The sequence below is a fragment of the Manis javanica genome, chromosome 9 (genome assembly GCF_040802235.1).
Source record: "Manis javanica isolate MJ-LG chromosome 9, MJ_LKY, whole genome shotgun sequence".
Taxonomy (NCBI): domain Eukaryota; kingdom Metazoa; phylum Chordata; class Mammalia; order Pholidota; family Manidae; genus Manis; species Manis javanica.
Window position 1 is genome coordinate 56,130,684 of NC_133164.1, and position 286,880 is coordinate 56,417,563.

The following is a 286,880-nucleotide window of genomic DNA, read 5'->3' on the forward strand; positions in this document are numbered from 1 at the left end:
AAAAAATTCCTCTAGGCACATGCATTCCTTTAATAGACATATGCTATTGGCAATTTTGATAAAAACAAGACTGTACTTAAAGCACAAAATCTAAATAATAGAAATACTTAATGATAATAACAATAGCTAACAGGCCTGGAGAACTTACTACTCACTGGATACCAGGAATGATATAAAGCATTTAACAAAGAGGGTGGCATGGGCACTGAACAGTTAAAACTGTCATTAGCCTTAACCCTGCAATAGCAGGGGTTGAGGTCTGTTGCCAGGTGGACATTAACCTTTTAGTTGCTGGGTCAGAAGGAAGTGTGAGAAATCTAGGGGGAGGAACTGGGTGTGGGTGTTTGCGTTGGGGGATATGCTCAGGGCAGCCATGCGCTAGCTGGTGTGGAAGCATTCCATATTTGAACAGTCAGCACAGCTGTTCAGGGTACACCTGCTGAATATCATTCAGTGCTGACATGCCCTGTGCTAGAGCACCTATTCCCACCATGACCCTCTAAGGAAAGGTCCTCATTTATTTCCATTCTACAGAGAAGGAAATGAAATCTTACAGACTTGGAAAAATCTTGCCCAATATCACAAAGTCAGTACCAGGCTATAACTAACCTTTGAAAAATTAATAGTTTTGCGGGGGGAGCAGTCTTAGGTTTATTGAAAAATGGAGTGGACAGTACAGAGTTCCCATATACATACACCCTTACCTCTCCACTTCCAGGTTTCTTTATTATCAACATCTTGCATTAGTATAGTACATTTGTTGTATTTATAAGCCTATACTGAAACATTATTATTAACTGAAGTCCATAGTTTGCCTTAACATTCACTCTTTGTATAATATATTCAATGGGTTTTGACAAATGTATAATGAAATGTGTCCAATACTACGATATCACATGGAATAGTTTAACTGTCCTAAAAATCCTCTGTGCTCATCCTATTCATCCCTCCCTCCCGATTCCTCCTTACCTTTCCCTAAATCCTCCCAACCAGTGAACTTATTATTGTTCCCATAGCTTCACTTCTTTTATATGTCATATGCATATAGAATTATATTGTATATGAGAACATACTATATGTAGAAATTATTCTGTATACTTTTCTGATTGGCTTCCTTCACTTTGCAATTTGCATTTAAGTTTCCTCCAGGTCCTTCTGTGGCTTGATAGCTCATTTCTTTGTATCACTGAATAATACTCCATTGTCTGGATGGTCCATTGTTTGCTTCCCTATTCACCTACTGAAGGAAATCTTGTTTTTTTCCAAGTTTGGGAAATTATGAATTAAGCTGCTATAAACATTCATGTGCAGGTGTTTGTGTGCACAGAAGTTTTCAACTCATTTGGATAAATACTAAGGAGTATGGTTGCTATATCATATGGTAAGAGTATGTCTAGTGTTGAGAAACTGCTAAACTGTCTTCCAAAGTGACTGCACCATTTTGCATTCCACCAGCAGTGAGTGAGAAGTAACTAATTTTTCACACAGGGTTTAAAATTTACAGAGCACTTTTACCTGTATTAATGTACTTGGATAACAGAAAGACATATTTCTTTAAAAGTAAAGCCATATCATCTATTCGGTATGCTATGGACGTTTATGTGTAATAATTACTACTAAATAATGACTACTACTTATTCAGAATCTGTTTGGTGAACTGCAGTAACTTCTTTAGATGTTTATCTTATTTAATCTTCATAACAATCTTGAAAGGTAGATATGACCAGTCCCATGCTACTGAAAAGGAAACTGCAACTCAGAAAAGTCAAACTTATTGTTCAAGATGACAAAGAAACTCAAATGCAGGGCAGCCTTTTGCTATTACACTCTACCACATTATACTCCCTCAATGTCAATTGTCGGAAAAAGTTGTGACAGACTTTGAAGGGGAAAAAAAAGAAAAAGGATTCCTGAGTGTCCTGTCTAGTGCATCCTTCTGAGTTATCTCCTCTTTCTATTTTACAATTCGAGCTATTTTACAATTCTGTAAATTATAGAAAACTAATAATAATGCAAATGATTGCACAGAATTGCAAATTAGTTGTGTCTGGTAGAGTGCAATTGAGAATTGCCCTGTGGATAGACTGCTTTTTTGTATTTACCTGTAAATTCATTCCAGCATTCCTTATCTGCCTTATATGTATGTGTATTGATTTGAATTCTCCTTTGAACAGGCTGAAATATCATACTAGTTCAATGATTGATTAACAAACTAAATTGTTTAACATGTATTTATGTTTGTATGGCTCTCATGATTTTAATTAAAAAAATGATCTTTTGACAGAATGTAATTGTGTGTGTACATCAATATAATCAGAAACAATGTCAGTGCTATTTCATTATTATGGTTCCATTTTTATAACTTAGGGGTGTGTGCAATATCAGCATACGGAGCAGTGTGAAAATTCTGATCACTCTGAATTTTCCATAAACTCACTTGGACTGATGGTTGACACAGTCCTCTCAATTCTTCTTGAATGCTACCCCTACATAATTGCTCATATCCCTCTGAAACATTTTTTTTCTATTTTTCTACAAAATAAGATTCTATGCTGATCAATACTATAGAAAAAAGGTAGTATTAAAAGGAATATACAGATTCTTGGTAAAAGATGGTGGTGTAAGAAGGCCAGAAGGGAATGACATGATATATTTAATATAATGAAACAGAAGGGCCTACAACAAGAATACTTTATCTGGGAAGATTATCATTTAAATTTGAAGCAGGGATTAAACAATTTTCAGGTAAACAAAAGTTGAAGAAATTAACCATCATTACGCCAGCCCTACAGGTTATGTTGAAGGGATTGCTCTGGATGGAAATGTTCTTAAGGCTAAATAGCAGTTACCAGAGAAAATAAACCCACAATAAAGGTAGTAGACCAATGAATTACTAAACAAGTACAAAACTGAATTAACTACACACAAAATCAGTCAAGGGATACACAAAAAGTACAGAATATGACACCTAATATATAAAGTGTGAAGGAGAAATAAGAAGAAGGGGGGGGAATTTACCTTTAGATTGTGTTTGAAATAGAGTAATCAGCAATTTAAGATAGAATGTTAGATAGTAAGAAAACTACAATTGAACTTTTGGTAACCACAAATCTAAAGCCACAATGGCAATAAGTATATATCTATCAATAATCATTTTAAATGTAAATGGACTGAATGCACCAATCAAAAGGTGTAGAGTTACAAACAGATAAAAGACCATCTATATGCTGCCTACAAGAGGCTTACTTCTAACACAAAGACAGACACAGACTAAAAGTGAAGGGATGAAAAAAGATATTTCATGCAAATAATAGGGAGAAAAAAGCAGGAGTTGCAGTACTTGTATCAGACTAGATTTCAAAACAAAGAAAGTAACAAGAGACAAAGGACATTACATAATGATAAAGGGGTCAGTCCAACAAGAGGATATAATCATTATAAATATGTATGCACCCAATACACAAGCACCGAAACACATGAAACAAATACTAACAGAATTGAAGGGGGAAACAGACTGCAACACATTCATTTCAGGAGACTTTAACACACCACTCACACCAATAGACAGATTAACCAGACAGAAAATAAGTAAGGAGACAGAGGCCCTGAACAATGTATTAGAACAGATGGACCTAACAGATACCTACAGAACACTCCACCCAAAAGCAGCAGGATACACATTCTTCTGAAGTGCACATGGAATGTTTCCCAGAACAGATCACATACTAGGTAACAAAAAGAGCCTCAATAAATTAAAAAAGATTGAAATTGAATCAACAACTTCTCAGCCCATAGTGGTATGAAAATAGAAATGAATTACACAAAGAAAAAAAGCCTACAAACACAGGGAGGCTTAACAACATGCTCTTAAATAATCAAAGGATCAATGACCAAATTAAAACAGAGATCAAACAATATATGGAGACAAATGAAACAACAACTCAACACTCCAAAATCTGTGGGACGCAGTGAAAGCAGTTATAAGAGGAAAGTATGTCGCAATACAGGCTTACCTCAAGAAAGAAGAGCAATCCCAAATTAACAGTTTAGACTCACAATTAACAAAACTAGAAAAAGAAGAACAAATGAGGACCAAAGTCAGTAGAAGTAGGGACATAATAAAGATCAGAACAGAAATAAATAAAATGGAGAAGAATAAAACAATAGAAAGAATCAGTGAGATCAGGAGCAGGTTCTTTGAGAAAATAAACAAAATAGATAAACCTTTAGCCAGACTTATCAAGAAAAAAAGAGTTTACACACATAAACAGAATCAGAAATGGAAAAGGGGAAATCACAATGGACACCACGGAAGCACAGAGTTATTAGAGAATACTATGAAAAATTATATGCCAATAAACTGGGCAACCTAGAAGAAATGGAAAAGTTTCTAGAAAAATACAACCTTCCAAGACTGACCCAAGAAGAAACAGAAAATCTGAACAGACCAATTACCAGCTTAATCCCCTTGATCCTCCCCACCCACCCTCCCCACCCCCTCTGCTTTGGTAATCACTAGTCCCTTCCTGGTGTTTGTGAGGCAGATGACACAATATTATACATAGAAAACCCTAAAGACTCCACAAAAAAATGATTAGAACCAATAACTGAATTCAACAAGGTTACAGGATACAAAATTAATGCACAGAAGTCTGCTGCATTCCTATACACTCACAATGAATTAGCAGAAAGAGAAATCCGCAAAAAAAACTCCATTTACAACTGTATCAAAAAGAATAAAATACCTAGTAATAACCTAAGAAGGCAAAAGACCTTTACTCTGAAAACTACAAAATATTCATGACAGAAATTAAAGATGGCACCAAAAAATGGAAATCTATCCCATGCTCATGGATAGGAAGAATAAATATTGTCAAAATGGCCATCCTACTTAAAGCAATCTACAGATTCAATGCAATCCCTATCAAAATATCAATAGAATTCTTCAATGAACTAGAACAAAAAGTTCTAAAATTCACATGGAACTACAAAAGATGCTGAATATCCAAAGCAATCCTGAAAAGAAGAACAAAGCTGGAGAAATTACAGTCCCAGACTTCAAGATCTACTACAAAGCCACAGTAATCAAAACAATTTGGTACTGGCACAAGAACAGACCATAGATCAATGGAACAGAATAGAGAGCCCAGATATAAACCCACACATATATGGTCAATTAATATATGATAAAGGAGCCATAAGTATAAAATGGGGAAAAGACAGCCTCTTCAACAACTGGTATTGGCAAAACTGGCAGGTACAAATAAGAGAAGGAGTTATTGTCTAACTCCATACACAAAAGTAACCTTGAAACAGATCAAAGATCTGAATTTAAGTCATGAAATCATAAAACTCTTATAAGAAAACATAAGCAATAATCTCTTGAATATAAACATGAGCAACTTTTTCCTGAAAGCATCTCCTCAGGCAAGGGAAACCATATAAAAAATCAATAAGTGGGACTACATCAAATTAAAAACTTCTGTACAGAAAATGTCACCATCAGCAGAACAAAAAGGCATCTTACAGTATGGGAGAATATATTCATCAATGATTTATCTTGTAAGGGGTTAACATCCAAAATATATGAAGAACTCATATGCCTCAACAACCCAAAAATAAATAACCCAATTAAAAAGTGGGCAGAGGACCTGAACAGACACTTCTCCAAAGAAGAAATATGGATGGCCAACAGGCACATGAAAAGATGCTCCACATCACTAATCATCAGGGAAATGAAAATTAAAACCACAACGAGATATCACCTCACACCAGTTAGAATGGCCACTATCCAAAAGACAAAAAGAATAATGCTGGAGAGGATGTGGAGAAAAGGGAATCCTCCTACACTGTTGCTAGAAATGTAAATTGTCTCAACTGCTGTGGAAAGCAATATGGAGGTTCCTTAAAAAACTAAAAATAGAAATACCATTTGACCCAGGAATTCCACTCCTAGGAATTTACCCAAAGAAAACAAGATGCCTGATTCAAAAAGACATATGTACCTCTATGTTTATTGCCACACTACTTGCAATAGCCAAGATATGGAAGCAACCTGAATGTCCATCAATAGATGAACAGAGAAAGAAGAGGTGATACATATACACAGTGGAATATTATTCAGCCATAAAAAGAAAAGAAATTCTGCCATTTGCAGCAATATGGATGGATCTAGAGGGTGTTATGCTCACTGAAATAAGTCAGATGGAGAAAGACAAACACCAAATGATTTCAATCATTTGTGGAATATAAAAACAGAGCAAAACATAAGGAACAAAAGAAAAGCAGTAAACTCATAGACACTGAGAACAGACTTAAGGTTACCACGGGGGAGGGTGGGTGGGGAGGGAGAAGGTGATTAAGTGGCACTATAATTCTTAATCACAATATAGATAGGTCACTGTGGCAGTAGTTCAGTATGGAGAATACAATTAATGACTCTATAACATCTTACTACATTTATAGACAGTGACCACAATGGAGGGGGTGAAGGCTTGATATTATGGGTCAGTGTTGAACCACTGTGTTGTATATGTGAAACCATCATAAAACTGTATATCAAGATACCTTAATTTTTAAAAGAAGGAATATACAACAGTAGACTAATTAAGAAGAATTTTAGAATTGAATCTGCCTATAGAAATTCACAAACCTAATTATATGCCAGATTACTATGTGTTTTGTGGATTATTGAGGATACTTGTTTCTGCTCCTAGCCTCAGGCTCTTCATTAACCATTAATAGTTTTATACTACTCTGACTAAGCAGAGGACACTTTAGAAATCTGTACTTCTCTGAGTGAGAAGTACTGTCAAAATACTCTTGGCTGATTAAACTGTAATTTTAAGAGTCATGAAATTTCAGGCAAAAAAAATCCTCAAGCATAAACTATCCAAACCCTGCATTTGACAGATGTGGAAACTGTGTTCCAGAGAAATTAAGTGACTTGGCCCCAGGAACACAGCTGACTAGTGTCCTCACTTAAAGTAGGGCTGTACCCTCATTTCCAGTTCAGTTCTCTTTCTGTGACATACAGCATTTCAATGACTTTGGCCTTCAAGAACTCCAATTAGCACAGCAGTTAAGAAATAACTAGGTATTATCTTCCTGAACTTTTCTGATCTTATGAAATCATGCAGTTTATAATAGCTTATTATTTTACTCATTTGAAAGAAAATTCAGGGGCAAGGTCAATGGGAGCAAATTTGTATTTAAATTACAACTTGCAAAATAAATTTTAAGTTAATACCAGATTTCACTGCTGACTGTCGCACATTTCATGTCCCTCCAGGTATGAAAGCCTTCTGGGTTTTTCTTTTAGCTTCTGAGGTTTGTCTTGGTTGGCTAATGGATACTGAACATATTTGTTTGCCTACTTAATTCAATAGTTAATGACTAAGAAAACAGTCCATCATTAAGAGTATTGCATTTAATATCTCTTATTTCCATCCAAATTATGTTTTAAGTTGAAAATGAATTTTTTTTTTGGAAAAGTGAGTAAGATTCTGGCCTCATTATTAGAAAACTTCAAAGCTAGAAGATCTCTTGGATTTTGAAGCATGATAAAGAGAAACAGGTATTTCTTAATGGAGCTATCTGGACCCAAATGGTCCCGTTTACTGAAAGAGGCAATATAATTAGAAACAGCCAGTGGAGAACAGTGTACCTAATCAGTAGCAAGGACCTGGAGATGTGTGCTTCTTTCATATCTGACCATGCGGGCTACCATCCACTATCTGAGGGCTGCTTCTTTAGTGCACCCCTCATTCTCACTCCCCAGTTTATACACAGAAGTGCCAACTACACAAGGTAATTTACATACTTAGCACTTTCCCACCTAATGAAGTGTGAAGGCAGAAAGTACCACTCTGTTACAGATATCTAGTATGTTTTTTCATGTCAGGCTTTTAAAGTGGCTTTCTTCTTGGTCATGATTCTCTGAGTAACCTGAGTAATCTAGATGCCCTTGAGGATGGTCCTGGTTGAAAATCTCTTAATATACCCACTGAAATAAAAAGTAAAGCCCTTGCCTCCTGGGTTTCAACGCTGCATGAGTAATAGGTTAGTTAGATGATATCTGTACCTACGTGTGAAACAATGACCTGCTCTAAGTTGCTAGGTAAGTGGAAGGTGATGGATGACTTCCAGGTAACTCAGATACATTTAAGGCATTTACTACAAACTCAGCCCAGAGTGGGAGGAACTCAGTCATTTGTATCCTAGTTGCAGACTCATGCAAAAGAGATGCCTTGCATCACTGCAGAGTGAGCCACACACTGGGAAGCCATGCTATTCTGTGCCCCAACCCATAGGTGGGTGCCCGTATCCTACTGTTGACATATGGTGCCCCATCATTAGCCAGATGGCAGAAACACTAGAAAGGACTTGCACACACATGAATAATCTAAGATGGACTGTGGGAGGCCATTAGGAGAGGCTGGTGGGGGTTCAAAACTGGTGTGTGGCTGTGGAAGCCTGAACAAGAGTTTAACAGCCAGAGAATGCAGCCTTTCTAATCACAGCAGAAAAGATCCTGAAGTGGCCATCAGATAACTCATGGCCTTGAATTTTGCCTGGTCCTTTGGTACTTACATCTTCTGCCAGCTGGCCAAGGCATACTGCCTAGCCTTTTCCAGAGACTGTTATGGTAGCTAGACCAACTCAGGCCCCTCCAGCGAGCTCCCAACACAGCCCTTAGTCAACACCAGCCTGTGAGCCAGCACCCTAGATGATATCCTTTTAATAGAGTCATTCTCAGGCAGAAAATAATTGAAGTATGCTGATGGAAGGACAGGAGCAGACATCCAAACAGGGCAGGTATGGCATAGCCTCATGAGGGACAAGAAGAATGCAATGACTAGGAAATGGAGACCTGAGTGGTAGCACACATTCTGCACTGGCCAACTGCATGGCATTGAATGACTTGCCTTACTGAATTTATTTCAGTTTCCCAATCTGTAGAATGGGAAAGCTGGACTGGATTCCTGAGGCCTCCCTAACTGAGACATGACAGCCTGCACACAAACTATAGGGTGTGGCTCTGCAGAGAGGGTTTGGGAGAGAACTGGTCTTTCATTAGGAGCCAGTTTAATTTTCTGTCTTAAACACCAAGCTATATGTTTTAAGACATATTGGATTTTGCATTCTATAGAAGGATTATAAGCAGATGGACACATCTGAAAGAAAAAACATCACTTGTAGACAAAATCAAGGTTTCAGTAGTAGGCTAATGCACTACTTAGGGCTATAAACCAAAGATCAAATATTTCTGATCATAATGGGATACCTGCCCTGTGATTTCTGATTTGGGAATATTTTTCATACATCTTCCTTCCCACTTCCAAACTCCAGTCATACTCACAGAAGGTTTAGATTCTTGACCCTGCAGCAGACAGGGTCAAGAATTGCTACTTTGGCATACTAGTGTTCTTTCTTAGATCTCCTGACTTTTTAATTCCAGGCTCAGAGGAGGCACCTGAGTCCTTCTTTCTACTCAGATCCCGTTTTTGCCTCCTCCCCTTCAGGGATGTGATACTTCCAACTGGCCACTCCAACCCTCACCCCTCTCCTCTTTTCCGGGGTGCTCCAGTCTTACCTTCCTCATAGGCTTTTCCTTCTCTTTCAAATCTTCCCAGATCTTCGTTATCTAAAATATTAAACCAGTTTTCTCTTCTCTATTTGCCTTTTAGTCACCCTATAATCTTTTTCCTTCCCCCTGCCCCCATATCCTTGGAGTAAATAACTTACAGCTCCTATTTCTACTTCCTTTGCCTCTTGCCTCTACAGTCTGGATGCTGTCCTGGAGCTGCTCTCCCAATGCCAAGGCTTCCCATGCTCCCCTCCTTTTTGTCTCAGACACTGGATATAACTGCAGGCCAGAGACAGGGCTTCACTCCACTAACCTCCAGGACCTAGTATTGACTGCGACTTAGGGGCTCAGCAAACCTTCACTCAACACTGAAGCTCTTCCGGCGCCGGCTCTCCCTTCCATACACTTCTCGCCCACCCATTCTTTTGCTTGCCCTTTGCCTCATTGGAATCCAAGCCTGCCTCACCTCATTGAGCTCTGTAACAATATTCTGGCTTGCTTCTTCACTTCTAATTCATCCCCTAGAGCGTTGTATCTCTTATATCTTCCCCAGAGCTCACTGGCAGTTCCCCAGGGCTATTGATCCAAGCTCAATCTCCTCAAGTAATATCTTACAATGTAATTAATTATTGCATAATAAAAAGTTATAGCTGTGATAGTGAAACATTTAAACTGAACAAAAAGGTATCCAGAAAGGTAGGTCTCTCTCCCATCCTGTTCTCCCAGTTTTCTTTCCCATAAGCAATCACTTTATATTCATCCTTGCAGAGATAGGCTGCAACATACAAGTGCTTCCTGATTAGGCCAGAGTTTACCACCATGCCTGGGGCCCTGTCTTGAATCCCAGTCAACTGGGCTGGGATTCTAATGGACATTTCTCCCAGAGTGGGGCTCTACCATCCATCCTCCCAATCACCAGCTTGTGATTTGCTTCAACCTGAAGGGGCCTGAGACTACCCTTGCTCTTGCTAGACTGCCTGAGGCTTCTGGTGGCTGTGATGGACCTACAGACAAGATACTCTCCTGTGGCTACTGTGAGGGATTCCAGCACTGGGCACCCTTGTTGGAGTGAACCTCCTTCCTGGTCCACCCTCCAGTCCCAGTCCCACTAATCTTGACTTTGCTCTTCTGCCCCAACCAGAAATTGAAGGAAGTTCTAACTGGTTTTGGTTCTGAACCCTGAACAGGTAGGTTGTGTGACCTGTTGACCTGGTTTGACAGGAGATAAGAAAGAGATGACTGAGCTCCTTTGCTTCGGCACTATTGCTGCATTGTCTGGCCTCATTCCTAAGTATGGCCCCTTTTCAAATGATGCCCTGGAGTGATCTGAGAAAGAACTGGATGTTCTTCAGGATTCTGTCAGCTGTTAAAACCCTGTGTGCATGAACAGCGATAACATTTGGGCGCAGAAAGCTAATGTCTTTGTGGCCAAAGTGCATTTCCTCCTATCCAGGGAGAGCAGTGACTCCAGGAGCCACACTCTAGCTCTGCTTTTACTAAGCAGTAATGACAGCCTTGGATTTGGAAAACGTCTGTGTAATGACATCAAGAGTCTTAAAAACTGCCTCTGGGGAAATAGAAATTACTGTTGTAGTTAGATGTAAAGCAATTTAAGTACAAATAGGAAGATATTTTGTTCTTTTAAAGCCACCTAATGAACTATAGCCTTGGAATGGTAGTTGCTGAGGGCGTGCTACATTAGGAACACTTGGCATCATTTAAAATATTGATTTAGAAGCAAATTTTGATCTGTTAAATTGTGATATATTACAGATGACATCAGTGAGAGAGATTATCCTAATCTAGGGTTTCTCAATGTATGGTCCACGGATAAGAGTCTTGCAAGAAGAGATTTATTGATGAAATATATGTGAGAAAAGAAAAGCTGGATGTAAAGCATCTCACTCTGTTGTATATTTGCAATGTGTATTAGCACATTAAAGAATCTGAGAGGTCCCAGAGTAAAATAACTTCTAAACTTCCTTATTAACCCAAACTTCTTTGGCAATGAAACCCTTTATGCACAATGCCTATTAACAGACTGGAGAATGAAAGTTAAGAGGAACACATACTGGACAATGCTGCTTCAATTTTATCCATGTAAGATAAACTATTTATTTATAAAGAAATAATTGGTGCCTTTAAATATGTCATGTAATCATTATAATACAGACCAATAGCATAATATGCATTATATTATAAACCAATAACATAATATAAAGAGTAGGTAAAATATTTAGGGGAACCTAACCAAGTCAAGCTATTATCTAATATTATCTATGATCTAATATTTACATTCATATCTTTAAAAAGCCAGTTGCTTAAAAATACATTTCTTTACAAATTCAAGTCCTGTTATCTGGTACCCTTCAGTTCTTACTTTCCAGAAACTTAAGAAACTACCACACAGGAAACAGAAGGTCAGGTATTGGTCCTTCTGACATTTTTTTCCTTATAACTTATTTAAGGGAATGTCAACCTCATTAAGTCAAAGAAATTCTTTTCATTACAATCAGCTTCTTGCCCTGAGGGGTACAAGCTAAATCTTCCTCATAGGTTCTTTCAAAATGCTATTATGACTGATAAGTTTTACATTAACATGTCTTTCTGCTATTATATCTCATATACATACTTTTTAAAAATGTTCAAAAATAAAAAAGTACATAAAATTGGCATTTTATCATGAGAACAATTATATTTATAAAATAGGACAAACATTAAAGCTTCTATAACTTGTTCATTCACAGGCAGCTCCTCCAATGTTATTCAGAGAATGGCTCTAGAAGGCAGCTTCTTGGAGAATCTTGATGCCCAGGTTTTGTGGTTTCTTTGTTTAATAGGCACTGCAGTGGAAGAGAAGACACAAATAAAGTCTCCCTGGTTCAGGAGCTAGAGGTTGGCTTCTGTCTCCAGGAGAATGGAGAGAAAGAGGCAGAGTGGGGCCGGGCAACATGGCAGCGGCTGTTGTGGCTTTGCTCCCTAAGAAGTAAAAACGAGCCTCTGTTTGAGGGTTGGGGATTCTTGGGAGGCCTTGGAGTGGAGAGGACAAAAATGCTGAGTCTGGACAATAGTCAGTGGTGAAATATTTCAAAATCTAAAGGTGAACAAATCCTCTTTTCAGACTTATGAAAATTTCTGGAAATGAGAATATCTAGAAAATAGAAAAGCAATGGGGAAAGAGACACAAACAAACCATACACTCTCACAAAAATGTGTAGGCATTACATTAAATTACAGTTAGTGTGAGCAAAGCTTAAGAAAGTGCCTGAAGGCAAGTAACTGGAGCTAAGTATGACTAACTTTGAAGAAAACCAGAGTTTAAGTAAGTAGTTCATAGGCTTTTTGATATAACAGGTAAGTACCTTAAAAAAATCAATTTGGGAGCTGACTCTTTTCTTTTATGCCAATAAGGGTAGAATTATTTGACTAGAATTTATTATCATTATTACTATTGTTCCATTTTTTTCAGTAGTAGTCCCACCTGTATATACACAGTCCAACATTTGTTTATTTTTTCTTATTTTTAAAATTGACATTTGGCTGATATAACACAGTCCAACATTTACATGCAATTCTTGAAACTGCATTCAGCATTGTGAGAAAACTCAGGACATTGTCCTAATTTTTCTCATTTTGCTAGGGTCACTTCGTCATTAACCAACTGGTTCAGATTAGTGTTTTAAAATGTTAGCAAAATCTCCTAAACATGTGCAAGATAGTATTATTATCTTCAGAGAAATTCATGTTGGTGTTACCCTGAATGTACTTAAAAGCTAATAGATTCAACATACCCTGATCATTTATGGATAAATACTTACTGGTAAATATTTAAAAATACAGTATAAAGAGCATGCTTTAGTACTGAGAGCATGTGGAGGTAGTAACCAGAAAAGGGTCGTGTTAATCAGGGAATATTCTTGCCCTTCTCTTTAGGAAACAGGAAACTGGAGAGGTTGGAGAATATCAAGGTAAAACATATGAATAAACCCTGACCCTACTTGCCTTTGGGGTCAAATGACAGTTGTTACATGGTTTTGATCTTGTGTGCTTTTGCTTAAATTTTCAGGAGAGTCTGATGGGTGAACTCACCTGCCTGGACCATGTGTCAGCCCCTTTTGCCATTAGCTGTGGCAGGAGGGGCCAGTCAGAGCCATGAAGGACAAACCTGGCTGACCACGCTCACCTTCCGGCAAGTGCTTGGAGCTCCCTCTGAAAGGGTATTCTTGATAATTTTCTGAGAAGCTGGTAGGGACTGAAAATTCCTACTCACATTCATCTGCCATTCTTAATAAGTTTGATTCTTATAAGCTTGTTTACAGCTCCATTTTTCAGGCAAGATTTAAAGGGGTGGGTCTTAAATGTGGAAGAGTCTATGATCTGGTATCTTTTCTGAGCAGAAGAAGATAAAAAAAATAAGTCCTGAGATTTTTTGATTTACTGATGAAGCTGATCATTTTTTTTCCTAATCACCAATATTTTAAACTGAGAGTATTTCTATTTCCTCCATTTTATGAATCAGTTGAATTTTGTTAACTTTGTGAAATGGTTGGAAGGTAGCGAGAAGAAAGCATAAAAAAATAGTTTGTAAAAAGATTATGTGGATTATCGGAAAATAAGGCAATAAAAGAAAACAAGGGGGTATAAAAATTATGGTATTTTTTTTAACCAGAGTTAAAAAAAAGCAATGATAAAAAGCTATGGTAAATTGAATATATTAATTAGAAGTCTTGGCTGCATTGACAGAAAATCAAATAAAACTGACTTAAGCAAACAGAAAGTGTGTTATAAATATATTGGATATCTCATAGAAATCAAAGCTGCCAGCGAGGAACAGCTAGAATCTAGGATTTGAACACAAGCAGGAGACTCTGTTCCTCTGGGTGCTCTTATCATTTGCTCAGAAGTCCACTTTTGGACTAACCAAGATGGCTAGCTGAGTGGATGTAATAGCATACCTGCTATCAGTGAAGTAAATATATGGAATGGGGAATGTGGAACAGGAAGAGGGTACTGTTTTCAGAAGAAGTAAAAAAGGGTATTAAACAAAGCAGAGATGTCCACCTTGTTGAAAAAGTAGTGAAGAAGCAAGACAGAGAAAATGGCTTGTCAAGTTTCTTGAATATTTAGACATAATAAAGATCAGTCAGCATCAAGGGTCAACTACTCTCCCCCATTATAAAGAAATACGCCTTTGTTCAGGGACATCATTGCAAGGATGTACCAACAAACGGCAACCTGTAAAATCCTTGGTCTATAGTGCAGTGTTTAATTGCTAATATTCTTTGTGCACTCATCATGTACAAAGTACTCTTCTAGATTCTGGGATACGGGGAGGGAGTTACAAAGATGAATAGTTCCTTCCCTTAAGGAGTTCATACTTTAGTAATCTGTAGAAGGTAAAGGGAGCTGTACTGACTGGGTCAACATAATGTAAGGATTGATCATTTGTTATGAAGCAAATCCTGAAATCATATTCCATCATTTTCTCTAAAGAATAAATTGTGGTATCTAAAAAAAAAATACATGCTCTATAGGTGCCACAATTGGTGGTCTGAACTAAGTTTTCAGTCTGTCAGACATCCTCAACCATACCCTACATGCTGGTCACACAGATTGGTTTTAGCTGGAGACTAACTGGAATTTGTTTCTGTCTCTCTCTTTCTCACTCGCCTTCTGGGGAAAGACCAGTGACGAAAGAGGAAGGTAGGTTAGTTTGAATAAGTGATGTTAAGTGTACTTTCATTTACTAATATTAATATTAATCTTTAAACCTAGTTTTTAAAAGTTGGGGAGGCTGAGGGGAAAACAGGTTGGTGTGAGAGGTTTGACGGATACCAGCAGGTGGCGCCTGTCTCCTCCGCGGAGATTACAATGTTTTATTTTCAGCCGAGAATCCTGCAGGAATTAAGTGAGACTATGCACACAATCAAAGCAAGGATATAGATCATGCAGCCTTTAGGGAAGAAAGACTTTAAATCCATGAAATCAAAAGTTCTAGCCTGTTACCCAGGCGTCACCTTTCCGCTTTATCACTTAAAAGACTGGCCCTCCTACATTGAAGGTCGTATTATTTTCGAACTTAACTCGCATTCTCATTTCCCTTAGCTAAATTGTTCAGTGATGATCAAACCATGGATATCGAACAAAAATAACGGCCCTAGAAAGCTGGAGCTGAAATTTAGGAAAAGAGTGGGACTTTCCCAATCTTCCAGCTGGTCTGCCCTATGGTGTCAGATATTCTGTCGCCTCTGGTGAGCCAGCCTTGGTCTGGGCAGAGTATGCAAGTGGCCATGTCGGTTCCCAGGCCCCAGAAGGTCAAGAAGGTGCACGAAGACACACGGACAATACCTGTGCGCAGGCGCAAACTTCTAACCGTTCCTTGCACCACTCAATTCCGGGGCTTAGTCAGTTAATAGCCAGCCCCTCTCTCTTATGACAGTGGATTCCGTCCACCATAAAAACTCCCCTCATTTTGAAAGTTCTTCCGGTCTGTGTCTGGTTTCATACTTCAGAAACGCTCAGGGACCCTTCTGCCCAACTTCTGTTTGCTCTGGGGTTCTGCCAGGGACTATACAGGAAGGAGGGCAGCCCTAGAGTGGAGGGCTACAAATTCAAATCCAGCTTGACCTCTGAGTTGCGTGGCTTGCTTTAGACAAGTTTCTTATTTTTCCTCTCATGGGGCTCCTGGATTCATGTGATAATGTAGACTACCCAGACCAGCGTTGGCTCATTGTCGGCGCCCAGATGCCAGGGGTCGTCTGCTGGCTTACCCCTACAGTGAAAAATTGTCTTGGGGATCGCTGAGTCAAAAAGCGTGATACAGTTCGCATAGTTGAGATAATCTCTCACCTCCCGTGATCTCACCGTATTTCAAATCCCATCTATTGCCTCGCCGCCGTCTTCTCAGACCCCCTAAAATCTCTTCTTCCCTAAAACACCCTGGGCATCAAAAAGAAACCCAGGGGCGTTCGGCGTGTAAATGAAAGAGAACCCGCGTGCAGACGTCCAGCCCCCCACAGCCGGGATTGGCAGGCCGCGCGAAGCGACGCAGCGGGGGCGGCGGAAAGCTCGCGGCTGGGCTGACAGCTTGGGGGAAGGAGGAGGAGAGAGCAGGCGGCGGAGGAGGGGTGAGCCACACAGAGGAGGGAGCAGGGGCGGGAGGAGACACATGCGCGCTGCCTGCCGCCGCCGCGGCTGCAGTACTTAGCTTCCTGGGGACAGGAAACCTTCGCGACCGAGCTGCCACTGCCGCCTCCCCGTCCGCCCCCCACTCCGCGCGCTTGCCACACCCTCTTCTTCCAGCATCCTGCTTGGAGCACTGCAGGCTCTCGGCCGAGCTGCCGTATCCCCCTCCCGGGGGAAAGCTGTGACCCCCTCCCCGCAGGAGCGGCGGGGCGGGGTTGGGGGTGGGTGCGGGAGAAGATGGCGACGCCGGGAAGCGAACCCCAGCCTTTCGTTCCTGCCCTCCCGGTGGCTACTCTGCACCCACATCATCATCCCCACCACCAGCACCATCAATACCACGCAGGAACCGGGTCCAGCGGCGGGGTCGGGGGAGGCGGCGGCGGCGGCGGCGGGGTCTTCAACCTGCCCTTGAACCGGGGGCTCGAGCGCGCCCTGGAGGAAGCGGCCAACTCCGGGGGGCTGAACCTCAGCGCCAGGAAATTGAAGGAGTTTCCCAGGACAGCAGCCCCTGGGCACGACCTCTCTGATACCGTGCAGGCAGGTAAGAAAGGGTCGAGGGCCGGCAGTGGACGTGGGTAGCTGTCTGTCGTGCTTTCCCTGGCGCTGTGGCCAGTCTGGGATCCGGTGTCGCTGGGCGTCTGTCCATCGGCCAGTGTTCTCCCGAGTAAGGAACCCGCGTGGGCGCGGGAGAGGCGGGCCCGGCAGAAGGCACGGTGGCCACCGCCTCACCCGGAGGCCGGCGTAGAGCGCTGGAAGAGCTGGGGTGCGCCCGGTCGCTGTGCCCGAGAGCGCGGGTCTCGGGCCACGCCGGGGAAGTGGCCGCGGGGCTGGGACTTGCGGGCGCTCTGCGGGCGCGCAGTGCAAGTGGGAGGTTTCAGGGGGCCGCGTCGGCTTCCTGGGTCTCAGGCAGGGGCCCGGGAACCCGAGCGCCGCGTTTGCGCCTCGCCCCAGGGCAAGCCCTCCTTGCGCCGAGGCGTCGCCCGTCCTAACGCAGACACCTAACAAAGGTGGTGCGCCCTGGGGCGACCTGCGGGCATCGGCGTGATGCGGTGAAGTACCCCTGAGAAGTCGTGGAGAGACCGGGCAACTTGGGGAAGACGCTAGGACGGGAGGAGGCTTCCTCTTCCTGCGCCTGTGCGGGGAGAGGCGCTGCGATCGTCGCGAATCCGTACCGGCAGCCACTTTGCAGGCGGTCGGCGCCCTTGTTCTTTGCCTTTAGCTAAGCCGCCCACACGGTTTGGTTCTTACCTCGGAGGCTGCCTAGTTCTCAGTTACCCGATCTTTGCGGGGTCCTAAAAGGAACGGCATAGCATATTTAAAAAAAAGTAAAGTGAGCAGGTTTTCCAGTGTGAGCCTGACAAGTTGTAACTCGCGCCAAAGAGCAGCCAATTTTTTCAAGTTCTGTCATGTGTAGACAAATTTCCGAGACTTCTTCTTTCTCTTCGTTAGTTAAGAGTTACTGGAGCGGGATCTATAAACAGGAAGGAGGGTGGTGAAACGCGATTCGGGCCTTGGGATTCTTACAGAACAACTGACTTGGTTTCCTACCGTCGGGCTCAGCTCCTCCGGGGGTGGGGTGTGTGGGAGGGAGTTGTATCTAGGCAAGCGCCCAACGTATTCCAGAATAGTGGGTGCCCCATTTGGGAACTTCTCCGCAAGCCTCCTGTCTGTCATCACCTCACGGACCGGGTGTCAGACTCCTTGGATAGCTGGTTTGACACTCAGCTATCTCCCAGTTTCTTTTTGTGGGGGCGAAGCAGAAGCAGTCGGCTTAGGGAGCTAGATTTCCGGTGCCGTTTCCCTCCTTTAATTCAATAAACATTTTCTAGAGTCTTAATGAATGTTTAGACAAAGTTCTGAATTCACTGGAGGCAAAGAGGGCGGCTCTTCAAGGTCATGAAACTTTGTAATTTGGGTTTAGGGATAGTCAGAACCGGCAAAAAGGAGGGAATTTCCAGAGTTGAGCTGTCAACAACTGGGGAGTCTCTTGATAGGATCTCTTAGTTACATTTTCTCAAGTGGAAGTTATTCCAAGAATTGCCTCAATCATTAACTTAAAAAAGTTAAGTTCTAGTACTCTTTTGACATAGAGTGTACCATGAACTATGAAAGGGTTGGATATGAGTGCAGAAAATGGAGTTGGAATGACCAATAATAACAGGTGTTTTTATGTTCAGTAGGGGGACTTGAGGTTGTTTACCTGCTTCAGTTATGCTGATGTTTATTACTAAACTTGGGTAAATTGATGTGTCTGCTGTGTTGGCATTTCTTTGAGAAGACCCGTGTTTTTAAAAGCATAGACCACCTCTCTCAGTTACGACCTTGCCATGTGAAGTAAATGCTTAAAAATATTCCTGTTCTCTTCTCTTCCTTGCTTGTTGGTGAGCTTAGGTTGTTTTGTAGTTTTTAAATTACGAACCTTACTTGCACATGTTTAATACTCAGAAAATTCTAACTAGTGAAAACTCAGAGGCTTAACATTAACTCCCTGTCAAAAAATGTAGTATTAACTGTGGGAAGGGAATGCTACCAAAGTGTGTAGAAACTTAGAACAACCCAATAAAGATAAAGAGTTCTGTGTAGCTAGCTATTTTACATGAAATTTGACTACCCCAATGTGTTAAAAAGTTGCTTCTGCACACATCTTCGCCTTTGGTCAAAAGCTGGGTGTAAACCAAATGTATTCTGCCCTTTGTTCTAAAGAAGTATTTACTGAGCACTGTTATTTGGAAGAACAAAAATCAAAATAGAGCAAGAGTTAAAATTACCTCCACTTTTCACAGTGTTGACATTTCCTACGTGTAAAGAGTCTCGTGGAGCAGAGAGTGAGTGGTAACATATACAGTACAGTAAAGATAGTGGTTTCTCCTGGGTTAATATTTAGTTTACAGACTATTGTTTAGAATCAGAATGTCACAATGAAGATCCTTAAAGACCTAAGATGTAAAGTGTACTTTTTCATTAGTTTTGTAAGACAGGAAGTGATATAGAAAGCTTTTTTCTCACTGTTCAGCTGTATAACGCAGGCCAAAATGTTCATGCCTTGTGACAGTAACTCTCCTTGGGCAATGTAGCTTATCTGAATGGGGTTGAAAACCCAGATGTCAGCACAGAAACACAGAGGCCCTGGGCGGCTCAGTTGGTGTGTAAGCTCTGTCACTCAAGTACTACACATTTTTCTGTGTATGAAGGAAATACACAGAGGGGAAAAAACCTCTCAGGCTCTTACTTTGAACCTACTGATTTACTCAGATTTGAGTCAAAAGAGTTTGCTGCCCTTTTGTAGGTGAGAAGGGGAAGAGGCTGAGCCATGCAGGTGTGGTGGCACAGGTGGCGCTGGCTGAATGGGAGGAGTGTGGCCAAAGGAGCCACATGGCACTTTGTGCGTGCATTTCCCTCTGTGCCAAGTACTGAATCTACATTATTGCACCTGATACCCATCAGAAGCCCTTTAGTATCCTCATTTTTAGCTAGGAAGATTGCCATGGAGATAAGTCAGGTAATGTGCTCAAGGTCATACATACACCTACTTAGGCAGTGGAGCAAGGACTGGACCCTGATGGTTTCACTTGAGAATTTAGGTTCTTGACCGGATTCCTATTAAACAGGAAAGGGGTAGAGAGAAGTAGAATCTGGGAGGCTGTCTGGAGGCTCATTCAACCAGTGTGCCAACCACCATTCTAGGTACCGGGGATACAGCAGTGCCCAATAGAGCTTCTCTATATCCCTTCTTAGGCAGTTTTCATTCTAGTTAGACGGGGATGGGAGAAAAATGAAGAAATTGATTTTGCAGAATGAATAGTAAGTGTTATAGGATAAACATAGTATCTTGGTTTTAGAAATATACAAGGTGACCTGAGATAACTTGTAACAACAAGAGCATAATAATAAATATAAGAGCAAGTAATGAATATAAACTGAACATAAAACTGGGCCCACACACAATTAGGTGCATCAGGAAAGCAAACTGTTTTTCTAGGGCTGATTTCTTAAGTAGGGTCATTTTGGGATGCAGACACTCAAAACGGTATGAAAATATGACTGAAAACAAGCAGACTGAAAAGAAGTATATGAAAAGAAAGGTTTGTGTTAGGCTGATTGCAGGAGGGTCTAGAAAATAAAAAGGAAGCCTTTGGACTTGGTGTGCAGCACAGTTATTGAAGGTTGTTCTTATTGAGGAGAGAGTGGAGTGCATCATTGCAATATCTTTGAGGTGGCTGGACCCAGGAAGACTATATGGGAAGAGCTTACCCAGGCAGAAATATAGAAGTGCAGCATAAAAAAATACTCACCGAGATCCCATGTGTGTGATTGCCGTGTACAACAGGAGGTGCAGAAGGCAAGACAAGACAGGAATGCATGAGACACTAAGTAACAGTTCTGGGAAACCAGGGAAGCCTCAAGACAGGTCCGAGTGAGATGCCAAATGGCATAGGTAAACATTGTCAACAAAATTCAGAGGAAGAGGCCATTTCAGTTAAGCTGATTTGGAGAGACTTTCGTAGCAAAGGTAGGATTTGGGTCTGGTTGTATGGGATGGATAGGTTTGGAATGGAAGTGCCCACAAACATTCTGTGGTTGGGGAGATGGTTCCAGGATAGAGAGTGAGAACCTGACAGGCTAAGATTTGTGAATAAAAAATAAGAGAAGTCATTTAAATCTGTACCTCTGGTTATATCTTCCCACCCCACTAGCCACCATATAATGGGGTAACTGAATGCCAGGTTATTAGGACTCAGTTTTAAGGACTCTGGAGATGGCTAAGGCCTGGGATTTGTCAGTCTATAGGACTGGTGCCCTGGCGTGTCTGCGTTAGCTCACTCAAATGGCTGTCCAGATTAAGAGAATTTTCTCTGAGATTTGTGGGCAGGCTTATCTGCTGAAGACATATTTCTGCACCGCACTCCCATCCTACAGCAACCGAGTCCTTGGGATATTAGCACGCTTTAGTCATTGGAATTCAGGACTTGATAAGTCTGTTCATTCTGAAGAACATGTTCTCTTTCATAATTTTGGCATAAGGGTTTTCACTGCAAATGTAATGAAACTTTTTAAATCATTCTGTTTTCTTAAAATGTGTGTTTTTTTATATCCAGTTTCAAGTTATTTTTCAGCTCTGAATTAAATTTGTTAACAGCTCTGTCATTTATTGTGGTAATCACTATCATATGATATCTGTATTCATTACACATATTCCACATACTTCTCCATTCATGAACACTTAGTCATGCCGTTTTCTTTCTGATTATTAATTTTTCTTCTGTTGATACATTTCTTCTTTGTTAAGAGGTTTGGAATGGTAGAAGACTTCAAATAGTAGAAGCTTTTAGAACAACTAGGACTCTATATGGTGGCTCCAATCAGGTCCAAAGATGCTCTTGCACGTGTCTGTGGCTGGCAAAACCAGTCTCCACAAAGGTGCTGCTGTCGTCATTGGTTGTGTTACAGGCTGCACTTTATCAAAAAGGTAGGGGCACACTAATCATGTTTCTAGAATAATAGCTGAAGGTATGGGCCACAAAACCTCTGGGAATTTTTGGTCTGTGCCAGTTTATAAAGGATCAGCTCAAGGTTTGACCTTCATCATTGGAATGATTCTACTGGATAGTTTGTCAGTCACTATGACATCTTTTTTGACTTATGGTGAGTGTATGTTATCAGACCAAAATTTGGCACACCCCACCATTTAAAATTCTTTATTGAAATTATTGAATAAGATTTTTTTCTTGAGCTCTGTTGCATGCAAACTTGAGTTATTTCATGCTGTGGCTTGGTAATCCTTTGGTGTAAGCATTTAAAGAGTTGTTACCTTTTGAAACCCATTGCTGATTGTTGATCAGTTCAGAGGCCAGCTTCCTTTTACTCTTGCTGTTCTTCTGCTATGTACAAAGACTTTTTCTGTCCTGTTAGTCAACTTCATCATTGCTTGTGTAAAGTTAAGTTGTTTCCCTCCTTTGTGTGTATTTTCATATATACATATATATAACATAAAACCATATGCAAATATATATGGTTTTTATGTTTAGATGGGCTACATTTATTTTCTCTTAATATCTTTCCAAAGTCATCTCCCCCCAGGTGCTGTATTGAATATGCTTTTCTAGAAGCTTGGTAATTTAAATGGCAGAAATGCTGTTAACTCATCTTAAGGTGGCTGGAGGTTCATCAGTAAGGCCACATAATTTGAACTTTTTTCTAAGCCTCAACAAAAACCTGTTTATGACACTACTTTCCAGATTTGGCTTAGCTTTTTGGAAAATTAGACTTCTGCCTTAGAGGGACATAGGGGTAACGGGCCTGGATTTAGACCTTGTCATGCCATCAGCTGGTGGATTCTTTCAGTGATTGAGCCAGTTGTTGGCATTAAGGTTATTTGGTATTAATTGCAGTGATTATTTCATAATTATAAGATTATAATCTATCATAAAAGGTTTAAGGATGTAAGACACAAAACCCAACTATATTTACATATCTGATGCCTTCATTTATGTTTAATTTATAGGAAGTCAGGAGGCTTCTGTTACTGTGTTTTTGTTGCATGCAAGTTTTCTTGCACCAGACTTCGCAGTTGCTATGATATCTCTGATAGGTTTTTTCCTGTGTAATGTGAATTGTTTAACCAAGAGGAAAAAAAAAGCCAGAAGGAAAAGAAAGAAATAAACTTGAGGAAAAGTAGGCCTGCTAGACACAAGCTTGAAGCACATATTTGTGTTTTCTTCATCTCATTTAAGAGGTCAGTAGTAGTGCCTCCATATACTGTAGTAGGGAGTCATACATTTGGAAGCCATCTGTTGCCACAGAGTAATTCAAAAATAAAGCAAGATTGTTTACATGAACAGAAAGTTGAAGGACTGTGAGGGTTTGGCTTCTCATGCTTTCTCCAGCAATACGACTGAGGGGAAATGCCTTTAGAATCAGATTTCTGTATATATTCATGGTTTTTACTGACTGTATCCTCCTTCACTGGCTGTGAAGGAGGATATACATGGGGGAAAATGATTAGATTATGATCGCATAACAAATTACTTAATTTGTATAACAATTGCTTGATTTGCATAACAAATATTTTATATTTTTGTTTTATGAGAAATTATTGCTCCTCTGTTAATATGATATTGACACTGAGCCAGCTCAATTATTTACAATTCCTAAAACTCTCCCAGGACATCTTTAAGTCACCAGGGTCAGGCTATACAGTTTTTGGGTCTTCCTTGGTGTTCGCCTCCTGTGGCTCTTCCTCAGCCTCTTTGCTGGGTGGGAACCTAAGACCCTGAAAGAGGAATCAGGGCTGGGGGTGCTCCATCCAACTCAGTGAGCCTTGAATTTCCTTTGTCACTGTTCTCCCCAAATGGGCAGAAAAGAGGCCCCCTCTTAGTTTTTTTTAATTCTCTAGCTTGTCTTGTGGCCTTGAGTTTTTGACAGCCAACCCCTGCAGTGCGAGACATGCTTTACTTCTTAATGTATCTGCCTGACATTCTCTCATGTTCCTGCTGTTGGTGCCATACAGCGTTAGGAGTAGCATCAGCGTGGGTAGCCCAGCTCCTCAGCTTCCTGCTGACCTGACCCACTGCCTCTCTGCAGGCAACAGGGAGAAGGGCAGAGGTAACATCAGGCGCACACTGCCTGGCTCCGCCTTCCTCTACATGGCCTTCGGCTCCCTTTTTTCTACCTACCCTACTCTGATTTTGTCCAGTCCCCAAGCCTGCTCAAAATAGAGAGCCTCCCTGGCAGCCCGCCTTACAGGTCTGAGCGCAGAATCATGCGTAGCCTTAAGGCACCTTTGCATTATTTCCTTATGCATTTTTTGTTAATTATTGCCTTCTTTTTGCTGTGTTTCCCATGTTTATGTGTTTTCCTCCTTTACTGGTATGTGAATCTGGCTAGGCAGGGCTTTCTTTATTTTTATATATGCCCTCCATGCCTATCACAGAAAGTGCTAGATTACTGTCAGTACACTCTCCCATCTCCTCCTTTCTGCTCATGGCCCACTCTTCATCTGTACTCTTAACCCATTATCTGGGATCCGATATGATGTCATCTCCTACCTGTGCACAGTTTGCTTATCCCCTGCCATGTTCTTGGTGCTGACTTTATTTTTTCTCACCTGGCATCTTTTTACTTCTCAGCATAACCCACCGTATAAGTTTGTGTGGGGTACCAGAACAAAATACTACAGATGGAGGACTTAAACGATATCATTTATTATCTCAGTTCTGGAGGCTGAGGGTCCAAGGTCAAAACTTCGACAGGGTGGTTTGTCCTGAGGCTTCTCTCCCTGGCTCATCGGCGTCTCACCTGTCTGGCCTTCTCCCTGTGTGTGCAGATGGCCTTTCCTCTGTGTGTGAGTGCCTCTCTCTTTGTGGGTCTGGATATCTTCTTCTTATAAGGACACCAGTCACAGAGAATTAGGGCCTATCCACATCAGCTCATTCACCCCTTAGTCACCACTTTGAGGACCTGATCTCCAAATAAGCAGTTCTGAGGTATTAGGGGTTAGGGCTTTAACATATGAATTTAGGGGGACGCAGTTCAGCCCAATATGCACTCACCCTTGGTGTAGCTAGTAACTACGGCTCCTCCAAGCCAGGGTAAAGTGACTTTGTATCCATACGAGGCTGTCTTTCCATGAGGCCAGCACCAGCCCTGTCTTGTTCTCCATCCCATTCCCAGGATCCAGTACAGTGCCCACATTGCTCCTGCCTAATCAGTAAATGCTATTGAGCAAGTGAACGTGCTGTGGTGGGGGAGGAACCACATTTACCCTTAAAAATGGGTGACAGGCCCTTCTGGGTTCCCCACCTCACCATCTCTTACCAAGATTCTCAAAGAAATTTAGAATCTTCTTTTTGTTGGTTGGCTAGTCCCTCAAATCATTCTATCTGAACAGTCATGAAAACAAAGATAAGGTCACTTACATTGACATTTCCAAGTATTTGAAAAGCAATATTACATGCAGAGTCAACTGAGTTATAATGAATTCTGAAGGAGAGGGATGGGGGTTTTATTGTATCAAATATTGCTTGAAATAAGTAAATAAAGTAAAACTAAATTGTTTTTGAGCACCTATCATGTGTAAGGAGCTGTGGGTGATTAAGAAAATCAGGCATAGTTCTGCTTTAGACTTTGCAGAATTGCATAAGGATTGATGAAATGATGTATTTGGAAGTACTGTACATGTGCAGTATTCTCATTAACAGGCTTTCAGACACAGCCTTTTACCTCAGCCAGTGGGACTTCCCTTCTCTCTCATCAATGTGTCACAGAGGTCGAACATCAGGTCTCTTGAGCCTCAAGGACCTGGGCCCCTATCTTGGCTTTGTTGATTACAGACTGTGTGACTCTGACCAGATCACTTACACTCTGAGCATTAGTTTCCTTACCTGTAAAATGGGAATGATATATACGTCAGAGTTGTTGTGTGGACAGTGATTATAATAGAAACAGTTGACGTCATCCAATGCTTTTTCTGTGCCTGGTATTGCTCCAGGTGCTCTATATGTAAATATATGTATAAAAAATATATGCAATATAATGTTACCTAATTTAGTTCCTGCTAATATTCTCTTTTGACTGTAGTAGGAGCTGCCTAACTCCTAATTCTTCTAGCTCTTCTCTAGGCTCTTCCCAACCTCTTGCATCTGGTTCAAATTCATCTGTCTCTGAAATACCTTTCTTGACTACTGTAGCCTGAAGAGGGAGTTTAGATCTCTAGAAACTATCCATTCACATCACTCCCTCATTTAACAGCTGGGACACTGAGGCCCTGAGAGCTTAAGACATTTGACCTTGGTCACACAGCAGGGGGCAGGTGCCTGACGCAACACAAAGATCCTCAGCCTCACCCTGCAGAGCTGTTTTCTGTGGAGCCCGAAGGCTACATTGGGATGGATGGAAGACCTCCTTCCCTCCTTAGAGTTCTTGGGTCAAACCCACCCAGACGTGCCATGGGGAAGGTCCCTAAAGAACAAAAAAATACTGTGAAACCTTGAATAACGCATGGCTCAAAGCTGTGGAGAATAAAATACAAAGCTAATAGGGGTTACAGAGTGAATGCGTTAGCCCAGGATTTTACTGCATGTGGTTTGTGGGACATGTATGGGCCCCATGCAAATTGGACTCCAGATACTAAAAGACATGTTGGGCAGCTCCTGACTCACAAACTGGAGGTTCACAGCCTTTCATAGCAAGGTTTTTCTTAGAATTTGGAATACATTCTCCTGTGAAAATAAAGGAGTAAGTGGTGTTTTGGTTCTCCAGCCAAGCCTCTATTTAACCCTAGCAGAGGTGGGCCTTTGTGTCAGTGGTGGTTTCTTTCTGTTTCTTTGGATAAATGCAACCTCAGCTCTGAGGTCAAGGTTTGAATCTGCAGATCTTGGCATCAGGCTGTGAAAGAAGCTGCTTCTTGGGGATAATTCTCTGCCCTCTGGCCATTCTAAACCAGTGTCAGGAAGTTCCCTTCCCCTCTTCAAGGCCCCTTGTTCAGTGGGCTGAGAAGACTGGGTGTCCCTTCCCACTGATAGTGGGAGCAAGGGTTGGCATAACTCAGAGAGTTCATCTCCGGGGCTCAGTGAGGCCTCCAGACCCAAGAGGAGTTGGCTCAGGAGATGCCCCTAGAGGAAGAAAGGCAGGGATTGAAACAAATCTCAACTGTAGTTTGATATTTTCATATATTATCTCCCTATTTTATTAATTTTAGAATTTGAAACAAATTACTGAATCTGTCTAAACTTCAGGTCTGTAATTAGTTAAGTGTGAAAATACTTTTCACCCAGAAACAAAACAGCATCATAGACTCATAGACACTGAGAAGTTACTAGTGGTTACCAAGGGGAAGGGGTTGGGGCAGTGGAGAGGAGGGTGAATGGGATAAAGGGCGCAATAATTTGTAATCACAATGTAAGCTGGTCATGGGGACGGTAGTACAGCGTGGAGAATACAGTCAATGATTCTGTGACATCTTTCTACGTTGATAGATAGTAACCACACTAAGGGGGAGAAGATATGATAATATGAGTAACTGTTGAACCACTGTGCTGTACATTTGAAACCAATATAAGATTGTATATCAATGATACTAATAATAAAAAAAAGAAATGGAGCCACACAGCAGTATCAGACAGGTACACTGAAATAGACGTGCTTTAGGTGTTCAAAAACAGAGTTTTGATAGACATCTTTTGTAGAACATATTGTTGGGGGGGATTAACCATTAAGCCTTATCTTTAGTTTAATTGCTTTCACTGTGGAGAATGATCCATTATAGAAACACACCAGGGTTTGCATTAAAAAAAAGAAAAAGAAAAATACTCCTCACCTTCAAGTTATTGTGAGGATTCATGAGGTAAGATAGAGTACCAGAGCAGAGCTCTGGTCTGCCACAGAGTGAGTGATCAGTGGATGTTATTGGCCTTCCTAGAGTCCCACTGGGGTTATGTGTCAAAGTTTTCTTCTGTAAAATAAATCACTGGAAGTTGTCATGTATCATTAGCATAATGGCTGCAAGCACACTGTGGCTGGTGTTCGCCCTGGTTCACAAGGACACAGCTAGTACTTAACCTCCCTGTGTCTCAGTTTCCTCATCAGTAAATGGGGGTTAAACATCATAGGATTATTGTGAGGAGTAAATGAATGCATGTGTAAAGTGCTTAGATCAATGCCTGGCATTCACGCTTACCATTGTATTTGTTATCCTTTGTTACCTTTAGAAAAGAGATTTGATCTTACAAGGCACAAAAAGATTCAATTCCTAGAAATATTGCAACATTAATAAAATGATCTTAATGTCCAGAAAGCTTGAGTATACCTGCTTTCAGCATGTATAATTGTGATTTTATTCTTTTGACAGTCTTTGGAGGACGGTGGAGTAGGCGGTATTGATTCTTCCAGCTCTAAATAGTCAGAGCTAAATTTCAAGTGCCGGAACCCAGAGCAGAAGGTGAATGCTTTCCCTTGTGTCATGTCACTCATGAGTGGTAGAGCCAGGACTGCCCCTTCTGAGTTCTTGGGTGATTTCCATTCATTCCTCAACATAACAGTGTTCTTAGCTCTGGTTTGATTTTACCAGGACAAAGAAATCCTGAGGGGACTGAGGCTAATGGAGAAAGATAAGTTCAGCTTCTTCCTTGTGAGGACTGGGACCCATACCAATGTCACACTATGTATTCAGGTGCAGGGGGCTGGGGACCAAGACTTGTTCTTGGCCTTGGGATTGAGGGCTGGGAAGGGAGAGCGGACACTCAGAGGAGGGCTTGGAGTGTAGCTCTCCACATTCTGGGAGAATCCTGCCGTTGATGTAAAAGCTTTTCCTAGTTCAAATAAATAAACAAATGGATCACCTTTTTATGCTCTTGGCCAAAAACAATTTGTGAATCTTTTTTATGATCTTGGCAACTTCTTTGAAGATGTATAGCAAATAAGTCTTTAAGAAGTGAGAAAATATCTGTGAGGAGGCAAAGATTAAGAATAAATATACAGTATAGATTTAAACATATGTCTTCTTTTCTCACAGAATTTACTTTGAACTTTAATCAGAAGTTATTTCACTAAAGCCTTGCAATAGGTTCATTATCACCCCAAAGTTACTGAAAGGGAGATATTGTCTGGGCCCAGGGTCCTTCAGAATGTCCCCTCATTCAATCCTCACAACTCCCTTTCAAGGTAGGTCGTGTCCTTGTTGCTGAGAAGGAAATTTATCAGTTAAACCAGCTGAATATGTTTATAGATCTAGTAAAGACAGATCCTAAACTGGACTCAGAGCTCTTGTTGAAGAAGTGCTGGAATCTCTTGCCAGGCTGTATAATGGACCAGATTTTGCAATAGAATCAAGCCCTAGAGCATTGTGAGAGGCAGTCCTTGGGGTGACTCAAAGATCAAGGATCTTTGAACCCACATTTTAGACTAAGATGATTTCTCCCACTCATTTGAAAGTGAATATAGGGGACCTAGGTTTATGCAAGGGGAGTTCTAGTCTTAATCCCTACCTGTTTGTAATGGCCAGTTATCGGCTCCATTTCTAAGAACTATGTTGTCAAGCAAGCAATGATTGCTAGTTTTAAAAATTCTCCAAGGTGTCTTTTACTTAAAATGCAAATACATATTAGGGGTTTTTAGTTTTGGTATAAATCTTGTTAGATTCTAGAAAATGTGACCTAATTAAACAGCCCATTTAAAGATTCCTGGATTTTCTTACCTCCTGTTGACATGGCCATTAGGTAAGTGGCCTAGTAGTTTACTTCTAGAACATTCCCTTTGTAAGGTAAGTGCTTATATTCTAAAAGTTATTTTATTGAGTAATAATAATTGATTTGATTTCTAAAAATGCATGTTATTCTGTAGTAAAGATTCTTCAATGAATTAATTTTACGTCTTATAAATGAAATAGAACAGCAGCTCATTTTGGCTAAAATGAAAGCACAGTTTATGGTTAAATAACCACATTTCTTTGTGTTTATGCAAAGTGATCTAGTTCAAAGGAATCTCTGCAATTTGAAAGCAAATAGATCTGTCTTTGTGCTGTTCCCTCGGAGGTGTGGGTGATAATCTCTACATGCAATTTAAGGCAATTACAGTTTTTTCTGGTCTTTAGAAAGCCTGAATAAAATAAGAGTTAACTTTAGTTGTACTAGTCATTCCAGAGGGCATAGTCTTATAAGAAACTCTTAGCTGTGGTTTGTTCAGGTATTTACAATTAATGCTTTCTTGTATCTATGCGGTACTTTCAAGGGTGCCATGCTATAACTTGGTGAATTCTAATGTGCTGAAGTCCAATCTGTTTAGTGAAATTCAGCTGGTAGCTGTGAAGACTTGCTGTTGCTCCCCCATCCCCACCCCCAGAGTCCTTGGAATCAGTATGTGAATGAAGACTTGGTATCTCAGTATGAAATCTACACACTGAAAATTCTGTGGCAATGTACCCTGATATAGCCTTAATGCCTGCCTCTTGAGTGAGTGACAAAGACAGGTACCCCAGCTAAGTGCTTTCATAATCAGGCAGCCTGGGTCTTTCCAAAGTGATTTCATAGTTTCCATGTGTGTACTGTCTTGTGTCTCAATGTTTAGACACCTTCTCTCTGTCAGCCAGGCAGCCTTGTTTGTAATCTCTTAAAGCCGCATGGTAGATGGGCTGGATGAGTCCCATCACCTTTGGGTAATGACTTCCACTTTCAAACATATCACTCTGTGTAATTCTATGCCATGCTTTTTCATTTTTCAAAAGACATACGATCACTGCAGACATCACAAGGGGTGCTCATATAGGATGCTCATAAATAAGTGTCATCCTAAATTCAGGATTGCTGGGGACAGTCTGGTTTGTATCTCTTGCCCTGGCCTAATGAAAAATGGCACCTCCTTTTAACACATCCCGATTTGGATGATAAATAATACAGTCACTCTGCTCATATGGAGCCCGAGACACCATCTTTTAAGAATAAACTGCAATGAAGACAAGTAAAATGACTTGCCCCTACTCCCAGCCAGTCAGTGTCAAATCAGGCCTGGAATCAGAATAGCTTATCCTGTCATCTCCCTCATCTGCCGGGACTGCTGCCCTTGGAAGGAATGATAGTGCTTGGCGGGCTTGTCTCTTTAACTTGCACACCAAGAAACCCTCACAGGAAGGTCTTTGGCATTTGTTGTAAATTTTAATGGGCGAAATACAGCATTCATTTTTAAATTATGAAATATAGCATACATAGAAAGGGGTCTATACAAAAGGTAGGCATGATTTAAATGATGACAGTAAAATAGACACAGGGACAGACAGGAAGCTGGGACAGGGGGCAGAGAGGGGAGTGCCTGGGGAGGTATAAGGTACAATGGAAACCTTTGTCTGGATTGTAAGGGTGAGTGCACAGGTGTATGTATTTGTCAGAAGTGATCAAACTCCACTATTTAAATGGATGTCTTCTGTTTGTATATAATAAATTATATCTTAATAAAGTAGACTAAAAATATACCTGTATACCTGTTATTCAACTGAAGGAGTAGACCATTCCCAATACCTTTTGAGATCTTTGTGTGTAGCCTATCCTCTCCTGACAGACTGTTTTAAAACACAGAATAGTTGAGGTTTTATGACCGAATCGATACCTACTGTTAGAAGACTGATTTTTCTATTTTAGTGAGTAGATTCTTTGATCATCATCTTATTTATTTTGTAACAGCTTGTTAACTGTATAGTCACACTAATAAAATATCCAAATTCTGTTGATGAGTGCTATTTTATTTTATTGTTAGATAAAACTGATATTAAGCCAAGTTTTCGAAGGTCACTGGAATGTTAGCTAATAAATCCAAGGCCAAAGAACATTTCTCGTGTACCTACTAGGTGCCCGGCACTGCAGACAGGATCTCTTTCTTCCCATCAGCCTATATAATAGGTGTCCTTTAACTTAAATTTCACTGAGTGAAGAAACTGAGGCTCAGAGATGTTAGGCAGCTTGCCCAAGATCCCCATGTGAAAAGCGGACGAGTCAGGGTTTGAATCTCAGTTGTCCGACTCTAAAGCATTTGTCCTTCCCACCAAGCACACTGTCAATTGGAATGAACCGCCTTTTCCTGGGAGAAGTGGAACACTTTTGGCTAGCTCCCTGGTTGTGTCCTGCAGCCCTGGGACCATGTGGCATATCACTTCCAGACTTCCTACACCACAACTGTGATCAGGCACACGCCCTGCTGGCCTCCTCCTGTGGCCCTCCCTGCCTGCGCACCCAGGGTCAGCTGCCTGATGCGGATCTAACGGGCCTCCGGAATCTGGCGCCACCCTGATTATCCTACTGGGTTTTCCTCACACCCCCTCATGGGCTCTGTTGCTCCAGCTGCTTTGTTCTGTAATGTCCCCCATGTTCCAGTTAAGTGCTTCTCCTTCGCCTTTGATCATACCTTTCCTTTCCTCTCTGCATTTGCCAAATAAAATAGAACAGAAAACAAAACAACAAAAAATAAAACTCCAATTCTCTCATCCCTGCCACAAATCCCAAAATCTCAACTCCTGCTTCTTGTATGAGGTCCCAAACCCCAGCCTCCTGCTCCCCCTTTACCTCCATCTTCTCCCAACTTTAGACTTTTGGTCTGTAGCAGGTGGTTTAAGTAATTGAGTTGTCTCTTAATTGTTCTTTAATGTCATGTCTTTTCACTCCAATTAATAATAATAACAGTAGGAATGATAATTGCTTTATTTATTAAGTCAGGTATTGTGCAGTGCACTTCAGGTGGCTTTTCTCATTTAATCCCAAAACAATTATAGGGAGTAAGTATGTTTTCTCCCTATTTGATTAGTAAATCAAGGCTCAGGGAGAAATGCCCAAGATCACATACTAAGTGGAGAAACTGGGACACAAATCCAGTTTAATTTGAGAGGTCACATCTTGTTCTTTGCTGATTCCTTGAAAAGTCTTTGAAGAGAATGGAAAAGAAGAGACACTGATGTTTACTGTGCCTTTACTGCATCATGTAGCACAGATGATTTAATGTATTATCTCACATGACCCTTACCCCAGTGCTAAGAATTAGATATCATGGTCTCCAAAAACCCAAATCTCAGTTTACATAATTTACTCAAGGCCATAGAGCTGATAAGTGGAGACATCAAAATTAAACCAGGTTTTTCTGGCCCTAGAGATGCCTTGCTCTCTGCTTGAGGAACTCTGTGTTTTTTTTTTTTTCTCCCCAGAGGCTTTTATTTCTTTTTTTACTCTCTCCAGGGCCTAGCTGGTTAGTAGTAGCAAAACTTTTCAATTAATTATAGGTTTATAGGGGGGAAAAAAAGTTCCCTTTATTCTGTTAGGACCATGAGTGTATGAAGTATTCCACTAGGGAAGGGTGGAACCTATAACAAATGTTAGATTTTTAGAAGAGACTGTGTAAAAATAGAGATGAGGTGGAGTAGATTTGTGAATGGCATGGCAATCAGAGAATTTTTGCTTATCTTTTACTTTATCCCTTTCTGAATTTTACTCTTAGTGGAGCAGGAGTGTCTAAAATTAAAAGACAAGAGAGGATGACTTAGTATTTCCTGTTCAAATGTTTCAGGTGCTGTGCTGATAGCCAGTCAGCCTATTTCCCCACTCCTAACTGCGCCTCTCAGTGCAAGAATTAAAAGCTAAGGGCTGGTTACCCTGGGCCAGTCCTTTCCTTGATGGCTTCGTAGACCATTAAAATTCACTGTAGAGCTCACCCTTCAGAGTAATTAACTATTTAAAATACCCAGACAAACAAAAAAGGAATTCTTTTATGTTTAAAAATTATGTTACAGTATATTAGAATTTTCTTGATCCAAACACATTCTCTACCAGCCCAGCTCACCTGGCGTATCGCAGCTCTTTGTGCAGGTAGCCCAATGTGGTGAGAGGCCAGGTCTGCATCAGGTGTGGGCCCTGAATCTTAGAATATGCCCTCCACTTTCGTTTTTATCAGCAGAATGCTTCTCTTGAGTGTACTGCATGCCAAGAGAACAGTTGTCAGTGGTTTTCACAGTGATGCATGTTAGCATGAGAGCCAGAAGAGACTCAAGTGTAGACTTTTGAGTGATGGGCATCAACTCAATCTTCCACACGTGGCCCTTTGTGTGCTTGGTAAGCAGAGATGTGCTAGCTGTGTGCGTGTGGGTATCATCTCGCAGGCTCTGGAGCTTCATAGAACGCACATGGTGTGAGAACTCTCCCAGAATGAAATACCAGAGTGCCCAGATCACCATGCATTTGTCACTGGCTTCCATCCCTTTCTTGCTGTAACCATCCAAAGAGTTTAAAACCTGATAGCAGTTCAGTTAATGGCCTTGGAGTCCAACAGATCAAAGTCAAATTTCTGCTCCATCATGTATTAGTCGGGTGACTTTGGGCAATTCATGCACCTCTCTGAGCTCTGATTTTTCATCTGCAAAGGGAAAATAATAAAACCTGTCCCATGGGGTTGCTGTGATAATTAAAATAAATTCAAAATACATGGCATTTAGCTTGTGTGTGTGTGTGTGTGTGTGTGTGTGTGTGTGTGTGTGTGTGTGTCTGTGCGAGAGACATTGGTAGTAACTGGTTTTTGAACTATGATGCCTCCAAAGAGGGGACTATTTTTGGAGAAGAGGGATCTTCTCACAGCTCCCAATCGCCATCCACCCAAGCTGGGGACTTGCATCTGTCTCTGTCACTAATCTAAGGAATATTTCTCTTGGCTGACACAGTTGTCTCCCTGTTTCCCTGGTCTGTCAGCCTGAGGGTGGGGCTGCTTGCTGCACCGCTGTCCTCCTCGTACTCCCTGTCCTGGGCAGTGCCTGGGGACTCCCTCTCCCAGCTGTCTGCAGGGCATCAGTGGTACCCACCCAGCCTGGAAGACTTTGTCTCTCCCTGGTGGCCTGGTTAGCTGTAGCCGCTTTGAGGCTGTGGTCCCTTAACCAATACATTTATAGTCCTATGGAGCCATCGTGAGACTCCTTGCAACACTTCTTTCAGCTCTGTGACTTTAATAGGGCCTATAATAGGGCGTGGTGTCTTAGTTCTTGGTGAAAGGTAAAATGGAAGGAAAGAGAGAGAGAGAGAAGGAAAGATAATGGAAGGAAAGAGAGAGAGAGAGAGAAGGAAAGATCCTGGTTGAAAAGCAGGGTGATGGAAAGCAAATTCTGTTCAGTAATATGAATATCTTAGAGCAATGATTAACAGACAGGGATAGAATTTGGAAAAAACACTTATAACCATTATTTTCATTATATTGACTAAAGAAAAAAAATCTCATAAAATCTTCCCAATTTTCCCACTGCAGAAGATAGAGGGAGAAGGCAGTGTACAGGGATGTGTGAAGGAAGGAAGTGACACATTTGCAGAGACTTCTAAAGGCTTTTTAAGTCCTGCATTCACACCTCACACTTCCTGACTTAAGATGTGCTGTATTATTTTATTCATTCACTTACGTAAGAAATACTTATTAGCTCATATTTGTGACCTGCTGACAAGCTCATCCCTTCCCACTGCTCGTCTCTGTGTGTGGTAAGTATAGCATGTGCACAGCGGCCTGGGACCACACCGCCGCGGCTGGGATTCCTGCTTCTCTGCCTCCTGGCCTTGTCGCCATGGCAAGTTTCATGACCTGTCTGTGCACTAGTTCCTTACTTGAAAATATAAATGATAATAGTACCATTTCAGAGGGCTCTTGAGAGTCAAATATGTAAGGAGTATAGACCAGTGCCTGGCATATGAAAACACTCAGTAATTATTGGTTATTATTATTTGTTTGTTTGCTTCTTCCTTGTCCTTCTCCCCTCCATCAGCAAATGCTGAGAAAGACCTTGTTCTACTTTTTCTTTTATAAGTAGTATCCCTAGTTCCCAGGACAGTGTCTGGCCCAGGGTAGGAGGAGCTCAGTAGGTGAATCAGTGAATAGACAAGTAAATGAGCACCAGGCTCCATGCTGGAGTCTCCATATGCAGAGGTGAGGACAGTGTGGCGCCTGCCTTCATAGACCTGCAGTTAGTCTAGGGAAGGAAAAGCTAGAGATGCCTAATGATGAATGGCAGTAAGTGGTATTCAGGGAAAGAACCAGGTGGGACTATTTTGGACTACATGATCAGGGAAGAAGTGGCATTTTCAGACTCCAGTGTATGTTTGGCTAATAAACAGGACACTGTTCCCTTCGTCCATTTGAAGACTTAAAATAATTATTTGTGGGTTCCCTTTCCTGCTTTTTAAAGCATTTCCATCTCAATTATTCCCTCATTTCAAACATGTAAACTATTACTTGTGTATTGTAAAGATTTTAAAAAGTTTTTGGAAGTCTTAATGTTTGTTGAAGGCAAACAAACCTCAATGATTTAAAAGATTTAAAAAAGTCAGTCCTTGTGACTTAGAACTGATAATGAAAAACTTGTTTACTTTTGGCTGTTCAGAATTAGTTTTCTTTTCCCCCTTTCTTGGTATATGGAATGGTTATTGGTTTTTCTTTATCTTTTCCTTGTCTGTTTGAATAAATTCAGCCCGAAAAGTTCTTTTTGGTGGTAGTAATAATAAAGATTATTCTTCGTCTTAGGATGAGGTTTATAGTAAATGCTTACAGGTACATTCTTGAATGTTAGTATAACAGGTTCTTGGGCCAACGGATAGTGAGATAACTGAAAAAAATGAAATCAAATTGTGTTTGATGGACAAGAAACACCTTTTATTAGGAAGAAATCCTCGTTAGGGTCCCCTCTTCTTTCATTCCTGTTCTGCACTGGGAGTGACTCAGAGAATTGCTAGAAGGCTCTGTGCCTCTGCTTCTCCCCATTATTGCCTCTTGGAGGATTGAATCTCTGCTGCAGATTAGTAGTTTTATAGGTGTGGAGTTTAAACTCAGGTATGCACCCCAAATTTTGGTTAAGATTGCCTTTTATATGGCTTAGCTTCACACAACCATGAGATGTGTATGCCATTATCTACATAAAGGCCATGTGGTTATGGCAGTAGAAGTGGTGCTGTCCAGGGCTCTTCATACACATGCTTTGACATACAAATGGTTCTCTTTTCAATTTGAGAGACATTGCTCTGTAGCACAGATCTGCAAACCCAAAGCTGTGCATGTGTGTGTTTGGAGGGGATATAGAGTGGTCATTCCTATATGTAAAAGTCCTTAGGCTGGGATTTTCAGAGTCTTGCATACGGCTCCTGTTTTTCAGTTACTTGCATTGACTAAATGTTGGCAAAGCTTCTTGAGCCCTGCCCAGTGGCCGAGAAGCAGTTGGAGAACAATGTGTGTTCAAGAGATCCATTTAAATTGGATATATGTATTTAATTTTTCCTGAAATGCTTGCAGGAAGCTCTTTTTTGGCTAAATGAAGAGAGTGAAGCTGGCTACTGAGCCCTCGAGCTCATGCCTCCAGTGAAGTAGTAAGGAAGTAGGTTGGGAAGTTCAGAGGGAGTAACCGCGATTAACAGGGTGAAGGAGGAAAGCCCAAGCAGGGAGGATTCAGAGCAGTACATCACCCTGAATAACTAATATTTCACTTTGTAATACATTTTTATTTTTGGCAGTGCATCTACCTCCCTTGTTCTGCCTGGACAAACACTGGAATGAGCTGGCATTCTTTAAGCACATGCTGCTTGTGGCCAAAGAAAGTGGCAGCCTGGAGGCATGCTGGTGACCAGGGGAAAGCCATCTGGATTCGCCATTTGCCATGAACCTTGTGTTCATGTAACTTCTCCCTAAGCTGGGGAAACAAGAAGGCACTTTTAGTGAGGTTATCACACATGGCAGCATGTTTTAATAACAGTGCTTTTTTATGTAGGCCCTCCATGAGAATGTCAAATGCCCTTCCTTCTGATAACCTGGAGTCCTGACTGAAGTTATCAGTTGCCTCTGGACTTAACAGAAGATCACATTCTTTGTGGTGATTATCATTTTGTGTCTCGAGACCTAGGAGGGCTCTCACAACTGGTCGCAGTGTTATTGTTGATTAGAGCTCTGAGTTTTAAATGTTGTCCACTTGGGTGACCTTCAAAAAGTTGGGGATCATGCTGCTTCTCTTGAGATGTTTTCAGCTGCTTCCAGCCAGAACCAGAGGCTCCCATTATGGTCCTAGAGAATTTTGTACTTATCCTGTATCATATGGAGTTCATTGATTATAATTGCTGTTTCTTTGTTCCCAGTCTCCCAGGACAACACTAGGTCCACACTGGCATTTTTACTAGTTTTCCATTGCTTTATAAGAAATTACTGCAAAAATCATAGTGGCTTAAAACAACATGACATTTATTACAACACAACAATTTCCCTGGGTCAGAAGTAAGGGCGTGGCTTAGCTGGGTCCTTTGCTCAGAGTCTCATGACACTGTGATCAAGGAGTTGGTTTTGTCTGCTGTCTTCTGAGGCTTGGGGTTCTCTTCCAAGTTCATGAGATAATTGGCAGAATTCAGTTCTTTGTGCTTATAGAACTCATGGTGGCTTTTTTTTCTTCTTTAAAACAAGGTCCCAAATCCCTCTTTTAAAGGCAATACCTGATTAGGCCAGGCCCACAAAGGTTTCATCTCCTTGTTGATGAACTCAAAGTCAACTGATTGCAGACTGTGGATACAGTGAAGGTTCCTGTGGCCAGGATTCTCACCTGGCCCTGGTTGGCTGGCTCACTACACAGGTGTGGGCAGTACATTGTTACTGACTCTATATAAAGAGCTCCACCCAGTGCTCTGGGTGACACGGCTGCAAGGCTGCAGGAAAGCAGAGACTGGAGTGGTGGCAGCACCGAGGATGGAGACTGAGACGCCTGCGGGGGCAGCGACTGGTGTGCTGCATGCAGACTTGCTGAGTGGACGGGGTTCTAGTGATTGACCTGCCATGGTGAGAATAAGGTTGGGTATAAACCCTTTCACCCAAAGAACATTCCATTGTCATTTTTTGGTCTCATTGAATCCATAGTGAACTTGTCTGGATCTGAAACCCATTGGCAAGACAGGGACCTTAATTACTTTTGCAAAATCTCTTTGCCATATAAGGCAACATAATTATGGGAGTGATATCCCTTCAATATTTATGGGTCCCATCCACATTCAAGTGGGAGAGGCTTATTATAAACAGTATATATATATATATATATGGGGGAGACAGGACAGGCAGATATCTTGGGGGCCATCTCAAAATTCTGCCTACCATAATGCTTAGTAATGTGGAAAGAATAAACGAATGAAATGAATTAATTCTGATGGATGGCAGGCAGCACAACAAACACCTTCATTGTATAATGAGTGGGAGAAGGTAGTGAATTCTTTATTACAAAATGCAGTTGCAGGAAGTTTCTTTATCACTAGTGAGCTATTTCCTGGCAACTATACAGGCCTAAGCAGGAGAGAAGAAATAGCAGGAAAGGAAGAAAGGAAAACAAGAAGAAGGCAATCATGTCTTGGGCTGATTTTACGTGATGGTTCTGAAGAGCTCTACTCTCCTTCCAGGCTGCCGACATTTACAGTTGTTCAGAGACCAAGAGCTGTGTGAGTGTCTCCTCTGTTCTGCACCTGGGCATAACCATGATAGACGCAGAAAGACGGAGGTACCCAGGAAAGGGAACCCCTTTCCTCTGTGCTTTTAGTTTCTAGAGATGGAGTCTGTGCCTTGGGCTGTAATAAAAACTTCGTGTGAGTCTTTACTGTACCCCTTGTAACCACATGCACAAGCAGTACCCACTTGGAATCCCCACACGGGGAGATGCATTAGGTGTGGAAAGGAAGCCTTAATTTCAAATCTCCTGGCTGCAGTTGACTTTAAAAATCAAATTGAACCCTTGGCCGTCTGTGTTTAATTTGGAAGAGCAGAAAGGATGTGTACTTTGTGGCGCCCACATGGTATAGACGTCTCCATGATGTAACAGCACTTTGCCCAGCCTTAGAAGCTTCCCGTGTAGACAATGGCCCTGCCTCCCTGACAGTTCCCAGGCATGGGTGCCACCCTGTGTAAACATTGCTGCTTTTAGTGCATTACAGAGGCAAAAGGATGACACATTAATAGCAGCTGGAAAGGATCTCATTAAAATTCAGAGAAAGGTATGAAGGCTGGAGCCTGGTAATGCACAAACAGTTAAAGAGTCTTTGTCTCATGTGATTAACAATCAGATACATTCTGAGTGCCTTTCTGATGGGCAAGAACCATCATATCAACCAGAGGTATCATGTGATTCTCCTTTTATGATAGCCTGTGCTTGTTTTTCAATTATCTTATTCCCTCCAAAATTAATATGCTGGTCCTTTGGACTCTCTTGAGAACTGAAATAGCTTGGTGGCTTGTCTGCAAGTTGACGCAGAATCAGCAGTCAGTAGGTTGGATCCGGGAACATCTGAGTTACACAGTCAGATGCTAATGTCCTGGGAGCTGGAAGCACAAGGCTTGGCCCTCTTGCCAGAAAACGGCAGGACTGAAGCTGCTCAGGCAACTGGGATGGGCAAGGAGAGCTCTGGGGTCATTTTGGCCTGAACATTTGTTTTGGGTTTCTAGTCTCAGGCCTTTTGATAGCATTTGTTCTACTCCCAGCATCCAACCCCCCACCCCTGCCAAGACCCCTTCCTGCTTCCTCCATTTAAAAAAGATTAAGTTCCATTTAACCTAAACATTCTTGTTTGAAAGTGAGCTAGCTCTGGGAAAGAACTATTTTATAGAACTACTTTCAATGAACAAGGAATTTTAAAACTAATTCTACTGCTTGCAATCAAATTATTACTGAGTATAGACTGTATCTAAAGACAATGTATAAAAAGAGATCCACTTATTTTACATTTTCTTACGGGGCCCTTCTCCTTTTATCTCATTACGGGAATCCTGTATTATTAGAAGAGGATCTGAAATTGTACAAGGCATCACTTACAATTTGTATCCTACCCAACAGTTGAATGACAACAGCAAAACTTCAACGAAATGCAAAGAAATTTGTGTCTTTTTGTAATATCACCATTTGGAGGTAGTGCATGCCGTTTTCTAACATTGGAATTAGGGCCCCTTAGATTTTGATCTGGGGCAAATCTGTTGAGAGTGGTACATCACCTGTTTGAATTCACATTTTGCAGCATAGCTTCTAAGATGAACTCATCTGTGAGACCAAAAGGGAAGTTCCTTCCCTTTTTGCCATTACTGATCCTGTAAGATGTGGGTTAATTAGTGCTGATGTAGTGTTGAAAACTGCTGGCCCCTGTGAGGCATTTCTGACACGTGGTGGAGCAAAATGGAAAAGCTTCAATGTACTGCACTGATATTAGAAGGGATGAAGCTTTAGGGTCAAAGGACTTTTGCCAAAGAGCAGAGCACAAGGGGAATTGGTAAGAATTCCAAAGTTTTCAGTGCTGGGTCAGTTGAAGCTCAACAAAAGGAAATTTATGTACAAGGTCTGACTATAGGTCTCTGTTATTATTATTATTATTATTATTAATAGTAGTAGTAGTAGTAGTAATAGCATTTTAATGCTATTTTGGGTATTGAAGTGTGTAGCTGGAAGTCATCCTTTTGTTAACAGATGTATCATTGGGTGAGCTTTTGTATTGCTTCACCAGTGGATGTAGCAATGCAGTAAAGCAAAACCAGTCCCTGTGTCAGTCAGTTGTACCGAAAGCAGTTCATGGGTCAACTGCATCCTGACACTCAGAACCTTGCAGGTGGGGTTTTGTTGGCTCTTTCGGTCTCCCCCTTCCTTTGCCTGCCTGGATGGGCCCTGCTGCAGTTGCTACCTGTCGCCTCTTGTTTCCCACCCCATTCCCCCAGCCTCTGTGCACTAAATGGAAGATAGGGCTGGCTGTGCCTGGAACACCCTAAGAAAAGGCCTGACGTGAGGGAAGGTGGCAAGGCCAGGAGCAGAAATGAATGCAGAATGACCCTGCCAGCAGCACAGGAACTGGAGACTTGGAATAAAGGCAGTGGAGCACAGAGGGTTTGGGGGTGCAGACTGAGAGAGAGGCACAGTGAGAACAGCTGGCACGCATGGAGTTTGCACGCAGGCCAGGCATGGCTGACAGGAGGCTTCTCATCTCTGCAGTCTCACAAGAGCCCATCAGGGTGGTGCCGCCACAGCCGCTCCCCTGTGAGGCAGGAGGAGTGGGTAGCACAGAAGGGTCGGTAGGTTTTCAGCTGGAAGTGGCCCTTTCAGGGATTCAGCCCCGGCAGTTTGATTCTAGTTCATGTCCTTAACCATTATCCTGTATTGTACAAAGGGTGGAACAAAAGTCACAATCAAATGTGGTCATTGCTTCAGTTTATTCCACCCATGCACCCGCTTCTGATTTGTATCCATCCTTTCATGCCCACATCCTCTGGTTCTTGTTTTCTCCCCCTCCTTTACATAATTAGGCATCCTTCCTTTATATAATTCAAAATTATTTTTAAAAATTATTTGAAGACAGTGAAGGGTATGAGCTAAAGGCTTCTCACTCCATGGGACGCTGCTGGTTTAAGAATCTAAGTGCACGGGAAAGTACAAACGATGCCTGTTGACCAGGTTTTCCGCCACAGGGAGGACTGCCGGTACTCATTTTTTTCTGTCATTTTATTTTCCTGGTGGCGGAGTGCCATCAGAGACTCTCTGTGGTTGCTTTTGAGTTCTTTACGGTGGGGAATGAGTGTGTTGCCTTTTGTTGGAATTAGACAGTAAATGGTGTCAAGCTCTTCACAGAGGTTATTTGGCTTAAAAATGAAGGATCCTACCCCAACTTTTATAACACCTTGCGCAGCAATGACTTTCTCTGAAAAAAAACAAATGGCATTTCCGTTCAATCAAGGGTGGAGCCAGGAACACAGTATATTTCTCAAAAATGCAATCCCAAGAAATCTACTTTGATCAAAGCCAGAGGCCCTCCAGTGTGTATATACTGCAATCTCAAGGAATATTCTGCCATAGATTCTCCAAGGACTGATCTTAATGTTATAAAACCTTTTTATCTTCCAAGTTTATTAATTCTCATATTAAATGCTTAATTTTGGCAGCTACCGAGACAAATCAATTCTAGCTTATGTTTTTTTTTAAGGCCCTGGTGAAATTTGCTGTAACCTCATGTCTATCCTCACTCAGCCATGTTAAAAGCATGGATATTCTGCTTTTTTCTGGATTTTAAAGAAATATAGCCAGTGAGGATACTAGGCAAATTAAAAAGAATGAAGTTCATTGTACCAAGACATTTTCTATTAAGTCTGTGATCTATATCATGCACCAGACATCTCATTTGGCAGTGTGGTGGTGTGGTTGTGCTCACCTTCTTTGGCAGACCTAGTCTTCATTCTTTCACACGGAAAGCTCCTAATTCAGAATCCACTCTGTGAGCATTTTTGTGTCACTCTTCAAAGATGGCTGTGGGTTCCTGGCTGTATATGAATGTTAGTACTCCCTTCTGGACAGGATAACTAGTTTTTAGGATCTAGGCAATTGCGAGTAACTAACCCCTCTAGGGTTTTCTTCTGTTTTATAGAGTAAATGTTAGCTATGTGATTTGATCTGTCTAGATTACTACAAACTTTTGACCATCATCTTTTATTTATATTTGTATTATTTGTTGACATTTCAACTAAGTTTTTTTTGTTTCTTTTAGTTACCTAGATTTTAAACTCCTTGAGGCCAGGTTACTTATTCTTCACATAATATGTTTTCCCTGCATATAGAAGAATATTTTCTAGGGGTTAAATGTATGACCTCCAGAGTTCCCTTTTCTTATATAGATCCTGGCCTGGCCACTTGCTAGCTGTGTGACCTTGGACAGCTTCCTTAATCTTTCTGAGCCCTATTTTCCTGTTCTGCAAATGGGGATGAAATGAGATAGAAGTGCAAGAATCCACCTGAAATGCAGTGTTTGGTAGACAGCGAACATTCAGTAAATGCAGATGAATATTATTATGGCTTCTATTCATTGTTATTTCATAGCTCTTTGGTAGTAAACAGGAGAGTAACTCATGTCGACCAATATAAGGATTTTCTGAATAGAGCAACCAAAATAGTGAAATAATACCTGTTATTCAAAGAATGGTTTAAGAAACTAGAAAAGGAGAAAGAAATATGGAAATTACACACCTTTTATTAGGAATTTATTTAGCTATCAGAAAGACCATTATTTTAATCTACTTGTGACATTTTGAATTTTCCCTTGTGACATGGCAAGCCGATCTCCTGCTTGCTCTGGGTTGTATAGCTTTGTGTTGCTGATAGAGCAGCGGAGCGCTCACGGTGGCGAGTGAAAGCCTCTCGGCCACCGCAGGTCCTCTGGGGGGCTCTGCATGCCCTGTTTCTCTAGTCAGACTTCTTAACTGTGCATTAGAAAAACATAACAATGAATTGTTAGTAAAAATTAATCTCTCTATAACTTAATCCAAAGTAATATGATTTCGAAATTCTAGGCAATGGGACTTTTACACTCAAAGGATAATTAAGAAACTTAAATTATAGTCTGTTCAATTCACCACTGGGGTAGTTAGAGTTGCTTTCTTTTGGGGAACCTAAAGTTCTTTACCCACATAACCGCATTCCTTCCCATAGCATGCTGTGTTAATCCCATTTTTTCACATTGGATTTAAGATCTTGTCACCAAGGTGTGGTCCCTGGACCAGAAGCATTGACATCACCTGGGAGCTCACAGAGAAATACAGAATCTCAGGCCCCACCCCAGAACAGAGTCAGTATTTTAACAAGATTCCCAATAATTTGAGTGCACATTAAAGTTTGAAAAGCACTGCTAAAAGAACCAAAATTACCTGTTTTCCCTTGTGACATGGCAAGCCGATCTCCTGCCTGCTCTGGGTTGTATAGCTCATGTGGCTGATACCGCAGCAGTGTGCACACGGTGAGGCAGAGCTTCCTCAGCCACTGCAGGTGCTCTGGGGGGCCCTGCATGCCCTGTTTCTCTAGTCAGGCTTTTTAACTGTGCATCTGTGTGCCTTTGTCCGTTAAAGCTTTGTCCCTTTGATATCTTCTTAAGTGCTCTGAACTTAATAGTTTTTTATTTCTTAATTTTAACATGGCATTTCAGTCTGGTGACAATTATACAGTCAAAACCCACATGGTATCTATTTCATGCTGCTTTATAAATTACCACTTGTTACAAAAAAATTGGATCTTCCTGAGATGAAGCTCTCTATAAAGTATGGATAGAATTTGTGCACCAGGTGAGAACTGATGGAGAAGTATATTTTGGTCTGCTATAAAATTTCCTTCCTCAAACTGTTTCCATACAGCTAAGCCATGGAAGAGCAGAGCAATCTGTTTGCTTCACTACTGAAAAGTAAAGGGCAATTTATGGAGTAATAGTAACATTGAGATGAAGTAGTTCTTTAAGGGAACTGCATTTTTCATAGGTTAACTGGAAACATTTCCAGCTTTTAAAATGAACAGATGTCTTTTTCTCTCACGATTAGTAAGGTTTTGGAAATGAGTAAGAACAACTTGGTAGAATGACATATATTTAAAGCATTTTGAATCTACTTGTTTAGTAAGATGTTTTAATAGCAGTTGGCACTTGTATTTCTGCTACTGGTAAGAACACATTCATCATTTCTTAAACTTGGAACAAGTTCGTGGAAATGAGTATGATCTGAAATTAGTTTTCTTGAATATGCTTTATCTATGTATGTGTTCACTCATCTTTTAGGTTGTATCTGGATTTGCCAGGAATAAGAATGAACACTGTCATTTTTTTCCCCTTGGACACTGGTATGATAAATGTAATTGCAGTACTAAGAAATCCTTTCCAGCTGAAGGAACAAACCACAGAGACTGTGGTTTAAGGCTTTGTAAATGATTTCCTCCTTTATAAATGCAAACCATACATTCAGATTTGGCTGTGCTTTGCAGGTGTCCATTTGGAGAGTTTTCTTGACTTTGTGATCTCACAGTTCTCAGTCATGAATCAGGCCAGCACTGGGAAAAAAGTGTACTTGTAAATTTATTTTTACTTTTCATTTTGAGTTTTTAAACCTGAAAGGCATCACACATTCTTTTCATAAGCTATAGCACCAGGATCACACATTTATTGACAGTCTCGGGATTGACTTAGAGGAGATACAAAATAAATGACTGTAAAAATAAAGAGAGAGAAGGAAGCAAGAATGAGAGACAGGGAGAAAGACCAGTAGGTGTAACCACACAGGTGGCATGTTTTGCTTAATTCAACACTATATTGCCCAGGAAGTTCTTAGGAAGGGTTACATGTGGGGTCAAAGGCTGCTGCTTACTCATGGTTGGCAGCCAGAAACAGCCCCAGCAAGGCAGAGGGGAGCTTCATTCATTTTTATTCATTCAGCCAACTTTTATTGAATTCCTTTCCTGGGTTAAGGAATTGTACTGTAGCTATAACAGTACTGTTGGGAGGCAGGGCCCTGCCATATCTTGTAGTCATTAGCCCCTTTTCTTAGCATTGGAGCAGAGAGCAGGATCTTTAGACATTTTGTATAGATGTGGTTCATTTCACTCAGGGCTTCATTTCAGCTTCAGCTGATTAGACAGTGAATCTCACTGGGTCTCCAGATCTTTATCAGGAAAATGAGGAGCTGGTTGTTAAATGACCTTAGTGTGGCTCCTAGCTTGGACCCTTGAGGTGTTGTGTTTGTGACTATCAAACAGCTCGTGACAGATATTAGAAGAGGCTTTTGATTATAAGCCTAGACCTTTGTTTACCAATCCAAGTTGCCTGAGTTGTAAATGTTCTAACGTCAGCACCCTCAGGATGCTGCTTCCTGAAGGCGAAGCTTCTCATCTCCAGTAGCCCTGATTCTTGAGAAGAGTGGAGGGGTGGCCTTGGGTGCCATCTTCTTGACTGTGTGCCATACTTTCTTTAGTCAGCACAATGGCAAATTTCTGGAAAGGAAACAAAAATCGATGTGTACCTTCTGTAAAGGCCTGATAATCAGTTGCATTGCAAACAGAATGTGCTAAGTGAAAAATACTGCATTTAGTGACAAAATATTGAGGTGTGAAGACTGATTTTTGGCATTGATGAATTAAGGACATGCCAGCCTTTCAGGACACTCCTGGTAACTTGGCAGTATGTGAAAGACATTTTAGAAGAAGGGTCAGAAGTGAGTCAGAACATACTGTGGGTGCTTGAGAGGAAGTGTTTGGCTCAAACAAAATTGTAGGTTGTCTCTGATTTGTGACTGAGTTTCCTAGTAAATACTTTCTTTTTTTTGTGCCAATTATGATTAGTTAGGAACTACAGAAAAATTTCCCAGTATAGTTGTTTCCTCTTATCTGAGGATTTATTTTCTGAAGTTTCAATCACCCACGATCCAGAAGTAGATGATCCTCTTTTGGACAAATCACCAGGTCAGTAGTAGTTGAACCCTGTGTCATGAGGCCCACGTCATTCTCCTCACTTCATCTCATCATGCAGGCACTTTATCATCTCACATCATCACAAGAAGAAGGATGAATACAGTACAATAACGTATTTTGAGGAGAGACTGACCACATTCACATAACTTTTATTCTAGTATACGGTGATAATTGTTCTATTTTGTTATTAGTTATTATTGTTTTATTGTGCCTAGTTTACAAATTAAACTTTATCAAGGGTATGTTTGTATAGGAAAAATTATATATATATATATATATATTTGGAGTGTACACCTCTTGGATAATGAGGGGCTACTGTAGTGCCTTGTTATTGTTTTATAACAAACTTTTGGAGGTGAATTTCATTAAATGCCACTGGTTTTGTAGGTCAAAAGTTGAAACATATCTACCATATCATATCATTAACATCTGTGATACTATAGACTTGAAATTATAATCTTGGCCTAGGTTAGAGAGCTATGATTGACAGTGAAAATACATATATCACGTTATTATACACAGTGTATGAAATTAATAATCTTTCTGCTTCCTCCTCTCAGTTGCCGACATTAGTTTTAGCATTTCCATTTCGTAGAGTTGTTAAGGGATGGTGGGCTATGATTATCAGCATTTTGGAGCTGTTATATAATCTAATACGCGTAAAGCAAAGGAATGTGCAAACTTGAGGCTGGCCTTTCCCTTATGGCTAAAACCAGTCATAAAACTCTGGTGAAATTGTAAATGCTGAGTTATTTGATCTTTCCTGATCAACTTACCTTGGAATAATTTATATTTACAACATGCTGTGTACAAAAGCATAAAAACCAGAATCGTGCAGTTTTTCTATCATCTGAAATCACAAAATGTTTTTGATTTACATAGTAAATCTGGGATAGATTATTGGAGAGAACACTTACAAATCTGAGATACTGAAAGTGGTAGCAGCTTTCAGAGATAAATAAGTAACCTATTAGTCTGATTAAATGTCTGTTTGTTACATGATAAATAATACATAACTTCCCTTGTTAACTCTTTTAGGTTTCCTTATAGACATAAGTACTTGTTTTTCACAAGTTGAAGGTCTTAGCAGCAATTCTCCCCCACCCCACCACCCCATTTTTTATTATAAAAAATTGCAAACGAGAAATTGGAAGACTAATACACTGACCATCCATATATCTACTGCTGCCTAGATTCATTAATTACTAACATTGCCCTTCATTTGCTTTATCTGTGTGTGTGGGGGGGTATACATACATATATGTATACATACATATTTTTTGGTGAATAGCTTGAGGTAAATTAGGGTGAGCAAACATTATGATGCTTACCCTTATTTTCTTAAAGATATATTTCCTAAAAATGAGGGCATTCTCTTACAGAGCCACAATATTTCAAATTCAAAAATTAACAATTTTTTCATGAATCTGATATCCAGTCCATATTCATATTTCCCCAATTACTTCAAAAAATTTTTTTTTATCACTGTTCATTTTCTTCCCTGAACCTTTCAAGTCAGTGTTCATGCATTGCAATAATGTTGTAGCCTAAAGTGCTTTTACTTTTATTCCAGAATCTAGAACAGCTAACTCACATTTTTTCTGTGATGTTACTTTTTAAAGCGAACATGCCACGTGCCTTGCAGAATGTACCCCATGGAGGATGAGTGTGTTGGATAGTTTGCTTGGGGCCATTCAGTTTCTTCTTGCCCTTGTATTATAAACTGAAAGATAGGCAAATTTAGAGGCTATTATTTCTTTTACTCATTTTTCTCTAATGTACTTTTTATTTATGCATTACCTTCATTTAAATTGTGAATTTTTTGCCTTTGTTTCTTTATATTAGATTCTTTTTTCAAAAAAAACTTTACATTGACGTGTGTACAATAGAATGTGCAAATTTTAGTGTGCAGCTTGATGAATTTTGACATGGCTGTGCACTTATGTCATTTACTCTTTTTTGGGTTAGGGTGGAAGATATTAAGAAAAAGTGAATGTCTTCTTAGAGCAAGTTTCTTGAACCCCAGGGTTCTGTGATATTGAGTAAAATGGGGAATAATAAATATTGGAAGGTAATACTTATAAGCTTCTGATTTAGAGATTCCTCCTTAGTTTAAAGACCTGAAGGGCAAGTTACCATGCCTCTCCTGTCCCTTCCTGCCTCCCCTTCTTTGGGTTCCATTGTACCATGAGTGTCACCAATAGATCATTTTCACACAATGTGGCAAAAGTGTTGCCCATCAACCTATGAGATACTGACAGCAAGAATGGTATTGATTTTTCCAGAACTTTTTGAAGCCCAACACAATTCAGTGTCACTGTGGGCTCATTTTTTTCCACAAAAACTTTATTTTTAAATTGGATGGGGAAAAGAGTTTTCTGAATCCAAGACTTGTGTCTGCTTGGTAGGTAGATGTTTTCTCCAATATTGAATGGATTCACCCTCTCTTATTCTTTGTTTACCTACTTTTAGTCCCATCTACTCTTCAAATACTCCCAAGTTAAGTGAGAAGGTAGGTGTGTGTATCAGTGATGCCCTAGTTTTTAGGAGTTGATATGTGTCTTCTCTGAACTTAATTTTCTGTTGCCTCTGGTGTTTTTCTGTAAGTGCTTTGCCAGCTACACCTGTGGAAACATATGGACTGTCTTTCATAGAGCCTGGTATATTGGTTAGACTAAGCCCCTTCCTGCATGGACATTCTGATCAGCTCTATGGCCTTAAAATGTTGAGCAAGTATACTTTTTTTGTTTGTGACCTGCAACTTTGTCTAGACTTTGCTATAAATGGCAAAGATACTGAATTGCTATGGTTCCTTGCCAAATGCTGGAAATAATATTAGGATATAAAAAGACAGATTTCATATGAAAATATTTATTTTATGGGCCATTAATGAGTGCATATGTGTTACCCATTTTCATAATGAGTTAGTTCCTCTCTTCAATTATAAGAATAAACCTTCATAATATCTAATTTGTTGGCATGGAAATTATTCCAGTAGGTTATGATGATTTTGCTGGGACTCCCTTCTGGAATGGCATAGTGTATTTTACACTTTAATCAAATTTGAAGAAAAAGATATATTACTTGGAAATGTGCACTTGATAAATAGGAAAGTTGGCTTTCAGCATTCATGTTTCAGTATCGTTTATTCCACCAGAGCTCCAGGTTAGTTACCAGGTTCCTGAAAGCAATTAAGATGAGAATCAATTTTAGAGAACTCTCAGTCTAGTAAATCTAATTAAATTAGAGTTCTTAGCCTGGGAAGGGGCCCCAGAAGGCCAGAAGATCAAGGCCCTTGCCTTTGGGCAAGGAAGATATTAGCCCTTATTCCCAGGTGAGAATTTGAAAGCAATAATGATGTTTTGAACAAATGCAAGAGAACAGGGCCTGGAATCTGGGTTGTCTTCTTATATTGTGCTTTTCCTTCTCTGATAATAGTTTTGCTTTCAGTTCAATTTGTAAGGCTAATATCAAGGAAGATAATTACAATTTGAGAGATTAGAGGGCTTCAGTCATTTGTTTGCAACTTAAGTATTTGCCATGGAGTCTTTCTTGAACTTTGTACCGAAATTGGGTGAAAAGCGTCCCTGGTTTTCAAGACTTCCCTAGTGTCATGTGGTATTTGAATAAAAAATAGGTTCTTATTTGAAAACCATCAGAATAGGCAAAACTGCCCACCCAGCAGTACTTTCTCTGGCTCAGTCCTTGTTTTGGAAATAGCAGTGCACTGCTGAGGCCTGACAAATCTTCCTAGTGCTGTGCACAGTGGTATAGATTATAAAGTGTATCATCTCACTGAGGCCTCACACTAATAGGGAGTGATGGTTTCCTGACTTTGGGTTGCTAATTTTTCTTAAAACAGGAGTGTTCCTGATTCAGAGTGAGTCAAGGCTTGTCAGCAGTGGTTTTTGGGAGACTGCACCTCAAGTTAACCACTTAATGGTCCCTGAAAGTATAATTTCTGTGACAGTGTTCAGGTGACATATTTCACTGAATCACTCCATCCTTTTACCTTTTGGATTTCCCTTTACCAATTCAGAATAGATGAGGGCAAGGGAGGGGAGAGCTAATATTTATTCAGTGCTTGCTCTGTGCTTTGTATACTTTTAGGGGTTCCCCTGGCAGTCATTGCCAGCATTCACAGTCACACTGCTCTGGGTCATCTACTTAATCCTTCCATGTATCTCAGTTTCTCATCTATAAAATGAGATTAAATTTCTAGAGTATGTTAAATATTTAGCAAGTGGTTTATAAATGGTCCTTAGCATTACTGATTCCACTTACATTTCTGCTGGTTTATTATTCTGAACCACTCATCTGATCATATTTATTCCTGTTCCCAATGCCTGTTCTTAGAGCTGAACCAAACACTCAGTGACTCCCTACTGCTTACCCGTTAAAATTCACTGCCAAGTTTGTCCCATGAGCCTCCCTGTGATATGGCCCTGTCTTACCTTTCTGGACTCATACTTCCCTTCCTGCTTGCTTTGGTGTAGAAGATGTGGGCCATCTGTCATGTCGAACATGCTGCTGAATTTATGGCTTCCATAGGTTTATGGCTTTTCTTTACCTAATACTCCCTCATGATCTGAATTCTCACTGCCTTGGTCCCCTGTCCTCTCCATTCTCCACCTGCTCAAATCCCCTTGTTACTTGGGGGACCTGTGTCCCAAAGTAGCCTTTCCTGTTTCCCTCCAAATTGGAAATAATGTCATCCTTCTCTAAATTACTAACTCTATATTTATAGCTCTCTTAAAATCCTAAGGAAGTTTCTAAAATGAGAATTTTAGAGAACTCTCAGTCTAGTAAAGTCTGAGAATTCAAGTCATTACACAATATGAAACAAGGCTGAGTACTTACATTTGTTTAATATGAAAGTTTACCAATGAACTTTGAAACATTTTTCAACAAGCATGGAAACAAAAATGTTTATTTTTCCTTAGAAGTTGTTTTTTTTCTTTGCCCTCCTAAGAGCTGAACTGATTAGACAGATTTGATTAGCTAGACCGTGCCGTTCTTCAAACATTTCTGTGAATCTCTGTACTTGGTAGCTGGTTAGGTCATGCTAGTGAATACAAAGGCAGACGTGAAAAAATGTCACTAAATTTGAAGAGTCGGGAGAAACTACAGTGACCTTCATGAACCACACTGTGATCCAAATAAAGCACAGTCTCACATGAAGTGAGGCAGTGTTCTGAAATGATTTGTTCTGTGGGTTGATCCAAGTGTGTAGTTCTTCTAGTCCCTGTCTCATAAACCAGTGGGTACACAGTGCACCTGTGGGACCCCTGAGTCCCGCTGCCCTGCTTGCGACATGATCCAGGTGGGGACTGTTCTTTCCGCGGCAAGGCCGATGCTCCACTTCAGGTGCAGGGAGCAGGGGACTTCCACTGGCGGGCCCGTGTTTCACACCCAATCCCTATCAGATTCTTCTCCTTCCTGTCTGAATTTTAAACACCCTCACCTGATGTCATATTTGTCCATTGTGGTAGCTTTGGTTCAGTTGGCCCACAATAATGATAGAGAAAAAAATACTGCATTTTTTTGTTAGGAATTTTTATCATGTATCATTTCCTATATAAAGCTAATTTGAATTTGATATGGCAAAATTTAAACGTAGATTTGAATGATATAGTAATAGTAGTAATAATAATAATAGTAATAATAAAATGGCTAACCCACATACAGCAATTACTATGCGACAATTTTAAATGCTTTCCATATTTACCCATTTAATTCTCACAAAATTGTTGTGACTATCATTATCTTCACTGAAGCATGGACAGCTTAAGTAACTTGGCCAAATCACAGAGCTAGTAAATGGCAGAGTTGGGATTTAAGCTCAGGCAGTGTGACTCCAGGAATCAAGTCAACACCTTCATTGCCTTTTCCTTTCTTACCTATCGTCTTACTGTTTGGACTGGACCCTTCCTTAATTTCACACACACACTAAAAGTGGAAAATGCACATTTAACAATTAAGAAATGTAAGGACAGACTTGTAGTGATTTTCCAAGCTAACAGGGAATTATTCAAATAATATATTTGCTGATGAGGCTTTTAAGAAAGTCACTTGGGACACACGTGGGACCCTTGATTTCTGACAAATGCTGCCAACCCAAAGAAAATTTAGTGAAGAAATCCTTCCATAATAATAACTGGTAGTTTTATGTCCTTGGAGAAGTAAAGACTATTTGACTTTGAGTCACTGTCATGTGGCCTTGAGGTAGAGAACGGACCTCAGGACAGGTACAGGTGTGCTGGGAGGGAGAGATGACTTCAGCTGAGTTTTACAGGGTAAGTTGACACTTAACCGTTTCTCAGGTTGACTAAATAAGTCCCTGCGACTTCACACGTGACTGCTTCATTTAGCTTTGATGCATAAAATCCCTAAATGATGTAGCTGCAAATTATGAAAAAGACACTTGTGCCTGCTTTGCAGTGTGTAGCTCATGCCCCCTGAGAATACAGCATGTCCAGCTCTGAAATTTGAGGACTGTAATCTGATCAAACAACAAGAGTTTAATTTAGGAAAACCTGATTGACTTCAGTTTATCGGGCTATCCAGTCTACATCTACAGTTTAAATCTCACAAATATGTTTTATCTAAGTTGCATTCACACTGTTTTCAATATTACTGCTGTAGCTTCCTCTTGCTTTTCCAGCTCTGGGTTTTGTTCTATCTTATTCTGAGTTTATAGTCTTTCTTTATCTTAATGATGATCATTCCATTTGCTTTTCTCCTGGTCACTAGGTTACTATGTGAATGTAAATTCAGTCTTTATTTTACAGTCTTTATTTCTCTGGGGAGATAAAAAAATAAAAATCATTTATTATTCTGGAAGGATTCCTTCACTAAATTTTCCTTTGGGTCAGCAGCATTTGTCAGAAAACAAGGCTCCCACGTGTGTCCCAAGTGACTTTCTTAAAAGCCTCATCAGCAAATATATTTTTTGAACAATTCCCTGTTAGCTTGGAAACTTACTACAGTCTATCCTTATATTGCATAATTGTTAAATGTGCATTTTCCACTTTTTGTGTGTGAAATTATGGAAGGGTCCAGTCCAAACAGTAAGACTCTGGGTAAATTTACATTCCTCGTCTTTTATAGTTTTGTTCTTTCATCTCTCCAGACTTCATCAAGAACTATGTTCCTTTGTGGCAGACTGTAATATGGAATTATGGGATGAATGTAACCATGGGTTGCACATATTTTTTTCTCTGGGGACCTAAGAGGATGAAAGGCCTGGTGCCAGCTGTTAGAAGAAACCTTCGCTTTGTGATCGTGCTGTGCTTGTAAAACTGCCCTCATCGTGTAATGCACTCACTCGCATGCCACTGATGTGACAGACCTGCTGTGCATCTCCATAGCATTTTTGGATTATTTTCTTGTTACACACTCAGAATGGGTAGGAAAGCAACTGCACTCTGGTTTTATATTCGTGACAGCATCTCACTTAGGACTTGTGATGGATATGGACTAACCTTTGTAGCTCTCCTGGTTTATTACTGACATCTGTTCTGCCTGATCATACCCAGCTGGGGCTGAAACACATCTGCACGTTAAACTTCTACCTACCTTTTTGTTTTAAGTGTAATTTTAGATTTTGTTTGTTTTTAATTGTGAACTCAGAAGAGAAGATGGGTTTCAGCTATGACTCAGGGTGGGTTCCTGTGTCATAATTCTACACTTCTGGAGCATTTGCACCTGACAGGAATTGACTCAAGGAAACAAAAAGAACAGGAAGGGCCCTTGGCACATACCGGCTGGCCCAGACACAGAATTTTGCTGGCAATGGGCACAGAGCAAAATTGGCCATGCACAATCCAAAGCATGGTTCAACATTTTTTCTTTGAAAATTTTATGTAGGAAAGAGATGTTACAAGTGGGAAAGTAACTATAATGGCAAACACATCTTTAAAATGAAACATAGTAAATCATAACTTTTAATGTCCAAAAGCTGTTTAGCTGGGATGGCAAAAAGGCTTTAAAAAAGTAAGCAGTTTTGAGACTTTTAAAAAGCAGAAGTTTTAGACAATAGTGCTTCCTATTTGAGTGCATGGCTGGAAAGAAGGTGGATCAGAGAACTGAATGGCTGCGATGGGGAGGAGGTAGACACTGTCAAAATGGTTCCTTCTCTGGAAGCACATCTTAACTTCTTATCTCTTTCATTCCACTTGTGAAAGTGTCAGGCTGGTAATTTTGAACTTTGAACTTTCCTTAAAGCTCTGAAGAAATACTGTGATGCTAATGAACCCCCAGGGCACCTGGTGACTTGTCCTGCCTGTAAGCATTTGCTGTCTCAAGAAGGCAGCATGTATGGTGCAGTCTGATACAGTGATGATAAATCAGTCCTTACTTCTCTGGACAGAGAAATATTCATTTGTTGTTTTGCATGGATCCTGTATTATGTTGCATTATGTCTATTATGTGTTTCCATTTTTATACTATACGACAGAGTTGCCATGAATAGTAAATAGGAAAAAATTGGGCATTTTTTAATCTTGAATTTTTTCTTAAGCATATATATGGAAATGAAATATTCAGAAGAACAGAGATATCTTTGTTAGGGTGTGAAAGAATGCCAATGAATTCTAACTTGAAATTACATTCAGATGAAACTTTAAAGGCATGAACAAAGGGGATGGTTTTGAGGAAGTGCCTTCTAGAGACTGTGGGAAATCCCCTCATGGCTTAGACAGGCGGCTGGTGATTGGCTCAAAGTCATGCAGATGTTTGTGGCTGTGGGTGCTGATAGCCAAGATGGCTAGGTCCATAGTGGTCCACGACTTGCCCAGTGCTCAGCCTGCTGAATCTGGGGGCACTAGGGGAGCGAGAGGAGCCAGGGGTCATGTCCATAGCCTTCCGTGGACAGTCACTGTGAGCAGTATATACAGCTCAGAACACTTGAATTTTCAAATGGATTTTCAAAGAGTCACCACAAGTAGGTTTGAATAGATTTCATATTTATAAGCTTAAGTCTAGGAAAGTTCCCCATTTGTGAATTTGCCTACTTGCGAAGATGCATTTGCAGCCCCCAAATTAGTGTTCTTGAGGCTTTTGTGTTCCTTTGCAGAAATGTGTAGAGCAGCGAAATATTTGAGTTGCTGGAGGCTGAGCTCAGATAAGGCTATGTTTTGCCTTCTTATTTCAGTTCTGATATTGTGTCCTTTTTACAGTTGTGCCACACTTTGCATTTTTTGTGTTTCTGTTGATTTCACTGTTTGAAACACCCCCGAGCACGTGCTGCAGTGCTGTTTAGTGTTCCTAAGTGCAAAAGCTGTGCTGTGCTTTTGGAGCACATTAGGCAAGGTTTGTTCAGGCATCAATTAAGTGCTGTTGGCTTTGAATGCAATGTTAATGAATCAGTGGCATAAATCAAGTAAGGTGTTTTAAAACAGAAATACACATAAAACAAGGTCTTGTATAGATCGGTTAACTGAAATGTGAACAGAGGTATGTAGGCAACCTAACCTGTATTTCTGTTAATCAGCCGAAGCGCTTTTTTTCCCAGGATCATATCTTGGAGGTCTCAAAGAATGAAGCCAGCAGACAAGACTACTGAGCAACCAGGAAAGCTCTTTTAATGACTAAGGAGAGAAAGCAAGAACTTCTGCTATCCAGAAGGGCTCCAAGAAAGGGTGGCATTAGTGCTGTGGTGTCTGGGGTTTACATTACCTCCTGAGAGGAGGAAGTCCCACCCCCTTGGACCTAATATAGAACTGACCTAATGAAACAACAATTCATTCCTGATTGGCTGAAAGTACAATGCCTCATTTGCATAGGGCACCACCATTTGGAGCAGCTGAGGTCTATCTAAGTGTACTTTTGAATGGCTGAGCTTCATTTGCCTAGTATACAACCTACACAACCAGTCAGAGCAGCTGTGGCTGAGTTGGATTAGGGCTTTTTGAAATTTACAAGGGCATTGAACTTTATCTGCCTGTTCCCTGCTATCACCTGCCTCATTTTCTCTACTGGTTTAGTATTTGCTAATTCAGTGTTTGAGGTGACTTTATAGAAGAGAATTACCACAAATGCTGAGGATCAACTGTATATAGGAGCTCCTCTCCTTTTATCCTACCCATCTCCTCCAAAACTTAGAAGAGCATAGTTAGATCATACACTGACTTATTTCAGCAAGAGTACCAAAAGTTCTGGGAACCTTTGGAAGGTTCTTGATACCATTTTAGGTTGGCCTGTCACAGCAAGTGTGGATATATGTCAGTGTGCTGGTTCAGAACCACATATTTAGTAAAGTGACACTGAATGTAAACTTCACACTTTCTGAGGCAGTTTCAAAGTCAGTCAGTGTATAGCATGCCCCTTCCTCTGCAAGTTCCAGAAATGCCATTTCTTTTGGTGTAAAAATACCTCTTTTGAGCTGCCCTGGGTGGTTTTCTCCTGCCCTCTAGTAGCCAGGGTGCCCCAGTTCAGTGTACAATCCGTATAAAAATAGCCAACACAGGAACTTGCCTGTCTGGGGGAAAGAGATTATTGCAGATTTAGAGAAGCTTTTGCATCTAAAAGTCTAAAGGCTCAAAAAAAGTCCAGTTTCAAAAAATTTAAGGGAATCAGTTGTCTTTCCTTTCTATGCCCCTCATTTTTTCTTTTGTATTTCACACCACCTAGCCCTGCAAAAGATATAGACAGAACAGCCCTGTTCTGTGTTTTGAGGAAATGATTGTGTGAGGCTGTTTGGTTGGACAATAAATTAAAGTGTCAGAACTTCCGGGATGGGCTTTCTGGAAGGGAAATATGTGCTGCTGCAAAGCCCTGGCTCAGCTTCCGACAGAGCACTTGGAAAATTCTCTGCTTCCAGAAGCACAGGTCACACTGTGGTGTGCAAACCCACGGAGCTAAACATTGTCTGATTGTATGTATATGTTTTTAAATTGTGGTAAAATACACCTAAAATCTACCATGTTAACCATTTTTAAGTGTATAATTCAGTAATGTTAAAGTGTATTCATCTTGTTGTGGAGCCTATCTCCATATTTCTTTTCATCTTGAAAACCTGAAACTCTGTTAGAAACCTATTAAACACTAAAGCCTCATTCTCCTACCTCTCCTAGAAATCACCCTTCCACTTTGTCTCTATGAATTTGACCACTCTAGATACTTTGTGTAAGTGGAATTACATTTTTTGTGACAGGCTTATTTCACTTTGTCCTCCAGGTTCATCCAAGTTGTGGCATGTGTCAGAATTTCCTTACTTTTTAAGACTGAACAGTTTTCCATTAGACATATGTGTGTGTGTGTGTGTGTGTGTGTGTGTGTGTGTGTGTATATGTGCTATTTTGTTTATCCATTTATCTGTTGATGGACACTTGGGTTGTTTCCTCATTTTAGCTATTGTGAAAAATGGTGCTGTAAACATGGGTGTACAAATAGCTGTTTGAATCTATGTTTTCAATTCTTTGGGTGTATACCCAGAAGTAGAATTGCTGGATCATATGGTAGTTCTACTTCAAAATTTTTGAGGAACCACTGTACTGTTTTCTGTCATTGCAACACCATTTTAGATTCTCACCAAAAGTGCAGGAGGATTCTAATTTCTCCACATCCTCATCAATACTCATTATTTTCTGTTTTGTTTTGTTTGCTTTGTTTTTTATACTACTCATCTTTATGGTTGTGAGTTGGTATCTTACTGTGGTTTTGATTTGAATTTCCTTAATAGTGTTATTGAGCATCTTTTCATGCACTTGTTGCCATTTGTATATCTTTTTCAGAGAAACAGTTATTTAAGTTCTTTATCCATTTTTTAATTGGGTGGTTTGTTTTTTTGTTGTTGTTGTTGAGCTGTAACTTTTCTTTATATGTTCTAGACATTAACCCCTTATCAGATAGATGGATTTTGAATATCTTCTCCCATTTTGTGGCTTGCCTTTTCATTCTGTTGACAGTTTCCTTTGATAGGCAAAAGTTTTTTGTTTTGATGAAGTACAGTTTATCTATTTTTTCTTTTGTTTCCTGTGCTTTTGGTGTTATATCCAAGAAATTATTGCCAAATGCAGTGTCATGAAGCTTTTCCCCTTGGTAGGTTAAAAATAAATCAGATAGAACGAATTTATCTTACATTACCTTAGAAGAATGACTGTTCCCTAGTAGCTGCTCTATGGGTTTTCGTTAAATGGATGAATCAGTGACCATGAAGTCAGTTTATATGTTATTTGTCATGGAGGTACATGGCAGGGTTGGAAAAGAGTTGGGGTAAATGTGTTGGCCTCCTTTTGTTAACTCCTTAGCTATTTCAAAAACATAAAAATATTCATTTAAAGGATCTAAAAGTTAGTATTTAATAGGTTAAAAAGAGAATTTGAGTAAGTGTTACCCAATGTTGAATTTGGTAGTTAGGCTAAATGCCAAATGTGTTAGTCCTTTAAAAGAAAACGAACCTATTCTCTTTTCTCACATTAGAGCATTGTCTGTGTGACATTTTTCATCTGCGATGTCCCAGAGGCCACCCTCATGCTTTGCAGTATGTAGTGTCTACTCGGCCAGACTTTTTAACATAGAAACACAAACATTTTTATTCTAGTAATGTCCTTATGGTTTGGGAATGTGGCTTCCTGTCTTTCAAAACTTGATGGTATTTATTTATTTTTTGGTCTGTGCCTTCTAAGCGCCTGCATTTGAAATCTTCCAGGTGTTTTGCAGCAGGTTTCTCTGACAGTTGGATTACTTCAAGCCAATAACAGATTTGGGAGTCAAGACTGTGACCTGTTTGGTCTTCCCTTCAAAGGAAGTATTTATTTTTATTCATTTTTGTTTGCCTTTCCTTGGGTTATGGTCCTTTCTGCTGCCCCCTTTTGCTGCTGTTACCCCAAATTGAGTTTACTATGGAACCTAAGGTTGCATTTTCCAAGCTTTTAAAATCATGACCCCTAGTAAGAAATACCTTTTACATCTCGACCAGTTTCACTCATTCACACACACACACAGACACACACACACACACAGCTGAACATAAAGTATTGTTGTGATGCGTACAGTTCTTGCTAAGGTCATGTGTTTTCATAAAACGCTGGTCACTGGATTGATTTATTTTGTCATACAGTTTGACAAACACTGAACACTGACATCAGCACTTTGTTGTTTGAGTTCTGTAGCAACAGTCACCTTGTCTGCTCACAGCTGATCACCTACTGCCATGGGATTATGTCACCATTGTAAAGCAGTGTGATTTTGAAGATCAGGCGAGCTGTGGCTGTATGTTCAGTTTTACCCATACAGGCTCCTTGGGAGGAGGGGACTGCACATTTCACAGAAACAGCTTTATACTTGGTGTGGGGGTGATGGTGGTGGTGCTCACAATGGAAGGCTCAGCAGGATGGAAATCACGCATCAGCCTGCCCTGTCCCTTCAAGCATGGGTTTCTTGCCCACTTGGACTGGCATGCTGTCACCTCCCTCGTGGATGCTCTGATGGTGGTGCTGGCCTTCATTTATCTTCTTATTCCTCGCAGCCCTTAGCCTGTGTGGAGAGAATACATCAGCCTCAGCCTCCTCAGCATCCCTCTTCTCTCCAATGCTTTTCTTCCTCCTTACACAAACAGAGAATTATAAGGCAGATGGTGTGAATGACTCAAGGGGTCACTGGTTTGGGAGGTGGAGGATGCCTATATGTAAAAGCTTATGTTTGAGGCACATTACAGGGAAAGACTCTAAATTAAGGAAAAGTAGGAGCACAAATTTTAAAAATGCCATAGTGAATAGAGGAGAATGATCAGCAATTATCTCACTGATCATAGGTAAATAGAGCATCTCAAAGGTTAAATATTCCCTAAAGTTGATTCAATGTTCTCTGGCAGTCTGAATTTCTTATGCAATCCTTTTAAATCCAGATGGGGTGTGGCTCCATCTGAAGTATCAGGAAACCCCAAATGAAATAAGTCATAGGTGCATAAGGCTGATTGGGTTTCCATAGCAACATTTAACTGTCCTGCTACCTAATACCCTGTTGAGTTTCTTTTTACCCTGTGAAGATTCTGTAGGACCAGGGTGGTTTCTGTGGGTGGGCTGCGAGTGCCAGGTCTCCTCAAAAAGGCTGCTAGTGCCTGGAATGGCAGGAACATAAGCTAGGCTAACATCATGGCATCATGCTGATGTCTAACTCTTGAAATCCAACTACTGAGTCCAAGTTTTCAGCTACTACTTCTTTATTGGGAGGAAAGAGCTTTTTGATAAGCCTGAGGATTAATAGTTGGTGTATTGTAGCTGGCTTCGTAACCTTGATGTTTTTGTGACTACCGAATTGCAACATTGTCATATAAATTATAGATCATGGACCCTGCTGTGGTTTAATGGTGACTGCCCTGGATGTGGACTTGAAATATCAGAATTTGAGACTCAGCTCTTTCCATTCTAGCTTTGTAGCCTTGAGAAAGCCACTTAACCTCGTCACACCTCAGAGGTGTTTGGAAGATGAAATTCAACGGTGTATGGCTGACCCTGAGGAATTTTTGGTCCAAACTGAATGGATGCTGGAATTTTGGACATGGGAAAGTCTTGGGAGATGATCCAGCTTCATTGTATAACCAGAGCCAGAGAAGTTCACATGCATTTCCTCCATTTACTGTGTCAGTGGTACTGTCATGATTACCACCCTGAACACGTGTCATTGAATCTGCAACAGGGCGTCCACTCAGGCTGAAGAGTGTAGGTTTTGAACTAGCCTGCAGCAGATGTTGAATTATTCCCCTGTAGTCTATAGTGTCTGTACCCTTAGACAAGTTCTTGCAGACTCAGTGTTTCTGTGTGATTAAGTAAAAATAAGAATAATTTCTTTTTAAAAAACTCACAGGGGTGTGGTGAAGAGTGAATGAGAAGTCTATGCAAAGCTCTTGGCACAATGGCTGGCACCCAGAAAAGGCTCAGCATCATTATTTCTTAATCAAAGGGCATTGCTTTTGACCCCCTTGGCAATACGCTTCTCTGAACACCATGCTGAAGTTCTGCATGGCCCAGGAGTTGGTTATTGATAGCCATTGTTCCATATTTAAAAAGAAAAAAATATATGTAGATTTAAATGAATTTTTTTCTTCTGAATAAATGGCTGTATTTTTATAAGAAAATATTGCATTCTGTGGCTCTGTCTTTTAAACAATTTTGTGCCTCTTGTAGTTTCTGTGATCTAGGAAGTAGAGGGCTCCTTCTTCATTATATCATCAAACAGAGATATGACGATCTCAGGATTACTTTTTGAGCAGGGGTGTGTCTGATCACTAAGGGAATAACAAAGCCTCACTGTAGAGATCTGAGGTGCCGGGAAGCCATCAAGTTCCTCCTCCTGACACTGACTCAAGTCTTCCCTGAAGTCTGTCAGCCCTATTCTCTTTCTATGAGCCAGTCTCCTTAAATAACCCAAATGGGGTGAATCCAAAGCTAGTGTCTGCAGAGGCATTCTGTGTCTAACAGAAAAGAATTTAGGGAGGGTTCATATGTGCAACAGAGTGAGTAATGTAAGTGGAAGATTGTGGATGCCAACAACCTTCACCTTTTTGATCAGATGATTTAATATTCAAAGTACTATGGAAAGAGATTATGTTCTGCAACCCCAATACCTGTGATTCATATAGTGGTAACAGACCTTTACATTCCAATGATATACAGATTTTTGGGCTACAGTGATAGGCTCTAAAATCATTTATTCTTGCTGTTGGTCAACTTCCCTTTTAAAATCATCTTGTGGAGCTCTCCCTTCCCCAGTTTGTTTTGCTGGCTGCAATTAATTTTTTTCCTTGTATTGTAGACTACCTGGGAGGAGTACTCACAGAACTGGGGCTGGGGTTGCCAGATTTAGTAAATAAAAGTACAGGACCCCAAATTTGTGTTTGAATTTCATATACACAATGACCTTTTTTTTTTAGTTTAGGTAAGTCCCATGTAAGTTACATTTGTCTGTTCCCTCCGCCCCTGGGTCAGAACCACATAAGCATAAATTATATGCACAGCAGGTAGAACTTAGGTCTTTTTGGTCTTGTTCTGCCCTCAGCCTCTGACTTCCCACAAGACTTATCTGTTTCTCTCTTTTTTTATGACCCAAGGACTGAGATATACCAGGAAAGTGTCATGGGAATTTGTGACGTGCCTTGAGCTGGATGAGCTTGGAGTGTGAGTCCTTTTCTGTCATCGCAGCCCTATCCATAGTGTTCAGCCCATATTCTAAGGAACCAGACAAAGCGCTGACCATTATCAAATCAGCAACAGGCAAACTCTTTTAGTCCTAATTCTCTGAAGAGAGGGAAAGGTGCATCCAAGTATTCTGAGTCATGTGGATATATCGGTGAGGTATAAAAATAAACATTCAGATGGATGAGAAAAATGCTTGGCAAAGGACAGGCAGTTATGTCACGGTGTTATTTCCTCGAGAAATGGACCCACTGATTCCTCAGTTAGGACAGACAGTCCTACAGGCATCTACGTTTTAGCACAGCAGCCCTGAGACATGTAGCCAAAGAGTAATCTTCACCTGCCTGTTCAAAGTCCTAACTATCCTGAGTTGAAAACAGTTTTTGTCTAAGGAAAGTTGGATTGACACTGAAACACACATGTCTGCAATTATCTCCTGAGTCCTTCATAAACAAATAGACCAAGACTTGGAAGGGCGCACCTTAGGTTGCAGTGTTTTCCTGGGCTGGGTTCCAAGGCTTCCTGACTCTTGAACAATAATGTGTTCTTTCCATGCTACTTTATGTATTTATTTTACAGCAATCTCGTGCCTTTTATCCACTCATCTCCACTTGGAAAACATACTTGTGTCGTGTAGGAGGAGAGGTACAAAAATTGTGGAGCATTTTCTGTTCAGAGGCTCCATAAGACTCTACCTGCTGAGGATGAGGGCGCTCCTCCCTGCCTCCTCCTCCTCCTTCCTTCCCAGCCCTCCCCACCCTCTGTCCCCACCTCCTCCTTCCTCCTTACTACCTACTTTTTCTTCATTTAAAAAAAAAATTCATAAGCATATTTTTCTCATGTGCCTGTAAATATTTTTATTGGGCATTCTTGACTTTGACTTCTAAACATTCTGATAGGGGAAGTTGGGTATTTCTTCATGAGATAAATTCTTTAAGGAGAGATTTGAAAAGTTATGACCTCTGAGTTTTCTTTTTTCTTTCAGTTTCCCTGCTGTCTAAAATGTTACATTTCTGGTAGTGAGGCAAAAACAAAGCTATAATTTGTGATAATGCCTGAAATATGTGATTGAAATCACATTTTAGATTTAATAGTGACAATTCACTTATAAAATATAACATGCCAGAACTAAAAAGGATCTTAGATTTGATAAAGTTCAACAATTACCCTCCTTAGAGGACATGACGACTCAGAGATGTGAAGTGACTTCCCTAAAGTCACACAGCAAAGTGGTTGTAAAGTTGAGAGGACTGGGTTACCTAACTCCAGAGCAGAGCTTCTCCCAACTGTTGACAGCATATGAGTTCAGTATGGTTTAACTTTTCAGATAGTTGAAATATTCCTTCAACTTCCCAAACTAAATTTAATATTTGTTGTTGGAAGTTACTCTGAAATACTTTATCTTCTGAAGCCTAAACTGACTATGCAGAATCCACTTCTACCTTTTGTTGGTCTCATCATTATCGTCACTTTCTTGTGAACATCAGTTGTTTGTGATTTAATGCATAGAGCCCTTTGCTACTATGAAATATCAAATTCTTTGCCCTTGTTTATACTAAGGCTCCATTGTGGCAGGCCTCCTTAGTTCATACATATGGTTTTATAATTTTTGGTGTCCTTCCTCATTGTCAGTTGTCACTTTTTGCTACCTTTACTGGTGATATTTATAATAGAATTCCCTGCTTCCCAGTCTCAATTGGCTGCATTTATTTTTGTAGTGAACCAAGAAATCCCAAACCTCTTGGAAGTGTGTATATTTTGCCTATCTTCTCAGAGAAGGATGTCTGGTAGACTGGGTACCTTTTTGTGAGTGGCAGGATTTGGGATGGATTTTTTACTTCATATTGTACTTTCCTGTAAATTTGGATTTTAGTTTTAAAGAAAGAGTAGATAAATTTTAATTAGAAACAAGTCAGTTTTATTTGGAAACACAGAGTGCATAGGTAATAGATTCTGCATGAGGATTTTTTTGTCCTGGGATCCATAATTCATTTTCTATCTTCTTCTTGGAGAGGGCTTGTAGTGAAATTCTCCTTAGGTTTTGAACTAAGCCCAAGTGCCATGTGATGTCATTGTTTGAATGGCCACCTGTGACTGACTACCAGTCTCAACTCAGACCCCAAAGCACTGTTTTTGTACTTCTAACAAGGCATTTACCACTTTTTATTTTTTCGCTATTTCTTTTACTGGACCTACTTCTCCCTTAGGTCTTTCCCACATGTCCAGCACTAAGCCGTGTACTTAATTGTGTCAGAAAGTAAATATTTATGAAATGACATCTGTAGTGGGTTGTCATTTGCCATTGTTGCTTACCTGCTGGATTTTAGATTTATCTTGATAGTTGAGGCAATCTGTTGAGTGACTCTAGGAGTGTAGGGAACTGCTGTATGTAATACATGTTAATCTTTCTAAATATATAAAAATGTTATAAGGTGTTACATTAGACAGGCCCTACTTAGCATTTCTGGGTCTAATGGGATAATCCTTCTTTTAGGGGTAGACTGAGGTAGATAAAAGGAATTTGGGATTGCCAAGTTCATATGATAAAAATATATATAATCAAAAAGACTTAAGCTGAATATTATTCACTAGCAGGCTGAAATTACATTTTTATTTGAATGAAAACCCCAATTGCCAAGGGCTTTATGGATTACACAGAAATGTAATTCATTAGTGTGGTAGGCCAGATAATGAGCCCCTTCTGTCCATTATTCCTGATCCCTGGAACCTGTGAATATATTATCTTACATGACAAAAAGGACTTTGCAGATGTGATTAAGTTAAGACTCTTGAAGTAGAAGGATTATCTTGGGTTTTCCCAATGAGATCAAGATAATTACAAGACTCTTTATAAACAGGAGGTGAGAGGATCAGTCAGAGAGATGGGCAGAAGCAGAGGTTGGAGTGATGCAGGGCCACAAGCCAAAGAGCATGGGTAGCCTCTAGAAGGCGGAAGAGGCAAGGAATGCACTCCTGAAGGAACCCAGCTTTGCCAACTTCTCTATTTTAGCCCCCTAAGTCCCATTTCTGACTTCTGACTTCCAGAGCTGTAAAACAATAAATCTGTGTTGTTTTAAGTAGCTAAGTTTGTGGTAATTCATAACAGCAATAGCAGGAAACTAATACAACCTGAATTGGGAATTTATGCTTTCTAAATTCCTGTTGGACTATGAGTGCCCCAGATATTCGGACCTGAATGAACAGGAGTTCTCATGTGGTGCCAGGGTAAAGAACTTTCTATTTCTCTGTGTTCTCAAGTGATCAAAAAAAGATTCTTCATACTCAAACTCCCCCACACAGTCTGAAGATCACCACCTGCCCTCCCCACACACTTACCCCTGTACTCAAGTGGAAAGAGTTGAGAGGAAGACTGCATATTTTCACTTGGCTTTAACTGACTGAATGCCTTCAGTGTGCAGATGCTGCCCAGATTCTGAGAAGATGCTCACGTACAGGAGATACAGCTGTTGCCTTTTTGGGGTTGAGAGCAAACTCATTTACATTGTCAGTGTCAGACGTTTTCTGTCAGAAATAACCAACCCCTCCTCTTTAACAATTTTGCTCTGCACACAAGGCATTTCAATTATGTCTGGCATGTTAAACACTTTTATCAGTATCATTTAAAGCATAATATAAAATTTCAGGCCCTCAGACACCTGAGGGAAATAATTACTGTTTATTGTGTACTAACCAGGTGAGCAACTTCCATGCAAGTGAGGGGTGGGGCGTGGAAGCAGGGAGAGTGGGGCTGTGAGGCTGCCTTTGTGATGAAGAACTTCACCTCTGGGAAAAGGGTCCTTCATTTCTAATAGGGTTCATGATCACTGATTAGTTTTTAGCTGACTGAGAGCAGGGCATTCTCCCTGCTAGTAGGGCTGTCTTGACTTTCTTCCCCATGAGATGCCAGTTTTATAGCCAGAGCTGAAAGGTGATGAGTCATTCTCTGATCAAAGCTGAAGGCCAGGAGTTGCTGTGACCCTGTGAAATGGGGGTCATAGGTCATGGATGTCTTTCTAAAGTTGTCAGAACTTGGGGCCCAGTGGATATTTATTTCTTTTTGTCTGAATTAGGTTTCTTTCCTAATCCCTTGCATTAACAATAGTCACAGGACAGAAGAAAAGTGCAGTCATGTCCCCATGTCTTTTCCAGATGTGGTGCAGAGAGGGAAGATGGTACTCTCTTCAGCAGAGCTGATTTGCTTTGGAATTAAAAATAGACTTACGCATTGTGTGTCTATTGCTGATCATATTTTCCACTGACAGTGCCTTGTGTCATTTGGGGTGACTGACTTTTATTTCCACTCAATGTGAGGAAAAGAACATAAGACACAATTGGAGTAATTTCTGGAAAAAAGAAGTGAATGCTTAGTGAAGTGCCACTGTCTTCCCCTAGTAAGCATTTGACGAGCATGCTTCTACTATCCATGCTTCCTTAGGAAAGGTTCTCTCCCTGTCTACAGATGGGAGGGCTTTCACTATGACTTACACCTACCTCCCCACTCTTTCTTTTTTTCTTACTACAATTAACATGGTAAAATTGAGTTGCAAGTGGATACCATTAAAATTTAGTAACATTTGTCAGTCTGTGGTTAAGAGTTAATAATGTGAACTTCCTATCTTGGATTGATCTTTTTATAATGCAGCAGGTTTCTGAAGATAAATTCATTTTCCATGTAATCAACAATTAGCTTCCTAAGTTGCCTTAGAGTGATTTAAATTCTTCTAGAAATATGCACTGTATACATTCCTCTTTTAACCAAAATGGACAGAAGACAGTGCCCTCCTCTTTTAGGAACTTGGCTTTCTTCACCTGCTCATCTCATGAAGGGGAAGTATGTTGTGTGTTAATTGTGTGATATGAACTGTATAATGTCCCTGGGTGAACCAGGTGGAAACAGCCTATTACCAGTCATTTCTTAGTGTCCATAGAGCCTCACTGAGTTCAGGTTAGTTGTTTGTGATCTTTCACTTGTCACATAATGTAGAATGGTGTTGGCAATTCATGCACAGAGCAAGCACTGAGCACTCCCTTGTCTGCTGAGGCCTGCCCCCTTGTCACATGCTCCCCGTTTGTGCATAAACATGAGGCATAGGGCCCATGTACTTTCCCCATTTCATGGTGATGTACTGGGATGGAGTTCCAGGGCTGCTGCCTTGAACAAAGCAGCATCCTTAGAGGGTGACGGTTTTTCTGACAAGACCTACACATCAATTTATTCTAAGTTTGCGAACCACTTGTGTCCCCTGCTCTGCAATTTTGCATAAGTTCTATGTTTAAAAACTGAATTTTGAGAAAGCTGGCAACAAGGAAAAAAAATCACATATTTGTATAAACACTCAGCTATTGATCTCTTTATCCTAAGGTGAAAGCATTACTTAAGGAAGGTCTCATGGAGAGTTTTAGAATTTCAGAATTAAAAAGGGGTCTTAGATTAACCAAATAACTAATTAATTCATTCAACCAGAAGGACTTATGGGATACCTGGGTAGAGGATGCTGTGCTAAGAAATGAGCTTACAGTTGAACACAACAGCAGTGGTCCTTGTCTCATAGAGCTCGCAGACAATATTCAAGCAATGAAAACAAAATCTCTAAGCAGAAACGAAAACAATGGCAAGTGTACCTTAGGTGAAGTGAGGAGCTTGGTGAGCGTTTGAGGGGAGGGGACTCACCTGGGGGGAGTGGCGGTAGGTGCTTGAACAGACCAGGGGGATGAATGAGAATTTGGGAATTAATCCCAAGTTGGGAGGAGGTGAACTGGCCGCACACTGGCAAACACACGCACAGCCACCCATGGTTGGCAGCCTGGGAAGGTGACCCCCTTGAAATCTCACACAAGTGCCCTTATAGAAAGAAGATGTGTGAAGAAGGGAGAAAAGATTGCATTTGATGGGCTGTGGTCTTCAGGATGACTAGGAGCTAGTGTCCCCACTTCCTTTTTCCTTTTTCATGGCTGGCAGTTAGACCTTTGTACTACCCCCACCCCAGGCTCTGCGGACAAAATCAAACAGAAGAGAAAGAGGAGGAGGAAGTAGAGCCTCACTTCTGAGGCTTCCCTTTTGGTGTGGTTTTACTTCGGAGAGAGTTTGAAATGATAATCCAGAATAATCTTTCCTTTTGGATGTCTGTAGAAGTGAATCAGTTAAGCCTTGTTTTTAACAATGAATTGTATCCAGTTCCATATTTTTTGCCCATTGCTGTATGTTCCAAGGCAGATTTTCTAGGGTAGTACTGATTTATTCTACCTCTTACAGACAATATAATCCTAGCTGTTTTTTTACTTTGAGAAAAATATATGGTGACTGTATTTGTACTTTTTCTTTAAAAACGTGTAGAATTTTATTAATCTATCCACCCAAACCTCCTTCTCCAGTGATAACACAATATCTTTTCAGATATGTGTTCATCTGTCAGTTTCTATGACACCCACCACACCAGGGCATTTAGGTATGCAGCATTTGCAAAACTGACTAGAAATGGCTTAGGATAATGACCTAGGATATAATTTACCTTGTAATTGCTGATCCTGTTAACATATGTATTCCAAAGGTGACTGCAACTTTGAAGTGTTATTTGGGAGGCAGTTTTGCAACCAAAGTTAAAAACAGTGCTAGAAGTGTTGGGTCTAAGAAGCCTTAGAGTTTTGGTTTCAGCCACCCTGTGCTTCGGAAACCTTTAGGATAAGATTCTGGTCCCAGTGTCCTCAGTCACTTGCTTCTGAAAGTCAGCTTTGCAGCTGTCACCTGAGGAGGTGGCTTTCCCCCCTCCAAGCCCTCACTGGTCCACCGAGGTCTTCTGGACAGCATCCACTTAGGCTAGCAAGGACTGGCCTTTCTCAGTTTGCCCATGTGGGAGTGAACACTGCAATATCATTTTGGAGATAACAAATCTATTTCCTTACTTATTCTTAGGGCTATGTATTTTGTTGTTTATATATTTGGTCAATTAAAAACTGAAATTAAGGAAACCATTTTCATTTTGACCTATTGAAATCATACTATGAAATGATTAAGTAATTGTAGTGTTCCTAGTTAAATATATTTGTATATATGTACATTGATGGATAAAGTAATTTATTGAAAGCCAGTGAAAAGCCACAGAAACTGTAATTTGTACATTATTATTTCAGATGACTGTAATAACCATTACCAGGTTCCAGTTTCCTTTTTTAATAAAAATCCCACAAGCCTCTAAATTTGTACTTACCACTCGGCTTCCTCCCCATCAGCAAGCACTCCCCCCACGCCCCTTGTTTCTTCCTTGGTATTAAACCCTCAGTCTGTCTCAGTCCTCTGTCTTCCATGTGATTTAGGTAAGTGGTCTAAGAACTGAGGGCTCAAGCACCCGACTGGGCAGAGCTGTGGTTTCTCAGCCCTGTTGTTCATTAGAATAACTCTGGGAGCCTTAAAGTCAGATGCTTGGGCTGTATTCAGAGATTCTGAGAATTCAAGACAGCAGTATGAGAGGTGAGATGGAGAACTCCTCCCAGAACCACAAATAGTATGAAAACGTAGTTAATACAACTAACCCTAAAACAACAACAAGAAAGAAGGCTGAACCAGACTGTACAAACCTCGCGAACAGAGCAGACCTCACGAAACAGGGTGACGCACCAGAGCCTTGATCCGGGGGGACCCGAGCCCTTCCCCCACCCCAGCTCATGGACGGGAGGAAGAGAAATGGGACGGGGAGGGGATGGAGGCCTGGGGCTGCTGAACACCCAGCCCTGGAGGTCTGCTTTGGGAGCAGAAACCTACACTGTGTGTGCCCTGGAAGATGGGGAGCTGGGACAGGCGGAGGGCTTGAGAGACTGAGATTCCGGCCATTTGTGGAGGACGGGATCCCCACCTGGCCGCTCTGGGACAAGGGAAAGGGAGGTGGTCTGAGAGGCTCCCCAGCAGCCAGAGGGCTGCTGAGGGGGTGGGGATTGCACAGAGCTTGCTGCATAGGGGGGGTAGGGGAGAGCGGGACAAGGTTGCCTGGGTGTGCTCTGCCCAGCTGGTTGGGAACACTGAGGGACATCAGGCACCCCATCCCCCTGGCTGCCTACTCAGCTTTGAACTCTCTTACTGAAGGAGGGTTCAAAATAAAAACCATAAACATGCTTATGGAGGTACAGAAAAATATTCAAGAACTCAGGAATGAATTTAAGTTGGAGATTCAATCATTAAGAAATTCCATATCTGAAATGAAACATACAATGGAGGAATTTAAAAGCAGATTACGTGTAGTAGAAGAGATGGTAAATGGAATAGAAATTAGGGAAGAGGAATACAAAGAAGCTGAGGCACAGAGAGAAAAAAGAATCTCTAAGAATGAAAGAATATTGAGAGAAATGTGTGACCAATCCAAATGGAACAATATTCGCCTTATAGGGGTACCAGAAGAAGAAGAGAGAGAAAAAGGGATTGAAAGTGTCATTGAGGAGGTAATTGCTGAAAACTTCCCCAATCTGGGGAAGGAGATAGTCTCTCAAGTCATCGAGATGCACAGATCTCCCAACACAAGGGACCCAAGGAAGACAACATCAAGACATACAATAATTAAAATGGCAAAGATCAAGGGTAAAGACAGACTTTTAAAAGCAGCTAGAGAGAGAAAAAAGATCACATACAAAGGTAAACCCATCAGGCTATCATCAGACTTCTCAGCAGAAACCTTACAGGCCAGAAGAGAGTGGCATGATATATTTAATGCAATGAAATAGAAGGACCAATGTTATCATTTAAATTTGAAGGAGGGATTAAACAATTTTCAGATAAGAAAGAGCTGAGAGAATTTACCTCCCACAAACCACCTCTACAGTGCATTTTGGAGGGACTCCTATAGATGGAAGTATTCCTAAAGCTAAACAGATGTCACCCAAGGGATAGACAAAGAGTACAGAATATGATTCATAACATACAAAGAATGGAGGAGGAAGAAAAAGGAAAAAGAAAAAAGAACCTTTAGGTTGTGTTTGTAGTAGCACACAAAGTGAGTTAAATTAGACTGTTAGTAAGGGAATTACCCTTGAACCTTTTGGTAACCACATATCTAAAGCCTGCAATGGCAAAATGTACATACCTATCGATAATCACCCTAAATGTAAATGGTCTGAATGCAGCAATCAAAAGACAGAGAGTCACGGAATGGATAAAAAACAAGACCTGTCTATATGCTGTTTACAAGAGACTCACTTCAAACACAAAGACATACAAGACTGAAAGTAAAGGGATGGAAAAAGATATTTCATGCAACTAACAGGGAGAAAAAAGCAGGAGTTGCAATACTTGTATCAGACAAAATAGACTTCAAAACAAAGAAAATCACAAGAGACAAAGAAGGACATTACATAATGACAAAAGGTTCAGTCCAACAAGAGGATATAACCATTATAAATATCTATGCTTCCAACACAGGAGCACCTACATATGTGAAACAAATACTAAGAGAATTAAAGGGGGAAATAGAATGCAATGCATTCATTTTAGGAGACTTCAACACACCACTCACTCCAAAGGACAGATCAGCCAGACAGAAAATAAGTAAAGATAGAGAGGCACTGAACAATGTATTAGAACAGAAATTCTGATTAAACTGGTCTGGTGCAGGATGTGGCTTAACTGTTTTGAAATGGGTCCTGTGTGCCTGAAAGCATTTGAATAGATAAAATATAAATAAGGTGACCAAAGAATTTTTCATTCAAGTCTGATATGTTCCTAAATGTACCCTAAATACCCATCTCCTACCCTCAGGCTTTTGAAGTGGCTTGGTCCAGACGTGTCTGTTCTGGCATAACAACATTAGCAGTTGCTTTGTTTCACTGACACTTCCTACTCTTAGGTGAGCTGGGTTGTGTGTGTTTTAATCTCATGGCACTGGCTTTGTTAATGGTACCTTTTGAGGTAGTGTGGTGTGACAGTTGGCAAATACTGAATTTTGGGGGCCTTTGGTTTCAGGGAGATGAAATTATTAGAAAAAGAATGGAAGAAATAATATAAAGAGTTTAAAGGTGTTACATGAACAAAATAATAAAACTAAAGTCAAATATCTGCCATACAAATCCACATAAGGAAAAACTTAAAAAAGGAATGTTGAATTCATGAAAGATTAAATCCAAGTTTATTAGAGGGAAAAGCATGCACAATTAGGAGAAACTTAAGAATCAAGTCTTAATAAAAATTTGATTTCTGGTGGTAGATTCTCTCAGTCACATCTAGAATTTTACCTTGAATCATGTTTTCTTATTGTCATTTTTGTTTTTCCTTAGAGAATAAATAATCAGTGGATTCTCCTTCTTTTAAGTTCCTTATATACTATTGTGTTAACTCTCTCTGCAGGTACTGCCAAGCTTGGAAGAAGGGTTTTATGACATTCAAGATGAATAATGATGTAAGAAAAACATACTCTATTGTATGTCATGGTGCAATGTCAAAATATTTTGTCTCAGAAAGAGATGACAGTGACTCAGAGAATCCTGTTGGAGTTGTATTACAATGTAGGAGAACATTTCAGAATTACTGTCTGACATTTGGGCATCTGGGTCTCAGACTCATTCCATGGCCACACATCCTTATGTATTTAATTGTCAGGGTGCTGTTCTCTTTAGGTCTGTGGCTGGTTTCTTGTCCCCAACTGATGCGTTCATTACATAGCAGTGAGCCTAAGTTATTGCTACTGATTATTTAGTTCTCATTCTTCAAAACATTTTTTCTATGGCTAAGTGGTATAAGGTGCAATTATAGGAATTTTTGCTTTTTTGAAAACCTAGCTTTTAACTTTCTTCTAATTCCTTCATCCAGACCTTCATTATGGATATGTATTGGGACCTGCTTTCTGTACTATCTTTTTGTCTTATTGTTTCCCAAGAATAAAAGGGACTTTAAGTACAGGAGTTTCAGGAATGTTGTTTCCCTAAGATTGGATATTTTTGGAATTGTATTTTCTTCGAGTATTTCTGACATGTACCGACATTCTCAACTATGGTATTCTGTGTGGATTGTCTTAAAAACGAGTTTTTATTAGTAAGGGTTTGATGGAAAATTTTTCCAGGCAGCTTTATGTTTTGAGCGTTAGTGAGGAAAACCCCCCAGATGGTGGTACAGTGTGGTTCGTGGCACCTTCTCTGCCTTTCCTGTTTGTTTGTACCCCTGTAAGGCAACTCTTGTAGTTGTGATTGTAAACAATTTGAGGAGCTCCTTTACATTTCTCTCCTACAGTAATTAAACATCATTTCTTGGAAATGTAAACATGAGACTTAGAACTGAGTTGTGGTAATGCATTTGGCAGAGGAACTGTGTTTTGGGAAAAGAAAAATATCCCAGAGTGAGTTTCTGTTTTGCAGATAAAGAAACTGGCTTTATTTAGTGAACTGGAACAAAAAAGACCCTGTGCCCTGGTGTCAGTGCTTCTCTTCTCAGAAGAGTCTCCTGGGCACAAGACCATCTTCCAAATAGAACTTGAATGTAAATGTCACAGAACAGAAACAGAGCCTGATAAACTAAGTTTGCATATTACAGTGCCATAAAAATAATTTATTTGCTATCAAATTAACTTAAAAGAAAACCGCTGTCTGGCAGACGTCTACTCCTTTGCCCTGAAGACGACAGCATCCCTCACTCCGTCCTGGTGAGAGCCTGACCTGCAAAACAATAGCAGCACGACGGAATGCAAGTCAGTAGCAGTAGTGACGCCTGATATTTTATATTAGTTAATGAGTTTCTAAAAATAAAAGCTAGTGTAATTTCTTGAACCACTTCCAGATTCTTCCCAGAGAACTTTTAAGTAGTGTGATATTGAAAAACAGGAGTGAACTATCATTTGTTTAAAAAAAAAACGGTCCCACAATAAATTTCTTGTTTCTGAGTGAAGATAAATGATCTGAAATATATTTTGGTATGTGTTTTTCTGGGGTGGCACATGCACCGTCAGGTGAATAGCTGTTGGGGTGGGCTTCTGGCCCACCGCAAATGTCCGTGTGGTTGTTTATACTAGGACGCTTTGGATGGGAGTCATCGGGGGGCCAGCCTTTCCTTTCCGGCAGAGCAGTGTGGTGAATCAGACACAGCTTTGGGCCTGGGTCCTGGAGATCTTGGTTCTCATCCCAGGCCAGTTATTTACGAGCTGTGTGGGCAAGTCACTTCATTTGTCTGAGCCTCCCTTTTCCTTTTGTAAAATCAGGCTCATTGCTGTCAGCCCTTCCAGCACCATGCTTTTTGAGAGTTGGAGCCTGCACACTTGAAGCAGGAACTCATAAAGGGCCATCTAAGCTGTCAATTCCTATGTGCTACTCAGGGAGGCTGAGAGAAACCGCCTTGCGACCCAGAGCAAGGTTCTTGCCGGCCACATCTCAACTTCAAGTCCCCTGATGGGCTCATAATCTTGGACATCACTGGTCCTTGCCTGACCTTTCTGTTTAAAGGACATCAGGCCTTTCTCTTGCACTTCCATGGCCTTTCTTAAACTTATTTAGATTTAACTTGGAGAATGATTGTTTTAAAGAAATGTCCTGAAGAATAAAAACTCTCATCCAAGATAGGCCCCAACACTTTTTTCCATTGTGATGGGGCACTGTTTCCTCATTTTGTATTTGTTCATTGGCTCATTTATTCATTCAATGAATATTTTGGAGAGCCTGCTGAGCACTGGCTATTGCTAATTACTTGAACACAAAGAGAAATCATACACAGCCCCTTTTTTTGAGAAGCTTTGTACTCTGGTAATGGTGCCTTGAATGTGTCACATGTGTGTTCATATATATGAAATTACAGCTACCTCAGATTTTTGCAAAGCTTAGTATATGAGAAAATTACTCTTTGTGTTGGCTGTGCTGAATTTTGCCTTGATGTTTTTTTCCTCAACTTTCAAGAAAAGTTGTGGCAAAAAATGGTGAATATAGAGGCATCTTCTGCATTTACCATGGAGATGACACTGCTGACATCTGGCATTTCCTGCAGCAGCCTGTCAAGAAGGCCTCTGTGGCCATTTCTTCGAAGCCTAAGTTTAATAATAAACAAAATAAAATAACAGCAACAAAATGTAGTGTACCCTAAGGAATCTGTAGGGTTTCTGTCCTTGTGGCTGTACCTTTTCCACCTCATCAGTCATGTTTTCTGTTTTAGCTTTGTTCATGAGAGTCTCAGAATTGAATCCTGTTAGTAGAACTTCACTGCCTCTATAGATTTCCCTCTGTGTTTACCTTGCATGGGTTTTATTATTTTATTATTATTAGGCAAAACAATAACTATTATAGGGATGGCACTTCATAGCTTACAAATAGTTTTAGAAACATCCTACCAGATTCTTGGGATAGCTTTATGGCTTAAGTTCTCATTACAAACTATTTACTTCTGACTTCTTTTAGTTTGAGAAGTTGAGTTTGAAGCAATGACCAAGTATTTTCAGGAAGTTCATTCAGGAATGAGTTAGTCAGCAGAAGAGGCTCAAAGTGAGGGCCCAGGTTTGCAGGACAGAGGTAAAGAGATGGTAAAGTGATGTGAAGAGAAGATACTTGAGTACAGAAATCATCTTCAGGGTAATTTTATTCTTAGAAAGAAATTGCATACAACACTTAGTGTTTGAAGTCAGAAGAAAGGAAAGTGAAGAGGCTATTGGATTGGCATGGTTCTTACTACTATTTTTCCCTTTGGAAGATGGAGCTGTGAGTCTTGTGGATTTCATGTGTTGAGAATTTCAGCTAAAATAGATCCTTATGTTGAAACATTTCCTAAATTGCACACCCACATTCTCAGTTTTTGTGTAACTTCCAGTAACCCATTTTCCAAAATACCAGAATTGCATTTTACTTATTTTAATAATGGATTAAATATACATTCAAGAGAAAGAGGACATTTAATTTCCTTTTGTTCAGTAATAAATTATGAATGGAGCTCATATAATTCTGGTGTCTTCTTTGGTTATTAAAATATTTGTACTCAGTAATGCATTTATTTGTTTCCAAATGTGACAGATATGATGAGGCATAGAGTGCAAATTCCTCCCAAGTCTATTCCCCAGCCATCCAGTTCACCTCCTGCCAGTGCTACCAGATTTTTGTATATCCTCCTATATATACCAACAAATACAAAAGAATATTTTCTGCTTCCTGTTTTTACACTAGTGATGATATCTTATGTTTGCTGTTCTATGGTATATGCATTTATGTTCAGTGAATTCCTGAGGAAAAAAATGAAAGCATAGAGTAAATGAAAGTCTAGAGTATAATCAACTAGGAACAGGTGTGGGGGCTCAAAGGACAGTGTGTAATTATCACAAAACCCTTGGTTATGCAGTTAATCAGAACGTGGAGCTATGCAGTGAGGTGGTCTATGTACGATCTACACATTTTTCTTAAGCAGTAATGAGTTGTGTAACTGGACTCTACAGGAACTTGCTGCTTGCCTTACTATTTGTAGAGAATTTTGCCTTTGGACTTGGGCATTTCCATGCTTCTCATTTAATTTTAGTTATGACTGTACTCAATTAGTACTTATTTATTTTTCCATTTTACGGGGACAATAATTAATGATAATTACTTTATATCACATGCTGAACATTATGGGGAACTTATTACCTTTCTTGGCTTCTACAGGTAGTGTATTTATTGCGCTCTTACTGCAGTTAAGGGAAACTTGTTTTAGGCATCCTGACTGGGTCTTGGTCTGGATGTATCTGCCGTGCCCAGATACATTCCTTCTCTCCAGTAGACCCTGCTATTCGTGTTTGTACCTTAGCCCCTAGGACATTTTGGGGTCATTAAAGTAGAGCTATGTGTGAGCACATTTTCTTACACCCAGAAACCTTTCCATCCTCCTCCTGCAGCCAAGACAGAAGTCCTTCCAGCATCATGTAAGTATGGTGAATCAGATATTTCGTCACTGGCAGAATGACATTTGCCAGTCTGTGGGAGGTGTGTTGCAAGTATCACAGTATATTTTCTGTGTCTGCTCATATACCCATATTTCCCACTAGCTCTGAGGGTCTTCAGGGCAAGTGCTGTGTCTACGCTAGAGTCTGGCACATGGTAGGAATGCCACACATATTAAATGAACGGAGGCGAAGCTGACTCTCCACAGTTCACTTCTAAGTGGAGGGCACTTGAATGCTGCATGTGCAGGTTTAGACTTTGGTCTGGAGCAGTAGGAAATAAAGGGTTATTAAGCAGGAGAGTGATAAGCTTCTACCCTTTTAAGTTAATTCTAGTGGCATTCGATGGGGGAGAGGTTGTGGTAAAGGACTCGTTGGAAAGCTTTTGACAAAGTGTAGGTGAGCAACACTGGAGTTCTACACTCTGTATTTTCCACTGCTCTAACTAGATTTCTGAGAGAAAAGTAAACCTTATATTAAACTTACACAGTATTTACAATTGAATTAATCTGACACTGTAATACTTTGATATTTTAAAGTTATAGAAAGTGCAGTATATTAAAGGAATGTAGGGAGTTAGTAACCACCAGTAAGAATAAAGTTTTGTTAACAATTGATATTTTTTACACTGTATTATGGTAATAAAACAGAAAACTCATCAAATGGTGAGATTTTTACTTTGAAAAGTTTGCATTCATCTCTGTTCCTGCAGACATTTATCTAGTCCCTTTTCTATGCTCTTAGAAGCTAAATGGATTTAAAAGATGAATAAGATACAAGGTTATTATGTTTCTGTTTCAGACGTTGGATTCAAATATAAAATAAATATTGCATTATTCTTCCTTATGTAATAGAAGTGTTTATGCAAAGTTGAGTGTAAGTCATTCCTGAGTAAATTGAATTCAATGGCATGTAATAACAGAAGTTGCTAAATGAGCCTTGTGATGAAACTTTTGTGCAATAAAAACTGAAATCTAATAAACACCCTCTCATTTTTATGATTTTTCCCAAGGCAGGGTATCCTGTATCTTCTGTGTTGACTGAATTCCAAGTTGGTCAACCACCTGCTTGGTTAATAGAGTAAAACATTAACAAAGTCAGTGACACTGGATCCCTTCAAAGGAAATAAAACAGTCCACTGTTGTACAATCTCAACTATTAAATAGATTTTCATTCTGTTCAGCTTGGGTGGGTGTGATTTGCATCTTTTCTGACAGACAAGCATCTGCAAATGTTTTGCGTGGAGAAGCTCATTAAAAATCAGTGCAAATCCTGCAGTGTCTCTAGCAGCAGGCATTAACTTTCAGAACCCCAATCAGGGGATTGTATTTCCAGGACCAGTAAAGCTTCCTTACTCCCCATCCCACCATGAAAGTTTAGTCCTGTAAGACAATATGACTGGTACCAGTCAAATAATGCTGATTTTTGAATAAGCCCAAGGGCAACTGTCAAAGAACCAGAGAACCTGTAAATTTAAAGGGAAATATAAATTCTCAGATTGTTCATTTATTGAAATTAATTTATGCTGTGAATTGAGCTAAGAAAATTACTTTCTGATTTAAATAGCTTGACAGCCTGTAGAACTTTCCAGCAACATACAAGAGCACTAGGGCAGAGGTGGTATTTCTGTCATGGTCCTTTTACATTTGCTTTCATTTTTGCAAAAAGTTTGCAACTGGTAATTTCAGTAAAGCAGCTTTGTTGTTGTGTCATACTGCTCACTGAGCTGAAGCCTTTTGGGAAAGAGCATTTGGAGAGAGACCCACGGTGTAATATCTGATCCCACTGGCAAGTGTCCCAGAGTGAGCAGGGATGGAAGCTTTTAGCGTAGTGGAAAGATGCCGGTCTATCATTTGCATCCACTGAAATTGAGCAAGATATTTTAGACGGAACTTTACATTGTACCTCTACCAAGAGCAGCTGGTGAAGGGCTGCAGTTCCATGTGGCTGGGACCTATCATCTGGTGTGTCTGATGGGATCCTGCCTCTTCTTGGGAGCCATTTCTGGGCCTACTATAGTAATAATGCACACTCGTGGTGGAAGGTGATACCTGTAGGTACTGGGATGTGCAGACTGGGTAGGGGCTTTGACACATAAGAGTGGAAGTGGTGGGGGAAGGCAAATATTTAATAAAAGGATAGTGATGAGGAGGCAGATATTTGCAAGGTAAGGAAAGCCACAAATATATGATCAGTTTAAAAGTTTAAAGTAAAATGTTTATAAAATTTAGCTTTTCAGACCAGCAAGACAAAGTGCTTATTCTTTAGCTTCCTTTATAAAAATATACTTATCCTAGGAGGGTCACTTTTTGTGTGTGTGCAAAGTCAACCTTTTCCTCCAGGGATATGTTTAATTAAGCCAATCATTTTCCATTAGTGACTGTGCCAACTTGATGCTGCTTTTCACCACTGTTACTCTCCCCCTTTTCTTGACACAAAGAATAATTCATATAACCCTATCTCTGTTTTTGACTTGCAATACATTTTCTGCAAGACTAAGTTTATGTAAGATAATACGATTAATGGACAAAATAGAACACTCCATTGTGAGAGCTTCATTCATTTTTGTTTTCTAGTACTTCACTGGACTGGCATGGAATTTGAGAGCAGAGGTGTTCTATGCCTTATTAAGGCCAGCATTTGAGAACCAGCCAGACCCCACTCACCCGGTTTCAGAATGACAGTGCTTTAGCAGTCCTTCAGTCTCTCCCCATTCCTAACCCATCCCAGGTCATTAAAACTTGGGTTATTGGAGCTGATAAATCTCCATTTTCAGTGGAATGCATACTTTCATTTTTTTTTTAGTGAGAGGACATAAATGTCTCAAAGTGGGGCTTTGAATTTGCTTAGAATATTAGGAGTTGGAAAGTCTTACAGGAAATCAGTGGATCCTGGAGGGATTGTGTTGGGAGAATGTCCTGGGACAGGTGGAGGAGGACCGGCACGTGGGGGGAACTCTGTGCAAAGGTAGAACCCAGCTGCATATACTGGTGACACAATCTGTTTTAGTCAGTATGAAGAAAAAAGAAAACACTATTAACACCTTTGGAATGACCTAGTGTTAGTATTGACGGGAAAATCTCAATATTGTAGCATAACCCAGTGACTCCAAATACATGATTCTTTTTCAAGATACTCTTTTTGAAATGTAAATTACTTCTATTTTTAATTTTTTGTTTTTAAAATTTTTATAGATTTGTTTTTATTGGCATCTAGTAGATATACAATATTATATTGGTTTCAGGTGTGCGGCATGGTGATCCAGCTATTGTATTCTGTATGAAATGCTCACTATGATAAGTGTAATTACCATCTGATACCATACAAAGATATAACAATATCATTGACTATATTCCTTACACTGTGCATTTCATTACCTTGACTTAGACTTGAAGCAGTAGTAGTAACTTCCCGTTTTTAAATCCCTAGCACCCAGCACAGGCACATGAATTATTGTTAGATGAGTAATGGATGGATGGACGGTTGATGGGTTGGTGATAACTGTGGATAGAGGATGGGAGATTTCATTTCTGAAGTGTGACAAGGGCCGTATTGTGTTGTACTGAAGATGGGGTCATCCTGTGCTATGCATCCTGAAGAGTCACTGCCGAGCTCTACTCTATTATTTTAATATAGTTACTGGATAACACCTAGCACAGAGTGAGCATTTTATAAATATGGGTGAGTTGAATTAAATTGTAATTGAAATGGGCTATGAACTTATAAGATGATGTTTCAATAAATTTTCATCCTTTTATCTCTTCTACTGTGCTTAATATGTGATCCTGTAGTGAGTAATTTTCTGGGTATTTAAAGGAGTTGTTAAGTAGAACTGCTTCCTTTGTATGTTGATTACTTGCTATTTAGTTACATTTTAAGTCTGGCAACATTCATAACAACATCTATGTGCAAACTGTCTAGTTTTTAAGTTTGGTAGATCAGTTTTAGCCCTTTTCCTGTGCAGAAGTGGGTGGTGGCAGTTCTTTCTACAGCACCGTCCCTGTGGTTCTACTATGCTATTAGTGACTGTGCATGGGATGGTGGCTGAGGTGATGTTGCCCATCTACTTTAGTTAAATTTAAAGACCAGATAGGAAGGAAGACATATGTTAATATATCAGATAAACAGCTATCCTTGCTTTTCTTTGTCTTCTTTCATTATCCACCCCCATTTCATACCAAAAAATCCCCCCAAAACCAAAACAAAAATGAAAGTAATTATAATTTCCTATTTTAGTATAAATGAGATAAACACCAGGCAGCATTTACCATGTGTGTTTGAGGAATGGTTAGGAGTTTTCATATGCCTTTTATTTAGTTTGCTTTATTTAGTTTTCATATGCCTTGTATTTCATATGTCTTTTATTTAGACAGTATGGTAAAGTGCAAAAAGCTTTGGATCTGGGGTAGGATAGGCTTAAGTGTGGATTTTGGTTCTGTCACTGCTTGTAAATATACTACTTGGAAAAAGTAGAAATAATAATAGTGATCTCTTGAATGATTGGAAGGATTCAGTTCAATCCAGTTGACCCATGTCTGAAATTATCTGTGTATGTATGAAATTTGATAGTAACATTTTGGTTTTGAGCATCTATGTGCTTCTGTGCTGGTGTTTGTACCCATAAATGTGATGAAAGCTGAATCCCCCATCTTCCTGGGAACTAAGGTAGTGAGAAGGAATGGTTCTGTTTCTAACCCTTTCCTTTTGCTTAATATCATAGAGTTTTAGGTAAGGCTGGACTTTGATTTGACAGATGGGGAAATTGAGGCCCTGAGGGTTGAATGAATTATGCAAGTCCCTGTAGCCCATAAGAGGTAGAGTTGGGGACTTTGTCCAGAGTTTAATTGTATCATGTCACCGCTTATCCTACCATTTTCCCAGTCTTTCCCTCCCCTTCTTCCTCCTTTTCACCCCAATCATCCTACGTTAGTGGGTGCATGTGCACACACACTCAAGGATGAGAATGCAGAAGGATGCAGCGTGCAGGCTCCTCTCCCACGTGAGCATGCCAGTACTGTTCCTGGCCAGACAGGGATCATGGCTTTTGGTCACTTACAGCATAGTTTGAAGGGCTAAATATAATTCCTTCTGTCTAGGTTTTCCTTTTCATTTGTAGTTTTCAAACCCCTGTGATATCCCTGAGACACCCACATTTTTTTCTCAATTTTTCCATGGCCTGAATTCCCATTACAGGTGTTTCTGCTATAACGTGATGTAAATGTTTCTTTTCCTGCAAAATCATGCAGTCAGAAGAACATGGCTTATGGGAACAGTAGGGCTGGGCCTACCACTCTAAATCTATGCTACTTTGCAACCAGAGCACTAATAAAAACAATAACAATCAAAATAAAAACAGTAACACAGTTCAGAAGACATATTAAATTCCTATTGTGTACATATACACTTTGATAAATATGACTTTAATTTATTAAAAAATGTGTGGCTGCTTGGTGGAAGGGGATCTAAGGAAGGCTGTGAGGCGGGTGAGGATTTGGAGACCAGAGCAAAATTAACAAAGGTCTGTGGAATTCGTGCAGAGTGAATTGTGCAGAGCACACTTCTAAGACACAGGGCCAATAGGCTTGGACCCTGAGAGGAACAGGCAGGTGGACGCTGGTACTATGTGGGGTGTCCAGCTTCTCTAAGTACTCTGTGTCCAGCTGCTGTTACTTGGCAGAACAAAGCAGTGATGTGTGGGGCAGATGGTGTATGAACCAATGTGACTCCTGTGTTATGCTGCAGCTGGGCTGCTATCACCAGTCTATTTCACATTGCAGAGAACAGTTGTACAGCAAGACAGACAACATCTTGTGCTATTTCTGCTGCTAAATATCACAGACATACCTATTGGGTTACCTATATAGTAATTTTAAACAATTAATTTGAATGATATTCCTGAATGCCAGAAAGTAAATATGGAAAACATGGAAAAAAAGCAAAGGTCAAAATTACAGAACTGCTCAAGAGCCTAGAACCTGGGGCAAAATCAGTGAGCAGAAGGGCAAGCTCATGAGACTGGAATAGAATCCCTTATGGAAGAAAAAGACACCATTTCCCAATTAATAAAACAGTACCAATGAACACTGTCTTCTCAGGGTCTGTAACCCTCACTTCTGTTTTTTATTTTTTACATCTCACTTGTTACTTTTAACTTCTCCATACTAATCCTGTGTAATTGCATTTTGTGTCATCTGTGCGTCAATCAAAATATAAATGCCATTATGCCTCTAACTTCATGGTTCTTTGAAAGTTATGGGAGCAGCTGGCTGAAGTTGTCCAAGGCTATTGACTGGGGCTTCTTAGTAATTTGGCCTCTGATTCTGCCCTTACTGAGCCTCCCACCATCTTCAGGGCCCATCATGTGGGTGCTCAGTGGAGCCTTGGACTTCATGGAAATCTCTGCTGGGTAAGCTGGGGAATTGTTTATGCTTCTTTGAGTCTATGGGAATGGGGAGCAGGAGGGGGCTAGGTAGAATAAGATGTGACAGGAAAGACTGGGAAATGGGAGCACGGATATGAATCAGGAGCCATCAGTGCAGGTCGGAATGTGGGTCCCACATCACTTACTAAGAATAACGTGGTAGAGTAGCTCTCTTATGCCCATTACCTTGAACAGATTCTAACCACAGTATAAGGACTATTTGAGTAAGAGCCACATGTCTGGTCCACCCTGCAGAAGGAGTTAGGAAAGGTAGATATTCCTTAAGACTGGATGGAGTGGAGGTATTCCCTTGGGTGGTGATTGAACACGTCTTTAAAGAATAGACAGGATTGTAAGTGGAGATGGTAGTGTGAAGGTAGAGAGGAAAGTGAGGCTGAGGGAGAATTCTGGACACGGGAAAGATAACAATTCCTTAGGGCTTGTGAGGATGGCAGCTATGATGTCCATGGACCCCCCTGGAAGCACAGGGCAACCGATTTCTCCCTCCTGTCTGCCTGCCCTCCTTTTTTTTCATGCCACTCACTCAGCAAATGCTTACTGAAAATGGATGCTAATGGCCATCTGGGAAATCTCAGAGTTTATCTAGGATTTGGTTCCCTGGAGCATAATTGGTGGATGGCAAGCAGGCAAGCAGGTGGATGTGGCAATATTGTTCCCTTCCTATCAATGACAATTGATTGTAAGTTATAAAAATGGGTGTTCTCCTTGTGGTCCTAGGAGGGCTCCACCCAGCAGTTGGTTCTGTTTCTCTCTCAGTTGCTCTCTGCCAAGCTTTTGTGTACATTAAGAAATGGGGCATGGGAAAGGACCTCATTGTTTGTTAAATGGAAATTAGACTCAGCATTGAGGCTTTGAATGCACGAGGAGAGGGGCATTTTGACTTTCCTTCTTTTTTAAAATGTAGTTAAACTGATACTCAGAACAATGGTAAAAAATTGCTAATTAATTTAAAATATGAAAGATGGTGAAATGAACAAGGTGGGCATGGTTCATATCAGGCATTTGTAAACTCCTCCCTCTGTAAGTGCAGGATTTGGGGAGATCTGGTTTTCTCTGGTTTCCTGCAGTTTCACCCGACTTACTTCTAGTTCTGCCTCTAGGAAGAAATGTGTTCCTGAGACCTGGGAATCTTTTGGTTTGAAGACCACTGGGAGACCTCAGAACTGGGATGTGGCCCCTCCATCCTCTCTCTGAATTCTATTTTAGATCTGCAGTAAAGAATTGGGGCTTTTTGTAAGCTTTCCAAGGTATTTTGGAAAACTGTAATTTTGTTCTCTGCTGTGTGCATGTGGTTTCTAAAACATGACTATGATTATTTCTGCTTCCTTTCCATAGCAGACATTTCCCCCTCAACTACAGGCTCCAAAAGCGGGTTCCTGTGTGCACTTGACATTCTTTTGGAATGCTTGTTAAAAGTGAACAATTTTTTGCAGTGTTGAGCCTTTTTAGGTGACTTTCAACCATGTCTTGGGGATTTTCCCTAAGCAGCAGCCAGACATGCCCAGTCCATTGCATGTTTTCCAGCAAGCCAGGAAATGCTATTGAATTATCATGGAACTTAATTTGATGATGATTAAAGGGGTCTACAAAATAGCACTTTGGGTAGTTTTTATCCATAAAATAGCAATTTGTGGAAGCCCATTAGCATGTACCATGAACTCTGAAGCTAGATTACTTGGGTTTTAATCTAGCTTCTCAACTTTTTTCCCTAGTAATGTTATTGTTTCTTTTTACTGTTAAATTTTAATTACCTAGAATTTATTTTGTCATAAGGAGTCAAGCTTGGATATAGCTATTTATTCCTTTTTAATGATTTTTTAAATTATTTATTGTGGTAAAATAAGCATGACATAGAATTTATCATCTTAACCATTTTTACGTGTATAGTTCAGTGGCATTATGTATATTCACAATGTTTACATGTTCTCAGTGTGTGTTATAGGTCAAATTTGTTTTTACTTCTCTGTGTCTCAGTTTCTTTGATGTGAGTGGGGATAACACTCCTATTAAATTTTTATGAGATTCTGAGTTAATCCATAGAAAACACTTGATGTGCTTATAACTCTGTAAGTGCTCAATTATGATTAGTGGCCATGCCAACTTGTGGTACCAGCAGGCCCACCTTTGCTAGTAGCAACCACTGATGGGAACCACTGATGAGCCAGTGCCATATGTATGAATGGTGCATATATGAGATTGCATAGGTAGTAGCAGTTATTGGCCACAGAATCAGCATGAAGACTGAGAGAATTCTCATTGTAAACATTGGGTAATTCTGCATTATTTTTGTGTCCACTTTAACATGGGATTAACATGTAGTTTGAACTTTAGGGGAAAGAAGGATTTTCTAAGATTTAGATTTCAAACTGTTTGCAAAGCAATTAATAGTGAAAAGACTAAACTTCAGGGAAATGCAAATCAAAACGATGATGACATATCACCTCACCCCAGTCAGAATGGCTCGTATCAGAAAAGACAAGAACTAACAAGGGTTGGTGAGGATGTGGAGAAAAAGAAACCCCTTGTACCTTGGTGGAGGGAATGTAAACTGGTGCAACTATTATTGTAAACTGTACGGTAGTTCCAGAAAGAATTAACAATGAAAATACTATATAACCGAGTAATTCTACTTCTGGGAATTTACCCAAAGAAAACAAAAACAGTAATTCAAAAATATATATGCTCTCCTATGTTTAGCCCAGCATCAATAGCCAAGATATGGGGTTAACTTAAGTGTCCATAAATATAGATAAATGGATAAAAAAGAGGTGGTACATATGGACAATGAAATATTACCTAGCCATAAAAAATAAAGAAATCTTGCCATTTGCAACAACGTGGATGGACCTGGAGGGAAGTCAAGTAACTCAGACAGAGAAAGACAAAATACCATATGATTTCACTTTTATGTGGAATCTAAAAAGAAATGAACAAACCAAACAGAAATAGACTCATACACATGGAGAACAACTGTAGTTGCCACAGGGTGTGGGGAAGGGCAAAATAGGGGAAGGGGATAAAGAAGTACAAACTTCCAGTTATAAAATAAGTAAGTCATGGGGATGAAAAGTACAGTGTTGGGAATATAGTCATTAATATTGTAATATCTTTGTAGTATGACAGATGGTAACTATACTTATTGTGGGGAGCATTTTGTAATGTATATAATTGTTGACTGTGTATAACAATATATGTAATTGTTATATACCTGAAACTAATATAATATTATATGTCAACTATACTTAAACAAGAAAAATAAAAAAAACCTATTTTGTCTTTAAAGTTAAAGTGCAATGCAAAAGAGGACAGACTTCTGAATATATTCCATGAACACTAGGTCTTTTCAGAGCCTTTGATAAAAGCTTTTGCTTTAAAAAAATGCAAGCAGCAGTTATTTATTCATGAACTCTGGATGAGCAAATCCTGTGACTAAAATGAGAGGAAAAAGCGAAGTCTCGAGAGTAAGCATTTGCTTACATTTAAATATTTTAGAAATGACATATATCAGTGAAATACATTTTTAAAAATAATTTAGATACAGCACATTTTTATTATAGTTTCCAGTGAGTGATAATATGAAACACTTTCTATTTTATTATCAGCAATCTTATTACTCTTTGCTTAAGCAAGAAGCTTCCAACTAGATCTGTAAAAGAGATGCAGAAGTCATCTGAAATAAACAAACAATTTCTAGCCTTAAAATTCATGCTTCTCCACTAGAATATAGTATATTCAGTTACCATCACAAAAATGTCTTTCTTATCAGTGCTACCCTGGCTAAATGTGAACTTTAAAAACTGGAAAAACAGGGACTTTTGAGACAGTTCCTTCTTTGTTTCATCTTTTTGAGCTAGAAAAAAATTGCCCAAGGAAGTATTTCTGGAAGGAGTCAAACTTCTCAGTTGCCATGGTAGTTTAGCCTACAATATTTTTGTTGCTTTAGGAATTGACAGTGACCATAGTGTAACTGAAAGAATTCTCATTTTTAAAGCATGGATCGTGACTGGTACCTAATACAGTTAGTGATAATGCAGCAATTAAATGCTGTCATCATCTTACACACACTTGCTCAAGGTGTTAGTGTGATAACATCATTGTGATTGCACTGGGTAATAAACACATGGGGCAGAATGCTGTAGTGGAAATAATTCTGGATTTTGGATCAGGAACTCTGAATTCCAGGACTCACCATGGCCCTTGGACCATAGAGCCAAGCTTTTAGGTTTCAAGAAGTGTGATGGGAAGAGAAACGAATTGGATTTATGGTAACAGCTGCTGGAAAGTTCTTTTTTAGCTCATTTTCTTTCCTCATTTTTCACAATTTTCCAGGATGACATCAAGTATGGCCACTCTTTATTTATATGCTGATATCTTCCAAACCTAGATTTTAGCCAAAACCTTTCTCAAGGGCTCCAGACCCACAATCCAGTGGCCAGCAGACGGCTCTGCTTGGTTGCTCCATGGAGACCTTGAATTGATGTGTCGGAAACTAAGCTAATTATTCTCTTCTCCTACCATTACCCACAACCCTATTTTTTTACCTGAACTCCTTTTGAGCAAGTAACACTCTTCTGGCATTTATGCAAGCCAGAAGCCCAAAGAGGCCCTCAGCTTTTTCTCCTCACTCTTTACATTTTACTATCACTAGATTCTGCCGATTCTACCTCATAAATGTCTCCCCTGTCCATTCCCTCCTGATGATGGTAATTATGATGTCAGCCATTTCCCCATATTTGATACGGTCCTTCTCATTCCTCACCTGGATTTTCATGGCCACTCTAACAACTCATGCCACGGATCCCTCAGTCAGTCCTGTGTGCATCAGCCCTAAAGCCAGTATCAATTACCCAATGAACTCCACCATCCCTCTGTTTCCCATCTAGGCAATGCCTGTTAGTCTGGAGTTAATTGTCTACTCTGCCCCGTGATCTCCCAGACATTTGCTCAGAGACTCAGTTTATAGCTCAGTGCCTCTTCACAGCCTTTCTCAACCATTCAGACAGAGTTGGTATTTAACCATGCTCATAAATGTAGGTCTGATTCATTGTATGTCTTCTTTTGTTTATTTCTCTGCCTCCCCTGTGGAACTCTGAGTTACGTGAGATTGTGAATTGAATCTTAAATTCATGTTACTGTATACAGTATATGGTTTGCATGGCTTGTAGATATCCAGTAAATGACTGAGAGAGCGAACATGTGGATGGTGTTCCCTGGGGTGGGAAGGCTTTGGGAAGGTACCGCACAGCCCTTGGGGTGTCCCTCCAGCATCTGTGACTTGCTGTGAGCAGGCTTACATGTGATGGTTTTGCTTGGTCTTCCCAGTTAGATATGTGCTCTGGGACCACAGCTATAGAATATAAACCAATATTATTTTTTATCTCCAGATTGAGCTTTTAATAGGCAGAGGTGCTGAGGCTGATCACAACCAAATTAACACAGTGAAGTGTACACATTTCTATCAGGCATCTGTACACACTGTGGCCATCCCAGTGGTCTCACTTTCAGTTCATGACCACAGACTTCAAATGGGCCTTCAGTGTCACCTGGCACTCACTGTACATTTCACTAATGCAGTCGCTTCCTACTTTCTTATTGATTTCTTCATACTTTGTCTCTCCTTAAGCCTTTGACATCTCCCTCTCTCTCCCTCCTCCTCAGTTATTTGGGCTTGCAAGAATTCAGAGAGGAACTCCCCTGTGTACCCACCACCCATCTGCTCAGTTGCCTGCGTCTGAGCCATATCTGCTGCCTTATTTCCTTTACTGAAGAGGAATTGTCCGTAGAAGGTCACCTGAGCACAAGATCCCTCCTCCTACTTAAGAACATGACTCCATGAGTTGTTCCCTTTCTCCTCTATCATGATTCCCCTTTTCCACCAAGTAACTTCCAGCAGCATGCAGACATGCTGACATTCTTCCCCGATACCTGTCTCTGCAGCTTTCCTTCCATCTCTTTGCTCCCCTTCCCCACCAGGTGCTTTGTTTCCTAAACTCATTGTAACCTATTTCTTCCCTTCCATACTCTCTCCCTCTCTCCCACACATTGTCCCTCTCTCTTTAAAAAAAATATTAATTGTAACATGCACATAACATAAAATTTACCATCTCAACCATTTTTAAGTGTAGAGTTCAGTGGATACTGTTGTGCAACCACTCTCCAGAACTTATTCATCTTGTAAAACGGAAACTCTGCACCCATTAAACAACTACTCCCCAACATCCTTACCCCCCACCATTGCAACTACCTTTCCGCTTTCTGTCTGGATTTGACTAATCTAAGTACTCTTTCCATTCTCTCTTGGACCCACTTCCAACAGGCTGTTGCTCCTGCATTCCCCCTGCACTTCTCCAGGCCCCCTGGGATCTCCAGCTGGCTTGATGCAATCATTTGTCAGCTGGAGGCTTACCTGGCCCAGCAGCCCTGGGCATAGTGTGTCCACTCCCTCTGCCCTGAGACACTTCCTAGACTTGGTTTCCAGGAGATCACGTTTGCTTGAGTTGTCCTTCCTCCCAGACCCTCCTTCTTAGTCTTCTCTCCATTTCCCGGTCTCTAGACGTGGGGATGCCCCAGGGCTCAGTGCTCGGCCAGTTCTCCACCTTCCCCTCATCCCCTGTGATCTTCTGTAGCCGTGCCATTGAGCGACCCTTATACTCTGACACTCTCTCCCTTTCTATCTCTAGCTGAGACTCACTGCCTGAGCTCGTCACTCTCGCTCCTCCTTGCCAGGGGTCTTCCACTTCATGTCTGATGTTAATGCCTCCAAAACGCACCGTCAGTCTTCCCCACAGCAGCTGCCCGCAGGCTTCTGCATCTCAGGATGACGGCTCCTGCTTTCGCTTCCTGAAACCCACATTTGGAGTCATATTTGACTAGCTCTTTCTTTCAGTCTCACATCCAACAGCACATTTGGTCACCTCCACTTTCAAAAGAGAAACCCTGACTCTGACCACTTCTCATCGCTTCCGCCCTGTGGCTCCGGTCCAGCCGCTGCCATCTGGGCCTTGCCTGGGTTACTGCATTTGCCTCCTTACTGCCCTCCTGCCCCCGTGCTTCTTCCTCATAAGCTGTTCGCAGCACAGCCTCTAACAAGATCCTTTTGTGAGGTGAGCCAGCCCTCCTCCAAACCCTCCAGCGGATGGTAAATGCCGAATCTTTACGGTGGCTGGAAACCCTACTTGCTTCACTACCTCACTGGTCTTAGTTTCCTGTTTTCTTGCCCATGTTCCTCTGCTGGAGCCACACATGGTTCCCTGTAATGTGCCATCCTGTGCCCATCTTAGAGCTCACCCAGGAGGAAAGGCTCATTCCCCCCAAGATAATCCCATGACTTTCTCTCTTACTTCCTCAGCTTTTCAGTCTAGTGTTACCCTATTTGTGAATTCTTCCTGGTCACCCTGTTTAAAATTGCACTCCCCTCCCCCACACTTTCTATTCCCTTCCTCTACTTTATTTTTCGCTCTGGCATAAACCACCATCCAACATACTGTATATTCTACCTGTTAGTTGCATTTAGGTCACCCCACTAGAATGTGAGCTCCGGAGAGCAGGGATTTTGCCAGTGTTCACTTCTGTTTGTTCACTGCTCAGGACTATTACTGGCAAACACTAGGTGCACAATAACTATTTATTGAAAAACAAAAGAAGGGAATCTTTCCCAAACAGAGAAGCATAATTAATTGTCCATTTACCTCTGTTAAAACTAGGTTTCATTAAAAATTTCAAGTTCTTATTTACCAAAAGATAGTAAAACAATTTAAAATTCCCCCAAATAATGTGTCTCTTTTCGAAGAAAGACATACAAATGAAATCATAATTTACATTGCTCTAAACATTTTTATACCTTAAAAGCTCATTAACAAAAATAGTATGTCCATTGTATGAAAAGATTACTGTGGATTTTCAAGTAGACTCACATAAAATTAATTTTCTTATGGAATATCACATTTAAATATTACAGTAGCTTTAGATTTCCTGAATCATATCTACTTAAAAATATCACTGGTAATATCTTTGAGGTTTTTTGGTAAAGTTTGTGGTAATGATTCCTCCTTTGATCTCGTCAGCAATATGTTGAAGTAAATAAAAGAAAAGATTCATTTCTTCATCTTAGAACTCTTTTACAATGTGCAAATACATTTCCATGCCATTTAGAAAGTCTCTTGGAGGACCAGTAATTCTATCTTTGATAATTAAAGATCTTACGTGGTCTCATGCCTGAGATTATTTACAACATTATTTTTAAAAAATGATATTTCATTTTCCTCTGAAAAGCTGTTTTTAATAGGAGAGACCAAAGAAATAATACATGTGAAAGTTCTGTGTAAACTATAAAAGCATTCCATGCTCTTGATGTTGGTGGTGGGTAGTATTAGCTTTTCTTAATGTTTTTACTTACTATTCTTGAAGTACATAATAAAATAATCTCATTAGTTGATAGTTATGGTAAAGTGAAGTTAGACTATTTCACAGTATATTTGATTTCAAAAGCTTCCAATAAGGTAAAAATCCTGGAGAAGTTTTATGGTTTGGTCATTTTTATTACAAAGAGCTTTCTTTCCAGATAACATTTCTCTTATGGTTGAGAGTTTCAATATTTATGTCATCATCAACTCACAACAGTGTATTGTTTCATTCCTGATAGTAAGCCTGGAATGATAATAAGACTCCAGCAAGACTGAGACCCTAGGGCTCATAGATTGCTTTGATGTCTAACGATGTCTTGCTCCTCTCACGAGACCCGGGACTCCAGCATACTGATGACTGAAGGAGCTGGGGCATGCATGGGGGGCTGCGCTCTTCAGGGTCCTTGCAACTCACTTTCTTTACATTGCCAAAATGACTCATCTTGTAGCACTTGTTAGATCCCTTAATCACTAGTAACTAGTCTTCCTCTAGTTACAGTGTGACAGACTATCTGTGAACTGGCTGGTAAGTGTCATCACCTGCCAACTTTAGTCAGGAAACAAGGTGTTTGTTACATGTTAAATGCTTAATCTTGTGTGTTAATGAGGTGCCCTTTGTGCTCTATAACCTCACAGGAAAAGTTCCAGAAACCCTATCCTCCCTTTTGTACCCCAGGGAACCCAAAGTCCCTTGCCCTGCCCCACGGCACTTGAGCAGCTGCTCTTAGTCTGCCTGACTGGGGGGCTGGCCCCACATACTCCCCTGTTCCCTGTTAGGGCCTTGGGGTCCGTGTCCACAGCAGAGTCCACATGGGCCCCTCTAGGCTCCCCTGTAACCTGGGGGACCCTGTTCCTGGGGTAATCTGCAGCTGTGCTTTTTCTCACACCTCTCTCTAAATTTGAAGTGTTGGGTTCTCTCTCTCTTCCCTTCTGTTCCTGAGATCGTTAGAGCAGAAGCCATGTCCTAATTGTATTTCTGTTCTCAGCTGTCATTTGTTGAGTTCTAGGCACTGCTCTGCTTCTTTCTCACCGTTTCACTTCTTTGTCCCAACGTTTGTGAGGTGCACAGGTGGCTGGTGCTGTGATGAGCAAGGGCATAGGTGGATGTTGATCAGTGAGCGGAGCTCGAGAAAACTGTCAGGTAAGGAGAGGGCTGATGTGCTGGTACTTGTCCATGGAGCTCATAATAGTGTTTATGGCATAGATGTGCTCTCTGCCCCCATGTGATTCCCCAAAGCTGTCCCCTTCACTCTGGCCTCCAGCTCTATAGGGTTAGTAAATCCCGTTATTCTGAGAAATTTTAAGTTCTAGGATAATACTTATATTTTGTAACCATTTTTAAAAACATTTACTTTTTTTCATCGTGTTAAAATAACATGCTCTCCATGTTTAATGTACAGTTCAGTGGCATTAAACTCATTCATACTCTTGTGCTACTATCCCCACCACCCATCCACAGAACTCTTTTCATATTGCAAAACTGAAACCCTGTGCTCATTAAACAATGACTCCATTCTGCCTTCCCCCGTCCCTGGCAACAATCATAATACTTTCTCTATGAGTTTGACTACTCTAGGAACTTAGTATGAGTGGAATCATACAGCATTTGGCTTCTTGTGTCTGGCTTATTTCACTTAGCATAGTGTTCTCAAGGCTCATCCATGCTGTACTGTACAACAGAATTTCCTTCCTTTTTAAGGCTGAGTAATACTCCATTGTGTGTATATGCCACATTTTGCTTATCCATTCATCCATCAATGGACATTTAGGTTGTTTCCACTTTTTGGCTATTGCAAATAATGCTACTTAATGCATTCATGTTTTATAAGAAAATTAGTATTTCCCTTTCAAATGACTGTTTTCCACTTTAAAGATATTTACTATTGGTGGGCTATTTTTATTATGTTTCAGAGCCAAAATTCTCAAGCAAATGGGAAATGATTCATTGTTTAGTGAAAGCTTAGCTAAACAGAATCTCCAGAGAATGGGTTATTACAGAGAATCTGCAACCACCTAAAATGTTTTTGCTTTTAGTAGTGAAAACATAAAAAAAAATAGTTACACACATCCCTGCTTCCTTGAACAGAACATTTTAAACACACTGTAATCTTCAAATATGTTAACTGTTGCTAGATTTTCATGTTGTGATGTATTACTTCTGTGCTACAATTATACTGCATTATAAAATTTAGATGGGCGCTAACATTTCATTTAAAGTTTTTAAATTTGGAATACTTAAATTTTAAAATGTGTGTATATTTCACTATTTTTGCTATTTTTTTGGAAGTGTGCTTTCTTATGGCTACCTTCCTTTTCCTTATTTATTTGCTGCTTCTACAATGCTATGGAGCTGGACTAGTTAGTAATAGTATTTGTTAGAATTGTGTTTAAGAGCAAAAAGCCTCTGAGTGAGCTTTTAATGACCTGTAAGTAAAATTCTCTTAGATTTTTTTCACCCCACCATCATTTACAAATCTTAATTCCTAATTTTTTTTGGCAGCACTTTGGATATCAGAGGCACAATAAAGAGATCAACTCTTGCCCTCAACATTTCAGTCACACATTTTGTTCAATAAAAGGCCACGTATATGTAATTACTTCCTTGGTACTGTGTGGGTTTAATAGGTATTTACCTGCTAATAAAATCACTGGGCTAAAAGTCTAATCTGTCATTATATGCTTTTTGGCATTTACTATCAATTTCTATTTCTTATTTCCTCCTTCAGCCTTGGAAAGGGAAAGCTTCAAACAAACTTACAAATTTTTCACTCATAATACAAAATTATTTTTTTCTATTCTTTCATCTACGATTTGGTGCTCTCATAAGGCATTTGTATGTATGGTGTGTTTCATGTACTTGTCAGTTGGATTTTAAGCTCCTTCCCAGCCCAGGCCTTATTTCTTGCTAGAAATACTCAAAACCCAGCATTAGCTAACATAATGGTCGGGACTGTTTCTAGAGTGCTTTCTTCTGTGCCAGGTGCTGCTCTAAGGATGCTCTGTGTATTATCTCATTTAATCCTTCCAATAATTCAGTGGGGCTGAGCTATGATTATCCTCATATGTCAGGTGAAGAAACTGAGGCACTAAGTGACTTTTTCTGAGTCCACCCAGCTAAGTGGTGGGATCAGGATTTGAACTCAAGCTGTCTGACTGAAGAACCTGTTTTACTACTACATTAAACAAATACTTATTAAGCCCTCACAATATACCAGAGAGCACTGCAGTGAAAAGTAACAACCATAAAAATGAATAAATTGTATGCTATGTCAGAAGGCTTTCTTAGTGCCAAAAAGAAAACAGAACATAGTAAGGGGGTTAAGATGGATATGTTGAAATTTTCAGTAGGTGGTGAAGAAGACTGCGTTGTACATACTGAAGAATTATTTAACAAATCTCTACTGTTTGACATGATTTCTTCTTCTTGTTGACATCTTGGAATTGTAGCTTGAGATTTTGACTCACTCACTCAAAACTTTAAGAATCCGCATGTTATTTCTGCCGTTTAACCCTGGAACTGGAAGTACGAGATGGTTTTATCCTCAGAGATGAGTCACCCTGGAGAAGCACTCTGAATCCACTGCGTCTCCGAATGTGCAGGGACCGGGGAGCCCGCATGGGCGCTGAGCTGTGGAGCTGGCTGGGGCATCTGTGCAGAGGGGAGTTGATGTGAGGGGCAGTCATATGCCAAGGACATTGCAAAGCAGGGGGAGGAAGTTCAAGAAGGCATAGAAAGATATAGCTGAGATTCTTCTCAAGAGACCCCTGCTTACCTGGGTGAAGCAGCTCCAGACCTGGCTTCACCCAAGGACTATCTCTAAACTGTGGTCCCAAGAGGGACCAAACAAGAGGGTGAAGATGGCCAGGCACAGTGTCCCTCCTCAGCATTAGGGAAACAGCAGGTTCCATGCTCTTGTCAGTGGGTCAGAGGTTAGGATTTACATATATAGGATACCCATTTTACCCAATTATTGAGACATCATGATTAATGCTAAAGTTTAGCATTAATCTGATGTTAGACTTTTGTGCATATCATGTTTATTGTTCAGCTCAATAAATACATCATTTGGTCTTGCTGGAACTGGGCATGATTTTGACTTTCAAGATTAGGCCTTTCCTTCTGGCCAGAATGCAAGACACTGCAAATGAGGTTCCCAGCTGCACTGGCCTGTCAGCGCTTCTGCTCCAACCCACTGTGGCTGGTAACTCAGTTGCTGGACTGCGGGCCTCATCCAGTTTCTCCTGAGGCACCCCTTTCCTTTTTTATAGAAAAATAACATCATGCCTCCACTGCTGCTCACGGCTCATCAGATTCCATTTACTGTTTTTCTACCCTTCCCTGCTTGCTTTTATTCATTTGGCTACTTTATTTTAGGGGTTTGCAAAGCTTGTTTTGGCCGTGGTAAAACTTATTGTTTTATTTCTGGCTGCACAGCTTTCATGTGAACATTTCAATGAAGCAGCGGATGTGGGGAGGACTTGGTTCTGGGGTTCCAGTCTGCTGCCGGGGTGTGTTTGCCCAGAGCTCTGGTCTCCCCAACTCCCAGTGCAGGGCGGACCCCAGGCAGGTTCCAGCATGGAGGGCCAGTGTCCCACTTGGGGTGGGAGAGAAGGTACCAAGGATACACACTCTTCTTTCTGGAGAAAACATTCAGGACCTGTTCAAAGGTCGCCTAACTTTTAGCTATGGGATCATTTATGCCTCCTGATCAGGATCTGGAATGGGTCTGTTATTATTATTATTATTTTAACAAGAGATACCCATGTAACAGCTGACCGTGCTTATGTTGCAGTCCTAGGAGGCACCTACTGTTTTAGTTTTTGCCTTTGCCACTTACTAGCTGTGCATCCTCAGGCAAGTTACCTAACTTCTCTGGATCTTAGTATCCACTTGTGACTGAGAGTTACTACAGCACCTTCCTCACTAGGTTATGGTGAGAATTCAATGAGGAAAAAACCCTGATTTTCTATGATCATCACCAATTTATAGTTTGTATTTATCTCTAGCTTTAAAAGTTTCCTTATCCTTTTATTACTCAGACTCTACTGGGTCTTTTCACAGCTTCTGACCCATGTGCCCAGCTGGTTATGGTTGTATTTCAAAATAAAGATTATAATTTCGTTCCTAATGCTCGTCTGTTGTCTGTGACCTTTGCTCGTCCTGTCCTCCCAGGTCGGAGAGCCTTCGCTGCTCCTGCCTTGGCCTGTCTGTAGGAGTGAGTGGGGCAGCCAGGCTCCTGCTTGGCCTCTGTCTGCCTTCTGCTGTGACTGTGCCCTTTCAAGGGCCAGGTTAGGGACCCTCACATCTGTGTGTGCACTGTGAACTGACTGTCCTTGTACATGTTTAGTTAAAACTAAGCCCTAGGTTTCTTCCTCTTTTTCCTCCTTTTTTTTTAAAAAAGGACGCAAGCTTGTTTTCTTTCCTTTCAGCTGATAAGAAAAATTTTCAACAAATTTTTATGTCATTTTTTTCCACTATTGGTAATTGGATTATCTACTCTAGATTATCAGTCAAAACATGTTAGTCCTGACTGATTTCCACTGCCTTTTGGGTTGCTTCCCGATGGTAGGTTAGCAGATGCCCAAGGGTACAAGATGGTTTCTGCATTAACCTAATTGAATGCAAGGAGGCACGTGTGCCTGTTGATTGGACCCTCTTTCTTCCAATACTAAAGTTAATCGAGAACTGATGACACTCAGACACAGTTGGAAAAGTCAGTCATGTATTTGGAACCCTGTTCTAAACTCTTCAGCAAAACAGAGTGCTTATGTAGGGTTAGCGTGATTAGCCATTTAAGACAGGATTTCTACTTACCAAGTTTCCTGGAGCCATTTCCAGCTTTTAGCCCGTTAACTAACATTGTTTTCGTACTTTCTTTTTTGAAGTAATGTTTATAACTTTTCTACTCTCTGGGTCTATATACAAAACATGTTGACTTTATTTTGATTGCATTTTGACAAATAAAAATTCCATGAAGAATTTAATTGCTGTATCTTCCAAGTAATCTAGCTGCAGGACATGTTGTGCTGGCCATTATTCCTTGGAGAGTGGTCTTGTGTGGGGAGCTCAGTCAGGCCTTAGAGTTAGACATAGGTGGGAGTATAATTACGTACCTCTGTGGTTCGGGGCAAGTCACATAAGCTTTCTGAAACTAGTTTCATCAGACAGGTAGTCTCACTGTTCCTTGTGGTGGTTTAAATGAGATAGCAGATGCAAAACTCCAGTGTCTGGCACAAAGTGCTCAGTGGATGGTAAGGTTGTTTTTTGCCCTTCTGGATATTAACTCTTTATTTGTACCTTTTTTTTAAGCACAATTACAACATCTTACTTCATGGTTCATTCTGGGCTTGCCTAATGCCACCTTTCCTTAAATATGGGCCTATGTGTTTTTCATTTCTGCAGAAACTACGTGCTTTGTATATGTTGATGAATACATCAATAATGCATCATATGGGTAATGAGTCTAAACAAATAAGAAAGGAAAATGCTTTTCTGTTTGTCATCTTTGTATTGATTAGAGCAAGGCTGATCTAGACACCTGTTTTTGTAAAGGCATTGAAAGAGTCTAAGCCATGTGATTTTGTAATTCAGTTTTTCGTCTCTAATGTAGAAACTGGAACACAAACCCAGGGCAACAGGGGCGCATTGTACAGGTGACTTCTCACTACCCTGTGGAAGTGGCCAGCAGTGTGGGTTTGGGCATGGCAGGGGCCACTGTTAACATCTTGTGACTTTATGTGTTTATTTTGGAGAGGCTACTCCCTTTGAAAAAAGGATTCTTGAAAAAATACATACAGAATAGCCCAATTAAAACCAAGGATGAAGCAGAGATATCAGATAAAACTGAAGCCAAGGGGAAATTTAGGCTTTATACATATGTTCCTTTTCTGCTTGGCAGGCAGGACCAATCCCATCTCTTGGAAAGCTCTGACAAGCCCTTTGCACAACTCCTGCTTTTGGGATGCAAAGTTAGACTGCCAGGGAGGAAATTACGGGCAAGGAAAAGTGCTAAAGTTTTCCCTCAAATCTGGAGCTTGTGGAGGAGAATTAAAGGAAGAGGGCAAATAAAATCTGTATTGTAAGTGGTAATGGAAGTATCAGACCTATACATTTATTAACACATTATTCTAGCATTTTGTAAGCAAACTGATAATGCGCTATTAGAAAGTTTAGCCCAGAATTGAATATTAGCTTAATTTATAAACTCTTTTATCATTTATTTCTCCTACTGTTACATTTTCTCCAGTTTGAAAACAGAACACTTTTAAATGTCAAATTATGTTATAAACTATATATAGATTCTTTAATGACAAATTTGTTAAGAGGATGTGTCAATATTTATTATCTGTGAGTTTGCATTTTGTAACTTCTTGTGATGTTTAACTGCTGCTATTATTATGATGCAACAAAATCACTTGGATCCTGAATACTTTTGACAGAAAATACTTGAATTCTGAAAACTCTTTACTCATTCACAGAAATCTTAGATCTGAAAAGAATGTTAGAATTAATCCAGTTACATATGCTCCAATTTGATCTATTCAGAAAGCAGAAACCTAGAAAATTGAGTGACTTTCTCAAATATCTCAGGTAGTTGTACATTTCAAGCTGGTCTTCTGCTCCCAGGTTGGAGTGGTTTCTATTATTAATTAGATATCCCATCATCTTTTAAAAGGTTTGTAGTTATATGACAGAATTTCTACAAAGGAAAAATGCTACATTTAAAAAAAAGCATTAGTGATGCTGAAACTAATATAAACATACTTATTACTTACAATAATTATCAAAACAATCAACTTGATAGTGTAATTCTGGCAATTCTCAGGAAAAGTAAAGTTTTGAATGTAAACTAGAACCTTGGTGGAATTTTGTCTGTGAATTGAACTTGAAGGAAAGAGTACATAAAAGTTTTCTGGGTAAATTTTCAGCATTATAACACAAGCAGATTGCCATGTCTATTAAAGAGATTCAGGAAGAAAGGATGCAAGAGACTTCAGGAATTTTTTTCTGCTTGGGTTCTAAACATTCATGAAAGGAAACTTGCCTCAATAGTTCCCTGAATTTAGTACGTGGAACTTCATAGTCTGCTCTGGCCTCTTTAACTCTCTTTTCAAATGAAGCAATTCTTTGTATACAGAAAGAGTAAGAATTCTGGTGGGAGGTTGTTGAAAATACATGCATACATACACATTATTATTTATAACATATATATATATATATGTATATACATATGTGGAAGACTCCTCTTCCCATTCCTGTCCTCTTAGCGAGAAATCCTCTCTTCAGAAACAACACTTTTCACCACTTCCTTGTGTAGCCTTCCAGGTATAATCTATTTATATTTAAGCAATTGTGTAAATATTCATTTAAAAACACAAGTACTATACACACTGTTCTGAATCTGTCTTTTAAATAAACTTACAATGAATGTATCGTGGAGATTGTTCCATATCAACACATTTTAATGGTTGCATCATATTAGCACTCCATGAAGGAATATAATGTTTAATATTGCATTCCATCACGTGAAATATTAGTGTGATGCTATTTACTAATTATTTTAGTTTTATTTATGGTATTTATTAATAACATTTTAATATATAACCAGACCTCCACTGATATTTTAAGTTGCTTACCATTTTTTGCTTTGTCAGCCATGCTTAAAACTATGTCATTTGAACATGTCTGAGTTTATCTGTAGTGAGAAAGATCACTAGGTTGAAGTGTATGTATGTCTGTAATTTTGATAGGTTTTCCTAAAATGGTCTTTATTTACATCTCTATGCCCTCAGTAGTACTACAATGTGTTTATGAAACTTTTTGATATTTACTAATAGGTGAAAAATATTATCCCATGTAGTTGTAATTTGCATTGCTCTAATTAGAGTGACATTGATCATTTTTTCATATGCTCAAGAGTCATTTGCATTTCCTTTTCGGTGAGCCATCTGTTCATCTCTTTTTTGTTTTCAGTCTTATTAATATTGACTGTAAGAAGCTTTTTGTATCAAGATTATAAGCACAAAGTTCCCACTTGTTGTCCTAGTGCTGTTGCAGTTAATCATTTAATTAATCATTTGATTCATCTAGAGTTTGTTGAAATAAAAGGGGTAAAGTAGGGAGTCATCCTCTGTTTGTTTCAGGTGGCTCTCCAGTTTTCTCAAACTGTTTACTAACCTTACACCTTTTCCCTGTTGATTTGAAATGCCAGCTTTACTGCATACTTGGTTTCCAGGGGTGTACATCCTTGACTGATTCCCCATCTTGGTCATCTGTTCCGACCTTCCCTGAATCCACCACACTTCTGTGTGATGTTCTGATGATGCCCAAGGTAACTGGCTACCCTCACAGCTTGTCTTTTTTGAGAGATACCTTGCTATTATTGCATTGTTATTTTACTATGTGAACTTTAGAATCAACTTGTATAATAACCCAGCAAATTAAAAAAATAGCCCTAGAAGTATTTATTTTTGATTGGGAGTGCATAGCTTAGAGAGAATTGACACATTTTTGATGTTGTCTCCTTACTTAAAATCATGGAATATTTTTTCGACCGTTTAAACTTTTCTTTTGCTTAGGAGCATTTTAAAGTGTTTTTCATATAAACTTTGCATATTAAAATTTTCTAGATATTTTATTTTTGTTATTATAGTGCATCTTCTGTTGTTTTATTTTGCTTGTGTGTTTGTTTGTGTTTGTGAAGGCTATTGTCTCAGTATTTAAATTTTCTATCCAGTACTTTTTTATATTTGTAATAGTTTTTCTGTTGATATTTTTGAGGTTTCCAGGAAAATAATCATCTTATGTGAATAATAATAATTCTTTTTCTTTTCTAATTCTTATTTCCTTTCCTTATCTCATACCATCAGTTAGTAGCTCTTGGACAATAATAGTAATGGTGGTGATGGATTATCTTGACTTTAATGGTAATATTTCTAGTCATTCATTATTTAACAATAAAAGGATTTTCTCTCATGTGTGTATGCATGTGTGTGTGCACTTATGTAAGGAAATAGCCAGCTATTCTTTTATTAAGCAATTGCCTTAAGAATGAAAAAAAGTGTTCTGAAACTAATTTGTGGTGATGATGTACCACTTGGTAAAGTTACTAGAGATCACTGAATTGTACACTTCAAATAGGTGAGTTCTCTGATGTTGTAAAAGATATACCTCAATAAAGTTGTTTTAAAAAGGAATGAAGTATTTAATCAAATACCTTTTAAATATCTATAGAGTTGATCACATGCTATTCCATTTTTACTCTCTATAGTGAATTGTTTTAATAATACAAAATATTTATATTCCTAGAATAAAGCCGACTTAGTCATAGTATGTTGAACTTTTTATGTACTGCTCAATTCTGTTTTCTAGCTTTTAAACTTAGGATGTACATCAGTATTTAGAAGGGAGATTCAGATGTAGTTTTCCAGTGTATATCCTTTGTTGGGCAGTGGTATCTATATTATACTTTGCAGTTTAAATAAGGATTTGGAAACTTTCCTTCTTTTATATGGTTAGGAATAGTTTAATTATTATCAGAATTTTCCCTTTAAAGTGTCTTAGAATTCCCCTCTGAAACTAGCCATCTAGACCTGTTTTTATTTATGTATTTATTTACTGGAAGGGCAGTCAGGAAGGTAGCTCTTTGACTTCTATTTCATTATAGTATTGACCCATTTTTTTATGAAGTGTGGTTCTGGAAGTGTTTATGTTACATTATTTCATTATTTACTGAACATCTTCAGTTCATACTGATTGAGTCCCTCCTAATAAAGGGTGAAGTGATCTGCTACTACTGAGTTATTATTTTTGAGAGCAGTTAGTCTTATAATCAGTGTTTAATGGTATTCGACAATTATGTCTATCTTTCCTAGATTTAGACATTAAGGACTGTTCTGTATTTTGTTGTTGAGATGGTGATACTGTAAACCATGCTATCTGTTTACATTGCTCTGTAGACCATTATTATGGTCATGGGTCAACTTTGCCAAGAGAGCCCCGTTTACTGCTGGTTGTGCCAGATACAGTGTCAGTCCGTAACAGACACAATTGACTTACTTCTGTTTTGTACATTGTAGCTGTCAATTATTCTAGTGAATAAAATATTTGTTTACTATTGTAACTCCTGGGGGGAAAATACCAGGGTAAAATATCTTTGAAAGGGAAATCAGTCAAAGGGAGAAATAAAGTGGAAGAAACCCCTTTATTTCTTACAAGAAGTCCGCTTCTGCTCCCCCCGTGTCTCTCGCGACCAGGCTGCCGAAGAAGAGGCCCCCACCCAACCACCCAACCTCTCTGGTCCTGATAAGCCCTGACTCGCCAATGTAATTAGATATTGATGTGGAAATGAATACTTCTTTTCACCCCTTGGAAACACCTATTGTATGGAGATGCACTAAAGCCTGGCGAGAGATTCTGGAAATATTGCAATTTTACCCACAACTATCTACTATGTGTTTCTTTGTGAAAAATATAAGAGACATGTTCCAAAAGACAATATATGTTCTGCAAAATTGAATTAAATACTTGAAATATTATTGTAAAGATACGTACTCAAATATATTATAGAATACAGTTTTACATACTTGTCTGAGGGTGAATGAATGACTTTGAAATAATTTTTAGATAGAGTGAAAAGTAAATAATGATTCTGTTACCCTTATACCTGGCCTGAATTTACAAATTAACATAGAGAGCCAAAACTGTTGAAGCAGTATTTTTGCTTTTCCTTGTGAATTGGACTAATATGCTAGGAAATGGCTATCACAATACTTTAGTTACAGCAGTACTAAAAATGATGGTGTTGATCTAAATTTAGATTATAATAGTTATTTTAAAACATGTTCAGAAAATGTGCTGATAGTTGACAATACTATATTGGATTATATTGAAGATATATTGACAAAATATTCCTTCCTTTTCTCATAGATTTATCTAAAAACAGACTGGTTGAAGTCCCAATGGAATTGTGCCATTTTGTATCACTGGAAATTCTTAATTTGTATCATAATTGTATCAAAGTCATTCCTGAGGCCATCATTAATTTGCAGATGCTGACTTACTTAAACTTAAGGTAAGTAGACTATAATCAGACTCAATGAAAAAAAAATAATGCTTTCATTTCTGTCAGTTTTTTCCCCCTCTTTGCAATTCCTGATCACCCTTTGAAGTAAATCACACAAAGGTTCTTTAAGAAATATCTTTCCTAATACATTTGTAATGCTGTTTATACTGTTTTTCGTGTGAGACTTCTCTGAATGTCAAGATGAAAAGGTGTTTAGTTTAAAAAAAAATTTATGTGGCATCATTTATACTTTTTGTCTCTTTGGTCCTTGGGAAGTTGGGAGCACGTTATCTTCAGGCATTGGGTAGGCTTCAGAGGAGGAAGGCAAAAAGAAGTGAAAAAGAACTTGGGGTTGGGACAAATTGGGGCCCCGCTGATCTTTGGGCATTGCTGGTGCCATTGAATTTGCTGCCTGGCACTGACTGAGCCTGTTCTCTTGAGGCCATTTGAGAAAATTCAGGGGCACTGAGCAATTCGAGCAAGATAGGAAGTTTGCTGTCTTTGTAGACCATTAAATTAGGTCAGTGTTGGCTGAGGATCGCTCAGTGGTCTGTATTGACTCTCTGATTATGCATAGCACAACGTTAACACATTAATGCCCGTGAGTAGCTCTGAAGTTAAGAAATCAGCTATTTATGCTATTTTAGGCTAGGTCTTAGACTTTGCTATGTAATCGTCAACTGTTTTGGCCAGATTTTGGCTCCTCATCTCCTAAAACTTTGACTCACATCTGGGATGTCAGGAAAGAGACTGGAGCTGTTGTGTCAAATTTAATTTGTACTATTAAAAGAAAGGCTTCAAAGTTTAAGCCTGGTCATAACCTTCACTCATGCCAATCACAGGACCTTGGTGTGCAAAGAGTAGCACCTGATTAGCAAGGCTTGTGCTATGTAACCGATACACCAAACTTTGAAGTGCAAAATTCCCAATAAACCAGGTACAGAATTAACTTGGGATAGATAATGGCATCAGTTAAAGTGATTTTTAGTTGGTCTCTAAGAGTTAGGGATCTTCTCCTGCTTTCTCTGCAGTTAAAAATGGGTTTCCCTTGCATTTCATTAGGAGTTCATATCTTCCTTGGGAGTGAAAAAAAAATTCTAGTCATATTTTAAGTAGTTTGTAAGTACTTCTTTTTGGTAAATTAGGTGGAGGTTGCTATTGGCATAATCTAAAGGCTCATGTATCTAACCTTCACTGCTCCAGGTTTCTAGTTCATGTGACCATTTTGAGTTTTCTTGTGTAATGATAGTTCAAGCTGTTTCTGTTATAGCAGAATGTTAATTACTTTGAAATTGCCTGACAGAGCCAGCATAGTGGTGTCTACAGAATTTAGTTCACTGTCTCCCTAAGGCAGCTGTCCTTTAATCCCAGCTGCATAGGGGAAATATCCCAAGAGCATATGTAGTTGGTCTCTTTACTTACCTACTCCTGTCCTGCTGTGACATTTTCACTTCTACTAGTCCTTCATGCTACAATAGATTGAATTTTGCATTGAAGTCCACACACTCTGAGGAACTTTTGGATATAGCTGACATGTCTCCTCTGGTATTATATAAACTCTGCAAACACTACAATTCCACAAACACTAGATAATCTAATCTTAAAATTTGTGTTATGCTTTAAAAGCATTAATAAAATTGGTTTGGTATGATGCATCTTCATGTTGAGCCTAGTTGAGAGTAGACTAATATTGCTAACTTCAGGTGGTAGGAAAAAATATATTGGAATATGATGTTAAGTTATTTAGGGCAAGAACAGGGAGAAGTCATTGAGACAGGTTGACTGAAGAGAACCGTGTGGATATATTACAGACAGAGTTTTGTGATGGATTGCTAGGTAACAGAATGGAGAAAGAAAGAAAGGGAGTGTTTAACACCTAACTCTCTAAACTTTATTTTTTGTCTGTAATTGCTTAATTTCCTGTTTGCTTCTATCTTTTCTCCCATTTCTATGGGTTATTTTTATTTTGTTTGCTTTTTTTTTTATTTACATCTCTTTCTTTAATATTTCCATGTCTTAAGATACTCTGTAGTGTTGAATCCTGACACTTTAAGGGAATTGATCATACATGGTGAAAATTAAGGAAAAGTGTGTCTTACTTTTCAGAGATGTTGTGTCAGGGTATATGAAAAATATATGTACATCCTCTAAACACTTCCAGAGCCAGGTACTATACATACTATATATATATATAGTATATATATACTATATATATATATATAGTATATATATATATATAATTTTTGATACCTTCTTTTGAATTTACTTTATAAATATAAATGTGTAACTTAAAATAATAACATAGGGCAAGCTTTGAAGTGACAAAAAAGATGGTCATGTTGTTTATTCAATTATAAGCCCTTAACAGCCTGTTTGATTTATTGGGTTTAGTTGACACATGTCTTAAGAAGAGCACCCTTGGGATTACTTCCCTGTTTGGGAGTGATTTGAGACTGAAATGTTGTATCTGCCTAAAAGATTTATCAGTAGCTTGTGAAATAGTAAATGACTGTCACATCTGTTTATTTACAAATATGTAATAAGATCTAGAAAATAACAGTAGAATCTAATTAAGTTGTCTGTCTTCCAAGGTTCTGAGTAATATTCACATGATAGTATTGTCTGGGTGAGTTCTTCCTGTCCTTGAACTACCACCCCATTCCCAGCCACCCTGAAGCTGGCAGCCAGGAAGAAATGGAGAATCTTGTACAATGTGTGATCCTGATATATGCCCCCTCCACAGCAGGCAGGGCTGGGCTTTGTGGCCTTTCCATGTCTTTTCTCCCCCTTTATGAAAATTAAGTCAATAAAGTAAAATACATTCCTTCATAGGTATGAAGAGGCAGGGTGAACTCCTGTTGGCTTTTGTCTTTTGGAGGAGAGGCTGCCAGTCCATTTACTTGAAAAAGAAGTGAGGGGCTCAGGATGCTGCAAACATCCTGCCTTTTGAAAGAACTACGGAGTTACCTTCAGTCCCATTTTTTTCCCTCTGTGATAGTTGTAATATTATGCCAAGGAAAGAAGCTTATGTTCTACACAGAAGTGTGTAATCAAATCACAACATTATCACCAGTTTAGGTGTATTAGGGAAGCCTTTATAAATTTCAGAACATTAAACAAATACTGTAAGTTACTTTTGAGCACAAATAAGGTAGGCTATATCAAATATAGCATTTTCTGAAACAGCGTTAACAAACGGGCAAGTGTCAAGTTCATCAGGTTTTGTAAATAAGTACTCGAAAACTCTTTTCTGTAGTAATAGGGTTTTGCCCCTTATTTCTATTAACTGCGAATAAAAAGTTATTAGATAAAACAGTGCAGGGAAGCTGCTTTTCAAATTTTCACAGATTTCATGTTTCTATACTTAAACATGGTCTTGTTGTAGTTTTAAGTTTTTTTCTTTTTTTTGAGTAAATCACATGTGGAAATTACTAATTTTGTACATTTCAAAGTAGGGGAGATGCTTTTGAGGCTATTTTGAATTTATGGGAAACATCCAAATTGATTACACCCCTTGGGGATATACTGAGTCTCCTAGCAGAGTAAACAGCCATAAATATTTGATGGTGAAATGGTGACAGTGAAGATGGTGGTGGTGGTGGTGGTGGTGGTGATGTTATCGCCTACCCAGCTCTTAGCTGGCAGGAGCTCTCAGCAATGTTACTGTTAAATGTCAAATGGCTACTTAGTGCCAGCAACCCAATTTGTCTTAGACTAGAGATGGATTTCATTAGCACATGCAAAACAAAACAAAACAAAACAAAACAGAACTTCACTGTGAAATGCAGTTAAAAACACCTAAGTGTTTTCTCCATTTTCTCACATGGTAGAAATGTCTTGTTTGTGGAAAATGTTAATTTATTGCTGTTTATGTAGCCTGTGTGTGAAGGATCTCGGCTTTTAATCTTTGCTTCGTGGTGTTCACAACAAAAGGTTATGTTAGTTGAGTATAGGTGCCACTGTGTCTCTTCCTGTTATAAAATGTCTTAATCCAAGAAACGTGGCCAAGAACAATCAAAATGATTAAGCAAGACATGTTTCCATTTAGGAACAAACACTTTGAACTTGAGTTACACAGGAAAGTCTCACAAAATTTAAAATCTATTTTAAGTTGTTGGAGAGGTTCTTGTTAATGAGACTCATGAAGAAAATGACTTTAGGAAAATAGAATAATCCAGAGGAGCAAAACTGTGAGTCACTGTAAGAGTGCTGTGAATCTAAGAATAGGGACCTTAGCCTAAAGGCTTCATCTCAGAGGTTCAGGAATAGAAGCTGCCTAGAAATGCAAGTTCTTTACAGCATTTGATCGTATTGATTCTAGAACTCTTGGTGTGTGGTTTCACTTCCTGAGGGCAAAACACATGGAACCAAGACCTGGTTTATTCATCAGAAGACTGTCTGTCTAGCAAGCCACTGGGAGTAGTTTCTGAAGCATTGCCTGGAGAGAAGAGGACAGTCTCTTGAACGAAGTGTTATCACTCCATAAAAGGGATCCCTTTTGGCTGCTTTTCTTGAAGCTTGGCATTCTTTTTGGCTGCTAAACAATGTGCAGAATGAGCCCAGTCCCCGATGGCCATATAACCTGTTTGCCCACATTCCTTTGGGGGGGTCATTCTGAGAAATAATGTTTAATCTTTATTTGAAGGAGAAGCATCCTGCATGCTACGGTTGCCTTAGCACAGATTCTGTACCTTTGTTGTGAACTAAAATGTTTCTAAGAATTTGAATTTATCTCTGAGAAATGCACCCTTGAAAGTCTTAATTGTAAGATCACATTTTTTACTTTTTAGAAAACTGAGGAAATTGATGATGTCTCCCTAAACTGGAAAAAGGGAGGGGTTTTGTTCAATCAAGACACACTCATATCCCACATCCTTTTATGAAGATCTTACCTCATTCAAAGAGAATGAAAGGAAAGGAGCGACACATAGCAGCAATTCACCGGAGAGTTCCGCTTTATTAGGGAAAGGTGCTGGGTTATATAGGAAGGGGCACGAATTGATTGAGGTGTCACTTCTACGGGGCTGGTGGCTGTTGGCTAGGTGCTGGGATTGGGAGGGGGGCGAGAGGTGATTGGGCTTCAGGTGGCGCCGGCGGGAACTGAGGACCCTGAAGAGAAGCCAGAAATTTGCCATCTTACTAGTGGGGACCCTTCATTCCCCCCTTTCTCCTCTATGGGGTTGTGGACGTTGCTTTCTCTCTGGCTGCTTCCTGCTGAACAGGGGCGGAGAAGGGAGTGAGGGCTTGAGGATTGGGAGGAAAGGGTTGATAGGACTCCCCACAGTAAGGATGAGTAGATGTGGATTTCTTCAGGTTTGGAAATCAATGAAGGTTCCCTGTAACTATAGGTTGGCCAAGAGGATATGGGTGTCAGGAGCCAGGCGTCTGCGGCCATTGTTTCCAGGAACAGTTTCCAGTGGAGAGAGGGGTCCATCTCAGCATGTGGTGAGGAGGTCACGTGAGGGTGAGGGATCTTCTGTGGCCAGAAGCTGGTAGTTCCTGAGTAAAAGCTGGTTGAAAGCTTGATTAGAGATTTTTCTGACTTGGGATTTGATGAACTTTATTATACAGGGTAAGAAGAGACAGGCAAGAAGAATGATTATTATGGGGCCTGCAATGGGCCAGAGCTAGGTGAGGAGGGGGTTTGTTAGTATTAAGAGAATGGGTTGGAATTGGAAGCAGAGTGGAGACTGGAGGCAAGGTCAGTGAGTTTGGTGATGTCAGTTTCTACAATGCCGGATTCGTTGATGTAATAGCAGCACTCTTCCCAGAGGAGGACACAGGTGCCGCCCTTCTCGGCTGTAAGCAGATCTAGGGCCCGCCGGTTTTGAAGGGTGACTTTAGCTAGTGAAGTGACCTGTCTTTGGAGAGAGGCTAGGGAATAGGCAGTGGATGTCAGGGCTCCCTCAAGTTTGGCGTTGAGATCTCTAACTGCCTATAGAGAGTGACCCAAGGCTTCTCCCGAAAACCCTGCCCCAATGGCTGAGGTGATCAAAGAGCTACTGACCATGATGGGAAGGAAAGCAGCTCTTTTTGTGCGCAAGGGCAAGGGAGGTTGGAGCTCAAGAAATTCTGCCATGCTGTAAAGTGTTAACTGTGGGATTAGGGTGACGAGAATGCAGGGTGTATTGGAGTTGAGAGGCACTGAGTTGAAAAGACTGCCATTACACCAAAAGAAGTGTCCCGGTTGCATAAAAGTCTTAGAGCCGGAGGTAGGGGTGTAGATAGAGAGGCAGTGAAGTGCACTGGAGGGGGGTGGAGTTGGGCCTACACAGTGGTGGATGGTGAGATTATCTGCGTATTCTGGTTCCCATAGGGGTATGTCTGCCAGGGGGCAGAGGGGTTGTTTTTCTGCATGGAAAGGGTAGTTGGAAATATTAAGGGGCACGGCGGCCAGCAGTGGGCACTGTAGTGATGCACACAAGAAACAATTGGCTGTGTTAAGGGTGTGGTTGAGAAAGATGGTGGTGTCTTGAATGAGCTGTAATGAAGAGTAGGAGAAATGGGAAGAGGGGTGGGGATAAGAAGATGAAGAGGCCCCGTCAAGAGTTTGGATAATGACTTTTTCGGAATGTCTACTATCTGATGCAACTTGAGAGATCTGGGAATGAGAGGGAACATACTTTTGGGAGATATGAAGGGTACCGTGGGGGGTTGAGGACCCCCCCCCCATAGTAAACTGAGGCTGTGACTCTGACAGCTCATCAAGAGTCCCAGGGATCTGGGATTGATAAGGAGAATGAGCCGTTGGGATATTTCATGAAACGGTTGGAGGAGTAATACTGTGGGTACTGGAAGTTACCCATGTAGTGAATGGCGCAAGACCAGTAGGGACATCTCCTGTAGGTGTCTGGCTATCACCTGCAATAGGCTTGTCTTTGGTCATAGAGGAAGCAGAGGTAGGGAGAATAAGGGTAGCTGCTAGTGAACACTTCGGTGGAGGGAGGAAAGTGGAGGTATAAAGGCTCAGAGCAGCTTTTCAGAGGGCAGTCTGGTGTGGCAATGAGGGCAGTAACTTTTGTTTGATGCTGTGTGTAAGTCTGTCTGACTTTGTATCGCCATACAAAGGAGGCTGGGGTGGCGGGGAAGACAAGAATGAGGAAAAAGCAAGAGAGCAGTAAAGGAGGAAAAAGTCATGATTCGGGTATGGATGGCAAAGGGGTGAACGGGATTTTGGAGGAAAGAGGACAGTAAGATGAGGAGTCTGGAGGGAGGGAGAGTCTGTAAACTTTTGTAGGTTAAGAGATCTTTTAGATGATGTGGGGACAGAATGGTAAGGGGCGCCCTGAATGTCAGTTTATGAGCTTCTTTCTGCAAGAGCTGTCTAGCGGCTAATGCTCGTAGGCAGGGGGCCCATCCCTGAACTGTGGGGTCTAATTGCTTGGAGAGATAAGCTACTGGGGCAAAGCATATTGGCCTAGGACTCCTAGAGCTTGACTGGACCTCTCATGAATGTATAATGAGAAGGGCTTCGACAAATCAGGAAGATGGAGAGCTGGGGCTTCTACAAGGGCTTGACAGAGCTTAATGAAGGAGTGTCGGGGTGAGGAGGATAATGGTTTTTTAGGGGGGCTCTTGCTGAGGTCGTATAGGGGTCTTGCCAACAGGGAGCAGGGAGAAGTTAGGGATCTATGCTCTAAAATATCTAGCTAGGCTTAGAAAGGAAAGGATTTCTGTCTTGGTTTTGGGAATGGGCAGGTCAGAGAGGAGCTATTTTCTGTCTAAGGTAATGGACTTTCTTTGTTGAGACAGAAGGAATCTGAGGTAAGTGACAGAAGGGGAAGAGATTTGAGCTTTGACGGGGGATACTCGGTAACTTCTGGAAGTTAGAAGGTTAAGTAGGGAGGCAGTGTCAAGTTGAGACTGTTCCCACGAGAGACTGCAGAGTAGAAGATTGTCTGTGTATTATAAGGTGGACTTGGAGTGATCATGATGAAACTGTTTGAGGTCTTGAGCTAGGACCTGTCTAAAAATATGGGGACTATCTCAGAAGCTTTGTGGCAAAACTGTCTAAGTGAGTTGTTTAGAATGTCTTGTGTATGGGTCCATTCAGGTGAAGATGAAAAAATGGGAGCAGGGGCTTAGAGGGATAGAAAAATGGGTCCTTGAGATCTAGGACTGAGAAGTGGGAAGCCGAGGCAGGGATCTGAGACAAAAGGCTGTATGGATTTGGAACTAAGGGATGGATAGGGACAACGGCTATGTTGATGAGGCGAAGGTCTTGGACAAGGCGGAAAGATCTGTTGGTTTTTTTAACAGCTAATATGGGGGTATTAAATGGGGAGTGAGTGGGTCTGAGGTAATTTTTGTTTAAGAGATCTTGAATGATGGGTTGGAGGCCTATGAGGGCTGAAGTGGTTAGGGGTTATTGGGCCTGACAGATATACTGAGAGGGGTCATGTAATTTGATAGAGGCAGGGGGACATAGAGCCACGGAGGGGCTTGTAATGTCCTAAACTTGGGGATTTACAGGGTGTATGAGGGCAGAACCAGAGCTTTCATTTGGTAGAGGGGGGTTGTTGGCTATGAGGGCCATCAGAAAGGGAGTACTGGGGACTGTGGGAGTGGATATAGTTATGGAAACGTGGAGGAGGGAAAGGATGTCCCATCTTAGTAAAGGGATGGGACACTGGGGCATAACCAGGAAGGAGTGGGAGAAAGGTATGGGATTGTCTTGGATTGTGCATAAAGGGGGGGGGGTTAATGGGAAAATCTGTTTACCTCTTACCCTGACTATAGGAGTAATGGCAGGCATGGTAGGGCCCCGGTATTCTTGAGAAGGTGGCTCCTGTGTCTAGGAGGAAGGAGATGGGGTGACCGTCTACTGTTAAAGTAACCCTGGGCTCCTGTTTGGTGATGGAAATGGTCGGGCGAGAAGCTCCCGGGTCAATCTTCTTCTGCCAGCCCCACTACGGCAGGCTTAGGATGGGGGTCGTTCGTCCAGCCTCCCCTTCGGGTGGTTGGGCAATCAGACCCCCCGTGGCCCTTTTTGTGGCATCTGGGGCATGGGGTGGTAGGAGATCTGGGGGAGGGGCACGCCCTTGACCAATGTCCCTCTTTTCTACACTTGAAAGAAGCTCCTGGGAGGGGCTTGTTTGTAGAGGGGCGCCCAGGTTGTGGTTTTATCAGCTGGGCCAACATTTGGAAATTGGCCTGATCAGCCTTTTGTTTATGGCGTTCTTTCTCCTCCTCCCACTTATGGAAAACTTTAAAGGCCACTGTTAGGATCTCAGTCTGTGGGGTAGTGGGGCCCTGTTCTAACTTTTTGAGTTTAGCTTTAATGTCGGGGTAGCTTTGAGCTAGGAAGTATGTCATAAGGACATGTCTTCCTTCAGGTGTTTCTGGGTCCAGGCTGGTATACTGTAATAGGGCTTGAGTGAGTCTGTCTAAGAACTCGGAGGGGATTTCGTCTCTCTTTTGAATTATGTCTTGGAGCTTTTGAAAATTGACTACTTTACAAGCTGCCTTTTTCAGACCTGCTATTAAGCAGGAGGCAAAAATATCTTGAGAGCGGAGACCCACAGCGGTGTTATAATCTCAGTGTGGGTCTTGTTCGGGGACAGCAGTGGGGCCAGGGGGATAGGTGGGGTCAGTCCTGTGGGTTTCGGTAGCCTGCGTTTGGGCGAAGTCTCAAACTTGTCTACACCCTTCAGGGATGGAGAGTATTGGCCAGGAGCATGAAAATGTCATGATGTGTGAGGCTGTAAGACTGGAGGATCTATTGAAACTCCCTGATGTATGTCGTGGGATCAGTGGAAAAGGAACTTAGGCGTTTCTCTAGTTGGGCTAAATCTCTTAAGGAGAAAGGGACGTGAATGCGCACGATGCCTTCGGATCCTGCTACCTCCCGGAGGGGGGTGATCATTTTGGGAGGCTCTCGGGACTGAGTCTGAGGGGGACTGAAGGGTTCTGGCTCAGTCTGTGGGGGAGTGATGCGGTTTAGCCATGCCTAGTCGAGCAGGTCCTGAAGTGCAGAAGGGGGGCAAAGAAAATAAAGAAAGATAGAATAGGACCCACATGTCGCCAGCTAGCAGCTCAGCTGCTTACTTCTGCCACTCTAGTTGGGCTTGAACTCATGACTCAGAATTAAGAGTCCCATGCTCTACTAACTGAGCTGCAGCAGGGCTCTAGTTAATTGCTTATGGAATGCGTAAACAGAATGTTCTTTGTTCTCCATTCCTGCCACATCCGCAAATGGGGAAGGGCATATTTAGAAGCAGGGGTGGTGTTTCTACACATCTTCAAGGTCTCCCTATTTTCAGGGTGAGGAGTCTTGGCAAGATATGTTTTTGTGGACAGATAACTTCTAAGGACTGCACCGGTTGTTCTCTAGCTTGTGCTTTCCCATGCTGCGTTCAGATGTGGGGGAAGGTGCTTTCCCATTCTCCCTACAAACATGTGAGAAGACAAAGGCGGTCCCTAACAGGGGAGAAACAGGTGATGAGGGCAAAGACGGAGGAGGCTCCTGGGACCTAGTTAAAGGGGGGGCTGAAAGGCTCAGGCTTAATCTGCAGGGAATGAAGGTGGAGGAGGTGAGATGGGGGAGGAGATGGTTGGGGAGGAAGGGAGAAGGGCTGTTGTAGGAGAAGGGGAAGGGCGCGAACGGGAGGCTTCTGCGGGGGTGGCGGCTTGCAGGCTAGGAGAACTTGGGAGGGAGCGGGGAGAGGAGGAGGCGGAAAGCTTCGATATAGGGAATCTCCTTCCATTTTTTCAGGCGCTGGCAGTAGTTAAAAAGATCGGGAGTGATGTTAGGATCAAGAGTTCTCCCTGTGGGCCATTGGTTGTTATTGTCTAGGGGGCATGTCGGCCAATCTTGGGAGCAATATTTATGGAGAAGTTTTGGTTTTATATCAGGCGTCAGGGAGAGGGTAGCCAGATGCTTAAGCAGGTATTCAAGAGGTGAACTTTCAGGGAGGGATGAGGAGGCTCCCATGGCTAAAGGACAGAGAAGGAGACAAACAGGGGAAGACGAATGGAGATCCTCAGACCGGAGGCAGATGGCAAGGAGACAAAGGGCGTCCCCGATGATCCTTGGTGGTCTGCGGAAACTCGTATATGAATCGGAATTTCTTGGGAAGTGTGGGTTGTCACCCAGACTTCCCTAAGAAGGCAGAGTGCCGGAGTCACGAGGTACCTAGCGCTAGGTGTTTTCGGCAGACAGAACAGATTTCGGAGGATGGAACAGAAGGAGGAGGGGGCGGGGAAAGGGAGCATTCTCATCTGCAAAGGAGTCACCTTGTTTACGGCTGTTGGAGGGGGGGCCTGAGATTCTGCCACAGCCATGAAGGCCTGAGGCAGGGATTTATGGCTGTCGGACGAGGGGCCTGAGGGTCCGCCGCAGCCGTGAAGGCCTGAGGCAGGGATTCATGGCTTTCGGAGGAGGGGCCTGAGGGTCCGCCGCAGCTGTGAAGGCCTGAGGCGGGGAGAGTTCCCTCCTCATCCCCGAGCGTCAGGGCCTTGCCGGACGATCATGGTCAATGGCACTGCGATAGCTCGGGGAAGAGTGGCCCACTCCGGGGGGAAAACTTACCTAAAGGCCAGAGAGGAGTGGTGAGTGTGAAGAGCCAGCGCCGGAAAAAGAGGACGAGGGCAAGCTGCTGCTGGTGTCGGGAGGAAGACGGGGCCCAGTTGGGGTGTCCCGTCTCCTGGGTTTCGGCACCAATGAAAGGAAAGGAGCGACACATAGCAGCAATTCACCGGAGAGTTCCGCTTTATTAGGGAAAGGTGCTGGGTTATATAGGAAGGGGCATGAATTGATTGAGGTGTCACTTCTACGGGGCTGTTGGCTGTTGGCTAGGTGCTGGGATTGGGAGGGGGGCAGGAGGTGATTGCGCTTCAGGTGGCGCCGGCGGGAACTGAGGACCCCGAAGAGAAACTGGAAGTTTGCCATCTTACTGGTGGGGACCCTTCAGAGAAGAGAACATTTTAATGTATATGTTTTGGAATTGGCCTTTTAGTAGCTAGGTTATACTTTGTGAAATGACAGATAGGCAGGAAGACCCCAAAACACAGTGAGCCATGTTGGAATTTGGAAGTACAATTAAAATTTGAAAATACTTTTTGGGGAATGCTAAAGCTGAGTCATCCATTGCATGGGTAGCGGAATATGGTTTGAGCCTTGCCTTTTCTAGTGTGCTCGCTGTGCATTTGCTTTCAAGGTGGAACCTGTAGTCAGGGATCCCTGAAAATTTTCATGTTTTATAAATCACTGTGCCTATAAAGTTGTGTACATTGGCATTGATAACTGATGGGCTTTATTATGTGTGAATGAGTTAATAATTGGGTATTTCTTAACAGATTCCATTCCTTTTAGTACAGCTCACACTTGGTAAGTCTTCCAAAGAGGGTTTTCCATCACATGTGTCACCTGTATATCCAGTGTACACATCCATTACATGTGTCACCTAAAACATAGATGTTGTTTTAGGTCAGTGTTTGTATTGAAAATCAGAACAGAGACACAAAAGGGACAGTATGGCTATGATAGCTATAGCACTGTCACAATGTGTTGGTTTTGTTTTCCATTCTGCTTCTGATCTTAATAGAGTTCGTAGGATCTCTGTGCTATGGACTTCTCTCAGGAAATGGGGTAAATACCTACTTCTAGTTCATTGCATAGATGTTTGTTTCTAGTAATTCACAAAGTTTTTTCTGCCAACCCAAATGAACAAGCTACAAATTACATTTATTTTTCTAACTAAACAGATAAAGACCTTTTGAAACATTGCCACTTCATCCATAATCAATTAGGTAGCTTTCCTCTAAGAACACTGCAATTTATAAAGGCTTATCATAAGTGTTGTTGATGAAAAGAGGAAAAGAAAAAAAGAACATACATGAAGGGAGGTGTGGGTCTTTGGAGTGATCCACATCATTGTCTTCATTACCATCATCAGCCTCACCTCTCAGTAGCTCAGTAGGACTTGGCCATCACACCAGCATATTTGGGTCCTTCAACAATCCTTTACTTTAGATATGAAATAGGAACATGATTCATCCCTTGACCACGCTTTTTCACAAATAATAGAAATTAGTGGAATTGATTTCTATGGCATTTTGTAGTATGCTTAGCACTTTTGCCTGTTGTCTTTTATAACACTGTGCTCTGTTGCATTCCATGCCCTTCAGGACAATTTCATAGTCATAAAAAATATTGTTCAAGAACGTCCAGGAGGCCAACATGTTTAAATAAGGAAGGCCTTTGTAATTTAAAAAAATTCTACTGTATCTATAGTTGGTTTTCCATATTTATAAATGTCTGTCATATTTCCATCTGTCTATGTTCTTATAGATTTATTCTTTTTCTGATTTCTGGAGTTTGGGATATTAAGATAATTGATTTCCACTGATTTTTTCTTTTCTTACAGAAGTATTTCAGGTTATGGATTTTCCTGTGCATAGTGCTTTAGCTGATTCCTAAAATTGTTGATGTGTAGTATTTTTTAATCACTCCTAAATCTTTCCTAATTTTCAGTATTACTTCTTTGGACCATGAGTTTTCTATAGAATAGATTTTGTAAAATTATCTTTTAAAATCAATTTTTAATTTTATTGCATTGTATTTAGAGAGTATTTTCTGTTTGATTCTTCAGATTGGTTGAATTTGCTTTATAGTCTATGCATAGTTTATTTTGTAAATATTTCACATACTTGAAAAGAATGTATGCTAAGTGTTGTATGCTGAGTTCTAGTAAATCCATTAAGTATAAATGTTTAATTTTGGGATTCACATCTTCCGTATTCTAACACATTCTGTGTCTGTTTAATATATATCAGTTACTGACAGATGCATTTTAAGCAATATAGAATAATTGGATTTGTTGGTTTTTCCCTGTAATTCCATCAGTCTTTATATGTACTTTAATATGTGTATTTTAAGACCAAGCATTTTGAGCCCAAGTTCAGAATTGCATGTCTTTATGGAAATTGCAGGTTTTATCATTGTGTAGTGATTTGTTTCATCCCTAAAATGCTTTTTTTTAAATTGTAGTCTATTTTATATAAATTAACACTTGCATCTTAACTTTCTTTGGGGGACTTCTTTTTAAGTTTTACATGTCTCTAAATAGACTTAGATGAAGTTTAGAAAAAAGCAATCTGATCATCTCATAGTCATAAAAAATATTGTGAGTGTAGTCCATTTACATTTGTTGTAATTAATTAGGTATGTGGGTTTGCATTTTCCTTCTTAATTTGTATTTTGTTTATTAAGAGTGTCATTGTTTTTCTTCTGCCCTTTTCTATCTTCTGTTGAGTATTCATAGTCTTATTCTAATAATTTTCTTTCTCATTCTAAACTTAGTAATTATATTTTTATACTTTCAACAGAAAGGTTACCTATAAATCATTTACATGAGTATTTGACTTAACAAAAGTCTAAAGTTCTAAGTCAAGGAAAAAATATCTCTCCCATCTTCCCCAGAGTAATAGCATTTATAGACAGCTTTATTGCAAGCATCCCTCTCCAAATGTATATACTTTTTATTTGATAGTTTAGGTCCACTTTGCTTTTTACCTTGACTTTAGTCAGTTGATGCTTATTTGTACTTACATATATTTTACCAGGTTCTTTGCTTAGTGTTGCCTTCACACCTCACTCTTTTGGGGGTTTATTCCCCTTCTTTGTAATATGCATTTGCAAGAAGTTCATTCAGTGATGGTTGTTTGTGGTAAATATAGTCTTTTTCTGAAATATCTTTTTCTCTTCATTCTTAAAGTTCAATTGTTAGGATAAAATTTTAGGTTGTATTTGTATGAAGTTTTAGGTTATAGTTCTTTTCTATTGTATTTCAAAGATACTGTGCTTTATGGCCTCTGTTTGGCTATAGAGAAATCTTTTCCTAATGTAAATGTTTAATGTTTGTAGAAAATCTTCCACATTTTTTCTTTTGTTTAACTTCTTTCCATATCTTCTCTTTGTCTTTGGTATTCTGCATTTTTTGCTGTGAAATGTATAAGTGTATATTATTTTGATTTATCTTGCTATAAACTTTATTTTGCTTTCTGAGTCTGAGGATTCATGCTTTTCATCAGCTCGGGAAATATTTTAGTCATTTTCTTTCTTAATATCATTCCTTCTTCCATTTCTCTGTTATCTCTGTTATTTCTGTCTTCTTGGGATACTCTTGTTAGTTTTATGTTGGATCTTTCATGCTGTCTTTCACATTTTTTAATCTTTTAAACCATGAGAATACATTTAACATAGGAAGAGTCTAATTACAGTGATATTTTGAAAGCAGGAAAAATTGTAGTACCATGGGATCCTTAATTAAAAGACTCTTAGTGATTGGAATGTGTAGTCTAAGAACACTGTATTTTGACTCATTAGTGAAATCTTATTCACTCTCTTACCCATATAGTATTATACATTTTTGGTTGGCTAAAAACAAACTTTTACTTAATACTGAATTTCTATGAGTTGTTTAAGATATTTTGTGATAAAATTGGATAAGAACTAGTCTTGAAGCCTTTGACCCATTAAATTGGAGTTTGTGAGAATTTGACTTCATAATCTTCAATCCTTTCTTTGTTGAACTATGCCTTTTCTGTCTTCTCAGCATTTTCTATACCTTCTTTCCTGATGTCTTAAATTAAGGGCCAGGTGAAATTCGTGCTTTAGGCAAACAGGCTTTGACTGCAGTCTGGAGGCATAATGGCCAAGCCACAGCTTCACTTTGGTTCTGTTGTTCTTATTTGCTTTTTAGTAACAATTATAGTACCTGGACAAATAAAAAAAGTTTTTATAGAACTTGCTTTTGAGAAAAGAGATACAGTATTGGTTTTCTCAGATCCCCAATACAGATCTTAAATGCATTGCTTCATTTTCAAGAATTATAAAACATATGTTACAGTAGCTGTAAAATTGTAGACTGTGATGTTAAAAATATAACTATACTCCTGAAAGGAATCCTTGTGCTCTGAGAATGCAGGGAAGGGAAATCTTTATAAAATATCCGAGCCAAGAATTTCAGCATAAGCAATAATCCCAAATAGCATTTTTTCAACTGAAAGTAAATTAAATAAAGAAACAATACATACATGTTCTGTGGTTCTTTATGTGGAAAGATTCAAGGGGTTGGGCAAAGGTGTGATTGTGATGAGAGTAGTTTATTTTGAGGCCTTATTTCATCTCCTGTCATTTCTTGGAACACCTTTATAATCCCTGGACCAGATGGACTATCAGGGCAGATGGAGTGACATAATCTCTTTGAATGATGAAATCCAAATAACTAGATTTGGATCACTTTTAGAGTTAGATTATGTGGAACTGTGTTATCTATTAATCTCAGTTTATTTTACCTTAACCTCATGAAATCAGGCAGTGTTTTTCTGATACTCCATTTGGCAACTGGCAAGCCATAGCAGAAAGGAATGTGAAAATCATTCAAGAAAATTGATCCATTTCACTTGTGAGTAATTCACCTGTTCATAAATAGAGAAGAATAGATCTGGAGAAAACTTAACCACCAGGCTCCGTAGGAGAAAAAAGGTTATTTATTTCTAACCCCCGTGATGTCATTGGATCATTTTAGGAATAAGTAGACCACTGTGTCCAAAAAGTATAACCTTGGAAGACTCTTCTATTGGATGTTAGTAGGTATGATGTTTTTTTTAAAAAGCCCATGTATTATGCTAATCAGTATTATGACTCTCTAAGCAAAACAGAACTCTTTGACCTTTTCTTTTGTGAGGTCTACTTAATTACTTACAATGCCACTGTTCACACCACCAGTTTGTAAATGTGGTTTAGAAGAATGTTGATCACCCAATGACTCCTTCAGGAATGGACTTCACACCTAAGAAAGGGATGAGGTTAAAAAGAATGTCCCTTCATGATGTCATATTCAGAGGCCAAGTAATCTGTGTGTTGAAAGATAAGATGAAATGTAAGTTGAAAAAAGAAAAGCCCAGGAAGCACTAAAACATAGAATGCGTTGCACAGAGGCCCCCTCCAGACTGATTTATCCTTTATTTAGCACCTTTTAAATATATGCAAGTATTTATTTGCTTGGTATTACTTACCTATCAACCGAAATATGCAATTTATTTTGAGAAAAATAAAGTACTGAGAAGTCCAAAAGAATATATAAATTACAAGAACTCAGATTTAACAATTGTTGATTTTTTTGTGACATTTGCTTATAAGGTTTTTTCTTCTTCTCAGCTCCTTTCTTTATAGGATTGAAATATTTTGGGGGAGGGTGAAAGGATTGTTTTAGAGGTTGTGAGAGCTCTGTATAGTGAGGAAAAGAATGACCTTGACCAAAAGTCTAAAGCAGCTGAGTCTTTAAATTTTCCGCACTGAAATTTCATTGTTGAAACACTAGTCCCAGTGGTTGAAATTAATCACCTGTTAAAGGGTAATTCTTGAAAAAGGTAAAATCATGACTCTCATACAAATATATTATGAACATCTGTCAAAGATTGTATTTAACTTACTCATTAGTGAAGGAACCAGTTAGATGTTATAAGCTGTTTAAAAGAGAATTCAACACACACACATATACACACATGCACACACACACACACACACACACACACACACACACACACACACACACACACACACACACACACAGGCTTGCTGAAATGAATTTACAAATAGTTGCAAAACTGGTCAGTATCCGAGGGGCAATAATCAATTACAACTCCACTGCACTCATCACAATTCATCTGTGTTTCTGTGGAAAAAAATAATTTGCATTATTATCAGTTTTCTACAAATTATTAAGTTATAAAATAACTCAAAGACAACTAAAGGCAGAAATAACCTGAAAGAGTGCTCTAGACAAGACTCCAGCAATGTTTCTGCCCATTTCAAAATTGTTTAGGATTTTTGCTGATGATACCAAATAATTGAATTTATATCACCACATGCAAGAATTGTGCACTCTTTGAACTAATTGATTTTTTTCCTTTTGAATTATTTTATTAAATCACAAATGTACAACAGCTTCTTAACTCTACATACCCACTTAAATTTTTTTAAAGGAAAAATGTTATGTCTTACTATACCATGATCCTGGCTAATAGCTTTTCAAAACTTTGAGAAAGTCTTTAAAAGGGTTTCACATGTCACCTGAAACTTAACAAACTTATCATCAAAGAAGGTGTGCTTCTACACTCTTACAAAGACTACTAGAAAGAAACAATTAAAAAGCTAAGAAACAGTCTCAAAGACTTTTTTTATCCTTTCTGGTAAGGTTATGTTATTAAATAATCTATCCATTCACAAAATGGCTCTCTGAATCTGCTCTGGTGTCTTCTGCCATATCACTGCATATTTATGTAAGACTGAGATGAGAGTTGCCTTAACATCGTCACTTCTACATCTAAAGAGGAGGAAATTTTGGAGGTGAAATTACGATGATTTTGGAAATTCTAACCACCAACCATCTAACTACAGTCTAATGAAGAGTGGAAACTTTGGTGGTAGCAGGAGCATGAGGGGACCAAATGTGTGTGCGGGGGGGGAACGGGTTCTGGAGGAAGTGGAGGCTATGGAGGAAGAAGCCGATACTGAGTTTCTTCCTATTTGCCATGGGCTTCACTGTTTAAATAGGAGAGGATGAGAGCCCAGAGGTAACAGAACAGCTTCAGGTTATCTATGAACTATTTGGGCAGGACTGTAGGTAGAAGGAAAAAGAAAAAAGAAGCAGTGGTATTCATTGTGGATTGGGAAACTCTTCCTTCCAGATCCTGTGTCCTGGAGACTGAGAGGGCATTCGTGGGCAGGACTGAGGAGGTAGTGAGTGTGCTTTGAGGGAGGCACATTTACTTTTGTTGGGCCAGTAATTTGAAGGAGTGACCTTCAGGGAATTTAAACAAACTATTACGAGGCACCCCCTCCCCGCCAGCTAGAGACCGCTGTGACCTCAGCACCCGGGGAGAGAATGGCCTGGAGTCCTCAGCACAGGCCGTCTTCGGGCATTTGACAGTGGTGCCCCAAGTCTGCAGAGACTTGTTTGAAGATTTATTAGGATGAACCTGGAATCCTTCCATTCTACATTACATGATAAAATCTACAAAGGACTCCTCACTTCCTTCATTCACTAAGAGCCAGACATTTCTGTCTTGAATCTTCAGAAACCCAGTAGGAAGTATTGGCTGCTGCAGCATTTAAAAAAAAATGACCAATGTTCAAGTAGGATTTAGGTGACATCAGCTCAGAGAGATGTTATTTGTTCTTGTTAGGGGTTGAGTTTTAGGATTCATACACATTTCATATTTTCTCAGAGTTTAGAGCAGGTTCCTGAGTAGAGCAGCCACTGGCAAGAGTAGAAAATAATTGGCTTCCTTGCAGCACCCGACACTGTGGCGCCTGCCTTCCTTGATGTGGCCACAGGCTTTCCTCCTTGCCTTTCTGTGTCTTTCTCTTTCTTGTCTATTCCTGTGTCTGATGTTCTTTCTCTTTCTGTGCCCTAACACTAGAACTTCTCAAAGCTCAATCTTTGGTCCTTAAGTCTTCCTCCTCAGACCCATGCCCTGTATATCTCAAATATATACTCCATCCCTTTGAGTATTAGTCCTCTGGGTTCCACACCAACTCCTTTCGGGTTCCCAGACCCGATTCCAGTGTGTGTGTATGTGGAAGGGGATCTTCCTACACAACAACTAAGCAATTCCAAGCACCAGCAGTGTTTCCAAGAACTCAGCTCGGTTCTGCCGCCATCTGCCTGGAGATAGCACCAGATTCCCCAGTTTACGGGCTCCATCCTGCAAGACTGCCCTGCACACCACACTCCAGGTGCAGTCTCAAGCCCTAGGCTGTTACCTATGCTTCTGACCATCAGGCTGCATATTGGAGGTTCCAAGGACCTCCACCTTAGGTTCAATTAATTTGCTAGAGCAGCTCACAGAACTCAGGAAAACACATACATTTACCAGTTTAATAAAGGACACAAGTTAACAGCCAGTTGAAGAGGTACATAGGGCAGGGTCACAAACAAAGGAGCTTCTGTCTTTGTGGGGGTTGGGGCCCCGCTTGGTGGCATTCTGTGGAAGCATTTTGGTTCCCCAAGTGTGGAAGCTGTCTTGGACAGAGAAGCATGATGCAAAGGGGAAATATGCTCTTCTCATGGGTTTTTGTGAGGACTTCATAGTCATGATTAACTTAATCATTGGCCATTGGCTGATTCATCCCCCTGCCCTTGGGAGGTCTGAAAATCTCTCATTAACATGACAAGACACCCATTTCACCTTCAAGGTTTTAAAGTGTTTTCTGTAGCTGTGGAGGCAGACAAAATGTACTTGGGAAATAATATATTTGATCACTTGAATGATCAAATTTGTATTTCTTACAACTCATTGTATCGCATCCTCATTTTTCCTGATTGCTTAAAGCTGAATTCCTCTTAGATACCTACTGACTCCTCAAAATTCAGCATGTGCTAAACTATGCACATTTTCTCCTTTTTAAGTTAGTCTTGGATTCTGCTCCTGTCCAAGCTCCTACTGGTTTTCTCCAGCACCCCAGCTTGGAATCTCAGAGATTATCTTTGACCCTTTCTTTCATCCCTTTTTACAGAAATTGATCATTGAACTACCAGTCTACCATCTCATTGCCACCTGCTTGGAATTTGGTGTCCTCCTCTTACTGTTTTCCTGATTTGCCTTCGCTCTGTATTCCAAAATAAATGAGAAGAGGCTGTGTTGTATTAGGGAAAGATGCAGACTTAGATATTAAGCCCAACCTGCCTGGTTTTATACCTTAGCACAGAACAATTCACTAGCTTCGCAACTCAGAGCAAGTTATTTCAATTCTCTGAATGTCAGTTTTTGTCCAAAAAGTAGGGAGTTTAATGCTTAGGTTACAAGATAGTTGTGAATATGGTGAAATTAATAGTTGTTTGTATGCCTAGAACAGTGTCTTCTACATAATAACTACTCAAGAAATGTTTGTTGAATTTTTAGTCAAGTTTTGTGGCATGCTGTTTCACAAGATGCAATAGTGGCAAAAGATCTAGTATTTGAGTAAAGTAAGTGGATTTTCTGTTATTGTTAGTAAAGAGGATATGCTACCGATTTGTAAAAGTATTGAAGCAGTTAAGTGGAATTGAGTTATTTATGGCCATCAAGTGATGTGATAGAAGCTCTCTGAAGACTTATTTCCTTGGAAGGAAAATAGGGTGTGCATAGACCTATATTCATGCATGTCAATCTATGTTACACATCCAAAAATTCCTAGATATAGATGGAGAGGCACATGTCTTCAAATGATAAACAAATGTGTTCTGGCACCTTAAATTTTATTATGAACATTTTTTATTAATTCGGTTTCCCTGGGCAAAAGTTGATCAGGACAGCCTGTTCTGATTTAAGTGAGTATAGATAGCCCTTTCTTTTTTGGTGGGGGAAAAATGTTAAAGTAAAAAATGTCTATTTTCCTGGCTTTGGTGGGGTGGCATAGGGGAGAAGGTTGGTAAGGTAGGTGTACCCTCCTGGTAACAAGAAGCTAGGTCTATTCCATTGGAACATGGCCCCAAAACATGAGAGGATTATCTTCGATACCAGTACATCTTTCCTAGCCATTTATTGATGGTCTTCCTATGTGCCAGGAACAATGTTTGCACAGTGATATTTTTCAGGACATAGAAGGCTCAGGCCTCTATAGCTTAAAATCTCAGGTCTACATTGTTTCTTCTGAAGGTGTTTAGCCAAACTAATATTCTTGTTAACATTGGATGTTGAGTTCTCCTTGATTGTCTAGCACTTCTTGATTTTGAACATATAGCTTCATTTTAGAATGAAGGAAGGACATAATAAATATTGTGGAGGAAATTTACAGTAATAAGTTTGTAAAAACTTGTCCTTTTAGAACTGCAGATTTCTTAGACTAAAGGAGCTGAGAAAAGATATGTTATCAATAACTACACTTTGAAATTTAATTATAGACATTGGTAGTGGTGGTTGCTGACAGGGTTGTAAAAAAATGGAATATTTTAAGCAAGAGTTTATTTATACTGAAAGGAGACTGATAGGCTGTTATTGTGGGAAACCAGCTCAGCTACAGTGTCCAAATATGGTGCAGGCATGCACAGTGGGAAGGCCGGGCAAGGTGGCTGGCGCAGCAGCTTGCCGGAATTCAGCTTCCTCTCTTAGACCCTCACTTTTTGCTTCTTGCTTTTCTCTCAGTTTTCTTTTCTAAAGTTGACCTTTAAATTCTCAAAACATGGCTGTTATGTGTGTAGGGTGTGAAATGGGTTGGTTTAGTGTTCAAGAACTGGTTCAAGACTCTGTTGAAATGATGATTCTGTGTTTCTAGTTTTGACACATTCGAAGTTTTCAAGTGATTGTCATCCTCAGGTTGAAGGTAGCATAGCTGCTTTCAAAGTTAGACTTAAAAGTGGACTCCCAGATTTTATGCATGTCCATAATCTCAATCGAAGTTCTGTCTTTAAAAATCCATGTAAAATATTATTAAAATTATATTTACGTAATTTATATGTATAAAATTAAAGCCACTCAAATTATCACTAGATAACTTAATCAAGACTGGCTGTTGTTGGTAATTGTCTTGGACATATCATGGTGGGGGAAGTTCAGGGGGAGGGCGGGAGATGAGCGGGAAGTGCTCTGTCACTAGGGGAGCCGGGTGATACATTTTGCTGTGGTGGGTTTTTCAGAAGGGAGCAAGCAGGAAAAAGGAAATGGCTCTGTATGGATATTGTTCACTGTTTTGTGCCTTTGAAGACAATTAACAGTCAAGTATCACGTTCAAAACAGAAAATAAGTTACTCTTCCTTGAATGAAAGGAAAACGGGGTATGCAAAAAAGCATAAAAACAAAAGCAGATGAGGTATCCCGAGAAAAAGGAACCTTGCTTGGCTAAAGTAAAATAACTGCTGTTTACTGCAGGTCATGTACTGGGCACAGACAATGCCATTCAAACAAACAACAGTAACTACTGCATACTTGCGTGTTCCCTTCCTCGCTGCTACTCCAGGGTGAGCCTGGCGTGTTCACACAGGAGACCTGCCTTCCTTTACCGGTGGCCCTTTAGATGTGTGCTGTGACATTTTAGTAATAGCTTTGTGATGGTTGATGATTTCCCATCATTGTTTGTATTGCTCTGTGGAAAACAGTAAATGAAGATGGTGATCCCTGGGTATTCATGTTTTCCCAGAGAAATGTTAGTATTCTGGAATTAGAGAAATGGGAGAGAAAAAGTCATTCATGTGATTATATGTTCTAGTCTTGCTTTTCCAGATTGGATATAATTACTTGGTCTGTTTTAGCCTGACATTTTGTAGCTCAGCCTGATTCTTCCCTTCATGTCTGGGAGTGATCATCTTTATTTTTAATTGGTATATGTTTTCAACAAAGGAATCATGAAACCATATGTTAAAAGTGGCTCTAAGTACAACATATAGAGTATAACCAGTAGTAATGTAATATCTTGGTCTGGCAACCGGATGATTACACTTACTGTAGCAAGCATCTACTAATATATATGTAATTATCAAGTCACTATGTTGTACATCTGAAACCAATATAATATTGTATATAAACTTTATTCTAGTTTTTAAAAAGTGGTTGAAATTTTAGGAGTCATAAAATAAAATGAGTAACTAAAACCTAGCCAAGCACACATACTCTCTCCTCTTAGTCATCTCCCACAGCTTACTTAATGGTTGAGTATGATTTAACCTTTATATATGGATTTAATGTAGGACTGAGCACTTTTACATCCATAATCTCATGTCAGGTTGGTATTATTGTCTATGCTTCATGGGTGACAAAACCAGAGGGTTAAATGACTTACCTAAAGTCATATAGTGACACTTGGACTTAGGTCTTCTACTTCTGCAGTTGGTGACCTTTTCACCAACTGACTTGGTGAATCTGTTATTGAAGTCTTTCTGTAAATCATTTTCTGTTAATTGAGTTCTATGCTCCATTACTAAGTGAACCCATATACTGAAAAAAAAGTTACATTTCACTAGAATAAAAAATACATACAGTGCCCTGAATGAAATCCCATATAAAAATATAGCATGCTTTTATCTTACTTTTCAGGAAGATAATTTTCTGATAAACTACGACTAAACATTAAGTCCAAAAACATGGGAGTGCCATAGTCAAAATGCATTAAAATAAGACTATCTACAAGTAAAACCATACAGAAGTGACTTGGTTTGTGAATTGCTTAATCTTTAGGAATTATGTTAAGTGAAGGATAGAGGTACTTGAAACCAAGAGAAATTCATCCTGCAAACTCAAGCTGTCAACAATGTTGAGATTATGTTGAGCTGCCTTGTTTCATTGTGAAATGAGGAAATAGACCAATAAACCTAGTAGTGTCTCTTTCAGCTGAGAACGATAGAAGGTGAAGCATAAGCAGTAACCAGGGACTGGTGAGAACCCGCCGCCTCCCCTCCTCACTCCATCCAATACCCAGACAGGCAGGAGAGGGACAAGGCTCGGGGTGCAGGCTCAGCTCTGATGCTTGACGGCTTAGGCCACCATGACCAAATCTGTAATTTCTAGTTCTGAATGAGCCGCCCATTTCCCCCACTAATTTACTCTTGTGTAATGAGTGAGTTTAAAAATAATATTTTTGGGAAATCTTGTCCAATGTGGCTTACAGGATACATGTGAAAATAAATGCTGGCCGTCACCTTATCAGACACTGTAAGGCCTTATTTTTAAACATTCTTTCCAAGAAGGGCCTGTTTATAGCACAGAGGCCTGCAGGAGACAATGCGGGGCGGATGGTGGATTGCTGCCTAAGGCACTTACTTGCTTAAGAAAAATTGCTGTCAGATGAGTGGTTTCAAAAAGTACAGGCTGCAGCTGGGTCTTTAGTGGGTAGAGGATTAAAGGGAATGCATTTCTCCTCTCCTTTGTAAATATTTGCTGGAGAGCTAATAGGTTTTTGTTTGCATGTGTATTTCCTTTTTCTATTGGGGAAATTGTAAATAATACAGGAACATCCTGTGATAAAATATATGAAGTAGAGGCTGAGGGAACGGTTGGGTGAAATAAATGTGCCCTAGGTCTGTGGCTTACTGTACTATGACTAAAGTCTTGGCATCCAGATTTGTTTACAGGTGATTAACTACAGTATAAATAGAGGAACGTGTGATGCATAAATAGGCTATTCCTATTTCAGCATAAGAATCATGCATCTCTATCAGAGAAATCATAAATGCTTTTACAAGCCTTGAATTTTATTTTACTTTAAATTAGTGCCCACCCTGGAGGAATTCTAGTGAGCATAATCCCATGTAATCACAAGCACTCATATTTCTAAATGAGCAGAGCCTTCGGTGCATTGCTTAAATGGCATGAAAAATGGCTCTCCCAATTCCGTATCTGCTTATCTGATGAGATACCTGCAATATGAGAGTGAGGCTGGGACTAATTAAATCTGAGTTTCGAAACAAAGAAACACAGGAAAGATCTCCAACTGTAATTGTTGATTCTGTGAAAAATAGGAATGTAGAAATTTCTGAAAATATTAGTCTTTGTTTTCTCAATCCTCTCTTCAAGAAGTTTAAATATACTCCAAAATAATAGAATTGCCTTATTAACATTTAAGTTACCAATCCTCACTTCATGAAATTACATTCTGATAAATATTTTATAACCACATATTATATTCCAAACTATTGACTTGCTGCCTTTAATAAACATAGTTCTCTTTTCTGGAGGTAGTGTCTGAGGAGACCTTTTTTGGAGCTTGAAGAAAGCCCTCCCAGCAGAACCCCTCATCCAGCCAGAGGGGAGCCCCTTGCATTCTTGCCTGGTGACACAGGCTGCAGGAGGGATGTAAGAGAACTAACTAGACAGGCTGGTAGCCTGGTGCTCCCTTCCACTGTCCCCAGGGGCCAGGAGAGTGCCAGGGCAGGCCCATCAGCCTTATTCTCGCCTGTCAACCTAACCAGGGGAAGATGAAGAGCCAGCTGGGCTTTCCAGTGCCAGGACCTCTGCAGGGTTATCAATCTCTTCCCCTCCTCTGCTGGACCCTCTTAGAGAAAGCTCTCATCTCCAGCCCCTCTCTGGAAAAAGCTTTCTTTGAGGATATGGGCAGTGGAGAGAGACTAAGGCAGTATCTTTTCTTGCTGAAATCTAGTTACCTGGGCATTGGGCATGTGGAGCCAGAGAGGTGTTAGGGCAGTGCCCACATTAGAAAAATTCTTTCCTGGGCACAACACCTGCCTTTTCTGAGTCTATCAGCTAGGGATGCCCTTTGTCTAGCCAGATTCTGCCTCCTCTTATGGGAGATGGGAGAGTAAACCTTTAACTGATAAATAACATGCATACAGAAAAGTACACAGATCCTAAGTGTACATCTCAATGAATTTTCACAAACAAAAGCATCCATGTAACCAGTGTCCAGATGAAGTTTATCTTTTCATAATGATATTTATCTTCTAGTTATAAAAACACAGGGTAGGGATTTTGGAAAATTCAGCACAATATAATAAAGAAAAAAACTACTCATTGTACCTACTCCCTGCAAAATGACCACTGGTAACATTTTAGTGTCTTCCAGTCTGTCACTCCTCTTTGCACACATAGAGACATGCACTCCCATAAACACACATACCCACTACCATGACCTCTGACCAAGTATGTGTGCACATACATACAGAAGAAATTCTAAATAGCTGCAATAACATGAAATACAGTTTTTTTTTTAGGTATTTCACTGCCTGGTCTTTGACTTCATCAGGAGAATGACTAGGAAGGTCAGGGAAATGGAAAACCATGTATCTTCCATTTGATAGCAGGAAAAGGGCTCGTTGTGGTGAGGCAGTTTAAATAAGTGGCTGACATATACATACAGATGGTTCATAAATGACATATACATACAGATGGTATCCAGTATTTTCCCATGTCTTAGAAAACTGAACATTGATGATAGAAAGTAAAGGCACTTCTGGGTAGAGCACCTCTTGATGCAAAGCAGAGGTGAGTCCTAGACCTCTTCCCAGGCTACTTTGAAAAACTGAGCTCCTTATAGGCTCCAGCTTCACTTTGGCCAGATGGCCAACTTTGCCTTTTCCTTTTCATCAGCCTTCTTGAAGATACCCAAACAGGCTTTAACCACAGCAGCTTCCCATTGCTATTGGTGGTGCAGAGCATGTTGCCCATCTGCCTCCTGGCTGGCCAAGGGCTCAGCTTCCGCATGGGCTTGATGGGGTTCCTTGGACTGGCAACGGTTGTTGTTTCCCTTGGAACTGCCTATGCTGTTCATTTTTTAAAATATATTTTGTTATCTTTTACTCTTGGGATTTGAGTTACTATATATACAGAAACTTCGCTGAACTTTTTATGTTTGTAAAATTTCTCCTGAGATCACTCCTTTCTCCTTGCTTGTTAAACACATGTTCACAAACAGTACAGCATGGCTTGTACGTTTATGCATGTTCCTGTCTTGTCTTTGCAGTCGAAATCAGCTGTCGGCCCTGCCTGCCTGCCTCTGTGGTTTGCCTCTCAAAGTCTTAATTGCAAGTAACAACAAACTTGGATCACTGCCAGAAGAGATAGGTCAGCTCAAACAGTTAATGGAGTTGGTATGTTACTCGTTTTTAAGATGCTCTTTTTTTGTTGTTTACTATTCATAGCCTATTAATGTAATCAGAAAGACTTTTCAATACATTTGGACAAGGAGGTGCCTACATTGTTGGAGGGCTGTGTATGATATAAAGAGATTAAGTGGGGAGAGGAACAATCTTGGCTTTGCTGCAACAGACACGGTTCCTGAAATTTACAGGTTTCCTGTAGTTTATACTTCCTGAAGTTCACAGGAATTAAGCTCCTGAAGTGTACAGGTTATCATATGGTAGTTCGATCATTTTTTTCCAGATTGCATGTAAGTTTGTGGTTTATGTAAGTTTACATGGATGTTTGTGTGCATATAAGTTTATATGGATAAACTGGCAAAATGATCTATAAGTAAGTTAGTAGGCCACACTTAATGAATGTATATAATTAAGTTAGAAGGAACAGAGTGATCTGATTCTGTAAGGATTTTAGTAACCATTGCTCCAAATTTCTGTCCCTCTAAAATGTGACCATATCTTTAGGGATAAAAAAGAACAAAGCAGAGATGGTCCTTAGAGATGGGCAGTTAAGTTACCTGGGGCCAAGATGTACAAATCTATTTCAGCTCTTCCATTAATTGAATTGCTAACCTTGTTTCTAAAATGGAAAAGAATAAATCTTGCTAGACTTCCACTGAGTTAAGATGGATGAATGAAGAGGCAAGAGTGATGAGTAAGAAGACATACGTGATTCCGTGAACATTCAGTGATACTCTTCTTACTCAGCAGTCTCCATGCAGGCAACCCCTGCACCTTGAATGCTGTTGAAGGACAGGAACTTTGTTTGCTGTTGTATCCCCATGCAGGCACAAGATAGAGACCCAGTAAATGTTCGGTGGATGCTGCTGTCAGGTGGTGAAATGTGGGCCATGAAGGTGGTTGGGACAGATTGTGAGGACTCTCTCAAGTGCTTTGCCATTTTCACTGGTTCCAGAAAACAAAAAAATAGAATAATGCTTTGAAACTGATAGTTATATGCTATTTTTTTGTTAATGCTTCTTTTAGGAGTCTGATAAACCACATAATTCAGATTTGCTAGAATTTGGATTAGTTCTCGCAAGCACAATGTGAATAACAAGGTGGGTTTCCCCCTCACCTCCTGACCTCCTGTGGATTGTGGCACACTAGTGAGGTCAGTGCTTCCAACCTTTTGGCAGCAGGAATGTGTTTCTGTCCTACTGCACAATGGGCTTAAATCGACAGTGTGACATCCATCAGCTGTGCTCCTAGAGCTAAGGATCAGCTCATCTGTTACCAGGTGGCCCAAGTGCTGAGCCCGGTGCCAGCCCCACACTGGAACAGGCCTTTCCTCAGATACTCTTGTCAGCTACTGGGCTGTCATGTGGCAGAAGTAGAGCAGCGCTTTCTCCAACTGGGGACACACAAGGTGCTGGGTGGTTGTGAAGGATGCCCTGAGCTTTTCTTAGGCGCCCTGTCTGGAGCCCAGCTCTCATGAAGGCTCTCAGGAGTTACAGCACTGTTATCAGCCGGTCCTTGTGTCTTTTCTCCACCAGTAATAACTGTCGAACCCTTGAGTCCTACAGTGGCATCTAATCCAAGTTCTTGACATCTTACAAATGAAGAAATTCAAGGCAGAGTGACAGGGAGCCACCTACAGAACGTTGCCATGGCATAGCTCCCGTATAATCTAAGCTGAAATACCATCACCCAGCACTGCCCTATGGAAAGATAATGCAAGCAGCAGATGTAATTTTAAATGTACTGCCACATTTAAAAAAAAGTGAAATTTATTAAATATATTTTATGTAACTTGGTAGTCAAAGTATTATTTCAACATATGTACAATATAAAATGAATGAGATGTTTTATATTTTTTTTTTGTACTTAGTCTTTGAAGTCCAGTGTGCCTTCTCCACTAAGGGCACATCACAGATTGGACTAGCTGCATTGGTTGTGCTTGGTAACCACATGGGGCTAGTGGCCCCTGAGGCCCGGGCAACCCGGTAGCCTGTGTTCTTCCAGCTCTCTCAGCAAGCTTGGTCTTTGTCAAAGCGTTTATTTTTGAAGCTGGTGAATATTTAATAAGTTGCCATTATTTAGCCATAAGGAGTGACTGGCCTTGCTTAAGGTCACAGACTATAAAAAGGTTAGTTTCCACTGTTCTTATTTATCTTTCATATCTTTTTGCTTAAAATAGTAATGTTACTGTAGGTAACCACGTCAGATGATTTTTAGCTCTGAATTGGACAGAAATTCCCTGGAGATGCTGAAGTAATTCTAGAATAATGTGGGAGGCTTCTGTTATAGTCACATAGTAACCAACTTGTTAGAAAATTTGGGAACCCCCCAAGCATTCAGAGTGCCAATAAACTACCTAAATGCTGATAAAATCTCTCAGCTTATTAGGCTCTGAGCATTGCTCAACTGTGTTGGAAGAAATATTTTTAAATTTTCACATTAAACTCAAAGGGTACCTAAACTGAGTTGTAAACTCTCTTCTCTTTCAAGTGTATTCCAGACTCATCAATCAGTAAAAAACAAAAATTCAAGCACACAGTAGCCATCTATAAGAAAGGAGTTGTTTTCTCTAAATTTGGGGAGGAATTGGAATTAGAAAACAAAATCTTACCTTCATAAATATATCCCAGTTACCTAAAAATCTTTAAAAACATTGTCATTTTGGTGGTTGGCTTGTCCAGCCTTTTGAGACTGTGCAGGGATTTTGGAAAAGCAGCTGTTCCTCTTTCCAGGAAGAAGCCACTGAGAAACACTTTTGAGACATCCTTTTCTTGAATCCACAAGATGGCCGAGGTATATTTCCTCTTTGTTTTGGGTGCAGGAGAACGAGGGAATCGTGGCTTTATGGGGTGGGCCCCTCCACAGTTATTCTTATGGGAATGATCTAGAACTTCCTGAGCTCCTCGGCCACGTTAAGTTACTTCTGTTTGGCTGGTTCCCTCAGAGCTGTAGCTGTGTCTGTTCCTCTGTATGTCTTTAGCTGTGTGTTCTCTCTATAAGGGAAAGAGATAAAGTGCTGGCGCTTATGGAGTACCTCCTGTATGTCAGGGATTCTGCTAAGCACGTGACAACTATTATTTAATATAATATTGACAATAACCCAGCAAGGCAGATACATATCTACATTTTACAGACAAGTTTGAGTTTTAGAAATACTTAGCCAAAACCGTGGGGTTATGAAGTGGGAGAGCTGGGGTGAAAACCAGATGTTTCTGATGGAAGCCCAATCCCTTTCCATGGCACAAGGCTGCTCTGCTCATTGTGCCCTCCTCTGGGTTGACAAAACCAGGATGTGGTACAAATGGACAGTGTCTGAAAATTTCTTCACTGAGGAGACACAGCCAGGCAGGAGGGTCAGTAGGCTTCTCTTGCATTGACTAAACCTTATTTTACTCATTAGAACTGTATTAACATGTTGGAAACATGGTTCTTTTACACTCAAATTGTGCCCAAAGGTAAGGCACGTTAAATATTTGGTAAGAGATGCTGTATGAATGCCATGCATTGTAATTGACCTACAGCTGTGCAGACACACTAGTTAGAACTCAGTAAGTTTGAGAACCATGGGGCATTTGCCAAAGTTGTAGAGGTTTTTTCACTGATTCTCTGTGCATGCTGACATACTGGGGTCCAGAGATGGTCTGTCTCTTGTTTATTTTTTCTCGGTTCTGTCCTTCCTCAACTCAAGCAGTGTGTGGATATGTATCTTCCGCTTTTACCTTCGTGTAAGAGAACACATATCACTGGGTCAGAGACCTGCTTTTACAACCAAAAATGTCACAGAGCCTGACTCAAGTAATAACTCACTGGAAGGTGCATTTCCTGGCTTTGACTAAACACACTTTTTATTCTCTTTCATGAAATGTTTGATTGTGTAGAGAGTTTGAATTCAAGGATTGATTATAGATACAGGATATATTGAACAGATTCTCCTCATTATTTTGTTATAGCATTCCAGTATCTGAGGTAGGCCTATTGGAGGCGTAAATCCACGTGTCTGCCGGATCATTTGTCCATTCATTGTCTGGAGATACCTCCTAACTTCTCTGGTTTCTGTGGGACAGTTGGAAACCCCAGAGCTTCTTCAAGACCCTCTGTTGCTTCTATCTGTGCATTTCTTAATGAAGAGCTGTGGTGCGGGGCATGTATTGGTGGACATATAGAAGGGTGTGAAGTATTTTATATTAGAGACACCTAGTTAACTGTTGAGAGGTGATAATTTATCATACTGGAGGTTTCTTGAAAAGTTTCAACTTTAAATTAACAAAATGATTTTTCTAGAACAAACAGAAACTTTAAACTATAGGCATTGAGATTTTTGATTTCTAAGAAATCACAGTTGGCATTACTCAAGTCAGTTAAATATCTATCATTCAAAGTCTCTTCTTTATTTCCAGTGTGGTGAATGAATTTTCCTGAAGTTGGAAGGAAACTCAAATCACACTCAGCCCTTGAGCAGCATGGGTCCCCTTACATGCAGATTTTTTAAATAAATATATTGGAAAAATTTTTTGATATTGGCCACAATTTGAAAAAACTCAAAGACAAAGTATGTAATCACGAAATATCAAAAAAATGAAGGGAAAGTTAGGTATGTCGTGAATGCACAAAATATCTGCAGATACTGGTCTATTTCATTATTTACTACCATAAAGTCAAGGGTAGCTGATTAGTAGTTAAGTTTTGGGCAGTCAAAATTTAGGCCCAGATTTATGACTACTCAGATCCATGTCTCTAACCCCTGCATTATTCAAGGTATTTAATTTCACCTCTTCTTTTTACATAGGCAGAAGAGGTTAAGCCATTTACATAAAGATACCCAGTGAGTCATACAAAAGACATTTCCAAAAAGAGGGCATGCTGAAATGATGGGAGGCTAATGTTAACCTTGCATTTCCTATCAGAAGGTTTGTTTCCTTCAGTTAAAAAGAGGGCTTGATTTATTATAAAAATATGACCTAAGCAATAGTATAACCACACTAAATTTTTGAAAACCTAGTGAGTCAGAGCAAGGTAGCTCATGAGAATACCACGTGCAATACCACAAAGTGACCTGGTCTCACTGAAAATCTCTAAGCAAGATCATCTCGATACATTATTTATGTTGGTGTTCATTAGAGGTCACTTATTAAAAAAGCATTTTGTCTTTTTTTCCAGTATTATTTTCAGAAAGTGAACATTGCCTGGTTTAATAATCCCTGAATTTTCTCTCATGTTTTAAATCTTTTTTACATTCTGAAGGTAAGTCAATAACTTGGATTTAGTTAACAAAAATATATTAATCACCAGCATGCATTCAAACACTTACTTCTAGAAACTCTTTTTATTGCCTAGAAGGGCAATGAGGAAATGAAAATTCTAACATAAGTTTTTCTTTTGGTTACTAAAAGTATGTTGATTAAACCAGTGGAAAATTTGTATATTTTAAGTCACAGTTAAAATTCTGTTTTGTTTTTTATCTAAATGACAAAATTGGACTGGCTGTTCCATAAAAACTTAAGTTTGAGTATTTGTTATTTATAATAATTAGCTTCATTTTAGTATCAAAAAGAATAGAATTAGTAAATATTTATGACATGTTTATGATGATTTGTGGCCCAACCTGTATATTTGTAATATTATAACATTAAGTATATGGCAATTTGATTTCACTGAAGCTTGGAACAATTATTTTTCCAGACATAGCTTAGGGCTAAAAGACAATTCAGAAGGGATTCATCCGACTGTTCTAAGATGCCACTGGATCTGAAATTCACAGCTTGGTGAATGCTCACTTACTGCAGAGGCATTAGTGTTTTACTTTAAAAAATATATTTTTTATTTATTTTTAAATTATTTGTTATTTATTTATTTACTTAAATTTTATTTTTTAAATATTTCCAATTTATTTTCCTAAATCTTATCTTTCTTAATTGAACTTAAAAAAAAAAAGAGAAAGCCATATCTTATCTTAGGCTAAATGTAGACAGATATCATGTTGTAGAGAACCAGGCCATCCTAGGAATACTGCTTTTACATTTTCTAAACTGAAATATCGTATCCCAAAACATTTAGATTATCATCTTCTCTTTTCTCCTACTCATTCCCTGGCTAATTAAGATATAATTACCTGTGGGGTTTTATTTTTATGATGAAATTCATAACCTCTTTAAAATTTGGCAAGGTTTGATGACTGGGAGACAACAGAGTTTTGCATAAATTTCTACAATATTGATTATACAATAGTGAAAATTCTTTGTCTCACTGTATGCTGGACTTGCCTGCACATTTCCCCCTCATTATTTTGGCAGGACAGAAATATTTGACTGTCAGCAGTGTAGTATTAAAATAATTTGACCTTCACTGTATACCCTTGAAAATGTGAATGGACATTTGGACTTTGTGTTTTGTAATTGCCTACAGATGCCTTATCCTATAAATCAGAAGGACAAGTTTTTTATCATTATGTTCTTAAATAAATAAATAAATAAATAAATAAATAAATAAATAAATAATAAATAAATAAATAAATAAATAAATAAGTGAGTGAGTGAGTGAGTAATGAGTGAGTGAGTGAGTGAGTGAGTGAGTGAGTGAGTGAGTAAGAAAGAAAGTAAGTAAGTAAGGTAACCATTTTCCCTACTGGTAAGTAAATATTTAAATATAGCTGAAAGGAGTTGATTTTTTCTGAGAAGGCATCATGTTAGAAATATGTTAGAAAAAATTATATTTAGGGAAACAGCATACCCTGACTTTTGGCTAAACAGAGGGTAATCAGCAAAGTGCCAGGTGAATATAGCACACATGCAAAAATAGGATAAGAACAAATTTCACTTCCTGAGATTTCATGCTGTGATTAAGCTGCTTAAATATGTGTTCTCTATCATCCCTCCTTTTTTTAAAGGAATGACTTCTTTTAAAGAATTATGTCCTTGAAACTTCTGGAAAATTGTCATATTGAAAATCTGTGATTCCCATGAACTGCAAAAGGGTCTTTCTCATGGTGTCACATACAGACTTATAAAAACTTATTTTTGGCGTCAATAACCTAAGTTCCCTGTAGAGATGGAAAATAATTCCCACTTGTTTTTCCTTCATGACTGCCACCCTCTCTGCCTCCCGCCCCCCACCTTCCACCAGCCATCACCAATGTGACTGTGCCTGGTCATTAGTCCAACAGAACGATTTAATTTCATATGTGTCTAGGGCTTACCTGTGCACCATTTGTGTGAGGTTCTTTTAAATAGAACAGAACGGGGCTGTTTGCAAATCTGTAACTTGGTCAGGGCAAAGGCAGTTTTCATTGGAGGATGTGGATGTTGACTTCTGTGACCAATCCAATGACACAGTGATTAGAAAAGATGGCATTTCACTCTTCATTTCTACATGGAAATATGTTCAAGAAGGCAGAGTGATTTACTGATTCAGTGAGGGGCTAAGAGGCACCGAACAAATCTGTGGACCTCCTAGTTCTGTGATTACATCCTTAGACGCTTATGTGTCTGCAGATGTGCTTGTGGGTTGTTTTGTTTTTATTTTAAACATGAGGGATGCTTTCATAGAATTTTCTGTGACTTCTGGGCCAGGGGTGATGCAGCCCCAGCCAGCGTAGGGGTGCTGCCGGCGAATGCCAAGTGCTCTTACTCTGTCACACTCCACCTCCTTCATTGGCCAGCTGGGTGCAGAACAGCACTGCGGGCTGATTGCACTGTGTGCAGTCGGCCTTTATAGATGGCAGCTTCCTTCCCTTTAGCAGGAGCGATTTTATTCCTCTTCATTGAGGGATATTCATTTAGCATTCTTGTGACCTTGACAGATTGGCAGGTCCCTGGAGTATTTTTAGATGAGATGAGGTTAGATCTGTGAAGCTGAGCGGTTTCAGGGGATTGGTCGATGGTAAGTTTGTATCATCTGAGCGATGTGAAACCAATTTCTGAAAGGAGTCTTTGCTGCCTTCTTAAGGGTGGAAAAAAGGGTTTGGTTTTGATTTTTTTGTAGGTTCAGAAATGATGTGGGATATTTAAGGACTTGATCTCATTAGACTCATTCCTAACCCAAGTATATCTGCTGTTCTGCTATGCCAAGCAGGACCTGCAAGGTATTTGGTGTTTGCATTGGAGCATCCTGGCATCCCAGCAAGATGAGCTGCAGCATTGCAGAGTGTCAACATAAACGATTTAAAAAATTTCATCCAGCATTTACTGATTCCTTACATTATACCTGGCATTCTGCTGGGCACCAAGAAGACACGGTCTTGTCCATCTGAGAGCCCACAGGCTTGTAGAAGAAGGCAAACATGTGAGCTGATGGATACCATGAGAGACCATCTGCAGGACTACAGAGAAAAATGTGGTCCATCTCTCTGGGTATTAGATCAGAGTGGAAAATGTGGGGGAAACCTCAAAAGGTGTTAGAGAGGAGGTGAGGCTTGGATTAAGTCTAGAAATATGCATCAGCAGGACAAGAGGACAACATTGGAGACTAGCATAACAGCAGGGCAAGAGCTAAACAAGTTTTGGGACTGAACTGCTTGGTACACTCTGGGGACCGCAAGCAGCAGTAGCATGGCCTGAGGATGAAGTGGTGGGCGTTTGGAGAGAAGGTGCTGGAGAAATAGACCCAAGTCCCTTGCTGTGGAGACTGTACCCTGTGGTTCCTCAGGAGCTGTTGCAAATGTTTAAGCTGGTGGGGGACATAGTGAAGTTTATCTTGTGGTAGCTCTGTAAAGGATGATCAGAGGGGACTGACAGGAGGAACCAATCTAGGAGACCACTGGAGTGTCTAACAGAGACGACGCTGGTCTGGGTGACAGCAGTAGCTGGGTGGTGGCGCGGACAGCAGGGCAGAGCAGCAGAGGCAACAAGAAGAGTGGGATTAGGGGAGACAGTAAGGAGAGGTAGGATTATAAATATCATAGCTTCATTTTGCCTGTGTCAGGGTATTTCTAATCAATGATTAATAGAGTATTTGTCTTTCAAAGCAGAAAAAAAAAATAAAAACATCTGCAAACCCCACAGTCTGCTTATAAAATGTATTTAAAGGTGTTCAGGTTCAAAGTTTCCAGCTCTCCAGTAAATGCACTGTTTTAAATAAATAGTGCACCCAAATAATGCATTAATGTTGATAGTTTTTCACTGTAAAACGTGAGCGGTAAGTAGGATATGTTATCTCTGTTTGAGGCTCTGTGGGGCATTGGCTTAATAGTGGGCTGGCAATTTGTTCTGAGGGTTGACTCTGGTTTTTACATGCCTTGGAGAACTGACTCAACTTTCCTGAGGCTCATTTTTCTGAATGGTAAGTAGTAGGCTAATAATATTGCCTCATTGGTTTGTTATGAGAATTAATTACGACTGAATCATCTGAAAGTGGCAGCCCATGAGGCTGGCAAAGGGGCTACTAGAATGCTAACATCCTTCTTTTCTCCCTTTTTCTCTCCTCAGAGGATGTTTGAAACATTGCATTTTGTTTTTCTTCTCTGTGCTAAGCCTTAGTTGGCTATTGACTTGGAGACCAGAATAAAAATGTACCTGTGTAGTTGTCCTCATGCTTAAATTCCTCAAGGAAATTTCACATGAAATGCTTGATTTTCTGGAAAAAAACATTTATTATTTCTGTCTCTGCTTTCCATACAGGATGTCAGCTGCAACGAGATCACAGCCTTGCCCCAGCAGATAGGTCAATTGAAATCGCTCCGAGAACTGAATGTCAGAAGAAATTACCTTAAAGTTTTACCACAAGGTAAGAGAGAAAGAGTAGAAAAATGAATAAATTGGGAGATGGTCATTATTTTGTTGTTTATTTTTGTGAAGAAGGTAGATCTAGTCATGTCCGTGTCTGCCTATTACTTTAATTATAATTTGAATTTCACATGCTTATCACAGAAAAGTTGTATTCAAGTTTGATTTTAGTCTAGGGGTACAGCAACAAAATCATTCCCCTGGGTAAAGCTCTGTGTGGTGTGTGTGTGTATTAGTTTGCTCAGGCTCCCATAACAAAACCACAGACTGAGTGGCTTAAACAGCAGAAATGCATTTTCTCATAGTTCTGGAGGCTGGAAGTCGGCAGGGTTGGTTTCCGCCGGGGCCTCTCTCCTTGGCTTGAAGATGGCCCCCTTCAGGGATCCCGGTGTCTTCCTTCTGTGTCTGTGTTCTAATCTCTTCTTCTGAGGACACCAGTCATACTGGATTAGGGTCCCCACCCTAAATGCCTCATTTTAACCTAATTTCTCTTTTAAGGGCCCTATCTGCAGGTATAGTCACATTCCAGGGTACTGGGGTACTGGGAGTTAGGACTCCCAACATAGGATTTTTAGGAGCATACAATTCAGCTCAAAGCAGGAGGCAGCATAAATTTTTTTTTTGTATATATGTGTGATGTTTTGGAGCATTGAGAGAACAGTTTAGGTGACATGCTTGGTCCTACAGATCTGGCTGTTAGGGTTTCTGGCTTAGGGGATCTGGAAGCCCCAGTTAGGAGCCACACCACTGTGTCTAGAATCTATGCTTCAGGCAAGGGCACTGCCTCTGCTGAGGTGACACTTGGACTAATGTCACCCGTTGTCTTGGTGAATTTCTTGAAAGATGGAAACAAGGATGTCTTCATGTAGCCCTGCTGTAGAGCCGGAGTCTCACAAACTGTTCCCTACAGCCATGGGCTTCAGCAGCATGTCCATCTGATACATTGTGTTGGAGTTCAAATGAAAAGATATTCAGAAATTTTGTACCATTAAGAACTTTGACAGGTGGCCTTGTGGACAGTGATGGATTTGAATTATGAGATTTTTATTTATTTATTTTGAGATTTGAGTTTTGGACCTGAAATAAGAATGAATTGATGAGCCGTAGAACACTGAATGCTTTCTCCAGAACATACTCTGATTATCTGAGATTACATTGATATCTGTTATTTTCATTTGGGGACACTAGGCATACCCAGTTTCAAACATTTATTTAAAAATATACCTCAAAGCAAAATCATATTATTTGGAAACAGCATTTGGTTAATCTGATTCTAATGTAGCTCTTTACAAGCTGCCTGATTTTTATCATTGTGCTCCTGTCTTGATATGCTTCATTATTCAAGGCAAGCAAATGGAACTCATAAAAGGGAAAGAACTTCCTAAATGTAATGTGCCTCACTAATGGGAGGTTTAAGAGTCTGCTGGCCATCTTTACCTTTTTCATGCTGACTAGCATTTTAAAGAAGTAGAATTGGCAACTGTCTCAGTCTAAAGATTTATTACTTTCTTACTTGAGATGACTTGATATAAAGACACTGATTTTTCGATTTGTCATTATGCAATCCCATTGCTTTTCTTGGTTTGGGCAAGTACATTGGGGACACTCACAAACAGCAAATTTATAAGCATATAAACTTTCATAGCATTAAAGAAAATCTTCATTTAAATTTAAGCTCTCACATTAATCATTCAGAATCATGACAAATCATTGAACTCTCACTTTTGGAAGAAAAATTGAATTTCCATGTTTACCAGTTGCCTGTAACAGTCCAGAAACAGGTGGAAAGAAAATGCCCCTACAAAAGCTCAGTTTCTGTTTCTCCCACGACTCCTCACTCTCTTGCCCGAAGAGCACTCCTTTTCCTAAAAAGATCAGTTACAAATTTCTGTACTTTCCATAATTATGTTTTCTCAGGTTCAGTATTTTAAAATACACTCAGTTACTTCAGTTTACTGGAAAAAATTATTTTAATAACTTCCTGAATATCAAGTTTCTTTTTTGCTTCACTCTGGAGAACTCCACTAACAAAAGAGCATTGATAGGACTTCCAGGCAGTGAATGTGAAGACTTTCCATATTTACTTACTTGTTTTTCTGCTGTGAGTACCCCTACTCATATGCTTTCAATTTGAGGAGTTACAAAAAACATCTGTGGCCTAATTACCCATATCACTTCTGTTGTGGTCTTACTATACCTAGTGCAGTGAGGAGACCATATTTTGTTCTTTCCAGGACCAGAGTGGGCAGAGGATTAAAATAGCCATTCATTGGCACTCTTTGCAACAGAGACAGAGAAATGAGATTTCTTTTTTCTTTTCTTATCCCCTTTTTCTGCTCTGTTTCTTTCGCCCTTTTCTGGGCTGGAGTTACCATTTTCTTGTTGTGAAACTTCCAGGCTTTACTTTTCCTAAGATGCTCACTATGTTCCAAGCTGGAACTAAAGGGAATAGTCATCATGAAAACTATTCCTTACTTTATTTACCTGTAAGTTGCCTCTCCCACCCTCCCACTGTCTTCCAGGCACTTAGCCCTCTAGTCTTGCTTTAAAGTCTTCATTTTAAGTGGCAAAGAATTGCAGAATATCCAGAGTCCAGTTATATTTTGCCCTTGATTTGCCAATCTTAACTTCCATGAGCAAAGTTAGCCATCTCAGAGATGGGTTCATATTACTAGGGGTTATAGCAAGAATATGTTCCTCATACATAATTCCTGTAATTCCTACCCCCGTTTTAGATGCAAACTGTGAAGTGAACTGGGATCTTACTTCCCCTTTTCCTTTGACTTGATTCCATGCTGTCCTGCAGGCTTACCTCCTCCCTCTCCTCCATGCCTGCTGCTCCTAGGCAACCTCCAGGACTAGCAGGGCCTAAGACAAACTGGGACGGAGGAAAAGGGTTTGAGCAGTGAATCACTCGCGGTGATTTAGAAAATATACTTCCTGAGTGTCTCTTACCCAGCTGCCTGTGATGGACCTGAGTTTGGGACCCACTAATCTCCCACTGTTCTAGCATGTCAGTCCCATGACTCCCTTCTTTAATACAAAGTAATTCTCTCAGGTAGCCAAGAAAAGTCTCTTACATGCCCAGAGCTGGTTCAGTATGCACATGAGCTGCCTGCTGTTAAGGCAGCTTTATTGGTGGAGTTTGAAGTAGCAGAGCTGAGTGAGGTGAACACCCTCCGGCAGTCTAGGGGGAGGGAAAGAATGCTGTTGATTCATACTTCGGGTCACTTCCTAGGTTCCTGCTCTCCCTCGGCTGTGGAACTCCTCGAGTATTTGCAAGCGGCCTGTCCCCCATTACTGGATCCCACAACAAACTGGGCCAGGCCCATTCTGAAATGAACCCTCCAGAGCCACTCACTCAGAGATCTTAGTGGTTTGTCCTATGTCACCCTGCATGTGTAGCGTTGCTCAGCCTCTTTGTTCTGTAGAACATATTTGATTTCATTTCTTGCAGCTGCCAATGTCGGTTGGAATGCTTGAAATTACTGAGTGTTTACTATTCCATTGGGTGGGGATTTTAAGATAAATATAATGCTCTGTCTTGTTTGTGGAGCTACAGAAGACTTTAAAAGCAATAGAATAATGCCTTATCAAATCGGGATTACAGGATCTGTGGCAAAATTCTGAACTAGATAGCATTTATTTTTTAAAGTGGAGTGAAAAAACTCACAAACCTGTTCTTTGTAACTAGTTCTGAGTTTATGCCAGCCCAGATACACTGAATAAATAAGAATATTTTATAATTAGCATATCATTCATATGCTAGCAAGTACTGCTTGAAAACAGTTTGAGGTTAAAACCTACGCTTGTCTGTCTGGAGAGGCTTATGTGATTGTTATGCTGGAAAAAAGCCTTTTTAAACAATAGCAATGGCAAATGTCAAGTGTTTCCAGTTCTTATCAGAACTAACAACAATTTAAAATTATTGTGCTCCCCATGAAAGAGTTCCCCTTCCGCTTTGGTAAAATATTATTTATACACATGCCATATATTCCTAATGTACAACTTGCTTTTGATTTTGCTAAGTGACATTTTTCCTGATAAAGAGAGAATTATTTTTGAATGTTTAGCCATTTAATCTTAACTGCTTTCTGAGTTTGTTCTTTCTTTTTTTTTTTTTTTTGTCTTATTCTTTTAGAACTAGTAGATCTTCCCTTGGTAAAGTTTGACTTTTCCTGCAATAAAGTGCTCGTGATTCCCATTTGTTTTAGAGAGATGAAGCAGCTGCAAATATTACTACTCGAGAATAACCCTTTGCAGTCTCCTCCAGCACAGGTGAGAGGTCTTGCAGCGAAGCTGTTGCACTGTGAGATATGCTGTGAATAGTGTGGAGGCAACTCTTAGCAAAGCCAGCATTTGGGTACTCTGCTGAATTAACAGGGTGTTAGACATACTCATAAGCAGTCACACTCTCTAAAAAGATGAAACTTAGGGTGAATCTGACTATAGTAAACTGCCTTCTGCTACATCAAGTCCCCTTAGCAGCATTTGGCTCACTGTTCTCATCATTATAATCCTGGAATTATATATTTGATTAGTTTATCATTTATATATGCAGCTGAAACTTTTTCATGGAGTGTGTGGCTTATTGAAGAAGTAATATATTCCTTTAACGTTAGCTGGAAAATGGAGTTTAAAAAATTTACAAAATGATTATTGGTTAGAGAGACAAAATTTAAGCTCAAATATTAAACTGTATGAGAACAAAATGAAGTATATATGCTTCCAGAATTGGAATGTTACCAAGTCAGTTATATGACTTCTATACTTTTTACACTCCTTATAACAAAAAACATGTTTGTTAGGAATTTGCAGTTTTTTTGCAAGAAAAACTAGAAATTGTTTGAACATGGTTTTCTGTGAAAAGTAGAATCTGGAGGAAATAATTGCCTAAATTCTTCTGTTTTGGAGAGGTCAGATTTGATGTGCATTGTTGGTGTTACTTAAAATGAAAATACAAAAAATAAAATATGCAGATTAGCTGTCTAGTGTTTAGAATTTGTTCTGCCATTATAAAATGCATATGTATTAATTTCTCCATAGATTTGCACAAAGGGGAAAGTGCACATATTCAAGTATCTGAGCATACAAGCATGCCAAATTAAGACAACTGACTCCCTTTATCTCCACACAATGGAGAGGCCACATTTACACCAGCACGTGGAAGACAGGTGAGTATGACCCTTGCTCAAAGCCCCTGCTTAGAATTTCCTTAGGCCAATTGGAGGCAGGTACCTACCTCCAAAAAACCCTTTGCATTGCTCAATGCAGATTTATAACTCAGAGTTGCAGCACTTTATGGTTTAAGAAAGAGAAAATTGATGTTGGTAACATTTTGACATCTCAAATCTCATCTTTCCTTTCCTAATCAATAATCTGTTCTTCCTGAGTGCTATATGTGTGTGTGTGTGCACACACATACATAGACACACATGTGTGTATATGTATCTTTATAAATAAGACCTACAATTAAAATATAGGTATTATTTTATTCATCAGTTAAAATAACCATATCAAGCTCAGACAAGCCTTTTTTATTACTGATTTTTAATATGCCTCTGGAACATTATTAAGAAAAATGGCAGGCTTTATTTTTTAATTGTCTTATAAAAATGCAGTGTCGTAGTTTTTGCCATTTCCTGTTCAGAATGGAAGTGTTAGAATCCTTTCACGCGTCCTTGGCCTTTTTGTGGCATAAATTGGGGCCTTGAATTTTCAGAGAACAAAATTCCCACATTGAGCACACTTATAGAAACACAGGTTGTTTTGGAGAAGTCTTCACCACAGAAATCTTTCCTTAAACTTTACTAGAGAAGTAAACATGGTGATTTAAAAGTTCAGCATACCCTAATGGTATCTTTTTGTAATGTTTAAAATATGTATTCATTATTTTATTTTTGTAAACATACTGTCACATTTATTTAGTCACTGGATAAAGGTTTATAGAATCATTGAAAGTAACCTAAAAAGTAAAAGTAACATAAGAGGTAAAAGCAATTAGGGAGTTTTGGCTTTTTTATATGCTGGAAGCAATAAAATAGAAAAGATGCTATTTCAAGGGACAGGATACTTGGTTAGAGTATAAACCAGGAAATCCTAAACACAAAGAATTTATCTTGTACTTTCTTTAGACGGTACAAGTGTCTGACTTCCATTAGGCCCTTGTCTTAACATCCTTTAGTACTGGGCTGATTTGTTGCCTTATGGTAATAATTAAAATTTGTATAGCAAAAGTCATTATTCGAATATAAATTGTATCTTGTTAACTTTGTGATTTTAATTTTTTTCTAAATTAATTCAATACTGATGGCATCTAACCCAGCAAGAAGGATTCTGATTCAGGTGTTGGAAGTGATAATGGAGATAAACGATTATCTGCTACAGAGGTAAAATTAGTGATCAGATTTTTTTCCTTCTGTGTTTCTAGATATATCTGTCTGCATTTGTTGAAATCTTCTTTGGTAAAGGGCATTAATGCATCTGCATGAGAATAGGCAATTATGTTTGTTAAAGCAATTTGAAATCCTCCAAGTTGTTATATAAACATTAGCTGTTGTTAGCTTTTCCTGCATCTTTAATATTTTGTAAATATCTCAAGAGTAGAGTCCCTATCTTCTTCCCCTCTTACCACACTCCTAACATTATCTAGAATATTTTTGAATGCTTAATAAATATTATGAAATGACTAAGTGGTGTGCAATTACCCATGAGGCATTTTTATAATTGTTTTTTTTATTTTTAAGCAACAGAGAATTTAGGAAAAAGTTGTTATATGCATACATAAATGTTAAAGGAATAACATAAATGTTAAATGTTGATTGCATTTTAGCAGTTTTCTTACAGGAAATACATTTTTGAGTAGCCATAATTTTTATAGCAATATTTGTTCTCCTGATCGTGTTCTTTTTAGATGATTAGATGAGAGTTTTGTTATTTGTAAACTGAGAGCTTCCCACACTCAAGCTTCCTAAAGTGGTCATAAATAACTCATTTAGCACATTTATTGTCTCATTTATAATCTATTTAGTAGATTCTCTGAAATCGTTCACTAATATATGATTAAATGGGGTTTCTTGAACTGGGGAGCCAGAAGGGATAGCTGAGGTAGGGGATGGATGCATCATCATGCCTTCATTTTGAGGAAATTCATTGAGATTTTGTAGTTATTGAGTTTTGAAACATTATAATATTCTTTGAAGATGAAATTAAATAGGTCAATTGCCCCATTTAAGGAATCCACATTGGCACTATGTGTGACTTCAGGGAAAATACCTTTTTCCTGTATTCTTTCATGTGTGGCTAAGATATTTGCATTTATTTTCCACAAAATGATTTATAAAACAATGTTTTTTTAAAAAATCAGGATGAAGTCTTTCTAATACATAACATTTCAAAAGGAAGAAGAGTTATTAAGTAGAAAAAGAAGGCCAATATCAATAAAGAAAATTACCCTCCTGAAGCCACATGAATAGGAACTATGAATTCCCTGGGGGGAAAATGCTTAACACATTGCTTTATAAGTTGTATTTAGTTCAACCTCCTTAGCTTTATTAAAACTCATAAGTCCCCTGAAATGTCCCATTGTTTCAGAAATTACTCACCCTAAGCCTATTTTCTATTAAATTAAAACAGACTCTGCTTTATCCTTGATCTATCTTCTAAGGATAATTAAGTTCATTAATAAAACATTACACAAAGAACTTCATTATCCTTTTGTTCTCACAGAGTATAAGTAGGATGCTAATACCATTCTAAAACGGGGCCAAGGGTTCATTCTCTCCCTTTTACTAGATGCGTGTCTTTGGAATTTTGCTAAATTTTTAAGACAGGAGGCGGGTAGAAAGAAGGACTATTGGAAGGATTATATTCAATAGCATAAAGTGCAAATAAATCTTCCCGTTTGTCTTTTTGTCTCACACTGTAACTTTAAGGGAGAACCACTCCAATTAATTTGTTTTTTAGAAGGACAAGTGTTCTGAACTATCCTATGTAGCTTCCTGTTTTCACTCCCTTTTACCATCTATGGTCAGTAGATCTTGCTCCCCACTTCCGTCTCATTGTGGGGTTCAGAAATCACACCTCTCTCCCTCTTTTTGGCTGTTGCCATTGCCTGACTGATTTAGCAGTTGTCACTAGAAAGTGTAAAACATTTTTCTAAACTTATGCAAAAAATTGGGGCTCAATGAATATCTGTTTAATGTATGAAATGCACACGTTTTCTGCCATTTTTTAAACAAATTGTGCATATGTCCCCAAGTAAACAAATACTGTATTCTAGAAGTCATAGCCTCAAGAATTTAGGAGCAAGCCACAATCACCTGAAATGTGTTCTGTGGAGTTTCCTGATCTCTGTGCTTTGGAAAGCTTTACACTAAATACCAACATTAAAATGGAGACACAGGGATATAAATGAGGCTCCATATTTCATTGTGAGAGAATCATAGATGATCTGAATAAGCTTTGTCAGCTAGTGTGGGAAACAAGACCCCCAGAAAGAATGTACCCTGATTACTAAATCAAAGCCTTATTCTGAAAATTGCACAGAAAATGTTCCTTTAAGTAGCACAATCCTTTAGCACTTTTATATATATGTAATGCAGCTTCCTCCAGCTAAAACAGGGACACAAACCCAAGCTTAATGCTGCACATACGATGCACTGTAAATAAAGGAGATATTGACATGAGGTTCACTGCCTGCGTTCTGGCTACATGAAACCTTAATAACACTTTTGGTCAGTGTTGTCACAGATCTCAGCGTACTGTGACTATTAGAATGATTAATTAGACTCAGGGCCAGTGCCGTAGTGTATTTACAATTATTCCTTTGTTCTGTCAGTTATTGCCCAGTCTGTCCTAGTTCCGACTATGGCTCTTAGGCTAGAAAATATCATTAGCTACCTGATAAAATTTTACCTCAAAATATATGCACAGAGAAGTATATGTGTGTTCATTCCATGAATTTGGACAAAGTGAATACACTTGTATCACCAGCTTCGAGTTCAAGAAACTTTGCCAGCACCCAGAAAACCCCACTGAGGTGCACACCCCTGACCCAAGAGCAGCCACTATCCTGACTTCAAATGCCATGGATTAGTTTTCCTGGCTTTTGAATTCATATATAAATGAATTGTCTTTGTATCTGGCATTTCTTACTCAATATTATGTTTTGGCAAATCACAATAATTTTTTTTATCACGTAGCAGTCTCCTGATCTACACTGATAAGCCTTCTCCCTTGAATGAAGCAGTCACTGTTTCTTTTTAGCCTTCTGATGAAGACACTGTTAGCCTCAATGTGCCCATGTCAAATATCATGGAAGAGGAACAGATCATCAAGGAGGACTCACACCATCGCCTTAGCCCAGTTAAAGGTCTGAGAATGAAAGATGGGGAGAAAGTTCTTGTTTTTAAGTTTCAAGTGCTATGTTTACAATATGCCCAAATATGGCAGTGATAGTAGTGTTTACTGAGCATTTCCAATGCACCAGGCACTGTACTAATCCACGAATGTGATCTGATCTAAATTTCAAAACTCTGAGATGGATACTATAATCGTCTCCATTTTATAGGTGAGAAAACTGAGGCTCTGAGAGTTTAAGTTGCCAGTGGTCGCCCAGATAGCTAGTAAGTAGTAGAGCTATTCTTATTCTGAAGATTTATACAACATTCTTTAAATCCATTCTTGGGATGAAAATATTGATATATATATATAGAGAGAGAGAGATGATTAAGACAACACTAGCTGCTGAGCACATAAAATCCCCAAATCTCATTGGCTTAACTCAATCCAAATTATTGATTGAAAGGCAACTCCCCTCCAAGTAACCATTCAAGGACTCAAGGTCCTTCCACCCTGTTACTCCACTATCTTTAACACAAGACTTCCAAAGTTTCCAATCTGTCCATTTCAAGCCAAAAGGGGAAGGACATGGGGGTTTGCTCAAAGGAGGTTTTAATGGACTGAGTCTAGGAGAGCCCATCACTACCAAGCTAGACTTGATTCCTTGGCCACATCTAACTAATGCAAGGCTGAGATATGTGCCCAGGCACCTATTTGACTTTGGACAAGATATTGACTTGAATTCTCTCTGCTGTAAATGAGATGATTAGATTAGGCCTTCTGTAATCTAGTCTCTGAGGTCATCTGTGACTCTATGGTTCTGTGGTTCTTTAATCAATACTTGATGATCACTAAGCACTCTTTGTCTTATATACCTTGAAAAAAACAGTAGTGTACTTCATATGTGGTGAGAAGCCATCATTTGATGACATTATGGTAGGTTTTGTTTTTTTTTTTACTGTTTCTGTTTACTCAGTGACTTACAGAAACTACTAAAATCTAATGTTTACTGATTTGTGACAGAGATGATTTCATGACACACGAAAGGTACAGAACTAGATTAATATGAGATTATCTCCCTAATACTTTGAATATGCTCTTATTAGTGATGGAAGAGCTGTTTGAACAAATACGAATTCTAGTGCTTGCTTTCATTTCTTACTGTTAAGTTTTTAAGTTTAGCATTTATGCTTTTCTGAGATTATGATTAGAGCCACACATTGTCCAAAAATATAACTGAATAATTTATGCAAAAAATAACTGCCACTTTATTTATATAAGCTTTATAACCCTATGCAGTATAGGAGGTAGTGTTTTATGCAAATTTTTAAAACAAAAGAATGTGGGGAAACTGGAAGTTCCAATGGCCAGGATCCTCATTTGACCCTAAATTACTTGATGATGTAATTGTCTTGCTTCTAGGCTAATGCTTCCACACATACAGGCAATGATCTATTATTGACTGAGTCACTATATAAAGAGCTCTGCCGACTGCTCTGGATGCAGGCAGAGATGGAGGATTACACACCTGCAGACTGCTGGATGCAGATGTGATTCTAGTGCTTGACCTATCACCGGGAGAATAAAGCAGGGTATAAACCCTTTTACCCCAAGAACACTCCACTGTCATTTCTCAGTCTCACTGAATCCATAGTGAATTTACTTGGGGCCAAAACCCTCACACAAGACAAAGAGCTCTGTAATTTGTTACTAGATTTTCTAGAAGTGGGTGTTGTGCTGGGTAAGAGTCCTTAAAGGTGACCCTGCTTCGTCCTTTTTAGTTTCCAGGTCAGTGGGAAGAGATCAGCTTGGTGTCCCTTTTGTCTCTCCACATCTGGCACACAGTCTACTTGGATGTGCTCTGAGAATGCTCCGGCTCCATGTGGCCCTTATCACATCATTGTCACTTCTTCTGTTGTTTTGACTTGGGGTTTTTGTTTCAGTTCCTTTCCACACTCTTCCTTGAAATTGTTTACCACTTAATGACATGAGTTGAGGGTTGACTGATTTTTTAATTCCTAAAATATTTAGTGTAATATCTGCCACTTAGTAGTTGTTCAATAAATATTTGTTGAATTTTGAATTTGAAATAGTTACTTGTCACACATTACTGAGAGCCCTTGAGTCCTCTTTTATACTCTCTTTTCTCTACTCCTTAAAAAAGTTAGAGGAAATTTCATTTTTCTCATTAGGAACTGAGCCATAAGGAGGCTTTGATTTTCAAGTTCAGTTTGGACTTTTCCATTTTTTTGACTTTTCTTCCTCCTTTTTTCATCTTTTTCTCACACCCTTAACAGAATGACCCTTAAGGTCTTTCACAGACCTCTAGAGGTAACAGAGGAGACTGACATGATCAGATGATATATTTGAGGATCATCTGTGTTTTGCTCATCTGCTCATAAAATCATCTTTCTGCTTTTCTCTGTACTTTCATAATAGGGGGATTTCATCAACTGGATCCTTCCCTTTTGGGTGACAATGAAACCTCAGGAGAAGAGAGAGCCCAATTTACTGGTGGAAGAGCTGTTCTCCATTCAGAATTCATAAACTATATTAAGGCAAGTTGAGGATCAACTATTTTTTTAAATTTACTTCTGTTTGGTACCTTAGAATTTAAAGTTACCAACCAGTCACCTTAATGTCAGCTTACTGCCCATTTCTCAGGCCTTTATGACATCATCTATTTTCTGGATGATGGAGCTGGTCCCTGCCATACATACCTCTCATTTGTCTGCATATGAGTTTGTTTTTCTTTTGTATTCAGTAATTGGTCAGCTTTCCACTACTCACTGCATTATGTAAGTTAGCAAACATCAGAATTACCATTACCATCCAGTGGAAGTTAAACTAGACAGAGTTTCATATTGTTTTCAATTTATCCTAGGTGAATACATTTCTTGGGAGTATATCCATAATATAAAGAGAAAAGTGGGGACTTTGAGACTCTAGAAGTGAACATCTCCCCTTTTTGGAAAGGTCACTCTGAGGACTGTCATTGCTGAGCTCTTGGAGTTGCACTGAGGTGCTGAAAGTGTGGGTGAAGTCACTCAGTTGTCAGGGGAAACTTCATCATTTTAGCAGCAAAAGGAAGAGAAGAACTAGCCCCTTCCTAATACTGGTAGTTAAGGTTCCACTTTGAGGCATAATTAGATGTGTTGGTATGTTTCTGCCAGGCCTTTGGTTCAGGTTGTGGTACCCAAGAATCACAAGGATGATCGTTTTGATAAAATTCATTTTCATATGTCTTGGGAAAGAAGGCAGCCTCTGAGTGATTGTGTTAAAACCAGGCATGGAATCTCTAGGTGCTCATCCTATTTCCAGAGGATTTTATTATAATCATTGTAGTCTGTCTAAATAAGAAAGCAGAGCATGGCCTTGGTCAGCCTCAGCTAGGGCCACACGCATCAGGGACTCAAAGCTGTGCATTCTGCAGAAGTGGGTGCCTGCAAAAGCACCATGCATATTGATTTTCAGGTTGTAAGTAAATTTTAGTGAGTAGGCAAATTTGTGAGAATGGAACCCATAAATTGTGGATAACCATCTAACTTAGCAAAAGAAGCCCAGGAAGCTCTACTTTGCACACTGAAAAATTGATGTTATATGTAGTTGACTACCTTTTATTATGAAACTGAAAATTGGAGCACATATACATGGCTCCTGTGGTTGAAACCCAATAAGAAGAGACAAGAAGATGTTTTCTTTTTTTTTAAGATTTTTTAAAATCATTTTTAGTATCATAGTTTCACCTGTGAATTTCACTGTCATTTGGGGAGTGCTACAGTAATTTATATGTTGACTTTATCACATGCTCAAACTTATAACATAGAAAAAGTCTGAGTGTTTTTCAAGTCAGAGGCTGGCAGCAGGCATCAGGCATCATCAGAAAGAGTCTCAGAAGTGACACATCTGGAGACTTGACTGGGCCTGAGTTAGTTAACACTGTGCAGAACCTTTGCAGTGAAAACAGTCCTTTTGTCTGTTGTTCCTGCTTGGCCAGGAGAATGTGCCCCCAATTCGGGGATGTCTTCTTTTCTGGCTGTCAGCTGAGTTAAAACAGTGTTTCTCTATGTCAGTGATGAAAAGGAGAAAGAAACGTGGACATTCCAAGGGTGGGACACACCTTTCTAAATTCTCCCATCGCAGTGTTTCTTTGGGGAAATATTTTTGGACTCAGGGGCATTTCAATGAAATCTATAAGTTGTACCCATGAGAGCTATTAGCTGCACTTTGAGTCATTTTCTGTTAAGTATTTTATATTTTCTTTTTCCCCCATTGCCACCACACACACACACACACACACACACACACACACACACACACACACACACCCTTCCTCTCACAAACAGTAGAGTGTACATTCCCATGTGACTGACGTGCCCCACGGAGGGATTTGCCAGGGTCAGGGTGCGCCAAGAGGACAGTAAGGGACTGAGTGAAGTCTTAGATTTCCGACCCAAAGTTAACAGATATTAGGGTCCCAGGCCAGGCTTTTTTTTCCTTTAATTTTTAGTTGTAGTAACATCGTGTTTAACATAAAGCTTGACATTTTTGCCATATTTTAAATGTACAATTCAGTGGTAAGTGCATTCACATTGTTCTGCAACTATCACTGTCATCCATCTCCAGAACTCCCTTCACCTTGTAAAATTAAAGTTCTGCACCCTTTAACTGTAACATCCCAACTCCCCTCCTCTCTCCACCCGCACCACCATTCTGCTTTTAGTCTTTATGGATTTGAGTACCCCAGGTACCTCATATAAGTGAATTCATACAGTATTTGTCATTTGGTGACCAGCTTATTTCACTTAGCATAATATCCTGAAGGTTTCCCACTTTGTAACGTATATCCAGAAATTCCTTCCTTTTTAAGGCCAAATGATATTCCATTGTGCGTGTCTGCCACAGTTAGTTCATTCACACACCCATGGATGGGCACTTGGGTTGTTTCCATCTTCTGACTTGTGAATAATGCTGCTATGAACATGGCCTGGGGCAGGCCTTGACTGCTGACAGTTGATAACCAGAGGCTCTCAGAAGACCTGTGTGTTTGTCCACAGGATCGAGCTGAGGACTGTGAGGAACTATTGCGGATAGAAGAGGACGCACACTGGCAATCTGAGGGGCTGTGAGTACCGCGGGCCTGATGGGGAGCTGCTGTCCTGTAAAGGTCATGTTCAAGCAGAGTGACAGTCCTGTCACGATAGAATTCATCCTCTTTGCTTTGTGCAAGCTGATATTTACCCACAATATTGATAAGCACCTGTGAGTTTTCACTCTGTCAAAGGCTTATTATTGTCACAGTATTGGGACAGTGCAGTGCCAGGTCATACCATTTCCTTAGCCTTGAATTTTATCAGATGTGAGGCTATGGGTAGAATGTAATTCAGGAAATTAGATAGAATTTATAGGCTGGAGATTCTAGCTTGCCCCCATTTTTCTGAAGAAACTGACAACTGGATCTAAGGTGATTTGTAGTCCTGGTCCCGCTTCTTTACCCAGAGCCTTCCTATTCACGATGTGAGAAGACCTTATACCCCTCATATCCTGGTCCTAAGTCTAATAACTATAATAGCTAACATTTAAATACCTGGGGCCAGGCAACGTCCTAAATATTTCACAGGTAGTAACTCATCTTTACAGCAATCCTTTGATATAAGTTCTATTGTTTTCCCCCATTTCACAGATGACAAAACTGAGGCACAGAGAGATATCTTGCCCCAAGGTCATGGAGTGCTGGGATTGAACCCAAGGAATCTCATACCAGTTGTATATCCCATCTCCACTGTTGCATAGAAAGATTTACTTGGCCAGCTTTATGGCAGAGGGTACTGTTAGAGGTTGAGTTTATTCTGCTCAATTCTTGTCCCCACCACAACAAAGAACTGAAGGGTAGAGACACAGTAGTGAAGCAAGGCAAAGTTTCATTTGAATATAGTCCAAGGGAGGAGCCAGCCAGAGTCAAGGTAGGCAAAGGTAGGTTTACTTGAAGAAGGAAGAACAGATTGAGGAAAGGGAAGCTCACTGGACTCCTGCTCAGCATTTGGCAAATCCCTTATTAACTAATAAAGCCAGTGTCACCTGGCATCCAGTGTCTGCTTGAATCTGCACAGCATGGGAACTAAGCCCCCACCATCCCAGGATTTGGGGGAGCCACAGAGCTCTGGATTGAGTGAGATTATGTTCTGAGAACTTCTCAAAGCAAAGAAAGGAGATTTTCAGGCAGGCTACTAAAAAGCATGATGGTGTAGCTGCAGCCCTGTCTGGGTCACCCAGGCGACAGGATCTTGAGCTCTCAGCAGCCCCTCCCTACTTATCTGGAGTAGAACAGAGTGACACACTTAAAGAAAGGTGAGTGTGGGCAACCTCAGAGATGAGGTGCACTTGAGGGTTTAGGGTCTGGGGTTTTATAGGGCTTTTTGGATAGGAGTCAATGTAAGGCATGATATGTACAGGTAATTTATAACTTCTTTGAAGTTTTGTCTTAAGAATAGGGTTATTTTGGTGACTGTATTGGCCTAGATCTCAGCATTCTTTGTCTACGTAGGTTTATTTACACTTCAGAGGTTTGTCTCTTTCCCTGGTTACAAAGTTACTTGATTAAGGTGCTGGAAGAAGAGGAAGAATAGCACATAGATCAAGTTAATAAGCTGGGCCTTTTTACAGACTAAGTAGATTTTACAATGGTGTGATCTAATTGGTACAATGAAGACATGGGCTGAGCTCTGATACTTTTCTTTATCTGGGGAATATCCAGAGGTACCAAGTTGCCCTTGGCCTTTGAAACTCTGACTAATTAACTCATTAACTCTGTGAGTCCTTCCTGGCTCTCTGGTTTTATCTGGTTAACTCTTTGAGTCCCTTCTAGTGGGGTTTACTGGCTTTATTCTCCCTCTACCCCCCTATGTCTACTTTCTAACAGTATGAGTGATATATCAGACAATGAACCATTTCCAGTGAGAACTGAGTTTTGGCTCTGTGGCATAGAGTAGATTTTTGGTTTCCAGGATTTTATATTCCCTGATCTGGCATGTGGGTCTAGACCTTCCATTTAACCTGAGCCCTTAGTCAGCATTTACTACATTGTTCAAAAGTTTGTCCACTTATGTGGAGAGACATTGGCTTCTTGTTTGTAGTGGAAAGCAGTACCGTTAATCAAATCTCTCTTGCCCTATAAGAACATTGCAAAATTCCTTTGAAGTACTGTCCAATATTAACCACTATCCATTGGATATATCCCTGTGATACTGAGAGGATTAGATTGAGTACAGAATTGTAGAATTATAAATGGAAAAAGTTTTTAACCTATGTAAAGCTTTGAAAACCCCATTTTACATTTTATATCTGTTGTTCCCAACCCTGCCTGTAAATCAGTATCAACTCTAGAGCTTAGCAAAAAGCCCAAGCCTAATCAGACCTATCTGGGAGTAGCAGGCCTGCCATTTTTTTTTTTTTTAATGCCACAGATGATCATAAAGAGCCTGGACTGAGAACTGCTGTCCCAAACTGAAATCCCATATTATATGAAAACAATAAAACAGCCATACTAGTTGAACTGGTGTTGGAAGATCCAAAAGTAGCACAGAGCCCCGCCCCCGAGCTGAGCTCCTCTGGGGATCCCCCCAGGACTCAGTAAAGCACAGTCTGAGAGCCGCCCAGCTAAGCGCATTGCCTTGATTTCACAAATGAGCAGACAGAGGCCCATGGGCACTGAGACTGTGTGAGCTGCTTTGTAGCAGAGCTGGGCTTCCCCCACCCAGTAGCTCTTCTCCTACACTGGCAACCTGCTCTGCAGGGTACTAACGTGTCTTCATTATAGTGCTGAATTTGCCAAAACCATTTTTATATGTTGAATTTGGCAAAATCTTTTTTATATGTTAGATGGAGTTTATAAGTTTGCTGTTGAAACCTAGATGATATTCATGTTGTAGTGATTGATCATTTTTTCATTTTTCTGCTTGGTCTCATCCTGCAGAATAAGTTCATCCAAAGACCACGACATGGACCTAGAGATGATTGAACAGCTGAGAGAAGCAGTAGATTTGCTGCAGGAACCTAATAGGTATGCATGTCTTTCCTTGGCCTAGGTTTCATGTGTAAATAATACATACTGATTTACTGAGTATATTATCTCACTTTTAAAAATATTTATACAGTTTTGGCTCAGTCTAACCACCAAAAAAGAAAAGTCATTTAACTGCCTGTTTTCCCAAGATCCGTAAGTAAAAGAGCCAAACATCTGTAAGGACTAAGATCAGTTTTCCCTTTCTCCACCCCTTACTGAAAATCATTCACCCTTTATGAAATTCATATAGGAACTTTTTGTACAATTGTTAGAAAACTGAAATATAAATATGGTAAATGTACCAATTATATATTGCTCAAAGGTTAATTCTCTGATTTATAGAAATACCAACGAGATTTTCCAAAAAGGAAAGAATTCCCTAATTGAGTACTACCAGGTTTATTTCTGATGGTACCAAATATATGTTAGCTGAATAATATATTTCTAAAGATTTGGGTTACAAAATAGTTTTTAAATTGAATTGCCCATTATCAGTAATAGGCACTGCATAGAGTTGATACGTTTTTTGGTTTCTTAGCTAAGCATAAAGGAATTTTCCTGGACAAAATATTTTTTGTAGGATAATATATCTAATATCAGTTCATAACTACTTTATCATTAGAGATATAGATTCAAAGCTTATCTCTGGTAAACTGGTCAGCACTTTAAATATGGAGATGATGTGGCCTTGTGATATGGTGAATATTGAAGTCATACCACATTTCAGGAATTTATGAAAAGGGTGGTCAGTGAGTCCCAGAGTTCAGGTGATGAACACCATCACTGTGGTCTGGCCCGAAAAGAATAATGATGGTCAGACTGACTATGGCCAAAGATCTTTAGCAATGAATTTGAATAGCATTTTGATTCTGCAGACATTGATTGAATGCCTAGAGTGGGGGAAGATATACATCATGCATGTTGGGAGATACAAAGATGAACAAAGTACAGCACTTGCCTTCTAGAACTTAAACCATAGCAGATACGGATTGCCTTGAGTAGTTATTTGTAAGTGTAATTGATTTAAGCGCCTGGAGTGGAGGTAGAAAGTGATCGACTTGAGTGAATGCCTGGTTCCAGATGGAAAAGGGGAGATAGCTGGACTGGCCTTCCTGTAGGTGGGGATATTTAACCTGGTTCTTCAATAACTAGCAATTTCAAGGAGAAAGCAAATTCTGGATTGAATTAAAAGTTGAAGTCAGAGGCACGGAGGTCAAAAAGAATGGAGTGAGCTTGAAACAGCTCAGGCAGAGAAGATGGTCTCCACCCTGGCTGTGCTTCAGTGGCACTTGTGGCCTTTGGGAACACAGATGCCCCACACTACCTACGGGACTGGCGTCAGTCATCTCTACTTTTTAAAAAGTACTGTCAGTCCTTCTGATGTGTAGCCAGGACGGAATCACCAGAGGAGCAGTTTGGAGCTGCAGGGGAGAACTTCAGATGCTGGGGTGAAGATCTGAGACTTTATTTTATGTGAAGAGAGAGGTAACGGTTTAAAATATGATTATTCATTTTGCTGATTCTCCTAATGTTTGGCTTTGAGCTGGTTTATCACTAAGTAACTAATTTGGGCATATTCTTTAAAGAACTGAGTTTTACATCTTTGGAAAAAATGAAAATTTCTTATCAGCATTCCCGCCTGGCCTTAATAGCGACTATTGTATATATATATAAGAACCTGTGGCACTTCTGTGGGATGTTTACTGGGGACAGAGTGGCTGGTCATTCATGGGAGCACCACCCCAGAGGAGAGGTGGAGAGGAAACACTCATTTGCTTCTCTCCTGAGTTCCTGGTAGGTAATCGGTCAGGCGTCTGCCAGTCACCAGTGACCCGCCCACAGAGTTCCTCCTGGGGCTAGGGGTGGGGAAGGAAAGGGCCAAGGGAGAGTGGGGAGAGAGCAGGTGTGGGCATGGGAGCTGTGAGAGCTTGGAGAGCAGAGAAGGGAGCCTGGAGGGAGAAGAGCTAGGAGAGATGGAGGCTGACACAGGGAAGCTGAGGGGCCCTAGTGCTAGGAGAAGATTAAGTGCATGCTGGGTCACAGGAGGGAGCAGTGCAGGAGCCAGGAGAGACTGAGACCTACTTCCGTGAGAATAAAGGTGGGATGAACCCCCAACTTCTTGCCCTTGCCTTAATTCGGTCTCAACGGTTCATAGGGAAGTTGCAACCGGTGGGGAACCCCCTTTTCCCAGAGCAACAGCATCCTAAACTGGAAGTTGATAAGAAACAAGGACTTGGAAACAAGAACTAAAGAGCATGTGTGCATGTGTGTGTATGTGTACATGCATGTGCCCATTTGCGTGAAATTATAAGGAATGGGGAATAACACAGCAAGGCTGGTGAAAGGAACAGACTTAGATTCAGCCAGACACTGGTACCAAACCCAGCTCGAACACCAGTTAATCTCAGTAAGACATACAACTTCTCTGCACTGCACTTCTTCACCTGTAAGATGGGTAAAAAGTATTTATCGTTTAGGATTGTAAGGATCTGAAGTAACATATAAACTGCTAGTGGAAGGGTAAATCAGCAAAACCATTCCAGAAGACATCCCTGTAGTCTGTATGTCTATAAGTAGTAATATGTAACCATACTCGAAAAATATATAAACTTTTCAAACAAATTCTACAGATTTATCCTAATGGACAAACAGACATGAACAAAGACTGAGGGGGAAGGTGTTTTTAGTAACAAATATTTAGAGAAAAAAGACATAATATAACAATTTGAAGATATTTAAATATATTTTGTACATTAATTAGATGGAATATAATGTGGCCATAAAATCTTTTTTACTTTCCAATATATTTTAGAACGTTCATTATTATAATGTTCTCTATAAAAGAATATAAAATGCATGAAGAGTGATTCCAATTACATAGATAGAATTAGGTTTCAATCATGTAAGAAACTTAGAAGAATTAAAACTGGAAGGAAATACATTACAATGGATATTTTTCTGTAGGTATTTCTAAATTATTATTTTTCCTTATAGTTTCATATATTGTAGATCTTCAGTGGTAGGTACTGTTGTAGCTCTTTGGTGATCATTTTCAGTGAGTCGTGAGGACTTTAAATTGTTTTACTACTTCTACCTTTTACATTTTTGTCTCACTTTTTTCTAAACTTCTCTTAGAAATTTGAGGTTGATTAATATGTGAGTCCCAGAGCAAAAGAGCCTGGTTTGGTGGGATTAGCAGAGGTGTGGGGATGTGGGACAGGAGCCTAGCAGTGAGACCTCAAGGACCTGGAGGGGGTGGCTTCTGGCTCTGGGCCTCAGTTCCCTGTCCTTCATGAGAAGTGGGTTGAGCAGAAGATCTTGCAGTTCCTTTTCAGCTTGGAAATGTCAGAAGCAATGAGTTACCAAGGATGTTGAGTGAGTCGGAATGGTGGGTGTGTGCGGATTTGTGGAAGAAAGCCGCCCTCAGTAACCTTCCAAGTGATAGTTGATTTACATATTTATGGTGTGCTATTTTAAAATTATATTGTGTTGTAAAACTTTATATAGATTTCATTTCCTCCCTGAAATAATCCACTATTTTGGCTGCTTTAGATCTTTGTTGTTCATCTTGAAATAATTATTAGGATAGGACAATTCTAACTTATAATGTTTCTGTGAGCCAACGTAATAGCAATAGGGAGTCCTGTGTTTCTGATAGAGAGCACTTCAAGAGCTCATTGATTTCTAGCTGTTTGATTGAATATTAGTAATTAAAACTTGACGTACATATTGCACTTTTCCTGTATCTCATGTTTCATAGATCCAGGCTTTTTTTTTTAATTGTCATTAAGCCGATGATTATAGGATTAAGTTTACAGGTTTAACCTTTCATACAACCTTAACATCAAAAAAAAAATCGAATTGAATATTGATGTCCTATTTTACCTTTACCTTGATTTCTTCTCTTAAGTATTTCTGATTATTGGCTTGATAGCATTTTCAATAGATACATGCATGATAAGAATACCTCCCTACCTTTTAAGATAGCTTTGTAACTTTTATATGACTTAACAGCAATTCCTGGTTTTATAGATCTTATAAAAAAAAACTGCACTCTTAAAGCTGTAGAAACTCAGAAACTCTGTAAGACAATTTCGAAAGTAAAAAAGCATATCAAATTGCTTATGCATTCTTATTTTTTTAAGTGAGAGTAGTAGTGTATTTTGGGGAGATCTTCTTGCTAAAATAAAGTGTTCTTGGTACATATACATATAATACAGTACACTTAGCCAGTTTACTTGCTTCTGTAAAGTAGTCAAGTTCTAGAATAAAATTTAGTGTGTGCTACTAGAATAAAATATTATGACTATATTACTGTTTTATATATATATATAAAACACTGAAATATATACTATTATATATATATATGTGTGTGTGTGTGTATATATATATATATACACACACACACACACACTGAAGTTACTATTATATTCAAAGTAAATTGGATTTGATACCAATAGCAGATAGAAAATTGTATTAATTATATTAAATTTGGCACATCATGGGGAAAATACTATGTAGTTTGAAATTTCTGTCATAAACCTTTCTTTTCTTAATCCTAATGATAAACATAACTATTTAATATATTAATTTCTCAATTAAATATTACCAAGAGCAGTGACATTTATTACAAGTTTAATAAATTTGCTAACATCTATTTTTCCCTGCTTTTTAGAATAAGCACAGATATTGCAGACAGAAGTGTTGTAAATTTCTATCCTACGGAATCAGCAGAAGCCTTAGATTTACAAGATGCTGCAATAAAGTATGTTGGCCTTTCTATAACTGAATATATTGTTTCTTTTTACATTGAAATCTTTATGCTTTAAATTCCACTTTGTGTCCTTTTTCCGCTCCTCCCTGCAGTGGTCCGGTGCAGCTGGAGACACCCCCTGTGTGTGAGGTGAGGCTGCTCTTCAGCCAGTGCTCTGGGCAGTGCTCCGCCGTGTCATGGTGGCCACCATCATCATTAAAGCTCATCATGGGGTTGGATGTTCATTAGTGAGACCAATATTCAGTTTTGTTCAAGATGTATTTTCCAAGTTTTTTATATTTAGCCGTCTTTTAGTTTTCATGCTCTATTACACTTCACCTTCCATTAAACATGAGAGTTGGCAATTCCCATTAAATTCCCTAAATTTTTGTGTCAGATAGTCTTGCTGAGTTAGGCAAATGCAACCAAGAGGCCTAGGGAGCCTCCTCTGTGTCAGAAGCTGGAGGTTCCACCCACCACTCAACACAGACTTCAGAGCCAAGAAAGAAGCCTTAGAATTGCTCAAATGAAAACAGCAGCAAAAAGACTTGAAAGAGAAGAACCGAGGTTTGGCAAGTGCCTGAGAGGCCTGAGAATATAGCAGAGAGAACTGGTGGGTGTTTGGGGAAAGAGTGAGTGTGGAGGTTTGTTGGGGAGGTTTGAGTGGCTGCATCCAGCAGTTCTCACATAAATCTGGAGATGAGCCTAGATGGTCCCAAAGAAGTCACAGAGAGAGAGGTCTGAGCTGCCGGCTGGGGAGCACAGCGGAGGTTGCAGCTTACCTCTTCTCTTCCTAGTGGACAGATTTAAGGTGGCTCATTTTGTCCCTGAGGTGTCTGAACTTGTGCGGTACTGTGGAAAAGCAGTTTCAAACTCTTAACACTCTAAGCCTCTGTTGAATGAGGGGGAAAAAATTGTAATCGAAAAAGCCTTTTTCCCAGAGAGTATGGTTTCAGTGACATGGAATTATGTTTCCTTTCAGTCCCATTTCAAAGACATGTTAACTAGGGGCGACCCCTCTAAGCTTCACCTTCATTTTCTGTGACTTGGGATGGGTCTCAGTCCAGGGCACTGACTCTGGTGATTAATCTGGATTAATTAGTAATGCTCACTATGACTTACTTTATTACTCCATATTGTTATCGATGTGGTCCTTAGAGAATCACCGGCCCATCTCCTCCCCAGGTGGAGATATCACTAAATTACTCAACAGTGGGACATCAGGGGGCCTTTCATTTGCAGGATGCCCTGGCTGATTCCATTAAGCTCTCCTTTTGAGAAGTGCTATTTGTGATTCTCTGAAGGCCCACTTTTTTTTAAAGCTTCTTATTTAGAAAAAAATTTAAACTTATAGAAGATTGGAGAAATAGTAACAGATTCTACAGAAGTTAACAGAAAGTTATAACCTTTTATCCAGATTTACCTATTATTAACGTTTCACCACTTTTTTTCTATCATTTATTCTCTTTCTTCACACACATAGTTCTTTTCTAAAACATTTGAGAGTATGTCTCATACCTCATAGTCCTTTACCCTAAACATTTCAATATGTTTTCTAAGAATAGGGATTTTATATTACAAAACTGTATTTCATCTCAACTTCCATAAATTTACACTGATATTTTTAAATAGTCTCATCTAATGTACTATCTGTAGTCTAAATTTTCAGTTGATCTAATGTCTTTCATAGCATTTTTTCCCTCTAGTGTAGGATCTAGTCTAGTGGCAAGTATTGCATTTGGTTGTCAGGTACCTATAATTGCCTTCATTCTGGAACATTTCCCTAACCTTTCCTTGATTTTTATGATTTTGAAATTTTAGAGAATATAGCCCTCCTCTTTTTTTCATGGAATGCCCCTTATTTTGTGGGACAAAAATCCCTCATATTTCTCATAAGTAGATTGAAATTCTATATTCTTGTTTGGAATAATGTGTTCTTCTCAAGGTATCACAATTTGGAGGTATACTATGTCTAACTTGTCCTCACTGGTTTTAATAATTAGAAACCCAGTTGAGTTTTAACCTGATTTCTCCGCTATATAATTGCTGTCCTACTTTTACCTTGCAACCAGTTAGCTGCCAGTGAAGAGGTACTTTAAAACCATGTTCACATCTTGCTGCAGACCCACTTTTGACTCTAATAAAAGAGAGGCCCACCTGTGTGCCTGATTTCAGGAGTACCAGTAAGACACAAAACCTCTAGAAAAAAGTGTCTCCACCCCATGTCTTATTCACAGTGCTTTGTGTTTATTTTAGGTTGTTTTTTTCCTTTTTGGTTGAATGAAGTTTCACATTTGGTGTAAGGAATTTTTACTCATTGTCTTCCTTCTGTAGGGCAATTCTTTGTCCATGACACACATGTCGCCATGATTTTAAACAGGGAGGGGGAAAGAGCTGTCTCTCATGAGGAAAGGAAGTCCCAAGGAGGAAGAAAAGAAGTGAAAGGAGGGGATGAACAAGGCCTATGCTAATGATTATGCAGAACTTAAATGTGATCCTCATTTATAATTTGGTCACTTTTATGTTCTCTCCTCCACCTCACTCAGGAAGAAAACAGTATCTTTAGCATAGTCTTGCATCAGTTCGTCAGAGTTTGTTGAGGACTTGTGCTGGATTCAGCCTCGTTTGAGGACTGGGATCTGATAGAGACAAAGCTGCCTGTACCTTTAAGGAATTTTAAAAATTGTGGCGGAGCGAATACCTAGATACTGAAAAACCTTAGAGAAGAATGTGGTCTGCAATCCCAAGTGTTTTAAGTGCTCTGGGAGGCCAGAGAAGGGATATAGAGTTTAAGGAGAAGGAAGGAAACCTAGATTTTCATTTGGATCATTCCCAGGAGGCTGTGTGGAGCATGGTAGTGTGATACTAGTAGCAGCGGCAAACACACTGAAGGATGAGTGGTGCCCGGTTGGCGGGGGGAGGTCACCGTGGTGACCTCTGGCTTGTAACTGGAAGCACATCACATCACCTGACTTTAAATGCACGTGAGATGACTGTCCACATCAAATTTGGTAGCACTGGCATACATTCAGAAAGAATTGCAAATTACATTTTCATGTGTAAATAATTTCGAATGGAGGACATGTTGGGTAGCGAACAGGAAAAGTTAGAGGAAGGAGTTGCTTACAGAGAGGATCGAAGCTGCAGTTACTCATTCATCAGCTGTTCTACAAAGCCATTTAATTGGGCAGGGAAATTAATGACATTTTCTAAAAATCTGCTTTTCACTTGCATTTGTCAAAATTGGGCATACTTCTTAATAACATTCCTCAACAATAGGAATAGGCACAGACATCTTAAATGTATACTAATTTGGTGTAATATATATGAAGATGTTTGTATTAGCTGTCACCGAACATTTTGTTTAGGAAGATTAGTGGGGTTCTTGATTACCATGTAAAGAAGGCGGATCTGGATAAAATAAGCTAGAGTTTGCCTATTGCCAAAGCAAACTGATGTTGAATTGACAGCATAAGAATTTCCCAGGTAGTTAGGAGCCCAGGTGTGTGTATTTATTAAAAGCTCCCAATGACATTCTGTGTATTTGGGAGCTATTGCCCTGGACCATTTCTAAAAGCCTGTAGTTCAAATGGGCATGGAAGCCTGCAGATGGCCTGATAACCTAGCAAGGCAAGCTGATGTTCACAGGTGGCTGGGACTGAATTTGCTCTGGGAAATCTGTTTTCCTAGTTTGTATGATACTTGAGCTGTATTTTTCTGTGAATACAGCTGCATGTTTTAAGAAAATGTAAGTATGACCTACTTAGCTACTTAATGCACTAATTAATTAATTCAGTGTGTACTCATTGTGTGCCTGTGTGCCAGGGATGTGATGGAAATAAGAAAGATGCAGTTCTTGTCTCAATGATTTTATAGTCTAATGGAACATACCATGCTTTTTTTTTCTTCCTTAAGGTGCAAAATGATCTAACATTAGAGAGTAATGGGAACGAGTATTCTCCAAATGAGGTAAATTTCCAGAAGATTAATGAAAGCTGAGGTATTTTGTGAAGCCTGAACTAGAATATCTATTACAGAAATATATAATCTAAAACTGTCATGATTAATGGGTTAATTGTATTGCAGATTCTCTGGGGAAATTTCTCGCATTAGCTATCATAGCCCTATCTGGCCCTATCCATAATTAAAGATTAATTTTAGAAGATATATTTTGAAAGCAAAATATGGGAACGTCTTTACAGAAAATAAAGTGAAAATGGCTCAGATAGGCAGCATTTAGAATATGTTGTTTATCCATAAATGATTCCATGTATGGTTTTCCTGTAGATGAGACATCTGTTCAGGGTTATGCATTCCCTCATCTCATTGTGTCATGAGATCCTTCATCATGTGTGCCCCTTGTGAGGTGGATGTGAGTGTGTGCCTGCACACTCAGGTATACATCTGTTCTGGAGCAGAAAAGGATTCCAGTTTTGCCTGGTTATAAACTTTTTATAATGAGTAAATCAAAGACTGAACAACATTCCATTAATTATGCTTCTTAAAACATTTGTGAAGATGAATAGGTTTATCATATTTTTTAGTCAGGACTTATCACACAGCGAATGCTAAATGGTAGTGGTATTATAACCCTTGAATATAAAGAAGCACGCATAGTTCTGTTACAGTTTTTAAAAAAAAATTCCCTTTCCTTCTGAACCCACAGATTAGAGAGAGCTCCCCTGCAGTCTCTCCTACCAGCAACAGCACAGCTCCGTTTGGCCTGAAGCCTCGATCAGGTAAATGAAAACCTCAGTGCTCCAACAGTTGTAACAACTCAGTGGTTTCTCTTTAAAAGCCCTTTGAATGTGTATGTTTTGGGCAAACAGCCTTGCCAATTCTGGTGAATCTGAGCCCTGGCTTCGGAGCTTTACTACAGCTTGGGGAAGCCACATTTTGGAACCTTGCTTTCAATGAGTCATCTGTTAAGTATTTGTTATCAGTAATAGATGTCTTACCTCCTTTTGGATCAGAACAGAGAGAGAAAGGTGATGGGCATGGAAGCAAGGGAAAAATATTCTTTCAAGTTTCTTTTTTCTTTTTTTTTTTTTTTTTTTTTTTTTTGAGAGGGCATCTCTCATATTTATTGATCAAATGGTTGTTAACAACAATAAAATTCAGTATAGGGGGGTCAACGCTCAATGTACAATCATTAATCCATCTCAAGCCTAATTCTCATCAGTCTCCAATCTTCTGAAGCATAACGAACAAGTTCTTACATGGTGAACGAATTCTTACATAGTGAATAAATTCTTACATGGTGAACAGTACAAGGGCATTCATCACAGAAACTTTCGGTTTTGATCATGCAATATGACCTATAAACAATCAGGTCAAATATGAATATTCGTTTGATTTTTGTATCAAGTTTCTTTTTATCCAGAGAAGATAAAAAGCTAGTCCTTTGCCTCTGTGGTTCCTGATGCCCTACTGTAGAGTTCAAAAGCAGCCTCTGGACAGTGATTCTTTTCTGAGACATCCTCCGTTTGTTTTCTGAGCCTTAAACGGGTCTGTGTATTTCCTCATTTAACAGGGTGAACATTTCAAGGCACACGTGACTGGTCAGGAGTCACTGTATTTTTAAAGAGCCTTTCTGCTATATTACCTACCTACTTTCTTTTAATTTATTTTTAGTATATTCACAAACATACACTATAGCAATGTGCAGAATAACTAGTGATTTGAAAAAGAAGGACTATATATAGACAAATCTGGTTCTTCATATTTCTCTATGTACTTAAAAGTTCTGGCATTATCCACCTCCTTTGGATCCATCTTTGTTTTAATATTTTTGATTCTTCAGTTTTTTGTAAACACTCACTACTAATGCTTTTAAGTAATTGCTAAGAAAGGACTCAGACCTGTAAGCCAAAGCTAGTAAAGAACTGAGATCTTCCTGGGTTTTTCAGTAAAGAGTTTTGGCAGCAGTACAAATTGCACACGTGTATATTTTGAAAAAAAGGGAATCCATAGTGAAAACCAAAGGTGATTCTTTTATAAAGGAAGTGTTTTCATTTTGGAGCAAATTTGATTGATGGGTAACAAGTGGCCAGGTATAATGATTTCCCAGCAGTTTGAATAGGCTGTAAGACAACTATTTCAGAAAATGCTTGGATGCAGCAAGGGTCAGTAGATGTTTTATTGAAAGCCAAATTGTGCATGAAAGAAGCTTAAATGACTGGCCTCATTTATGGAACTGATATACTACCAGATCTGGGCTGGGTTTTCATTTTCATGGTCTCAGGTATGTACTGGGAGGAATGGAGGTCCGTCAGACACATCTCCGTGCCTTCAGTGTGGGCTCACCGGGAGAGTTATGAAAGCTACGTGCTGAGGACTCACACTGGGCTATAGGCTTCTCCGAGTCCTTACAGCAGGTTTTACATAGTTTAAAAATATTTTATAATTGAGGAAATTAAAAGTTGAATGGATCTCCAAACAATGTTCTTTTGAATTTTCATGTTTACAATTAAGTTGTAATACTATCTCAGTGACTTTTTAATTCCTTTTAATGAAGTCCAAACATGGCTTATCAACACTGTAGATGCACTGTTAAGCCATTTCAGATTTTTGTAGTGGTGAAAAATAAACGGGGTATTTGAGTAGCAGAAAACAAAGATAATTTCCTCTCCAAGCTTCCAGCCTTTCTATAATGCTGATTAAACAAGGTGGAAATCGTCCCAATTGTTGAAAGCTTTGTGGAGTTTGTTTGCTGTAAATAATGCTGATTTATCTTAAGGACCGTCAAGTGGCATGTTGGAACTTTATAAACTAGCTCTATGTCCTGGGAATTTTTAAAAATTTTATTTGGTAATTTAAAACTTCAAAGTATATATTTTCACATTTTTTAGAAAATAATATATACAGTAATCCTAATTGAAGGGCTTAAGATTTAAAATAAATTCTTTTTGGATGGAATAGCGTTGGGACTTTTAAAAGCCAATTAATTTTTATTTTAAAGTTTAAGTATATGAATTTATGTGATTTCTGTGTTATAAATAAAAACAGACTGGTCAAATCAGCAAGTTGAAATAAGAGCTTTGGTTCAAAAGAAACATATTTTTTCCTCTTCTATGTTTCTCTCCGAACAAAGATAACTATCTGTATCCAAATATTCATTCCCAGATCCATGTCCATTTGTATTAGTGACCCTACCTTAAGGTTGAATAAAAATTATGTAGATATTTCCTAAACATCTAAAATTACTATCTGGCTATTTAGTGCAAAAAAAAGAGAGATTATTATTACTTAATAAATGACCAACTCAAAAGTGCTTGATACTGGTTGACATCTCTTAGTTAATTAGATTTGTTGTTACAAGAGTAAAAGAGACTCTGTTAGTGTCCAAAATTGTTTTTATTCTGATCAGTATTGGAGACAGTATTGAGAGTTGTGTGTCAAAGGTTGGGCAGAGAGTTACCTAGACTCAGCTATCAATAAAGCATGCCAGTGGACTTACAGATGTCTTTAAAGAGAAATTTTACATTGCCTTGGGAAAAAATTCACAGATGTTAAACACTGATTCTATAATAGTTCATGTCTAAATAATAGATATATTTATACATATTAAGCTTTGTGTAACCAGATTTTTTTGTGTGAATCATATTTGCTAAGATTGTTAGTCATTTAGAACCTTTTTCAAAAGATAGGTCTTTTGCTTTTTACCTACATGATCTATGCGAAGTCTTTCTGCTAACATGATTCATTAGTACTCTAAATCTGTGGGCTTGTGGAACTGTTAAATTAACGATATTAACTGCATGCCAAGTATATGATTGATAAGTACTAACACTCAGTTTTTATCATTCTTTTTATTCCATGCGCCATCTTTCATTCTTCTACTGTATTGTACATTTGAAATTAAATCCCATATTGTGAAATTCGCTTCATTTCCATACAATCCTTATGCCATTTGTGAAATGCTGCGGCCCCTTGGGTTTTTCCTGGTCCTTGCGCAACTGTACGTGGCCTGGCTCTTGCTCTCCTGCAGACCCAGCCCTCACTCTCCCTCCTATCTCCTTCAACAAACTTACACAGGCACAGACATGGGACAACTCTAGCTACAGTGTTCCATCTGAAGGAGACAGTGACAATGGTAGGTGGCTTTGTACCTGTTCTTCAATGTGCTCATTAATAAGCCAATGAATATACTAAACATTTCTGTGCAGCTGAAGATAGAGTATATTCACCTGCATGCCTGATTTAAGAAATAATGAGTAAACCTGGGAAGTGAAGTCCAGAACAGTGCATGAGGATTGTTCTCCAGCAGTTTGCCAACCTATGTTTAATTATCTTGGATATTCTGAATTTCGGGAGGACTTTATAGTAATTTCTTCTCTTACCTCTTCTGCTTGGGTTTTTTGAGTTGGTTTGCTTGTTTACAGAAATTTGGGGTTTGCACATTTGGATTATCTCTGCTTGCTCCTGCATCCAAACAAAGTGCTTTTAGAGTTTGAACTTTTATTATCTATGCTTACCATAGGAGATTTTTAAGGTAATTAAGATGTACCATAACTGATCCATGAGTGGTGCACTGGAAATAATGTTAACATCAAGAAATTTATAAAAATGGAGAGAAATCACTTGCCTTTTTTTTTTTACAAGTTATTTGCACATTTTAACTCTTGATACCTTCTACCTTTTTGAGTGGAAGGTCATCTCTATAATATTCAACAATAGTAACCTGGCTTGAGAATCAAATGTGCAAATAAAAAATTGAAGATTTATGTAGCTGTCTTTTAATTTTGTGCCTCTAAGTATCTTAAATAACCTAAAATATTAAAATATAATAAATGTAATTATTTAGATCTACATGCCACACATAGCTGAATCTCCGTATGTTAGTTTGATTTTAAACATTTTACTCCAACTACAAAGTGATAAAAGTAATGTTAAATGAAACAGAGCATTATTTATTGGGAAAGGAAGTGAGATGTGAGCTAGTATACCAACAATTCAAACACAATAAGAAGATAAATTTTTCGATAATATTTTTTTAATCTGTTATATACAATGCATAGCAAATATATTTAAATATTTGCTGTGATTTCTGGTCAAAATTCAACCAGAAATACTTTTCCGATTTTCTTATGTAGAAGGATAATATATATTTTGGCAGGTTAGTTATAAAGGACTTACATAATTTCATAAATTTGTAAATATTTTTAACTGAAATTAAGTATGATCAAACAACAGTGAAACAGAAGACAGCCCCCACCCCCCCAGCCCACCCCTTATAAATATCCTATTTTAAATTCTGGAAGTTGAAGAAAACTAAATGGAAACTTCTTGATAAACTGTTCCTTTACTACAAAATAAAAAAAAAGAAGGGAGAGGCATTTTTGCTTTTCAGAAAGCATGGCTATTTATGGGCCTAGTGGTGTTTAAAGGAAATAAAGCCTAAGATGAAAGATTTATGTGTGATTTGGTATTTCCTTAGGAGTGATATCTGAAACCAAAGGACCTCTTTTTCTTTTTTTAAGCTGGGAAAGTTCTAGACATTTTATGTAGCAGTAGAATTTCTATCTTTATAGATGAACCAACTAAAACCAGAAAGGGGAAGGAACTTCTGAGCCACACTGCTCCCTGGCGGTGGTGAGGCCACGCCCACGGCCCCTAACTCTCCCCTGGATTCATTCTTCAGCTCTTTACTGAGAGCTCTTTATGTAAGATACTAAGCCAGACTGCCACCTTTTTATTAAAAATTCTCAGATTTCCATAGAAAAGAATCACTGTGAAATCTCTTACTGAAAATAAAATAACCTTGCAATGTTTGATATTTTTTTGTATGAGTGAAAATTCCAGAGCTTTGTGTGTTAGCTGTTACATGGTGCCACGATAAAAATAAAGTGATTGTTTCCAATATTCATTTGGCTAAATCACATCAGATTTGGTGGTTGTCATTTATCCGTATTTGCAATGTGTCTATAATATGCCTGCACAAGAGGTAATTTTCTATGCAGAAATATTCTTTACAAATATTTGTGCAGCAGATCTGGTCTTTTATAGGCATCTTCATTTTCTTCATGCTAAACTTTGCCTTATGATTTGAATACATACATTGTCCAGTACATCTTTTAAATTAATGAAATTGCTTTATATGTATCCATAAGCATAAAGAGCTAATGTTTCAAGGGGAATAGAGCCTACATTTTTATGTTTTTCTTATTTGTTCCTCTTAAGAGACCTTATTCAGTGGCCTCTCTTGGCATTTCAGAGCTGATTACCACATCAGTTTTGCTTCCTCATATTTTCTCCATTATCCAGTCTCTGTAGCTATCTCAACCTTTGTAAATAAATGGCATCTTATTACCAACTCAACCCAGCATAAATATAACTTGTCTTTCATTTCTATTGTTTCGTTATTATTTTTTGTAAAGTTGACATTTTTATACCTTGTTCGCTGTCTTGCTTTATATTAAATGCCCTTTTATTTAATTCTTTTATATAATTTCTTTTTATTTAAATTCTTCTCGATGCCCTTTTATTTAAATTCTTCTCAATATTTTGTTCCTTTTATTTAAATTCTCCTCAATATTTTGTTCCAAATATATTTCATTTTTAAGTCCCTTTTTTTTCTCTAAAACTCATTCTTCAAAGAAATGAAAAATGGTAAAGTGGCCAGAAGATCCTTGGGAGTTTGAATCCCACAGTCCTAGAGTCCTGCTTATTAAGGTGACAGGGGAGGAAGTAAAGCATGTGAGTAGGTCTGCCCAGGCTTGGGGCTGTTTGGGGCAGCTTCGCTTTGGCTGTTCTTGACTTGAAAGCAGCGTTTGCTCTTTCTCTTGCTCTTGTGCCTGACTAATTCTCTGCATCTTTCTTGCTTTTTCCCCTTCACTTTGAAATTAAAACCCTTCCCATCTTCTTTGGAATCACTTTTCCCTTTTTCTTTGCAACTAATTGGTAGTTATTTAAAATTGATCTTTAAATTATCACTGGAGAATGAATGAATGGACATAGGCATTTTGGCCCAATTTACAGACATTTGCTAATTCTTTACAATAATCTTGCCCATATTGGTATTATTTTCCCCACTGAGGCTGTGAGAGGTGTTTCAGTGGTTCTTAACCCTGGCTTCATATTAGAGTCACCTGAGTGTTTTAAAAACTGCATTCCAGTCTATGCCCCACATTCAGAGATGCTAATTTATTTGGTGTTATATGGAATCTGCACACTGATTATACTTCTACTGATCTTTATGTTATATTCAAGTAAGAGGAAGCCACTGGGCTAAATAAACTGCCCAGAACCATAGAGAGAAAATTTAAGCATTCTGAGGGCAGAGATGATATCCAATTCATTTTGGAGCACCAGAAATAAATGAATGCACTAGTCAGATTTCTAATTCTTGTTTGCCTGAATTGAAAACCCATGATGTTTATTCAAAGCCACCTTATTTGCCCTTAAATTTGTGTATCTTAAGCATCAAATCCAGTCCAGGTTCTTTCAAGGAGAAATTGAGAGCTAAATTTCAAAACCTAATGTGCCCACAGAGAAGAAATCTCCTTTTACTGAGTTAAGTTTAAGTAATAAAGGTTAATAATTTAGATTGGTAATTTCTATACTAAGAGCATATTTTATGTAGTAAATAGCATTTCAGGCAATTTTTAGAACAGTGGGCTTTCTTTGCTTAACTGAAAGATACTCTTACAACAATTAGAGAATGGTTTCATGTGTACATCCTTACATATCCTTTGCTTTGAGTGCCTTCTATGTGCTAGGCATGATGCTTGTTACTATAGATACATAGTATCCATAGAAGACAAACAAGATCTCTGCTTTGGTGAAACTTATTTCAGAGTCTACAGCATTCATACCTGAAAACTAATATTTCAATTTTTTTGACACAGGAAAAATTCAGATGACTGATTATTAGGGCAGGATAATCTCTGCAAAGATCCTCTCCAAATGGACTGATTGTTGAATGAGGGAGTTATTGAAACACTTGTTTCATTTATTCACCCAGCAAACTGTTTTGCGGGGTGGGACAGAAATACATACTGGAAACAGACATAAATTCTTAGTCATAAGGGAGAAAAACACATCTATTCTGTAAGACAGAAAGTGATGAGAGAGACAGAGATAAAAGAATTTTGTACATTCATAGTAGACAGATCACTCCCTGGTTAGGGATGAGGATGAAGAGAAAAGTGAAGCAACAGGTAGAGGTAATGGAAAAATCAGTGGAATTTGACCTGTACCTGCAGGAATGAATTTGATATTCTGCCTAAGCATATTCATTCTCTGTGGGGCCTTTGTTAGAAATCTGTCTTTTCTGCTAAGTAAACTACAGAAATGAGCAAATCATCTCTTTGGTTCTTTGAAGTTTGATATATAGTAATTAAGCAGTAAGCAGGACTAATTTTTTCCTGCATCTTAAATTACCTACCTCCTTGTCTCTCCCTATGCACAACCATTCATATACTCGCTCACTCTGCTCTCTTGTCCCTCTTTTTTTCTTATTTACACTTTATCAGGGTGGCATGTGATTTGAAAAACAAGTAACAGTTCACCTCTTAGTAATACTGTCTTGTAGCCTCATGTTAAACTTTTATTCCCCTGAATTAAGGAAGGAAGTTTAGTGAAATTTATTGATATGAAATTAAGGAAAGACCAAAATGATTCTTCCATAGATCAATTTCCTGAAGCTTTAATCTAGGCTGGTCACTGCAGTTATTACTTAAATATGACTTGGAAAGAGAAGAAAAGCTGTACATAAGATAATCACAGCTACCATAATGGTCCCATTAGGATTATTCTGTTCTAAAAACAAACCCAGCAAAATAGGCAAGCACTTATGTGCTCTCTTGATTTATTATTAGCCCAAGGAGTTTGTTTTAAATTCTCATATATTCCACAATAATTAATCCATTTAGAAAACTACTAGAATTATAGTCATGGTTTGCAATAGTTTTATGTACATTGGAAGCATTCATTTTAAAAAACACAGTTCAAATGTGTTTTAACACTGTGATTGCTTAACATTCATTAAGCAAATACCAAAGCATGCATTTTGTATTTTTAATGCATTCAAGAATTTAAGATGAAATGCTATCACCAGGAAATTAAAATCCAGACACTACTGTATTATCTTGTTATCTCACATAAGGCTCTAACAGGGAAGAGATACTTGAATTGTGTGGTGTTAAACAAAAGCTCACAGTTAATTTAACTTCCTGATAGTTTTGTATTCAGAAAGAAATCTGCCAATAAAAACATATTGAAAATATTAAACATGCTGTATTAGATAAGGCTGCCCTTAAAAAAAGGCAACGGAAAATAAAACCTCCAAAGAAAATATTAGATTTATTCAAACAGTGTTGGGGCGCCTCTTGCTGGCTAACATGTGTATGGCTCAATTCTGCCCACATTCCTTGACTTTTTTGGTAAATTTGCTTGACTTCTTTGAGGGTGTGGATTATTTCTAGATTTTACATTTTAGTATGTATCTCTTCTGGTTGCTATGTTTAAATGGGTAGATATTTTTGTTGTGTTCGATGTGGTCTAAAGGCAAGTTTAATTCATTTCCAATTTCTTCCATGCTTTCCTGTTCTGTCAAACATTTCCTCATTTCCCTTTGCTCTGTGAACTTCTCATGTCTCTGCCCAGTTTCTCTTCTCTACTTCCTTTGCCGGTCTTACCTTTGTTTCTGTGGGCCTTGGTGACATGCTTTGGCTGTTCTTGGCTGTGACTTCCCTGGGTGGCTTAAGGCAGATGCCCTGACCGAGGGGTCTCCTCTCTGAGGTTTCAGAAGACATTATATGTATACATTAGACCATCCTCTTTCTTCACTGACTGTAAGTCAAGAGTTTATTAAGTTGTGTGAACTTTCTGATTGTCCATAGAGCATCAGAATGCTGACTCAAATAACCTACAACTATTTAGGAAGAAAATACTGAGTTGCAAGAAGTATGGTGCAAGACATTTATTAGGGTTTGGTCCAAAGATACAAATTGAGATTACAGTGAGATAGTTGGATGAGCATGGGGTAATTGATTATATGGAGTGGACTCAAGTATTTTTATTTGAGGCATGTTTTTTAAGCCATGTTTAATTTTTTTAAATTAATACATTGGATTAGATTTTGAAGTGGCCCATAGGCCATGTTTGTCAGAATAGAATAAAAGTTGCATAACCTTTTTACTCTGCATTATTTAAATTACAGTGGTTGAAACTGCGAGGGCTGCAGTACACCGGTGCAGGCTTCTATGTGGTACTAATTTTTAAAATTGGAGTTCTCTGCCCCAAATTCCCCAAAGGGCTCCTCTAAACCACCCCCCAAAACAATCTGAAAGTGTATGGGACAGGAACAACTAAACACAGCTCCTCACAGCTTTTTGGCCCCTCCTGCATGCATGGAAAAGTGACAGTTTTAATGGGATAAAAATCTCCAGGAAGAAAACAATCCAAGTTTGAATCTGCTCTGGGCTTTGTATCAAAACAAAAATTGATTAAAACTCTTGCTATAGTCACTCTCCTATATGTGAATGCTTTGTAACTTCTTTATTAGTTGATAAAAGATACTATCCTTTAGAGGTTTAGAGCATTCATTTTCCCTGTGAGCCAGAGGCTTACCTCCTTGCAAAGGGATCAGCATCATTAGCTGCTATTCTTGGAGATTGTAATTTTAAGGACCTGAAGCCAAAGATCTCTTAAGTTGCCGCTAATCTTGCAAACTTTTCTAAAAGGAGTCTATGGTCACCTCTAAAGAGCTAACTTTCTGGATGCAGTGTCAGTGACCTGACAGGAGGAAGAGTTTTTCCACTCCACACTCAAATATTTTATATCATGTTATCATCACTTAGTTCTTAACTCAGGTTTATGAAGAATTTTAGCCGACAAAAACATTAGTCTGTGCTTATTTTAACATGTAAAGCAATTTTAGAGTTTTCTCATGGAAAATAAATTATCTGAATTTAATGAGAGGATTGTGAAACTCCAAGTGTAAATGAAAATTTAGAATGAAAGCGGAACAATGAGAGAGAAGGTACATCTGTCAGAGAAGTGACAAGGAATGGTTCCAAGGATGACCAAAACCCTTCCCTGCACCAGTTTATTATCACCAAAAAGTATAGCTTTTGTTAGTCTGCACAAGCAAGTATAATTTGAAATATAAATTTTAAAATATTTGAGTCCAGCTTTCTATGTGAAGTCAGAATTTCTTTAGTTCTGTGAGTAGTTAAGTGAATGATTTGGGATAAATAAATAATCTGTTTAATTTAACTATGAATAGTCCTCCATGACAGCCTGTAGAAGGCCTTTCATAAAGACTTTTTTCTTTTCTATTATAGTGTTTATAAGACCTCAGAGAAATTTGGAATCTATAGACCCACAGTTTACAATTCGGAGGAAAATGGAGCAGATGAGAGAAGAAAAAGAACTGGTGGAACAACTCCGTGAGGTACCCAGGAAATATTATAGAACTGAAATATTATATAGCTGAGGGACAATGTTCAGAATTGAAGCAGCATTCTACTTTTTAAAAAACAGACTATGTAGCAGTGCAAACAGACCTAGTTTCAGATCTAACCAGGTCGCCCACTGACTGCTTGATATCAGGCAAGTCACTTCACATCCCTAAGTTTCACCTTATTTCATGTATTAAAAAAGAAATGGTTCCTATCAACCTTAGTGGGGTTTTGTGAGGAATTATGAGACAATGTAAGTAGAAATACTTACTACATATGTATAAGGGCTATTATCATTTCAATTCAGGTATACTTTAAAACAATGCACTGCCATTTATTTACTTATTAATATTCCATTCATTTAAAGATGTTTATAGTTACTCTCCCTTTGTATCCCAAACTAGTCAGAACTTTTTAATCAATTGGCAAACCATTTGAGTTCCTAAAAAGGGTAGAGTCTTGGGTTGGGTGTCCATTGAAGATTCTGAGCCTGGCGATGGCAGGGGCATAGCTGCCTTATCCCTTGTTGTAGCTGTCTCCCCACACGGCTCCCCGTGAGCACTCTGTAGGTATTTGTCTGCCATCATGGTTTTTATGTCTTTGGGGACATCTCACATGAATACATGGAAGGTCAAATAGCAGTACAAGGGTTGGTCGCCAGAGACCGACCCTTCAGTATCAGTATCAGTAATCAAAGTCAGCACATCATGAATTTCTATCTAAGTTGTTTATGTTCAGAGAAGCACCATAGCCACGAACTCTTCTAGAAGAATATAAGAAAGTGTTTTAGAAGACATAGATTTTATGCTGTATTTTCTCCTTTCATTAGCAAATGATTCCTAACTGCTGGTCTGCGTCAGGCAGTATTTCAGGTGACAGATACAGGAGAGAATCAAAGTCCTTGCTCTTGGGAAGCCTGTAGTCTATTGGGAAGAGATAGTAAATACGAAAGAAACAAATAAGCATACAATTCCAGATAACAATGAGTTCTGCAAATGAAAATTGAAGCCTATAAATAAAGTTAAATTAAGGTAGGTCCACATCTTTGTTGTTGTAGAGGATAGGTTTAGCAGGTAGTCAGCAGGAACACTGAAAACACAAAAATCTCTCACCACCGCTCTAAGTCCCTGTAGTTGTCACAGCAGTCATGTGAAGAAAGTCAGCTCTCCACACTCGGATGTGTTCCCAACTTGGGAGGTGAACTTTCTGAACATAAATCAGAAGCTGAGATATGCCTCTCAAACAAAATTTAATTTTATCTTAAATTGATCACTTATGTTTTAATTTATGGTGTAAAATAAGAGACGGAAGGAATGCTGAAAAAATTGGTTGTCTAGAAAGAATTTTGAAAGAATTATATGACACTGTTCATGCACTGATTTTTAAGAGCTTCATTTATTGCAGATCCCCAAATTAAGGCATCCTTTCTTGGTCTAGTATCCATTTAAAAGGAGTTTCTATTATAAAGCAGAAATCTGTATTTGAATTAAAAAAATTAATTTCTCCACTTCTGATTCTGCAAAGATGGAGTGAACCTACTTTTCCATATTCCTCCCACTAAATACAACTAAAATCCCTGGGTATTATATGTAAAATAAACATCTAAAAAGTGGAGAAAAAAGGCAGATAGTTCAGGTCCTTGTGACTAGAAATCACTCGGTGGAGAGTTCCACAGATTTTCCTTCTTTGCCTCAGATATGTCAGACTTGCAGCTGCAGTAGCTGGAACTCCCAAAATTCTAATCTATTTCTTTGCTAAAACGTAGTCTAAGAGAAAAGCATGCCTTAATCTCTCTTCTGCCCCTTGGAGCCTTCCTGAACCAGTCAGATATGGCCTTTGTTGGTCAACTTATTCTTGTTTTATATTTGTATTGTCAATGGGGTGGTAACATTGAACTCAGTAAGTTATTCCATTATTCCTTTCATTCAACTAATTAAAAAGTTTAGACATATCTGAATGTGTTTTTCTACAGAGGAGATTTTTACTTTAATATCTTTTGAAAAGATTTGAGTAATGGCAGTGTTTTTCAGGTGTTTATATCCTTCTGCATAATGAAATTAATATGTCAGTTCATAGATGCTCGTGACTGTATTTTACCTTCTGTTGCCCGATAGCCACTGGCTCCCTTCCTTGTCCCCTCAGAGCATCGAGATGAGACTCAAGGTCAGCCTGCATGAAGACCTGGGGGCCGCACTCATGGACGGCGTCGTGCTCTGCCACCTGGTCAATCACATCCGCCCTCGGTCCGTCGCAAGCATCCATGTCCCCTCACCAGCAGTTGTAAGTCACACCATATCAAGGGAAAGGAACTTTTACCTCAAACAAACTCTTTCAGAACCCAAACACCTAGAAGAGTAGAAAAGGGACAGGTCTGAATGAAGCAGCATTTTCACCAGAAAAAAGGGAGATCATATAAATATGTAAACAATGGAAAAATACATGATATTAAAGAAATTACCAGTTGGGGGTGCTAACTTTAAGAGTTGTAGGGACATACAGATTCAGTTCTCACAAGGGCTAATTTACATGGTGAGAAGTCTTTTGGGAAAGCTTTCTTTGGTTGGTAGCTTCTCTTCTAAATGGAATCTCTTTCCTTTCTTACTCATTGGTGATTTTAGGATAGCTCTGAAGATATGTGGATTCTGTGTACACTATCATTAATGACTTGTCAAGCCAGAGGTTGGTCAGCCAGTCATTAATCCAACAGTTCTGTGACCACCCACTGTGCCCAGGCACACTGGAGATACTGGGGAAGCAACCAGAAAGATGAGGATGAGTGGACCCCATTAACACCCTAAGATTGTCTCCTCTGTGGGGAGAGAGAAAGCCAGCATGTGGGAGCCTCTGCTTACAGCTCGCAGAGCATGTTACCCTTCAGGAGAGAGCCACGCAGTCAGTTTTGTGGTCTTTCAGATGGGGTGGGAAAACCAGTAAGTTTGTCTTTGAAGCCTACTTAAAGTTCAGGCAAGTAGAGAAGAAACAAGAATTTCTACCCACGCTACTTTCTGTATATCATGAGAGGGAGAAGAGTTTAGAGGCTAAGCACGTAGGGTTTCAATTCAAAGTCCAGATCTCCCTAGGAGCCATATGACTTGGGGCAACCTAACTTAACCTTTCTTTAACTTGATTTGTTTTTGTTGATCATGGAAATATTCTTGTGGATATGAAATGACATGCTACCTAGGATACACATATGAATATAAACCATTGTTATCATTAATATCTATAGAGGAGATTTTCAAAATTCAGAGCCCCAAAGGCACAGTTTCACAAAATCTCATATAAGGAGCAGGTTGAGTGAAGGCCTCGGGTGGATCCCCTCTACTCCCTCTCTGGCTCCCCAGGAAAGCCTCACAGTGTCATTATTTGTCCTAGTTTCTTTTCCTTTGGCAGCAGGAAAAATTAACTGATGAATCCATTTCAACTGTCAGATTCCTTTCTATATTATTAAACCTACTTTTCCTTTTAAAGTTTTACTCCTTTTTTGCCTCAGAAAACAAGAGAAAAAAATCAATGTGTCTTCACTTCCAAATCTGCCTTTGGCTGCCTTAGTTTGGGCAGTAAATTCTGTCCAATACGAATATTACCAGTATTTTTAAAAAATGAGACTCAATCTGTAAAGTTGTCTGAGCCATGGGCCACATTCTCAATTAGTAATTCTCCTCAAATGATAAGAAAGAAACTATGACTCCTTATCGTCCAATTTGGATATACAATTATCATTTTACAAGGTGTAATAGGACACTGTGAATCATGTATCTATACACATTTGTATATTTATTAATTCCTCAAGAAAAATGCTACATTCTTCTAGAAATCTTTCAGCTGTCAACCTTTTCTTTGTTTTTTTTAAATAAAACTTTTTAAGTTAAAAAAAAAAGGAGATAATGCCTGACTGGTGAAAAAGAGAAAATAGAAGCAGAAGAAAAATAAGTCATCATTTTATCTCACCATCCAAAGACAACCACTGTTAATATTTTTACTTCTATACTACTGATGCCAGGGTTCTTGTTTGCGGAGTAGAAGAATGAGCTTCACAAACACTCAAGGTAGGAGAGCAAGGTACAGGCTTTTATTTAGAGATACAGTGAAAGGACAGAGCTCCCGGCTCATGCCAGGAGGGGACAAGAGAGTCCGTAGTGGTGGGTTGTCTAGGGAGTTTTATAGGCAGCAGAGGATTTTTCCAGAACATGAAAAAACTTAGGGGTGTGAACTTGTTAAGTGGTCTCTGAATATTTAGAATTAACTTAACACAAGCAACTTTCTCTGATGATTTCTCCCTTGGATATCAGCATCTTGGTCTGGGGGCATATGAAACAAGGCACTTGCTCAGCCCCCAGGGTGGGCTGAGGTATTGTTTGCTAAAGAGTAAGTTAAGAATTTCTAACGTCTTAACTTCTTGGGTATTAAAATGAAATTTTATCTTTAAGGTGGAATCCTTCCTGTCTTTTACTGTGTTGTTTATGCCTGGGCTTGCTAAATTAGTTGTCCAGTTTGCCAAATCACTCCATCAGATCTGAAGGAGGAAAAACAGCACATAGGCCTGGGCCTTTTAGTATGCTAAAGTGAACCTTACACATGATTATAAATGGTTAGCATAATAAAACATGTGCTACTCTTCTTTATCTGGGGAACATTAACTGATTTCACTGAAGAATGATTCTAGAGCTCAATGTTTAACATAGAGTTTTAGCAGGGGGGTTTCCTTGATGTAGTTACATTTCTCTGGCTGTAAATATCCTGCCCTGCCCCCTCCAGAGGCCCTCACCCTACCCTGACTATATTTATGGTCCCTGTCTCACTACTAGCATTCTTTCTGCATTTAAGTTGTTTTGAATTGTGAGCTTCTCATATATACTGCAGTTGACTCCTGAACAATGCAGTAAGGTGTGGTTGAAAATCCACATAGAACCTTTGACTCCCCGAAGACTTAACTTCTAATAGCCTACTGTCTATTGGAAGCCTTACCAATAACATGAACTGTTGATTCACACATATTTTGAATATGTATTATATATTATATTCTTATAATAAAGTAAGCTAGAGAAAAGAAAATGTTAAGAAAATTGTAAGGAACACAAAATACATTTACAGCACTTTTCCTACATTTATTGAGAAAAATCTGCAGGTAAGTGGACCTGTGCACTTCAATGCTGTGTTGTTCAAGCGTCAACTGTATGTAGGAGTTATTAAAATGTATTAAAACCTAAATATTTCCCCCAGTCATTAAAATTATTCATAGCTATTCATTTTAGTAACTGTAATATATTTTAGCTGTTATTGTGTTGCAGTTTTTCCTTTTTAGAAATGATGGCTGTTTCCAGATGTCCACTTGTCAGAAATTCTTCAGTGAGCATCTTGAAGCCTCCTGTGACCAGGCCATGCTGTGGCCTCAGAGCCTGCTTTCTGTCTCCACGGCAGAGTTTGCACAGGCAGCTTTCCCTGAACCAGAAGGCTGCCCCCACCCCTGCCTCAGATCTCCTCCCCTTGCAGCTCTGCTAGCTCCCATTGTTCATGACTTCAGTGTCTACAGGAGGCAGGCTATTGCCCCTTAGGACCAAGTTAGATTTTTCCCTGGCTTTTTTCTCCTTACAGCCACATCACCACAGCTAAGGCCTAGACCACACTATAAGATAATTTCCTTTATCTTGTTAGTGTTTCCAACTAGATTAGAGCTAAGTGACCATGACGATTGTGCCTTATGGTCCCACAGGTGTATACTTAGCACCAAGAGAGTATCTGACATGTGACAAACACTCAGTAAATATGACCAGATCTGCACCATTGGCAGTGGAAGAAGGTGTCTTTTCTAGCTGTGTTGTCAGTACGTGCATTCTCAGTTTTCTTCATGAAACTAATATTGTCCATTTTTTATGCCAAGCTGAAAGAATACAGTGTAAAACAGATCACTGTTGTTGACAGTATGCTGAGACTATTCCTAAGAAAGATGGGTTTCTTCAATCTTTGACAGTTTAGTAAACTAAACATTGGCATCCCAGGTGGTATAATTGGTGTGATTTTTGACTCATTCATCAATGGTGAGGTTGAACCTCTCACCATTGTAGCAAGTGCTCTTCTGACTGAAACTAGGCAGCAGTCTTAGAGTGGGCCCTCTTTATCTTCCAAGATGGGAAATTTTCTTTATGTAGCTTGAAACATACTTTTCATTGACTTTCCTGGGCTGAGCTAATTATTTTGATTGGTGGTGTGTATCCCTGGAGTTTCAGAACAGACCCCAGTCCCTTCAGTGATAGTGGGTGAAGGGTGATAATGGCCCTGGAGGAGCAGAAACAAATGCTAGGGTCTCGGTGTGGTGAAAGGCCCCTGTCTGCTGGGCCAGGACCTGCTCTTCTGTTATCCCCATGTCCCATTGCCAATGTCTGTTCCTTTTCTTTACATGAGGCTTAATGTGGTGGTCTTGTCCTAAGAGGCGCCAGGGGGTGGACGAAACATGCAGGCAGCTTCTTGCCCGTCTTTGTAGGCCACATGTTGGGGGCACTGTTTCCTCTCTAGCCAAGATGGAGAATGTTCATTTAGTCTTCTAAATTGTTCCATATCCAGAGGCTTTCTTTTTTTCTTTTTTGGGTAAGAAGAGAGATAGAGGGAGTCCCCTTTTTAAAAAAACAGTGTGTGAATTTAGATTTTTTGGGTGACTGGTGTGGGCCCCTATAGGACAGAGTGAGTCACGTCACTGTCACTGGCTATTAACAGAGTCAGGCCAGTCTTTGTAAGATACTGTTCCTATGCCTGGATTGCTGGGGTCCTGCTTCTTGCTTTTTTTTTTTGTAAAGGAAGCTAATAGTGGAATACTAAAATTCAGGAGTAAAGCTTTTAAATCCACCATGTAAAAATTAAAAGTGTGTGAATTGGATGTACCTGTTATCCATCCCACACCTTAGAGTTCGTCTTTAACCAGTCAGCTTACTTGGGAGAGGCTCTTGGTTAATCCTGAACATTTCATTATTTTCTGTGCTGTTTACCTTGATATCACCTCTTCCTAATTAAACCCATTGCTTTGATGGGAAGGAGACTAGTGATGCACTGAATTTTACCCTTCATATAGAAATAAATTTGCTGATGGGAAAAGGTGGTGCTTATGGTATACTGTTAGATGAACTAAAGCAGGTTATGGAAGAGGGTGACTTCATAAAAATTCTATGTACATACACACACATTCATATGCAGAAAACTTGTATATACATGTGTATATATATACATGCATAGATATATGCAGAAATTTGCATGTGTACACATACATATGTATACACATATGTCTATGTATATCTTTACATACAGTGTCTGAAAGAATGTAATTCGAAATATTAATAGCTCTTATTTCTAGAGTGGTATTTCTGGATTTTTTATTGCCTTCTCTTTGCTTATGTATTTTTTCTAGTAAACGTTGTTACGTGTACCATTCAGAAAGTTTAAAATTCAATGTTATTAAAGCTATTTCTCTTATAATAATTCATTATTTCTGCATGTTTACATTTATAGCCCAAACTTAGCATGGCCAAATGCAGAAGAAATGTGGAAAACTTTTTGGAAGCATGCCGGAAATTAGGAGTACCGGAGGTAACGTCAAATTTAGTCCCAATAACCTTGTTTCAGTAAAGATTTTATTTAATATACATGTTTGAATCCACTGAATAGATGTTCAGCTTTAGTCACCTTTTTTATCTCAATTTTTCTTGAGGAATAATATTGAGTAAGTTATACAAAGCTTTGAATTGCTTTATTGCAGTGAAATTATAATGGCTTAAAGCAGTATGGTCAATATCGAGGGAAAAGGGAATATAATTTCTTTAAGGTTTTGACATAAATGTGTAATTCCAAGCTTGAAAAAAAACATTTAGTCAATTTGATTTTCTACTACAAGAGCAGAAATTGCTAAGGCTTCAGGGACCCTTCTGTTGGGTTCCATAGGGTAGCATTTTGGAGCTGGTGGTTTTCCTTCTCCAAAGCTTTTACGCAAAGCAGACCTGTATTGATTACTCCTTTCTGGATTTCATTCCGTGTAGTTACATTTTGGGTCTGTGGGTCAAAATAATCAGCACTGAAAACATTATAATTATTGTTATTATTATCCTTAATATTACTGTTAATAATAACAATGCTTGTATGTTGCTTTATAGTTTGTTGACTGTTTGCATTTACATTTCCCTCTTTAGTCCCCTATAGATGCAACTATCAGTTCCCTGTAACTAGACCAACTATAGTTTGCTACTTTTTCTTTTCCCCATGGGAAGCCTCAGCCTCAGCTAGGCAGCTTATTCAGGGCTTTTATAGACTTTGCTATTAGCAACATAAAATGATTCCTTAGGGAGACAAAAGCCAATCCACTGAGAATCTGGGGGCAAGTTGAGAAGTTTATCATCACTGTGATAAACAGAAGTGGACAGAAATGATACTTCTCATAATTTTCTTCTGTCTTTTCTAACATTCTGGGGATAGAGTAACTACAAACTCTATTATGAGATACTGTTTTTGAGTATGTGGAGGAATTCATTTCAATGTCATTCTGCTCAGTGATAGGAGTTAGTGGAATTAAAGGACTTTTTCTCCCTCCCTCTCTACTTCCTTTTCTTCCCTCCATCCTTCCTTTTTATTTCTTTTCTATGTACTTCTCTCCCTATTTTTTAGCTTGGTGAGGTTCAAAAGTGAGGGGTTAGTGGTGTCTTGTAATCTTGTTTGAGGCCAAGGAGAGAATTATTAAAGCATCTTTGAGTCAGAACTGTATCAGTATGAAGCTTACAGATTAGTTTTTAAAAGTATCATCTTTTTAAAAAGTACAATGAACTGAATGTCTTTGTGATCGTTCCAAGTGTCTTCTGTGTGTAAACCTCTGTGTCTGTATGGTGTGTGTACATTTTAATATTGCATACACCTTCTTCACTTCAAATATTTGTGAAAATTCTTATACACATAACCTTTCTCATAAAATTTCCCATGTGTGAATCAAAACTATCATACCGAGTTTCAGATGATGAATTAATTATTCATGTCTTTATTAGAAAAATCCCATTGATTTTCTAAACTCTGATGGCTTATGGTGATACAAAATGAAATGGAAATGTCCTGAACCAAGTGTTGTGAGTAAAGATTGGTAATTATACTTTCTTTTTAAAGTAAAGAAAAGGAAATTAAGTTACCATAAATATGCAGAGAAAAGTTTACCATATTTCTAAATTATGCCCATAGCCTAGTGCCCCTTGCACTAGGCAGCTCATAATTCCTGAGAAAATTGAATTATAGGGAATAGATGACTTTTTTTTGCCAATGTTCCACTTAACTATGCTTAGTAAGAAATATGCCACTTAGGCTATTTTTTTAAATTATTTTTAAGAGTTGAGATGATTTTCAAGTTTGCATAAGTATCCTTGACTTCAGACCTCTGTATGTAAAAAGGTCTTTAATTTAACAGATTTGTCCTCTTTAGAAGAGGTGGGAACTTAGACTAGAGATGCACTTTGCTTTCTAGCTGCCCAGCCCTTCATAGCCATTATTGTCCCCAGAGAGGAGATAGAGCAGAGGATTAAAGGCAGCAACTCCGAGTGGCAGACACCAGGGCCGCTGCCTGCCTGCCTGGGCAGCACAGAGCCAGGGGTCCTTGCAGAACTGTAGGGTGTCCCTTAGCTTCTGCATCAGCCAAATAAGTTAAAAATAAAGTCCTAAAGCACATGCAGATTCTAACAATAACTGTGTTGATGTAAGTAGACATATGGCTGAATCTTCCCTTCAATATCTCTCATATTTGCATCTTGTTGTCTTTTATAATGAGATATATTTGAAAATAATAGTAATAACTTTATTACTATTGTAAAATAATAGTAACTCCTGGTGGCAGAATCACTTTTGGCCAATGCTGTGACACACATAGACCATGTGATGTGGGGGATCTTCCCTATATGCATGATTGACAATAAACTTTTTTTAAAAATTTTATTATTTTAGTCTTTTTTATTTAATGTTTTTTTATTAAGGTATCATTGATATACACTCTTATGAAGGCTTCACAAGAAAAACAATGTGGCTACTACACTCACCCAACTATCATGACACCCCATACCCCATTGCAGCCACTGTCCATCAGTGCAGCAAGGTGCCACAGAGTCACTATTTGTCTACCATGACCCCACAACACACCGTGTGCACCAATCATGATACCCCACAATCCCCTTTTCTCTCCCTCTCCACCCACCAACCCCTCCCCTTTGGTCACAACTAGTCCCTTCTTGGAGTCTGTGAGTCTGCTGCTGTTTTGTTCCTTCAGTTTTGCTTCATTGTTTTACTCCACAGATGAGGGAAATCATTTGGCACTTGTCTTTCGCCACCTGGCTTATTTCACTGAGCATAATACCCTCTAGCTCCATCTATGTTGTTGCAAATGGTAGGATCTGTTTCTTTCTTATGGCTGAATAGTATTCCATTGTGTATATGTACCACCTCTTCTTCATCCGTTCATCTACTGAGAGACACTTAGGTTGCTTCCATATCTTGGCTATTGTAAATAGTGCTGTGATAAACATAGGGGTGCACATGTCTTTTTGAATCTGAGAACTTGTATTCTTTAGGTAAATTCCAAGGAGTGGGATTCCTGGGTCAAATGGTATTTTTATTTTTAGTTTTTTGAGGAACCTCCATACTGCTTTCCACAATGGTTGAACTAGCTTACATTCCCACCAGCAGTGTAGGAGGGTTTCCCTTTCTCCACATCCTTGCCAGCATTTGTTGTTCTTAGTCTTTTCGATGCTGGCCATCTTAACTGATGTTAGGTGATATCTCATTGTGGTTTTTATTTGCATTTCCCTGATGATTAGTGATGTGAAGCATGTTTTCATGTGTCTGTTGGCCATCTGAATTTCTTCTTTGGAGAATTGTCTCTTCGTATCCTCCATCCATTTTTAAATTGGGTTATTTGCTTTTGGAGTATTGAGGCATGTGAGTTCTTTATATATTTTGGATGTTAACCCCTTGTTGGATATGTCATTTACAAATATATTCTACCATACTGTAGGATGCCTTTTTGTTCTACTGATGGTGTCCTTTGAAGTACAGAAGCTTTTTAGTTTGATGTAGTCCCATGTGTTCATTTTTGCTTTTGTTTCCCTCACTTGAGGAGATACGTTCAGGAAGAAGTTGCTCATGTTTATACTCAGGAGATTTTTGCCTATGTTGTCTTCTAAGAGTTTTATGGTTTCATGACTTACATTTAAGTCTTTAATCCATTTTAAGTTTACTTTTGTGGATGGGGTTAAACAATAATCCAGTTTCATTCTCTTGCATGTAGCAGTCAAGTTTTGCCAACACCAGCTGTTGAAGAGGCTGTCATCTCCCCATTGTATGTCTATAGCTCCTTTTTCATATATTAATTGACCATATATGGTTGGGTCTATATCTGGGCTCTCTATTCTGTTCCATTCGTCTATGGGTGTGTTCTTGTGCCAGTACCAAATTGTCTTGATTACTGTGGCTTTGTAGTAGAGCTTGAAGTCGGTGAGTATAATCCCCCCAGCTTTATTCTTCCTTCTCAAGATTGCTTTGGCTATTCAGGGTCTTTTGTGGTTACATATGAATTTTAGAACGATTTTCTCCATTTCATTGAAGAATGCTGTTGGTATTTTGATAGGGATTGCATTGAATCTGTAGATTGCTTTAGGCAGGATGGCCATTTTAACAATATTAATTCTTCCTATCCATGAGCACAGTATGTGCTTTCATTTATCGGTATCTTTATTTATTTCTCTCATGAGTATCTTGTAGTTTTCAGAGTATAGGTCTTTCACTTCTTTGGTTAGGTTTATTCCTAGGTATTTCATTCTTTTTGATGCAATCTTGAATGGAATTGCTTTTCTGATTTCTTTTTCTGCTAGTTCATCATTAGTGTATAGGGATGCAACAGATTTCTGTGTATTAATTTTGTATGCTGCAACTTAGCTAAATTCAGATATTAGATCTAGTAGTTTTGGAGTGGATTCTTTAGGGTTTTTTATGTACAATATCATGTCATCTGCAAACAGTGACAGTTTAACTTCTTCCTTACCAATCTGGATGCCCTTTATTTCTTTGTGTTGTCTTATTGCCATGGCTAGGACCTCCAGAACTATGTTGAATAACAGTGGGGAGAGTGGGCATCCCTGTCTTGTTCCCTATCTTAAAGCAAAAGCTTTCAGCTTCATGCTGTTCAGTATGATGGTGGCTGTAGGTTTGTCATATATGGCCTTTATTATGTTGAGGTACTTGCCCTCTATGCCCATTTTGTTGAGAGTTTTTATCATGAATAGATGTTGAATTTTGTCAAATGCTTCTTTGGCATCTATGGAGATGATCATGTAGTTTTTGTCCTTCTTTTTGTTGATGTGGTGGATGATGTTGATGGGTTTTAGAATGTTGTACCATCCTTGCATCCCTGGCATAACTCCTGCTTGATCATGATGGGTGATATTTTGATGTATTTTTGAAATCACTTTCCTAATCTTTTGTTGAGTGTTTTTGCATCTATATTCTTCAGGGATATTGGTCTGTAATTTTCTTTTTTTGTGGTGTCTTTACCCAGTTTTGGTTATTAGAGTGGTTATGGTCTCATAGAATGAGTTTGGAAGTATTCCCTCTTCTGCTTTTGGAAAACTTTAAGGAGGATGGGTATTAGTTCTTCACTAAAAGATTGATAAAATTCAGCAATGAAGCCATCTGGTCCAGGAGTTTTGTTTTTAGGTAGTTTTTTGATTTCCATTTCAATTTTCTTGCTGGTAATTGGTCTGTTCAGATTTTCTGTTTCTTTTTGCTTTAGCCTTGGGAGGTTATATTTTTCTAGAAAGTTGTCCATTTCTTCTAGGTTATCCAGTTTGTTAGCATATAATTTTAATAGTACTCTCTCATAATTCTTTGTATTTCTGTTTTGTCTATAGTGATTTTTCCTTTCCATTTCTGATTCTGTTTATGTGTGTAGACTTTTTTTTTTCTTGGTAAGTCCAGCTAGGGGTTTATCTATTTTGTTTATTTTCTCAAAGAACCAGCTCTTTCTTTCACTGATTCTTTCTATTGTTTTATTCTTGATTTTATTTATTTCTGCTCTAATCTTTATTTTGTCCCTGCTTCTGCTGACTCTGGGCCTCCTTGTTCTTTTTCTAATTTTGTTAATTGTGAGTTTAGACCATTCATGTGGGATTGTTCTTCTTTCCTGAGGTAGGCCTGTATTGCAATATACTTCCCTCTTAGCATGGCCTTCGCTGTTTCCCACGGATTTTGTGGTGTTGTATTATTGTTGTCATTTGTCTCCATATATTGCTTGATCTCTGTTTTTTTTGGTCATTGATTCATTGGTGATTTAGGATCATGTTGTGAAGCTTCCTTGTGTTTGTGGGGATCTTTGCCATTTTAATTATTATATGTCTTGGTGTTGTCTTCCTTAGGTCCCTTGTGTTGGGAGATCTGTGCACCTCCATGGCCTGAGAGACTGTTTCCTGGGAAGTTTACAGCAATTACATCCTCAAAGAAACTTTCATTCCTTTTTCTCTCTCTTCTTCTTATATATATAACCCTATAATGTGAATATTGTTCCATTTGGATTGGTCACAGAGTTCTCTCAATTTTCTTTCATTTTTAGAGATCCTTTTTTCTCTCTGTTCTTCAGCTTCTTTATATTCCTCTTCTCTAATTTCTGTTCCATTTACCATGTCTTCTACTACATCTAATCTGCTTTTAAATCACTCCATTGTATGTTTCATTTCAGATACGGAATTTCTTAATGATTGAATTTCCATCCTAAATTCATCCCTGTGTTCTTGAATATTTTTCTGTACCTCCATGAGCATGTTTATGATTTTTATTTTGAACTCTCTTTCAGGAAGATTGGTGAGTTCAGTTTCATTTGAGCCTTTTCCTGGTGTTTGTGAGATTTTGGTCTGAACCTGGTTCCTTTGATGTTTCATATTTGTATGTGGCACGCTCTAGTGCCCGGAAGCTCTAGTCTGTGGAACTGCTTAGCCTGTGGAGTGATGTTACGGGTCGGAGGGAAGCGGCAATGGTGCCTTGGGGGAGGAAAAGGCTGTTTCCTGCTTCCTGGCTGCAGTTCCTCTTTCCACTGTCAGAACCAGTGGGCCGAGCACACTGGTATAAGCCTCTGTGCTTTGCATTTGTAGCTGCCGTATGTGGGCCTCCCTCTGGCTGACCTGACACCAGGGCAGGGACTGCTGGTTTGCGAGCTGGTGCCAGTAGGCCAGGAGGAAGGCACAGCATGCTGTGTATCACAGGGGAGCTGAGTAGCCAGCCAGGGGGATGGAGTGCCTGAAGCTCCTGAAATTTCCCAACCTGCTAGGCATAGCATGCCCAGACAACCCTGTCCACCTATCTCTTCTCCTGTGCAGGAAGCTCCATGCAATCCCCGCCCCTTCAGCAGCCCTCTTGCTGCTAGGAAGCCTCTCAGGCCACCCACCTTTCCTTTGTCCCAGAGCAGCTGGATGTGGATGCTTGTCCTCCACAAATGGCTGGAATCTCAGTCTCTACAATTATTCCTCCTGTCTTAGCTTTCCAACCCCACTAATCACCAGAGCACCATGCAATGTAGGTTTGTGCTCCCAAAGCAGATCTCCAGGGCTGGGTGTTCAGCAGTCCTAGGCTTCCACCCCCTCCCGGATCTGTTTCTCTTCCTCACTGTGGTGAGCTGGGGTGGGGGAAAGGCTTGGGTCCTGCCGGATCAAGGCTTTGGTGCTTTACCCTGTTTCGTGAGGTCTGCTTTTTTCTCCATGTGTATGGAGTCTGGTGCAGCCTTCTTTCCTGTTGCTCTTTTAGGAGTAGTTGTATTAACTGTATTTTTGTATTATATGCGGTTTTGGGAGGAGTTCTCTGTCTCGCCTCTCATGCCACCATCTTTAATCTGACAATTAAACATTTTAAAAGCAGCATTCTCAAAAGGTTTTAAATTACAATTCTAGATAAATTGTCTTACTGATTCCTAGAGTTACTCTCTAAGTCCATTAAATTGGTGATTAGTGCTTATATATTTGGAGAGAATTCTGGAAACCCTTCCCTACCTCACTCCACTCCCTGTTGTTAAATAGGGCTTTAAATTTTCAGAATGACTATCAGCATTCCTGAGCTATGATGTTTTAGATTAAAAAAATACTTTAAAAATTAAGATTATATTTAAATAAGTTGAATATATTCTAAATTCCTTAGAATTCAGACTATATTACACTCAAAATGTCTGTAAACTACTGTTGCCAAATCTGTCTACATTTCATTGTTGTATCCATTTTATCTGGGGGACCTGAACCAATCCTGAATAGTAATCTCAGTCACACACTCTTGTTGTGACTCTGAGAATTCAGTTTACTTCTGGTGATTGTGATTTCTGTTCACTGTAATGGTAATTAGCATCTACACTTGCCTCTGGGGACTCTAAGTGTATTAACTGTTCTTTTCAAATGCTATAGCAATTACTCTATAATATGTGGTGAAACTTTGTCCCTAAATTTCCTTCCTTTTTAGTATTTTCCTATTTTAATTTTAAGAAAAAAAATGTGTAATCTCTAAGTTTCTCTCATTAAGACTGAAATTTGGAAAGCTCAAGAGTCAGAAAGGTACCAGGTTTCCCCAGCAGTTCCAGCCATGGTTCCCATCATAGCCTCCCTGCCAGGGCTCCTCTGATGGCCAGGAGCTGTGTGATGTGGGGTAGAACCAGACCGCAGGGCTCAGAGGGCCACAGCAGCCCTTACTCCACACATTATAGGGATGCATATTTTTGCCTACCAGGCAATCTTAGACCCATTCCTTTTCCTTTAGACATCATGATTTCACTTAAACCAAACACCATAAACTGAGTCTAGGTCCTACCAGTTTTAATCTGAATTAAGCCCAGAATCTATGGCATCATGAAATTAGTTTCAGGATGCAAAGAATAGTCTGTATTGGCTACCTGCATGAGAAGTAATGTACTACTGAATAAGTACACTGAAATTGGCAAGATGATCTGACTCACCTTTGGAGCTGTTGGTGACCCAACCAGAAATTTTCCATAGAGTTATGGAAAATGTTTTGAAATACATGCTGGGGATAGAATGATTTGCTTTTAACACTAAAATGCCGCTTTTGTAAAAATCACATTCCCGTTTGTGGGTGCCTTCTGTCATATGTCTGCCTTGCTTGGATTTCACTGGTTAAGCACAATTAGTGCAGTAAAACTTCCTTTCTTAGATGTTTCTCCATCTGTTAATCCTTGACCAGCATCTCTTTCCAGTGAAACCCAATCTATGTGTAACTATTTTAATTCTTGAGAAAATAACAGTGGTAGTTTGATTCCTCCAAATCCATTGGGAAAAGATTGCATAATATGAATAGATATAATGTGATTTGCTGATATCTTAAGAAGTCTTCTCTTAAGAGTATCTTTATCTTCATAAATTTAAGAGTAGAATGTTTTTAATTTTACTCAACACATTTGATATTATTGTATTCCTATGTATCTGAGGACATCAGGATAACTTCAGAGGATATAAGCAAGACAGAATCTACTTTAGAATCATCTTTTAGTTGCTCTGTGGTTTGCAGATGCTTAGATATGAGTCTAGAATAAAAGGCAATATTATAGCAATGTATGTCATAAAATATATTTTAAATATTTTGCCTAATTTGGAAATAAAACTGCACTTATTAAGTATATCACAAATATTTTCAATCCTCATTTAATTTAGACACAAAACCACAACTTTTTTATCATACTGACATATCAGTGATAATTAATGATAAACACCATTAATTTTAAGATGTGGTCATTTCTAATTCAGAAATTCAGTGTATCAGAAAACTGCTTCCTGACAGTAGTAGACATCCTGAAGTCAGCTCAGAATATTGAACATCTTATTTTTGCATATTATTGCTAATATAAGAAGCAATAATAAGAAGAGTTCTGCTTCTTATATGGTGACTGCCAAGTAGACAGAACATGGAGACCTGTGCCCCTGCCCCCATATGTGGTGGTGATGAAGAAATTTACCTAATAATAACCATCTTTGGGGATGGACTTTTATTCTAACTGCACATCTTGCCTCCTCTAGACTTTTGGTTTATGTGTAGTTGCATAAACATGAAATTTAATGTACTTTTTGACACATACAGAGACATAATTAGAACTACATTTTCCAGAGTTTATCAATAATCCTAGAACAGAAATAAATTAGGTGTATGTGTTACCTTTCAGAGAGAGATACTTTGTATCCATTCAGTCTTCATAGACCAGGGTGAAAAACGCATTAAGAGAATGGTAAGGAGAGGTGGGGATCAAACTTGAAAGTTTGTATTTTCTCCTTTAGGAAAGTTTAAGTCCAAAGTGTCCCAAGTGAAAAGCCATTGGTGAGCACGTGGTACCACTTGCATATTAAAACTATTTGAATGCCAGAGTGATGTGTAAATTACATAACATGCTGTTCCTCAATAGCGAGATTGTGGGTGGAGGATTTCCTTGCCCTATTTGCATAAACCACGTTTGGATCTGCTACTTTTCTTTTGTGATGGATTAAAAAATACTTTGATGGTGGAATGGGTTTCACCTGGTTGAAATAAGGGGTTATTCTTGCCATTTGCAGTAATAAAAAATGTGTGCTTCTTTCTAGCTGTTCTTCTGTGTATTTTTTAATTGTATGCACTGTCTCTTTCTGTTCTAATGGCTGCCCTTGGAATAGGCTGACCTCTGCTCTCCGTATGACATCCTGCAGTTGGATTTTCGTCACATTCGAAAGACTGTTGACACTCTGCTGGCACACGGGGAGAAACCCCCACAACCAACTTCTACCCTCCGCTCCAGGGACCTTATAAGCTTTTGTCTTGTCCATATTCTCTTTATAGTGCTGATCTATATCACTTACCGCTGCAATGTTCTGCCCGCATAGTGTCTGCATGTGTGTCCAAACACGCCGCTGTGTCACCCTGATCCATTCCAGGGTCCTTCCTTCATCTGAGCCTTGCCTTGCAAACTGCCATCCCTGTCATCTCTTTAGTAATCTCTTGAGTTTTGAAGCTGAACTTTTACAAATCACATTTTACAAAAGCAGACACTTTATAGAATGCAGTTCCTGTTGAATAATTTCTCTCACTTACTGAAAAGCAGTGCAGTAAAGCGTATCTATAACTCATGCTTCCTCATTCACATGGTGCTGGCAGCAGTGTTATGCAGTTCCTCTTCTCTCTCTCCCAGCGAGCTTAACTGCCCTGGGTAGAGTGCAAGAAGGTTCTAGAACAGGAGCAGAGGGGATTTAGCACATGGAAATCTTTCCTTTAAGTCAGTATTTAAGTCGAATCCTAATTCAGGACTGGGCAATTGAGCTGTACAGGGGCTGCCTTGCAGAGGAGACAGAAAACCAACATTTTTGGCTCAATTTGCTCCATAAAAATCTTAATATCACTATTGACCAAGTTGAAAAGTACCATTTGGAGAATGACTGCTTTGCTGGCCATTCAGTTGGATTACACCGTTTCCTTCAATGCGAGTTGTGAAGGAGCCGCAGGGCTGGTTGCGGCCTACTTCCACCCTGAACAAGCGAGCCCCTCTGCCGGCCTGCTTGAGGCAAAGCTATGCAGGAGGGTCCTACTGCCCTTAGAGCGCCACCTGGAGGATTTCACTTGCACACCACTTTATGTATATTTTTACAGCCTACTTGTTAGGTCTCTTCTGAGGCACTTAGAAAAGCATTTTCCAGAAGGGGTTTCTGTTTTTAAATAACATAATAGGTTGTTTTGCTTCTGTGCCACATCACATCATAACTTCAGGTTCAGATTGTGATGGATTTGACTGTATTCGCTTTCGAATAAAGCCATGAGTCATGGGACATTCTTGGTCCTGGGGCTTGGGTCACTATGGCAGAAGCCAGTAATAAGATTGCGCTTATTTTAGAAGAATGTAGTTTCTCTAATGACTTGAAATTTCCATTTAACCTTTGATTTCCAGTTTTCAGTTTTAAGATTAATGGTTTATGTATTAACTGTCCACTTCTGAAGCAAAAGTGATCAGTTTGTAATTAAAAGAAAAAACCATTAGAATATTATACATGCTGAGATATTTTTAAAAGATGTTTTTTTCTAGTAGAGAAGGCCTGCATCAACATTAAGGCAGTCTCCCCTAAGGTCAGTTTACATTTGCTTGCCAGGTAATATTTCTTAAATTGGAGAGATGATGGAGTTAACTTCATGATAAATTTCTAGTTTGCTGAGATGCAAACAGTCTTCATAGACACTATGAAGAAGATAATTTTATTTTTCTGAACATGTCCAGAGGGCCTGAGAATATGGAAAAGCTTAGATAGTTAGAAGAGTATATTTATAATGATTCTTTGTTGCTAAAACAGATCAGCTATTCTAGCAGGAAACATTCTTTACATGATAATATCTTGAGTTAACTGAGCTTTTTCCTCCTGATTTCATGGTGATTGGTGAAATACAGAGTATGAGTAAGTTATTAATTAAACCAAGTTGTATTAAGTAACCTGCAGAATGTACAGAACTGCCTTGGGTGCTATCTTGTATTCATCAGTCTGTAACACAATAAAATCCCTTTGTATGATGTCTCACAAGCAGCCTGAGCCAGAAGTTGCTTAGTAATGCATTTTGGGTGTCCAAGTATTTGTCAGCCCGCTGTTAGGGTGATCTGTGCGTGCCCTGATTGGCTCTCAGCGGTTCTACCTGGCTCTGCGGTGCAGTGGGGCTTCCCTTTAATAATCACCACTGGGTTTTTCCTCTTCTGTATGGATACCAAAAGGGAAGAAGTGAGGGGACTTACTGGTGGCCACCTGAAAGAACATTCTGTCAATAAAAACTGAGTAGAACAGTTAGATGAGATCAGATGTAATTTTCAGTGCTGACTTGGCTTGTTCTCCAGCTGCATTCATGTCTCAGTTCTTTGCACGCCCTTTGGTTACTCCTGTCGTTAGTGTTTCTGTGTACTAATGTGCTGCTCCTCTCGGAGTCTGTTGGATGGTATTTTCTCATCAAGGAGCATGGTAACTGGCGAAGAACAATTAATTTAGTCCTTTTGGCAACACTTCGAATGTTTTGCCCATTGTCAAGCTGTTCATTTCTTTCCAGAATATTAAGCCCTTCCATGTTTTTTTCCCAAGGCACCCACACATCAGCTCATATGCTAGTTTGCTGCCTGTCATTGCAGCGTGACTGGGGAGACCTGGCTGGCCTACTTGTCCTCTGAGAAGTGGTCAGGAAGTTAGTTGTGTGATTTATGTGTGCATACTAAATCTCCTTCCTCCCAAAAAAAAGGACGGTTTTTCAGTACTCTCTTCCAGTGTCTGATAAAAAGAATCACTTACTCATTTACATTTTCTTTTTGGTATAGATAGATCTATATGAAATAGAAGGTTCTCTTTCTCGAGTTTCTCCAATTGGTGGCAACTCTCCAGTGTCAGGATTTCCACAATGTATGACAATTAATTTCTATTAATTCCTTCTATTTATGGATTTGTGGTTCTATGTGGCTCACTGTTCTAGTGAAAGACATTCGTGAAATGGGGCTGATGGAAAGGGGCTTTCAGAACTCAGAAGATAACTGAGTAGGAATTTCATCCTTGAGAGTAGATAGATAAATCCTGCTGCCATTTATGTGAGTAAGAAATTAAATTTAGCACATGGTGCCTAGTGTTATCTCTCTAAAATCCATGCTGGTTCCTGTCACAAGGACAGAAGTCGTAAGACTAAGGGCATATTACCTGGACAGTAAAAGAGACGGACAACAGATTAAAACTTCAGGAACCTGCAAGTAATTTTGGATTAGTTGAAAAATATTTGAATTAATTTTATTTCAGGAGATTTTGTTTTTAAAAGGAGGCTGCAGATTTTAAAATTAGTTCACAATAAATAATCAGTTAAGTATATAGAATGTGTACTTTTTTTTTCTTCTTTAAGACTGTCAGGGTCCGGTTCCTTAGCTTTCACTGCGATTTTGTTCCTGCTTGTGTTCCTTCATTCATGCTTCAAATACTGAATGAGCAATCTTTGTGCAAAGCTCTGTGGTAGGCCTTGGGGATAAAAAGGTGACCATGACACATGACCCTGTCCTCAAAAAACTTATAATCTAGACAACTTTTTCTGTGAAGTGCCAGATAGTAAATATGTTAGGCCTTGTGGGCCATACCATCTCTGTTACGACTACTCAATTACTGTTGTGGTGTAAAAGCAGCCATAGAGGATTTGTAAATAAATGGGTGTGGCTGTGTTACAATAAGCCTTCTTGGAACTGTGATATTCGCACTGAGACCTAAAATATGTGTAGGAATAGTCAGACGGATGGGGTGTGGGTTAGGGAGGTGAGAGGAGGGCATATGGTGTGGAGAATGAAGTGTTAAGGCCTAGAAGGTAGCATGGCTGGAAAGCAGAGTATCAAATGGGAGAGGGACAAGAGATCCTCTCAGTCCGTAAAAGTGTGACATGGTCTCCACTTTATATTAGAATAAACTGGTTCTTGGAGAGCTCATGTGGCAGATCAGGAACTTGAAGCTCTTTTATGTTAAAAAATGCTGACCATTTTGTTTTAAGGTTCAATCCATTTAGTGGGAGGAATTTACATTTTAGAAACAGTTTGAACAATATGAATAACATGCTAACATAAATGACTTCATTTCAGTCTAGCAGCTGCCCTGGAGGTAGGCATGGGGCTGTTTAAGAGCATAAGAAACTATAGAAAGAGGATAGCTAGCCAGAGGCTGCTATCCGCCTGCTGTCACAGGCATTTTCTTCCAGGACAGGTGTCTGTCCCTCACTGCATGAGAAGCCAACTGAGCTACTGGCAGAGCTAATACCTTTTACTGAATTGAGGGTGCTCTGATCCCCACCTGACACTGAATTCTGTGGGAACTTGCCTCAGTAGGACTCCAAGGGTTTGGGGCCTCTTCCTGCCTCATGGGCACAGACATATACTCTCTTGTTAATCAAGGAATTTGTGGGAAGCAGCATGAAGTCTTGGGAAAAGCCCAAGTTCTAAGACTGAGATATGTTCAGATCCAAGTTCCAGTACTTACCAACTGTGCGGCTTTAACAAAGTTACTTAAACTCTCTATGTCTTAGATTTCTCATCTGTAAAACAGAGATATAATATCTACCTTACAGGGTTGTCATAAAGAAGTAACCAGTGCAGATCTGTAGCATTGGTGATGGGTATTTAGGAGGTGCCCTGGAAGTCTTACCAAGTTAGCATTTAGTCTTTATGGCTTGTTCTCCTTTGCCCTGTTTCCTGTGACTCTGAAGAAGGGTGGGTGAGGGGATGTGAGTGAACCTCATTAATGCCACTATTGGAGAAGCAACACAAAGAATGAGTTCTTCAGAGGGGATCAGAAGTATTATTTTTATGCAAGATACTACTTTATGACTGTTCTGTGCTTTGAAAGGAAACACAACAAAAGAAGCTCATGGCTATACTAGAACAGTCTGTTGCCACATTCTCAAGGATCCTCTAACAGTGAAATTTAAATTCGTTTAAAGTCAGTGTAAATATAGAGTGATTTCTGACAGTAATCAAAATTGTGTTGCCCTGGTACATAAAAGTAGATATAGCCTAATTAAATAGACTAGAAAGCCCAGAAATAACCCCTCATGTACATGGAAATGATCCTCAACAAGGGGATCAGGAACACACACTTGGGGTAGGACAGTTTCTTTCACAAAGGGTTTGGGAGAACTGGAATTCACATGCAAAAGAATAAGTTGAACCCTTATACCATATTCAAAAATTTAATCAAATGGATTGAAGACCTACATGTCAATCTACAAACCATGGAACTTTAACAAAAAGTAGCGGAAGTTTCAAGATATTAGAGTTGGCAATGATTTCCTAGATATGACACTAAAATCACAACTAACAAAAGCCAAAATAGACAAATGATACTAAATCAATGGAAAACTGTGCATGAAAGGACACAAGTGACAGAGTAAAAGGGAAATCTATAGGATGGGAGAAAATATTTTAAAAAGAAGAAAAACATATGTAGGGTAGTTTCTGCTTCTGCTCCTTCTGATGCCAGCTTCTAGCTCACTTCAGGGTTCCCTTCTCTCACCACATGGGATATGCAGTGACAGGACTAGTGCAATGGAGAGTGACCTTCTTGTTGTCCTCGCTGCCCTCCCCATTTCTGGCAGGCTGCCCTTGCTTACCCTGTCAGTCAGTACTTCAGAGCAGTCTTCACCACAGACCTGTGATAAAAGAACAGTCTTCTTTGGTCCCTCCATCCCCATCAGAGTTCTCTAGGTTTCTTCGGGGGGTCTGAGTAAAAGGAGAAGCCGGGAAGGTTGTGCAGAGGACCTTTTTATGTTGGCTCTTTACACCTCGTCACCAACTGTAAGAGTGGAAGGGAGAATCTTGGCCTCTGCACCTGATTTAGGAGTGAGGAGACCGGAAAGGTCAGAAATCGGCTGCTTGGAAAAACAAAGGTCTGGGAGACAAGATTCTCTAAACTAACTCAGTCGGTGACCTCTCCACAAAGTCCTGCTAGCGGGAGGCAGAGGCCTCAGTGCCTAGCGCCCTCCTGTCCCTGTCTCTGTGGAGCCCTCAGCCCTTCCCAATCATGAGCTCTGTCTTCCAACCTCTGTGGACCCTTGGAGCCACCTCTCATCAGTGGGACCAGGGCAGTCATCATGGACTCTTTAAATTCACATCTCAGCAGGACTCAGGATAGGGCGTCTAGTCCCATAAAGCCATGTTGCACCCTGAGATTAGGCCCTGTGGAAATATTGCTACTAGATCAGGAACATTTGGGATGGAACATAAGTAAACACTGAGGTCAAGAAGCAAAATGTCTTGTTTTTAAATTTCTATTTGTATTCTTTGCCCAGTGCTCTCCTACTCTTGATCTACTGTTTTCTCACTGGCTTGTGGAGCTTATGTATCATAACATCCTTTGTAATTTGATGCAAAAATATTTAGTTTGTTGTTTATATTTTAATTAATTTGGGTTTTTTGACATGCAGAAGCTTTAAACGTTAAGGCAATCAATTGTTTCTATCTTTCCCTTTGTAATTTCTTTAATATTACTTTTTTGGCTTAGAAAATTTTTCCTCAACCCTTTACAGAAAATACTAAATATTCATCTATATTTTCTTAGGAGAGGTATTTGGATTTTGTTTTTTTAACAGTTAATTCTTTAATTAATTCAGTTAAATCTTAAACTGATTTTAGCTTATGGTATATAGTGAAGATTTTATTTTTTCCCTAAGTAATGCCTTGCACCAACTTAATCATAATTAGTGACCTTTTATACTTTCCTACCAAGCTGGATGACTTGGATGCTGTGGGAGTCATAAGTGTGAAGACACCGTGTTTCTGCCCCTGTGGAACCAGCGTTAGCAGTAAAACACCTTATTCCGGTGGTTTCACAAGCCTGTGGTAGAGGGGTCAGGAAAGGATGCACCCTGACATCTGGCTGTGGCGTAAGGAGGAAGCACCACCCATCCTGGCCTAGTGCATGGCTCATGACTCACCTTTCTCATGGTGAAGTTGGATGCCAAGTTGGCAAAGCAACATGAACTTACATGCCCACCTAATATGTCATTGAAAAGCTAGTCCCATTCTGATACATGGGAGACACATGAAATAATGGTTAAAATGGTGCTTTACAGAACCAGTTGTCTTCTGCTGGTTAACATGTGGCCATTTCTTAAGGCCTAGAGCCAGAGTCTGAGATATTCTGAATTTACCACAATTGAGGAAGGAGGAGGGATGGGGAGTGATAAGATGGTTGAGAGATTTGTATGAAGACTGATGTTTTTAGGCAGGGGAACAACTCACCGGAGGTGTCAAGGTGTGTCCTTCGAAGATCTTTAAGGGCAGAATGCCTCTGTCTGTGGTAATGTGTGGAGTCCTGCACTGGAGCAGCAGGAAGATCCAGTTCCTTAAGCAGGAGTCACATGAAGGGAAGAACTGTCTGGACTCCACCTGCTTCATGTTAAATACTGTGCCCACCACCTAGGGCACAGTGCAGGTCTTATTTAATCCATACTTAAAAACAGTGGTCCCTGGGCTGTGGAAAATATACCCACACCATCAACGGGTAGATGAGAGGGAGGGGGTGTTCACTGCAGAGTCTTTTCCCAGCCAAGGAGAAACACTTTGCAAGGAGATTCCCCTCATTCCCAGAGCCAAATGACAAAGGTGTAAAATTACTCCCTTGTGTTCTTTTGTAAACTGGTTGAGCACGAAAGGTTCTCCACACAAGAAGTGATGTGCGTTGATTGTTTTCCTCGAGTCATAGGTGCTGGACATTGCCCAAGAGCAAAAATGCAATATAAGAAAGTAACAGGACCTCTGCTTTAAGAAAGGGTCTTGAAAGAGAGGCTATTGAAGGCTGTGGTTAAAATTACTTATTTATAAGGCTGTTCTTAAACCATGAAGAAAGGATACTAGTCCACCACTTGCCTCTATTCCAGAGATCACAGGGAACAAAATCAAGGTTTTTTTTGTTTTTTTTTGAGAGGGCATCTCTCATATTTATTGATCATATGGTTGTTAACAACAATAAAATTCTGTATTGGGGTCTCAATGCACAATCATTGATCAACCCCAAGCCTAATTCTCAACAGTCTCCAATCTTCTGAAGCATACTGAACAAGTTTTTACATGGTGAACAAGTTCTGACATAGTGAATAAGTTCTTACATGGTGAACAGTGCAAGGGCACTCATCACATTAACTTTCGGTTTTGATCACGCATCATGAACTATAAACAATCAGGTCAATTATGATTATTCGTTTGATTTTTATACTTGATTTATATGTGAATCCCACATTTATCCCTTATTATTATTATTATTATTTTTTTAATAAAATGCTGAAGTGGTAGGTAGATGCAAGATAAAGGTAGAAAACATAGTTTAGTGCTGTAAGAGGGCAAATGTAGATGATCAGGTGTGTGCCTATAGACTAAATATTAATCCAAGCTAGACAAGGGCAACAAAACATCCACGGATGCAGAAGATTTCTCTTAAAACAGGGGGGTGGTGTTCTAAGCCTCACCTCTATTGATCCCCAATTTCTCACCTAATGGCCCCCCTACGACTGTGCCTGTCTTAGGTTGTTCCTCCCTTCAGGAATCTTACTCGTCTCTGGCTAGCCAGTCATCTTCCGGGGCCATACAGGGAAATGCAAAGTTGGTAAGTGAAAGAGAAGCCATATTGTTTGAAAAGGTTAACTTTTTACTTCTTTGCAGATTTATGCCCTGTGGCTTCTATGCCCAGCACTTGTCTTGGGTATCTTTACCACTTGGAGGAATTATGATACTCAGTAAATTCGATATGAGGCACGAATTCTATTTAAGGGTTGTAATTAGGAAGGAAGAAGAAAAGCTATAGAGGTAGTAGATGGAAGAAAACATGGGAAGATTGATTATTTCTTTGACATATCTTCTTGTAGAGTAACTTAAGCATATATAGGTTTTAAACTACTTATTAAATTGCACACACACATTAACATAATAGGAATACAGTTACATAACCAAAGCAGATCTATAATTACCAGCCATCTCCAGTGAAACCAAGAAAACCAGTTAGGCACCCAGGGCATTTGTGAAAATTTGTCTATGATATAATGGATATTGTCCAACTGTACTTCAAGAGTCTGAGAGAAATCAGACAAATTAAAACAACCCATTCCTGGGAACTGCTTTTTTTTTTAAGAGAAAGGAATATTATCAGAAAAATGTACTTCCATAGCTGATCATCTGACACCCTTTGAAAGATCAAAATTAAGGATAAGTAAAGCATGCATTAATCGTTGATTTGCAGTTAGTTTTATCCTACCAGGGAGTAATCCCCCTTTTCTTTCTCTTTTTTTTTTGTTATCATTAATCTACAATTACATGAAGAATATTATGTTTACTAGGCTCTCCCCTATACCAAGTGTCCCCCACAAACCCCATTATAGTCACTGTCCATCAGCATAGCAAAATGTTGTAGAATCACTACTTGTCTTCTCTGTGTTGCACAGCCCTCCCCTTCTCCCCCCCCATTATGCATGCTAATCATAATACCCCCTTTCTTCTTCCCCCCCTTATCCCTCCCTACCCACCCATGCTCCCCACTCCCTTTCCCTTTGGTAACTGTTATTCCCTTGTTGGGTTCTGTGATTCTGCTGCTGTTTTGTTTCTTCAGTTTTTCCTTTATTCTAATACTCCACAGATGAGTGGAATCATTTGGTATTTGTCTTTCTCTGCTTGGCTTATTTCACTGAGCGTAATACCCTCTAGCTCCATCCATGTTGTTGCAAATGGTAGGATTTGTTTTCTTCTTATGGCTGAATAATATTCCATTGTGTATATGTACCACATCTTCTTTATCCATTCATCTATTGATGGACACTTAGGTTGCTTCCAATTCTTGGCTATTGTAAATAGTGCTGTGATAAACATAGGGGTGCATCTGTCTTTTTCAAACTTGAGTGCTGCATTCTTGGGTAAATTCCTAGGAGTGGAATTCCTGGGTCAAATGGTAAGTCTATTTTCAGCATTTTGAGGAACCTCCATACTGCTTTCCACAGTGGTTAAAACTAATTTACATTCCCACCAGCAGTGTAGGAGGGTTCCCCTTTCTCCACAACCTCACTAACATTTGTTGTTGTTTGTCTTTTGGATGGTAGCCATCCTTACTGGTGTGAGGTGATACCTCATTGTGGTTTTAATTTGCATTTCTCTGATAATTAGCGATGTGGAGCATCTTTTCATGTGTCTGTTGGCCATCTGTATTTCTTTTTTGGAGAACTGTCTGTTCAGTCCCTCTGCCCATTTTTTAATTGGATTATTTGTTTTTTGTTTGTTCAGGTGGGTGAACTCTTTATATATTTTGGATGTCAAGCCTTTATCGGATCTGTCATTTACAAATATATTCTCCCATACTGTAGGGTACCTTTTTGTTCTATTGATGGTGTCTTTTCCTGTACAGAAGCTTTTCAGCTTAATATAGTACCACTTGTTCATTTTGCTGTTGTTTTCCTTGCCCGGGGAGATATGTTCAAGAAGAGGTCACACATGTTTATGTCTTAAGAGATTTTTGCCTATGTTTTTTTCTAAGAGTTTTATGGTTTTGTAACTTACATTCAGGTCTTTGATCCATTTTGAATTTACTTTTGTGTATGGGGTTAGACAGTGGTCCAGTTTCATTCTCCTACATGTAGCTGTCCAGTTTTGCCAGTACCATCTGTTGAACAGACTGTCATTTCCCCATTGTATGTCCATGGCTCCCTTATCAAATATTAGTTGACCATATATGTTTGGGTTAATGTCTGGAGTCTCTAATCTGTTCCACTGGTCTGTGGCTCTGCTCTTGTGCCAGTACCAAATTGTCTTGATTACTATGGCTTTGTAGTAGAACTTGAAGTTGGGGAGTGAGATCCCCCCTACTTTATTCTTCTTTCTCAGGATTGCTTTGGCTATTCAGGGTCTTTGGTGTTTCCATATGAATTTTTCAACTATTTGTTCCAGTTTGTTGAAGAATGTTGCTGGTAATTTGATAGGGATTGCATCAAATCTGTATATTGCTTTGGGCAGGATGGCCATTTTGACGATATTAATTCTTCCTAGCCACGAGCATGGGATGAGTTTCCATTTGTGAGTGTCCCCTTTAATTTCTCTTAAGAGTGACTTGTAGATTTCAGGGTATAGGTCTTTCACTTCTTTGGTTAGGTTTATTCCTAGGTATTTTATTCTTTTTGATGCAATTGTGAATGGAGTTGTTTTCCTGATTTCTCTTTCTATTGGTTCATTGTTAATGTATAGGAAAGCCACAGATTTCTGTGTGTTAATTTTGTATCCTGCAACTTTGCTGAATTCCAGTATCAGTTCTAGTAGTTTTGGAGTGGAGTCTTTAGGTTTTTTTATGTACAATATCATGTCATCTGCAAATAGTGACAGTTTAACTTCTTCTTTACCAATCTGGATTCCTTCTATTTCTTTGTTTTGTCTGATTGCCGTGGCTAGGACCTCCAGTACTATGTTAAATAACAATGGGGAGAGTGGGCATCCCTGTCCTGTTCCCGATCTCAGAGGAAAAGCTTTCAGCTTCTCGCTGTTCAGTGAAATGCTGGCTGTGGGTTTATCATATATGGCCTTTATTATGTTGAGGTACTTGCCCTCTATTCCCATTTTGCTGATAGTTTTTATCGTGAATGGATGTTGAATTTTGTCAAATGCTTTTTCAGCATCTATGGAGATGATCATGTGGTTTTTGTCTTTCTTTTTGTTGATGTGGTGAATGATGTTGATGGATTTTCGAATGTTGTACCATCCTTGCATTCCTGGGATGAATCCCACTTGGTCATGGTGTGCGATCCTTTTGATATACTGTTGAATTCAGTTTGCTAATATTTTATTGAGTATTTTTGCATCTACATTCATCAGGAATATTGGTCTGTAATTTTCTTTTTTGGTGCGGTCTTTGCCTGGTTTTGGTATTAGGGTGATGTTGGCTTCATAGAATGAGTTTGGGAGTATTCCCTCCTCTTCTGTTTTTTGGAAAACTTTAACGAGAATGGGTATTATGTCTTCTCTGTGTGTCTGATAAAATTCCGAGGTAAATCCGTTGTGCCTGGGGGTTTTGTTCTTGGGTAGATTTTTGATTACCATTTCAATTTCTTTGCTCGTAATTGGTTTGTTTAACTTTTGTGTTTCTTCCTTGGTCAGTCTTGGAAGGTTGTATTTTTCTAGGAAGTTGTCCATTTCTTCTACTTTTTCCAGCTTGTTGGCATATAGGTTTTCATAGTAGTCTTTAATAATTCTTTGTATTTCTGTAGAGTCTGTCATGATTTTTCCTTTCTCATTTCTGATACTGTTGATTTTTGTTGATTCTCTTTTTCTCTTAATAAGTTTGGCTAGAGGCTTATCTATTTTGTTTATTTTCTCAAAGAACCAGCTCTTGGTTTCGTTGATTTTTGCTATTGTTTTATTCTTCTCAATTTTGTTCATTTATTCTCTGATCTTTATTATGTCCCTCCTTCTGCTGACTGTAGGCCCTCATTTGTTCTTCTTTTTCCAGTTTTGATAATTGTGATGTTAGATTATTCATTTGGGATTGTTCTTCCTTCTTCAAGTGTGCCTGGATCACTATATACTTTCCTCTTAAGACTGCTCTCGCTGCGTCCCACAGAAGTTGGGGCTTTGTATTGTTGTTGTCATTTGTTTCCATATATTCCTTGATCTCTATTTTAATTTTTTCATTGATCCATTGATTATTTAGGAGCATGTTGTTAAGCCTCCATGTGTTTGTGAGCCTTTTTGTTTTCTTTGTAGAATTTATTTCTAGTTTTATACCTTTGTGGTCTGAAAAGTTGGTTGGTAGAATTTCAGTATTTTGGAATTTACTGAGGCTCTTTTTGTGAGCTAGTATGTGGTCTATTCTGGAGAATGTTCCATGTGCACTTGAGAAGAATGTATATCCTGTTGCTTTTGGAATGTAGAGTTTTATAGATGTCTATTAGGTCCATCTGTTCTAGTGTGTTGTTCAGTGCCTCCGTGTCCTTACTTATTTTCTGCCCAGTGGATCTATCCTTTGCGGTGAGTGGCATGTTGAAGTCTCCTAAAATGAATGCATTGCAGTCTATTTCCCCCTTTAGTTCTGTTAGTATTTGTTTCACATATGCTGGTGCTCCTGTGTTGGGTGCATATATATTTAGAGTGGTTATATCCTCTTGTTGGACTGAGACCTTTATCATTATGTAATGTCCTTCTTTATCTCTTGTTCCTTTCTTTGTTTTGAAGTCTATTTTTTCTTATATTAGTACTGCAACCCCTACTTTCTTCTCTCTGTTGTTTGCCTGAAATATGTTTTTCCATCCTTTGACTTTTAGTCTGTGCATGTCTTTGGGTTTGAGGTGAGTTTCTTGTAAGCCGCATATAGATGGATCTTGCTTTTTTATCCATTCTATTACTCTGTGTCTTTTGATTGGTGCATTAAGTCCATTTACATTAGGGTGACTATTGAAAAATATGTACTTATTGCCATTGTAGGGTTTAGATTCGTGGTTACCAAAGGTTCAAGGTTAGCCTCTTTAGTGTCTTACTGCCTAACTTAGCTCGCTTATTGAGCTGTTATATACACTGTCTGGAGATTCTTTTCTTCTCTCCCTTCTTATTCCTCCTCCTCCTTTCTTTATATGTTGGTTGTTTTATTCTGTGCTCTTTCATGTTTCCTTTAACTGCTATTAGTGGGTAGTTGATTTTATTTTTTTGCCTTTAGTTAGTATTTGGTTGGTCTGCTTTCTTTGCTATGATTTTATTTTTTCTGGTGACATCTGTTTTGTTTTAGGAGTTCTCCCGTCTAGAACAGTCCCTCTAAATACCCTGTAGAGGTGGTTTGTGGGAGGCAAATTCCGTCAACTTTTGCTTGTCTGGGAGTTGTTTAATCCCTCCATCATATTTAAATGATGATCGTGCTGGATACACTATCCTTGGTTCAAGGCCCTTCTGTTTCATTGCATTAAGTATATCATGCCATTCTCTTCTGGCCTGTAAGGTTTCTGTCAAGAAGTCTGATGATAGCCTGATTGGTTTTCATTTATAGGTGACCTTTTTCTCTCTAGCTGCCTTTAAAACTCTTTCCTTGTCCTTGATCTTTGCCATTTTAATTATTATGTGTCTTGGTGTTGTCCTCCTTGGGTCCTTTCTGTTGTGAGTTCTGTGTATTTCCATGGTCTGTTCGATTATTTCCTCCCCCAGTTTGGGGAAGTTTTCAGCAAATTATTTCTTCAAAGACACTTTCTATCCCTTTTTCTCTCTCTTCTTCTTCTGGTACCCTTATAATACGGATATTGTTCCTTTTGGATTGGTCAGACAGTTCTCTTAATATTGTTTCATTCCTGGAGATCCTTTTATCTCTCTCTATGTCAGCTTCCTTGCGTTCCTGTTCTCTAGTTTCTATTCCATCAATGGCCTCTTGCATCTTATCCATTCTGCTCATAAATCCTTCCAGAGTTTGTTTCATTTCTGTAATCTCTTTCCAGGCATCTGTAATCTCCCGCCGGACTTCATCCCTTAGCTCTTTTATATTTCTCTGCATCTCTGTCAGCATGTTTATGATTTTTATTTTGAATTCTTTTTCAGGAAGACTGGTTAGGTCTGTCTCCTTCTCTGGTGTTGTCTCTTTGATCTTTGTCTGCCTGTAATTTTGCCTTTTCATGGTGATAGAGATAGTTTGCAGAGCTGGCACAAGTGATGGCTGGAAGAAATTCCCTTCTTGTTGGTTTGTGGCCTTCCTTTCCTGGGAGAGTAGCGACCTCTTGTGGCTTGTGCTGGGCAGCTGCATGAAGAAAGTGCTTCTGATTCTTGCCCAGCTGCTATGGAGCTTATATCCGCTGTTGTTGTAGGCGTAGCCTGTCTCGGGCTGCTGCTACGATGTGGTGCAGCCAAGTTGGATGGGGATCAGCAGGGAGGCTATTTATCTCCGTGAGGGGCCTCTGCGCTCCCTGCTGCCCAGGGGGTTAGAGTGCCCAGAGATCCCCAGATTCCCTGGTGCTGTACTAAGTGTCCCAGGACATTTCCATCTGGTTTTTGGGTCCCTGTCCCTTTAAGACTTCCAAAAAGCACTCACAATAAATAAATAAGTAAGTAAGTAAGTAAGTAAATAAATAAATAAATAAATAATGATAAAAAAAAGCCACTCGCTTTTCTTTGTTCCCGGGCGCCGGCCTCTGGGACCTGCTTACAGGTCTTGCTGTCCTGTTTCCCTAGTATCCAGGACCCTACGCATGCACTGTGTCTGTGATGGGGCTGGGTGTTTAGCAGTCCTGGGCTCCCTCTCCCTCCCTTGTCTGACTCCTCTCCTCCCGCTGGGAGCTGGGCGGAGGGGCGCTCGGGTCCCGCCAATCCAGGGCTTGTATCTTACCCCCTTCATACGGCGCTGGGTTCTCGCAGGTGTGGATGTGGTCTGGATGTTGTCCTGTGTCCTCTGGTCTCTATCCTAGGAAGAGTTGTCTTTGTTATATTTTCATAAATATATGTGGTTTTGGGAGGAGATTTCCGCTGCTCTACTCACGCTGCCGTCTTGGCTCCACCCCAAAATCAAGGTTTTATGGTCAGAAGAACATGTGTGGTCTGTATAAGTGAGTTTTTTAGTTCCTTTAAAATGTTTGAGGGTCTGTTTGCAATGGTGCTTTATAACAATGTAAACTAATACGTTCTTGGTGTGTGGTTTCAAACTGACTCTGTAGCTCAAGTATTTAGTGTAAATGTTTTTTAAATGTTTAGATCTATTTCAGATTTCAAGGTGACTCGAGGCCTTTCTGGGATAACCCTCACTTGTGAAAAGGTCATCATTTTCTCTGCAAATATGGGAAAGGTTTTTGCAGTCAGATGGGAGCAAGAGAGGGAGCACAATATGAGGTGACCAGACAGGCATATGGCAGAGCTCAATTTAACTCCCGTCGTGTTGCAAGATTTTATGATTATGCTCTGGTCATCTAAACATTGATGTTTTGTTCTTCTTTTTAGGAAAAACTATGTCTACCCCATCACATCCTTGAAGAGAAAGGCCTGGTCAAAGTGGGCATCACCGTTCAAGCATTACTAGACGTAACTGTAACAAAGGCTCTATTCACCTGAAACCAACTCCCCTCCTTTGGGTCGGTTCAGACTCCTCTCCCATCAGAGATCCTGAACTCTGTTCTCGGCACCTCTTCCCCTAGCTTCCCACTCACTGCCTGTCAGTTTCCCAACTCTAGTTGCATTGAAGGGAGGATATAAGGGAAGACTTTTTCTCTCTCAGAACTGACCTCCAAAGTTAAGACGTGACAGGTATTTATCTTAAGACCAGTGAGGGAGCTGGTTACAAAGAACTGAGCAGCACATCAATGCCTTCTACCACCTCCTGCATTCCTTCCACACTCACCCACTGCCATTACAAAAATACCAAGCACAACTGTTCTGCGGCAAGATACATTTGTTTTATTAAAACCAAACTCATGTATTTAGTGGGGGTAGGGGGACTCAATCAGGTTTTTCACCACCAAATTTTTCAAGACGTTTCTTGAGACCATTGCCTTTAAAAAAAAACTATTTTCGACACACAAAATATTTATATAAATATTATTTATTAGTGAGTTGTTATTCATCCTTTGGATGCAAATTGTAAATTAGGAAACTATTTTATTACTGCTTTTTTGTGGTTAAACACTTTATTTTAGTATTATAAATATTGAGTTATTTTCTATCCTCTTTGGTGTGCAGTAGTTCTAGGTCTCAGTAATCATGTTTTCTGATATGTATAACTCAGAAAAACTGTTAAAAACAGGTGCTTTGTGACAAGAATTGTTTTCTGGGGAGGCATTATTATACACCTTGGTTTATGGAACATTGGTCTTATTTATATTTCTGCATTCCATCCAGTTTGCTACATTCCAGCAGCCCTGTTGTCCCCTGCTCTGATGAACTGACTGAAATCAAAAGAGCACCCCAAAGTTATTTGTAAATAGCTGTGATGGGAAAAAAAACATATTAAACTTGAAGATAAAAATGTGAAGTTATTTTTTGGATTCAGACTTATTTTGCTATGTGCAAAACATTCATGTTTTAACACGAAGTAGTAAGTGTTAGCATCATGTCTTGAAGTATAATTTTGCATGGTATCTTGGGTAATTAAAGAAAGTCTAGCACCAAAGGTAAATAGTGAGGAAATAGTATAGGAAAGTGGAGATGATTAAAAGGTTATTGTTCAACCGAAAAGATTTTTAAGGACAGCTTCAACTGAGTGATCAAGAATTACATAAGGCACTTAGGACCTAGATCAGGAACAGTATTTCTTATAGCTTGCCAGTTTTAAAAGAGGAAAAGATTCTGAGATGTAGACCTGCTCATTTTATTGTAGTTTAATTGGTGGCTTTCGAAGTAGCCCATAAAACACTGCAAGATTCATGGTCTCTCGTGTGAAACTGCAGAAACGAGTCAGTAAAGTGGTGGGGCAGCTGCATGCAATGCCAAGGCAGGTTTAGAAGAAGGTTAAGTAGGTGGTGTTTGCAAGGCTGAGCAGCCTGGGAGGGAGCACAGTCAAACGAAACTAGAGAAGGGCCAGCCAAGGAAAGCAACACGTGTTGGTCTGCGACATTTACTTAAAGCTTCATTCACAGACACCGCAACCCATTGTAGGCATGTGCACATGCATGTGCATTCACCCTGCAGCTACAGATAACCCAGTGATTCATCATTAGAAGTCATGTGCATGCTGACTGCATCATCACCTCTGTGAAAAGTCATTGTTTTTAGAGCAGCAGCAGCCACAATTCATAAGCCAGATACGAAAGTGAACACAAAAGACAAGTCGCCATGAGGGTGTTGTGCATCGAACACAACCTAACATCAGCCAATGCCAAGTCTGCCCTCTGCTCTGTACAAGGTGGAGGGGTTACTGAACATGGTCATTTGGGTTGGCAGCTAGCAGTTAGTTCCTGTCAAATGTACTGTGCACTTTAACCTAACTTAAAATATATTTTAATATTTTCCTGTACTGCACAATTACCTGTTTTGTCAAATAACAATGATATAAAAAAGAAAGGCATTTTGAACAAAGAGCATATTCAAAGTAAGCAACAAAGGTTGATTAATAGAAAAGGGAATTTAGGTTGCTGTACCTTGATGGGCATTCAGAATGCAGGATCCTGAAATATTTTTCTACATGTATATATGGCAACATGATCCTCTGTAATTCTTGTTCTGAGTTTTTTTTTCAAAATTAAAATACTTCTTTTAATACTTATTTTCAGTATTTTCTTGAAGTTTGCTGTAAGATACAAATGGCTTCAATATTTTGTAAAATGGCTTTTTATTCTAAATGCAGTTCTTGTATGGCTAAGATGTCTTCAGGATACTTGTACACTGTTTATATGTGCAATAAAATGCATGACCAGCTGACAATAAGTGGACAAAATGTACATAGTGCAAATATCCTTCCTTTTATTATTTAACAGCCATTAAAACTTTGAATTTGTATAAACCATCTTCTGATTGACTTACCCATCTGATGCAAAGGTTGTGGTCACATAAGAATCACAGGGTGTTATTGCTAAAACAGGTTGTAGAAGTAATCCAGTGTATTTGTGTTGTCATATGTATTTCAGGACAATTGTTTTTCCAAACTATAACCTTACCTGAAACCACAGAATATACCGTAGTTAAAAGCAGAGTTTCTACGGGGTGGGTGTGAAGTCGGACCCAGGACCCTGCATCTGTCCCTTGGGTGGTGGCCCTAGGGCGCCTCCAGGGAAGCCTGACAGTTCTGTGGTACGTGTCAGAAAACCGCAGCATCTGGTGCTCCCTCTTCGGCTGCCTCCGTGTAGAACTCGACACTCAGAGCCAGGCAGCTGCTGTGACTACACCCCCATAAATCTGGGCCCATGTTACAGTTACCCCCACATGAACAGCTTACCTCTGGTAGAAGAGCATCTGCTTTGGTTTTAAGGAAAACAGTGACAGATCATTTCTATCTTCTCACCCAAACCCACACACAACATAGGAGACCTGAGACCCAACAGCCTGAGCAGGACCGCAGGGACCTGCCAGGGCCTCTACATTTAAGATCCGTATCTGCTGAATTGGGAAAACCTATGTGTGGCCCACCATGTTCTGACTGGGAATGCTGCTACTGTGCCAAACCATGAAATCTTCATCTTAATCTTTTGCACATTACACAAGTCTAGCACTTCACAGACACTGCATTGCAAGCTGACTGGCGCTTGTAAAGGGCAAAGGGTAGAGTGATTGGAAGAGCAGAAGGTGGAGCTTGGCAGGGGTACGATTGCATTAGGGTTATCCATGCATTTCAACTACATGGCATGGGCTGCAGCTGGGAACTGTCTCAGAGACCAAGTTCTGGCCAACAGTTGCCAACTGGAGGCTTCCAGTTCTTCCTGGGTGAGCCTGAAAGACTCAGGCAGCAATGACCCCGGTGGAGCTGCTTAGCTAATCTCTCATCTTTCACAAGAGGTCAGTTGGCAGAGACCAGATCCAGTCTGGTCTCAGGATGTAAGAACTAGGGGTTATATCAGGAACTGGTACTCCTTGTGTGGGGGACATGTGTGGAAAGCAGGGTGTCACTCTGAACCACTATCTTTACATTCCACATTCACACACTAACAGGCCACCTTAATGACCAGCATTTCTTGAGTGGCTACTGTAGGTCGTTTTTTTTTTAAATAGAAGCTATATTAAAACAAGGCTACTTGCCTATTTTGTCCTCTTGATTCTCCAATGTGTAGAACAGGCTATGACTGCATAAAATTGAGTTGGGCTTCTAGCACTTCTAATTAAGAGTGCAAATTAGTAAGGTGAGACTCAGAATATTTGAGTAACTCCTTCAAGGTCACAGCAGGTAAGAGAGCAAGGGAGAGTCAAACTGTTATGTCAAGAATGTGTCATTTTCACAGCACAGAAGGGCTAGCCAGCGACTGAAGTTCATTTAGAGTTAAAAAAAAAAAAGTCTTAGAGGACAGTTGGGATGTTTGGAGATACAAAAGAAAGAATATTTACATGATAATATCTGATAATGTGAGCCAGCAGGGCCTTGTTTAAATGCTAGCTAAGGCAGATCAAAGCCAGGAAAATGGTTAACAGACCAGGCACAGTGGAAGAGGAATTCCTCACTCAGATATGAAGTCTAGGAAGAAGCCTCCAGTTTACTTCTCTCTCCCAATTTAATAAAATATTAGTTTTTTTAAAAAAATTGTTTCTGCTAATCAAAGTGATGCATATTCACCATAGAAACTTTGGAAAAGTAGAAAGAGGTTGGGGAAGATCACCTGTAATCCCACCTTGTACAGAGCTGTCAAATTTTTTTAATATTTTGAGACATTTCTATGCATTTTTACACAGTACAACTTTACATACTGACTTTTTGCCCTACAGTACATGCATTTCTGCAGCATGGTAGTGTCTGTTGGAAAAAACAAAGGATTCGTTGGACAGGCACCAACGGGATATTTTAGACTCTCTAGAAGCATGTTCTAGCTCCTAGAATCTTTAGTAGTAAATGGATAAAATCTAAAGAAGCAGAGAGGCTCTGAAATAAGCATAAGGGCCCTCAGGTCTTTGGTTGGCACAGGGAACCTGCAGAGGTACTGCCAGAAAGAGAAGGTAGCTAATAGGGGTGCATTTTAGAAGGTGGCCAATAAGGGGTGTGTTCTTAAACTAGCTCCAGTCAGAGTGAGGCTTAATCTCGGAGGTGGCTCTGGGGAACTGCATTATCTCCACACCTCAGAATTATTCTAGCCAGATTCCGAGGATAGAGCTGAAGTATTTATATCTCCATAAAACTCCCTCAGTATGCTTAGACATGCTTTAAAAACTGAACAAGTATCCATTTACATACTTTGGTTGTCATAAGAAAATTAAGAAATCCTCAGAACCTCTACACAGAGAGCTGGAGCCGAGTACAAGATGAAGGTGAAGCCATAGCTGTACTGGACACAATTGCCTGTCTTCTTGACGAAGAGATGGTGCATTAATGGACATTCCGCGATGGAGACAGGTACATGGACCCACTCAAGGATGGTCCCGAGTTGGATCTGAAATCCTAGGATTACCTTACAATTAGTATTTAAAAATGAAAATGATTCTGACAGCTGGGATAGCCTTTCTGCACTACACAGGCAGATGTGGGCAGGATTAGTCTACATTAAGGCTGTAAATATTCTACAGTCTGTCAAGATTTATATATGAAAATGAGTTATTTTTTTCAGGAAAAAAATTTTTTTAACTGTCTTATCTACTGTGCTTGTCTTAAAACACTTGGTGGCAGTGTTTCTACTGAAGTGATTTCAGAAGAAACTCAGGACTAAATTTTAAGTCTTCTGAGAAAATAAAAATCCTGCTTAAGCCGCAATGAACAAAAAGGCAGGATGCCATGAACCTACCACCTGAACAGCCTGTGTTCAGTATTATAATTCTAAATGCAGGGTGTAACTGCAGACACACAAACCATAATGCTAGGAATATTATCCTGATAAATTGAAAAAATCTCTTGCCCCGCCCAGTTCCCACCTCTATGCCCGCCTTTTAGTGGTATTTGAATTTGTCTAATATAAACATGAGATGAAAATGTTAATTTACTTGACTGGTTGATTTCATCATCCATAAAATGAATTAGGTGGTATCACCAGAAAGTGAACTGTTCAGTAAATTTCATCCACGACAGAAGGCCAAAACTGGAAATGCAGTGCTTTTGGATTGGAGTTCTGGACTCAGGCCCAATAGTAGAGATTCCTTTTATTTTATATCTGAAGATCGAAAGGACATTTTCTCCAGCACTGGCCAGGGCTAGTAATATTGAATATTCATGTTTTTGCATTTAACCCTGCAATAAGACAAAGCAACTATTTTCTTATAATGATGTGCCAACTTGGCAAGGTTATAGTCGCCAATTAATCAAACACTGATCTAGGTGTTGTTTTGAAAGGATTTTACAGATACAAGCAAAGTCTCCAATCAACTGACTTTAAAAGGATGTTGTTGGGGGCAGAGCCAGGATGGCAGCGTGAGTAGAGCAGTGGAAATCTCCTCCCAAAACCACATAGATCTATGAAAATATAACAAAGAAAACTATTCCTAAAATAGAGATCAGAGGACACAGGACAACATCCAGACCACATCCACACCTGCAAGAACCCAGCGCCTTGCGAAGGGGGTAAACAAGCCCCGGCCCAGCAGGACCCGAGCGCCCCTTCCCCCCGCTCCCAGCCGGTGGAAAGAAACCGGAGCGGTGTTTTTTTTTTTTTTTTTTTTTTTGGCGAGTGCTTTTTGGAAGCCTTAAAGGGACAGGGACCCCAATACCAGTAAAACAGGGCAGCAAGACTGGTGAGCGGGTGCCTGAGACTGGCGCCTGTGGACAAAGAAAATCGCGCGTTTTTCCCAGTACTGGGGAGGCAGGGCAGCAGGACCAGTGAGTGGGTGCCTGAGACCGGTGCCTGGGGACAGGGAAAATCGCGTTTTTCCCTTTTTTTTCTGGCGAGTGCTTTTTGGAAGCCTTAAGGGGACAGGGACCTCAATGCCAGGGAGGCAGGGCGGCGGGACTGGTGGGCAGGTGCCTGAGACTGGTGCCTGAGGACAGAGAAAATTGCGCATTTTTCCCTTTTTTTTGCTTCTTGGCGAGTGCTTTTTGTAAGCCTTAAAGGGACAGGGATAAGCCTGTAGCCAAACTTATTAAGAGAAAAAGAGAATCAACACAAATCAACAGAATCAGAAATGAGAATGGAAAAATCATGTCAGACTCCACAGAAATACAAAGAATTATTAAAGACTACTATGAAAACCTATATGCCAACAAGCTGGAAAACCTAGAAGAAATGGACAACTTCCTAGAAAAATACAACCTCCCAAGACTGACCAAGGAAGAAACACAAAGTTAAACAAACCAATTACGAGCAAAGAAATTGAAATGGTAATCAAAAAACTACCCAAGAACAAAACCCCGGGGCCGGACGGATTTACCTCGGAATTTTATCAGACACACAGAGAAGACATAATACCCATTCTCCTTAAAGTGTTCCAAAAAATAGAAGAAGAGGGAATACTCCCAAACTCATTCTATGAAGCCAACATCACCCTAATACCAAAACCAGGCAAAGACAGCACCAAAAAAGAAAATTACAGACCAATATCCCTGATGAATGTAGATGCAAAAATACTCAATAAAATATTAGCAAACTGAATTCAACAGTATATCAAAAGGATCATACACCATGACCAAGTGGGATTCATACCAGGGATGCAAGGATGGTACAACATTCGAAAATCCATCAACATCATCCACCACATCAACAAAAAGAAAGACAAAAACCACATGATCATCTCCATAGATGCTGAAAAAGCATTTGACAAAATTCAACATCCATTCATGATAAAAACTCTCAGCAAAATGGGAATAGAAGGCAAGTACCTCAACATAATAAAGGCCATATATGATAAACCCACAGCCAGCATTATACTGAACAGCGAGAAGCTGAAAGCATTTCCTCTGAGATCGGGAACAAGACAGGGATGCCCACTCTCCCCACTGTTATTTAACATAGTACTGGAGGTCCTAGCCACAGCAATCAGACAAAACAAAGAAATAGAAGGAATCCAGACTGGTAAAGAAGAAGTTAAACTGTCATTATTTGCAGATGATATGATATTGTACATAAAAAACCCTAAAGACTCCACTCCAAAACTACTAGAACTGATATCGGAATACAGCAAAGTTGCAGGATACAAAATTAACACACAGAAATCTGTAGCTTTCCTATACACTAACAATGAACCAATAGAAAGAGAAATCAGGAAAACAATTCCATTCAACATTGCATCAAAAAGAATAAAATACCTAGGAATAAACCTAACCAAAGAATTGAAAGACTTATACTCTGAAAACTACAAGTCACTCTTAAGAGAAATTAAAGGGGACACTAATAAATGGAAACTCATCCCATGCTCATGGCTAGGAAGAATTAATATCGTCAAAATGGCCTTCCCGCCCAAAGCAATATACAGATTTGATGCAATCCCTCTCAAATTACCAGCAACATTCTTCAATGAATTGGAACAAATAATTCAAAAATTCATATGGAAACACCAAAGACCCTGAATAGCCAAAGCAATCCTGAAAAAGAAGAATAAAGTAGGGGGGATCTCACTCCCCAAATTCAAGCTCTACTACAAAGCCATAGTAATCAAGACAATTTGGTACTGGCACAAGAACAGAGCCACATACCAGTGGAACAGATTAGAGACTCCAGAACTTAACCCAAACATATATGGTCAATTAATATTTGATAAAGGAGCCATGGACATACAATGGCAAAATGACAGTCTCTTCAACAGATGGTACTGGCAAAACTGGACAGCTACATGTAGGAGAATGAAACTGGACCATTGTCTCACCCCATATACAAAGGTAAACTCTAAATGGATCAAAGACCTGAATGTAAGTCATGAAACCATTAAACTCTTGGAAAAAAACATAGGCAAAAACCTCTTAGACATAAACATGAGTGACCTCTTCTTGAACATATTTCCCCGGGCAAGGAAAACAACAGCAAAAATGAGCAAGTGGGACTACATTAAGCTGAAAAGCTTTTGTACAGCAAAAGACACCATCAATATAACAAAAAGGAACCCTACAGTATGTGAGAATATATTTGTAAATGACAGATCCGATAAAGGCTTGATGTCCAGAATATACAAACAGCTCACACACATCAACAAACAAAAAACAAATAACCCAATTAAAAAATGGGCAGAGGAACTGAACTGACAATTCTCTAAAAAAGAAATACAGATGATCAACAGACACATGAAAAGATGCTCCACATCGCTAATTATCAGAGAAATGCAAATTAAAACTACAATGAGGTATCACCTCACACCAGTAAGGATAGCTGCCATCCAAAAGACAAACAACAAATCTTGGCGAGGCTGTGGAGAAAGGGGAACCCTCCTACACTGCTGGTGGGAATGTAAATTAGTTCAACCATTGTGGAAAGCAGTATGGATGTTCATCAAAATGCTCAAAACAGACCTACCATATGACCCAGGAATTCCACTCCTAGGAATTTACCCTAAGAACGCAGCAATCAAGTATGAGAATGATAGATGCACCCCTATGTTTATCGCAGCACTATTTACAATAGCCAAGAATTGGAAGCAACCTAAATGTCCATCGGTAGATGAATGGATAAAGAAGATGTGGTACGTATACACAATGGAATACTACTTAGCCATAAGAAGCGGAAAAATCCTACCATTTGCAGCAACATGGATGGAGCTGGAGAGTATTATGTTCAGTGAAATAAGCCAAGCAGTGAAAGAGAAATACCAAATGATTTCACTCATCTGAGGTGTATAAGAACAAAGGAAAAACTGAAGGAACAAACAGCAGCGCCATTATAGAACCCAAAAATGGACAAACAGGTACCAAAGGGAAAGGAACTGGGGAGGAAGGGTGGGCAGGGAGGGATAAGGGGGGGGAAGAAGAAGGGAGGTACGAAGATTAGCATGCATGGGAGGGAAGGAGAAAGGGGAGGGAGGGCTATACAACACAGAGAGGACAAGTAGTGATTCTACATTTTGCTATGCTGATGGACAGTAACCATAATGTGGTTTTTAGGTGGGACCTGATAAAGGGGAGAGCATAGTAAACATAGTATTCTTCATGTAAGTGTAGATTAAAGATAAAAAAAAAGAAAGAAAAGGGGGATTACTCCTTGATAGGATAAAACTATTGGTAAATCAAAGATCAACGCATGCTTTAAATATCCTTAATGTTGATCATTTAAAGGGTGTCAGATGATCAGCTATGGAGGTACTCTTTTCTGATAATATGCCTTTCTCTTAATAAAAAAAAAAAAAGCAGCTCCTGTGTGCTGACCTCCAATGAGTTCTACACAGTGGTATAGAGGGCATGTCAAAGTGTGGGCAAAGGGTCCGTTTGTTTGTATGCAGAAGATCAAGGCCTAGCTTGGCTACCCAGAATATGAACTAAGATACGATATGAGGAGGAGCTTTTGGCATCAGCACTCTCTGGAGGACTTGTGCCAGGGGGATGATCATCAAGGAGCCTCCACAGGGATCCGGGCAATGCTGCGGTTGTGGCTGCATCCACCCCACCATTTCCTGGACTTGCCATTGGAATGAGGAGGGAGATGTCTAGGCTGGCATGTGCATACAGGGAGACAACAAATTTGACCGGATATGTACTGTTGGAACTCAACCAGGAGTTGGGAGGGGTGCAAGTTGTCGCACTCCAAAATCTTACGACTATAGACTATCTATGGTTAAAAGAACATATGGGATGTGAGCAGATCCCAGAAATGGGTTGCTTTAATTTGTCTGATTTCTCTCAGACTGTTCAAGTACAGTTGGACAATATCCATCATATCATAGACAAATTTTCACAAATGCCTAGGGTGCCTAAATGGTTTTCTTGGCTTCAATGGAGATGGCTGGTAATTATAGATTTGCTTTGTTTATGTCACCGTATTCCTATTATGTTAATATGTGTGCGCAAGTTAGTTAGTAGTTTAAAACCTATACATGCTTAAGGTACTCTACAAGAAGATATGTCAAAGATACAATCAACCCTCCCATGTTTTCTTCCATATGCTACCTCTATAGCTTTTCTTCCTTCCTAATTACAACCCTTAAATAGAATTCGTGCCTCTTATCGAATTTACCGAGTATCATAATTCCTGCAGGTGGTAAAGATACCTCGAGACAAGTGCTGGGCATAGAAGCCACAGGGCATAAATCTGCAAAGAAGTAAAAAGCTAACCTTTTCAAACAATATGGCTTCTCTCTCACTTACCAACTTTACATTTCCCTGTATGGCCCCAGAAGATGACTGGTTAGCCAGAGACAGGTAAGATTCCTCAAGGGAGGAACAACCTAAGACAGGCACAGTCGCACGGGTGCCATCAGGTGAGAAATCGGGGAACAACAGTGGTGAAGCTTAGAACCTCACTGCCCCCCCCACCCCCGTTTTGAGAGAAAGCTTCTGCATCCGTGGATGTTTTATTGCCCTTGTCTAGCTTGGATTAGCACATAGTCTACAGGCACACACCTGATCATCTACAATTGCTCTCTTACAACACCAAACTATGTTTTCTACCTTTATCTTGCATCTACCTACCACTTCAGCATTTTATTAAAAATAAAAATAATAATAATAATAAAGGGAGAAATGTGGGATCTACATATAAATCAAGTATAAAAATCAAACGAATATTCATATTTGACCTGTTTATAGTTCATAATGCGTGATCAAAACCAAAAGTTTCTGTGATGAATGCCCTTGTACTGTTCACCACGTAAGAACTTATTCACTATGTAAGAATTCGTTCACCATGTAAGAACTTGTTCGTTATACTTCAGAAGATTGGAGACTGACGAGAATTAGGCTTGAGATGGATTAATGATTGTGCATTAAGCATTGACCCCCCCTATACAGAATTTTATTGTTGTTAACAACCATTTGATCAATAAATATGAGAGATGCCCTCTCAAAAAAAAAAAAAAAAAAAGGATGATTGTCCTGGATAATCTAGGTGGTCTCACTTAATCAATTAGAAGGCCTTAAAAAGCAAGACTGAGTTTTGAGAGAAATTCTACCTGTGGACAATAGCATCAGGCAATGCCCATGGAGTCCAATCATGCTTCTGAACTTTCCTTCCTCATGGCCTGCTCAATGTAAATTTTGACTTTGATTTTGGACTTGCTTAGACCCCACAATCACATAAGCCAAATCCTTATATAAAATTTCTTAATGTATATACCTCCCACTAATTCTGCTTCTCTGACTAAATCCTCAATACAATGATAATAGGACTACACAATTGTTTTGCTTTATAAAGGAATTACTAACAACACAAAAAAATTGTGAATTAAACAATTCTTATTAGAGGAAACACGACTGTTTAGAACCAGTTTGGGTGTAGCTCACCATAGGACTCAATTTTGACTACTGGTATTTAAATAGTACTAATTTTGTAACTCTAAGAACCTGATGTCTTCAATTGCCATGCAGTATGCATTCTTACTGAATGTTTAAAATGTGTAGCCTTTGTACTCTTTAATAGAAAAATGTTTCTTTTGAACAACCTGAAAAACAACTGGACTTCATCTATCACCTTTCAAGTTTGTCCAGTAAGTTTTTAAAGGAATGCAATTTGTTATTTACAAATTACTTTTCTTGGGGAGCTCACCAAGCTAAATTCTGTATGTAATGAAAAGATCTGTGTTTACAGTAACACATGAGTAAAACAGGTTTCTATATATAAGTATTTTCATATTGAATCTTATTAATTCTTATCTCTTGAGAGATGCCAAAAAACAATGTCCACAAATCTATTTGGCTCAATGGTTAAGAAAAGAAATACCACTGGACTGAGTTTAGGACATGTGGCTTCTAATATCAGCTGTCCCACAAATTATGAGGAATTCACTTAACTTTTCTAATTCCTTATTCAACACCTAATAAAAGTTATTAAATGCCTACCAGAAACCAAGTTAGACACCAGAGCTGTAACAATGAACATGATAAAGACAGTCCATGCCTTCACAGGCTTGAAGTCTGGAAAGGTGAGTACTTTTGGCTAACTTACCTTCAAATCCTCTGTTTCAGTTAGCATCCTATGATTTGAATGGGATCATTCAATTGGCCCTGAGGCCAATACAATAATGATTCCAAATGACCTCAAAAAAGCTGTAAAGAATTAAATATTTCCCACATGAACACTGGTAAAATAACTTTTTAAACCAGATGCAGGTTTATATATTTATTCAGGTGATTCAAATATCAGTGAAGCATTTTAGCATTATGAAATCCAATGTTTGAAATCTTTTTTTCCCTGCAATTTTATTTATTATAGTTTTGTAATCTTGAAGAGACTCTCTTATCTTAAGTTTTTTATGCATTCAGGTATTTTGCATGATGTCTGATGTGATCAGTAATAAAGGTTGCAATGAAGTAGTAGCTATGATCATAACCCTAGAAGACAAAATAGAGATGGTAAGACATTTATCCACTCAGAAAAATAAATGTTAGGAACATTAAATATATTTCTCAAGCCACTTAATTTGCTTGTAAACAGTCAAAATATTACAGTATGAGGAAGGTTTATAATCAAAATCAAGTTTACTATATTTTCACTTTAACATTTCTACTCAACATTAAAAGAGCAAAAATGTGAAGAAAAATGAAACATTCTGCACAGCCTAGTTTCCAGATGCTGCCATTAATATGCCATAATATACATGTCTTCTGACTACAAGAAGTAGCATTAAGAGGAAAAAGAAAAAAAACTGAAGTGGGAAGAACCTAAGGATATTAAACACCAGATAATCTGGGGACAGCCCCTCTCCCAAAACATGATTAAGCTACGAGGTAGAATAAACTGAAAGAGGTAAAGTTTAAGAAAGATTTTTATGTTTTTATCTTAATTTAGTGAATGGTCTCCAGTGGAAGAAAATGGGAATTTTTCTAAGAACTTAAGAAACAAGAGACCTAATAAAAATATCACCTGGGTTTCAGGGAATAGGGCAAATCCCTAAGGTCTTATAAATCAGTACATGTTCTTAATCTCCTACAAAAGCAGTATGTAATATATATATCTTGGGAACAGCAGTTTATAGAATTCTAGCTTAAAGTCATCAAAGTAGCTTAAAAACAATCTGTCTTGGCCAAACCAGAAAACTGAATCTGAGAGGAATGTTGTCAAAATTAAGGCTGAGCCCTGGAATTATTTGGTTTCACATCTCTCAATGATTAGACCAGCCCCAGTTAATTAAATTTTGAGCTAAAGGACAGTTTCTGACAATGAAACCTGAAGAAAAGCACTTTCCACCCATATAATTCTTGACTTGTTAAGAAGTTAAACAGGCTCATGATTTTCAGGCCACAAGGCCTATGAAATTACCAATTAGTACTTGCCATTTTTCACAAATGAAAAGACAGATCTGATTGAAAATCACCATAGGTAAGAAAATCGATGTCTCAAAATGTGTTTAACAAAACACTAATGTGACTGAGTGTGCTATATTTTTATGCTTAGTTTCATATACATTCAACACCTTGCATAGTTTCAGGCATAGTAGATAGTCCCATTATTATTACAGTTATTATTTATTGTCATTATTTATTACTATTATTTTATTAGAGAAGTACCAGGGTAAATCAAAGTGACAATTTTGACCTCTCAGGGGTGTATTGCAATATAAGAGTGTATTTCATCTAAATACAAAGTAAATGTCCTTAACTTCCACAATGATATTTAACAGAAGATCCACCTTTCTGAGAAAATAGAACATGCCTATCATGAAAGACCCAGAAAGATTTTTTTAAATGTCAACATTAAGGAAAGAGAACACATTTCAACTATTGGCATGCTGGTAGATAGAAGATGCTTATATAATTACAGCTAACTGTGTTATTTTTGACTAGTTTTTAAATTCTACTTACCAAGGCTATTAAATGGGGATGGCTCCTGTCATTAAATTTTTTGAGTTGGTTTGTATGTTAAGCAGCTTGTGCAATTACATAGTGACACTTAATGGGCCTTACTTTCCTGTTCTACTTCCCATTTTAAGTGGAAAAATCCTCACTAGCAGAATTCTGACTCTTAAGAGTATAAAAATTAATGAACATATTCTTTCACTCTGCACTCAATTCTCAAAAAAGCAGCAGTGCTCCAGCAGCTATGAGGAACATGTATTCTAATAGGCAGTATCTTCCGACATATTTTCCAGACCCAATTAGAAAAGCTCAGTTATGAATCCCTGGGTTATTAAGTCTCTTCATGAGTACAAAGACTGTTAAAATGCATTATTTTGTTTACTTACTAAGCAAGCACTCCTTGAGAGTTTATGTGCTTGGTAACTGAGCTAAACATGAGGACACAGAGATGAGCAAGAGACCCCTGCATTCCTAGAATTTTGTGCAGTTCTTACCCTTCTCTAACAAGGACGTGCAGAGGCCAATCTCTGAATCTTCAAAAAGGGCCTGAGATCTGAGGAAGTGGTATAGCCTTGCTTTGATATTGTTTCTGGAAGTTTCCATTAGGTCACTGGAATTTCTCTTATTACATCACTTCAATAACTGAAAATAAGACATATGAGGCCTTTCCTCTTCAGACTAAGATTTGCTCTCTGTATACGAGCTATTAGAGTCTGCTAACTTAGTGCTTTTCCAATTTAGATTTGATGAAGCCAAAACAGAAAAATTACATATGATAACATCTACATAAATATACCTATGTAATACTCTTCTTTCTCCATCTTTTTTCTGATAGTTTTCATTTTGAAGCATTTGCTCCTATGCTTAATAAATGTAGACTGTGAGCATTTAACAACATGAAAAAAAGGTAAAGGAATGAAGTTGGGTCAACCACGTACATGATTATAATAATTTTCTTTCTCCCACCTTAGATCACTTATTTATATACTATTATTTTTTGCTTATTTTCCTCTTCTCAGTCCCATTTCATAAAGAAACACAGCTGTACTATACTCATAATCAAATGATAAAGCAGATGATAAGATTCTCAGACCTCAGGTAATCTGAAGTTAATGGAAGCTGGCTTGCAAAACCTGAAAGGAGCCTCACTGGAGCCACTGCCTAGGCATGTACATTCGGCTGCTCATTCAGTTACAACCAACTAAATATAATCCGCTTCAGACTGTGTAGCTCACTCTTAACCAGTGAAGACCGTGGCTGGTGACTTCCATACTTCCTCACTCTTTTTAGGAGAACTGAATGCTTTGTCTTGACTTCTCATTAAGTATAGCCAACTAGCCTTTTTAGTTGCTTGGGATATAAGCATTTTAGAAGTAAACAAGTTGATTTATTTTTTCCCTCCAAGAATTTTATCAGTGTTCTAACTATTGTTGGCAGGCTGAAACTTTATTGTTGGTAGTAACAATACAAATCCCTGTCACAGCCTCAGGGGAAGAGGGGTCCAAGACTGCTAATACTAAGAAGTCATTTGGAAAAAACACATCGCTTGTTATGTCACATATACCTACAGTTAACACTTACACAAACTACTATATTTATAGTCGAATTGGTATTTGGATTTCCTCAGATAAATGACCAAATTAATCTAAACAAATTGTATTAGTTAAGGATAGACACTCAGAGACAACAAGGTATATCTAAATGTATTGGCTTTTGACACATTCTCCCACATGATACATATATTACTTATGTGTTCAAAATACTAGGAAAAACAAAAAGACACTAAGATCTGATGCACAGGTAGGACAGGAAGCAGGCTATGTAGTTTGTCCTTGTGAGGTCCCTAAATCCATCCCTTTACTCCTCAGGGGCAGTGTTTCACCTTGCCTGGGAATTTGGTCTTACATACCATTAACTTAAAAGGAGGGCTTTTACTTTAAATGTCTTATTCTAATTTTAAAAATACCTTAGTGGAGGAGGATTTTCAAACTCTAAAATAAAACTAAGAAAGTACTTTGGAATTTTGCTTTCTTATAGTTCCTGAGAAGAGGCAAAAGTTTCCTAGTACTTGCCTCTTGTAATCTAAAAACAACAGGGATTTTCTTTTCTGTACAGGCAGCTATGAAGTTATCAGGCAATAATTGTCCATCAGAAAGAAACTGGTCATCTTTTCCTTGATCAATCAGTATGTCCAGCTGAGAACCTGGATAGGACTTCACAAGATGGGTAGCATCATAAGCCTATAAAAAGAGGAGAAATACTGAAAAGTAACTTTAAAAATGCCCAGGAAGATATTCTTGAGAACACACTGTACTACAACCAAATAGAAATTTAAAGTCACTTAAATTCCAAGGCTAACTAAATTGGAAATACACTTTTAAGTTGGCTTGCCTAGTTTTATTTATAATGTCTTCAGAATTCTATTTTCCATTTACAGCCTCTTCCCTACTTTCAAGCAGTCCTGCATCAGTGATAAGAATTCTATACCTCAAGCATTCTTCATATATATAACAGCCTTTTTCTTCTAAATATTTAAGGTTCATAATCACCTCTCAATTAAAAAAAACTAATTTTTTTTGGTAAACCCCTCCACAAATTAACCATTTCTTCTAACTCCATTATCTTTTCTATTTCCAAATATTTTCTATTTCAAATAAAGCTTATTTTTTTGTCTCTTCTTTCTGCTTCTAATTCCAGACATAAATATGCTCAGTCATCTCTTTTGATGTCTTTTTAACAGCACCAAACATCTATCTCCATGAGTGTTCAGGAAGACTTGATTTGAATAATCTGTATCATATTAACAACTCAAATTTACCTGGGGAGCTGCTACTAGTTACAATTTTATATTTCACAATGTACCTTTAAATACTCGATTATTCATATATATTCACTAACCACAACTTTATGCATCAATCAAGATCAAGATAAACAAAATGCAAACGATATCCCCTTCTAAAATATTATGCTTTTTTAAAGACTTGCTTTTTTCATCTTCAAAGAGTGGAAGGGGGACGACCTATACAGTCCAACTAGTCCTAAATCCTGTGACTTTGTAATTCTGCACGGCCTCCTTATTCCAACAATAAAGTAAACAACAGCCTAAACACAGAATAAAGAGATAGTAAAATGTACTGCTATTTGGAGGAAAATTATATAATTAGATTCTTTTATAGGTTACTTGTGCCCCTACTCTCCCCCCTTTCTCCCAGTCAGTTGGTTTTACTCAACTTTTCTATTAGACCATAAGCCCCCTGCAGATGGGAAAGAGTCAACCTTCAAGACACAAGATCTCAGTACTCCACGTAGACTGCATGTGGTAAGGATTGAAAACACTGATGTATGTGCATTGTCAGTTCTCCAAGTACCTAATAGTAATTATTTTCTGCATTTTTCCAATATAATAAATCTAACCCTAAACAATAGGACAAAAAAAGTTTTTCTTCACTATTTTCTACTTGTTAACATGCACATGATAATTAGATCATTTGCAAATTACTCAAAGTCTTGGTGGAGTTTGCAAATATTCTATTTCTGCATAAGAGTAAAATGAGTCAATAGAAAGGACCATTTAGTTTTCATTTTGAAGCATCTTCTCCTCTGCTTAATAAAGCAATCTTTTGCTGGTGATATTCACATAAATATACATTATACAATATTTTTCAAAAAACAGATGTAAAAATTAAAAAAAATTCTTTTTTAATCTTTAGATTTTTATGGAGTTTAAAATCCAAACCTGAGAGATGATGGATTTTGAAAGAGATACACAAAATAATTAAAAAGCTAGGCTTTGTGGTTCCTATTGTACAACAGAGCACACAGTTAATAAGTCTAAATTTAGTAATAATATATACTGTTTTTGGTAACGTTATCTTAGAAATAAACATATAAGTTAATCATTAGTAGGAAAAAAATGTAGCCCCAAGACATCTGCCATAGTTCAATACAGTTAGAAAATTGTGTTTTGTTGTTATTGTTAAATGTATACACTTTTGCTAATTACTTTTAGCTCTGGATCTTTCACTTGAAGAAGCTAGGAATATAATTTCTGTAGTGCAGTTTTTAAAGAAATGTAAAAACTTAAGAATGAGTATTAAGACAGCCATCTAGTACCTACCTTCCACTTATTTTGATCTGTTCCCAAATATCCACTAAAGGCTTTTTTGCCCCAAGGACAGAGCACTGGGTTGCAAATTGGAGCAAATGCTGACACAGACTTAAGAAACAAACAAAAAAATTAAAAAGAAGTTTTATTTTGCTAAATCAAATATAAACAGATATTTGCAGCTTGCTTAAAAACTCAGAAGTTATCTGAAGCATGCTTATAAAGTCTGACTTGTCATGAAAACCCCTGTGAATGATTTTCCTTTTACTGTATTACAGGCTTGTACTGTGGGCCTCTTTATGATACTACACCTTTTGTGTGTTCTATTAAGAGAGCTAATAAATTACAGGTGCTAAAATAACATAAAGCAATACATTACATTTTTATTAAATAAGGTCAAATGGGAGTGTCTACTAATTTATCTGCTTAACATTAATGAGTAACAAACAGTTCACGCCTACCTTTGTGAACGTGGTATTATTTCTCTTAAATAGTGCCAAGAAAGCACTGAGCAAGGCCCTTAAATACAGCAGAATTTTTAATGAAATACAATTTTGTGTTCGGCGCAATGTTGTTTTTCACTGGATAAAATGCAGAGATGGAATCTCTCAGCTTCAGACTTCTTACCAATGTATATGTTTGTTAATGTCTACTAGCTTTTTTGAGAAACAAAAATTCAACTAAATTGATTTTCTACTTCAAACACAACAAACTGATTGCCATATCTACAAAAATTGGAAAATAAGTGCTGCTCTAACCAGTGTAACATTCTATTCATTGTGGTAACTCCAACTTGGCTCATTTAAACAAAACAAAACAAAGATTTTAAAGCTAAAAAGTTGAAAAAAAATGAGTAGGAAGGCTAAGAGTGATTTTTAATCCAACTGCATTCCAATTTTCATCAGAGGTATTGAGAACAGAGAATTCTTCAGCTTGTACAAATCATGAAAATCTTCTACCTTAGAAAATCAAAGTCAACTTTACACAGATATTCCCAGTAAAAATATAAGAAATGATACATACTGCCACAATAACATTAATGAAGAATAACTTTTCAAAAAAAAATGCCTAGACAACAATAGTTTGAAAAGAAGCAATGAAAACTGCTTTATAAAATTTCTAGCAGACCAACAAGAAACTATTATGATAGAATTCCTATAACTTCTGATTCTAGAGCATATACTGTGTGGTCAAATTTAATACTCCTCCCTCACAGCCCCTTGAAATTTCCAACACTAGGAAAGCTCAGTCTCAATACTAAAACAAAAATATCCTAATTTCAGTCTCTAAAGTTCCTAATATTATATTATCCAAAAGAAATATCTGTCACTAGAAGCTTAGGTAATCTTACTTTGTATTTTCCAGGATTCTTCAAAGCACAAATCAGAGCTCCATGTCCTCCCATGGAGTGGCCAAAAATAGACATCTTCTGAGGGTCCACTGGAAAACTGGTATTTATGAGTTGGGGAAGCTAGAGAGATTTTAATAGTGTGACAAAATATAAAAGACAAGTGTAGACTTTTTCAAAGTTATATATGATAACTAAATAATCGGTACTTCCAAACCACAGTCTTAAAATGGTTTGAACTAATAAAGATGAAAAAAAAAACCTCAATGACTATTAATATATCGCTGAAGAATATATGGTACATCATTATGTTTAGAAAGCAACTAAGATAATACAGAAAGAACATATAAAGTGTTCTAAACTTTGACCTAGTAATTTCACTTTATGGAATCTATTCTAAAAGAAAAGTCCTTAGAGGAAATACATTATACACAAAGATAATCAATCTAGTAAAATTTATTAAGGTAAAAGATAATATGTAAATACATAAATATCCTGTATTAGGAAAAAGTAAATTATGGAATATGACAGAATATTATGTAGTTAATGAAGTTATGCTACAAATAGAGTATTAGATAGTATTTATTTGATACAATTAAAAAAGAACAAGGAAACTAGAAATAAATTACACAAAGAAAATGAAGAAGCCCACAAACACATGGAGGCTTAATAACATGCTCCTAAATAATCAATGGATTAATGACCAAATAAAAACAGAGATAAAGCAATATATGGAAACAAATGACAACAATAATTCAACAACACAAAATCTGTGGGATGCAGCGAAGGTTGTGCTAAAAGGGAAATATATTGCAATACAGGCCTACCTCAGGGAAGAACAATCCCAAAATTAATGAAACTAGAAAAGGAAGAACAAATGAGGCCCAAAGTCAGTAGAAGGAGGGACATAACAAAGATCAAAGCAGAAATAAATAAAATTGAGAAGAATAAAACAATAGAATCAAGGAAAGCAGGAGGTGGTTCTTCAAGAAAATAAACAAAATAGATAAATCCCTAGCCAGACTTATTAAGAAAAAAAGAGAGGCTACACACATAAACAGAATCAGATGTGAGAAAGGAAAAATCACTATGGACACCATAGAAATACAAAGAAATATTAGAGAATACTATTAAAAATTATATGCTAAAAAACTGGATAACCTAGAAGAAATGGACAACTTTCCAGAAAAATACAAACTTCTAAAGCTGACCCAGGAAGAAACAGAAAATCATAATAGACCAATTACCAGCAAAGAAATTGAACTGGTAATCAAAAAACTACCCAAGAACAAAATCCTGGACCAGATGGTTTCACTGCCTAATTTTATCAAACATTTAGTGAAGAACTAATACCCATCCTCCTTACAGTTTTCCAAAAAGTAGAAGAGGAGGGAATACTCCCAAACTCATTCTACGAGGCCAACATCACTCTAATACCAAAGCAGGCAAAGACACGACAAAAAAAGAAAATTCTAGATCAATATTCCAGATGAACAAAGATGCAAAAATATCAACAAAATATTAGCAAACCAAATTCAAAAATACATCAAAAAGATCATCCATAATGATCAACTGTGATTCATCCCAGGGATGCAAGGATGGTACAACATTCGAAAATCCATCAACATCATCCATTAAATCAAAAAAAAGAAGGACAAAAACTATATGATCATCTCCACAGATGCTGAAAAGGCATCTGACAAAATTCAACATCCATTCATGATAAAAACTCTCAACAAAGTGGGTATAGAGGACAAGTACCTCAACATAATAAGGCCATATATGACAAACCCATAGCCAACATTATACTTAACAGCGATAAGCTGAAAGCTTTTCCTTTAAGATTGGGAAGAAGACAAGGATGCCCACTCTCCTCACTTTTATTCAACATTGTTCTGGAGGTCCTCGCCATGACAATCAGACAACACAAAGAAATAAATGGCATCCAGACTGGCAAGGAAGAAGTCAAACTGTCCCTGTTTGCAGATGAAATGATATTGTACATAAAAAAAACCCTAAAGAATCCACTCCAAAACTACTAGATCTAATATCTGAATTCAGCAGAGTTGTGGGATATAAAATTAATACACAGAAATCTGTTGCATTCCAATACAGTAACAATGAACTAGCAGAAAGAGAAATCAGGAAAACAATTACATTCACAATTGCATTAAAAAGAATAAAATACCTAGGAATAAACCTAACCAAGGAAGTGAACAACCTATGCTCTGAAAACTACAAGACACTCATGAGAGACATTAAAGAAGATACCAATAAATAGAAACACATTCATGTTCATGGATACAAAGAATTAGTATTGTCAAAATGACCATCCTGCCTAAAGCAATCTACAGATCCAATGCAATCCCTATTAAAATACCTACAGCATTCTTCAATGAACTAGAGCAAATAATTCTAAAATTCATATGGAACGACAAAAGACCACGAATAGCCAAAGCAATCCTGAGAAGGAAGAATAAAGCAGGGGGAATTACGCTCCCTGACTTCAAGCTCTACTACAAGACAATTTGGTAATGGCATAAGAAGAGACCCAAAGACCAGTGGAACAGAATAGAGAGCCCAGATATTAACCGAAGCATATATGGTAAATAAATATACAATAAAGGAGCCATGGATACACAATGGGGGAAATGACAGCCTCTTCAACAGTTGGTGTTGGCAAAACTGGGCAGCTACATGTAAGAGAATGAAACTGGATTACTGTCTAACCCCATACACAAAAGTGGACTTGAAATGGATCAAAGACCTGAATGTAAGTCATGAAACCATAAAATTCTTAGAAAAAAAATATAAGCAAAAATCTCTTGGACATAAACATGAGCAACTTCCTCATGAACATATCTCCCCGGGCAAAGGAAATAAAACCAAAAATGAACAAGTGGGACTATATCAAACTAAAAAGCTTCTGTACAGCAAAGGACACCATCAGTAGAACAAAAAGACATCCTACAGTATGGGAGAATATATTCATAAATGACATATCCGATAAGGAGTTGGCATCCAAATTATATAAAGAGCTCACATACCTCAACAAACAAAAAGCAAATAAGCCAATTAAAAAATGGGCAGGGGATCTGAACAGACGCTTCTCAAAAGAAGAAATTCAGATGGCCAACAGACACATGAAAAGATGCTCCACATCGCTTATCATCAGAGAAATGCAAATTAAAGCCACAATGAGATATCATCTCACACCAGTAAGGATGGCTACCATCCAAAAGACAAACAACAACAAATGTTGGTGTGGTTGTGGAGAAAGGGGAACCCTCCTACACTGCTGGTGGTAATGTAAATTAGTTCAACCATTATGGAAAGCAGTATGGAGGTTCCTCAAAATGCTCAAAATAGAAATACCATTTGACCCAGGAATTCCACTTTTAGGAATTTACCCTAAGAATGCAGCACTCCAGTTTGAAAAAGACAGATGCACCCCTATGTTTATTGCTGCACTATTTACAATAGCCAAGATATGGAAGCAACTTAAATGTCCATCAGTAGATGAATGGATAAAGAAGATGTGGTACATATACACAATGGAATATAACGCAGCCATAAGAAAAAAACAAATCCTACCATTCGCAACAACATGGATGGAGCTAGAGGGTATTATGCTCAATGAAATAAGCCAGGCGGAGAAAGACAAGTACCAAATGATTTCACTCATATGTGGAGTATAAGAACAAAAGAAAAACCGAAGTAACAAAACAGCAGCAGACTCACAGAACTCAAGAATGGACTAACAGTTACCAAAGGGAAAGGGACTGGGGAGGATTGGTGGGAAGGAAGGGGTAAGGGGGAAAAAGAGGCATTACAATTAGCACACATAATATAGCGGAGGGGGACATGGGAAAGGCAGTATACAGAGAAGACAAGGAATGACTATAACATCTTACTAGAGTGATGAACAGTGATTGCAATTCAGTACGTTGGGGGGACTTGAAAATAGAGGGAGTCTAGTAACCATAATGTTGTTCAAGTAATTGTACATTAACCATACCAGAAAAAAAAAAAAGAACAAGATAAAAAAGTTTTACAATTATACGTAAACTAGTGTGGAATACCCAAAAAAGTCTGGAATATACCAAAACATATTTGGTGCTTGGGGTGATAGAAGTATGGGCTATTAAAATTTTACATTATTGTTTCTGGTGTTTATGATGTGCATATTAATTAAAATCATACATTTACAAAAATGCATAAAATACACATAAATATTAACAGAAGCAGCGCTTTACCACTTATGTATCCTTTCTAACTTAGCCTTGGTTAATCATTACAAAGTATGTCTGAATGAACCAGCTACAGATAAATGAAGTTTTTACTTTTATACATAATCACTATAAAAGATGCCTGAATGAACAAGCCACCAGAGAAATGAAAAATTTTCATATACTGTTTTCTTTGCATAACCTGGGTAAGTACACAGGTATCGATATAATTATTAAAATCTTTAAAATTGTGCCTAGTATTAATTTTTGATGCTTAGTGTAAATATTTGATATTCTCTTAAATTATAGTAAATAGGATTACAGTAATAGTAAACATTGTAACTTCAGTAGATAATTAATAAATCTGTACCAAAGAGATTCAGCAATACCATATTCTGGTTTGAAATTCTCAGGAATGGGGGAAGGACTTAATGTCTAAAATCAAACATTTGGAAATCATCAATTTACAATGTAACATAAATTAAATTACCTCCTTCATTACATAAGAGTACATTCTGTAGTTAGTTTTCCACGGATCTTCAGTGGCATCCACATAAAACCCCGCACCAGTGCCAAAGTCCCAGCTTTCATCTTCGCCTTTAATATTGCAGCCACCTATTAAGAAAAAATCTTATGATTTCATCTACCCCATAATAATGGCCCACTTTTAAATGATTAGGAATTTTTAATATAATTTCATTAAAATGCAGACTGAGGGAAATGACCTCTTCATAATATTTTGTCTACTTATTCAGGAACACATTTTTCCATTTATTAAGGTCTTCATTTATGATCTTAAGCAAATTTTATACTTAGAAAAAATAAGTCTTCATATTTAAAAAGTTCATTCCTAGGCATGTTATATTTTTGATGCTCTTTTGAATTAATCTCTCACTACATTTCTATCAAGACATGTCTTGATTTTGTATATGGCCAGTGAAAGGAAATGCAGGACTTCCCAAAGCCAGCCATTTAGCTTCTAGATAGTTTTAGTGTCATTTAAACTCCGTTTTTTTTTTCCTGACAGTTCTAGTGTCACAATAACTCTCTGACAAATAATGTTCTCAAATATTTGATATTCTCATTCCTCTAAATATTCTTCTCACTTACATTAAAACTAATACTTGTTTAACTGTATGATCATTTGATGATGAACGATGAGAGAAGATATAATCACGTGACAAGACAGTTTGCCTATGGAACAGAAAAATTTCTCATGTTATTTTGACACTACTGCCAATATCACATATTAATCAAGTTGCTCAATCTGTTTTGAAGTGTCTTAATCTGTAAAATGGGAAGAGCAAAACTGTATCCTCTTCTAAAAGTGATGTCATGGGTAAAATTCAGTGAGGACATTTTTGAGTCATGTTGTCACTTGAAAGATTAATAGAGATAATAGCAAAAATATGAAATGAACTACACAGTTATATATTATTTCACTTATAATTCAGTCTTAAAGATTTAGACTTTCACCAAGGATCTCTTGAATAAGAACACTTACGGGGACTGGTATCTGGAGCAATGATAACAAGGCCATGTTCTGAGGCAGCTTGATGATAACCAGATTTTGATATAAAATTTTGTTCTGTGCAAGTTAAACCTAAAGACAAAAATATTGTTATCTCATGCTATACTATGAATGGTTTATAAGCTTTCATCCTTTTATAGTACAGGAAAACAAGCTCACTTGTATTATTAAAAACTTTTTATCCCTTTTAAGAAATAATTCTGAAAAAGACACTAAAGTACTTTTTCTTATAAAGTTTATAATAGCATTAATCTAAAAACTGTCTTAAATTAAATGCTCCCATAGCTCTCCTTTTAAAGTCACTCATGAAAGTTTCAATTACTGAAATCCTTAGAACCAGATATGTTTAGGAATTCAAAATTTTTCAAACTGTAGAACGACAATATGGTACATAAATGAGATAGGTACCCACCCCAGTGAGATGCTATCAAACATGTTAAGTAAATATGTTACTATTCCTACATCAAAATATAAATATTCAAAGTCATCTAATACAAATAACTTAATATTTTTTATATTAAGCAGTTCTCAGCAACAAAATCCAACTTAATCATCTTCATATTCCTTACTGATCTAAGAAGACAGTATATAATGGTCACCATATGCCTTCCTTAAATTGAATTTTAGGCCCAGCTTTTACAACCATTTCTGCCACTTTTCTTAGCTCTAGGATTTTCAATCATGTGATAGAAGGGATGATTTAATTATCTTATTATAGCAGCCTAATACTATGACAATGTGAGAATGGACAAGAATAAACTGGTAACAGATGCTTGATTTAAACACCACCTAACCAAACAGCCCTTTTCCAGTGGCTAATGCTACATACCCCACTACATCTGACAATTAGCAACATTAATGTTTACTGATACATATGATGCAATATGAATCACTTCAGAACACTCTGAGTTTCTATTTAGCCCCTAACAGCCAACATAGAGACTCATGAAATGGTTGACTAATAAAGATTTGTTAAATTAATAAATATAAGATACAAAATTACAAGTATGATTGGATAAAGTATTAAGGGAGTTTATGGCTAAATACACTGTTAGGACATACATACACTTTCACTAGTCACAGCAAGAGAACAAGGTCCTTGTTTGCCACCATGTTCCTTCCCAGTACATCTTCTTGAGATATTGGAGCCGTACCATGGTGGAGAACTGCCCCAAATACTGATAAAAGGCCAGAAATTTTGCTGACCTTAATACAAATGTGTTAAAAAAAAACCAGGATAATAGTGTAAAAAGCATAGGTTTGGATTTCAGACAGGATTTGGTTCTAAATGTCACTCAGCCACTTATCAGCTAACCAAAATTAGGCAAGGAACTTGAATATTCTGAGCCTCAGTTCTTTCATTTGAAATATGGTGATGATATTGCCTGTGTCTTCCTCATAAGGTGGCTGTGAGATTAAATGTTATAACACATGGAGTCTTGAATTGTGTCTGGGGCCACAGTACAACTTGGGAAATTTAAATCTGTTTAGAGAACAGAAAAGTCTGTCTTTTTTCTGGTTAGAACACAAATACCTTGATTAAGGTAGTGGAAAGTGAATTACAGCCTCAAAGAAATGAAGAAAATTCTACCAGTAGGATTACACTCAAGAATATGAAGATGGTTACTAATTAATATCTACTCAATAAGTATGATCAGTCATACTTATTTTATATGAAGAGCTGTTTTTTTTAACAGGTATATGTTATTGAGGTATAATTCAGATGTCATAAAATTCACCCATTTAAAACACAGTTCAATGACTGTTAATATATTTACAATTATGCAACCATCATTGCTATCTAATTTTAAAATCTTTTCATCACCTCAAAGAGTAACCCCACATCCATTAGCAGTCATCCCCATTTTCTACCAAACCCCTCCTCTAGGCCCTAGGCAACCACTAGTCTACTTTCTATCTTCATGTATTTGCCTATGCTGGGCATTTCATACAAATGGAATTTAACAATATGTGACCTCTTGTGAATGGCTTCTTTCACTTAGCATAATGCTTTATTTATCATTTTATTATTTTATGGATCTTTAAGTTCGTTTCTACTTTTCTGCTATTATAAATAATGTATAATATAATATAAGAACATTTGTCTGCAAGTTTTCGTATGGATATGTTTTCAAATCTCTTGGGTATTCAGGTAAGAAGGGCTATTTTGATGGTTGCCCCATCTTTTAGAATCTCAGGTAGATGTTTTGATTAAAGTTAACTTATTAATTTTAGAAATATAACAATTGACATATCTTTCTGTTATTGTTTACCTTCAACTTACTAGGAATAAACCTCTTGAAATCCTTTTGTTATTATTTATCAAGTGTACTAATCATACAGTCTTACCTTTTTTAAAAAATCAAGCCTTAATTTCCAAGGTCTATCTTTAGCATCTAAGGCAACTGTCCTATCATGTGATATGAACAAATGAAAATTCTATTTTTCATACTCACAAAGCTCAGATGATATGTCTTGATCAGAAATTTAGGGCCTTACTATTATAGTGCCTATTACATAATACCTTGGTACTTCTAATCTGAATTATTATTCTTTTAACCAAAACCAAGACTTTAGTAGCTGTTATAAGAAACAAAATGAAAAAAAAAAAAAAAGACTGAATATATTGTCAGACCATGAGTCAGAAAACTTGTTCATCTGTTATGTGATCTTGGGTAATACATAATTTCTCCAGGCCTTTAATAGTTTCTTATTCCATGGATTACATGATTTTTAAGATCATCTTTGGCTATAGATGCTATGTTCCTAAACCAAACATAATTTTGTTGCTGTTGCTTTTGACAACACCCAGTGCTCTTCTAGCAAAATCAGTTTGCTTTTTTCAATCACAGAAATGAGATGCAGAGTTAAATTTAGATAGGCACTAATTTTTATCTTTTAAAATAAAATGTTTATTCTCAGTTTTAAAGACTGCTTTTTGGGATATATCCTTGATAAAGCACATATAAGAGAGGATTTATTAAATCAAAGTTGTAAGAAGCAATTTTAAGGAAACAAAAATAGCCTTCCTATAACATAATTTGGTTTCTGAGTCTCTCCTTGTAATGTCTGCTTCTAAAGATGAAGTGCCAATGTCTTGTGAAAGAAAAGTGAGCACAGGGGTTCAAAACTTTTGGTGGCAAAACCTAGTCTCTTACAGTTCATTCTATAGTCTTTAAATTCACCACAGACTACAAAAAACATCAGTGGTCTTTTGTGATTTTCCAGATCGTTGCCAGGGAAGAGAGATGAAATCCAATTAAAATATTCTAGGAAGAAAGACTATAAGAAGCTACTGATCTGTGGTTTCTATTTAGTGTATCATGGGTGTTCTGATTTTATCTAATAATATTGTTCTATTTGAGTGGTAAAGTCTCTACAAATTCCAGAAATTTTTATGTAGGTACAAACTATATAAATAACTTTTTTAAGTTCTTGACACTGAGTTCAGAACTTTACATTCTCTACTAAATTATGTAATTTGGTAAGCCTAAAATTATTCTCAACATGAAATAAGAGCAGACAATGACAGGCTCCTAAAGTCTTTTATAAATGACACAGAAAGCACACCAATAAACTCAAGATAAAAGAGTAAGATAACCCAGTTAAAAAGAAAAAGAAACTCCTTTATAAAACTCAAATGATTAACACTTACCAGACAGCCAATACAGTGCAGGACATTTTCCAGTTTCTGCCTTTGGTGGTAAGTAGATAGCAAATTTCATCTTGCAGTTCAGTTCAATACTGTGATTTTAACAGCCACAAAAAAAAAAAAAAAATGAATGCCCCTCATTAGTCATGACAGAAACATAAATTAAGCGATTTAATGTCCAAATGAAGTGATTCTACCAACATTTAAGGAATATACCTTAGCCCTTAAAGAAAGAATGGGGTCAATTCAGCATATGATCTATTAACCAGCCTCAGCCTGAGCTGTGCATAGCACAGAGTGATTTGGGGCAGAATATATTAAAATAATAAATGTAATATCCTCAATGTAGGACCAATATTATTAAAAGAAAAGTTTCTGTTTCTGAAGAGATATATAAGATAACAAATCGATTTTTGTAATAAATGTATTCTAAAGATCTTAAATTACATGTTTTGTTCATGGGCACTGAAACGTATCACATCCCTAATTAGGAGTTTATCACTAATATTTCATATAGTCACAAATATCACAACTAGATAATTTTGATAAAAACTGTTTTTCCATGTAAACAGTAATCTGTGCAACAATGACCTTCCAAGGGCTTTATTTAAAGAACCAAATAGGTAGAAGCACAATGAGAGATAACTAAAACTGCATTTTCTTAGTAGTTACCTGTCATGTTCGAAAACTTTCTGCAATCCCCCAAAACACTTGTTGCTGGAAATCTGTTTCAATGCCATTCTTCCCCTAGTAGTGAAGATTAACCTCATTAATTTCTAAAGAATTAGTGCCTGAAAAATTAGAAACTAATTAGAAAAACTTTCTCAGATAAATTATCCAAACATGTAACTTTTACCTCTGGAATACTTTTTTACATGCTTATTTTCTCTGATAAATAATATTAAAAAATAAATAACTTTTATACACCACTTGTTACTCACTTTAGAAAATTTTTGTACTTGGTAAGTCATTAATTTAAAAGTTTCTTTTGTGCACTGCCCTGTTTTTAGAAAGAACAAAAGAATGCAATATAAATAAGTTGTTACTAATTGATTACTTTAGCTTGGAAGATTAAAAACTGTTAACAGTTGACCTGTCAACTGAAACAAAGGAGTCAAGGAATTGGTATGACTGACTATGGTTGATTTTAAAATAGGAGGAAAATAGTGTAACAGAAAACATTTATGGAATACTGAGAGTACACTATACACTTTTCTATATGCTAAAGCAAATCATACCACTTATCCTATGAGAGTTTTTCAGAGAGAGTGATACACAACTTTTATATCAACATTTTTCCTTTTAAAATGAATCAACAGGTAAAAACATAAGGCTATTCTAAGTGAATTAGAAGTATGGCTTATCACTGGAAATTTCTGAAGTTTGATAATTCTTTTTCTCCAACAAATCTTTTACATTTTAGCAGACAAATGTAAATGTTAACATACCACACATTAATTTTTAATGATAAGTACAAAAAGGTTGGGAAACCATCTTTATCATAAGTGCCTGTTGAACAATGAGGAACGGGACTGATTCTGATTTGTATTTTTCAAGGAAGAGTTCCTTTTCCCTCCTTACTATGAATCAGTAAACCATATACACTAAATAAAATATCCTCAGATACCAGGAACAGTTATTACCACTCTGGTGTTCTCAGTGAAATGTTCTACGTATGTTCATCAGTTGTAGTGTTAGGGATACTCTCTAAAAATATAATCTTCAAAACCTAATACTGGAAATGTCTTTGCAAAACTCTAAATAAGATTAATTTCAATCCTACATTTTATTACTCTCAGTAAATCCAAATACTTAGCTCTGCACTGAAAAGTTCATTTGAACCATAAAGGCTAACATCATAATCATAGTGCCTACTCTTTGCTGCTATGCTCTGCTGCCTCCCTAGAGGGTCCTTAAATTCTTCTTTTCTAAGACACTCTAAGACTGACTAATTTTATAGGATTAGAATTACAATTACACACAGAAAACATCACCTTCTATTCACAGGTTTATGCTTTTACTCTATAGAGGATCAATTCTTAAACAACAAACTGTTTACAAATGTTATTAATTATTGAATATTAACTCCTTGTTCATGATCCTATCTTAAACAGTGAACTAAGATAGATGTATAATTTTAACATGTATACACACAAGCCCAAGAAATAAACTGTACTTGCTGAATTATTCTACAAGGAATTCCTGTATTCTTAAACCTAGCAGGCACTGTGTCTGCTTTCCCAAAACATGGCACACTAGCATAAATCTGGTACATAAGAGGTACCTAATAATTATTTGTTGAGTTAATAATTTACTTTTAAAATTTCTACCAATTATGTGAAAGTTTAAAAGTTACCTAATCCTTTACCTGTTGTTTTATACTTTGCTACTCCTCTATTTTAGTAAACCACAACAAATCTACTTCCTCTGCTTTCTGAATGTTCCTTAATTAAAAATCAAAATACTTTCCACTGGGCTAGAGAAAACCCAGTTAAATAATGTTTTTCATACTGGCAGAATGAACTAAAGAAATAAAATAAAAGTTTTTAAAGTTTTTTCCCCCCCTAACCACACATTTAGAAACTACCTTCACTTATAAATGAAAAAGTTAGGCTCAATAAAAAAATATGACATAAGCTAAGAACTAGATATATACAAGAAATAGGATGTACTAGGTGATTACATTTTTCACTAAATTTTTTTCTGTGTGAAAAATTACATATTTAGACCAAATTATTACATTTTTCATTCAACTTTCAAAGTTAAACATAATAAAACTTAGATTTACATGTCTAAGTACTACTTGTTTTCTTGTCAGCACCAAAGGGTAGACGATCTTGAAAAAATAAAAAGACAGAATGGTTTATAAACAGGACATACTTTACCACAAAGATTATACAGACATGTACAGTACAATACACATTCTCAACAGAGACAATTTCCTCTCTTGAAATGGGTGACTGTCTACCCTGGATATGGCAGCATGGAGAATGCAGCTGATGGAAGAGCACCTGCTTCACCTCTGCTATTAATCTAATTACCTATTTTGCCACAAGACCTGTTGTTTGGTCAAAAACTTTTGCTGAAATAAGATTCCTATGAAGAAAGTCGTTTTTTTGTTTTGTTTTGTTTTTTAAATAGATGTTTAAAAAAGGGTATTAAAGTGTGACTTGGAACTATGAGTTGTAGTCAGCTCCTGAAGATGAAGAAAACAGGAATGGGGACTAGAAAAGTAAACAATGATAAAACGCCAAGCCCTGTCTGGCTAAGAGTTGTAGATAACTTGTAATGCAGGGAGGAAGGACGGAAGAGAAGAGAACTTGAAGACTGCTGGGTTGACTGACTAGAAAGGATGGACTGGTGAGACAATTGCTTGGGTTTATGAATGGTGCTAGAGACTGATATACAGTGATAAACAGAGACATAGTACATAATAAGCATCACTTGTCTGGATTTTGATTTAGGTCTGGAACAAATTTTGTGGGAGAAAAGGGAGTGAAAGAGTAGGTTAGAATAACAAAAACAAAACAACCCTCCCTCTCAAAAAAAAAACTAAAACAAAAAATTTCATACTGCTAGTGGCAATTACACAATTTTCCTTGAAAGTCATGGAAATTAGTATCAATAGTTTTCACAGAATAAAGTTTTTCTTAAGTGTATTGCCAAGTCAATCAGATTATTATTAAATTTCTTTATTAAAGAGAAAGATATCTTTATTCACAAAAAACCCATTCCCCCAATCAGCCAAATTGTTCAATCTTACTTTTCTTCACTGTATTTACTGAAGCTAAATGTCATCCACTTCCAGAAATCTGTGCTTTGTATTTTTAACCTTCTTTCCTTCATCTGGTGAGCATCAAAAGGCCTTTATATATATCTGTTTTGTTTCCATTCTCTCAGACTTCTTGGTTTGATTCATTTCTTAATTTTCAGTGTGTCCCACTCCACAATCAACACAGGCTCTTACAATTTCCCCAACATCACCTATCTTGACTGCGGCCCTGCGATTAAAACTTGGCCTTGGACTTTGTTTCCTTCTTGTATGTCCCACTAAAATTAATCATGCCTGGAAGCCTAGGGCTTTAATCTATTTAACTCACTGCTCAGTGGATACCTACACACATCACATCTTCAGGCTTAACATGGTCTACATGCAATTGCAGCAATTTAAATTTATTATTTATTGCTAATCCCACTCAGCTGTCAGGCTAGTAGCTGAAAACAAGCAAATCACAGAAATGGAAGACAATGTAATTAATATTTCTTCAAGCTTGATGCCATTAAAACTTCGTAAAATTGGAACTATGAAGAATTGACAGAAAAATAAATAAGGATGAATAAACTCTATATATCCTTCCCTTATATTTTAACAGTATACTAAGTATAGTTTTTTTTCCTTCAAAAAACTCATATGGCTAGCCCATATATGAGGTTTTAATCCACTCTGGGGAAAAAAATACAGCATCCATTAACTCCAAACACCTTAACTTGGTTCTCAAAATTGTCTTCAATGACCTCATATTTTTCTGGACTCACTTTATTATCTTAATACAGTCAAACTCAGTTATGTAGAATTCTAGAATTGCTTGGATGTTTCTACTGGGTGGGTTTACTCAATGCCATGGTGTAATAGTTTTGGACCAGGTTCTGGATACAGACTTCAAATTCTGACATCGTCATGCACTATTACATGCCTTTGAACAACCTGTTATATTTGTGGCTCACTTGCCCATCTGTAAAATGGGGATATAATACAATCAATAGGGCTGTTCCTGAGAGTAAATGAGTTAATTCACACATTGCTTAGAGCACCGCTGTCTATGACAGGCGCACAAATGTTGGCTGTTTTTCCCTCAACTTCGAATGCCCTCCTTCAAGGTCTGCTCAACTGCCACTTCCTTGACGACCCCATCAAAAGTGATCTCCACCTACGGGCCACTACACAACTCGGATGGAGTATTTACAACACGAACAGGCTTCCAAAGCCCTTGCAACGGCTTCAGGAGATGCAGGTTCCCCGGTCGCCGGCCTCTGAACCAGGCGCCTGACGGGGTTACCAAGGCTTTGGTAATTCTCGTCAGTACATTGGGCGCACATCTACTTTACGCGGTGGTGGTCTCTGCGCGGGAACGTCTATAAACTGGAACGTGCTATACCCACGGAGCGGGCTTCTGAGAAACGGGCAGCTTCCCGGGGAGACGGCAGGCCCGAGCGCCAGGGCTATTCTTCTAAGCTCAGTAAAGGAAAGGAATGTGGGGGAAGCGGGGGGGGGGGTCGCTGAGCCTCGGAACAAGGTCCGCGCCGCAGCCCGCAGCCTCCGGCCGGCTCGGTCGCGTTCGGAGCCTGGGGCCGCGGTCTCCGCGCTCTCGCCTGCGGGCCTCGACCCCAGCCCCGGCGTCCGCGCCGATGGTGTCCTGCGGGGTGGCGCGTGCACCCCCAGAACCAGGCGGGCCCAGGACAAGCGGGATTCTGCCCTGGCCGTCTTACCTCCAGCGGCTTCGGAGAATGGAGTTGTGGGCCCGGAAAGGCGGGACCTCAACATGGCCGCCGGAGGCACCGCCTCAGGGCCCGCCCCCGCAGGGCCCACCCCCCAGGACCCGCCCCCGCAGGGCCCTACCGCCCTACCCCCCCATGGTCTCTCCGCCTCGGCCCCGCCCTGCCGCGCCGCGACCCCAGCGGCTACGTCCGCCTCGTCCCCGGCTCCTTCTTCACCGCCCAGTGTTCCGCGGTCCCAGCGTGGTTGGCTCCTTCTTTTCCTGGCCCGGCTGTGGGATCCCCCAGGACCGGCACCCGCCAGCCCAACGCCCAGGTTCCCTGCAGAGATTGCAGGAGAAGGCTGAGCCTGATAGAAACCTGAGGTCTGCTCCCGCTTAATTCGTGGAAAGGGTTTCCAAGTAAGGCTTCGAAGTTATTTAGAAACCAGGACCAAATGCCAAGGCTCCTCCCTACTCGGTCGGCCCAGTCATTCCAGTTCACCTGCTTGGTAGGCTGAGTTTAACACCTGGGCCAGACTCACAGCGGGACTTCTACCAAAGTCCTTTTTTAAAATCTTCTCTCGATATGGTTGATGACTTACAACAAATTTTCCCTTGAATTTTTGACTGAACTGATTGTGAGTGTACTTTGCCCATTGAGAAAATTAATTTGATTACAAAAAGCTTCAATTTTGTTTTTAATCAACAGCTATATTGACAGACTGTGACATGATCTGAAAGGCAGGGCTAGTTGTCTTGGAGTTCAACCTGTGCAGCAGAGCAGGATCCCTGTATCAGAAGGACCCTGCACTTGGTATAACCCTCTGCTTGGCTTAATTCTTTTCTGTGCCACAATGTTAATTTTTTCACAAGGGGCCCAGTATTTTCCTTTTGCACTGGGCCCTACAAATTATGTGACTGATCCTGCTGAAAGGACTACTAAATGAAATGACCTCTGGGAGCTGACATGATGAATATGGATGCCCTGTCGTGTGGCCCATGATGACCTTGGACTGAACTGACCTGTGGACTGAACCTGTGGACCTGTGGGTCAAGAGACAGCCTGAAGATAGTGTTTAACTAATTAGGTTATATGTTTATTCTGAGAAAGCATTGCAGTGAAAAACTTTTTACTTTTTGCTGCTTTTAAATAAATATAAATCACCGAAGAGGGAATTTTCTTCCAATTTAAGTTTCACAACTAAAACAGAATACCTGGGTTTGCAAGTTATTTAGAACTGATAGGAAATATTTGAAATAGGTTAAAGGGTGTTTATTTAATGAAATGATTGCTGTGGGGTGTAGACTAGCCTAAGAACTGTGAGCATGAAGTCTTTTATGAAAACATTCTTGTGTTAATACAGTATGATAATAAACAGAACTAAAATTCTTCTACTCAGCATAAATTATAATAGAGCCAATAATTTTTTTAAACCAGGTAACAGTGTTCTTATTTGTAAATACAGAGTTGATACTGTCTTCATTTCATAGCTAAGAGGGATACTACCTACCAGTGTAGATTTATAGTCTCCCAGATCTTCAGTATTTCTCCTGTTCTCTTTAGAGCCAATAAATTTATGTTTCTTCTGTGTTATGTATATAATTATATATATTACATATATAAATATATATACATTATATATTATATATATAAGAAAAGTAAGGTGAAATTAGAAATTAAGGTTTATATTTCTAATAATGAAACTAATAATAAAAATGGATGAATGTTATCTAAATAAAGAAATAGCTCCCCAAATTATCTGTAAATGTGTGGCTGAGAAGATTTAGGAACTCTCTGTTTAAACTAAAATAAGTAGGATGCATCTTAGGGAGGCAATAAAGAGATGTAATGAAAGTGAGAAAAACTCAACTCTGCTTAAGGCCTGTGGGAAAGGAGATTGCTTCAGAGAGCCCCAAAAAGAGGCCATACCTGAAGAATTAAATAACCTATTGGCCATCAGCACTGTGCTGCTTGAGAAATGTTCTGGGGCATTTCCGTGGACAATTAGGGTTCCTCAACCTTGGCACTACTGACATTCAGGGCCCAGTAATTCCTTGTGGGGAGTCATACTGAGCACAGATAGGATGCTCACCAGCATCCCTGCTCTCTACCTGCTAAATGCCAGGAGCACGCCCTGCCCTCCCCGAATCCAAACTGTGACCTCCACTGGGGTGGGAGGGGTAGGAAGTGCCCCATTTGAGAACCACTGGCCTGGATCAGATTTTTCAAAACTCTATTCTGGTTATATTCTTACTTAGTGACATTCCAAAAAAAAAAGAACAGCCTCCGTTGTTATTTAATAAATCAGAACTTAGATTACTAATTACACTAGTGTCTGGAGAATGTAATTGGGGTGATTCATTCTCTATGAGACTGGGCACATCTGAATGTGATGTTTGCCTCATAAAGCTGAGTTGCTGAATGTGTACCCAAGGACTATATTTTGGACCATGTGACTTAACCAAGTACTGCAAATTTATACCCCTATCATAGTATCGCATCTCGATTTTGTCTCAGTTCTAACTGCAGAGTACAGTAGAATGAGTATAGACAAACCTTAGCAAAGATTCTCTTAAGTTTCATGCTAACATGTCTACATTTCACATTGTTTTTTATTTACATTTTATTTCCTGATGTTTTTAACTTCCATAAATCCTAAGGCCCATATTTCTTTTCCATCACCCATCCACAGTATCTGTTGTTCTTTATTTGTCTCAAAAAGATTAAGAGTGACATACAGATGCCCAAAAGGTACATGAAAAGGTGCTCAACATCACTGATCACCAGGGAAATGCAATCAACACCACAGTGAGATTCACCTCACACCATCAGAATAGCTAATATCCGTAAGACAAGAAGTAACAAGGGTTGGTGAGGACATGTAGAAAAGGGATCCCTTGTACACTGTTGGTGGAAATGTAAATTGGTGCAGTCATCATGAGAAGCAGTATGGAGGTTCTGCTAAAATTAAAAACAGAACCAGCCTATGATCTAGTAATTCCACTTCTGGGTATTTAACTGAAGGAAATCAAAATATTAACTCAAAAATACATGCACCCCCATAGTCGTTATAGCATTATTCACAATAGTCAAGGCATGGAAACAACTAAGTGCTCATCCAGGCTAAATGGCTCAAGAAAATGTCACACACACACACACACACACACACACACACACACACACACACACACACACAGGAATATTAATCAGAGAGAAAGAAGGAAATTTTGTCATCTGTGACAATATGGATGGACTTTGGAGGCATTATACACAGATTGGTTGGTTCCAGAGTGGGTGATGGGGTGATGAGCAAATAGGTGAAAGTCATCCTTCATAAAATGAGTTCTGGGATGCTGTTCAAGATGGTGATGGAGGAAGATCCTGAATCACCTCCTTCCACAGACATACTGAATCTACAACTACACATGAAACAAGACCTGCTTTCCTCTGAAAAGACTGGAGAGAAGCAGCTGAGTAACTCCTTTACATCAGCAGAGGAAGCACGTGGAAACAGGCAGGAAAGGCTGAGGCACAATTTAGCCAACCACACCGCACCAGCAACAGACAACGCTTAATCAGGGGAGATCTTACAAATCTGGAGTTGTACCTGGAGGAGCAGAGTTTCTACCCCACATCAGACACCCCCAAATTTTAAGACCTGCAAAAACATCTGCCTTTGAAAACCAGCCGGGCTCAGACCAGGGAGACCCAAAGGGCTATAGTAGGAACTGAGGAACGACCCTTAAGGTTGATAAGTCCGTGCAGAACAGCATTTGTAAAGCACCCAGACTTTCCTGGAGATTCACTTTTTAATCTTAAAGCATTGTTGGGAGGGGCAGGGGGCCTGTTGCGATACTCTCTGGGAACAGGGCTGCTGGTAGGTGCCATTGACCACTTTTTCTCTTTTTTTAAATCCAACTTATTTTGCCTTGGTGGGCACCATCTTCTGGCTGTCCTGCTACCATGGTCCATAGCGTCAGTAGCTCCCACAGGGGAGCTTTTACACATCTCCAGCGTCCCAGTTTGCAGCTAAGGCCCAGGGGATGTTCCTTGGTGGCCTGGCTCTGGAGGCAAGAGCACCAGACAACACCCGCAGGATACCGCGCTGATAATAGACTGAAATGCGCCCCCAGTCTTTCTGAGAGGTCTGTGTGCTTGTCCTGGAGCTATGGCCTTTATTTCCAATCTCATCTCTTTCTAAAGATCTCAAAACCTCCAAATTAGAACCATCTTTACCTTGCCAGTCTTTGGTTTTCAAACCATCATGAAATAAAATTATTTATTCCTATTTTCATGATTTTATGATGTCAATTAGATTCATTGCAATTTTGAATAAATTTTAATTATATTATTATTCTATATTATTAATAAAAATATATTTGAAAAGAACACTGAGAAAATACAGAACGGTGCAAAAAGAAAAGTAAATCATCAATAATCTTAACTATTTGAGAATTTAATTTTTCTTATAGGTCATCCACTCCTTTAAAGTTTGAAAACATTTTGCCTGCAATACTTTTTTGTGCCTGAGAGTTTTTTGGAAGCAGCAGTGAAATATTTTTCACTTTGTAACACGAATAGATTTTTAAATTCCTTTTTAAATGTTCGACACTTTGTTGTTTTCCATAAAGGTTTTATCCATATTTTATATATTTTGCAGCATTTTCTTTAAAAAAATGTCTCCGTGCCTGTGGTTATGGCACTTTCCCCCATGATAGTGCTGAGTATTTGTGTTTTCTCTTGTTTGCTTAATTCTTTCATTCAGATATGAATCTTTTTAGTTGGCCTTTTCAAAGAACAATTCTTAGATTTACATATTAATTTTTTAACTGTAAATTTATATTTCTATATGAAGAATTGAGTTACCTGTTTTGAACATTTTTACTGCTTTTGAAATATACTGCCAAATTGCTTTCTAGAAAGCTCATAAGACTGAAATGTGGTATTTATTTCTTCCTTTCACAAATTGAGTCATAATTTTCAATTATACCTCAATAAAATTGGGAAAAAATGAAAATAAAAACTAACCTAGGGTCATATTATATACAGTGTTGTAAAACTACTCCATCTTTTACATTTTAACAACTGTATAGTGTTTCATTCTATGGCTGTACCATATTTTATTTATCCAATGCCTTATTGTTCTGTTAACCAATGCTGCATAAAATATTACTTTAAAACTTAGTTGTGTGAAATACTATTTTTGTTGTGCTCACTCTGTGAGTTAGGAATTCAGACACAGCAAGTGGGGATGACTTGTCTCTGGTGTATGACGTCTGGGGTGTCAGCTGAGGAGACCCAATGGCTGGAGGAGCACTGTAACTGCTATGAAGGGAGTCATGGGTGGGTCTTGTCACTCACATGCTGGGTGGCAGCTGCTGGCCCTTGTCCAGAGCACCTACCTTCCGCACGGTATGGCAGCGTGAGGGTAGTCAGACTTCTCACATGGTGGCTGAGGGCTCTAAAGGTGAGTGTTCCCAGAGAACCAGGCAGAAGCTGCATAGGCTTTTCTGGCCTGGCCACTTCCGTAACAATCCATTGGTCATAGTAGTCACAAGCCTACTTAGATTTCAGGAGAGGAAATATAGAGCCCATCTCTCAATGGGAGAGGTATCAAGAGAATTCGTGGACATGTTTTGAAAACCTCTGCACCTATAATGAACACTTAGACTCTTTATGATTTTGTTCATTACAACAGTATAGCAATGAACACATGGATGCATATATCTGTGCACACAGCAAAGATTCCCTCAAGGAATATTTCCAATAAGTACAATTGCTGCTCCACAGGGTATGCACATTTAGAATTTTGATAAATCTACTTAATATCGTTCCGATAATAAGGCTTTGCCAAACTTATACCCTTTCCTGAATCTGAAAGAAAGTATTTATTTATCCTCTAACACCAGCCTGTGTTTGAAATATTTCCAGGAAAAAAAATATTTTTTTCTATCAAGGAATTTTTAATGGATAGTTTTCCATATTATATATTTTGCCACTCTCATATTATTTGGATGTTTAGATTGTTCCTAATTTTTCATTACTATAAAGAGTTTGATGATTTATGATAAGGAAACCTTTGCCCACTTTCTTTATTATTTCCTAAGGACACAGTCCTACCAGTGGAATCACTAAGTCAAAGCTTATTATCCTTTTTAAGCTTCCTGATATATATTGCCAAAATAACAGGACACTGCCATTTTACATCCCCATCAACACACCCTGTTCCCTTTTCATGTTCTTTCATTAGGCAATGTTCTTTAACAGTGGGACACTGCATTTTGTGATGTATAATCTGGAGCACATTTATTTCACTATAAATTCTCAGTGTGAACTCAGGAGTCACATAGAATAACTCTCTAGTTATAATTCTCTAAGAATGGCATGGTTTGATGAATGCAGTGTCTCTGATATGCACCAGGTATCAAAGAAAATGGAAAACTCAATACCTGAATTGTACCACCTGTCCTTATCTTCCTGCGCCCTCTATAGTTGCATTTATTGAATGATGCTTTGGCATTATTTTCTTATATTAATAGCTGAAATGAAAACGTGACATTTGAAATAGCTCTTTATAATATTTATAAAGTTCAATGTCTTCTTAGAAGGTCTGTAAGTTTTCTCTCTCAGCACTAAGAGTCTGAATAAAAGTTTGTTTTTCCCAATAAATAGTATACTTCCATCCATCAGTGAGAATTATGTATTATACTTTCTTCTTTGTTTTGATTTTTAGGATGCTCAGAACTACATTTTATCCATTACTTTAGCATTATTTACCTTACTCAAGATTTTTTAAAATACATATTTTCTTATTTATTTCTTATTTCTTTTGGGGAATATTAGGCTCTTACTGCAATTAATCTACTTTAAGTCATTTTTAGAAGATGAAGAGGGAAGGGGAAATTACAAATCAGCTGATAAAAATTTTATCTTTAATTCATAATGTAGAGGATTTGGAGGTTGGGCTAAATGTATTAGTTTTTGTATATGACTCAGAAGCAGGTCAAAAATTAGAGTGTGAGTTATTTTGCTATTCACCTCTCTGTATCTGGAAAAGAATCTAGGAATTTGAGAGTAAATCAAAGGCTTTATTTTAGATTTAATCTAATTTGTTTGCATAAACTATACTTAATAAAATATCTATTGAATTTTTTATGACACAAAACTAGTATAGGAGAGAATTTTGCACATTTTACATTTATAAAGATGATACATATAGCAACCCTAAGCTGACATATTGAAATAATCTATGTCTCTGATTCTACATTTTTTGAAACTTTATTGTGCTTGGGATCTTATCTTTCTATTGTTATGTGTTAGCTTGGAAACAGCACATGGGAGACTGGTCAGATTTCCAAATATCTTGGGAAATGGGATCCACAACTCATAGTTATGTGTACATTTATTTTTCTAATGAGTTATTTCTAATGAGTCCCTTCCCCAAATGTTTTATGAAATATGTCAATTCTGATGTTAGCTAATTAAACAGTGTTTTTCCCTCAACAATGCTGTTTCAAGAGATGAGACAACTAGAATAAAAGTTACTAGTGACTTTTACAATGAGTCATTTCAAAGAATTTGAGATTTGCTCAGTTACCTATTCATTTATTCAGCAAACTTTTACTTCCTTCTATGTACCAGATACTATTGGGGTAAAATGATATACTAAACAGGCAAAGATCCTGATCTTATGAAGCTTACATTCTTGAAGGAAGAGACAGAAAATAAAAGAAAAATAAATAAGTAGGTAAATAATAAAATGGCAGTTACTTGTAAGTACAATCAAAGAATTAAAGTATGGGATACAGTAGTAAGCCTCTACTTCAGAAACATTGGTTAGAGATGGACTTCTGAGGAGACTAACTTGGAGATGAGATCAGAATGAGAAGAATAAGTCTAGCTCTGCAAAGATCAGTGGAAAACTATTCTAGGTAGGGGGTACAGCTGGTGCAAAGGCACTGAGGTGGGACTTGGCATACTTGAATTAAAGAAAGAAGGTTAACAGGGAGGATTCTACTTTTTTTACTCTAACAGAGACCCTCTGTCTTTTAATACCTAAAGATCAAAATGAAATGCAGACTTGGTCAACATTTGTAACAATCATTCTGCATTTTTCTGATTGTGAGATAGGCAGCTACAATATTACTACTAATAATAATTAACACTTATATAGTGCTTCCTATGGGCAGGTACAGTTCTAAGTGCTACATGCATCAACTTATGAGGTTATGAGATAGGTACTTTTATGTTTACATTTTTGTAGATGAGAAAACTGAAACATAGATCAGTTACTTAACATGGGCCAGAGAGCTAGGAAGTGACAGAACTAGGATTGTATATTTAGATTGCCTGGGGTCCAGAGTTTGTGTGCTTAAACATTATTCTATACTGCTTCTTGAAATGATCATGAGGAAGATACCAATATGCAAAATTAAATTAAGCTTAAAAATTAAATTAAATTTTGCTGTCAAAGCATTCCAAATTGAACAAATCAATGTTATCCTCAAGTTACAACTTACAAAAACAATAAGGAATTGATTTTAAAAATATAATAAACTAGGCACAAGGGCATGTCTTTATGTTGCATGACTGGGCATTGTAAACTCTTTGGTGTACCTTCTGGGTCTTTATTTATACCATCATCCTTTCATCCATTCATCCATTTTTTTCACCCACCAATGATTATTGTTTGCCTACCATATGCCAGACACTTTTCTGGGTACTGGAAATACAGTTACACAGATCAAAGTCTCTGCTCAAATAGAGTTTACTTGTACTAAAAGTATGAAAAAATGTTGTTATATCTTAGTAAAGCAATTCTTTATATGCTAACTCAGTTGACATACTCAAATATCTTTGGATAAAGATTTGGTATTTGATTTGCTATTTACAGATTACAAACTGACTCACAGGGGGATGAATAACTTGAGTCAAGGCATTGGCACAGCTGGAAATAAAGTTTAAGTTTAGATTGTCATGAACTCAAGTGACCTGCCTCCAACCCAAATATTGGGTGAATCTAATTCCTTGGAGGATTCTTAGGTTTTCAAGAGAGGCAAATCTGTCCCACAAAATGGAACATGATAAGTATTTGTAAATGATGGCTGCTTTTAGCTCAGTAAATCTCATTTGAATTTGAGAGGACATAGCCAATATCTCCTAATTCTTATTAAATCTTTATTTTTTCCAATCCACCTCCTACTAAATCAAACTATAGAAAATGGGAGTCAGCAATGTCATATAAACATTCCAGAAGCATTATATTGTGAGTAGAATAAAGGAGTAATGAACCAGATCTAAGAATATTTTTATTGGAATCGAAGAGGATAGAGCAGAGTTTAAAAAAAAATATGGGTAAAATGAGTTAGTGGATAATAATAATGTGGGAATAAGATGTGTGAATAGGAGAGTTTCTTATAGACTGGAACTTGATTTAAAAAGGGAAGAATGGAAAATGATTTTTTAACTTACTGTAAATGGTAAGGAAAACAGTGATAATTTTATGATGATATTTGTATTGTCTGGTATATAAAAAACATTCTTACAAAATTGCCAGATTTCTGGAATTTTCAAAAACTGGTTATATAAAACCATATGATAGGGTATTTCAGGAATACCCTTCACACTTAGGTGAAGTCAGAGCTCACAGAAGAATTTATATATCGCTTTAAATTTATCATCATTTGACAAGACTTGGTTAATAAATGGACTTTCTTTATAAATCTGGTCCCACATTTCTCAAAGTGACATGGAGAAACTCCAATTCCAGAGGACATTATTTAGATGCATGTTTCTGTGATTAAATGTGGGAATGGTAAGTTAAACAATGGACTTAACTGAACCTCTAAGATGCTAGTAGTGTGTATTATGTATCTCCCATTGGGGATACAGTATCATTTTTATCTTAGAGCATTCCAATAGATTTGTATAATCTGGAACAGAATTTGGGAAATATCAATTCAGTTCACTGTTGGTCGTGTTCCCATTGGATCAGACCCCATAATCTTTTACTGTTAATAAATCCTTTAATTGTTTGTATTCCCTTAATAACTTATTTTCTGTCTTAGCTCTTAACACCATAGTATCACTAATTTCTCAAACAAGAAACTCCAAGAAATTTTATATTTGATTGCTTTTAATTCTATCTTCCCAGTCAATTTCCAAGTCTGAATGCATTTTCTTCACAAAATTTCACAGATAGTTCTCAATTTTTCTTTTTCTGGATTTACATCCTCACATGTGGGATTTGATCAACATGTGCCTACACTGTTTCAAGCCTAACATGTCTCCAAAGAAATTATTTGTTACTCATAACAGTGTCACCCCTACCTCTTCTGACTGTGCTGCATACTTGTTTCCTTGTAGTACAGCTAAGTGTCATTTTTTTAAAAGTTCTGTGTATGATTCTTATACAAATGAAAAATGCTCATGAATCAAAGATTTAATTCAATTCATTAGTTAAATGAGGGATCAGTAAGATGTTAAAACTGATTGAAAGGGGGGAGTGGAGCCAGGATGGCGGCGTGAGTAGAGCAGTGGAAATCTCCTCCCAAAAACACATAGAGCCATGAAAATATAACACAGAAAACTCTTCCTAAAATAGAGACCAGAGGACACAGGACAACATCCAGACCACATCCACACCTGCAAGAACCCAGTGCCTTGCGAAGGGGGTAAGATACAAGCCCCGGCCCAGCGGGACCGGAGTGCCCCTCCCCCCGGCTCCCAGAGGGTGGAAAGAAACTGGAGCGTTTTTTTTTTTTTTTTTTTTGCGAGTGCTTTTTGGAAGACTTAAAGGGACAGGGACCCTGTTGCTAGGGAGGCAGGGCGGCAGGACCGGTGAGCGGGTGCCTGGGACCGGTGCCTGAGGACAAAGAATATCGCACGTTTTTCCCTACAGGACCGGTGGGTGGGTGCCTGAGACCGGCGCCTGAGGACGGAGGAAATCGCGCGTTTTCCCCTTTTTTTTTCTCTTTTTGGTGAGTGCTTCTTGGAAGCCTTAAAGGGACAGGGACCCTGGTGCTACGGAGGCAGAGCAGCAGGACCAGTGAGCGGCTGCCTGGGACCGGCGCCTGAGGACAAAGAATATCGCGCATTTTTCACTGCGGGACTGGTGGGCGGGTGATTTTTGGAAGCCTTGAAGGGACAGGGACCCTGGTGCTAGGGAGGCAGGGCAGCAGGACCAGTGAGCGGGTGCCTGGGACCGGCGCCTGAGGACAAAAAAATCGTGTGCTCTTTCCTTTTTTTTTTTTTTCTGTTCCCTCTCTCATTGTTGCTGTTGTTGTTTTGGTTTGGAGAGTGCTTTTTGGAAGTCTTAAAGGGGCAGGACAGGACACTTAGACCAGAGGCAGGGAATCTGGGGATCTCTGGGCACTCTAGCCCCCTGGGCAACAGAGAGCACAGAGGCCCCTTACAGAGATAAATAGCCTCCCAGCCACTCCCCTCCAATGGGGCTCCACCACTTTGGAGGAGCAGCCCCAGCCAGGCCACGCCCAAAGCCATAGCGGAGATAAACTCCATAGCAAACAGGCAGGTAGCAGAAGCCCTGTCTGCGCAGAGCTGACAAGCATAAGCCACTAGAGGTTGCTATTCTCCCAGGAGAGGAAGGCCACAAACCAACAAGAAGGGAAGCTCTTCCAGCGGTCACTCGTACCAGCTCTGCAAACTATCTCTATCAGCATGAAAAGGCAAAACTACAGGCAGACAAAGATCACAGAGACAACACCTGAGAAGGAGACAGACCTAACCAGTCCTCCTGAAAAAGAATTCAAAATAAAAATCATGAACATGCTGACAGAGATGCAGAGAAAAATGCAAGAGCAATGGGATGAGATGCAGAGAAAAATGCAAGAGCAATGGGATGAAGTCCAGAGGAAGATCACAGATGTCAGGAAGGAGATCACAGAAGTGAAACAATCCCTGGAAGGATTCATAAGCAGAATGGATAAGATGCAAGAGGCCATTGATGGAATAGAAGCCAGAGAACAGGAACATATAGAAGCTGACATAGAGAGAGATAAAAAGATCTCCAGGAATGAAACAACACTAAGAGAACTATGTGACCAATTCAGAAGGAATAAGATTCGTATTATAGGGGTACCAAAAGAAGAAGAAAGAGGAAAAGGGACAGAAAGTCTCTTTGAAGAAATAATTGCTGAAAACTTCCCCAAACTGGGGGAGGAAATAATTGAACAGACCATGGAATTACACAGAACCCCCAACAGAAAGGATCCAAGGAGGACAACACCAAGACACATAGTAATTAAAATGGCAAGGATCAAGGACAAGAAAAGAGTTTTAAAGGCAGCTAGAGAGAAAAAGGTCACCTATAAAGGAAAACCCATCAGGCTAACATCAGACTTCTCGACAGAAACCCTACAGGCCAGTAGAGAATGGCATGATATACTTAATGCAATGAAACAGAAGGGCCTTGAACCAAGGATACTGTATCCAGCACGACTATCATTTAAATATGATGGTGGGATTAAACAATTCCCAGACATGCAAAAGCTGAGGGAATTTGCTTCCCACAAACCACCTCTACAGAGCATCTTACAGAGACTGCTCTAGATGGGAGCACTCCTAAAAAGAGCACAGAACAAAACATACAACATTTGAAGAATGGAGGAGGAGGAATAAGAAGGGAGAGAAGAAAAGAATCTCCAGACAGTGTATATAACATCTCAATAAGCGAGCTAAGTTAGGCAGTAAGATACTAAAGAAGCTAACCTTGAACCTTTGGTAACCATGAATCTAAAGCCTGCAATGGCAATAAGTACATATCTCTCAATAGTCACCCTAAATGTAAATGGACTTAATGCACCAATCAAAAGACACAGAGTAATAGAATGGATTAAAAAGGAAGACCCATCTATATGCTGCTTACAAGAAACTCACCTCAAACCCAAAGAGAAGCACAGACTAAAAGTCAAGGAATGGAAAAACATATTTCAGGCAAACAACAGTGAGAAGAAAGCAGGGGTTGCAGTACTAATATCAGACAAAATAGACTTCAAAACAAAGAAAGTAAGAAGAGATAAAGAAGGACACTACATAATGTAAAGGGCTCAGTCCAACAAGAGGATATAACCATTCTAAATATATATGCACCCAACAAAGGAGCACCAGCATTTGTGAAACAAATACTAACAGAACTAAAGAGGGAAATAGACTGCAATGCATTCATTTTAGGAGACTTCAACACACCACTCACCCCAAAGGATAGATGCACCGGGCAAAAAATAAGTAAGGACACACAGGCATTGAACAACACACTAGAACAGATGGACCTAATAGACATCTATAGAACTCTACATGCAAAAGCAACAGGATATATATTCTTCTCAAGTGCACATGGAACATTCTCCAGAATAGACCACATACTAGCTCACAAAAGAGCCTCAGTAAATTCCAAAATATTGAAATTCTACCAACCAATTTTTCAGACCACTAAGGTATAAAAGTAGAAATAAATTCTACAAAAGGCTCACAAACACATGGAGGCTTAACAACATGCTTCTAAATAATCAATGGATCAATGAACAAATCAAAATAGAGATCAAGGAATATATAGAAACAAATGACAACAACAACACAAAGCCGCAACTTCTGGGGGATGCAGCGAAAGCACTCTTAAGAGGAAAGTATATAGCAATCACACTTGAAGAAGGAAGAACAATCCCAAATGAATAGTCTAACATCACAATTATTGAAACTGGAAAAAGAAGAACAAATGAGGCCTAAAGTCAGCAGAAGGAGGGACATAATAAAGATCAGAGAAGAAATAAACAGAATTGAGAAGAATAAAACAATAGCAAAAATCAACGAAACCAAGAGCTGGTTCTTTGAGAAAATAAACAAAATAGATAAGCCTGTAGCCCAACTTATTAACAGAAAAAGAGAATCAACACAAATCAACAGAATCAGAAATGAGAATGGAAAGATCACGTCAGACTCCACAGAAATACAAAGAATTATTAAAGACTACTATGAAAACCTATATGCCAACAAGCTGGAAAACCTAGAAGAAATGGACAACTTCCTAGAAAAATACAACCTCCCAAGACTGACCAAGGAAGAAACACAAAAGTTAAACAAACCAATTACGAGCAAAGAAATTGAAATGGTAATCAAAAAACTACCCAAGAACAAAACCCCGGGGCCGGATGGATTTACCTCGGAATTTTATCAGACACACAGAGAAGACATAATACCCATTCTCCTTAAAGTGTTCCACAAAATAGAAGAAGAGGGAATACTCCCAAACTCATTCTATGAAGCCAACATCACCCTAATACCAAAACCAGGCAAAGACCCCACCAAAAAAGAAAATTACAGACCAATATCCCTGATGAATGTAGATGCAAAAATACTCAATAAAATATTAGCAAACTGAATTCAACAGTATATCAAAAGGATCATACACCATGACCAAGTGGGATTCATACCAGGGATGCAAGGATGGTAAAACATTTGAAATCCATCAACATCATCCACCACATCAACAAAAAGAAAGACAAAAACCACATGATCATCTCCATAGATGCTGAAAAAGCATTTGACAAAATTCAACATCCATTCATGATAAAAACTCTCAGCAAAATGGGAATAGAGGGCAAGTACCTCAACATAATAAAGGCCATATATGATAAACCCACAGCCAGCATTATACTGAACAGCAAGAAGCTGAAAGCATTTCCTCTGAGATCGGGAATCAGACAGGGATGCCCACTCTCCCCACTGTTATTTAACATAGTACTGGAGGTCCTAGCCATGGCAATTAAACAAAACAAAGAAATAGAAGGAATCCAGATTGGTAAAGAAGAAGTTAAACTGTCACTATTTGCAGAGGACATGATACTGTACATAAAAAACCCTAAAGACTCCACTCCAAAACTACTAGAACTGATATCGGAATACAGCAAAGTTGCAGAATACAAAATTAACACACAGAAATCTGTAGCTTTCCTATACACTAACAATGAATCAATAGAAAGGGAAATCAGGAAAACAATTCCATTCACCATTGCATCAAAAAGAATAAAATACCTAGGAATAACCCTAACCAAAGAAGTGAAAGACTTATACTCTGAAAACTACAAGTCACTCTTAAGAGAAATTAAAGGGGACACTAATAAATGGAAACTCATCCCATGCTCATGGCTAGGAAGAATTAATATCGTCAAAATGGCCATCCTGCCCAAAGCAATATACAGATTTGATGCAATCCCTCTCAAATTACCAGCAACATTCTTCAATGAATTGGAACAAATAATTCAAAAATTCATATGGAAACACCAAAGACCCTGAATAGCCAAAGCAATCCTGAAAAAGAAGAATAAAGTAGGGGGGATCTCACTCCCCAAATTCAAGCTCTACTACAAAGCCATAGTAATCAAGACAATTTGGTACTGGCACAAGAACAGAGCCACATACCAGTGGAACAGATTAGAGACTCCAGAACTTAACCCAAACATATATGGTCAATTAATATTTGATAAAGGAGCCATGGACATACAATGGCAAAATGACAGTCTCTTCAACAGATGGTGTTGGCAAAACTGGACAGCTACATGTAGAAGAATGAAACTGGACCATTGTCTCACCCCATATACAAAGGTAAACTCTAAATGGATCAAAGACCTGAATGTAAGTCATGAAACCATTAAACTCTTGGAAAAAAACATAGGCAAAAACCTCTTAGACATAAACATGAGTGACCTCTTCTTGAACATATCTCCCTTGGCAAGGAAAACAACAGCAAAAATGAGCAAGTGGGACTATATTAAGCTGAAAAGCTTCTGTACAGCGAAAGACACCATCAATAGAACAAAAAGGAACCCTACAGTATGGGAGAATATATTTGAAAATGACAGATCCGATAAAGGCTTGACATCCAGAATCTATAAATAGCTCACACGCCTCAACAAACAAAAAACAAATAACCCAATTAAAAATGGGCAGAGGAACTGAACAGACAGTTCTCTAAAAAAGAAATACAGATGGCCAACAGACACATGAAAAGATGCTCCACATCGCTAATTGTCAGAGAAATGCAAATTAAAACTACAATGAGGTATCACCTCACACCAGTAAGGATAGCTGCCATCCAAAAGACAAACAACAACAAATGTTGGCGAGGCTGTGGAGAAAGGGGAACCCTCCTACACTGCTGGTGGGAATGTAAATTAGTTCAACCATTGTGGAAAGCAGTATGGAGGTTCATCAAAATGCTCAAAACAGACCTACCATTTGACCCAGGAATTCCACTCCTAGGAATTTACCCAAAGAACGCAGCAATCAAGTATGTGAATGATAGATGCACCCCTGTGTTTATCGCAGCACTATTTACAATAGCCAAGAATTGGAAGCAACCTAAATGTCCATCGGTAGATGAATGGATAAAGAAGATGTGGCACATATACACAATGGAATACTACTCAGCCATAAGAATTGGAAAAATCCAACCATTTGCAGCAACATGGATGGAGCTGGAGAGTATTATGCTCAGTGAAATAAGCCAAGCGGAGAAAGAGAAATACCAAATGATTTCACTCATCTGAGGAGTATAAGAACAAAGGAAAAACTGAAGGAACAAAACAGCAGCGGAATTACAGAACCCAAAAATGGACTAACAGATACCAAAGGGAAAGGAACTGGGGAGGATGGGTGGGCAGGGAGGGATAAGGGGGGGAAGAAACAGGGGGGTATTAAGATTAGCATGCGTGGGGGAGAGGGAGAAAGGGGAGGGTGGGCTGCACAACACAGAGAGGACAAGTAGTGATTCTACAACATTTTGCTAAGCTGACGGACAGTAACCATATTGTGGTTGTTATAGGGGGGACCTGATATAAGGGAGAGCATAGGAAACATAGTATTCTTCATGTAAGTGTAGATTAAAGATAAAAAAAAAGAAAGAAAAGGGGGATTACTCCTTGATAGGATAAAACTATTGGTAAATCAAAGATCAACGCATGCTTTAAATATCCTTAATGTTGATCACTTAAAGGGTGTCAGATGATCAGCTATGGAGGTACTCTTTTCTGATAATATTCCTGTCTCTTAATAAAAAAAAAAAAAAAGCATTTCCTGTGTGCTGACCTCCAATGAGTTCTGCACAGTGGTATAGAGGGCATGTCAAAGTGTGGGCAAAGGGTCTGTTTGTTTCTATGCAGAAGATCAAGGCCTAGCTTGGATACCCAGAAAATGAACTAAGATACGATATGAGGAGGAGCTTTTGGCATCAGCACTCTCTGGAGGACTTGTGCCATGGGGATGATCATCAAAAAGCCTCCACAGGGATCTGGGTGATGCTGCGGTTGTGGCTGCATCCACCCCACCATTTCCTGGACTTGCCATTGGAATGAGGAGGGAGATGTCTAGGCTGGCATGTGCATACAGTGAGACAACGAATTTGACTGTACTGTCAACAGGATCTGTACTGTTGGAACTCAACCAGGAGTTGGGAGGGGTGCAAGTTGTAGCACTCCAAAATCTTATAACTATAGACTATCTACGGTTAAAAGAACATATGGGGTGTGAACAGATCCCAGAAATGGGCTGCTTTAATTTGTCTGATTTCTCTCAGACTGTTCAAGTACAGTTGGACAATATCCATCATATCATAGACAAATTTTCACAAATGCCTAGGGTGCCCAAATGGTTTTCTTGGCTTCACTGGAGATGGCTGGTAATTATAGATTTGCTTTGTTTATGTCACCGTATTCCTATTATGTTAATATGTGTGTTCAAATTAGTTAGTAGTTTAAAACCTATACATACTTAAGGTACTCTACAAGAAGATATGTCAAAGAAATAATCAATCCTCCCATGTTTTCTTCCATATGCTACCTCTATAGCTTTTCTTCTTCCTTCCTAATTACAACCCTTAAATAGAATTCGTGCCTCATATTGAATTTACTGAGTTACATAATTCCTCCAGGTGGTAAAGATACCTCGAGACAAGTGCTGGGCATAGAAGCCACAGGGCATAAATCTGCAAAGAAGTAAAAAGCTAACCTTTTCAAACAATATGGCTTCTCTCTCACTTACCAACTTTACATTTCCCTGTATGGCCTCGGAAGATGACTGGTTAGCCAGAGACGGGTAAGATTCCTCAAGGGAGGAACAACCTAAGACAGGCACAGTCGCAGGGGGGCCATCTGGTGAGAATTTGGGGATCAACAGAGGTGAGGCTCAGAACCTCACCCCCCCTGCTTTGAGAGAAATCTTCTGCATCCGTGGATGTCTTGCTGCCCTTGTCTAGCCTGGATTAATACTTAGTCCATAGGCACACACCTGATCATCTGATCATCTACATTTGCCCTCTTACAGCACTAAACTATGTTTTCTACCTTTATCTTGCATCTACCTACCACTTCAGCATGTTATTAAAAATAAAAATAATAACAATAATAAAGGGAGAAATGTGGGATCAACATATAAATCAAGTATAAAAATCAAACGAATATTCATATTTGACCTGATTGTTTATAGTTCATAATGCGTGATCAAAACCAAAAGTTTCTGTGATGAATGCCCTTGTACTGTTCACCATGTAAGAATTTATTCACTATGTAAGTATTCATTCACCATGTAAGAACTTGTTCGTTATGCTTCAGAAGATTGGAGACTGACGAGAATTAGGCTTGATATGGATTAATGATTGTACATTGAGCATTGACCCCCCTATACTGAATTTTATTGTTGTTAACAACCATTTGATCAATAAATATGAGAGATGCCCTCTCAAGAAAATTAAAATAAAATAAAAATAAAATAAAATAAAAAATAAAGCTGATTGAAAGGGGGACTTGAGTTACAGAGATTGATATTCTCTGCTAGATAAAATTGATTTTCATTACTATAAATAAAAATCATTTCCTCTGAGATTAATTGGAATCATTTGCATTTTCTTTAAAAAATTTTTTTAATTAACGTATTATTGATATACACTCTTATGTAGGTTTCACATGAAAAAAAAATGTGGTTACTACATTTACCCATATTATCAAGTCCCCACACATACCCCAATGCAGTCACTGCCCATCAGTGTAGTAAGATGCCACAGATTCAGTATTTGCCTTCTCTGTGCTACACTGTTTTCCCTGTGATCCCCCAGACCATGTATACTAAACATAATACCCATCAATCCCCTTCTCCCTCCCTACCCACGCACCCTCCCATATGCCTCCCCTTTGGTAACCATTAGGCCCTTCTTGGAGTCTCTGATTTTGCTGCTAGTTTGTTCCTTCAGTTTTGCTTCATTGTTATACTCCACAAATGAGGAAAATCATTTGGCACTTGTCTTTCTCTACCTGGCTTTATTCACTGAGCTCAATACCCTCTAGTTCCATCCATGTTGTTGCAAATGGTGGGATTTGTTTCTTTCTTATGGCTGAATAGTATTCCATTGTGCATATGTACCACATCTTCTTTATCCATACATCTACTGATGGACACTTAGGTTGCTTCTATTTCTTGGCTATTGTAAAAAGTGCTGTGATAAACATAGGGGTGCATATGTCTTTTTGAATCTGATAAGTGGTATTTTTTGTGTAAATTCCAAGGAGTGGAATTCCCGGGTCAAATGGTATTTCTATTTTTAGTCTTTTGAAGAACCTCCATATTGCTTTCCACAACGGTTGAACTAGCTTACATTCCCACCAGCAGTGTAGGAGGGTTCCCCTTTCTCTGCATCCGTGCCAGCATTTGTTGTTCTAAGTCTTTTCGATGCTGGCCATCATCCTTACTGGTGTGAGGTGATATCTCATTGTGGTTTTCATTTGCATTTCCCTGATGATTAGTGATGTGGAGCATCTTTTCATGTGTCTGTTGGCCATCTGAATTTCTTCTTTGGAGAATTGTCTCTTCGTATCCTCCATCCATTTTTAAATTGGGTTATTTGCTTTTGGAGTATTGAGGCGTGTGAGTTCTTTATATATTTTGGATGTTAACCTCTTGTTGGATATGTCATTTACAAATATATTCTCCCATACTTGGGGTTGCCTTTTTGTTCCATTGATGGCGTCCTTTGCAGTACAGAAACTTTTTAGTTTGATGTAGTCCCATGAGTTCATTTTTGCTTTTGTTTCCCTTTCTTGAGGAGATGGGTTCAGGAAGAAGTTGCTCATGTTTATATTCAGGAGATGTTTGCTTATGTTGTCTTCTAAGAGTTTTATGGTTTCATGACTTACATTCAATTCTTAAATCCATTTCGAGTTTACTTTTGTGTACGGGTTAGACAATAATCCAGTTTCATTCTCTTGCATTTAGCTGTCCAGTTTTGCCAACACCAGCTGTTGAAGAGGCTGTCATTTCCTCATTGTATGTCCATGGCTCCTTTATCATATATTAATTGACCATATGTGGTTGGGTTTATATCAAGGCTGTCTAGTCTGTTCCATTGGTCTATAGGTCTGTTCTTGTGCCAGTACCAAATTGTCTTAATTACTGCAGCTTTGTGGTGGAACTTGAAGTTGGGGAGTGTAATTCCTCCTGCTTTATTCTTCCTTCTTAGGATTGCTTTGACTATTCGAGGTCTTTTGTGGTTCCATATGAATTTTAGGACGATTTTCTCTAGTTGGTTGAAGAATGCTTTTGGTATTTTAATAGGAATTGCATTGAATTTATAGATTGCTTTGGCAGGATGGCCGTTTTGACAATATTAATTTTTTCTATCCAAGAGCATGGGATGTGTTTCCATTTATTGGTATCTTCTTTAATTTCTCTAATGAGTGTCTTATAGTTTTCAGAGTATAGTTCTTACACTTCCTTGGTTAGGTTTATTCCTAGGTATTTTGTTCTTTTTGATGCGATTGTCAATGGAATTGTTTTCCTGATTTCTCTCTCTGCTAGTTCATTGCTAGTGTATAGGAATGCCACAGATTTCTGTATATTAATTTTGTAACCTGCAACTTTGTTGAAATCAGATATTAGATCTAGTAGTTTTGGATTGGATTCTTTAGGGTTTTTTATGTACAATATCATTTCATCTGCAAACAGGGACAGTTTGACTTCTTCCTTGCCAATCTGGATGCCTTTTATTTCTTTGTGTTGTCTGATTGCCGTGGTGAGGACGTCCAGCACTATGCTGCAAAGAAGTGGTGTAAATGGGAATCCTTGTCTGGTTCCCAATCTTAAGGAAAAGCTTTCAACTTCTCACTGTTAAGTATAACATTGGCTGTGGGTTTTTCATATATGGCCTTTTTTATGTTGAGGCACTTGACTTCTATACCCATTTTGTTGAGAGTTTTTATCATGAATGGATGTTGAATTTTGTCAAATGCTTTTTCAGCATCTATGGAGATGATCATGTGCTTTTGTCCTTCTTTTTGTTGATGTGGTGGACAATGTTGATGGATTTTCAAATGTTGTACCATCCTTGCATCCCTGGCATAAATCCTACTTGATCATGATGGATGATCTTTTTGATGTATTTTTGAAATCGGTTTGCTAATATTTTATTGAGTATTTTTGCATCTATGTTCATAACGGATATTGGTCTGTAATTTTCTTTTTTGTGGTATCTTTTCCTGGTTCTGGTATTAGAGTGATGCTGGCCTCATAGAATGAGTTTGGAAGTATTCCCTCTTCTTCTACTCTTTGGAAAAGTTTAAGGAAGATGGGTATTAGGTCTTCACTAAATGTTTGATAAAATTCAGCAGTGAAGCCACCTTGTTCAGGGGTTTTGTACTTATGTAATTTTTTGATTACCAGTTCAATTTTGTTGCTGGTTATTGGTCTGTTCAGATTTTTTGTTTCTTCCTTGGTCAACCTTGTAAGGTTGTATTTTTGTAGAAAGTTGTCCATTTCTTCTAGATTATCCAGTTTGTTGCCATATAAGTTTTCATAGTATTCTCTCATAATTCTTTGTATTTCTGTGGTATCTGTGGTGATTTTTCCTTCCTCATTTCTGATTCTGTTTATGTGTGTAGACTCTCTTTTTTTCTTGATAAGTCTGGCTAGGGGGTTATCTACTTTGTTTATTTCTCTAAGAACCAGCTTTTGCTTTCATTGATTCTTTCTACTGCTTTATTCTCGATTTTATTTATTTCTGCTCTAATCTTTATTATGTCCCTCCTTCTACTGACTTTGGGCTTCATTTGTTGTTCTTTTTCTAGTTTTATTAATTGTCAGTTTAGATTGATTATATGGGATTGTCCTTTCCTGAGGTAGGCCTGTAATCCAATATACTCTCCTCTGACCACAATGCCTGGCTCTGCTGTCAGGGCCAGTGAGTCGCAGGCAGGGGGCAGCCTGTGCGTTAATCCCCTAAAATGCTGTGGGCGAGGCTGCCCTCTGTCTGGCCTGGAGCAATGGCGGGGGTGGCGGGCAGGTGGGGGCAGCAGGTTTGCATGTAGGTGCTGGCAGGGCTGGAAGAAGCAGCAGGCTGCTTATCACAGTGGGAGGGCCTTGGGGCTGGGTTGTTAGCCAGGGGCATGGAGGGCCTGAAGCTCCTGAAAGTTCCCAACCTGCTGGGCTGTGTGTGCTGGCGTGATTTTGTCCACCTGTTCCTTCTGCTGAATCCTTGCCTCTTAAGCAGCCCTCTCACTGTTGGGAAGTCTTTCTTTTGTCCCAGGGGAGCCAGTTGTGGGAACCTGTTCACAGTCTCAGTCTCTGACTTTGGTTTTCAGCCCCTCTAATCTCAGAGCACCATGCAATGTGGATTTGTACTCTTGGAGTGGATTTCTAGGGCTGGGTATTTAGCTGCCCTGGGCTTCTACTCCCTCCCGGCTCTGATTCTCTTCCTCTTTTTGGTGAGCTGGGGTGGGGAGAGTGCTTGGTCCCGCAGGGTCGTGTCTTTGTTGCTTTACCCTTTTCCATGAGTTGTTCTCTTTTTGCAGATGTAGACTGGCTGGTGCAATCTTATTTCTGGTCACTCTTTTAGGAATAGTTTTGTTTGCTGTATTTTCGTATTTTATGTGGTTTTGGGAGGAGATTTCTGCCTCACTTCTCACACTGCCATTTTTTTTTGACCTTGATATTTATGAAGAATAGAGGCCAGGAGGTCTTAGAATAATCCTTTAATTTGGATTTTGTTAATGATGCCCCAGGATTATATTCAGGCTTTTTTCTTCTTTCTTTGGGTAGAACTACCTCTGAAAAATGTATCCTCAGTGTGTCATATCAGGAAGCACATAGTGTTTGTTTACTCCAATATTGGTGATGAATATTGATCACTTTGTTAAGCTGGTATTCACTAAGTTTCCCTATTATAAAGGTAATAATTTTACTTTTGTAAGTAAGAAATAATATATGCTTTGAGTCTGTGTAAATGTCATAGATTGAGTTCACCTGGAAGCAGATTCTGAGATGGAGATTAGCACGCAAAGCGTTAACAGAGAATGCTCTGTGCAATACCTGTGGAAAGGAAGGGGGCGATCCAGGACTGGGCAGAGAGGAGTCAGACTGCAGTGCAGGCTCAGATGACGCCTCGGAACGTGGCAAGATGTTCTCAGGATGGGATAACTTGAGAGTTGTTCCAAGTTGAAGTCAGAGGTAAAGGGACTTTTATAACCTTGCATTGGTTAGATATTGTTTGTCAGGTATCCTGGAAAAACGGTATGACTGTGGATGAGATGGATCTCTTTGCTTGAGGCAGCTTCCAGAGCTGATGACTGGCAGCTGGGGGCAGGCCTGATCACAGCACTTCCAGCAGCTGGGGTAAAAAGTCCTTTAATTCCTGAAGTAGGTTCTGAGAGGCACATCACAGAGTCCATCAGAGTAATTCTCTTTTTTATCCAGCTTTTGCCTACTAGTTTTAGCACTTACTGACACCTTTCCAACTCTATTATTTCTTCTGTATTTATTAGCTGTCATCCTATTGTAAGGAAGACTATTCTCTTTTCCCTTATTTATTCATTTATTAATTTATTCACTTATATATATCAGAATATACTGAAACATTTTTGTTTTCCAATGGATTATGAAATCCATTACTAGGATTATTGATTTTGATGCTGGAATTTCCCAGATTTTGCCAGTCGTTCCCATGTCTTTTTGACATATTTCTATCATTCTTTGAGCAATTTCTTACTTTCTGAAGCAACAAGATGTAGGTTATCACCACCTTAGGGCTAGAATCAGCCTTTTCTCCAAGGAGACCTATTTTTATAAATTAAGATCTGGGAGTGAAGCATGCTTGTTGTCCTCATATGTAATTGCTTTCAAGCCCTTCCTTTCAGGAGACCAAATTAGGATGGGGACACACACACACACTCTTAAATTTATTTCTATACATATTAACATGCATAAGCTCATATTGATAGCTCCAATTCCTATCCAATACCATAGGCCTAGTCTTCCCCCCTTTTCATACTTTTAATTCTCCTTTCCACCTTCCAGGTATCTACTGTTACTGATTTCTAATTTAATTCCCTTGTACTCAGAGAACGCACTGTGAAAGATTTCAATCTCTTGAAATTTGAGACATTTTTTTGACCCAGAATAATGCCATAGTGAATGTTCCATGTGCACTTGAAAATGTACTATATGGTTGTTGAATATACTATTTAAAAGTATTGATGAGGTCATGTTAGTTGATAATACCCTATCTTTACTATGTTTTTGTCTAGTTAACCTTAACAGTGTTCTATTAATCATTCAGAAAATAATATTAAAATGTATAATTGTATTTATAGATTTATTTACTTTTTTCTTTAGTTCTGTCAGTTTTTGCTTCATATATTTTGAAACTCTGGTATTAAATAACATAAACATTTCTAATTGTTGTATCTTCCTGATGACTTGACCCTTTATTATTATGAAGTGTGTTTATCTTTTAATTGGAAAGGTTAGTCTATTTACATTTAATGTAAGTATTGCTTTGATGGTATTTAAGTCCATACTTTATTTATTTTCTATTTGTCCCATCTTTTTTTTATTATTTCTCTGATCTTCTTTTCTAGTTTTCTTTTGGTTTCATTGCATATTTTTCAGTATTCCATTTTCAGTATTCCTCTATCGGCCTTTTAGTTTTATCTAGTTGTAATTTTTAAGTGATTTCTCTAGGAATTATAATGTTCATTAATTTATCACAGTCTACCATGATTTAATATTATGCTACTTTATGAAAAATGTAAGAATTTTGTAATGATACAGTTCCATTTCTCCACTCATCATCCCTTTAGCTCCTATTATCATTAATATTACATCTATATATATATTACAATCCCCATGATATGACTACAGATGTATGAAATATATTGAAGGTTATTCATTGCAGTGTTGTTTTTAATAACAGGACATAGGAGACAACTCTAGTCTCCATCAGTAAAGGGCTGGTTAAACTATGGCACATCACAAAATGGGATACTATGAAGCTTTACATAGGTTGAGGAAGTCCTTTGCATACAAATAAGGGATAATCTCTGGGTCAAAGAAAAAACAACGTATAGATCAATATATGTAGTATGCTACCTTTTACATATAGAAAGTGTAAATAGGTTTTTGTATTGTGTAAAACACTGAAAAGATACACAAAGCTAATAAACTATGCCATCTAGAAATAAATTATAGGGGGTGGCTATAAGAGGAAGCAATAAAACTCCTAATTATACTGGCATGCTTTTTTAAACACATGAATCTGTTAATTACAAAATGAATTTCAAAGCTAAATGAAAACATTTATATTCTGTGATTAGCAGTAAAATAAATATGTCATTTATTTAAAAGTTCTGCTTGTTTATAATTGATTCAAGGACTATGACTAAAGGGAAAGTTGTCCTTCTGCTGCTAAAAGTATGTGCTGGACAACTAGCTTTCCACTTGCTTTTCTATTTTAGATGAAAGTGAGCATTTTATTGCACCACTATGTTTTATCTTTTATTTTAAAGATTGGTTAATCTTTGTATTCCAGTTTTTTATTCTCACAGAAGAAAACAGATGATTCATTCAGGAAATGAATGCTGCTAACAATTGAAAAAGAACATATATTTACTTTGGGCTATTAATTTTTGTCAATTGCTAGGTCTTATTTCCTTGACTCAACTTTTTTTGGATAAATTGTTCACTCAAATGTTAGGTTAGTAAAAGAGTATATAAGTACTGGGAAACATGCCTTTCTTATGAATAATTTAAAAATGGACTATTGAGAAGAATGCTAGTTTATGTGTATAAACCATTCCCCTCATCTCACCCTGCATCTGGCACTGTGAGAACAGGTTATAACGGGGTATTGGATAAGAGAAATATACAAGATGAGCAAAGCCTGACTAGGCATGACCATGAATGTAAAGATCTGGGCCACCAATTAGAAACATAAAATTGGGAGAAAGATATTCACATCATCAACACAATAGCTAAGAATAAGCTTGATCATAAATTTGTGAAAACTATCCAAGGAGAAAATACAAAACACAAAACATTACTGAGACTATTTTCCTGAGAAGAAAAACAGATTATTAAAATATGGAAATCCCTTTAAAATAGATTGATAACTTTTGTGTAATGTCCATCAAAATTCCAAAGGTATTGTTGTGGAACTTGGCAAGTGACTCAGGATGCATTTGGAAGAATAAGAATTACAAATCTACCACAATTAAGATGGGTTAATAACTAGGTACAAGGATGACTGGATAGAGATAAAGGGAACACAGTAACATGTAAATTGTGAAATCCACATGATGCATATAAGATGCTTTGTGTACAACTCTTTCAAGTATTTTTGATGTTTGAAAGCATCCAAATAAAGTGGAAAAAACTCTGCCCTAACTCCCTATTATTATTTTATCAAGTCCAAGTGTCCCTGCCTGGTTTTTAAAGCTCAGAATTGCAAAGTTGTGCCATACCTGTACAACTTTATTTTCCACTATTCCTTATCCAGCCCCAAATTATTCCTTCACCATCCCTCACTCCAGCTATGCTCATTTTATCTCTCATGCTTTTGCTCCTGCCATTTCTCCTGCTTAAGGTGCCTTGGTATCCCCTCTATACCCATCCTAACCTTGCCAGTCCTTCATCCAGGTCCTGCTGAACGCAGCCTTCACTCTGGTCCATATACTCAGATCTCCTGCAGTCCTTACAACTTAATGCAAACTCTATAGCTCCCTATGTTGTTCACTTTTAATTTCTGGTCTGGTGGTCTGGTGGTACATAATCATGAACTTGTGCTGATGCTTCTGTTACTCAGCATTATAGCATAGTACTGATAGTACACAATTGATCAATAATTGCTTATTGGCTGATAATCAATAACCATAGTTACGAATTCAATCATTCAATGAATCAGCATCCTTTGTACTAGTCAGTGAGACAGTGCCTGCCATGGTATGGTGTCTGGCTCACGGGAGATTTTCAGTAACTTGGATAAACAAACTTGTTTTGTTTTTTTGCTCCCTGTCCTTTCTTCATTTGGAAGGCTGTTTTTCTACATATTATGTCTCTTGAATAGACCAGTCTTCCAGTTGACATGTATTACACAGCACAAACAAATAAACCAGCAAATAAATAAGCAAGCTAGCTCCACATTTACTGGGAACTTAGGGAAATTAGAAAGTTGGAAGCATTTTTACCACTTATGCCTAGAAGGGGTACTTGTTGGAAGGACAGGTTATGTATTAATTTCCTATTACTTAAATTATCACAAGGTTAGTGGCTTAAATAACCAATTTGTTGTCTTCCCATTCTGGAGGTTAGACATCTGCAGTGTCTTCCAGGGCTAAAATCAACATGCTGGTGGGGCTGCATTCACTCTGGAGGCCCTAAGCAGACCCAGATTTAGCACATTCAGGAACAGCAGGGAAGTTGATGTGGCAGGACAGAGCCAAGGGAGTTACAGAAGATGAGTTCAGAGAGATAAGGTTTGGGGAAGATTGTAAAGGAATTCTTAGTCCCCAGAAGGACTGGGTCTTTTACTTTGTGTGAAGTGGGGAGCCACTGGAAGCTCATCTGTTGTTTAAATGCCCTTGCCTCAGTTCAGCTTGGTGAATTCATACTTGTTCATCATGCAACTCAAACATCTCATCAGTGAAAGCTTCTTGACCCTGACAAGTAGAGTTTATCATTATCTTCTTTGTTGCCAATGTAGCTTGTATATATACATATCTGTCTGAGTAGCACTGATGACACTGTGGCAGTTTTTATTTACCTGTCTGTATTTCCACCTAGGCTATGTGCTTCCTGAGGGCAGAGACCATGCCTCTGTAATCCCAGTATTACCAGGGTATGTTTTTAATAAATGTTACTTGAAGGAATGGATAACAAGGGTATAGCCATACCTTCAGCTCAATGTTTCCTCAAAAGGGGTCCAAGGACTAAGTCTTGCAGAGATACCTAAGGTCTTATAGAAACTTTGGATTCCTGGGCCCAACCCTACATGGCTCCAAGATAATTCCAGAGGGGGCTCTGGAATCTGCACTTTAAACCAACTCTTCAGGTATTCTAAAAGCCATTGTTTTGGGGTTGTCTGAAGCTTGTGGGATTTGTAACCCAGAAAGGAACTGTTAGTTAGACCTTTGTATTTCTTCCACTACCCGCTTTGTAATTTTTCTGCCTACCTCTTGACAATGGGGGTCACATATCTCAGCTGTTCTTTAGATCCTATTTCCTCCCTGTTTCCCAGTGTTATGTTTCTAATCTATTTTGTAAGAAAAAACCAGACAACAGTAATTAACAGCACCTCATCCCCTGATCCTCACAACAATCCCGAGGGACACAGGACTTCAAGTTTCTGAAGGTCATGGGGAACATGATGATTCTTGTCACATCAGCAGACTGACTCTGTTTCAGGGTTTGAGGGTGTTTTCTGTGGAAAAAGGACAGATTTGTCTATGGCCTTGATAAAGTTACTTTGACTACTCAGAAGTCCGTTTCACTAATTTCTGTTCATAAGTCTGCTCTGGAGAGCTGAGGTTGCTGGATAGCTGATGCCAAGAAAACGTTGGCCAGTGGTATAACAATTGCTCTATTAGAACAGGACCATTCTGCCCAGGGACAGCTTAACTAGAATAGAATGAGGTCCCCTACATGGGTGGGCAGGACTGATAGATAGCCTGTTATATCTTCCAAGGGAAGATTTGAAAAGGAAATGGAAAGTTCCCTCCTTCTTTCTTCTTATTAATACTCTATATGATAACATGAGAGAGAAAAGAATCATGTGTTTTTCTAAATGAAAATTAATCTGAGTCTGAGTTCCCCTCCCTGCCCACAAAGGTTGGTGAAAAGCCCAGTTTGATCACTGTTGCCAGGGAGCTCATTCCTTTACTTTAGAAGAATCCAAAGGTCATACAACTTTGCGATGCTCATGGCTGTGGCTGCACAGTAGACGGAAGCTGGGAAGCTTACTCCCTTCATGCCTGAAGTTCTTTTGCCAAGGTATTTTTCCTATTCTCTGCTATTCACTGGCAGACTGACAGGACCTATGAATTCCCAGGTACTAGACAGGGCAGGGGGCAGATCTTTCTCACTGTGGAAGTTCACATCCCTGTGCTTTTCTGAGTCTCCGGGAAACTTTGTTATAGGCCATCACTCTCACATGCAGTTTAAAGCATTAATCCCCATCCTCGCTGCTTCTGATATGACACAACCTCAGTGGGCCCAAAACAGGCCTGTTTACCAGCCTGCTCATGGGAAGGAGCCTTCAGGCCCTTAAAGACAGGTGCAAGTAGGAAAGGAGATGCCTCCCTTTTAAGTCCATGCTGGCAAAAGGGCCCCAATAGTTGATTGTTTTTTCTTTGATAACTTACCATGTTATATAGACACCAAGGGAAACTCAAAATGGAGGTAGACTGGTTTGAGAGGCTTGCCAGATCTCATGTGTAATTTTTGCCTATGACGTGTGTGGGAAAAGTTGGCATTCCTATGGCCAGGATCCTCACTGAACTTGAACCAATTGATGATGTAACTGGCCTGTTGCTAGGCTACTGCTTCCACACTGGTAGGCAATAAGTATTCTTGACTGAGTCACTATATAAAGAGCTTTGCCCAGTGCTCTGGGTGGGGGCAGAGAGGATGGAGGATTACAGACCTGCAGACTGTTGGATGCAGACATAGCTCTAGTGCTCGACCTACTGCTGGGAGAACTAGCTGATTAATAAACCCTTTTGCCCCAAGAACGTTCTATCATTTCTGTGGTCACATGGAATCCATAGTGAACTTTCCCAGGGCTGAAACCCATTGGCAAGACAATTGGCATTAGTTGTCTGGATTCATTGTTGACCAAGGAAAAAGGCAGGCTGCCCTTATGGGAGGGCTGCTTCCGTGAGCTGCCCCTGTGAATGGGGAGACAATGGATTGTTCCCCAATGGGTATGTGGTCTGAGGTGGCTTACCTCCTAGAGGACTGGGCCCCACCCCAGGAGTGGAGGCAAGTGGAGGTGATACTTGAAGCAGTAGGGGTAGCCCTTGGTATAATAAGTATGTCCTTTGAAAAAAAGAGTGCCCATGAAGCAGTGGGGACTGTGGGTTGGCTGCTTCTTATAGAATTAAAAAAGTCTACAGCAGAGAAGAACATGCTCCTGAAAGAGACACAAGAAATGGCAGCATGATCTTATGGTCTGCACAAGAGCTGCAAACTGCTGTGGATTCATTGAAGAGTGAAATAGCATTGATACCAGTGGAGGCAGCACAAGAACACTGGCAGCAACATGCTGTTGAGGAGGTAAAGAGCATGAAGGAAAAGGAGGGGCCCCGGCAAAAACCACAAGAAAAAGCAGTGTGAGAACGTGACCTGCGATGTCCAGTGAAGGAGGTAAAAGATTACTTACAGAATGAGACAGCAGAGCTGCCAGGTGCTCTGAAGGAGGAAAAGGTCATAGCAGAAAAGGACATACTCCTGAAGGAAGCACAGGAGGAGGCAGCATGAGAGCACAAGCTGTGAAGCATTGAGCTGAAGGTAAGAGAGCTTCTGAAGACTGAGCTGGCATTGCTGAGAGGCACAGTAGAAAAGGTAAAGGATGTAGCAGAGAAGACACTTGGGGGAGTGGAGAGAAAGGTGTCATCAGCCCCAGAAATGGAGGAGATGGGGAAGGATGAAGGGCTGGTGCCAGGGGCACAAACCCCTCCTCTATAGAAAGTATGCCCAGTGGTTATAAAGGAAATAAAGACACAGCAACCGAGGCTTCCCCCAGGAGATGTGCAGCCCCCTCCCCAGGTCATGGAGCACTCTATGCTCTGCCCCTATACTCAGGCTGAGCTGGTGGATTTGGGCTCCTGGTTTAGGCAGAAGCCCTTGGAGTCAATATCAGCTTGGCTCCTGCTTGGCTAAGTCTGTGGGAATTAGGGGTGGATGGAATTGTTCTGTCTGGATTAGAGATGGGAAAGCTGTCTTCCCTGACAGTTCAGCCTGCCTTGAGGCAGTGATTACAAAATGCACATCAGACCCCAGGGAGTCACTCCCTCCTTAATTGGCTTATGGCTGCACATTGTGCTATGTGGCTCAATCAGGGTGATCTACCATCCTCCCCTGCTATATGGCAGACATGTACAGTGTTCCAACAGGTGTTATGGGAGATAGGCATAAAAAATGCCATCTATAGTCCAGAGAATCATGACCCAGATGGGGAGCCTTTCACTGAAGGGATGATAAATATTGTGCTTCAAATGGCTCCCACATGCCTCTTTGGGTCTCTAGTGGCCATTCTTGCCCCTCACTTAGGGCAGCCCATAAGCAAGGTTACATGTACAGCAGCCGACTTAGGAGAGGCTGAAGCAATGAGAACCCAGAAAGAAATAAGATCTGCTACTCACAAGAAGAATTTACAGGGACCCATGAAGGTTATGAGGACCCAGATGTGGGTTGATTTAATATGGGCAGGAGCAGATGGAAGGAAATTAGATGGGAAGTCAAATAGAATCTTACTGGATTCTACTGAAACCAGAGCAATAGTTCTAGTCACTAAGGCCAAAGAGGCAGAGGTCAGAGACAGAGCCACAAGTCTGGCCTGTGTGTTTGCAAGACTTCCTGCTGGAGGGTAAGCAATCCTCATTTGAATCCACACAGGAAGATGATTGGAGAACATGGTTCAACTGAGGGGAAGGTTGAGGTACCTGCACTGAGGGACCAGGGGGAACCAGAGGCCACATGTTGAAATAGCTATCCATTGGTCCCCAGTGAACATACAATGTGGCCTGGCTCTGGTGGCATAGGTGCTGAATGTTCACTGATACATGGTAACCCTGAGCAGTTCCCTGGGACCCCCACTATCATAGATGGATAAGGGGGTAAGGTTATCAGAGTGAAACAAGCCCAAATCCCTTTAGTAATAGGGCATCTACCCACAAAGGAGTATACTGTGTATATCTCTCCCATCCCTGAGTATATTTTTGGGATTGATATCCTGCAGGGCCTATGGTTGCAGACCACTGCAGGTGAGTTCAGACTGAGAGTACGTGTGGTGAACACAGTTCTGAGGGGACATGCTGGGCACCTGCCCATAGCTTTGCCTATGTTGGTATTATTAAAACATGTGTCTTACCACCCCTAAGGTCTTTGTGGATTGGGAACCTCCTCTGGCTTGAGGATTATTATAATTTTTGTTACCTGTATCAAAATCTTATTATATCTTAATTTTTGTTATTATCTCTAACTTGTTGTTACCCTCTGTTGCTGTTGTGGAATCTGGTTACAGTGCTCCAGCTTTCTCACACAGAGACCATTGTGGAAGATTGAGAGTGTGTGGATTGTGAGGCAAGAATCTTGGAGGGGTGGAGTGTGGAGAAGTTGGGGTGTCTGTGGCCAGGATCCTCACTGAACTTAAACCAATTGATGATGTAACTGGTCTGTTGATAGGCTCCTACTTCCACACCCATAGGCAATAAGCTATCATTGACTGAGTCACTATATAAAGAGCTCTGCCCAGTGCTCTGGGTGGAGGGAAAGATGAAGGAGGATTACAGACCTGCAGACTGCTGGATGCAGACGTAACTCTGCTTGACCTACTGCTGGGAGAACAAGACAGGTAATAAACCCTTTTGTCCCAAGAACATTCTAGTATCACTTCTGTGGTTACATTGAATCCATAGTGAACTTCCCTGCAGCTGAAACCCACTGGCAAGACAGTGTGTTACCTCTAGAGATGCCCTTACCTTCATTTTTGTCCCCTTTTTTGAGGAGTATAGTTAGGCAGGTTCTAACAGAATTACTTCTTTGCTTTCCAGCTAGTAATGTTAGTAGGCATCACATATTCTGTAATAGGCCAAATCCTGTTCAAGAATCAAATTCTTACAACTCCACAAGATGTTATCAATCCCATTTACCAGGTGAGATTCACAGAGGTTAAGTAATTTTCTTACACAGCCAGTAAGTAATAGATGCAGAATTTGAAGTAATATCTAGGTAACTTCTAAGTCCAGGCTCTTCCTAGCACCTTTCTAAGTCTTTTAGCATTGGATTTAAAATACAGCCTCCCCATAATGGCCTTACCATGAACTTTGAGTCATGGCAGTATTCAGTAAAATAAAATTCCCTGGCTCTATTATATAACTTCTTGTTGTGAACTAAACATATGGAATGATTCAAACAATTCTTGCTGTGATGCAGGGAGAAATATTTTTATTAGTTTAATTTTATTAATATCCTATAGTCAATTCCCTCATTTTTTCTTAGAGCTGGTTTGTAAGTAATTAGATCCATGCTCCTCTTGCTCACAGATGTAAGCTAGGCATCCTATTCAGGGCTGCAGGCTACATGTGTCATTCTGTGCCTTTCCTCTCTTAGGTATGTTTTCATAACATCAGGGAATCAGATGGTTGGAGAAATACGTCAGCCCAGTGACATAAATGTTTCTAATTCAGGTACTAAATGATTTTGTTCTCTACTGAGGTTTTGCAGATTTTTCCTCCTGATTTGTCTAATCTTTTTAGATTGTAACATGGCTATTTTAATTGCAGTGCACTGTGATTGCCTGTTGAGGTTATCAAATCACAATTCCCAGGGCAAACATTAGAAAAGCATCATTAAGTTCAGTTCACTTCCTGTCTATTGTATTTCCCGGATTTCATATTTAAGCTTCTGTAGTTTTTAGCAATGACTATTTTGCAGATTGTACCATAAAAATAAATTGGCTGCCTCACTTTTTGGTAACATTCATTTTTGTAAACTAGTAACAGATAGGAAATTGAAAATAGTTGTAGTAGAAGAAAAAAATGTAACAAATGGCACTGCTATTTGAAGGAAATGCTTACCAGAACAGTAAGTGAATAGACTCCCTTTCCATATAAGGTGTTGATTAGACACAGCACCTGACTTCTTAGCCCCTTGTGTGAAAATTCTTTGGCCAGGGATCTGGTGAGGGTGGGGTACCTGCTGCGTGGTCCACCATAGTTGATTGGATTGGGAAGGGCATCTGGTCACACTCTGCTCAGCTGACTCTTAGAGGGCTCAGAACAAAATCTCTTCCCAAACCTGGAGAACCTGGACCAGACTGACAGTCTCTCTTAGAAATCTAAGCAGGGGGCTGTATAACAAAGAGGTAATTAGTGGCAGTTGTACAGATAAAAGTCCATGAAGGACAGAGACGTCATGATGAACCCTGATTAAGGATGTTTTGGGTTAAAGAAGCTAGAAGGAAGCCAACTGGTAGAAGTAGTGTGAAAGAGGCACAGAGAGGAACAGTCTGAGGCAGAGTGGCTGGGTCCCATGGGTGATTACAGGGAAAATGGAAATCCCATGACCAGGATCCTCACCTGACCCTGTTCTGCTTGCCCATTGCGCACATGCAATGCTTGCGCACGTGTGGGCAGTGAGCTCGTATTTACTCTACATAAAGAGCTCTCCCCAGTGCTCTGGGGCTCCAAGGAGGCGGAGACTGGCTTGCTGAATGCAGACCTGCCCTGATGTGGACGGGATTCCTTGACCTGCCATCACAAGAATAAAGCTGGATATACACCCTTTTACCCTCAATGTTACTTTGTCATATTTTGATTTCACTGAATCTGGAGTGAAGTTGCCTGAGGCTGAAACCCTCAGGTGAGACAATAATCACGTACTCTGAAGAAAGTGGAGAAACTGTGCCCTGTGTAAAATCAGGCAGACTTACACTTAGAACAGAGTTGTGTTTTTCCTTCTGAGCATTTGTGACGTCTGTCTGACATTAATGATTCTTACTTGCTCATTCCTATGTGTATCTTGACAAAAAACTCCGTGTTCTCTGAAGTAACTTGAGGGGGGGATTTTTCAACTAGTCAGCATGTCTCACACTCTTTTCAAATAGTATTTTTTCTCACTTCAAATTCATTCTATTCCTTAGCTTGATGAAATCAGGCAAATTTCCCTCTGAATGACCAGTTGGTAGAGGAATCAAAATACAACATTTATCAGTTAAGTTCATGGTCTCATATGGACATGGTGGTACCCCGATTACAAGAGTAACATCAAAGATCTTAGGGTCACAGATCACCATAACAAATATAATAATAATGAAAAAGTTTGAAATACCATGGGAATTACCAAATGTGACACAGAGACACAAAGTGAACAATGCCATTGGAAAAATGGTACCAACAGACTTTTTAAATGTGAAGTTGCCACAAATCTTCACTGTGTAAAAATATCTGTGAATGTCTGTGAGGCACAATAAAGCGAAGCACAATAAAATTAGACATGTCTATAACTAACATTTTATTTTTTCCTACTAATTGAGAAAAACCCACCATCTTGTACTTAGAAATTAAACACCTAGAGATATATCCCATTTTCAGGGTATCAGAGACAAATTGTTAAATGTGTACATGCTGAGCAAATTAGTTTTGATTTTTATCATTGTCATATTTTTCATTTCCCTTTTTCATGTCTTTTAAAGAAATTCTTGACTTGCTTGTCTACATTGACTTAATTCCCATCTTTTGGATATTCTTAATATCCCACTGTGAACCTGGGTCTTAGGATGCAGAACTTTAATAGTAGAGCCTAGAGATGGTGATATTGAACATTCTTTTTCATTTTTTTTTCCCTTTAAAGCCGATTTCCAAATTTGGTATTCTTACCACTTTTGACAATGGCTCTACATGAATCTACTTTTCACTAGGTTCTATGGTGGCTGAAACATTAGCATCGGGATGGAAACATTGCCTCAGGGGACATCTATCATGTGCAGTCTCTAAAGTGGCATGACTGGGTAGGCATGTTAAATTACCCACATGTTAATTAAGCTAGTTTGTGACAAAACCAGTGGCCCAACAAAATAAATATGACTTTTATAAAGAGGACAGGCTAATTCCACACCAATGCCTTATTTGTATATTAATGTTAAAGTAATTCCATCCCCAGACTTCTCACGTGTAATGATGTCTTAGGTACAACGTACACATGGTAGACCCTCACTAACAAACCTGTTGAGAGGATAAACGAGTATGCAACACTGGTCTCTAAACCTGGTTTAAAGGTGTTTTTGGTACATGGCCAAATAAACCATATGGACCTTAAATCAATTGGCCCTTCTTAGATCCATTTTTCATATAAAAGGAGAAAAGTAGAGATTGGAGGCACAAGGCTTGAATTCCGTTGTTGGCTCTAATGCTAGGCCAGGTGACTTTGGGTAATTTCTCTATTTTCTGGCTTTTCATCACCACTTCTTCTAAATGAGGAGCCTGAATTAGATGCTGTCAAAGCTCCTCTCTCAAATTTATTGAGTATGCTTCTTTTTGTTCATTTCATTCAATAGTTTAGATCTATCACTTAGGCTATATAAATGGACTCTTAAAGAAAATTTGGCTAAATAAATAGAACTCATCCAAAAATTTTATCCTTTACATATTAGGGCTGTGGAGTTCTTTCTTAGGTGTTTTCCAGTTCCTGTAGGAATGATAATGACTAATGGCTAACCATAACCATCTTATCGGAGCTGGAAAGAATTATCTATGGCATGCTTCTGAGTTTGAATTTTTATGAAATGTGTGTGCTGGTCATAGGGTCCATTTTGCTCAAAATTTTGGTAGTCATAGGTTGGATCCAGGTTGAAGTGCATATTTCTAAACTAATAGACAATTTTAACTTCAAGCAATATTTTACCTTCCCTTATTTGGCTTGTATTCAACCAAACAGGAAACTTATTGAGAAAACTATTCAGAGCTCAAACAAACCTATTTCTGAACTAGATAAGAAGAAAACAAATTGAAGTGATTTTCTAAGTCTGTTAATATTTTTGACAAAGACCATAACAATTAGGTCATTTTCTTTAAAGACAAAGATCTTTAGATGTTATTGTATGATACTACTTGCTACTGAGGAAGCATATTTATTTTTGAGACCATGATTAATCAACAATTGGGTAAAACATTCATGCAAGATCTCAACCAGCTCTCTTTGGCCCACATTTGATTTTAGTTGCAGCCATGACGAAGAGTTACAAATCATCTCCTACTGCTAGTGGAATTGAAGCTAATTGTCTGCAGTACCCTTGATACCACACCCTTAACTGGACTTTTACTTCTTCCCTAACTCTTTCTGCTTCCTGGGATCACTTTCTGCATAAACAACCTGTGCCCAAGTTCTTGTTTCGACTCTGCACTTGCGACTACCCCAGCTAAGAAAAGATCTCTGAATAATGGCATATTATTTCCTTTTAATGTATGAAATAAATATAGGGCAGGAAGTACAAACTGTGCTGTTCTCTAGAAGCCAAAATAAACACCCTTTTAAGATCTCATAATCTTAATTATAAAATAAAAACTTAAATGACCTTGGTCCACTTTCAACAAAAACCTAGCTTTTAAAAAAGAGATCTTCTCTGCACCATGAATTCTATATCTTTTTGAGCTTTAAAATTTTAACCCTTCAAGGAAATTGAACTCAAATAGTGGGAGAACTTGTTTTCAGGAAGACTATGGGCTACTAAAAAGAACAACCCAATATCTCGCAGCAGCTAGAAACTGTGCAGATGCCTATGGTGAGAAATGCCACAGTAGGAATCATTCGTGTTTATATCTGACTCTTAGCTCATATCTTAGAAACACCCGAGATCATTAACAATTCAATTTTTCTCATAAGATGCCCATATAAAAGTTAAAGCTGTCATTTATTTGAAATTCATCTAAAGAATTTAAGAGAATGTGGGAATTTTGAGTTTTAAAGTTCTTCACACATGAAGCTGCACCTTGGTTAATCAAAGCCTTGACTGGACTCCCTAGCATTCAGATAATCATAGACCTAGAAGAGACTTCCTGCAGAGGTCATTGACTCTAAGACGTTTATCATATCCTCGAGGTCAAAGAGGTCAAAGGGTCAGACGGTGACAACAGACTAGATCTTTGTTTCTTGCCTCAGCCTTCTGAGGTCACATCAAATCCTGAGGCTCCGATTTCCCATAATGTATTGGTTCAGGTGGACATACTGGTGTTAAATATCAAAAGGGATCAACAGAGCTAAGATTGGTGTGCATATCATTGAGGGGAAATAAGAGAAGCATTTGTTTTTGCAAGTTATCTGCAAAAGTAATCAAGAGTTAACAAAGTTTTATCTTATTG

The 286,880-nt window shown here is 39.0% G+C and overlaps 2 protein-coding genes and 1 long non-coding RNA gene across 12 annotated transcripts; 1 reads left to right on the forward strand and 2 right to left on the reverse strand.

Moving 5' to 3' along the window:
- Positions 1–11,674: 11,674 nt before the first annotated feature.
- LOC118969040 (uncharacterized) lies at positions 11,675–16,771 on the reverse strand. Its single transcript, XR_005056930.2, has 2 exons — positions 15,938–16,771; positions 11,675–12,432 (listed from the first exon to the last, which is right to left on the reverse strand). It is a non-coding gene; the product is annotated as an uncharacterized lncRNA (long non-coding RNA).
- A 17-nt stretch (positions 16,772–16,788) lies between these two features.
- Positions 16,789–214,689, forward strand: LRCH1 (leucine rich repeats and calponin homology domain containing 1). Of its 7 annotated transcripts, XM_073212642.1 has the most exons (22): positions 17,177–17,315; positions 28,620–28,709; positions 102,546–102,665; positions 105,263–105,407; positions 132,796–132,922; positions 142,543–142,648; positions 146,789–146,925; positions 147,694–147,821; positions 148,973–149,036; positions 151,915–152,020; positions 154,429–154,547; positions 157,047–157,114; positions 159,962–160,048; positions 164,727–164,816; positions 164,918–164,954; positions 168,720–168,773; positions 169,471–169,543; positions 172,795–172,899; positions 180,095–180,204; positions 182,354–182,491; positions 187,709–187,786; positions 197,890–213,656. In XM_073212642.1, the coding sequence occupies exons 4-22, from the start codon at positions 105,295–105,297 to the stop codon at positions 198,094–198,096; spliced, it is 1,947 nt and encodes a 648-aa protein (XP_073068743.1). In that variant the 5' UTR covers positions 17,177–17,315; positions 28,620–28,709; positions 102,546–102,665; positions 105,263–105,294; the 3' UTR covers positions 198,097–213,656. The 7 variants fall into 7 exon arrangements, with proteins under 7 accessions (XP_036857866.2, XP_036857868.2, XP_036857867.2 ...); XM_037001975.2 differs by lacking the exon at positions 102,546–102,665; XM_017664164.3 differs by lacking the exon at positions 28,620–28,709 and having other exon boundaries at positions 17,178–17,315.
- An 11,763-nt stretch (positions 214,690–226,452) lies between these two features.
- Positions 226,453–248,612, reverse strand: ESD (esterase D). 4 transcript variants are annotated; one of them, XM_037002093.2, is made up of 11 exons: positions 248,494–248,510; positions 245,795–245,842; positions 243,679–243,753; positions 243,010–243,098; positions 239,328–239,426; positions 238,314–238,438; positions 233,598–233,717; positions 232,259–232,357; positions 231,127–231,243; positions 230,214–230,381; positions 226,453–226,677 (listed from the first exon to the last, which is right to left on the reverse strand). In XM_037002093.2, coding segments are annotated over exons 2-11 (975 nt in total). In that variant the 5' UTR covers positions 245,797–245,842; positions 248,494–248,510; the 3' UTR covers positions 226,453–226,596. The 4 variants fall into 4 exon arrangements, with proteins under 4 accessions (XP_036857988.1, XP_036857989.1, XP_036857987.1 ...); XM_037002094.2 differs by lacking the exon at positions 245,795–245,842 and having other exon boundaries at positions 248,494–248,612; XM_037002092.2 differs by lacking the exon at positions 245,795–245,842 and having other exon boundaries at positions 243,679–243,797; positions 248,494–248,558.
- Between the last annotated feature and the right edge of the window lie 38,268 nt (positions 248,613–286,880).

Excerpts from the sequence above, each read along its gene's own strand:
- LRCH1 (XM_037001971.2), top strand. The coding sequence starts at position 17,012 with ATGGCGACGCCGGGAAGCGAACCCCAGCCTTTCGTTCCTGCCCTCCCG. Across the intron at positions 105,408-132,795 it reads CTGACTTACTTAAACTTAAG|TCGAAATCAGCTGTCGGCCC; the intron begins GTAAGTAGACTA and ends TTGTCTTTGCAG. Across the intron at positions 132,923-142,542 it reads TCAAACAGTTAATGGAGTTG|GATGTCAGCTGCAACGAGAT; the intron begins GTATGTTACTCG and ends CTTTCCATACAG.
- ESD (XM_037002092.2), bottom strand. The coding sequence starts at position 243,776 with ATGAGGTTAATCTTCACTACTAGGGGAAGAATGGCATTGAAACAGATT. Across the intron at positions 243,099-243,678 it reads AAAGTTTTCGAACATGACAG|TATTGAACTGAACTGCAAGA; the intron begins GTAACTACTAAG and ends TTAAAATCACAG. Across the intron at positions 239,427-243,009 it reads TGCACTGTATTGGCTGTCTG|GTTTAACTTGCACAGAACAA; the intron begins GTAAGTGTTAAT and ends TTTTGTCTTTAG.